The 243,793-nt window shown below is 41.1% G+C and overlaps 2 protein-coding genes across 3 annotated transcripts; one reads left to right on the top strand and one right to left on the bottom strand.

The window, feature by feature from the left end:
• The first annotated feature begins 113,177 nt into the window (after positions 1–113,177).
• Positions 113,178–202,619, top strand: LOC140122262 (uncharacterized). Of its 2 annotated transcripts, none has more exons than XM_072142931.1 (8): positions 113,178–113,283; positions 160,135–160,340; positions 169,335–169,405; positions 181,183–181,225; positions 182,795–182,845; positions 184,520–184,582; positions 195,121–195,235; positions 201,990–202,619. In XM_072142931.1, exons 1-8 carry the CDS (start codon positions 113,206–113,208, stop codon positions 202,113–202,115), a joined length of 753 nt encoding a protein of 250 aa, XP_071999032.1. In that variant the 5' UTR covers positions 113,178–113,205; the 3' UTR covers positions 202,116–202,619. The 2 variants fall into 2 exon arrangements, with proteins under 2 accessions (XP_071999032.1, XP_071999031.1); XM_072142930.1 differs by lacking the exon at positions 113,178–113,283 and adding an exon at positions 159,147–159,490.
• A 19,864-nt stretch (positions 202,620–222,483) lies between these two features.
• LOC140122263 (lysosomal amino acid transporter 1 homolog) lies at positions 222,484–240,307 on the bottom strand. The gene is made up of 7 exons (XM_072142932.1): positions 239,951–240,307; positions 236,451–236,580; positions 235,437–235,524; positions 233,943–234,067; positions 229,200–229,295; positions 228,568–228,753; positions 222,484–224,490 (listed from the first exon to the last, which is right to left on the bottom strand). The coding sequence occupies exons 1-7, from the start codon at positions 240,148–240,150 to the stop codon at positions 224,389–224,391; spliced, it is 927 nt and encodes a 308-aa protein (XP_071999033.1). The 5' UTR covers positions 240,151–240,307; the 3' UTR covers positions 222,484–224,388.
• Positions 240,308–243,793: the final 3,486 nt, after the last annotated feature.

Below are 243,793 nucleotides of genomic sequence, written 5' to 3' on the forward strand. Positions count from 1 at the left end.
ATACGCCGGTAATCCCCACCGCCCGCCGTGTATTCACGGCGGCGGTCGGGTCCCGGTGCATGGAGAGGGCTCACGGGCTGAGCCCTCTCCATAGCCGGTAAGCATTTGCTGCATATTGCAGCAAAGGCTTACCGGTAACACCCGCGATTGGTGCCGGCAGCCTCAAAAAGATAGTGGCGCATGGGCGCCGCCATCTTACCTGGGATCGCCGCTCCCCGATCCGGCTCCATGGTAGCTGTCTCCATGGTAGTATTCCGAAGACCCGAGGCTATTTCGTTTTAACCCCTTCATTACAATGTGTTGATAGCACATTGTAATGAATGAGGAAAATCCCCATATACTGCCATACTGTAGTATGGCAGTATATGATAGGATCGAGCAGACACCCTAGGGTTAAAGTACCCTAGGGAGTCTGAAAAATAGTATAAATAAAAATAAAAAAAAGTAAAAAAAAAATAATAATAAAAAACCCTAAAATTTCAAATCACCCCCCTTTCCCTAGAACTGACATAAATATAAATAAACAGTAAAAATCATAAATACATTAGGTATCGACGCGTCCGAATATGCCCGATGTATCAAAATATGATAACGGTTTTTCAATGCGTTTAACCCCGTAACGGAAAATAGCGCCCAAAGTCGAAAATGGCACTTTTTTGCCATTTTGAAAAATATAAAAAAATCTATAAAAAGTGATCAAAAGGTCGTACAGTCCTAAAAATGATATCATTGAAAATATTATCAAATTTCTCAAAAAATGACACCACCCACAGCTCCGTACACCAAAGTATAAAAAGTTATTAGCGCCAGAAGTTGGCAAAATCAAAAAAATAATTTTTGTACAGGAGGTTTTCATTATTGTAAATGTATGAAAACATTATAAAACCTTTATAAATTTGGTATCCACGTAATCATACCAACCCAAAGAATAAAGCACACATGTCATTTGGGGCGCTCAGTGAAAGACGTAATATCCAAGCCCACAAGAAAATGGCGCAAATGCGTTTTTTCACCATTTTCATTGCATTTGGAATTTTTTTCCTGCTTCTGAGTACATGGCAGGGAATATTTAATAAAATAAAAATTTAAGGCACAGTATGGTAACATTTACAGTAAAATGGACGATGGTAATGTTGTTGTTGTATGCCTTATATTTATGAGCGACAGTTTTCCTGCTATATACCTGCATGTCATAAGAATTTAAATTAAAAAAAGGACCATGTTAAATTCAAATCTGTTTTTATTTAAATTTTTACCGGTGTTTTGTATGCGTTGGAAAAGGGGTAGTCTTATACGGCGAATATATCTTAAACTCTATATTTTAAACAGGAAAGTAGGAGGGTCGTCTTATACACCAGGTCGTCTTATACGCCGGAATATACGGTAACTGTCCTACGTATATTAAGGGTTAAGTATTTTCTTTCAACACACTAAGGAGACAGAGGATAGCAATTAGCAAAATTATTTAAAACCATGCATTAATATTTGCCCTTTCAGAACTTCTTTAAGAGGGTGCGGTTCTTGGATTTAGTTCTACTGTCTAAGAACCACACTTGGGTGTAATGTTCTCTGAAGGGCTACTTAATTAGAAGCCTCTCTCAACACAGTATATATGTGTACACAGTCCTATAAGATTACTGGGGTACACACCTAATCAAATTCTGAGGGATTGTCCAGTCAGTCTATATATTCCTGCATACAGTTGCTCCTCAGTGATAGTCATTCTGCTGTTTTTTGCTGTGATCCCGAACTTTTGCCTTAACTTTCACTATTATTCTTCACTATGATTTCGTACCTCGCTGCCATCTTGGTTTTGCCCCATTTTGTCTGACTTTGCCTAACTCTGTCTTGTGTCTGTGTGTTTGACTGTCTTATCCAGGTCGGCAAGAAGGCAGGGAAATCATTTATTAGTGATGGAATTTTAATTCTGTGGTTTGTATTTTTTCAGTGTCATTTTTTACTTTAGTACAATATAATTTTTATAATGTTCATCTGAACAAAATAATTTTTTTTACTAATAAGTGGTTACCCACTAGATAATATGGAGGTAATAAACCAGTGTCCTCCAAATAGCAAACCCCTACGTCAGCCACACTAGAGAACTCCAGCAAAAACTTCAATCATATGTATGTAATAAATAAAGTGAAGGACAGCACCAACCATAAGCATTTTGATAGATAACTTATGCAATGTCACTTTGCTCCCCTTCTCTTTTTGGTTATTATAAAGAAGAGGATTGCTTCTTGAGTGTTTTTTCCTGTGACAATAGCTTGTACATCGTGCCATGGAAATTAATGGTCATTTAACGGCTCTGGCTATAACACTATTGGTCATTTGTGTAAGTTGAAATTAACTCTGAAAACACTGTTGCAATGAACAAGGCCAATATTATTTGGCTCCCAAGCCATTCAACAGATGTTATAAAAGTCTCAGAACATTTCCTGGAAGTTCCAAAAGTTTTATGATGTTCACAGTAGATCATGTGAATGCCAAACTTCATAAGATGTCTGCCACTATGGCCTTTTTCATGTTTTCTGGAAAATGAATGGAGTTTCTAAGGTGCAGACATGTCCAACATCATCCAATGCAAGCATGAGTCTTCCTTTTGGCATCTGAGTTAAGTATTTTACACTTTTCTAAAGGAAAAAGAAATTTCAAAGCCCTCAACATTACAGAAATGTTATGTTTCCTGAAATCATCCTGTTATAAATATAAGAAAATATATAATCTGGAATATAAAAAGTGAGGGCAAAAAAGTGTTTTATCCTTAGTCAGTAGTTATGATATTTATCATTCTTATGTGATCACTCTACACAGATAGGAGATTTATAATACTTTTATATTTCTACAGCAACAAGGTTTATTATGACTCTACCTCCCTAGCAGATGCCTTCTGGCTCTACTATATAGAAACTTGTTATTGTGTCTCTTTTAGAGCTCAGACGGGACTCATTAAGAATTATTTCTGCTTTAAAAAAAATAAATAAGATGATCGATGGGTGTATTTGTGCTACATGGATTTAATACTGTCCAGAGATACAAATGACATAGAACATCATGAACAAATCTTGTTCGCGTTTATGTTGTAGACAGAGACTAGACATCCATGACACAAGGTCTTCAGTATCACTTACAGTATGTACACTTCTTACATTACTATATTTCTGCTATGTGGATTTTGCTATAAAAAATAGCATATTTTTTAGGCATCTTAATTTTTAATATACGGTACTGATACTTAAAGGGAATTTATGCTCCTCCATGTGAATTGGACCTCCACCAATCACGTACTGATGACCTGAGGATTGGTCATCAATTATGAAAAACCTGAGGAGAACCAGAAAATTTCGCAAACTATAATATCTAAAATTATTATAATAATAAATCTAATAATATTATTATACTAAATGTAATCCTATTATGTTGTTATTACATCAAATACATTTATTTATGTGCCATGCTAAGAGCATAACTGTTACAGTTTAATGTTCTTAAAGGAAATACAATATATCCCATAGGTGAGATGTAGTTTAATGCTTGGACATTTGGTAACTCAAAGTAAACCTGACCTGCTGATATTGTTTGTGTTGTCATACTGACACACACACATACAAACCAATGATCAGATTGACATGCACACATTTAAGACTTTTGCCACCTAGAAAAGTTCCACAGTGCCCAAAAACAACTTAGAACTTAATAGAAGTTAAAATGCTTCCTTGAGTCTGGTTTGTAGGACCATCCTGTAAAAATTAAAAATTCCCAAAAGTTTGATGATCTCAATGATTGTTATTATATAGTTTCTTTTTGTTTAGTTCCAACAATGCTTTTGTAGATCTGCCAATATTCAAGCAGAGAAATGGAAATGGTATAAATGGAAATTTACCATCGGGAATCTACTTTCTAAAGTATTCCCTATTGTAGACTACCCCTGCCTGCACTGTCCCCAAACAGTTTTTAGCTAAATTAGCCTTTCAGAAAAGAAACTTTATTTGATCAATATACCAATTAACTGCAAGGACTATGGGGTATACTGCAAGTTCCGGTGGCAAAGGCTACTTCACTCCCCCAGTAGCCACTGTATTTCCACCTACATGCTTGATGTCTTCATCTGTGAACCTGGGTCGATGCACCCTGTGCAGGCGCTTTGTTTTACTGTATGTCCCCAGTAGCAGGTGAGTTCCGGTGGTGCATGTTAAGCAGGGGAGCTCTACGCACAGATAGTAGCTCCTATTCCTCTGGTGATGCATCAAGGAGCAGGAGAGAGGCGCCCGGGAGACAAAGCACCTGCATAGGGTGCAAAACTGTTGTTCACAACATCAAGACATCAAGCAGGTGGGAGCAGAGGCTACTGGGGGTGTGCAGTAGTCTTCGCCACCAGAGCTCACAGGGGCTACTCCATGCCCCAGTAGCCCCTTCAGTTAATTTGTATCTATCGATCAAATACAATTTATTTTCAGAAAGGTTATTTCAAAGACATAGCTAAAAACGTTTTTTGGATAGTACAGGGAGGAGGAATCTACCATGTGAACTACGTCAGAAAGCAGATTCCCAATGGTAGATTTCTTTTAAGGCCAGACTGCATCAAAGTCTGGAGCTGAGGTTAATATTGCCATTTGTGGAACATAAAAAAAAATTAACTTTTATATATCAGAATGGATTTCTGGGACTTTGTACAGTGGTTTGCTGTATCCAAAATGCTTGTTTTTGATCGAAAGGTTCTTTGCATACAGTTGTATGCTGAGGCAACTTATTACCTTCTGTACAATTTCCATTCCAATACATTTTACTTGTACTTTTCTGTTGAGCTGTGTTTCTGCTACAAAGCCATTCCACTTAAATGTGGTTCTTAAGGACTTTAATTCTTGTCACCATTGGGGTCCCAATAGTTAGACCCGTAGCGAACAAACATTTATTATGTGAATAGGGGATACATACCATTTGAGTGAAGACCCAATCAGTGTGAAAATTATTTTTTATACATGTAAGATGTTAAAAAGAAATCAGAAGATGTTTTAGTTGGGGACAGTCAGTGCATACATCCAAAAAACCTCATTGGTTTGTCTGCTACATAAAAGGTAAATTGATTGTACAACTTGATTGATTGTGAACTACCTAAGTGGTTTGGCTGTCAGTCACATCCAAATGGATATTCTAACTGGCCTCTGGACTTTGTTAAAGGAACACTACAAAGTCAATACATCTTCATGTGGTACTAAAAGGGGTTGGCCATGGGCAGTTAGAGATCACATGACCCTCCATCTGGAGTCTTTTTATGGACAGGAATACTTTATTCAGTAAGAATCTTCATTTGTTGATAGAAATATGTCTTGATCAACTAATGTATGTGTGGAAGTATTCCTGAAATACTTTGTGTAAAAAAAAAATCTAAAAATGCTTAAGCAATTATATCTTTTTTTGTTAAAAATTAATTATATATTCAGTGCTGGTCTGATAGTGGGTTTCAATCTATTAAGTGCTGTCTTCAAACTCACCAAGGCCTGAAATGGTCTTGTGATGTCTTTGTGGGGTGAGGATCGGTTGCTTTGACAGACAGGAGCCTCCCATGGCTGTAGTTCAACGTTTACCATGGTTATAGTGAAACAGTACATTAGCAATATACTGCAACACAATAGTATTACAGTATATTGTATGAAATATCTGGCCTCTAATTGCTAAAGGACCCTAAAGGACCCAAAAAATGTAAAAAGTCACTGGGGTTAAAAAATGGTGATACTGAAATACCCAACTTTGATTATTTATTCAAAAGGAGACTTACTTGTAATAGCTCTATATTGGTAAATTACTCTTAATAATAAATTTAGCAATAACACCAATTCCTGCTATATTTATAAGTATAATACAGCACTGTGACAAGAAGATAAACTATTGATTTCTTTAGTACCCAAGTGATGCTCTAGCATACTATGACCATGCATAAACATTTAAGTCAATTATTTGGCTGCTAAGGCACTTAGTGGTTTTGCTAACTTCTTTAAATGTCTCAACCTTTGGTCCCATGGTTCAAATGTCACTAGAAATGTAAGTACTTTTCCATCCTTTCAGCCTGTGGTTACAGAGTACTTCATTTTCAATATTAAATATGGCAAATAAAAATTGTCAGTTATATGTCATTTTCAATATCCATTCTGTTCATTTGAGGCAGCATGGTTGTATTATCAATAATTACATAGTCTGGAATAGATACTGTATAGATATGGACAAAGAAAATGAATAAGCTTGTTTGGACATAGTCTGTAATGTCTTAGTAAGCAAAGGGGTTTTAAAAACATATTTTTTCCATGTAGACTTTGAATTCAGTGTTTAGCGAATCATACCAACATAAGCTACACTGATGCCACAAGTCAAATTCTTCATAGATATTCCATAATCTAATGAAAAGTGGAGGTATTTACGAACCATGGCAAATAAGCCTTGATGGGGCCGGATTTGAGTTTGGTGAATGTTGGGGCATAAAGTACATAAACATCTTCACTGTTCTGTTGGCTCAATAATTGTCAAACACTATGTTAAGCATTGGATGAAGAGTGTAAAGCACATTTCTGTCCCAGAAACTCTATAGCAGTGGACATATGTTATAAAATCTTTGGACAATTTAATTCTAATGTTGTGGGAACATTTTTTCAGACCTCTTGTTCAACAACAGTGGCCCACATTTACCGAAAATGTGCGTAGAGCACAGGGGCGCCAGATTCAAGATTTCTGGCGCAAATTCTGCATGAATCGGTGCCCTCTGCACTGCCCCGACAGAGAGCACCAACTTTTTTTTGGTGCACCTTTACCATAGGGCGTACAACACACTTCTGTCGGACTTTGCTATATAAAGGTGGTGCACGGTCTGACTGAGCATGAAGAATAGTGGACCTGCGCCACAAAACAGTCAGGTGCGACACATATGTGGCATGGACACTTCTTAAATATCTGTGCAAGTAGTTTGCACTGAAAAGAATGTGAAAAGTCCAACAGAAAACTAGCGCAAACACCTTAGTAAATGTAGGCCAGTTTCTCAAAAATGCTCTCTTGGATGAATGGGTAATATTCATATAAGCTGTTTTGATTCAAAGGAATGGGGGAAGGTTCAAGGCCATGTACATCGGTGTAACTGTGAGGGCTGTAAATCGAGGGTCAAGATAATGATTATATGTCCATGATAATTACCTGCTTCATGATTGTATACATGTGCCCTTTTCCCTATATATTTTGTACTCTGTTTGTTATGGAATACAGAGCTTTTCCCTTAAACCAGTTTTAACCAGATATATAGCTGTCAGCGAAACTCAAGTCTTATGATCAAAAAGCAGAAGTTTCTTAAGAATAGCACCAGCATTCGGACCAACGGCCGATTTCCTGCAGACAACGATGACTTGAAATTCCCCTGGCATAGCAACCAAGGTCTAGCTTTGAGGACCAATCAGCAGGGGTCGGGGGCCAGACATATATGCTTAGCTATCACCAATTATAATGATTCTAATGTATGTAACCATGCCTCTTTGTATGAATATAAAAAGTTGTGTATCAGGAAATAAAGTTCAGTTCAGTTCTCTTTTCTGTATGGCGAGTTAAGAGCATGAGCTAAGACTAAACAGAACCTGAGTATTGTCGATTTACGGCCCTCACATAACTACCAGGATAGCAGACAAAGCAATTTCTCTGACTACAGGGGCTTATATCCATACAGACATGAAGTGCAGTATGTACTTTTCATGTGTTTTGTTCCTTTCCGATTATATATTGCATAGCATCTTTGTACCATGACTTCATTGGTCACTTCCAACCATTATGGCTACATCAGTTTTAATATTTTTCCTGTAAATTTGACATGACTGTGCATATTATGACACCAATATATCATATATATATATACTGTGACATCTATACTATACACCAATGATGGCTAACCTATGGCACTGGTGCCAGAGGTGGCACTCAGAGCCCTTTCTGTGGGCACCCAGGCCATCACCAGAGATGACTCCAGGTATCTTCCTACAGTCCCAAACAGCCCAGGACTTGCTGTGCACAGAGCTATATTAAAGTGACAGCTCAACCTGGGACTATTTTCTGCCTTATTGGTGTACTCAGGTACTGGTATCAATGAAAACTGTGACAGAGAAGGGAGTATAAATCACAAATTACATTTCTGTGTTGGCACTTTGCGATAAATAAGTGGGTCTTTGTTGTAGTTTGGGCACTCGGCCTCTAAAAGGTTTGCCATCACTGCTATACACATTGGGGTTAAATTATCATTAGGCAGGCTCCTTGCAACAATTCTTCTTCTGGAGCTCTGCTGTCCTCAGATTTACTAAAGTGGCTTTTTTTCTCTGATACTGTTTGCAGTATCCGTTCCCTAAATTTTTTTTGTGACAGTCGCATAAAAAGTCAGGAAAAGCCATCAAAAGTTGCAGCACATAGACCAAGAGGGAGTGGGAGTCATTTTGTGCCAAAACTTGCTCCTAAATGGAAAGTCGCAATATATGAATTTAGTCTTATTGAAACAAATGTGCTAAACCATGTTAAATTAGTCTATTTTAAACAACGTCTATGTCAAAGTGACTTTGGTCTATGTCATTTGTTGCAATCGAAAGCTGCAAAATAGCAACTTAACCACAACTGCACCAAAACAAAACCACACATAGACAAAAGAGAGAATCACCCCCATTGTATCTGTTTTGTAGCTCCGCTTTTAAAGCAACACGCCTTTATCTTGTTTTAAAACTACTCTTAATGCAGTTGAAAGGTAACCTGTCATCAGAATTTCACAAGACAAGTTCCTATAGCCTTTTTAATACTAATTCCCAATCTGGTTTTATAATTGCATTACTGCACACACTCCATTTTAAAAAGTGACAGGTGAAAGTGTGCCCTGAGCTTGCCCCAACCTCTGTCCCTTCCTATAGCCCCCCCACGCTAAACCGTGGGGCGACTACTTGAAGACTCGAGATACACTGGATAAGTGTGGGAAGGGAAACACAAACAGACTGACAAACATAAAACACAAAAGAATGGTAAACTAGCCGGAGTCACAACGAGAGAGTACGTCAAGAACAAAGTCAGAAGGCAAAAAGTCAATGTCAAAAACTAGCCGAGGTCACAACAACACAGATACAGATACAGAGCAAGTCAACCTAATGCAGCGAGCGAGTGATGAAGGGATTTCAAACACTGGCACAGGTGACTAGTGAGGCTGCAATTTATGCAGCCAGAACCCCACCTCCAGAACCTGATAGGAGCTGGACAACTACTGAGAATTAACCCCTCAATGTGCAGAATAACCAAGCACAATAGCAGGCACCATGCAGAGGTACCACAAGTCTCAGCAGTTCAGAACACAACTCCTAGACAGCGCGAGATCTTAGCAGCCGCTGCCCGGGACGAGAGGAGGAGTTTGCGCGGAAACACGCTGGAGGTTGGAGAACGCTGCTAGCACCACCAGAAGAACCAGAAGTACCAGCATTCTCTCCAGCGAACCTGACAGTGATAATACTAACACCTTATATTGTCTGTAGTTTGTAGAGAAAGTCTATGTAGACTGCTGTTTTCTGGCAGGAAGTGCCTGTCTTTAAGCTAGTCTTCTAATGCAGGGGCAAGGGGCAGGAGGCAGAAAACACTGCAGTGTGCAGACAAGAGAAGCTATTCATCAGAAGAACCCAACCACAGTCAGAAGATGTATGGTCAGATCCAGGGACAACCTGGATTGATAGAGACAGGTTGGAATGATGAAAAATGCTGTATTTTTTGCTAATAACGGTGAATTAGAGAATGTGTTATTTTTTTGTCCTCAGTATATTTAAGGCCACATTGCAAATGTGTGGAGACTCCCGTGGATCCTGGGAAATATGCAAATACATTTTCCAGGATCGATAAGGAAAACATTCACAATATGACTGAATTTTTCATTTTTTAATTTGGCGCAAATGTCCATTTAGGTGCTAGTTTTGGTGCAAATTTACGATAGTCCCCACCCTTGTTTATGTTGTGACCTTTGATGATTTTTTTGTGACTTTTCATGTGACACCAAGCTTAAGCAGATTTATCAAGGGCCAAAGCCACTTTCATGCAGTCAACCAGTCTTACGATAAATCACCGCCATTGCTGTAAGCTAGTATTACAGAGAAGTCCTTCACATTTCCTATACTGTATTTTTTTGCTACTTTGTAGTAAATACCTGGTATAGATCATTGCCCGAGAGTCAATGTTACTGCCATGACACAGACATCTTACCTTTATACTGCGCTTGTCTATTTTTCATAAGACATGAGATCAGTCATTGCTGTCAATGCAAATACAGATAAAGGCAATAACCCCAGCAGGCCACTTATTAGCTGTAGCAGCCGTTTGTGAATGTACCACCAACAAATCTGTAATGTGCCTTGAGTAACTGTAGATCCATACGGTGCTATAAGTATGTTAACCATGTAAAGCTTGTCAATAAGTCTTTTATACAAAGGAAAACCACTATCACCACTGGTCTTAACTTGCTGTTCAGTTGTCCAAAGTGAAAACTATACTTATTCTTCAAAGGTTTATTCCCGTGATGCCATCATGTAAGCATACATGTGGGACAGTAAAAATGGAAGACGACACATTAAATGACATTATTATAAAATGCAATACTCTAGGAATGATCCCTTATTAAATTAGGTTGTATGATCTGAGATGAATTTCCTCGATCCCTAATCCATCACAGAAAAAATATTAAAAGATAGGTCTCAACTGGTATTAGAATTGCACTCAGTCTCAACTTTCATTATTTTGAATTAGGGTGCTACTGGGGGAAAGCCTCTTAATGAGAATTAGAGTGATTCACTGGCCCTCTTTCGGATTTTGACAAGTAAAATATTAACTCTTCAGTCACAGCTGTCTGAATTAAAATACTTGGCAGCCACAGAAGCACAAATTAAATTGGCCTTTATGTTTCCACATTGCTGACCCCCTTAGAGGCAAGAAAAAAAACCCCTTAGAACAATAAGGAAAGCATGAAACAAACGTGTCGTTTCTGGGAGAGCAGTGGATTTATCAAATCTATCTCCTCACACATCACTTCTAGATGTGTTCTGGCCCCCACAAAATTACAAAGAAATATTAGCGTTTCCGAAGTGAACTGAAAAACCTGGGCTAGAGCAGCAAGTAATCAGGGAATTAAGGTTTTACATGATTCTCAGTTCCTTTCAGAACATGCTTTGTTTTATTCTATCATAAAGCGGATGTTAGTTGATACATTCGCTCAAACATCTTGAACACAACGCAGATTAACGGGCTTAGAAGATTTGTTTTCTCGAAATCAAAAACAGACCGAACATCAGAGCGGATCCAAAATGCTTTTGAAAACGTCTTTTTTCAGTCGTTTTTACCACTGTGAAGCTCGATGATAAAGTGTAAAGTATTATTTTATTGGGTGTCTTTTATTATTACCAGTGACAAAAGAGTGTTAATTAATTGTCTTCCAATTATGCTAAATATGCAGATGTTTCCTTAGGGGAAGTTGTGCAGTAGAATGAAGCAAACAAGCATTAGACAGAAGCAGAATAATTACAGTGTGCTCCCTGTCAGTGATTATACTGTTGTACGTATATTGATATTTATTTCAGACAGATATTACCTTCCATGTGATATTCCCCTCATTAATGATTACTTATTGATTTGACGGGATGATGGTCTGAACTCCAGTCCGAGGAGGACACTGATAAATGGATTTGAGCAGATTGTATTTACCGCTGATAATCTGACACAATCTGTGTTTATCAATTGACATTAATTTGGCAAATAAATACCAGCTATATGTTCTCTAATCCTACTGTCTTCATCCTACTTTAATGTTATGTTTCAAATAGAGATGAGCGAGCACTAAAATGCTCGGGTACTCGTTATTCGAGACGAACTTTTCCCGATGCTCGAGTGCTCGTTTCGAGTAACGAGCCCCATTGAAGTCAATGGGAGACTCGAGCATTTTTCAAGGGGACCAAGGCTCTGCACAGGGAAGCTTGGCCAAACACCTGGGAACCTCAGAAAAGGTTGGAAACACCACGGAAATGGACAGGAAACAGCAGGGGCAGCATGCATGGATGCCTCTGAGGCTGCTTAATCGCACCATTATGCCAAAATTATGGGCAACAGCATGGCCATGACAGAGTGACAGAATGAAGCTAGATAGCATCTAAAACATCCAATAATTGACCCTGACACTATAGGGGACGGCATGCAGAGGCAGCGGCAGCAGCGGCAGGCTAGAGAGTGGCATGGCGACATACCCTAAATGGACTCAGGCTTCCAACCAATGGGTGGCAGAGAGGAACCAAAGGAGGTGAGCAAGAAGCGCTCAAATAATATCGGTACATGATAAAAGTTTGCCAGTATATTTTGTGGATTACACGGCAGGGTGGCGACAAAGTTAACAAGTTTGATGTGGAAGCCATGAAAACAACCCAAAATTCTGCCTGACACAGCTCGTTTGATAAGGGGACCATGTATGGAGGCAGTGAACTAGTAGTAGATTAAAGGTGCTGCAGTTAAAACTATGTTAGTTGGATCTTGGCATGGAGCTGGCGCTCCGCTGCCAGGCGAGCTTTCGCCAATCCAAGCCCCTGTCTCTAGGCTACTCCCCAAACAGCACTTCTAAGAACCTTTTGTATAAGATCAAGTGTAGTAGCGTTCTTATAAGTTTGGGATATGGCGGGTGAGGGGAATGTAAACAGATGCGCAAGAAGCGCTGAAATAATATCCGTAAATGAAAAAAGTTTGCCAGTATATTTTGTGGCTTACACAGCACGGTGGCGACAAAGTTAACAAGTTTGATGTGGAATGCCCTGTAATAGCTCTTGGGCGGTGTGCCTTTTATCACCTAGGCTCAGCAGTTTGAGCACCGCCTGCTGTCGCTTAGCGACGGCATTGCTGCTGTGCCTAGAGCTACCGACTGATGGCGCCATGCCCACGGATGGTAATTCGGAGGAGGAGGAGGTGGAGGAGGGGTGGGAGGAGGAGGAGGCATAGTAGGCCTGAAACACCTGGACCGAGGTAGGCCCCGCAATCCTCTGCGTCGGCAGTATATGACCAGCCCCAGGGTCAGACTCGGTCCCAGCCTGCACCAAGTTAAGTGTAGTAGCGTTCTTATAAGTTGGGAATATGGCGGGTGAGGGGAATGTAAACAGATGCGCAAGAAGCGCTGAAATAATATCCGTAAATGGTAAAAGTTTGCCAGTATATTTTGAGGATTACACAGCAGGGTGGCGACAAAGTTAACATGGAAGCCATGAAAACAATCCAAAATTCTGCCTGACACAGCTCGTTTGATAAGGGGACCATGTATGGAGGCAGTGAACTAGTAGTAGATTAAAGGTGCTGCAGTTAAAACTATGTTAGTTGGATCTTGGCATGGAGCTGGCGCTCCGCTGCCAGGCGAGCTTTCGCCAATCCAAGCCCCTGTCTCTAGGCTACTCCCCAAACAGCACTTCTAAGAACCTTTTGTATAAGATCAAGTGTAGTAGCGTTCTTATAAGTTTGGGATATGGCGGGTGAGGGGAATGTAAACAGATGCGCAAGAAGCGCTGAAATAATATCCGTAAATGAAAAAAGTTTGCCAGTATATTTTGTGGCTTACACAGCACGGTGGCGACAAAGTTAACAAGTTTGATGTGGAATGCCCTGTAATAGCTCTTGGGCGGTGTGCCTTTTATCACCTAGGCTCAGCAGTTTGAGCACCGCCTGCTGTCGCTTAGCGACGGCATTGCTGCTGTGCCTAGAGCTACCGACTGATGGCGCCATGCCCACGGATGGTAATTCGGAGGAGGAGGAGGTGGAGGAGGGGTGGGAGGAGGAGGAGGCATAGTAGGCCTGAAACACCTGGACCGAGGTAGGCCCCGCAATCCTCTGCGTCGGCAGTATATGACCAGCCCCAGGGTCAGACTCGGTCCCAGCCTGCACCAAGTTAAGTGTAGTAGCGTTCTTATAAGTTGGGAATATGGCGGGTGAGGGGAATGTAAACAGATGCGCAAGAAGAGCTGAAATAATATCCGTAAATGGTAAAAGTTTGCCAGTATATTTTGAGGATTACACAGCAGGGTGGCGACAAAGTTAACATGGAAGCCATGAAAACAATCCAAAATTCTGCCTGACACAGCTCGTTTGATAAGGGGACCATGTATGGAGGCAGTGAACTAGTAGTAGATTAAAGGTGCTGCAGTTAAAACTATGTTAGTTGGATCTTGGCATGGAGCTGGCGCTCCGCTGCCAGGCGAGCTTTCGCCAATCCAAGCCCCTGTCTCTAGGCTACTCCCCAAACAGCACTTCTAAGAACCTTTTGTATAAGATCAAGTGTAGTAGCGTTCTTATAAGTTTAGGATATGGCGGGTGAGGGGAATGTAAACAGATGCGCAAGAAGCGCTGAAATAATATCCGTAAATGGTAAAAGTTTGCCAGTGTATTTTGTGGATAACACAGCAGGGTGGCGACAAAGTTAACAACTTTGATGTGGAATCCATGAAAACAACCCAAATTTCGGCCTGACACACCTTGTTTGATAAAGGGACGATGTATGGAGGCAGCTATATGGACGACTTTTGGAGGTAGCAATGGAGACAACGTGTGGAGGCTGCTATGGAGACAATTCAATTTGGATAGTGCCTGTATGTGGCAGTCCAAAAAAGTTTTCAAACCAGAGGAGCAGGTAGGTGGCCCTCCATAAAAATGGAATAGTTTGAGTGCCTGTATGTGGCAGTCCAAAAAAGTTTTCAAACCAGAGGAGGAGGTAGGTGGCCCTCCATAAAAATGGAATAGATTGAGTGCCTGTATGTGGCAGTCCAAAAAAGTTTTCAAACCAGAGGAGCAGGTAGGTGGCCCTCCATAAAAATGGAATAGATTGAGTGCCTGTATGTGGCAGTCCAAAAAAGTTTTCAAACCAGAGGAGGAGGTAGGTGGCCCTCCATAAAAATGGAATAGATTGAGTGCCTGTATGTGGCAGTCCAAAAAAGTTTTCAAACCAGAGGAGCAGGTAGGTGGCCCTCCATAAAAATGGAATAGATTGAGTGCCTGTATGTGGCAGTCCAAAAAAGTTTTCAAACCAGAGGAGGAGGTAGGTGGCCCTCCATAAAAATGGAATAGATTGAGTGCCTGTATGTGGCAGTCCAAAAAAGTTTTCAAACCAGAGGAGCAGGTAGGTGGCCCTCCATAAAAATGGAATAGATTGAGTGCCTGTATGTGGCAGTCCAAAAAAGTTTTCAAACCAGAGGAGCAGGTAGGTGGCCCTCCAGAAAAATGGAATAGATTGAGTGCCTGTATGTGGCACTCCCAAAAATTGTTTAAAACAGAGGACCGGGTCGGTGGCCCTCCATAAAAATTAAATGCATAAAGTACTATAGCTAGAGCCAGTGGGCCCTGTCAAAAAATAGCCAGTTTCCTCTGCTTTACTGTACAAAGAGGAGGAGAAGGAGGAAAATGAGGAGGAGGAGGAGTGGATAAATTATTCAGGTTGAGCTTCCTTCACCTGGTGGAGATTGGAAATTAGGAGAAATCCAGGCTTTATTCATCTTGATAAGCGTCAGCCTGTCAGCGCTGTCAGTCGACAGGCGTGTACGCTTATCGGTGATGATGCCACCAGCTGCACTGAAAACCCGCTCGGACAAGACGCTAGCGGCAGGGCAGGCAAGAACCTCCAAGGCGTACAGCGCCAGTTCGTGTCACATGTCCAGCTTTGAAACCCAGTAGTTGTAGGGAGCTGTGTGATCATTTAGGATGATGGTATGGTCAGCTACGTACTCCCTCACCATCTTTCTGTAAAGATCAGCCCTACTCTGCCGAGACTGGGGACAGGTGACAGTGTCTTGCTGGGGTGACATAAAGCTGGCAAAAGCCTTGTAAAGCGTACCCTTGCCAGTGCTGGACAAGCTGCCTGCTCGCCTACTCTCCCTCGCTACTTGTCCCGCAGAACTACGCACTCTGCCGCTAGCGCTGTCAGAAGGGAAATACTGTTTCAGCTTGTGCACCAGGGCCTGCTGGTATTCATGCATTCTCACACTCCTTTCCTCTCCAGGGATGAGAGTGGAAAGATTTTGCTTGTACCGTGGGTCCAGGAGAGTGAACACCCAGTAATCGGTGCTGGAATAAATTCTTTGAACGCGAGGGTCACGGGATAGGCAGCCTAGCATGAAATCTGCCATATGCGCCAGAGTACCAACGCGTAAGAATTCACTCCCCTCACTGGCCTGACTGTCCATTTCCTCCTCCTCCAACTCCTCCAACTCCTCTTCTTCTGCCCATACACGCTCAACAGTGAAGGACTCAACAATGGTCCCCTCTTGTGTCTCGCCAACATTCTCCTCCTCTTCCTCCTCATCCTCCTCCACCTCCTCCGATATGCGCTGAGAAACAGACCTAAGGGTGCTTTGGCTATCAACAAGGGAATCTTCTTCCCCCGTCTCTTGTGAGGAGCGCAAAGCTTCCGACTTCATGCTGACCAGAGAGTTTTTCAACAGGCCAAGCAGCGGGATGGTGACTCAGTTACTCAGCACCTGACAGATATCAGACATCCACGTCCACTCCTCATTGTAGACTTGAGGAAGCTGACTGACCTGACTACCAGTTCTGGTGGAAGTTGACATCTGGCAGTCTACAATCGCTCGGCGCTGCTGGTAAACTCTGGATAACATGGTCAGTGTTGAATTCCACCTCGTGGGCACGTCGCACAACAGTCGGTGAGCGGGCAGTTGGAGGCGGCGCTGCGCTGCCCTGAGAGTGGCAGCATCTGTGCTGGACTTCCTGAAATGCGCACAGATGCGGCGCACCTTCGTGAGCAAATCAGACAGATTGGGGTATGTCTTGAGGAAACGCTGAACTATCAGATTTAACACATGGGCCAGGCATGGCACATGTGTCAGTCTGCCGAGTTGCAGAGCCGCCACCAGGTTACGGCCGTTGTCACACACAACCATGCCTGGCTTCAGGTTCAGCGGTGCCAGCCACAGATCAGTCTGCGCCGTGATGCCCTGTAATAGTTCTTGGGCGGTGTGCCTTTTATCGCCTAGGCTCAGCAGTTTCAGCACCGCCTGCTGTCGCTTAGCGATGGCACTGCTGCTGTGCCTAGAGCTACCAACTGATGGCGCCATGCCCACGGATGGTCGTTCGGAGGAGGAGGTGGAGGAGGGGTGGGAGGAGGAGGAGGCATAGTAGGCCTGAAACACCTGGACCGAGGTAGGCCCCGCAATCCTCGGCGTCGGCAGTATATGACCAGCCGCAGGGTCAGACTCGGTCCCAGCCTCCACCAAGTTAACCCAATGTGCCGTCAGCGATATATAGTGGCCCTGCCCGGCAGCACTCGTCCACGTGTCCGTGGTCAGGTGGACCTTGTCAGAAACGGCGTTGGTCAGGGCACGGATTATGTTGTCTGACACGTGCTGGTGCAGGGCTGGGACGGCACATCGGGAAAAGTAGTGGCGGCTGGGGACCGAATACCGAGGGGCGGCCGCCGCCATGAGGCTGCGAAAGGCCTCGGTCTCTACTAGCCTATAGGGCAGCATCTCCAGGCTTAGCAATCTGGAGATGTGCACATTAAGGGCTTGGGCGTGCGGGTGGGTTGCACTATATTTGCGTTTCCGCTCCAGCGTCTGGGGTATGGAGAGCTGAACGCTGGTGGATGCTGTGGAGGATCGTGGAGGCGACGATGGGGTTTTTGTGGCAGGGTCCTGGGCAGGGGGCTGACTATCAGCTGACACAGGGGAAGGAGCAGTGGTGTGCACGGCCGGAGGTGAACGCGCTTGTTGCCACTGAGTGGGGTGTTTAGCATTCATATGCCTGCGCATACTGGTGGTAGTTAAGCTATTAGTGGTGGAACCCCTGCTGATCCTGGTTTGGCAAATGTGGCACACCACAGTCCGTCGGTCATCCGGTGTTTCCTTAAAGAACCTCCAGACTTCTGAAAATCTAGCCCTCGACGCAGGAGCCCTCGCCACGGGAGCTTCACTAGTTGACACATTTGGCGCTGATGCACCAGCTCTGGCCCTGCCTCTCTGTCTGGCCCCACCACTGCCTCTTCCAACCTGTTCTGGTCGAGGACTCTCCTCCGTCTCAGAAGCACTGTGTTCACCCGGCCTCTCAACCCAGCTTGGGTCTGTCACCTCATCATCCTCCGATCCCTCAGTCTGCTCCCCCCTCGGACTTCCTGCCCTGACAACAACTTCCCCACTGTCTGACAACCGTGTCTCCTCATCGTCGGACACCTCTTTACACACTTCTTCCAGTACGTCAACAAGGTCATCATCACCCACAGACTGCGACTGGTGGAAAACCTGGGCATCGGAAAATTGCTCATCAGCAACCGGACAAGTGGTTTGTGACTGTGGGAAGGGTCCAGAAAACAGTTCCTCAGAGTATGCCGGTTCAAATGGCAAATTTTGCTGGGAGGGGGCAGACTGGGGGGGAGGAGGCTGAGGTGCAGGAGCTGGAGGAGTGCCGATTTCGGTGACATGGGTGGACTGCGTGGAAGACTGACTGGTGGACAAATTGCTCGAAGCATTGTCGGCAATCCACAACATCACCTGTTCGCACGGTTCTGGCCTCAACAGTGCTCTACCACGAGTCCCAGTAACTTCAGACATGAACCTAGGGAGTGTAGCTCTGCGGCGTTCCCCTGCTCCCTCATAAGCAGGTGGTGTCTCACCCCGCCCAGGACCACAGCCTCTGACCCCTGCAGTAGTTGGACGCCCACGTCCCCGCCCTCGTCCTCTACCCCTAGCCCTCGGGTTAAACATTTTGAAAATGAGAGTTATAACTTTAATTTTTTTTTTAACTTTTTTTTGTGTTTTTTTTTTTGTGTGTGTTTATTAGTTTTTAAAACCAAACGATGCTATCCTATTGCTATGGCTATTTTCTAGCCAAGTATGAAAGCACACTACTATGCCAGATGAGATGACGCTGAGTTATGAAAAAAATAAACGTAAAATACAAAAGGAAATGGCAGACTGTGCCTAATTGAAATACAACCCTGGGCCCTAATAAATTTTCCCACTTCGGTCTTTGCGATGGATATGTGCGTCACTAAGCGCAAAACACAGTGGTCGCAAGTCTCACTACAAATTGCTCACAATTTGCTAGTAGATGCACTGCAGCAACTACAGCCACCAGCAGATCAACCAGAAATCAAATATATATAACGCTACTGTAGGCGTAAGTAAGACGTTTGGATTCTCCTATGGCTATTTTCTAGCCAAGTATGAAAGCACACTACTATGCAAGATGAGATGACGCTGAGTTATGAAAAAAATAAACGCAAAATAAAAAAGGAAATGGCAGACTGTGCCTAATTGAAATACAACCCTGGGCCCTAATAAATTTTCCCACTTCGGTCTTTGCGATGGATATGTACGTCACTAAGCGCAAAACACAGTGGTCGCAAGTCTCACTACAAATTGCTCACAATTTCCTAGTAGATGCACTGCAGCAACTACAGCCACCAGCAGATCAACCAGAAATCAAATATATATAACGCTACTGTAGGCGTAAGTAAGACGTTTGAATTCTCCTATGGCTATTTTCTAGCCAAGTATGAAAGCACACTACTATGCAAGATGAGATGACGCTGAGTTATGAAAAAAATAAACGTAAAATAAAAAAGGAAATGGCAGACTGTGCCTAATTGAAATACAACCCCGGGCCCTAATAAATTTTCCCACTTCGGTCTTTGCGATGGATATGTGCGTCACTAAGCGCAAAACACAGTGGTCGCAAGTCTCACTACAAATTGCTCACAATTTGCTAGTAGATGCACTGCAGCAACTACAGCCACCAGCAGATCAACCAGAAATCAAATATATATAACGCTACTGTAGGCGTAAGTAAGACGTTTGGATTCTCCTATGGCTATTTTCTAGCCAAGTATTAAAGCACACTGCTATGCCAGATGAGATGACGCTGAGTTATGAAAAAAATAAACGTAAAATAAAAAAGGAAATGGCAGACTGTGCCTAATTGAAATACAACCCCGGGCCCTAATAAATTTTCCCACTTCGGTCTTTGCGATGGATATGTGCGTCACTAAGCGCAAAACACAGTGGTCGCAAGTCTCACTACAAATTGCTCACAATTTCCTAGTAGATGCACTGCAGCAACTACAGCCACCAGCAGATCAACCAGAAATCAAATATATATAACGCTACTGTAGGCGTAAGTAAGACGTTTGGATTCTCCTATGGCTATTTTCTAGCCAAGTATGAAAGCACACTACTATGCAAGATGAGATGACGCTGAGTTATGAAAAAAATAAACGTAAAATAAAAAAGGAAATGGCAGACTGTGCCTAATTGAAATACAACCCCGGGCCCTAATAAATTTTCCCACTTCGGTCTTTGCGATGGATATGTGCGTCACTAAGCGCAAAACACAGTGGTCGCAAGTCTCACTACAAATTGCTCACAATTTCCTAGTAGATGCACTGCAGCAACTACAGCCACCAGCAGATCAACCAGAAATCAAATATATATAACGCTACTGTAGGCGTAAGTAAGACGTTTGGATTCTCCTATGGCTATTTTCTAGCCAAGTATGAAAGCACACTACTATGCAAGATGAGATGACGCTGAGTTATGAAAAAAATAAACGTAAAATAAAAAAGGAAATGGCAGACTGTGCCTAATTGAAATACAACCCTGGGCCCTAATAAATTTTCCCACTTCGGTCTTTGCGATGGATATGTGCGTCACTAAGTGCAAAACACAGTGGTCGCAAGTCTCACTACAAATTGCTCACAATTTCCTAGTAGATGCACTGCAGCAACTACAGCCACCAGCAGATCAACCAGAAATCAAATATATATAACGCTACTGTAGGCGTAAGTAAGACGTTTGGATTCTCCTATTGCTATTTTCTAGCCAAGTATGAAAGCACACTACTATGCAAGATGAGATGACACTGAGTTATTAAAAAAATAAACGTAAAATAAAAAGAAACTGGCAGACTGTGCCTAATTGAAATCAAACCCCTAATAAATTGTCCCACTTTGGTGTTTGAGGTGGATATGTGTGTCACTAAAAGCTAAACACAACGGTAGCAAGTCCCCCTGCTAATTCCTCACAATATGGTACTAGCTGCACTACTAGTGCCAGCAAGCCCAGCCACAAGCAAATAAAAAAAAAAAGTATAACGTTATTGTAGCCCTAAGAAGGGCTGTTGGGTTGTTGTAGAATCACTCCTGCCTAACAGTAAGCTAATAGAACAGCCTAACGCTTTCCCTGACCAGCAGCAGCTCTCTCCCTAGCGGCATCCAGACAGAGAATGATCCGAGCAGCGCGGGCAGCGGCTAGTCTATCCCAGGGTCACCTGATCTGGCCAGCCAACCACTGCTATCTACGTGTAAGGGTACCACGTCATGCTGGGTGGAGTGCAGAGTCTCCTGGCTTGTGATTGGCTCTGTTTCTGGCCGCCAAAAAGCAAAACGGCGGGAGCTGCCATTTTCTCGAGCGGGCGAAATACTTGTCCGAGCAACGAGCAGTTACGAGTACGCTAATGCTCGATCGAGCATCAAGCTCGGACGAGTATGTTCGCTCATCTCTAGTTTCAAATGATCTGTTTTATCTATTTTGTAAAGAAATCTAATATATAAAGCTGGATGTCTGTGTGTGTATGTATGTGTGTATGCCCGGTAAAGGAATCGGAACTGTTGCATTTACAATCACCAAATTTTGTACAGTTGTTGCCTGTCACTCAGGGAACGTCGTAGACTCGGTTTTGAGCCAAATTTTCACCCAGCACTTTCCAAAATCCACTTATTACCCACCATAAACAGGAGCGATTGTGACAGTTGGAAGCTGAGCCATGATTGGCTACTGCTCTGCCACAGGTCATTAATATGAGCTCTGAGCTGTGATTGGTTACTATACGCAATGAGTATAAGACACTTATGTATGAGGTAAAATGGATAGAGACAGTGATAGGGGTAGACTTATCAGAAATATCTGAGGTAAAACTGTTCCAGATGTAAATCAGATGTAATTTTATAAAAAGTTGAGGTGAAAATAAAACTTGAGCTCTGATTGGTTGCCATGGCCAACAAGAGCAATTCAGTTGCTCTCTCCACAGACAAAGTGACAGTCGGAGACAGTCACTGGAATGAGAGTGCCTGAAACAGACAGTCACTGGAATAAGAGTGCCCGAGACAGACAGTCATTGAAAGAGGAGACTTACAGACATGCACATTACAATGTGGGAGACGGGGATTCATGTATGCAGATACAGATGGAGCATCAGATTTTTTCATGAATGTGTTATCCTTAGTTAGATACCTGTTCACACATATTTACATGATATTGAATAATAAGTATGCAAACACTGTTTTCACTTTACTACTATATTATTATTATATTATGGAAGATATTTTATGCATGTGCAAATTGATCATGTGACACTCTCACTCGTGTTAAATACTGGGCTGTTATGTCAAGCTTCTCTTTGCTTGAGAAAGGTGGTAACCCACCGAAACGTCGCACATGGAATAAACTCATCCCTTTTTGTTTCGTCTAATGGACTGGTATGTGCTGTCTCATTTTTCACATATATATATATATATATATATATATATATATATATATTTAAAGATGGTTCTACATAGGAAAGATTATAATGGCCTTTTTCAGTGGACTTTTGTAAAGGGAAGGGTACTACTACCATACTCATGTATATATAATAAGAGTAGTACTACTCTATATTGCCTATATGTGCAAGTTAAGAGTAGTAGTACTATGCAGTGTTCATGTATATAAAATAAGAGTAGAAGTACTTTATATTACCCGTACATACAGTATAGGAGTAGTAACACTGTACAGTGCCCAAATGTACAGGATAGTAGTAGTACTGTGCAGTGCCCATATACAGGATAAGAGCACTAGTACTCTGCAGTGCCTATGTATGCTGGATAAAAATACTAGTACTGTGCAGTGTATATATGTGTAGGACAAAAACATTGGTACTTTGTTGTGCCCATATATGAAGGATAAGTGCACTACTGTATAACTATATGCAATATATGACACACACAGGCAGACACAGATGTACAGGATAGGAGTAGTTGTACTGGGCAGTGCAGATACTATGGGGGTCATTTACTAAGGGCCCAATTTGCGTTTTCCTGACGTGTTACCCGAATATTTCTGATTTGCGCCGTTTTTTCCTGAATTGCCCCGGGTTTTTTGCGCACACGATTGGATTGTGCCGCATTGGCGCCGGCGTGCGCGCGATGGAAATCGGGGGGCGTGGCCGAACGAAAACCCGACGGTTTTGCTGGACACGCGCTTACCTGCACCCAGCAACAGATCGTGAACTCCGGCGGAACTCGGCGGACTTCAGCGCAGCAGCGACACCTGGTGGATGTCGGAGGAACTGCCTTAATGAATCGGCGGAAGACCCGAATCCACCGCAGAGAAAGCGCCGCTGGATCGCAAATGAACTGGGTAAGTAAATCTGCCCCTATATGTATGGTGACATGTGGGTCAACGTGGTGAATTGAGTGGACCATGGTGGTGGTGGGGTTATGGTATGGGCAAACGTATGCAAAGGACAATTCAGTAAGGTGCATTTTATTGATAGAAGATTGAATACACAGAGATACTGAGAAATTGTACACAATTCCTTGAAGCTGAAAACATCCCCGTCCTTAAATGACATGACATCCTCAACAGACATGTCACCTATTGTGCATGTTTGGAATGCTCTGAATTGGCGCAGACGACGTGCTTTTCCAGTTACAGTCTATTAGAACCAAAACAAAATGGTTGGCATTTTTGTTAAGTGTGAATAAAGCATAAGACAAGTTCTGTTATGTGCTCATTCTTTGTAAAAAGGATAGGAGGATTTATGCTTTAATACTGGTATAAATCCATGCCACCATATCTCCACAAATTATGAACAGGCTAAGTAATGCACCATAATAGGGATACCATGACAAAGTTTCCTGAACCCCACCGGAGGCACTGGTCATGTGACTCCCGGACAACTTGGGACCTCCTGTAGCATTCTGCTGCCTGGAGGTCATGTGACGTGGCTCCTGGAGGCAAATCCCATTGACTACAGGCAATTCTGTAAATTGAGTTTTTCTGTAAATTGAACTTGTAATAACAAAGGGGTGTTTTTTTATGGAAAAAGTACCAAAAAAGGTTAGGTTGCCCGGGGGCTATCCTGCAGATGGGGCTTAAATGTCCCATTTTACCTACTAAAATATGTTAAGCAGACATTGTATAGAAGCCAAGTAGGGTTATAAAATTGATGTGAATGATATTTTGGATCCACACATAGTGGGATATTTAATAGTCTAAACAAAAAGGTTTTACCCAAAGCAACCAATCATATGGCAGCTATAATTTTTAAAAACTATGGGATAAGCATGTTACTTTTTTGGTGATTTGGAATGTTTTTTGTTTTTATTTGCAGACCATATTTATTAATGGTAAATAAGACAGATAAATAAAATAGGTTGACAAAGTTTAATTTTGGCACATGATATCTTCAAGTCTGGATTGGATTTGAGACTTTTTGACCACAACTAGGCCCCTAATGTTTGTGTGCACCCTTGGAGGTCTGGAGTGAACTTGCATCTAGATTTGTGCAAACTGCATGAATACTGCATGAATTTATCACATCTGGACTTCATAAATCTGGAGTAAACTGACTGAAATAAAAAGTGGAGTGGATTAGCAAAAAATTGCCAATACTCAGGCAATTCTGAAAAAGTATTATCATATTTTTGGACTCTGTTGGTCACGTTTGTTATGTTTTTTTTTTCACTAGGCCTACTTTAATATCCAGACTAAGTATCAGTAAAGAGAGTTGCCTCTATTGCTTTATTGAATTCCGTCAGGTTGAATGTACATATGTTCCAAGCTCTGGCCTTTGATTTTGTGTCAGAAGGTTTGAGACAGATCCACTTAAGGTCTGAAGGTCTCTTCATGGTTTCTTTAATCGAGGAAATGCTCATTTCCCCAGAGATTCTCCAGAAGCTATTGTCACCGCAGTGTGGTTAACTGTCCAACCAATGACTTGACATGATCTTGTGTGAACAGAAGTAAACGGACACAAATACACAGTAATTGGTAAAAGTATTTTCTTGGGGTGACCATCCTGTAAATAATAGTAATAGTAATAAGTACAAACTGTCAGGAATAAGTATAGAATTATTCACCTGCACTGAGCACTGCTTACTTTTTTATTCATGTTAAATGAAATCTACCAAGCTTGATATACCAGGGTCACTTACTTATAGATCCAGACACTGTGATTGTGCTTTGTTAACCATGGCGTCCATCCTTCTAAAAGAAAACTTTAAGAAAACTCTAAAAAAAAATTATGCTAAATAGCCAGAAGGTCTCTAGGGGGCATTATCCCCCTCTTCTTTCACTGCACTTCCCCTCCCTCTATCTGCTGTAATCTCACGGCAGCAGAGGAATATCATCACACAGTGTAAGTGGGGAAATGCACCTGCGCAATGTAACATCCTGCAAAGCCACAGAATGGGTGGGGGGGCACCAGAGCACTTCTGGTTCATTAGCATAATTCTAAAAGTTGCTTTTAGAAGGAAGGAGTCCTTGAATAACAAATATAAGAGGAAGTAGTGATTAATTAATAATAACATAAAACAGGTTACATTTCAGTCCATTTTATTTTATCTTTATGTACCCTTGACTCTTGGCTTGCAATATCTTAAGCGAAACTGTGGAAACCAATGAACAATAAAATATCATTGCAAATTTACCCTCACATGTTTTCTTTACTACATTTATTTTCAAGTTTATCGAAAATATCTGACATGACATAATATGTATTTAAAAAACCAGTTTATCCTAGGATTAAAACAAATTCCCTTTAAAACATGTTTTAACCCCTTAATGACCAGACCTGAAAAGGCCGTTTTTCCGCTTTGCATTCTCATTTTTTACTTGCCTAAAAAATTGTACTTCATAGTACAGTATTTATTATTCAATGCTGTGAACTGGGAAGCACGAAAAAAATGTGTCAAAATGTGTTGAAATTGGTGAAAAAACATATTTGCACCATTTTCTTGTGTGCACTATTTTAGGGCTTTCACTGTGTGCTGTAATTGACATGTCACCTTTATTCTTGGGTCAGTACGATCACCCCCCGAGACTAGCTCATTTAATTGCTACAATTTTGAGGACTGTATGGTCTGTTAATCATTAAAAAAAAAAATTATTTACTGTCTTGCAAAAAATAGTGAATAAGTGACATTTTGGACATTTGGGTATTTTTGGTTACGGGTTTGATGCCGGGAATAGCAGTTCTTATATTTTGATAGATCGGTATGGTATGTGCCAATACCTAACAAGTTCATGATTTTATTGGTTTATTTATTTTTATGTCAGTTATAGGAAAAGGAGAGTTATTTGAGGTTATTTAATTTATTTTTGCTCCTGATTGCTCCTACCATATACTGCAGTACTACTGTGTTGCAGTGTTTAAAGAATTTGCTATCGATCTTTATAAAGTTTGCCATTGGGTACACTGTTACAGATCTTCAGCAGTGACAGGTCCTGGAGTCCTATAGACTCTAGACTGTCATGGCAACTGATTATCGATCCCAGAGGGGGCAACTATCAATGGCAATATGGCGGCGCCCAGTCAAAAGATTAACACCTATGATGGTTCCAGCATTATGCAACAAACACCTAGTTGTTATGGAGAGGGTCCAGAGGGTCCAGCCAAATTAAGCAATCGTGGGTAAAGGTAAAGAAGAACCCCAAGATAACTGTGGCTGAGCCCCAGAGATGGAGTAGGAATAATTTCCACAAAGTTCAACCCTACATCAGTCGGGGCCAGGGGTAAACCTAGCCTTTCTGCTGCCTGAGGCGAGCTATAAAAAGACGCCCCCCCCCCCCACTCCATATATGTATTACATCAAGGAGTGTCAGGACCAGACCCAAATCATACTGGTTTAATTTAAAATAAAGCAATGCAAAATACATAAGAGTGTGCCACCATGTACTATATAACACACACAGCGAGCTACCATATGGAACAAAATACATACAAGAATCAATACATCATGCCACCATATATTATAAAATACATCCAGCGTCCTCCATGTAATATATAATAGATCCAGTGCGCCACCGTATGCCATATAATACATACAATGTGCTGCCATATACCATATAATACATACAGCGTGCCGCCATATACCATATAATATATACAGTGTGCCGCCATATATCATATAATACATACAGTGTGCCCCCATATACCATATAATACATACAGCGTGCCCCCATATACCATATAATACATACAGCGTGCCGCCATATACCATATAATATATACAGTGTGCCGCCATATATCATATAATACATACAGCTTGCTGCCATATACCATATAATACATACAGCGTGCTGCCATATACTATATAATACATACAGCGTGCCGCCACATACCATACAATACATACAGCGTGCTTCCATATACCATATAATACATACAGCGTGCCGCCATATACCATATAATACATACAGGGTGCCGCCATATACCATATAATACATACAACGTGCCGCCATATACCATACAATACATGCAGCGTGCCACCATATACCATATAATACATACAGCGTGCCTCCATATACCATATAATACATACAGCTTGCTGCCATATACCATATAATACATACAGTGTGCCTCCATATACCATATAATACATACAGCATGCCGCCATATACCATATAATACCTACAGTGTGCCTCCATATACCATATAATACATACAGCGGTATGCTGTATGTATTATATACTATATGGCGGTATGCTGTATGTATTATATGTATATTGTATGTATTGGCATGCCGCCATATTATATAAAATACACACATTGTGCCGCCATATACCATACAATGCATACAGCGAGCCTCTCTCTCTCTCTCTCTCTCTCTCTCTCTCTATATATATATATATATATATATATATACAGTATACACACACTCATACAGCATGTACACATATATACAGCGAATATACTCATATAGCATGCATATACACACACTCACCACACACATACAGTATACACACACTTATATACAGTCATACAGTATACAAACACACACACTCACCGTACAGTATATACATGTATACAGAGATGCATATAAATATACATGTGTGTGTATATATATGTGTATATACATGTATACACATGTAAATTTAGATGCATCTTAGGATATAATAAATACATACTTACCATGACGGCGGCCGCGGACGGGTGAAGCAGGCAGCCGGGAGAGTCGGGCAGGCCGCGGAGGCATGAGGCTGATGGCCGGGAGTTGTGGGCCGAGTAGGCTTGAAGCGGGCGGCTGGGAGAAGCGGGCGAGCCGCGGAGGCGGGTGGCTGGGAGTAGCGGGCCACGGACGAGTGAAGCGTGCGCCCGGGAGACACTGGCAGTCTGTGCAGGTGTGAGGCCGGCGGCCGGGCCGCGGACAGTTGAAGTAGGCGGCCGGGCCGTGGAGGCGGACGGCCAGGAGTGGCGGGCCGTGGATGGGTGAAGCGGGTGGCCGGGAGACGTGAGCAGGCCGCGGAGGTGTGAGGCGGGCGGCCGGAAGTGGCGGGAGAGGTGGGCGGATCCATGAGGCGGGCGGTCGGGTCGGGGACAGGGGAGGCGGGCCTCAGATGGGAGACGTCGGCCGGCCAGAGGCAGAGAGGGAGGGGGGCGGACCACGGACTGGAGAGGCGAGCCGGGGGTCCGGGAGAGGAGGGTCAGAAGGCGGCCGCAGACAGAAGGGGCCGAGCTGCGGTGAGTGACCTGCCTGATGTCGCCCCACCGTCGCCTCGGTGCCGCCTGAGGCGACTTTCTCAACTCGCCTCATGCTAGGTGCGCCCCTGGTCGGGGCTTTAAGGCAGAGTGTGGTAAGGGAAGCCTCTACTCAGTGCAAGACAAATGAAAGCTGCAAACTGTTTGCAAAAGATCAGATGAAGGACTCACAGACTATAGGAAATACATTTCTCTAGCCCGATGAGATGAAGATCTTATGTTTTGGTTTTAATTCTAAGAAGTATGTGTGGAGAAAACCAGGGACTGCTTATCATCTGCCAAATACAATCACAACAGTGACACATGGTGGTGGCAGCATCATGCTATGGGGGCAGGGACAGGATGACTGGTTGCAATTGAAGGAAAGATGAATGTGGCCAAGGATGAAAACCTCTTACAGAGGGCTCTGGACCTCAGACTGGGCCATAGTATCACCTTCTTAAAAGACAATGACCCTAAGCACACAGCTAAAATAACAAAGCAAGAGGCTTCAGAACAGACCATTCCAGACTGGCCCAGCCACTTGAAAACGGCTTCCATCAATGTTCACCATCCATTTTTTTTTTTCATATTTGAATTTTTATTCATTTTCATAACAAAACAAAACAATACAAAACAAAACAAAGGAAAACAGGGAAAAGGGGAGGACAAGGAAGGAAACAAAATCAGGCACCAGTATGCACCCGTTTGGGAAAGAAGAATGGGGGGGGGGGGTAAAGGGGAGGTTTACATTTATGTGATGTGACAATTTCCAGTACAGAAAGTCAAATTCACAATGATCGAGAATCCATGTACCATTGTCTAACAAGGCAACTTCGTTGTAACTTAGATACATTGGGGCAGATTTACTTACCTAGTCCATTCGTGATCCAGCGGCGCGTTCTCTGCGGTGGATTCGGGTCCGACCGGGATTCATTAAGGCAGTTCCTCTGATGTCCAGGTGGCGCTGCTGCGCTGAAGTTCCCCGGAATGCACTCAAGTTCATCGGCCTATTCCTAGTGAAGGTAAGTGCAAGCTCCGCGACACTTTTTTTTTTTAATGCGGCAGTTTTTCCGAATTCGTAGGGTTTTCATTCGGCCACACCCCCCGATTTCCGGTTTCGGTAGTTTCCCTATCTTGTACTTGAAGCGGGACTGAGCTGGTCAAGTCCAGATACCGCAGAGATGCCACAAAAGAGACCCAGTGGAACCATGTTTTCTGAGAGCGGGCAGCCCTCTTTGGATACATATTCAGGAGACTCTCCATCCTCTGCAACTCATTGACTCAGCCCAACCACAGGTGCAAGGTGGGAGGGTCAGGGGAACGCAGCAGGCTGGAATACAGGCCTTAGCTGCGTTCAGAAGGGACTTCCGGTATGTGGCAAGGGAAATCTCATGATGATGTATCAAAACCCAGGCGGGATCATCTGCCCGTCACCTCGCAAATCACCCCCAGTACTGATGTCCAGTACGAAACAAGTGAGGGACAGCTCCAGAAAATATGCAGGAGCGTGCCCTCCTCCGCACCGCAGTGCGAACAGGTCTGGGGAACGTCTGTGAACATCTTGTGAAGTATATCGGGTACCCTGTACCATCTGGTTAGTAACTTGTAGTTTGTCTCCTGGTAGGCCGTACTAACTGAGGATTTGTGCGCCAGTTCATAGATCTTTTCCCTTTGTTCTGTAGAGAGGGTCAATGTCAGGTCTCATTCCCATTTGGCCATGTATGAAGGAACATAATCCTGCGCGGGGGATATCAGAAGGTTCTATGTCAGTGAGAGGGTACCTCTGTGCTAATTGCAGGCCCTGCCACATCAGCGCCCGCGGGAGATTTGGGGGGGAGACTAAGTCTTTGCCTCCTCGCCACTGTCCGTCCACCAGGAAGTGACAGGCCCTAAAATGACCCGCCCTTACCCATTGTTTGAAAACCGGTAATGTAATTCCTGGGGAAAACCCAGGGTTACCGAGGATCGGCGTTAGGGGGGAGTTGTTTAAACGCCATTAAAGTAGCATATATGGTAGGGTGAGAGGACAGCGCCAGCCAATGTTTTGACTCTACCCACGGAAGACAGGGGAGTGGGACATGGGAGAAATGCTGCTCAATTGAAACCCAGGCCTTCGTAGCCCCGTGTCTGCACCAGTCCACCACCCTATTTAAGTGTGAGGCCATATAGTATTGGGTGATATCTGGGAGCGCCACGCCCCCTCTCTCTTATGCAGGTATAAAATCTTTCTTTGCAATCTTGGGGATTTACTGGCCCAGACAAAAATCGAGATTAGCCTCTGTACCGCGGTTAGGAAGCTAGTAGGGATTCTAATAGGTAGGGCCTGGAAGGGGTAGTGTCTGGGGGTATTACACTTCCTGAGGACAGAGCGTTAAAGGCCTCATTGAAATGTTGTATGAGTTGGTCGGTGAACTTTCTGTAGGTTCACCATCCATTTCGAGCAAACTGGAGAAGATCTGCAAGGAAGAGGCAGAGGATCCAATACTCAATACTGAGCAAAGGGTCTGAATACTTATGACCATGTGATATTTCAGTTTTTCTTGTTTAATAAAGTAACAAAAAATCTTCATTTTTTTCTGTCAAGATTGGGTGCAGATTTTGCATTAATCAACAAAAAAATAATTTTTTGATCTTACCAATTGGCTTTATTGAAACAGAGTGTGTGTGTACATATGTATGCACTATGCATACTGTATTTCATCCATTTAATACATATGAATAAACATATCATATACTTCAAAATGCAATAAACATGTAATGTTCCTATTGTTTTCAGACTATCCTTTATGTGTTTTTTATGCTAGCAATGTTTTTTTTTTTATATCATATCCATATTTAGACTTCCATAGTTCACCATTTTATTTCTATACAGCAGCGGAAAAAAAAAAAACCTTTATAACTCATGTACTGAAAGGTGACTCTGATATTAGTTGTCATTTTTCAAAACCTGTCTGGGCCCTGTCATCTCCTCGCTTCCTAATTTCTTGCATTCAGCACCACCTGGAAACGTCAAATTGTTTCACTAAGAAAACTCAAATGTTTTATATGAGGCCCTAACAGCAGCCGCATTATGCAGACAGATTACCTGCACAACAAGATCTGTATATGAATTAGTTCTCTGCAGGACTGTTTAATGCATCTTTTTCTTGAATGAAATGCGCACAGGAACCTGCCATAGGGCACAGCCATGGGGTGGTTTAATTTCTTTTTTAGAACACATTAGTGGAACTCGATAAAGGGTCAAGTAATTTCATCCAAGTTGCCACTAGTTAGTTAAAGGGAAATGACAGTGCTCGGGGTTGACAGTCTAACGTATCACCATTTATTATTTTTTAATACAACTTGGGTTTAAACGGTCATTTTACTTTAGCACTGGAATGATTACAGAGGAAATTCTGCTCGGCTTTAAAAGATTATCCAGATGTTTAGCGAAATAAGGAATTGGGATGAATATTGTGTGTCTTGTAATCCAGCTATCCCCTGAAATGATATGGTTACTTTTCAGACACGAGTGACTTTGGTTCCATTGCTTCAGTAGTTTCCTGGGAGGCTGTACAGGGAGTAATTTCAGCGAATTGTAAGCGGACAGTAACTCCACAGGGAACCCTGGCAATCATGACGGAAACAATGTTTACATCGATCAGCTGTCATGGTGATTTATGGCTTCATTTTGCTGTAATGGAGAATTAGTGGAAAGATTATCAGGGACTCAACACTTTGGCTTGTTACCCATGTCCAGACGAGCAATTTGTCTCCCTGAAGCAGCGAAATACTTGTGACAGCTCCAACACTTGCCCTAATTCAATCAAGAGAAAATGTTGGAATTAATTTGTTACAAGAAAATTTAAATATGTTCAGCAAACAGAAACCGCAGAGCAGAAGGCTGATTTATTGTGCTCGGCAAGATATCGATCCACTTTCGATCCGAGCCATGTTGAGGTTTTAATGTGTAATAATTTCCAATTTAAAGCTTCTTTTCAAGCTCGCAGGTTTAAAGAGAGGGCAGGCGAGGTCTCGAGACCTGATTAGGTGCTTGTTGCAATGGCTTTGTCAAAGCCCCGTTTGAATGTAAATTCATAGTTATCTTTTGCACTATCTTTAATATTCCTGACATGGATTTTATTGGGTGTCAAACCTCAGGCCAGCTGCCTGCCACAACCATTAATGAAACATCGCAGGAAATAAATCTCAGTCTTTATACAATATTTTTTAAAACCTGCAACATTAGATGTCAGTGAGGACGGTTTAACTGCGTTCTCTTCCAGCAGAGTGAGACATCACAGAGAGTGAAGCCTTTACAGCCTGACTGCACAATTAGACTGAATTATTGCGTGGGTGTGACACGATTAAATCCTAAAGAGCTTTATATCATATGGCTGGGAGCGCATCGAAAAATGTGTTCTTTGCTGCCAGGACAGGAAGAGTGCATGTTCTTCAAATAATTTACAGAAGCTACACTTATGCACTATAAAAAAAAAAAAAATATATATATATATATATATATATATATATATATATATATACTTATATATGCACTATAGATCAAATTAGAGAACAATATACAATTTCCTAAATGTTAAGGTCATTGTGTAGTGTTATGTGAATATATTCAAACATTATTAAAATAGCAGTATTTTTAGTTAATTTAATAATCTGTATAATGTATATTCTAAAGCACAGAATAAAAATGTAAATGAGATCATTTTAAAACAACACTGAGCAAATTTAGAGAACACTTTCAGATACCTGCAAATTGTCGATATTAATCTGGCACCAGGTGCTAATTTCCTTAATTGAAAGAAAAATTCTATTTAACTGGCAGCCTAATTTTCCGGTTTGCACTAACCTTCCAAAAATGGTGTGCCGCTCCAAAGTGACTGAAACCATTTGGCAGCAGGTTGTTCAGATGAAGGCTAAAGGCGTGTCATAGGAAGAGAAGTTGGTTGTTCCAACGCAAAATACAAAACTCATTCAAGTCCCCCAAGAAGGCTGGTTGCCTTCAAAAGACAAGTGCAGGAGAGGACAGGACAATGAGGAGAATCTCCATGGGTAATTGTTTCAACACTGCAGCTGGAATTGCTCACCAGTTCAGCACTGAACAGGGTAAGGATCTGTCTCATCATACAGTGCCTGGTCTTTTAAGAGCATTTGGACTAAAAGCCCACTCTACAGTGACCAAACCTCTCATTAGTAGAAAGAATGAAAAGGCTAGATTCACATTTTCTGAGGAAAATGTTGTGTGGACAGATGAGAAGTGGTCCACAGCTCATTTAAGTGATGAAAGCAAGTTTAAATTATTTGGGTCTGATGGGAAACATTATGAGGGAAATTAATTGTGATAGATAGAGGCCACACACCCTATTGTCCCGCCGGATACATCAAAAGTCTTTGTCAAAACTACGCCAGTTCCGACCTGGGGTAGAGTTGTGAAAAAAGTTTTCTAAAAGTGCGCAAGCAGAGGGAAGAAACCACCCGTGCCTGCCTATTCTGCCAGCGGCTGCACCCCTCTGTGCCCCCTCCACACCCACAGGCCTCATGGCATGGAGGTAGTGTAGTCGGTGGCATAGAAGCAATGATAAATTTCCCCCTATGTCCGTCGACAAACTGGGGGAAAGACTGAGCCCAAATTGTGTGAAGTAGTCAGGGAAATGCGGTGGAGGAAGTGTATGGGAAATGTTTTCTGCAGAAGGTGTTGGACTTCTCATACAGCTACAGCTGCAGAATGAATGAAAATGTGTATCAGAACATGTGGTTCCTTCATCACTCAATCAGCCAGCCAGCAATTTTCATGCAGGACAATGCCCCCTGTCACACAACAAAATGGGTAAAGAGTGGACCTCAATCACACCAGAGTAGTGTGGGAGACTAGTGATGTCCTGTGGCTGCAAATGTGCTGAAGTCATTCAAAGCAAAAACCTGTCCACTTTCGTCTAATTGGTGACTGGTATAACCTTCAGGAAATTTAGTTATAATCATTCTCTATGCTACAGTCATTGCTGTTCTCTAATTATGATCATCACGTTTTTTGTAAAATAAGGGTTTCATGTTGATATACTTTGGTTATTTTGGAAAACACTGTTCTAGTGGCAGGGTGCACCCCTTCCAAAAATCCTTTAAATGTTGTTCAATAGAGATTAAATTATTTCTGAAAAAAATCAAGTGCTCATATATTGTATAATTTTGATCTTCATTGAATATATATAGATCTATATTTAGCACACTTGATTGGTTACAATAACTGCACAGCTCTGCTCCCTGTACCTTGGGTCTCCATCAGCCCTCCCATATAGATTGTGAGTCCTCACGGTCAGGGACCTCCTTACACTTCGTTATTATCTTAATGTTATGTATGTGAACCCTTTACTGTTTGTAGAGCATGTAATTATGTTGCTCTACAAATTAATAATAACAATAATAATAATAATAATAATAATAATAATAATAATAATAATATAATAAAGCAGATTTACCAATAAAGGTTTAGGTAGCAGACAACAAACCTGGAGATAATTTATGAAGTCCTCTTTGACATAAAATAAATATACATAATGTTATTAAAAAAATTGAAGTTTAGCTATTGTAAAGGATTAGGTCGAGGATCGATGGGCACACAAGCAGTTCACAGTCTACACTGTATGGTTTGGTGCAAATGACTTCAGCTAGTTTTATTTGGCAGTAATACAAAAATAAAACTGCAAAAATACAGTCTACCTCACCATCTTACCTCACCAGGTGCCGGCCTACTGGCAACCTATAAACACACTGTATTACACTTCACAACTGCTTCAGCTCCATAAGCCTTTGGCAAGGCCTGTCTCTTCCCCAGGGTGGAGCCATTTTGGGAAGCTTGCACCAGATACATCCAGCTGGATGCTTATTAAACTTAATCAGACAGATCCAACTTTCCCAGGCCTACCTTCTACTCAGCCTATCCTTAGGCAAAATACACATTTCATGCCCAAAATCTACTTTAGTGGCAGCTACCCTGCCACACTACATAAAAAACATATTTTATTAAGATAATATGGACTAGTTGGTGTTAGGGACATAGAAGCATTTCAATAACTGAGGGACAAGAAATTCACAAATGAAATGTCTCATCTGTTAAACTGAAAATGCACTACATTTTTTACTAATGCTCAACGATGTGCAAATTTGATAAAGGTGTGTCCTAAAAAAGTTTAGTTCTGCCTGGGCTTTTGCGAGGATGCAAGCAGCACAATGGCATCATCATGTCACCTGTTTTACAGAGAGGGCAATGGAGGTGTATTTCTGCAGCCCCATTCTAATAATCAATAGTATCTGTTTCTTAAAGATGCAGATACAATCAATTCTTTTTCTAGTGGTATGGACCTGCCAGCTTTAGCGAATGGTTTGGGCAGCCATGGCACCTTACTTCAAGTTCAAATATTACTACCAGTGGTTGTTTTTTTTTATTGGAATTCTGTTTTTCCTTGTTTTGATGTAAAAATGTTTAATAAAAACACCAAATTTTAATGAAAATTTTGAACATAAAGATCTTTCATGCCGAAAAACGACTGTAGTGTTTTATGTTGATTGTTTTTCTCCTGATATCAAAATCAGGAATGTAGGTTTCATGTAATGTTCAACTATAGGTGCCCACATCTTAGATACTAACACCTCAGTGATCAGATAACCTCACTGAGACTTATATTGTTTTCTTTTTGTGCATTGTCCAACTTGGTATGGATGTCTTATGTAAAATCTATAACATTTCTTGAAAACGGCATCAATTGTAGCATTCTTAAATCGGCAATCAATGTTTCTGGCTTCACTGTAGTAAAAATGGCTTCTTCTTTCCCGAAAGAGGAAAAAAACAACAGATGCAACGGCAGAAGATAAATGCTGTGTAACCATTTTTAGAGTTTGCATGCCGACAGCTGCTGTTTTTGCTGCTAGATCATGTCTACTGCATACGTTTGTTTGCAGGGGGGAGCTCATATTTACAATTTTACTTTTACTGTGCAATCTAATGGCAAATAGTTCCCATGTTATCCAATGCCAAATAAAAATGCATTATAAAGATAATCATTAATTGCGCTACCCCAACAAATTCTGCAGTGATTTTGAAAACATGGGGTACACTTACAGTCAACATGTGATATTACATTGTAATAAAATACTTATCAGTGGCAACCATAGGAATGTGGGCCTTGCTCGCAAAAATCATACACTTTATAGTGGTAAAAGGGGTTTAAGTGGCTTGAACGACCCCACTGTTCTCAGCTACTTCTGGTGCCTAAAATAATCAGTAAATGGAGCCAGAAGAAGATGTCAATTGAGTACAGACAGTCCCCTACTTAAGAACACCCGACTTACAAACGACCCCTAGTTACAAACGGACCTCTGGTAATTGGTAATTTCCTGTACTTTAGCCCTAGGCTACAATAAACAGTTATAACAGTTATCACAGGTGTCTGAAATTAAGCTTTATTGTTAATCCTGCTTCTGATGACAATCCAACATTTTTTAAATCCAATTGTCATAGAGACCAAAAAAACATTTGGCTGAGTCTACAATTATAAAATATATAGTTCCGACTTACATACAAATTCAACTTAAGAACAAACCTCCAGAACCTATCTTGTACGTAACCCAGGGACTTCCTGTAGTGCCATGCTAGCATGCTGCAGCTCAGCACCTATAACATTTGCCATAGCAACGCTTAGTTAGTAAAAAATTTATTTGGTAACTTCAGAGACAATTTTGTAATAAAACGATCTTTAATTACCTTTAAGTTAAACTACAAAAGTTCTACAAACGTAAGTAAACTTTTGACAACATTTTGTGCAATAGTGCAAATGATAATACTATATTTTGTAATATACTTAATATACAACCTGATAATATTTCCAATGACCTAAATCTTTACAGTCACTGGATAGTCTAATCTCCTCAGAGAACTAAATCATCAATGGCAATATTCTTTAGGTATGGAAGAGTTAATCATTAGCCTCCTTACCTGTCTGAAGTGGACAGACCTCTAAATGCTTTCAGATACACTGCTCACTAGAGCAGAAAGAACAGAAACAAGACATATCGTAAAGTTCCTTTACTAAATGAAGTGCTGTATATTACAAAGTTTACTAATATTACCTCCACTGTTGATTTCCTAAATAGAAATAATTTGCTTCAAAGGTTAGTTACTCTTTAATACCACTTTTCCATACATATTAAATAATGTCACTTACAGTTTCACACAAGGGATTTAAACATATGACTAGACTATACAGGGTTAAATGGTACAGTCAAATTAGATGCAAGTATCATTTTATCTATAGATGTTCAGCAATGCCTCTAATGGCATATTTATAAAATATTCATTGAGACAACATTTCCTGTCTGTGCAGGCAGTGGTTGGTTCACTATCCATCTTTTTATAGTTTCCAATCTTCTGAGTACATTGTCTTGGGTTCTTAGAACATGGAATCTGTATTATTGTTGTTCACTTGGTTTCTTTATGACTCCCACACTAAATGGAGTAAAATTTAGGATATGAGGAGGAGCTAAGTAAAATTGTTGTTCTGTGTATGAAATGATTTAAACAATTTAAGACTAAAAACAAGAATAGGTTCGGCGCCAAAGTGGGAATGGGGGATGCTAACAATCTGCGTGGTGTCCCTGGTATAAATAGTCGGTGACCTGCACCCCAACTATAAAATAGGTTACTTTATAAGGTAACTCTATGAACAAACATAAAAACAAAAATGTATACCTGCGCCAACCTATATGTACATAACACACTGCAGCAAGACAGTACTAGACCATCCAATTTCCACACCGGTATTAGCACATGTATGTTGATACCACAAACTCAAAACCAAACTACTATGGTTGTTTGAGAAGAGAATGTGAGTAATTCACGGCAACAAATAGATATGTGTTGTAGTTTGTCCTTCTGGATTCCCCGTAGCGTGGTGACGTCACCCATCGGACCGTACCAGAACTGTGAACGGAGCAGAAGCCACCGGCTGGGGCTCTGCTACCTTATACAGGAACATCACTACGAACCTGCCTATGTTGGATACGAGTAAGATTTCTTGCGGAGAACGACTTGTAACATCACTCCTGGGATATTGAAACCTATGTAAGGAGCCGTCACCCACTGAACGCTTGGACTTACAGCTGTATCCACGAACAGTAAGCTGGACAGGATCGTTCACCTACAGGTACCGACACACATCTATTTGTTGCCGTGAATTACTCACATTCTCTTCTCAAACAACCATACATGTGCTAATACCGGTGTGGAAATTGGATGGTCTAGTGTCTTGCTGCAGTGTGTTATGTACATATAGGTTGCCGCAGGTATATATTTTTGTTTTTAGAGTTTAACTCTGGGCCATATGGAGCTTCAAGTCACGCTTCATAAAACTTTTTTTTAATGTCTCAGAAAAGGGAAACTTTTGGGTTTATTTCCAGAATACTCAACATGCATGTGAACTAGAAAGGAATTGAATTCCCCACATGAAATGTCAGTAAACTTGCTGGTTGTCCATAAACCTAACTAGTTCACATTAAAGTTTACTTGTGAAGAACACCAGCCAGATATGGGATTCAAAGGGGTTTTCCAGGTCACAGATATTAATAGCCTATTCTTATGAAAGTTCATTATTTTTATGAGATTGGGGGGTCTGGCACCCTCACCGAAAAGATGTTTAAGTATCTAATAAAGAGAGAAGAAACTTTTTCCTGTGAAGTGGCAAAGTTGCGTTACTGCATCCTATTTCCCATTGACGAGAATCTACAGCTGAGCTTCATTACACAGAGAATGGAGCCACATTTCTGGTCCAATTCTCTGTGTTAGTTCTGGAGCCAATGACTGCTGTAACTGTGTGCTAGGAGTTAATCTCCCAATGATCTGATTTATATAGATAGGTTATTAATATCTTTACATGGTCCTAACTTTACAAATGTACACAAGAAACAAAGTGCATCCTTTTCTACTTTTCATCTTATCCTACCTGTTCTTTTCTTAGTATTCTGTTTTTCACTCTAAAATTTCTACTGAATTATGACTTGCTAGCGACAAGACAGAAGCTCACTGAGGTATCAGATTATATAGAAACTCTCTCTCTCTCTCTCTATATATATATATATATATATATATATATATATATATATATATATATATATTCATATTCAAGAAACCTTAATTACAGACATTTTACAGCTGATCATTGTAGCCTGGGACTAAAGTCAAGAGAGCTTCACAAAATGTCAAATTAGGCAGAAAGGTCTGTCTGTAACTAGGGGTCACCTGTTGGGTGTCCTTACGTTGGGGTACGCCTGTACTTATAATATATTTATATAAAATATGTCTGTTAATATGTTAAAGAAACAGACATAGAAAAGTATTTTGGGCTAATATAATTGGGCTTGGACAAACATTTTCTACAGCTGAATGTATAAGCATCGCTAACTATAACTATACAGCATTCCTATAAAAGTTTATTGGCTAGCCCCTCTAACTGACTACATGATAGCTCCTTCTTCAGCCCTTTTCTGACCTCTCCTAAAAGATCTTCTAAGCTAATTTATGTCCAGATTTAAGTTGAACAACATACAATTTTGTCCAGGACCGAAAAAAATGCTGGAGAAAAAGCTGTCATGCAGTCAGTTTGACAAATTAACCAATAAACAGCCTTCTACAGCTTGTATAGTAGTGCACATAGTAGTATGTATGCTGTAGAAATCAAATTAAGCAAAGTTATTTTGCTTAAAGTTAATTAACCCATATAAAAATATATTTAAACCCCCCAAAAATACAACTCAAAAATTATAAAGCATACAAAACCCTTAAGTTTCTATTCTTATGTCATAAATAACTGGAAGGTCTCATGTTATCAACACCTTGAAATAAGCTTCTAGTTCATTTTAATTCACATAGATTCTTGTGGTTACAATCTGGTTTCCCCTTTCATAAAGTGCACATAACTGGAGACTTCTCAGGTTCCTTACAATGAAACATGCATCTGAGCAATTTAAAAAACCATGTTCTTCCATTCAAACATAAACTAATAGCCAGTTTCCTTAGAGTGAATGGCCCAACCTCTGTCAAAACCCGTTCTATTCCTCAGCCTGTCCTTCCTTCTGCTAAATGAGGGTTTTCATCATAATAGAATTGTCGTTCCTTCATTTAGTTTTTGCTGTTAGCTTCTGACCCTCGGTGACCTTCCTTGTTGATGTGTAAGTGCTGCTGTGGAATTACCTGTAGACAAGACACATAAACCAGGCTGCCAATATTGGTGAGACATACATTTGTCTGAATCTAAAGCAAAGCATTTGACGTTAGATACCTGAGTAAAAATTCCTTAGTCAAGTTACAAAATTCCATTTGGCTTGACGGACCTTCTAGAAGATATTTTCAAGATAATCTTTAGCTTTATAAATTCCCAGTTTTGACTATTTTTCTTATTTAGATCTGGGAGATGACATTTTTAGTATAATTGTTACGTAGCGTGCATATTTATATATTTGTGATCTGCATCAATGGATCATTCATGGATCCTGAAAACCTTTTTGTACATTTAAATGGCGCTCAGCATATCAATAAAATATGTATCACAACGGGCACCTGGAGATACTATATCTCAAAAGCAATTGGAATTTGAAAGAGTCAGGAAGTGGAATATTCTTTGTTACCCTTAACGGGTTACTACTAGAGATGAGCGAGCACTAAAATGCTCGGGTACTCGTTATTCGAGACAAACTTTTCCCGATGCTCGAGTGCTCGTCTCGAATAACGAGCCCCATTGAAGTCAATGGGAGACTCGTGCATTTTTCAAGGGGACCAAGGCTCTGCACAGGGAAGCTTGGCCAAACACCTGGAAACCTCAGAAAAGGATGGAAACACCACGGAAATGGACAGGAAACAGCAGGGGCAGCATGCATGGATGCCTCTGAGGCTGCTTAATCGCACCATTATGCCAAAATTATGGGCAACAGCATGGCCATGACAGAGTGACAGAATGAAGCTAGATAGCATCTAAAACATCCAATAATTGACCCTGACACTATAGGGGACGGCATGCAGAGGCAGCGGCAGCAGCGGCAGGCTAGAGAGTGGCATGGCGACATACCCTAAATGGACTCAGGCTTCAAACCAATGGGTGGCAGAGAGGAACCAAAGGAGGTGAGCAAGAAGCGCTCAAATAATATCGGTACATGATAAAAGTTTGCCAGTATATTTTGTGGATTACACAGCAGGGTGGCGACAAAGTTAACATGGAAGCCATGAAAACAATCCAAAATTCTGCCTGACACAGCTCGTTTGATAAGGGGACCATGTATGGAGGCAGTGAACTAGTAGTAGATTAAAGGTGCTGCAGTTAAAACTATGTTAGTTGGATCATGGCATGGAGCTGGCGCTCCGCTGCCAGGTGAGCTTTCGCCAATCCAAGCCCCTGTCTCTAGGCTACTCCCCAAACAGCACTTCTAAGAACCTTTTGTATAAGATCAAGTGTAGTAGCGTTCTTATAAGTTTAGGATATGGCGGGTGAGGGGAATGTAAACAGATGCGCAAGAAGCGCTGAAATAATATTGGTAAATGATAAAAGTTTGCCAGTATATTTTGTGGATTACACAGCAGGGTGGCGACAAAGTTAACAAGTTTGATGAAGAAGCCATGAAAACAACCCAAAATTCTGCCTGACACAGCTCGTTTGATAAGGGGACCATGTATGCCTACAGTTCATGCCAGTCGCTGCACTGGCTGCCAGTCTCCTTTCGAATACAGTTTAAAATAATAACCCTCATTCATAAAGCTCTGTATAATGCTGCACCCCCCTACCGCTCCTCTCTTATCTCAGTCTATCGCCCAACCCGTGCTCTTAGATCCGCCAGTGATCTTAGATTAACCTCTACCCTAGTGCGGACCTCCCACTCGCGTCTCCAAGACTTCTCTAGAGCTGCACCAATTCTATGGAATGCTCTGCCCCGGACTATCAGACTAATACCTAACCTCCAAAGTTTCAAACGTGCTCTTAAAACCCATTTCTTTAGGCAAGCCTATAACACTCATTAACTGCATGAAGTTTTAACTCTTCTACTAACCCGTCCTGTGTCGTCCTCCCATCTGTTATCCAGCAACCAACAGGCACCAGACTTCTCTGCAGTCCCATTCACCCTGGACCTGGTACATAAGATGACGGCTGAGTGGTTCAAGCGACAGCAATTCCATTTATTATATTTTGTTCTATTCCCTAAGAAGAATGGCTTGACCATTAAATATTCTTTTACCTCGTGTTACCCCATCATCTTCATAAATCGTAAGCTCTGGCGAGCAGGGACCTCACTCCTGTTGTTCCATACAAATGTTGTGCTCTGTTACATTACATTTGTATTTGTTTCCTATGATTTGTAAAGCGCTACGGAATATGATGGTGCTATATAAATAAAGATTATTATTATTATTATTATGGAGGCAGTGAACTAGTAGTAGATTAAAGGTGCTGCAGTTAAAACTATGTTAGTTGGATCTTGGGATGGAGCTGGCGCTCCGCTTCCAGGCGAGCTTTCGCCAATCCAAGCCCCTGTCTCTAGGCTACTCCCCAAACAGCACTTCTAAGAACCTTTTGTATAAGATCAAGTGTAGTAGTGTTCTTATAAGTTTGGGATATGGCGGGTGAGGGGAATGTAAACAGATGCACAAGAAGCGCTGAAATAATATCGGTAAATGATAAAAGTTTGCCAGTATATTTTGTGGATTACACAGCAGGGTGGCGACAAAGTTAACAAGTTTGATGTGGAATGCCCTGTAATAGCTCTTGGGCGGTGTGCCTTTTATCGCCTAGGCTCAGCAGTTTGAGCACCGCCTGCTGTCGCTTAGCGACGGCACTGCTGCTGTGCCTAGAGCTACCGACTGATGGCGCCATGCCCACGGATGGTAATTCGGAGGAGGAGGAGGTGGAGGAGGGGTGGGAGGAGGAGGAGGTATAGTAGGCCTTTGAGACCTGGACCGAGGTAGGCCCCACAATCCTCGGCGTCGGCAGTATATGACCAGCCCCAGGGTCAGACTCGGTCCCAGCCTCCACCAAGTTAAGTGTAGTAGCGTTCTTATAAGTTTGGGATATGGCGGGTGAGGGGAATGTAAACAGATGCTCAAGAAGCGCTGAAATAATATCCGTAAATGGTAAAAGTTTGCCAGTATATTTTGTGGATAACACAGCAGGGTGGCGACAAAGTTAACAACTTTGATGTGGAATCCATGAAAACAACCCAAATTTCTGCCTGACACACCTCGTTTGATAAGGGGATGATGTATGGAGGCAGCTATATGGACGACTTTTGGAGGTAGCAATGGAGACAACGTGTGGAGGCTGCTATGGAGACAATTTAATTTGGATAGTGCCTGTATGTGGCAGTCCAAAAAAGTTTTCAAACCAGAGGAGCAGGTAGGTGGCCCTCCAGAAAAATGAAATAGATTGAGTGCTTGTATGTGGCAGTCCAAAAAAGTTTTCAAACCAGAGGAGCAGGTAGGTGGCCCTCCAGAAAAATGAAATAGATTGAGTGCCTGTATGTGGCAGTCCAAAAAATTTTTCAAACCAGAGGAGCAGGTAGGTGGCCCTCCAGAAAAATTGAATAGATTGAGTGCCTGTATGTGGCAGTCCAAAAAAGTTTTCAAACCAGAGGAGCAGGTAGGTGGCCCTCCAGAAAAATTGAATAGATTGAGTGCCTGTATGTGGCAGTCCCAAAAATTGTTTAAAACAGAGGACCGGGTAGGTGGCCCTCCAGAAAAATTAAATGCATAAAGTACTATAGCTAGAGCCAGTGGGCCTTGTCAAAAAATAGCCAGTTTCCTCTGCTTTAGTGTAGAAAGAGGAGGAGAAGGAGGAAAATGAGGAGGAGGAGTGCATAAATTATTCAGGTTGAGCTTCCTTCACCTGGTGGAGATTGGAAATTATGAGAAATCCAGGCTTTATTCATCTTAATAAGCGTCAGCCTGTCAGCGCTGTCAGTCGACAGGCGTGTACGCTTATCGGTGATGATGCCACCAGCTGCACTGAAAACCCGCTCGGACAACACTCTAGCGGCAGGGCAGGCAAGAGCCTCCAAGGTGTACAGCGCCAGTTCGTGCCACATGTCCAGCTTTGAAACCCAGTAGTTGTAGGGAGCTGTGTGATCATTTAGGACGATGGTATGGTCAGCTACGTACTCCCTCACCATCTTTCTGTAAAGATCAGCCCTACTCTGCCGAGACTGGGGACAGGTGACAGTGTCTTGCTGGGGTGACATAAAGCTGGCAAAAGCCTTGTAAAGCGTACCCTTGCCAGTGCTGGACAAGCTGCCTGCTCGCCTACTCTCCCTCGCTACTTGTCCCGCAGAACTACGCACTCTGCCGCTAGCGCTGTCAGAAGGGAAATAGTGTTTCAGCTTGTGCACCAGGGCCTGCTGGTATTCATGCATTCTCACACTCCTTTCCTCTCCAGGGATGAGAGTGGAAAGATTTTGCTTGTACCGTGGGTCCAGGAGAGTGAATACCCAGTAATCGGTGCTGGAATAAATTCTTTGAACGCGAGGGTCATGGGATAGGCAGCCTAGCATGAAATCTGCCATATGCGCCAGAGTACTAACGCGCAAGAATTCACTCCCCTCACTGGCCTGACTGTCCATTTCCTCCTCCTCCAACTCCTCCAACTCCTCTTCTTCTGCACTTACACGCTGAACAGTGAAGGACTGAACAATGGTCCCCTCTTGTGTCTCGGCAACATTCTCCTCCTCTTCCTCCTCATCCTCCTCCACCTCCACCTCCTCCGATATGCGCTGAGAAACAGACCTAAGGGTGCTTTGGCTATCAACAAGGGAATCTTCTTCCCCCGTCTCTTGTGACGAGCGCAAAGCTTCCGACTTCATGGTGATCAGAGAGTTTTTCAACAGGCCAAGCAGCGGGATGGTGAGGCTGATGATGGCGGAATCGCCACTGACCATCTGTGTTGACTCCTCGAAGTTACTCAGCACCTGACAGATATCAGACATCCACGTCCACTCCTCATTGTAGACTTGAGGAAGCTGACTGACCTGACTACCAGTTCTGGTGGAAGTTGACATCAGGCAGTCTACAATCGCTCTGCGCTGCTGGTAAACTCTGGATAACATGGTTAATGTTGAATTCCACCTCGTGGGCACGTCGCACAACAGTCGGTGAGCGGGCAGTTGGAGGCGGCGCTGCGCTGCCCTGAGAGTGGCAGCATCTGTGCTGGACTTCCTGAAATGTGCACAGATGCGGTGCACCTTCGTGAGCAAATCAGACAGATTGGGGTATGTCTTGAGGAAACGCTGAACTATGAGATTTAACACATGGGCCAGGCATGGCACATGTGTCAGTCTGCCGAGTTGCAGAGCCGCCACCAGGTTACAGCCGTTGTCACACACAACCATGCCTGGCTTCAGGTTCAGCGGTGCCAGCCACAGATCAGTCTGCGCCGTGATGCCCTGTAATAGTTCTTGGGCGGTGTGCCTTTTATCGCCTAGGCTCAGCAGTTTGAGCACCGCCTGCTGTCGCTTAGCGACGGCACTGCTGCTGTGCCTAGAGCTAGCGACTGATGGCTCCATGCCCACGGATGGTAGTTCGGAGGAGGAGGTGGAGGAGGGGTGGGAGGAGGAGGAGGCATAGTAGGCCTGAAAGACCTGGACCGAGGTAGGCCCCGCAATACTCGGCGTCGGCAGTATATGACCGGCCGCAGGGTCAGACTCGGTCCCAGCCTCCACCAAGTTAACCCAATGTGCCGTCAGCGATATTTAGCATTCATATGCCTGCGCATACTGGTGGTAGTTAAGTGGTTTGTGACTGTGGGAAGGGTCCAGAAAACAGTTCCACAGAGTATGCCGGTTCAAATGCCAAATTTTGCTGGGAGGGGGCAGACTGGGGGGGGGGAGGAGGCTGAGGTGCAGGAGCTGGAGGAGTGCCGATTTCGGTGACATGGGTGGACTGCGTGGAAGACTGACTGGTGGACAAATTGCTCGAAGCATTGTCGGCAATCCACGACATCACCTGTTCGCACTGTTCTGGCCTCAACAGTGCTCTACCACGAGTCCCAGTAACTTCAGACATGAACCTAAGGAGTGTAGCTCTGCGGCGTTCCCCTGCTCCCTCATCAGCAGGTGGTGTCTCACCCCGCCCAGGACCACGGCCTCTGACCCCTGCAGTAGTTGGACGCCCACGTCCCCGCCCTCGTCCTCTACCCCTAGCCCTCGGGTTAAACATTTTGAAAATGAAAGTTATAACTTTAATAGTTTTTTTACTTTTTTTTGTGTTTTTTTGTGTTTTTTTGTGTTTTTTAGTTTTTAAAACCAAACAATGCTATCCTATTGCTATGGCTATTTTCTAGCCAAGTATGAAAGCACACTGCTATGCCAGATGAGATGACGCTGAGTTATGAAAAAATAAACGTAAAATAAAAAGGAAATGGCAGACTGTGCCTAATTGAAATCCAACCCTTAATAAATTGTCCCACTTCGGTCTTTGCGATGGATACGTGCGTCACTAAGCGCTAAACACAACGGTCGCAAGTCTCACTACAAATTCCTCACAATATGGTAGTAGATGCACTACAGCAAGGACAGCCACCAGCAGATCAACCAGAAATAAAATATATAACGCTATTGTAGGCCTAAGTAAGCCGTTTGGATTCTCCTATGGCTATTTTCTAGCCAAGTATGAAAGCACACTGCTATGCCAGATGAGATGACGCTGAGTTATGAAAAAATAAATGTAAAATAAAAAGGAAATGGCAGACTGTGCCTAATTGAAATCAAACCCTTAATAAATTGTCCCACTTCGGTCTTTTCGATGGATATGTGCGTCACTAAGCGCTAAACACAACGGTCGCAAGTCTCACTACAAATTCCTCACAATATGGTAGTAGATGCACTACAGCAAGGACAGCCACCAGCAGATCAACCAGAAATAAAATATATAACGCTATTGTAGGCCTAAGTAAGCCGTTTGGATTCTCCTATGGCTATTTTCTAGCCAAGTATGAAAGCACACTGCTATGCCAGATGAGATGACGCTGAGTTATGAAAAAATAAACGTAAAATAAAAAGGAAATGGCAGACTGTGCCTAATTGAAATCAAACCCTTAATAAATTGTCCCACTTCGGTCTTTGCGATGGATATGTGCGTCACTAAGCGCTAAACACAATGGTCGCAAGTCTCACTACAAATTCCTCACAATATGGTAGTAGATGCACTACAGCAAGGACAGCCACCAGCAGATCAACCAGAAATAAAATATATAACGCTATTGTAGGCCTAAGTAAGCCGTTTGGATTCTCCTATGGCTATTTTCTAGCCAAGTATGAAAGCACACTGCTATGCCAGATGAGATGACGCTGAGTTATGAAAAAATAAACGTAAAATAAAAAGGAAATGGCAGACTGTGCCTAATTGAAATCAAACCCTTAATAAATTGTCCCACTTCGGTCTTTGCGATGGATATGTGCGTCACTAAGCGCTAAACACAACGGTCGCAAGTCTCACTACAAATTCCTCACAATATGGTAGTAGATGCACTACAGCAAGGACAGCCACCAGCAGATCAACCAGAAATAAAATATATAACGCTATTGTAGGCCTAAGTAAGCCGTTTGGATTCTCCTATGGCTATTTTCTAGCCAAGTATGAAAGCACACTGCTATGCCAGATGAGATGACTCTGAGTTATGAAAAAATAAACGTAAAATAAAAAGGAAATGGTAGACTGTGCCTAATTGAAATCAAACCTCTAATAAATTTTCCCACTTTGGTGTTTGAGGTGGATATGTGCGTCACTAAGAGCTAAACACAACGGTAGCAAGTCCCCCTGCAAATTCCTCACAATATGGTACTAGCTGCAAATAAAAAAAAAAATGTATAACGTTATTGTAGCCCTAAGAAGGGCTGTTGGGTTCTTGGAGAATCACTCCTGCCTAACACTATTCTAATAGAACACCCTAACGCTTTCCCTGACCAGCAGCAGCTCTCTCCCTAGCAGCATCCAGACACAGAATGATCCGAGCAGCGCGGGCAGCGGCTAGTCTATTCCAGGGTCACCTGATCTGGCCATCCAACCACTGCTATCGACGTGTAAGGGTACCACGTCATGCTGGGTGGAGTGCAGAGTCTCCTGGCTTGTGATTGGCTCTGTTTCTGGCCGCCAAAAAGCAAAACGGCGGGAGATGCCGGGTGGGGGTCCCAGCAGTCAGAGCTTCATGGAATAGCTTGTTGTACACCTTGATATGACTCTTTTAACACATGTAAATGGGTATGAAATTCCTCAAACTGAATTTGCACTACCTCTGGAATAATCTTCATATGTTGGCACATATGCGGGAAGGTGTTCCAAAATCATGTTACAGAAAAGCAGACTTATTTGGACAGTAAAGTGGTTAACTGAAGACATCTGTTGCTTAGCTAAGGAAAATGCAGGGAGTGAGCTTTTATAATTCCATGGACATTTATCATCATAAATTTGTACTCTGGTTGGGCTGAATGGCTTTTGCTCAGTAGCATTGATATCTCATGTAATAAAAGGTTTTTAAGCTTTTGGGTTTTGTCACCTCCAACATCATCAGTTGTCTAACTTTTTGAATCCTTTCCGGTTGTTATTGATTATTTCTTGGCTAGGTTGCTGTTTGTCATCCTGGGAACTCAAGGACTCCATTGTGGTTGGGTGGGCTTCTATAGTAAAGGGAGTTTGTGAAAATCTATATACAGTATGTGCAAGACTGGTTATACGATTCTACGTGTAGGAAAGACTAGAAATATTTGTGTGAATTTTTGGAGAAATGGGAAGACAATTGCTGCAGTCACAATTGATGGACAAGCTGTGGACTTGCCTCTCTGGCACGTGTGCCATAGGTTCGCCACCACTGTTGTAGGCTCTCAATTGTTTGTGACATGATTATATTATTATTTATACTTGTATATATGAAATAGTAACATTATGTATATTTCTGTGCACAGAATGATATTGCTGTCTAAATGAGGAAGTACATGCATATAAACCTGATTGGTTTATATAAGCCGTATAACCTGATATATAAGGCCAGAACAGGATTGTTCCCCTATTGTTACAAAAAGTAATACACTCAATCTGTTTCCCTGGTCTGCATAGATGTCTTTGTACCATTATAGTGGAGACACATGCACAACAATGAAGCTCTGCTACGCAATTCTCACAACAATCAATCGTATCTCTGTCTTCAAGATTATATTGGCAATGGAGGTCAATGTGAGCCTTTGCCGCTTATTTTCCTTTAAAGTATAAAGCAGAGCAGAAATGAAGTAAGACACTCTGTTACCAGTAATAATGATGATGCCTTTGCCTGCAGTGTAAGGCATCACTGTGAATGGGAAAATACTTCTTACAGAATTTGTATTAATGCTTGTTAATCTTACAATGGAAACAAAAATAGGAATCAAAAAGTATTTAATGAAACAATATTCATAGTTTTGTGGAATTTCAGTTCCTATAAAATGTCTAAAAATAGGAGCATTCATTCAAGAAAACATATCCTAGACATGTGATTGTATTTCTTACTGGCTCATATATATTTACAACATCATTTCTAAGTAAATCTGACTTGCTGTAAAAACAATTCAGAATTACATTTTCAATTTTGTCAGTGGAAATCCTAGTTATGGTTTATTTGTGTGATTAGATTGTAAACAGAGAACCATAAAGTTACAGTCGGATCCTATGCCAAGTTTATAGGAAGAGATCATATTTTCGCAAGGCCGAAGAGGTAAACAAATCAGTATCCCATTATTATAACTGGAGATGAGTATGATTCTTATTTTTAATTTAGACATTATTCATTCATTCATTCATGTATGTTGTTGCAGGATGATGAGTTCAGTCATTGGATGAGTCACGGCTTGGGTCCAGCCAAATCTTAGATGTTTTCAATAAGATTACAAAGCAAAACTCTCCCTCATATTATGAGAATTGATTAAAAATAAATGAATGGTTTGACATCAATAATGAACATTAAAAACAACAGTTCAACCTAAATGTAAGAATGGTTTCTTTTCAATACTTCTAAAATGGAAAAAATAGAACATTGCAGTTGGCAGGGTAGAAAATAGACCAAACCAGATACACAACTGTCCTGAGACAGGATAGAGCCTTATCGGTCTGGCCTAAAACTTAACTTTTATTCAATTAGTAAGAATTCCAACAAATATTTGTCACACTTATTACTTAAAATTTGCAGGTTTGAGGCTGCTATCTATCCTATCTACACTTATAAAGCTGAGTATTCACTCATCCTTTAAATACATAAGCGGGTCTCTGCAGCGACCCATTAATGGGACAGCCTTAGACAAGTCAATTTAAAAGCCAGAAGCCCCTCCCCCCCCCGACATGTTTCGGCGGAAAACCAGCGCTGATGAATTTTAAGTAATAAGTGTGATAAATATTTGTTAGAATTCTTACTAATTGAATAAAAGTTAAGTTTTAGGCCTGACCGATAAAGCTCTATCCTGTCTCAGGACAGTTTTGTAAATAAACTATTATATTGCCTTGGCAGTCCTAAAAGGGCTATCTTTTGTGTTTCAAAAAACCAGATACACTACTCCCTCCTCCTGATGTTTATAAAAAGTGTTCAGTCAAAATGTAGAAATTCCAGCACAGACTTCCAAACGGTCTAAGAAAGTTCTTTATTAGTGCATCAACAAGTATACATCGGGTAAAAGTACACAGAAGGAGAGCAATCAATGCGTTTCGGCTAACACGCCTTAGTCAAACGCACTGATCACTCTACTTCTGTGTACTTTTACCCGATGTATACTTGCTGATGCACTAATAAAGAACTCTCTTAGACCGTTTGGAAGTCTGCGCCGGAATTTCTACACCTTGACCTTGACCAGGTGGAGTATAGCTGAGCTGACTGGCACATTTGCTGTATAAAAAGTGTTGGGGGCTAGAATGCCTCCAATTACATATGTTTGGGAGAGGGTTAAAGCGTATTGCTATGACTACTAATTTAAGCAACTCCTTCTTTGGTCCACAAAACTTTATGCATCAGCTAAATATTTAACATGTTCCTGCCTCGTTGTCACATTTTTTAGAAAACTGATTTAAAAGCTTATAGAGTAACTGTAATCCAAATATATGACTTGGGTTTCATTTATTTATTTTTTTAATAAAATTTCAAAGTACAGTCAATATAACAACAATAATAAATCTTTATATAGTGCCAATAAGGGCAGGACACGGACAAGGACAATGAGCCCTAATCCCCCTCCCCCCAAACAGTTTTTAGGGCACATTTTAAACTTTGAAAGTTGGTTATTAGTCTGATAGATTGAGGGAGTGCATTTCAGAGAATTTGTGCACTTTGGGGGAAGTCCTCAAGATGTGAGTGGGAGTTTAGAATTAAAGAAGTAAAATAATCTTACACCACTGGAAGAAAGAACAGATAGTCCTAAAGACTGTGATGAGGGAAGAGAGGTAGGTAGGTGCAGCACTGTGAAGAGCTTTGATAATGAGGGTGATGGTTTTGGACAGCTAGTGCAGTGACTGACACAGAATGGAGACATCCGTGTAGCATTGGATTTAAAGAAAAATCTGGCCATTCTTTTGAGAATATCCTGTATGGTGTGAGTTTAGTAAGTGTAAGACTGGTTAGTAGGGATTTACAGTAAACAAGATAAAAAGGAACAAGAGTGAAAATAAGGGATATCCCCATTTTTGTACTTTGTAGTACTAATTAGGGCATATTTGGCAACCAATCAGAGCTCCCCTTTAAAATATTCATGACCACTGGTAAAATGAAAACTAAGCTGTAATTGGTTGCCATGGGCAACTAAGAATATTCTGACATTCAGACAGCTTGATAAATCTGCCCCGTTATGTATAACCTTTTTGGTCATGGAATAGTTCTACCTTTTTGATTTACTACTAAGTTCTAAGACTTTGCTATTATTTCAAAATGTAGAAAAATGAAAATATTAAAGAAAACACAATCTATCAGTTGTTTTTTAAAAACTATTTCCTCGTTCTGTCAGGGCAGGTGTGGGGGGAGGTTTTCACAGTGGGCAGGAGGATGGGGCCTCCCCCATCCTTACTGCTCCAACTCCTGCCACATGATCAGCAATACTGGTATGGTGTCCTGAGGACACTGATACTACTGAGTGCTATGCAGTACAGGGAGTCATACAGGGCCGCCACTATGCTCCCTGAAAAGGGGGGCAGGGAAAGTAGTTGTAGAGAAATGTTTGTGACGCCTCTCGGGATAGTATTCCCTGACGTGGGCGATAGGCATTGTGGGTCAGTATTATGTTATAAACCCTTCCCAACTAGGACTGGGTCCCAGGGATGAATGGAGGAGGAGGTGTATATCACTTGCCTTGTGGTGACAGCGGGGCTCAAATAAACAACTCGCACACTTGCATTTGAATTTGAACTGCAGGGATGCCGGCTACCTTGGTGAGCTATCCTCCTCAATGTGATTCTCAATATTCTCCTCAATTGCTTCTTACTTGTTCCTCAGCTGCACTGAACTTTGCTTACTACAGGCACAACCTCTGCTTGCTGTGCTGACCAATTGTCATGCTTTGTGCAGCGCTGCGTAATCTGTGTGCGCTATATAAATAAAGAATTATTATTATTTATTATTCACTCTGCTTCATAGCTCCTCTGAGCTTCCAGGCTCTCCTGCCTGTCACCTCCAGGTCATGCTGCCACAGACTCCTTCAGTCTACACACTCTGACTGCTAACTCTGACTGACTCCCTCAGTCTGCTCACTACGAAGTCTGCTCAATACTGACTCTTAACTCCCCCTTCTTCTTCCTATGATCCTCTTCTGCTCTCTCACCTTGGAAGCCCGGCCCCTTGCTTTATTAAACATAGAAAAATTTAAGGTATATACACAGTACATTGCCATTGCTGTAGGACCCATTGTGTAGGACACATGCAAGCAGTGTCCTAATGTGTAAGCTGAAAGAAGCAGGACTGTGCAAGGCTTGTTATGAATTTCTGCAGCAGCTGTAGCATATATTATGAGGATTTAAGCAGTTGTGGTATGTATTATGAGGTTCTGCAGAAGCTGAGGTGTGTATTATGAGGTTCAGCAGATGCTGAGGTATGTGTTATAATGTTCTGAGACAGCTGAGTAGCTAAGGTTTATATGAGTTTCCTGATAAGTTGTGATTTTAAAGGATATAGAAATAAAAATGTGTTTATTATTTATTCAATGTAAATTTTCTGGCATTTCTGTTACATTTTGTGCCTCCACCAGTTTTTTAGCCCAGGGGCTTCAACCACCTTTAGTCTGGCCCTGGGTACCATTTATACAGTGTACAGTGTAGAACCCTTTACATTTTTTCAGTATTTGTTTTATTGTAGTCAATTGGTCAGATCAAAAAAGTTTTTTTTGCTCATTAATGTACACTCTTCACCCCATTTTGACTGAAAAAATCCTGAAGCTTTTCATTCCTTCTGACAGATGAAATGAAGGGGAAAACCAAACATAGTGGCAATGGTGGAGGGTGAAAACACATTATGGAAATCACAGGGTGTTCCAGGGAGACAGCGGTCAGTTGGCAGCAGCACGAGTAGGCCACAGAGTGGCACAATGACAAATTATGGAGGTGGCAGCAACATGGTAGGCCACAGTGTGGCACGATGATAGAGCGTGAAGTTGTCAGCAGCAGAAGGTCAGAGAGTATCACAATGACAAATTCTGGAGGTGGCAGCAACATGGTAGGCCACAGTGTGGCACAATGATAGAGCGTGGAGGTGCCAGCAGCAGCATGAGGTCAGAGTGTGTCACAATGACAAATTCTGAAGCAGACAGCAACCCGGTAGGCCATAGTGTGGCACAATGACTAAGTTTGAAATTAATTTGAAGTTTGAAATAAATTCTAAGTTGGAAATTTTTAATTTAAATTTGAATTTGAAGATTACAGATGCCACATGCATCATTCATTATAATTTCCCTGAAAATATAATGTCTTTGCCAAAAAAGAACTGAAATTTGGGGTATACAGCTCCCCAAAAATGAACACCCTGGACTTGGAGCAAGAATCCACTTTTGTCACTTGCCGGGTGCGGGTGCATGGAGAGAGCTCACGGGCATATTGCAGCAAAGGCTTACCGGTAACATCCGCGATCATAAAGATGGTGGTGCATGGGTGCAGCCATCTTGCCAAAGATCATCGCTCCCCGTGACATCATCGGGGAACGGCGATCAGTCGCCATGACAGCCTTGGGTCTTCCAAAGACCAGAGGCTGCTTCGTGTTAACCCATTCATTACAATGTGCTATATACAATAATATTTTGCCTTAAGAATTATGACTGGTACCAATGAGACTTTCTATGAGTGGATGAAAACCTCTTCCAGAGTGCTCTGGACATCAGACAATGGCCCTAAGCACACAACTAAAATAACAAAGCCTTGGCTTCAGAACAACTCTGTGACCATTCCTGACTGGCCCAGCCAGAGTCCTGACATAAACCCAACTGAGCATCTCTGGAGAGACTGGAAAACGTTCACCTTTCAACCTGATGGAACTGGAGATGATCTGCAAAGAAGAATGGCAGAGGATCCCCAAATCCAAGTGTGAAAAACTTGTTGCATCATTCCCAAGAAGACTCATGTCTGTACTAGCTCAAAAGCTGCTTCTACTCAATACTGGGCAAAGGGGCAGAATACTTATGACCATGTGATATTTCAATTTTTCCTTTAATAGATTAGCAAAAATATCTACATTTCTGTTCATTTTCTGTAAAAATGGGGGAAGAGTGTACATTAATGAGCAATTAAGAACTTTTTTGATCTTGACCAATTGGCTGCAATGAAACAAAGAGTATGCAATTTGAAGGGGTCTGAATACTTTCCGTGCCCACTGCATTAAATCTCATGGATAAAGGAGCTTTTGGATAGCTGTCAAATGCAAACTTTCTTCATGTGATTCAGAAAAAGCCACAAGAATTATTTATTGAGGAATTATTATTGGAATTATTAGAATAGAATTATTAAGAAGTAATTTATTGAGGAGATGGGTGTGATGAAATTGGGTTAAGATATTTTGTGAAAGTGACAATAAAGTAAAATGTCAGTAAAACCCCAGATATAATAAAGAAACTGTGAAAACAAATAAAACTTGCAATAAAGAAAGTTTAAAATATTGCTTCACTAAACAGACACACACAGTCCCCATGACTTCATACAACTTTGAAATATGGCATCCAACAGAGCTTGCCACATTTTGGTTAATGACAGCAGTTTCTTGTTTAAAGAGATCATGTTTTTTTCTTCTACGAATCTAGTAGGGCAGTGATGGCGAACCTTTTAGCTGCTGAGTGCCCAAACTGAACCCAAACCCCCCCCTTATTTGTCGCAAGGTGCCAACCAAAAATTAAAGCAGTAACTTATTGCTCCCTGTTCAACAACTTCAGATTTGCCTCCTGAGTACAGCAACAAAAGATGGAAAGTTTTCATCATTTTAGCTTCTTTCCAGTTTCCCTCTGTACACAGAGAATCGTGGGGCCAGCAGAAGGTCCTCTAAAGATAAATCAGCCCTGTTTAATCATTCTCCTTCTTCCTACAGTCCCAAGTAGTGAAGTATATCAAAATATGACTGAAAGCAGCATCTTTTAAGTTGCTTGGAACTGGAGGAAGATTCTTTGAGTCCTGTCTGGTGTGCTGGGGCGATGGTCTGGGTGCCCATAGAAAGGCCTCTGATTGCCGCCTCTGGCACCCGTGCCATAGGTTCGCCACCACTGTGGTAGGGTATAATTTGGATCATTTCCTTAATATTCATGATAAGACTGAAATGGTTGTTCCCTTTAATAATTCCTTTTTTATTCAACCCAAGACCTAATGCCACCACTAGGAGCTGCACTGTTCGAGACTTCCATTTAGTTCATTATTTTTTTGTTAGATAAACAGTAAGCTTAGAATACATCCTGATCATGTACTTTATATAAACCCTTTCTACCATCTAACATATAAAGGCGGTCCCCTACTAAAGGACACCCGACTTATAGACGACCCCTAGTTACAAACGGACCTCTGTACTTTAGCCTTGAGCTTCAATAAACAGTTATAAGTTACTAAAGTTGTCTGCAATTAAGCTCTATTGTTAATTCTGGTTCTTATGACAATCCAACATTTTAAAAATCCAATTGTCACAGAGACCAAAAAAAATTTAGCTGGGGGTTACAATTATACAAATTCAATTTAAGAACAAACCTACTGAACCTATCTTGTACTGCTTGGTACAAGATAGGGAGTTATACTGTTTCTACATACAAATAGAAACACCCCAGGTGTACACCACCTTTTTATAGTAATAGTAGGGGTGTTTTATTTGTTATTTGTGAGTTACGTGTAACAGTATTTTGACAAATTTGAGTGTATACACAACACAACACATTTTAATTTTATATTAAAAGTTATTTTTTATAACACACCGCTGACTTTCCCTGCTTTCCCCCTTTCCTAATCTATTAATACCATATAACATGGCGAACCTTTTGGAGACAGAGTGCCCAAGCTACAACCAAAACCCACATATATGTCGCAAAGTGCCAACATGACAATTTAAGCAGTAACTTATTGATTCCAGCTGTATCACAAGTTTTAATTGTATTTGTGCCATGAGTTCACTAATACATTAGAAAGATGATATAGAAATTTGACAATCCATGACAATCCATCTCTATCCACGCTTTCATGCTTCTCCTGTAGTCCTGGCAGCCAAATAGCGCTGAGCATGGCAAATCCTGGACTGTATTGGATCACAGTCCTAGCTGGCAAACTCTGTGTTGGGGTAAAGGCCTGGGTGCCATAGGTTCGCCACCACTGCCATATAACATCAAAGAACACCATGGTAAGTACTTGTTGTTAACAAGCTTTACCAAATTGGCTTACATCTTCTCTCCACGTGACATCGGGAAGCGCCGATCTGTTATCATACAAAGACCAGAGGCTGTCAGATTTTAGCCTATCCATTAAACTGTGCAATTTGCACATTTTAATACATGATGTGCAATATACCCATATACTGCCATACTGTAGTTTGGCAGTATATGGTAGGTTCAATCTGACAACCTATTGGGTCTGAAAAATAGTAAAAAAAAAAAAGAATTAAAAAAGTTTAAAAAAAATAAATAAATAAAAAAATCTAATAATTCAAATCACCCCCTTTCCCTAAACTGAAATAAATATAAATAAACAGTAAAAACATAAACATGTTAAATATCGCTGTTTCCCCAAAACTCTGATCTATCAAAATGGTTATTTCCGGTGTTTAACTCTGTAATGGAAAATAAAGTCGAAAATGCCCTTTTTTTCTGCATTTTGCAACATATAAAAAAAGTAATAAAAACTGATCAAAAGGCCGTACAGTCCTCAAAATGGTAGCATTGAAAAAGTCATCCCAACTGCCATGACACTACACACAGCTCCGTAGACTGAAGCATGAAAAAGTTATTAGCGCCAGAAGATGGCAAAACACAGATTTTATTTTGTAGAGGAGGTTTTAACTTCAGTAATTGTATAAAACATTATAAAACCTATGTAAATGTGATATCCCTGTGATCGTACCGACCCAAAGAATCTGTAAATCTGTAAAATCCAAGCCCACAAAAATATAGCGCAAATGTTTCTCTTCCCAGTACAAGGCATGGAATATTAAATACCATCACTATGAATTGCAATTTGTTACACACAAGCCATCACAGAGCTCTTTACTTGGAAAAGTAAAAAAGTGTTTTGAAGGTGGAGATGGAAACAAGGAAAGGATGACCTCTGCCTTCTCTTTCCCACCAATATCCCCAGAGAGCTCCTATGGATGGGTTGTTATGGGTAGGGACCAATGTTTTATTGATGTGATCAGAAGATTGCATAGACATCACATAATAGGATCCCATTAAGCAAAAAAAAAAAATATTAAAAAATATTATGATACTATTATATGATTATTAAAACAATTAAATAAAGGTTTCTATGGATTTTAATATTAATAACTTATCCTAATAAGAAGTCACCAATATCAGATTACTAAGGGTCTGACATCTGGCACCTCAACCAATACCAATCGAATTACATCATCATCATCATCATCATCAACTGTTATGAGACAAATTGCCCCAGAGCCAGAAGAAGACAGATGAGTACACAGTGTAGTGGCCAAAATTCAAGTGAATGGGGATTGCGTTGCAGTAACTCACCTTTGTGCTTGCCAGAACAGAGTCTATGGTTAATATAACAATAATAATAAATCTTTATATAGTGCTTGTAAGAGCAGGACATGGAAAAGGACAATAAGCCCTTATTTTTATCCCCCCCCCCAAACAGCTTTTAGGGCATGTTTGAAACTTTAAAAGTTAGTTGTTAGTCTGATTAAGTTTAAGGGAGTAGAGTCCAAAAATTGGTGGATCTCAGGAGAAATCCTGAAGATGTGATTGAGAGTTTAGAACTAGAAAATAAAAATAACCTTAGACCACTGGAAGATTGTAGAGAACAAATAGTCCTAAAGACTGAGATGAGGGAAGAGAGGTAGAGAAGTGCAGATCTTTGATTATCAGGGTAATTAGTTTGAATTGAATTTAGATGGTGATGGACAGCTAGTGCAGAAACTGGCACAGAATGGAGACATCCGTGTAGCATTTGGATTGAAAGAAAACTGGCCATTCTTTTGAGAGTATCATGTATGGTGTGAGTGTGGTTAGTGTAAGACCGATTAGTAGGGAGTTACTGTAAAAGGAAATCAGAGCGAACAGAGAAAATTCAGCTGTATTGTGTGGTTGTCAGGTATGAAATCGATTGGATATTGATGATATATGGTTAAGGATAAGAAATAAATTGTTAAAATCTTGGAATACGGCTATACTGAAAAAATAATATCTAGACATAAAACATAATAACATTCAATTTGCCGCTATTGGCCACCGCTGCCAGAATGTGAGGTGGTCGTATCCGAGGTAGCTATCTCGTTTCTAAGGGACAACGTGGCCACATTTATGAGAAATTATCTTCACACAGGAGCATTTTTTTCAATAACATCCAATTGAAGAAATGTTTACATATGGCAAATGGATTTACTTAAAGGGCACCTACCACCACGAATCTACCTATAAAGGTAGATCGGGTGGTAGGTGGATGTATGGGACGTGAGGATAGCCCTTTTTAGAGCTAATCCTCACGTCCCCGCTAGCCTAGCATAAACTTTATTTCCCTAATATGTTAATTTAATTAAGCGGCTACCGGGGCGTGGAGTAGCCGGACACGAGGCTACACGGCGCGGCTACTCCACGCCCCAGTAGCTGCTTTTCCCCGCCTACCCTGTGATCTTCGGCGCGCAGCTCCTGGCAGCTGCGCGCCCTCGTCCGAGAAGCCGGAGTTCTGCGCATGCGCAGTAACTCCGGCCTCGTTCCCGAGATCGCGCATCTTGGCCGGAGTTACTGCGCATGTGCAGAACTCCAGCTTCTCGGACGAGGGCGCGCAGCTGCCAGGAGCTGCGCGCCGAAGATCACAGGGTAGGCGGGGGAAAGCAGCTACTGGGGCGTGGAGTAGCCGCGCCTTGTAGCCTCGTGTCCGGCTACTCCACGCCCCGGTAGCCGCTTAATTAAATTAACATATTAGGGAAATAAAGTTTATGCTAGGCTAGCGGGGACGTGAGGATTAGCTCTAAAAAGGGCTATCCTCACGTCCCATACATCCACCTACCACCCGATCTACCTTTATAGGTAGATTCGTGGTGGTAGGTTCCCTTTAAATGTGAATGCCCGGATGGGAATACCCCTTTAACATGAGAATGCACCCTTGGAGGTCTCTTGAGGATCCATATACAATTCTCTTGCCAGTACTTTTCTATTGCGATGATAGAATGTTTTATTTTTAGGTATGTCCGATCAATAAACAAAATAACTATTTTTCCATGCAACATGATTAAATGTTACCATTTATTACCTAAGATAAACATTTCCATCCTGAGATTTTCTTTAGAGCAAACCACTGCTCAAATTAAATTAATCTTCACTACAAACTAGCAAATAATATCTGATAGCTCTGTTATGTATAACAGAGATGGGGTGTTAATCTTATCTATTATAACACTAATCCATACAAAACCAGCAAAGTAATAAGTATTAGCCTTACACATACTGTACATGTGTTCAGATTTCTACACTACATACTCATGTCAAACATCAATCAACAGCAGATGTAACTTAGTAACATAATGTAAGCGTACACAAAGCATGCAGGGCAAAGCCAAAGACAATGCATACTGCAATGGGAAATGTTCTGCACCACAACATGACAGACTGGACTGACCAGAAGTCTCCAGAGACGAGAAAGCTGTAAGGTGTCTTTTAAAGTCCTATAAGACTGTGTACAGGAATAAGGCGCTGAAAACATGGAAAAGATAGCAACAGGCGACGAGGAATTACTCAGTGGTTGTCCCGGTAAACAAACTCCATTGCAAAAGGGGATTAAAAATGCCTCTACCACTTCTAACCACATTAATGGTAAGTACTTTACCAGCACAAGTCACTTTTGATTGTACTTAACTAAGACACCTAGTTGTAGTGGAAATAATTATCCATTCCTAGAAAGACTACATACACTCTTTAAGGGTTACTCTGTCAGGAGCAGGGCCAGATTAAGGGTGACTACATTTAGGATAAAGCCCCCTGCCCAGCAGCAAATACAGGCTCCCTCCCAGAACAATATTTCTAAATAACTAATAACAGCTACAGCCTATTATAAAATGTTTCAGATAAAATAAAGCCCAACGACTAGGGATTTTGTAACCACAGTATAATATATAGTTGTGAAAAATGAGAACAATGTTTTAGATAGTTTCATAAATTCATACCTTAATGGTCTTTTTGGTAATTTTGCAACAGAAGGAGGGCACGCAAAGTGCAGCACTAAATTTCTTGGGGGTTAGCAAAACCGCTTCCAATTTTGGCACATGACCAACAACCAATATTACTAAATAAAGACTTACCATATAAATACCAATACGCCAAACAATGGGCCTAAATGATACCAACAAACTGTGACAACCAGCATTACTACTACATAAAGACCAAATATACTGATAATGAACAAACACTTCACTTAGTGCCATCTTACCAATTATTGAAAAAATATTACCAATGACTATCCATTCATTGATGATCTTAACTGTCATATTATTATTATTACAACACTACTGCCATGCAAAGAATAATATATCACACATGATAACTAACGCTTGGTGTCTCTTTGCCATTTGTCTGATCTTCCAGGTGAGGTCTTCCAGCCACAACTCCTCTAAGTGTGTCTGGAAACAGACATGATTGACATTATTCTATATACTCCGCTGACCACAATGTGTCCATCATATATAATATCTATCCCTTACACCTTGACTGACCACACTGTACCCCCACATATATCACAACTGAACTCTATGCCCGTTGTATATTATATTCCCTTAATAAAAATGTTATATAGTAACCCCTGAATAACTACATATTTTATATATTTTACCCACAAATAGCTACACATTACACTACTTATTTCATTATTATTTATTACATATTAAATGTATACAGACCTCTGATTAACATACATACAATGCCTCAAAATTATATTATATATATTTTCACTCAGATTTATATAAGGCAGCAATATATAGCAACACTTAAATTGTATACATTACCAACATCCCTTAATTTATGTACAGCTCCAGCAACCCCCATATATTGAAATTTAGCATAAATAGAAACACCACGATCCAGATAATTCAGGTCCAGGCTTAAGTCTAGATAAAAATCTTGTTTCTTTCTTCAATTTAAAAGAAGACATTGTTCCAACGTGTTTCAGACGTAAAATACGTCCTTAGTCATGATCCATGACTATGGATGTATTCATGTCCGAAACGAGTTGGAAATGATCAATGTCTTCCTTTATAAATTGATGAAATAATACTTCACTCAGGTGAAGTGAGGATCCGTGCTGCTGGAATTAGGCCTCTCGTGTGTGAGTTTGAGAAAAAATTATGCTGCATTCATATTCAGCACCAGCACCCCCTCAGTAATTTATGTAATATACAGCATCCACTCATTAGTTCATGTAATATACAGCACTCCTTGCATTAATCCATGTAATATAACCCCATTCATTTAAATTAAGGAATATGCAGCTACCCATCATTAACCCATAATATACAACAACCCCTCATTAATTAATGGAATATACAACATCCCTCCTCAGAAGTTCATGTAATGAATACCACCTCCCACATTAATCCAGGTAATGTAGAAACCCCCTTATGAAACCCATTAAATATGTAGCTATATTAACCCATGTTACCCATGTGCAATACCTCCTATTTCTTCGCAATATATTCCCTGGATGCCTTCTCATGTATTCATGTAATTTATAGCACCACTCTCCTTAACCCCATAAAGCTCCCCTTAATCATATATAATACAGAACCCCCTTGTGAATTAATATATAGTACAGCAGCACTCCTCTCATAAAATAAAACAAATAAAAATATAGAAACCCCTAAATATATATCAAACAGCATCCCATTCATTAATATGTTATTCAGCACCCCCTGAGTAATTCATATTAAATATGGCACCCCCTAATAATAGTGCAACGTGTAATTAATAGTGCTCCCTCGCCAATCCATGTAATATACACCACCACCTCATTGAATCCTGAATATACAGGACCCCTATTAACTCATGTAATTTACATGCACCATTCATTATCACATATAATACACATCATCCCTCCTTAACACATGTAATATACAGCACCCGCCTCATTACTACATGTAATTAACAGCATCACTTTATTTATTCATGTCACTGCTCACAATCTAATTGTTGTGGTTAAAGTATACTTGTTAGTAGTTGGTCGGCACTCGGTGACCCTCTCCTTGTGCTCACGGACAGATAATAATATATGAAGATAAGAAGATCCCAGTGTTATATACAACACGATATCCAATACGCGGGAAGGCTAAGGTGTGGCCGAAAAAACACGTTTCCCTGCATATTGTATATCGTCTTGTATATAATGTTTTACAAATAAAAGGAGAAATTTATTTACCTGACCTACCTCAATGTGCCCGGATCTTCTTATCTTCATAATCTAATTGTTGTGGTTAGTATTAGTTCACTGTTATAGACTGGTAAAGGCTGGTACAAATAAGTATCCATAAATCAGCAGCATCTCTTCAATGAGAAGCAGTATACTGCCTGGCACCTCCACAATCCAATACAGAATACAGACATTCCCTGTATACAGACTGCCCTTCATTACAAACGGGCCTCTGTGACCTCTGCTGAAGGTATCTGGATGCCGGTAATTTACTCTACTTTAGGCCTCATGCACACAACCGTATGTTTTTTCCTGCTCTGTATAAACGGCTGTATTCTGGCCGTAAATACGTATTGCAACAGTATGGCAATGTTTTGCACTGTATCCATATAAAATACAGTGGGCTGACAGATGATGGATGGCTGACTATTGGCCAGCTGACAGAGTGCACCGTCCACTGGTTCTGGATACTGCATGTATATACGGCAGCATACTGTGCACAGCGTTATGCAGCACATATTTAGCCTGTATTTTATACGTTACGTTCCCATTGACTTCTATGTGCTGTACGGAATGGAAATACGATGGAAAATAGGACATGCTCTATATTTTTATATGGCTTGCTTACGGTACAGTATGATGGAGAATACGGCCATGTACATGGATGGCCTCATTGACCTTTGGAATGCATGGAATGCAATGAAAAGCTGTATGATGTCTGCAATTAAGCTTTATTGTTAATCCTTGTTAGATATAAGAACACACCTATATGACCTATCTTGTATGGGGGCCTGGGGACTGACTATATACAGAATTAATTTATTTACTTCCTTAGAATAGAATTTGAAGTATACAATAGACTCTAAATACATTTTAACAAACGGGTCTGGAATAATGGTGCAATATTTACAATAATGTAGATCAAATTGTAGATATATTGATAAATGCTTCAAATGTCTGAACTATTTCTTTAAACCTAAATACCACAATTTTGACTTATTGGCAAGTTTCATAAATTGGACGATAACATTTATAGTTATGTCATCTTAAATTGATCATAAAAAGGGGCTATGTTAATGGGATATCAATTGGAAACACTGATAGAGAGACGACCAAGTCATATCTTCATTTTTTCTCACTTTTCATAATCTAATCCTCAAGTCAAACATGCAATTAGTGCCCTCCTCGCCCCCTGCATACCAAGTAACCTGATTTCTACAGCTTTCCCTGTGCAATCCGTTTAGCAATGCAGCTCGTAATGAATATGTACATTTTGAAGACCTTACCGAGAAGGGTCACAGGCAATCAACCTTGAATTCAATTATGTGAGTCAAGGTTAATGACTCAGCACAGTGGTCAGAAGCATGCGGGAGGCTGTAGATTAAATCAGCCTGTCAGAATTGACAATGTGGAAGAGACTGAATTACTTGTGTGAGAGGCAGGGAATCGTGTGAAGATAAAATGGTGTCAGTCTTCAACTGAGATTACATGGAGTTCTTAGTGGCAAATCTGATTGTAAATCTATCCTAGACCTATAATATGATTAAGCTACAAAGGATGCCTACACTGCCTTGTGTGGGCTTCTAAAAAGACTGGCCTTCACTTCTTAGCCGCTCTGCAACTAACATTTAATACATCAGCTTAGACTTGGTCTATTCAATATAATAAAACAGGATTTTCTTTTAAGAATAACAGATCTAGATCTAGAAAGGATCAGGTTTCTAAATACCAAAGTGCTCACTACTTACCTCCCTACTATTTACCTTACAGATATGTCATGTGAGGAGAGTCAGGAGACCCCATACATTTAAGATGATCTGGCAAACTCAACAAAATGTTTGGATGTAACTGATTGTCAGCTAATTTATTTTTTGGATGTAGCAATTGCATTCTGGGCCCTATTGCTTTAGTAAGACCAGAATAAGGGCCTAGGCACTTTTAGCTGCTTCACATATGTAAGCAGGGTCATATCCCAAAAGGTTAAGCTTTACGTTTCAGTTGCTCATATGACCCACTGATGCAGGACTAGGAGACAGGTTCATGGCTGGGACCTTAAAAAATTAGGCTCACAGGCCCAAATTAATGTCCCCCAATTCCAAAATTCTATATGTTTTAAGGGAACAGCATATCATTAATATCATTTATCTAGGCAGCTAAGTTCTATGTAAAGTAGATACCTCCATAAAATAGCCTCAACTGCTTGACAAAATACTGACCTGCAGCTATGTTTAAAAGTAAAATGACCTCTTAAGGGGAGTGGGGTCTGGCAGTGCACAAATCTCTGTGATAAGGTTGAAGTTTTTAGTTTTCTTAAATTGCTAAAAGTCAAAGGAGATCAATGTGTTGTACAGCGGCTTCCGGGCCCCACTGGCTTCTGGGCCCTGGTTACAGCTGTAATCACTGTGATCTCTATAGTCGAAATACTTTATGTTAGTGTTTCTCAATGAGATTGCATCTTTAAAATGAAATAGCCCATTTGTGGTCTGTGGTGTTAATCTTCAATATTCACCAATACAAATGTTCCTGTCACAACTTCTGGATTTTCCAATACTATAGTTAAATATGTCAAAATCTCTTTGTAGATCGGCAAGCTATTTTCTGAAATGCTAACTTCTGAAGAATGTTTGGTAAAATGCCCCCTTCACCTTGTAAAGTCCATTATTCTCCTGAATTTTATATAGCTTCCTATTAAAGAGGTAAATTATGCCTTGAATGCTCATTAACTCCATGAGCTGGCAGGCTGAGGTTTTCTTAAAGGATATCTGAGCTGTGTTCTCTGACATACCCAAACCACAATCCCCTTCACTTTATCCCCTTTTCTCATTAGCAATTTGCTTACTTTGCAGTTTTTTTTTAAAGATATCATAGTTCTCACATACATTTATTTTCCCGTTCTCTGATTTATTTGTTCATATTTAGCAATGCTACATAATTTGTGATCGCAACACAATCACTAGCAAGTCAACAGTAATACCTTAACTATGCTGGATGTTAAGTGTTACATAGGGCTGTGTGGTTTGTGAGTTCATATAAAGTGATGCCATAATGATAGATCCAGAACATTTAGTAACAACGGTAGCTTGCGGATAAATGCGACATTGAGTGAAAAACAGTTAGGGGTGGGCATTGTTTGCTGCCTCCATACTACATAGTAGAGTATTGGTAGTAAATGAGTTGTACACAGCCCTGCCACTGTATAAAGTATATTGATGAAAAGAAATCTCTTCCTCAGGAACCCTCACGTGACCACACTTTGGCAAGCTAAATGACTATGTGACTGTTGCAGAAAAAGTGTAATGTGACCTGCAGGCAGCATGTTGTATACCAGGAGGAGTCAAGTAGATTGATATATAATTTTTATGAACAGAATATATCTTGTATGCCTCGAAGTCTACGAGCAGTCAAGAAGGTGGTCCTATTAGTGACTGAAAAATATTTTTCAGCATGTACAGTCAAAGAGAGGAAGGCTGTCTATCACTTATAGGCATGAGTGCACCCGCAATGAAGCCGCCTGAGCCTCTTGCCTCAGGCAGCACCACCTGCAGCAAGATGGGGGCAGCATTGGCAGCGCAGTTATCTGCTACAAATCAGAACCTACCACTTAAAAATAATGACTCTTCACACCTCAGGTCAGCACATGTGTGAGAAATTGCATGGAGAACCCAGTTACTAAAACAATAACCTGATATATTACTATAGGATGGTTGGGCGGAGTGGGCGCCATTCTATAGCTCACCTCAAGTAGCAGAGATTTTAGGTTCACACCTGCTAATAGGCTTGACAAAGAGCTATTCACTCAAAACGTATCACACAAGCACATTGAGTGCAATTTTTTTATTCAGATTTTTGGTGTTTTGGCCATGACATTTTTAAGAAAATTTTGTGAAGAAAAAAACTTGAAGTTTTACAAGATGCTGGAATTTTTCTACTTTTATCACTCATAGGATCTTCTTTTTAGATTCTCTTGCTCTATATCATGCTGTCTACAGATCAGACTACATTTACCACATAGAGGGTTCCCTTTAAATGGTTTTATTTAATTTATCAATGGGTTTATCTACATCTCGCCTGCAAACAGACTTGTAATCACCACTGGCAAAGATGCATGCAAGGGGATATTGTATTAAAAAAAGCTGGTCTCCACTGTGCAATACTGCCTTTGTTGACTATTATGCAGGTTTTTTACGGTCATTGTACCATTACCTGGCCGGTGTCTTCTGAGGTAACATCTTAGCATATTCATAGAGGCGCGGGACATAGTATATTGCAGTGATTATTTTCAGAACATCCTTGTACTTATGTTTTTTTTTATGAACTCATGCCACACATGTTGCTTTTGGCTGGATACGTTCTTCTTCCAGTTCTAATCTGTTGTCATCTTGTTACTGAAATGCACATATATTATTTCATAATTAATTTTTGGCATTATTTTAAATGATTTTCACTGCTTAAACATTCTCAATTCATGTGCATTTTATAAAAATTCATATGTTTTTCAGAAAAGTTACAGAATTTCAAAATGCAATAAAAAACTGGAGATCACCTGTTGAGAAAGTTTTTCTGGTGAATATAAAACATTCTTAGTCATGATTACTTGATTACTTACAAAAGAAGAAATCATGAAAAGTATACCATCATTTAGCATGAAAAATAATTGGATAAATTATACGAAATTACTGGGTTACAGATTATTGTCAATAAACAAAACTATAATGGTATATGGCAAGAAATCTTTCTGCTAAAAGCATACTTTTAGTCCAAGAATTCCTTGGCCCAATTGAATCTTATAATTCTAAAGGCTTCCTTGTGTATATGTAAGAAAGATTTCTGTTGATTGGTTCCACACTAAAGAGCTTTGTTAAACTTGCCACATTTGATAATTTATGACAGACACCACCACCACCACTTAAAGGGGTTGGGCACTTATAGTAAACTTTTACAGGGTATATATAAGAACCTATAGAACCTATGGTCACCCATATTCTACTTACCCTCATAAAGTTAGCCAGGAGCCATGAGTCATTTGACCCCCAGGCAGCAGGATTAGGTCTCTCTGTCATGTCCTGTGCACAACTAGCTTCTGATGGATGGAGGGGGGCTTACAATTTTTATTACCTTTATCGGTGGTTGGAGGAGTGTGCCAAAGACAGACTATGGGTGACAATATTAAGGTCAATAGTCAACCCCATTAATTTTGTTTGACAGGCTGACTGATTGACTGAGCTAAGCAGGTATGTATATGGAGGGTGAGGGGAAATTGAAGTAAGATGAATATTCCTATATGGACATTTTTGTGTACTACTGGAGTAGACATTTTTGACCTCTATGACCTTTATGCCTTTCTCTAAATTAACAAAATCAATGAGTGCAGGATAGCTGCACTTGTTGGATCAGTGTCAATATTAAATTGAATCTGTCATCCCCCCCTCATCAACTTGAGGATGGGGGATTGAGGATGTATCAAAGCAGAGTAACACATATCAACTGTCTCTCACCTGCTCCCCCGCCCTGAGGAATTCTCTTCAGCAACTCACATGTCTCACTCTCATTCCAGCAAGGCAATGTGTACTATTCTCTATCACTGATAATAAGTAAACAGAGCTGTATATGACTGCAGTTGAATATTGGCAGAAGGTCCCTAGTTGCCCCTAGCGAGACCTGTCAATCAGGACAGGGTGGCAGTGCAGGGAATAATTAATATGCACGGAGTCGGTAGCACTTCTGCCTTGAAGAGCTGGAGTTCTGGGTTCAAGTCCCACCCAGGTCAACATCTGCAAAGAGATTGTATGTTCTCTACATGTTTGCATGGGTTTCCTCTGGGTACTCTTGTTTCCTCTCACACTCCAAAAACATACTGGTAGGTTGTTTAGATTGTGAGCCACACTGGGGACAAGGACTGAGTTGTCATGCTTTATGCAGCACTGCATAATCTGTAGGCACTATATAAATAAAGAATTATTATTATTATAATATGCAGTGCTCACTTACCGTTATTTTACTCACCCTAGGTAAGTAGCATATAAATATACAAACTTATTTTTTTAACATTGTGTCAATGAAAAGGAACCATTTAAGGATACAGGCAATGCTTTTTAATCATAGTTTTTAATGAAGAATTTATTTTTGGTGGGTTAATTTGAATGGAAGGTTCACTTCAAACTGATCTCCTATAACAACATGATTGTGTAATAATAAATCAGAATACTGTGTTTTCATGCTGTGTTTCTGTAGCTAAATTCTCCATAGTGAATTTTTTATTGAATATATTCATTGGTTCAAAAAATGTAAATCTGCATAGTACTTCATCTCGGTGTAAGAAGCCCTTAGAGGACATTAAATGTTTCCAAGTGGTAATTAACATGAGTTGGTTAAAACATGTCCCATTCACAATGTTGTTAAACAGGAAGTGGTTGCCTTCTAATTTGTGCCCCTTGTGTAGTTCATTCAGCAAAGTTTCTAAATGAAAGAGTCTGCAAATTACAATAGCAATAAAAAGAATCCAGATTTTCTTTAGTTTATTTTGTCTGTTTTCTTGTTGCAATAAGGAAAACCTTGTAGTGCTTAATGGACTGTGTCAATTGAAGAGACAATGCTTGTGGAGAATTTAGGGAAGTGTGACAATCACTTTCTAGCTTCTTATTTCAATTGTATAAAGTCTATGATTGTTCTAAAGACTGGCCAGGAAATAAATGCTTCCTCTCCTACAGTAAATATTTATTTCATCTGTCAGCTAAATTTGACAGCCTAAAACAAGGAAATGATGGTGACTTGTAATTAAGCTCCATGCCCCAAAACCTTTTATATAATTGAATTCCATTTCCCTTACAATTGATTGTCAAAGGAATCTATGACCTCTTAATTCTCTTAATTGAATAACAGTTAACTTATATTTAAGGCTACACCCCTCTATGCAAACACTTTATTTTTGCAAAAGGGAACTGTGCAAGTTTTTGTGGAAAAAATACAATACATGATGCATATTTGATCATGTAAAAACTCTCAAACGCATGGTCAAAGCAGCAAACTAGCATTGACTAGCAAACTAACATTTTTTCAGCCTACCAAACTGGGGTAGATTGAGACAATTTATCTGCTCTCCCCTGGGCCATCAAAGGACAGTGTGAAAGAGAGAGGCTCTGGACTCTTAGTAAATCTGGAGGTGAGAATAGTCAAAAATGGGTTTTATTGAATGTCATATTAAATTCCCCTCAGTCTACACAGGGTAGTCTGAGACACCGATTACCATTAGACATGAATAAAGAGGGGACTAGGTGGAACTGTACCTGAAACAATAGGCAACATGTACTACGTATTTTAACTATACCCCAAACATTCATTTAGTGTGATCCACAAGTTTGTTTTAAGAGAATGATAAAGGGACTATCAACAAAGACCTTTTATTTTCACTGGCTAAAATTGGTTGATTGGTCTACTTATGTAAAGAGGTAAGTTCCAGGCATCCTCTGCACAATTCCTGGACTCCTTTACTGCTTTTGTGAACACTTTAGCTTCACTGGTTAATTAGCTGTCATTAGTCACACCTTCAGTGGTCAGGGAATCAGAGGTCAAAGTACCTGCCTGTTTCAGGTGTTTTTTATTACTCTTCCTATGGAATGCATACACTGGACCATATAACTACTAAGTAAACACCATGAAGAAGTACCAAGGAGGGAGAGATTTAAGGAGAGAAGGAGTTTAGGCTTAGATGATAAGCATGGTCTCAGCTTTCTGGATGGAAGAGAGGGAGTTAATAGTAGAGGGGATGTATTAGAAAAAGAAAAATGCTCACCTGAGTGTGCAGGAAATGACCGACATAGTTACATGGAGTAATAGACCACTGTAGTCATGTGACAAATGGTCAAACCAGTAAAAAAGGCAAAACGTTCTTGCAAGTAGCGATCTTTATGTAGGTTGTCCACAAATACAATGCCTACTATAGAAATTTGCTCTGAAGTAAAACCACTTTAAATAAAATAGATCAGTCAGAAATATTTTAGTTGTCCACCAAGAAATACATATACTGATTGTTTAAAGAGGTATATTTTACAGCTGACAATGGCAGAAGGAAAAAAATCGGAGTAACTGTCACCTCATCTACCCCTTGACACTTCTGTGAGAATCATTCTGGAGTGGAGGTGTCTATTTTTTATACTATGTACACCCTTATGCCCTCTGCTGCCAACTACTGGTTGTTCCAGTGATATGTCACCACTAAAGCCAGGGAAAGGCGGTAATGTGTTTGAATTAATTATAATTCCTAAAATTTTTTATAGCACACACAGATTCCTCAGTGCTGCACAGGGCTTGCCAAATCGGTCCCTGTACCCAATGGGGCTCACAATCTAATCAACCTACCAGTATGTTTTGGATGGCCCATTTAATGTGTAAAATATACATCAAAGTGCAACAAAGTTCCCCTAAACTTGAGAGATGTTTGCACCAAGTCGACCTTCTAATCTTCCAAGTTATAGACAGGTATATTACAAAAATGACTTTCCTGTCCAGACATACAAACATAGGTTGTATATAACTGTAAAAGGCTAAATGAATTTCTTTCTGTACAGATTTTAATGATCAGATTTTTATTTGAATTTTAATTTTGTATCCTGCATGAATGAACCAGTTCCGTGAACAGATTCTGCCAGCATTATTCCTTGTGTAATATGTCGATCCTGTATCACTCAGTAGTTCCACTTAATTTTGAGATCCCCGAAAGGCAATTGCTTTGTGTTATAAACTGTGGGTTTCAGTAAATTACACAGTCTCAAGTCAATTACAGGTAATGACAGGGACATTTATTCCCAAATTGAGTAAGTGAATCCTATTTTGTTGATTCCTTTTTGCGTTTGGAGATACATACTAAAGTGGATTGCTTCTAGTTTTTTAACTATACTTTAGCAGTGAAACCTAAGGCAATTAATGGACTGTATACACTTAATAAAAATAGGTGAAATTAGATTATTTAATGTTGACAGGGAAATATTTCTAATTTACCCAATTAAATTACTTTTCTTGGATGGGTAAATAGTAGATATGACTGATCTGGCAAGCTCTGTGCAGCGCTGAGGAATCTGTGTGCGCTATATGAATAAAGGCATTATTATTATTATTATAAATGTATGAGGCTGTGTATATACGTGTGTAAGTTCTTGCTCAGGGTTACCATTGTTTTGGAGCCTTGGTTCGCCACAATAGGCCTACGGTCTTGTGTCTGAGCTTCCTTTAAACTGATTGAATGGTTTAATTGCATGTGCGTAAAGTCATTAGTATCTTCCAAGAGATAATGGAAGGGGCAAGCAGTTGGTAATTTGGAAAACAGGGAGGTAATTTGTTTCCTGTTTTGCAACTACTCCACTGTGCTTACGCGGGATACTTCATTTACTCTAAAGTGAAATGATTGCAGCAGCGGGACAAGAGACTAGATAGGATGTGTTTAGAGGGAGAGTAAATGGCTCCTTTTTCTCCTGCTTGAATGCACTGCACAATAATTATCTAATTGGCTCTCCATGCCATGAGCATTTGTACAAAGAACAGGAAAGCAATACTTAACTTGTACGGAGTCTAACGTGCATAGCAGTCACAATGGGCAGATCGCTCTACACATTAATTGATTTATATATATATATATATGTTTTGTGTGGAACATGGCATTTAATTTGAGGCATTTACTCAAGCACATTATTAGAATATCAACATTGGCGAAGATCAATGTTATTGCTTATGTTCATGGACTTAATACTCATCACTGATATGTTATTATATCTAGTTTGCTTTAGATATCCTCCATATGTCACCTGTAACTGTTTTATAGTTGTATTTTTGACTTTTAGAAGTATAAATATAAATTAGATTTTTTTTTTAATTGTTAAACAATTTTTTCACTTTGTCAGGGAAGTTGGATATAGGGGGACTAATATCACTCCTATTGCTTTCTTTTTTTTGTGCAACTTTTTGCAGTTTGCGACTTTTTAGGTGCAGAATCAAGCAGCGTACCAAAGTTAGCTGCCTCAAGGATTTGGTGCAGTTTGTCATATTTATCTTTGTAGCCCAGATGTTTGCTCAACTTGTGCGACTTTTGGCCTCTGTAATTGTCCCATTCTTGCACCTAAAATGTCCCAAAACAGAGCATGCTAGACCCAGACTTACTTTTGGGAGCTACTATGTGGGACTAGTAAGTTGCACAACACAAAAAGGCACAAATGTGAGACTAAATGGACAACTCATCTGTCAGGCTTGCAGGTGTGGATCCTCTGGACCACTGCAGACGATGACACAAGCCACTACCTGGGACCGGAGTCTAAGTGGTACCCGGTTTTCACCAGAGCCCGCCGCAAGGCGGGTTAGACAAGCTGCGGCGTGGTACCACCAGGTCGTTCCTCAGGCGTGACTTGTCTGCAGTGGCGGCCAAGGTTGTAGTACAGAGACGGCAGACAATGTCGTCCAGGCACAGGGTCAAGGCAGGCGGCAGAGATGCAATGTCAGAGTCCGGTCCGGGGTCAGCAACAGGAGGTCCAAGCAGAGGGGTACGGGAACACAGCACACAGGACAGCAGCACGGTGGAACACAGGTACACGGGAATACGGAGGAGCTCAGGTAACACTGGAACACGGAGGGACTCAGGAACGCAGGAGACACAGGAGACACAGGAACGCAGGAATCGCAGGCAAATCGCAGAATAGCTTTCTCTCAGGCTGTGAGGCACAAAGATCCGGCAAGAGTGTAAGGAAGGTGCAGGGTTTTTAAAGGGGAAGTGATCAGCCAGTGCACCAATTAGCGGTGCACTGGCCCTTTAAATTGCCTTAAGATGCCGCGCACCCTAGGAGACGTGGACAGAGCTCAGCAGCGATTCCGGAATGGGGAGAGGTGAGCTGCGCCGGCACTGCGCCTGCGAGTCCCGGGGCGAAAAACTTAAGGAGAAAAACTTAAGATATATTGCACTGATTAAGTGGGCCAACTTAGAGAAAGTGGCAGCCTAAAAACTACGATACATGTTCCCCATAGAGAAGAAAACCCGGGCAAAGGTAAGCCTAACTGTTACATTACTGTAAAGTAATGTTTTGACAGGCTAGTAAAGCCTTATTGCTGTTTCAACCATTAAATGGAACTTGGTAGTACAAACTACGAACATAGCCAGATATAGCCAGAAGTACCATAAATACCATAACAACTTAGAAAAGACCAAGCGATACAGAATAAACAGACCTGACTAGACTGGGTATCAAGCGAACCAGAACAGCAGAGTAAAATCAGCTCTAAAGATAAAGAACAAATCATCACGTTTAAAGAGCATCCAGTCAGTAATGAGAAAGAAATCAAAAATACAGAATGCGCTAACAACCAACTGAGGAACAGTCAAATAAGAATGTTCAATAATAAACATATAACAAATATGTTCAACTCCATGATCACCTTTATACCTAGGCCCAGAAAGGACCTGCTTGACTGTTCAAATTATAGGCCCATAGTGCTGCTTAATGCCGATTACAAACTATTCACTAAAATATTTGCTAATAGGCTAAGCAGTGGCCCCCTCAACAAATTAATAAAGGCAGAGGAGTGACAACAGCAGACACCCTATAAGTCTGGTCAATCAAAGAAAAGGAGAGGTCCTTTTATTCAACCTTGACACGCAAAAGGCACTTGACCGCTTAGATAGGTTTTTCCAGTTGTGCACCCTGGAGACATTTGGGTTTTTGAAGTCCCTTTCTCATAGCAATCCACCGTATGTACTCTAGTCCTTTAGCCTCCCATTAATTGCCCCATGCTCACTCTGCACATTCTGAGATTAGAAACAGCACAAGACAAGACTGTCTGCTTTCCCAATTGACTGGGCTTTGCACTGAGCCCTTAGCGGCAGCAATAAGGCAATCTAAGGACATACAGGGGGTGCAGGTTAGGTCTATATCACCTTATCATGCAAATATCTTTTTTTTGCAGAACTTCCATGCCCTTTTTACATCTGTAAAACAGTTACTGAACAGAAGGAATAGCCTACTGATCTCCTTCTTTAGAGGGATCACAGTGGTCAAAATGACAATTCTCACAAAGCTTTTATACTACTTTGAAACCCCTCCCTGTCATGATCGCTTTGAGAGCACTAAGGACATTCTATGTGCTTCTTTATCTGGGGACACAAACATCATTGACTGTTACAGCAAATACTGGTGTTATCTCGAGAAAGGGGGGGTCTAGCAATAGCGGGCTTACTGAAGTATTATAGTGCAACTCATTTGTGACGAACTCAGGACTGGTCTACACTATATCCGTGTATCAGGTGGATGGAGATAGAGAAATTGTGGAGTTCCCCAAACCACCCTAATGCATTTCTGTTACGGTTCTGACCACCCCATGTTCCCCCTTATTGGGCATACTAGAGTGGTGGGAAGTACTGTGTCTCTCGCTTCCCTTTACATTGATCGCCAATGATTTCCTTACTATATAATCCAGGTTTACCCTAAGGGCTTATGAACAAGGTGTCCAAACCATGGCTCGACAAAGGTTTATTATTTCACTTTACGGATATAGCTGACTATAGATCCAGGAAACTAGTCTGAACTGAGAATTCCCAGAACTAAAGGACAGGTCCTTCTCTTCTCTCATCCTTTGGCATCAGCAATCTGCAGATCAAGTCATTCCTATTATCCCTCTAGGCTACCTATTGTGACAAAGTCACTATTGAATTGGCGAGAAAATGAAGGTTTATGTGTATTACAGCGACCACAGTGTGAATGGGGTCAAACTGGAAGCTGTTTTCCATGTGTTGGTCTCTTGGAAGACCTGGTAGAGGACTCTAATTGCAGGATTGGAGACAAGTGTGATCATTGCTCCAGAGCAAAGCTTCCAGGTTCTAATGGGTCTAACAATGCACCAGGTGTGCAATCCCTTAAAGATGGGTGTGGAGCAACCAGAAGTCGCTCTCTACCTGGAGACACAGAAGCTGGACTGTGTGAGAGCCACACGTGAGTGACACGGGGTTACTGAACGTATGTTTCATGCTGGCAGGGAGAAGCCCTCCAGTGGCTAGTGAGGGCCGCCAAGTGTTTAGTTAGAGCCGGACAGGCAAGGATTTTTATTTGATGTTTTGTTTGTTACTGCTGTTTTTGCTGGAATAAATGCACAGTTTCAACTTTAATCCTGCTGTCCAAGAGAGCTTTGTCATTGCCGACCCCCACGTTTGAGCTGAACCCCTACAATTGGTGGAGGATGCAATGGGCAGGTTGCTAGCAGCAACTGCATGACAAAAGCTGCGGATGAACTTTAACTTTGTGAAAATTTAAAGGGCCAGAAGTCTATGTCCTGTGTGAAAGCAGCTGCGGGGCTGCAGGGTCCAGACAAGACAATGGAGGAGCTGATGGAGCAGCTGAGACAGTCTAACCTGAGACATGAGCAATTTATGGCTGATGTGCGACAAGCGCAACAAGTACGACGCCAGACCACTGTGCGGCAGCAAAGCATGGAAAGCCTGAATGCACGTCTGAGAGCAGAGAATAGTATGCTGGCCTCTAGCCTGGCTGTGACGTCTAAAGGTCCAGATGCAAAGAGTAAGAGTACTGTTGCTATGGACAACCAACAGGAGCCATGTTGGGGATGTCTACAGGTGGATCGCTGCATGAAAGGATGTCTTGTTGCTAAGAGGCCCAGTGTTTTGTTGGAGGTGCCATCTAGGAGGAGTAATACTGTTGCTACAAGCAAACAACCTCAAAAACGCCTGGACACATGGGATCGATTTTCTGCAACAGAGGAATTGCTACTTACAACCCAGCACCGATACCAAACCCCTGGTAAAGTGAAATATCCAGGAGTTCCTGGTAAGACTGTTTGGGGCTTTAAGGGAGCTGGGAGGAGTGTGAACACTGTGAAAAATAAAGTTGCAGTGGGCTTGGGAAAGCCAAATGTACATAATTATGGACTAACCAAAGGGCTGGTGAAGTGTGCGTGTTTCCAGGGGCTTGGCCATGTTTCCATTGACTGTCCATTAATTGTTAAACCCTCTGCTGGTTCTGATCAGAAGCTCAATGAGGTCAGAGGGAACCAAACTCCTGAACCTGTGATGACACAACAGGTGCAACATCTAAGAAAGACATTTGAATGTACGGTGGGTGGAATCCCATTAGGGGTTAGTTTGGTTCCAGACCAAAAGATTTCCAAAATCAGGCCAGAACTATTACTGTTTCTGGATGTTGTTCATGAGACCCACAAGACTGTGACTTTAAACTTTGAGACTGAGTTTGGAACAGTGAAACATGAACTTGTTAAATCTGATGATATTGATGTGGAGATTGTGCTAGGCCGAGATTTCAAGTTCTGTGGGGAAATTCTGGGGAAAAATGATTTCCTTGCTAATCCTGGTGTTTATCCACAGGAGACAAATTCCCCAGAAAATGCTGTGATCTCTCAGAAAGAACCTGCATCCATAGCGCCTTTATCTGATGATAATAATGTGTGTAATGACATGCTATGTGATAACAATGTCACTCAGTGTGCCACTGGTGTACACCTGAAGCCTCACAGTGCAGAGTCTGTAGACTTGGTGGTAGGTGCTCCAGAGCTTGTGAAAACACAGGTGTCTAACTGCGCAAAGGTGTCCCTAGAAGTTGTGGCTGGTAATAGTGAAAATTCATTATGTGAGGAAAATGTACCATTACATGATGTCAATGTTGTTACCAATGCTAACACAGAAAATGTTATGACTATGCCAGTATTAAGCCCTAATAATGTGTTTGCTAATATCGACCAATTATCTCCTACACTGACAGGGAACAAAGATAAGATGGACATTTCTGTGGGGGAAGAAAATGTGGTGGTAAATGTGTTTTCCAATGTGACCACACAAGACAGGGAGTTACATAATGGTGGGGAGATTTGTACTGACCATGTAACACTCCTCTCACATAACACGTGTGCAGGTGATGGAGGTGACGCTGAGTGCTGTGTGGAGATGACTGATTGTGCTGTGGACTCAGGTTTGACTGAACTGAGTAAATCAAGCGGCAGGGATCTGTCATTACATTCAGAGAAGCGCCCTGGTGTGAATGAAGCCATAAGTGAGGCAGGTGTGTTTCCAGTTGGAACTGTCAGTGAGGTGGGTGCACTTGTAGTGGATATGGCACCTGTCAGTGAGGTGGGTGCACTTGTAGTGGATATGGCACCTGTCAGTGAGGTGGGTGCACTTGTGGTGGATATGGCACCTGTCAGTGAGGTGGGTGCACTTGTGGTGGCTATGGCACCTGTCAGTGCTGAAACGCTCAGTACTAAACCAGATAAATATGGAAAAACTTCCCTAGAAGTAATTATTACTGATGTTATGGAGTATGACACAGACAGGCGCGATTGTGATAGAAATAGTGTGCAAGAGGACAAGATTTCACCCCTAGAAATTGTGCCCCCCGCAGGCAGTTATAATGAAAGAGATAGTGACTGCTGTGTAGCGCTTGATCATGTCAATGGGATGAGGAGTGCCATGGATATGGATTTCAGCCCTGGTTCTGTGAGTTATGCTGCAGAGCAGGATGAGGGTCCTGACAGCTTTGTAGAAAGGACCTCTACCTTGAGTGAGATACACAAACTGAGTGTGCCTGAGAATTGTAATGGGAAAGTGATCTTTGCTGACCTGGTGGAACATTCAGGTGATAAAACAGAGGCAGATTCCTTGGTTTCCAGTGTGAAGGGAAGTGTTTCGGATGAAAGTGGTGACATTCCTGTGAATCTGGTGTCTACTACAATGACTTCTGATTTTCAGCTGTCTATAAATGCAGGGAATGGTAAGGATTACAATACAGAGGATAGTGGTGATACATGTATGTCGCTCATGGACACTGGCTGTTCTCATACACAACTGATGAGTGTGAGTGGTGATCAGAACAATTGCTTGCAGTTTGACACAAATACTTCAGGAGATGTTGGGCTGATTGTATTCTCTTCAGACCATGGTTATAAGACACATGAGGAACCTATGGAGTGTGTGCATGTGTCCTGTGCGTTTAATGTGATACCAACTACACAGTCCATATTGCCAGTAGATATGTCCAAAGTTGCTTTTGAAAGCTTGAAGTGTGGTGTGACTGATTCTAAAAGCTGTTTGCCCATAAAATCTATATGTGTGCAGGATTTGGAGCCTGAGACCTGCTTTGTCCAGGCATCATTATACATGGACGACATCCCACGCAGGAAACCTTATTACAAGGGGGTGAGCATGTTACAAAAGAAAGATGTCCATTTAAAATTTGGAAAATTTGACCCTGGGGGTTGTAGTCAGGTGATGCCACCTACGGTTGTGATCAAAGGGGGGGGATATGTGACAAAGTCACTATTGAATTGGCGAGAAAATGAAGGTTTATGTGTATTACAGCGACCACAGTGTGAATGGGGTCAAACTGGAAGCTGTTTTCCATGTGTTGGTCTCTTGGAAGACCTGGTAGAGGACTCTAATTGCAGGATTGGAGACAAGTGTGATCATTGCTCCAGAGCAAAGCTTCCAGGTTCTAATGGGTCTAACAATGCACCAGGTGTGCAATCCCTTAAAGATGGGTGTGGAGCAGCCAGAAGTCGCTCTCTACCTGGAGACACAGAAGCTGGACTGTGTGAGAGCCACACGTGAGTGACACGGGGTTACTGAACGTATGTTTCATGCTGGCAGGGAGAAGCCCTCCAGTGGCTAGTGAGGGCCGCCAAGTGTTTAGTTAGAGCCGGACAGGCAAGGATTTTTATTTGATGTTTTGTTTGTTACTGCTGTTTTTGCTGGAATAAATGCACAGTTTCAACTTTAATCCTGCTGTCCAAGAGAGCTTTGTCATTGCCGACCCCCACGTTTGAGCTGAACCCCTACACTATGTAGTTTATATCTATGATTAATTGGGAAGCATTCCAAGGTGAACCAAGAGTCCATCGATTTGGCGCACTACATGGGAGAGGTCAGCCCAAACTTCACAATTTATCCAATATAAAGGGAATCAATACAAATTGTTAACATGATAACTGCATTGAAAAACCAAAGATGGAATGCAATGTTGGTATTTGGACACTTTTCCTTTCTGTACAAACTGAATTGCCCAATAAATGTTTATAAGAAAAAAAATTACAAATTGTTATTACTTTGGTATCATACTCCTGCTCTGCATCATCAAATGTATCCTAAAGTTGGAGATACAGGTCAGCGGCAGCAAATGCACCTCACATATTTTGAACCTATCCCTCAATTACTTCTTATTGGCAAACAGTGGAAAAGCTCACTGAAGATGTAATAGGGCCCTCGAACCTATAGGGCAGCCCGATGCATACTTATTGGATGTTTTCCTACCTGGTCTGGGTAAACATAGCTCGAAACTGTTAAAACATATCCTGACAGTGGTAAGATGCCTAATCTCTACCAAATGGAAGCAAACACCCCTCCCTTTCAGGCTGATTTATGCACCAGAATAAGGCTGCATTCACACACATGTATGGGGGACGTATATACGGCCGACGTATATGCGGCCAATATATGTCCACCACACACTTCTATGGGCTCAAGGCGCCCTACGGGAGCGGTACGGTGCAGCACACGTGCGGCACTGTACCGCTCCGTAGCCCGGGAAAAGAAAGGACATGTCCTATCTTTTCCCGTATTACGGCGCCGCGGCCATATATCGCTATGGAGAGGGGCGGGGGTGAGCTGCGCTCACCTCCTCCTCCTCTCCCCGCGCTGCCGTGTGCCCGTCGTGATACAGTGCGGCGGGCACATGGCAGTGTGCATGTAGCCTAAAGGAGGTTCATACTATGGAACATCTAACAGATCTTCTCACCACTTTGACTCAGAGTAGATGAGGTGCAGATGCTTGCCCCTCTACACCAAATTAAAGTGCAAAGTTCTCCACTTCCCCATTATAATCCTATCGTGATTTCCCCCTATGTCTAGTCTGGTGTCCTTTGTGTATGTATTTTGCTGAAGTTTTGATTGTTAACACCTCTCAGATTAAGTAAAAGTCTCTGTAATATCCGTTGTTAATCTATGTTTGAGAATCCTATGTGGTTTCTATTTGAAGAAAGAATGTTCAATAATGAATTAATATTTCTTCAAGTTACAAAATACTAAGATAAACACAAACAGTACAATTTATTATAGAAAGAGATGAGAATATAAATTATTTGGGGGTAAAATTGTCAAGCCTACAGTAGTATTATATTTTTTTCAAATAAGTTATATTTATATCATATATGGGGGCTAGTTAGCTTTGATGATTTGATTTGATTAGTTCCCCTGATGTCAAGAATATAGGAGGAATTTGTGTTCATTGGCCCACTCTTCTATACATCTCAAAAATTCTATTTATTCTTGGCTAATCAATCAACAATCTTTTCTTCTAATGATACATACATGCAAAGCACCAGACCACATGCAGTTACTAATGTAAATAATAATGACACTATATACATAAATAGGCCTCACAAATGAAATTCAATTAGATATATTATATTAGATAAATTATTAATTTTACATTTTTTGTATTGGAATTGGCTCTTTTTTCGGCAAACAAGACCAATTAAGCCACGACAAATGAAAGGGAAATATCTAATTGTGTTATCTCTGTTGTTTTTTAAGATTGTTTATGGTGTTGTAAGGAGCTAAGAAGCCCAGGCACTTCATTATCTGGTATTTCACCATATAACTTTAATATAATCGATTTAATTTTCATTCATGGTAAAAACAGAAGCAATTGTTCTTTTTAATAAAAGAATGTTCATCTGAAATTAAAAAAATGTTGCGTTTCATTCTAAAGCCAATTTGGAAGTGAAATCTTGTAAACAGAGTGTATATCAATTATTCTTTAACATGTAGTAGAACATATAAAGTGTGTACAGACTTTGTTCATAGGTTGCGGTGGAAACTGATGGGAGCAGATGAACAGTTTAATCATCATGTGCCATGTCTGCAGCTCATTTCCCCATTCTGGTTATCATTTCCATCTTCTTTGATGCTGGTTTTGGCCTTCACCACAAAATCAGCACTTTCCTCTTTTATCCTGAGAAAAATGATTCTGATGTCTGTGCAGAGGAAGTCCACAGTCAAACCTCTGCAATGACATTTTAGTAGCAATAAAACATCTGAAAGTCATTACAGGTCAATGTTTTGCCATTTTCAATTTCATAGCATTAGATAAATTCTCATGCAATTTTCAAAGTGTAAAATATTATTTAAACAATAATATTTAGTAACATTTACAGTCATTTATAAAACTCCATTGATGTAAGTACATAGTAGAAAGCAATGAAGGTGGAATTAGTAACCGGTATAAGATTACATAAATGCAAATATATTTTGATTAGAGATGAGCGAACATACTCGTCCGAGCTTGATGCTCGTTCGAGCATTAGCGTACTCGAAACTGCTCGTTGCTCGGACGAATACTTCGCCCCCTCGAGAAAATGGCATCTCCCGCCGTTTTGCTTTTTGGCGGCCAGAAACAGAGCCAATCACAAGCCAGGAGACTCTGCACTCCACCCAGCATGACGTGGTACCCTTACACGTCGATAGCAGTGGTTGGCTGGCCAGATCAGGTGACCCTGGAATAGACTAGCCCCTGCCTGCGCTGCTCGGATCATTCTGTGTCTGGATGCCGCTAGGGAGAGAGCTGCTGCTGGTCAGGGAAAGCGTTAGGCTGTTCTATTAGAATAGTGTTAGGCAGGAGTGATTCTACAAGAACCCAACAGCCCTTCTTAGGGCTACAATAACGTTATACATTTTTTTTATTATTTGCAGCTAGTACCATATTGTGAGGAATTTGCAGGGGGACTTGCTACCGTTGTGTTTAGCTCTTAGTGACACACATATCCACCTCAAACACCAAAGTGGGACAATTTATTAGGGGTTTGATTTCAATTAGGCACAGTCTGCCAGTTTCTTTTTATTTTACGTTTATTTTTTCATAACTCAGCGTCATCTCATCTGGCATAGCAGTGTGCTTTCATACTTGGCTAGAAAATAGCCATAGGAGAATCCAAACGGCTTACTTGGGCCTACAATAGCGTTATATATTTTATTTCTGGTTGATCTGCTGGTGGCTGGTCTTGCTGTAGTGCATCTACTACCATATTGTGAGGAATTTGCAGTGAGACTTGCGACCGTTGTGTTTAGCGCTTAGTGACGCACATATCCATCGCAAAGACCGAAGTGGGACAATTTATTAGGGGTTGGATTTCAATTAGGCACAGTCTGCCATTTACTTTTTATTTTACGTTTATTTTTTCATAACTCAGCGTCATCTCATCTGGCATAGCAGTGTGCTTTCATAGTTGGCTAGAAAATAGCCATAGCAATAGGATAGCATCGTTTGGTTTTAAAAACTAAAAAACACAAAAAAAAAAAAAAAAATTAAACTTATAACTTTCATTTTCAAAATGTTTAACCCGAGGGCTAGGGGTAGAGGACGAGGGCGGGGACGTGGGTGTCCAACTACTGCAGGGGTCAGAGGCCGTGGTCCTGGGCGGGGTGAGACACCACCTGCTGATGAGGGAGCAGGGGAACGCCGCAGAGCTACTCTCCCTAGGTTCATGTCTGAAGTTACTGGGACTCGTGGTAGAGCACTGTTGAGGCCAGAACAGTGCGAACAGGTGATGTCGTGGATTGCCGACAATGCTTCGAGCAATTTGTCCACTAGTCAGTCTTCCACGCAGTCCACCCATGTCACCGAAATCGGCACTCCTCCAGCTCCTGCACCTCAGCCTCCTCCCCCCCAGTCTGCCCCCTCCCAGGAAAATTTGGCATTTGAACCGGCATACTCTGAGGAACTGTTTTCTGGACCCTTCCCACAGTCACAAACCACTTGTCCGGTTGCTGCTGAGCAATTTTCCGATGCCCAGGTTTTCCACCAGTCGCAGTCTGTGGGTGATGATGACCTTCTTGACGTAGTGGAAGAAGTGTGTAAAGAGGTGTCCGACGATGAGGAGACACGGTTGTCAGACAGTGGTGAAGTTGTTGTCAGGGCAGGAAGTCCAAGGGGGGAGCAGACTGAGGGATCGGAGGATGATGAGGTGACAGACCCAAGCTGGGTTGAGAGGCCGGGTGAACACAGTGCTTCTGAGACGGAGGAGAGTCCTCGACCAGAACAGGTTGGAAGAGGCAGTGGTGGGGCCAGACGGAGAGGCAGGGCCAGAGCTGGTGCATCAGCGCCAAATGTGTCACGTAGTGAAGCTCCCAAGGCGAGGGCTCCTGCGGCGAGGGCTAGATTTTCAGAAGTCTGGAGGTTCTATAAGGAAACACCGGATGACCGACGGACTGTGGTGTGCAACCTTTGCCAAACCAGGATCAGCAGGGGTTCCACCACTACTAGCTTAACTACCACCAGTATGCGCAGGCATATGAATGTTAAACACCCCACTCAGTGGCACCAAGCCCGTTCACCTCCGGCCGTGCACACCACTGCTCCTTCCCCTGTGTCAGCTGATAGTCAGCCCGCTGCCCAGGACCCTGGCACAAAAACCCCATCGTCGCCTCCACGATCCTCCACAGCATCCACCAGCGTTCAGCTCTCCATACCCCAGACGCTGGTGCGGAAAAGGAAATATAGTGCAACCCACCCGCACGCCGAAGCCCTTAATGTCCACATCTCCAGATTGCTTAGCCTGGAGATGCTGCCCTATAGGCTAGTAGAGACCGAGGCCTTTCGCAACCTCATGGCGGCGGACGCCCCTCGGTATTCGGTCCCCAGCCGCCACTACTTTTCCCGATGTGCCGTCCCAGCCCTGCACCAGCACGTGTCAGACAACATCATCCGTGCCCTGACCAACGCAGTTTCTGACAAGGTCCACCTGACCACGGACACGTGGACGAGTGCTGCCGGGCAGGGCCACTATATCGCTACGCTGAAGGCACATTGGGTTAACTTGGTGGAGGCTGGGACCGAGTCTGACCCTGCGGCTGGTCATATACTGCCGACGCCGAGGATTGCGGGGCCTACCTCGGTCCAGGTCTTTCAGGCCTACTATGCCTCCTCCTCCTCCCACCCCTCCTCCACCTCCTCCTCCGAACTACCATCCGTGGGCATGGCGCCATCAGTCGCTAGCTCTAGGCACAGCAGCAGTGCCGTCGCTAAGCGACAGCAGGCGGTGCTCAAACTGCTGAGCCTAGGCGATAAAAGGCACACCGCCCAAGAACTATTACAGGGCATCACGGCGCAGACTGATCTGTGGCTGGCACCGCTGAACCTGAAGCCAGGCATGGTTGTGTGTGACAACGGCCGTAACCTGGTGGCGGCTCTGCAACTCGGCAGACTGACACATGTGCCATGCCTGGCCCATGTGTTAAATCTGATAGTTCAGCGTTTCCTCAAGACATACCCCAATCTGTCTGATTTGCTCACGAAGGTGCGCCGCATCTGTGCGCATTTCAGGAAGTCCAGCACAGATGCTGCCACTCTCAGGGCAGCGCAGCGCCGCCTCCAACTGCCCGCTCACCGACTGTTGTGCGACGTGCCCACGAGGTGGAATTCAACATTAACCATGTTATCCAGAGTTTACCAGCAGCGCAGAGCGATTGTAGACTGCCAGATGTCAACTTCCACCAGAACTGGTAGTCAGGTCAGTCAGCTTCCTCAAGTCTACAATGAGGAGTGGACGTGGATGTCTGATATCTGTCAGGTGCTGAGTAACTTTGAGGAGTCAACACAGATGGTCAGTGGCGATGCCGCCATCATCAGCCTCACCATCCCGCTGCTTGGCCTGTTGAAAAACTCTCTGATCAGCATGAAGTTGGAAGCTTTGCGCTCGTCACAAGAGACGGGGGAAGAAGATTCCCTTGTTGATAGCCAAAGCACCCTCAGGTCTGTTTCTCAGCGCATATCGGAGTAGGTGGAGGAGGAAGAGGAGGAGAATGTTGGCGAGACACAAGAGGGGACCATTGTTCAGTCCTTCACTGTTCAGCGTGTATGGGCAGAAGAAGAGGAGTTGGAGGAGTTGGAGGAGGAGGAAATGGGCAGTCAGGCCAGTGAGGGGAGTGAATTCTTGCGCGTTGGGACTCTGGCGCATATGGCAGATTTCATGCTAGGCTGCCTATCCCGTGACCCTCGCGTTCAAAGAATTTATTCCAGCACCGATTGCTGGGTATTCACTCTCCTGGACCCACGGTACAAGCAAAATATTTCCACTCTCATCCCTGGAGAGGAAAGGAGTGTGAGAATGCATGAATACCAGCAGGCCCTGGTGCACAAGCTGAAACAGTATTTCCCTTCTGACAGCGCTAGCGGCAGAGTGCGTAGTTCTGCGGGACAAGTAGCGAGGGAGAGTAGCTGAGCAGGCAGCTTGTCCAGCACTGGCAAGGGTACGCTTTACAAGGCTTTTGCCAGCTTTATGTCACCCCAGCAAGACACTGTCACCTGTCCCCAGTCTCGGCACAGTAGGGCTGATCTTTACAGAAAGATGGTGAGGGAGTACGTAGCTGACCATACCATCGTCCTAAATGATCACACAGCTCCCCACAACTACTGGGTTTCAAAGCTGGACATGTGGCACGAACTGGCGCTGTACGCCTTGGAGGTTCTTGCCTGCCCTGCCGCTAGCTCGTTGTCCGAGCGGGTTTTCAGTGCAGCTGGTGGCATCATCACCGATAAGCGTACACGCCTGTCGACTGACAGCGCTGACAGGCTGACGCTTATCAAGATGAATAAAGCCTGGATTTCTCATAATTTCCAATCTCCACCAGGTGAAGGAAGCTCAACCTGAATAATTTATGCACTCCTCCTCCTCATTTTCCTCCTTCTCCTCCTCTTTGTACACTAAAGCAGAGGAAACTGGCTATTTTTTGACAGGACCCACTGGCTCTAGCTATAGTACTTTATGCATTTAATTTTTCTGGAGGGCCACCTACCTGCTCCTCTGGTTTGAAAACATTTTTGGACTGCCACATACAGGCACTCAATCTATTCAATTTTTCTGGAGGGCCACCTACCTGCTCCTCTGGTTTGAAAACTTTTTTGGACTGCCACATACAGGCACTCAATCTATTCAATTTTTCTGGAGGGCCACCTACCTGCTCCTCTGGTTTGAAAACTTTTTTGGACTGCCACATACAGGCACTCAATCTATTTCATTTTTCTGGAGGGCCACCTACCTGCTCCTCTGGTTTGAAAACTTTTTTGGACTGCCACATACAGGCACTCAATCTATTCAATTTTTCTGGAGGGCCACCTACCTGCTCCTCTGGTTTGAAAACTTTTTTGGACTGCCACATACAGGCACTCAATGTATTTCATTTTTCTGGAGGGCCACCTACCTGCTCCTCTGGTTTGAAAACTTTTTTGGACTGCCACATACAGGCACTATCCAAATTAAATTGTCTCCATAGCAGCCTCCACACGTTGTCTCCATTGCTACCTCCAAAAGTCGTCCATATAGCTGCCTCCATACATCGTCCCCTTATCAAACGAGGTGTGTCAGGCAGAAATTTGGGTTGTTTTCATGGATTCCACATCAAAGTTGTTAACTTTGTCGCCACCCTGCTGTGTTATCCACAAAATATACTGGCAAACTTTAATGATTAACCGATATTATTTCAGCGCTTCTTGCGCATCTGTTGATTACACTGCTGTGTAATCCACAAAATATACTGCCAAACTTTTACCATTTACGGATATTATTTCAGCGCTTCTTGCGCATCTGTTTACATTCCCTTCACCCGCCATATCCCAAACTTATAAGAACGCTACTACACTTAACTTGGTGGAGGCTGGGACCAAGTCTGACCCTGGGGCTGGTCATATACTGCCGACGCCGAGGATTGCGGGGCCTACCTCGGTCCAGGTCTCAAAGGCCTACTATACCTCCTCCTCCTCCCACCCCTCCTCCACCTCCTCCTCCTCCGAATTACCATCCTTGGTCATGGCGCCATCAGTCGGTAGCTCTAGGCACAGCAGCAGTGCCGTCGCTAAGCGACAGCAGGCGGTGCTCAAACTGCTGAGCCTAGGCGATAAAAGGCACACCGCCGAAGAGCTATTACAGGGCATTCCACATCAAACTTGTTAACTTTGTTGCCACCCTGCGGTGTAATCCACAAAATATAACGGCAAACTTTTATCATTTACCGATATTATTTCAGCGCTTCTTGCGCATCTGTTTACAATCCCCTCACCCGCCATATCCCAAACTTATAAGAACGCTACTACACTTGATCTTATACAAAAGGTTCTTAGAAGTGCTGTTTGGGGAGTAGCCTAGAGACAGGGGCTTGGATTGGCGAAAGCTCGCCTGGCAGCGGAGCGCCAGCTCCATCCCAAGATCCAACTAACATAGTTTTAACTGCAGCACCTTTAATCTACTACTAGTTCACTGCCTCCATAATAATAATAATAATAATCTTTATTTATATAGCGCCATCATATTCCGTATGGCTTTCAAATCATAGGAAACAAATACAAATGTAATATAACAGAGCACAACATTTGTATGGAACAACAGGAGTGAGGTCCCTGCTCGCCAGAGCTTACGGTTTATGAAGATGATGGGGTAACACGAGGTAAAAGAATATTTAATGGTCAAGCCATTCTTCTTAGGGAATAGAACAAAATATAATATGGAATTGCTGTCGCTTGAACCACTCAGCCGTCATCTTATATACCAGGTCCAGGGTGAATGGGACTGCAGAGAAGTCTGGTGCCTGTTGGTTGCTGGATAACAGATGGGAGGACGACACAGGACGGGTTAGTAGAAGAGTTAAAACTTCATGCAGTTAATGAGTGTTATAGGCTTGCCTAAAGAAATGGGTTTTAAGAGCACGTTTGAAACTTTGGAGGTTAGGTATTAGTCTGATAGTCCGGGGCAGAGCTTTCCATAGAATTGGTGCAGCTCTAGAGAAGTCTTGGAGACGCTAGTGGGAGGTCCGCACTAGGGTAGAGGTTAATCTAAGATCACTGGTGGATCTAAGAGCACGGGTTGGGCGATAGACTGAGATAAGAGAGGAGAGGTAGGGGGGTGCAGCATTATACAGAGCTTTATGGATGAGGGTTATTATTTTAAACTGTATTCGAAAGGAGACTGGCAGCCAGTGCAGCGACTGGCATGAACTGTAGGCATACATGGTCCCCTTATCAAACGAGCTGTGTCAGGCAGAATTTTGGGTTGTTTTCATGGCTTCCACAACAAACTTGTTAACTTTGTCGCCACCCTGCTGTGTAATCCACAAAATATACTAGCAAACTTTTATCATTTACCAATATTATTTCAGCGCTTCTTGCGCATCTGTTTACATTCCCCTCACCCGCCATATCCTAAACTTATAAGAACGCTACTACACTTGATCTTATACAAAAGGTTCTTAGAAGTGCTGTTTGGGGAGTAGCCTAGAGACAGGGGCTTGGATTGGCGAAAGCTCGCCTGGCAGCGGAGCGCCAGCTCCATGCCAAGATCCAACTAACATAGTTTTAACTGCAGCACCTTTAATCTACTACTAGTTCACTGCCTCCATACATGGTCCCCTTATCAAACGAGCTGTGTCAGGCAGAATTTTGGATTGTTTTCATGGCTTTCATGTTAACTTTGTCGCCACCCTGCTGTGTAATCCACAAAATATACTGGCAAACTTTTATCATGTACCGATATTATTTGAGCGCTTCTTGCTCACCTCCTTTGGTTCCTCTCTGCCACCCATTGGTTTGAAGCCTGAGTCCATTTAGGGTATGTCGCCATGCCACTCTCTAGCCTGCCGCTGCTACCGCTGCCTCTGCATGCCGTCCCCTATAGTGTCAGGGTCAATTATTGGATGTTTTAGATGCTATCTAGCTTCATTCTGTCACTCTGTCATGGCCATGCTGTTGCCCATAATTTTGGCATAATGGTGCGTTTAAGCAGCCTCAGAGGCATCCATGCATGCTGCCCCTGCTGTTTCCTGTCCATTTCCGTGGTGTTTCCATCCTTTTCTGAGGTTTCCAGGTGTTTGGCCAAGCTTCCCTGTGCAGAGCCTTGGTCCCCTTGAAAAATGCTCGAGTCTCCCATTGACTTCTATGGGGCTCGTTATTCGAGACGAGCACTCGAGCATCGGGAAAAGTTCGTCTCGAATAACGAGTACCCGAGCATTTTAGTGCTCGCTCATCTCTAATTTTGATAAATAAGGCAGCTCATCAATTGTCTGACTTTCAAGACGTCTAGTTACATGATGTGGGATATTCTATTTGGTCTAACTAATATCCCAAATCACGTAACTGGGCTTTTTGAAAATCAGACATCGATGTAGAAGGAGCTGTTTTATTTAAGGTAACACTAGCAGTGTGAGTTAAACTTTCCCAAAGCTATTCTTGTTGTCAAAATAGAGAAATTCTTAAGAAAGTTTTTGGGATTTGAAAAAGATCTCTCATTTCTGTGTTACAAATAACCCATGTTGCTAGTGTTAAAGAGGTATTCACATTAAGACAAGATTCTTAAATATAGTCAGGATAACATATTCTCTAATTCACTGTTAATAACAAAAATACAGGATTTCACAGATATAATTCCAACCTGTCTCTATCAATCCTGGTGTTTACAATTTTGGTTGCCCCTGGATCCGACCGTTAATCTTCTAAATCTGGCGGTATTCTTCTCATGAATAGCTTCTCATGTCTCCACACTATAGTGCTCTGTGCCTCCTGCCCCTGAACCCTGAATTACAAGACTAGCTCAGACACAGGCACATCCTGCCAGCATGCCTCATGCAGAGACTTACTGTATATACTCGAGTATAAGCCGAACCAAGTATAAGCCGGGGCACCTAATTTTACCAACAAAAACTGGGAAAACCTATTGACTTAAGTAAAAGCCTAGGGTGAGAAATGCATTGGTCACAGCCTCCTCAGTATATAACCAGCAAGTCCCTATTAGTATACAGCCTGACAGCCCCAGTGATATATAGCCAGCCCCAGGAGAATATAGCCAGCCAGCCCCCAGTAGTATATAGCTATCTCCCTGTAGTATAGAGCTATCCCCCTGTAGTATATAGCCAGCCTCCTGTAATATATAACCAGACAGCCCCCTTTAGTATATAGACAATCAGCCCCTTTCAGTATATAGCCAGCACTCTGGACAGTATAACCTGTCGGCGCCCAGTATGCCTAGCACATAAAAAAATAAACTGAGTACTCACCATTACGATGCCCCGGGAAGCTCCTCTTCTTTCTGCATGTGCACCAGCTCCAGGTCAGCAAGAGGTCCGTGCTCACAGACTATGATGTCAGCCGTCAGCCAGCGAACATGAAGAAAGAATGCTTGGGGCGTCGGAATAGTGAGTATGAGTGGGGAATTTTCAGCACACCAGATTTTCACCAGATCCTGCCTCAAAAAGCGGGATGGACTTGCTGCAACAGGGTACAACCAAGTCGTGGTACAAAGTCGTGAGGCAGAATCGTGGTCGGGGACAGGCAAGACGGGATCAACGTCAGGAACAAAGCAGGAGGTCAAGGCAGGCAGCACGTAGTCAAAGTCGGGAATGGAACCAGTGTCACAATGGGAAATCAGCAGACAGGCACAAGGCAACGAAACAAGCTTTCTCCGAGGGATGAAGCACAAAGATCCGGGGGGAGTGCAGGAAGTGGCTGGCTTTTATAAAATTCCTGGAAAATAGCGGTGTGCTGGCCCTTTAAATCTTTGAGCGCCGACGCACGTGCACCTTAGCTGGTGGGGACACGCGCCCCGGGCTGCTCTATCCAGAGCAGGAGCGTGAAGAGGTAGGGTAGTATGGAGTGGAGCTGGGGGCTGCAGGGGAGCTGGGGACCGGAGCAAGGCATGGGTGTTCCTGCGACCCGGGATTTGGGTCGCAGGGACACCCGTGACAGTACAATATAATTAGAATATAGAAATGAAGAGATTCTGTGCACAAATTGCCTTAAAATAAAATGATGTACATCACTTGTGATATTATTATGGGCTGGCTTTAATGTGTTTGATGCACAAGCATTCTTCCATAATGTAAACCAGCCTCAGAAAAAAGTTTCCTTCACATTGCCAACTGAAATCGAAGTTCAAGGCCTATCTAGTTCCCATAACATATGTACTGATAAGAATATAAATAATATCTAGATGTACATGGATGTACTAACAATAAATGGCTTTATTTGCAGAAAGGATGCCAAGAAAAAAGCAAAGAATAGTAACAGGATCCAAAATTTACAGTATGTGTACATGTAGTGAATTGCCTCAGTTTCATTGGTAACATATATAGGCCTTACAAAGGTGTTAGTAGGTCACAAAAAAACCATGTACCTGAAAGGAAATCATGTAGACTTCCTAGCTGTCAGTGTGCTCTGTGTACAAGTCATGAAAGACACCACTGGTAAGCACGGCTATTTTTTTGGTTAGAATTGTGGTACACATCAGCTATAAGATCATGACGCCATTTCACTATAGGAGGTTGTTGTTTCTTGCAAAATACAAAAATACCCTGAACACAATTGTGGTTATTTATAAGGGCATCTAGAATACAGACTACAATTGTGCAAAGATTTCTCTATATATACATTTATTGATATACCTTGTTCACAGTCAGTGAATTTATATAGGATTTCAGTGATTCCTTTACCTGGTTTACAATGTTAAGTCAAGATTAATTCATTTCTCTTCTATGTTGATCATGCACAAAGCCTACTCGCCTATCCAATGTTTTTGGAGAACTAAACACTAAGACACTTGTTCTCCTACTAATGGTTGTTTATAAGTGGTGTTTTTATTTCAGATTTGGCCATTCTATTCTTTCCTTTAACTATATTGTATTTCTAAAATTAATAATATTAATTGAGAAAATTCATAGTAATTCAATATTCTCTCTTTATCCTTAGAAAGGATAATCATATTGTGTAAATCATCTTTATTGATATAATTCTTGAATTGCTAACCTATCTTTATACATGTTCTGACTCAATATATAGCATTTGATTCAATTTATTACTTTATTAATGCTTTCAAAGAATATAAAGGTCTGAAATCTATTTTATGAATGAGCACTTGAAATGACATGTATAAAAGGACATGTATGGACAAATAATTATTTATGTAAAATATGGAAATATATTCATATTTAGAGCTGGGATCACTCAGGGGAATGTCTTATCTCTTGGCTTATCCAGATGGCACAAGGTTAAAATTGCAAAAAGAAAAGGTGGGACAGGAAAAAGATGATGTAATCATATATTTGTACCTTTTCCTTATTATATATAATTTATTATATTTGTAGCCCTCAGAAGATGCTCTACGAGATACATTACTTAAAGGATTCCACTAAGCGTTAAAACTTATAGCAGACAAATGTTAAACCTTGTGTCTTTAAAATTATGACTTACGTTGGCTATGGCTTTTCTACATATTTGAACACAAAATATAACTTCTTGAAGACTTTGGTCCCTGGCTGCAAGGACATCTCTAAAGCAAACATCTTTCTATATGTTTTCATCCTGGTCAACATCTGCAAAGAGTTTGTATGTTCCCCCTATGTTTGCGTGGGTTCCCTCCAGGTCCTCCGGCTTGCCAAAACATACTGGTAGGTTGATTAGATTGTGAGCCCCATTGGGGACGGGGACAGGGACTAATTTGGCAAGCTCTGTGGAGCGCTGCATAATGTGTCCTCTCTATTATATAAATAATGGAATTAATATTATTATTATTATGCTTTTAATAAATACTGCATTAATGGGGTGTTTTGAAAAGGCATCTACAGGCAGTCCCATACAAGATAGGGTCTGTAGGTTTGTTCTTAAGTTGAATTTGTATGTAAGCCGGAACTGTAAATTTTATCATTGTAATCCCAGCCAGAACTTTTTTGATCTCTGTGACAATTGGATTTTAAAAATGTTGGGTTGTCATAAGAATCAGGATTAACAATAAAGCTTCATTTCAGACACATCTGATAACTGTTACAGCTGATTATTGAAGCCTAGGACTAAAGTACAATAAATTACCAATATCCAGAGGTCCGTTTGTAACTTGGGGTTGTATGTAAGTTGAGTGTTCTTAAGTAGGGGACCGCCTGTATATAGAAACAGCTGAGTTGAATATCACGAATGATGGTTTTGTACTGTGGTTATGGCTTAGCAAGCAATGTGTTCTTGAAAGTTACTGTGGCATTTGTAAATCAGCTGATGAGGAGATCCTGCTCTACCGACATGTTCTGTAGCAGCAGCATGTGGTATGTTGTACAATAGTAATTAGCACACAAAGATGTTATAGGCTGATTTATTACCAGTTTAGCATCCTCATTCTGCCCTCTCCAAATACATGAATTGTGAAAGGATCTTTAAATAATGTAAAAACATAGATGTGATTGATACCACTTGACTCAGTGTCCTTATGATAAGGTTATATTCACTTGTTTTTGGAAACGTTCAATGCATACACCAGGAAAGCTGTGTATGCTGAATGTATCCATAGACAGATACTGGCAGAAGGAAGCATCCTTTTTGGCACCCTCTCAACAGTATACATAGTATCACATCAAGCAAACTGCATTTTTCCATCTTGCTTCCTGCTACAGACCAAAGTATATATGCGGAGGCCATAAAATTGTATCAATCCCCGGCTTCTGCTGAATGTATCCTCCGGAATGACAGTGACATCACTTGGGAGACACCCTAAACATTAGCAGCAGCCAATCACAGACTGCTGACAATTTTCACTCCTTCCTCCCACTTTCAGGGGGGATGGGTGGAACAGGACAACGTATGAGCATACAGTAGGATACATCCTATCCCTCCTTTGTAAGGGTACATAAGGAATATGCCTGTCATATCCCACAACAGTGGACTAAAATGTGATATGAATGTAGCCCAACACCGACCTGACTGCACATTATGCACAGGAGAGGGGTGTTGTCTTAAATTATCTCTACTCTACTTTTGATCATGTATGGCAGAAATCCTATAGTTCTATAACAACTTGTCAGAATGTTGTAGGCCTCCAACAATACATTAGTTTATACGTATATAAACCATGTTAAATGTGGACACATTTATTTCATATTTGGATCACTTGCAATCAGTAATATAAGTATCAATAAAGACAAACTTGTCTTTATTGTGTTTTTACCAATTCTTTAATTACTAGAATTGATATTAATGTGCATCAAAACTTCGATTATACAACACAGTTTTAGAGCAGTATCAGGTATTCTCAATAAAAAATTGGTGCCCGACTGTCTGAGGGTAAGTAAATGAGGCTGAACAGATGGTTCACTGCATCTTGGATTTGTTAGAATATTAATGTAAACCAGGGGGAAGACATTCTTGATTTTAGCAATAAACAAGACTAGTGATAATACCAGAAAATTAAAAAGCAGTTGTAGTAATAATATTTGCTTTTAACACAGTTTTTCTCACTTTAGGTTTTTGGAAACACTGAAGCGATAATTATTGTTCACATAGATAAAGAAAAGTCATACAAATTACCCTTCCCATCACATGAAAGGCGGACAATCCACGGCTTTCAACATTAGTTAACTAAGGGAGCCAAGCCAAAGGTTCGCATAGCCACTTCACTCCACAGTAAACTAATAATGAAAAATGTAATGCCAGAAACATAAATACCACGTTGGTAGGACTGAGGCTTTCTTGTGAAGCCAATCTGTTTGTCTGTATAGGACACGTGTACATAAAACCTGAAATCACAAAGGACTTAGACAAAGAAGCCCTACAGCTTTGATGTTAAGTGCCTGAGCAGAGCAGAGAGGAACAATTCTGTGCCTGGACACTAATATTTTAACATTTGTTCCTAATTTCAGCAGCTCCATTGTATGCTTTCATTTTACTATTGTTTGAAAACGGCAAAAAAAAAAAAAAACAACTTGCAAGGGCCATAAGACTTGTAATTTATCTTTTGTCCGGTATAATTCAGAGCAGACTGGGCCAGATAGAACATCTGTACAGAGGGACCGATATCTACACATGGTTTTTTACACTGAGATGTATTATAAGGTCAGTTTGCTTAGTTGACTTAATTTTCCCTGTTAGTTTTATTCATTGAATTTGACATATTAAGCTTCTGTATTTTGGCATAAAGGACACAATATTGCAGCATATTGGCAAGCTCATTTGCTTTTCACAGTTAGTCTTGTGTCCAAATATGAACCCCCTGGGATTAACACGTGTATATAGACTGCAGGAGAACGAGGCACAGCAGCAGGTGGCCTTTTGCAGCCTAATGAACACAGCAATCTGCTGTTACCACTGCTATGCCTTTCACCAGACAATTAGGCAACTAAGCATGTAATTATTCAGCCCAACAAGAAGAGGCTCTCCTCTAATTTCATCTTTTCATTGCTGTTTACTCACCCACACTCCCCTCATTAATGAGAGATTTTCCAGTCCATGCTAATTGGTTTCAATAACATTCATTTCAGTTGAAAGGAAATGATTCTGTTAATTGAGAATCGAAAGCATCTTTTCATTTCAAGTGCGTCCTGCTATGGAAATCTGAATACTCTCAACAGATTCGAGCTAATGAAATTAAGTTACACTGTCACTGGTAGTGTGAGGGAAATAAAGTAATTTATTTTCATTGAAGCATGCGGTGTAGGTCGTGAACAATTAATACTGCCTGTTTAGCAAAGCAATTTGGAAAAAAGGAATGTTGAATAAATAAGGTTACTGTCCTTGGATCTGCTTCCTTAATGCCAAGTTTATTTTAGCGGCTAATTGTTTTTGCCTGGTTTTATGGATTTCCATTGAGACTTAGGTTTTACATTGCAAAATCAGGTATGGGAAATTAGATTATAGACCGACGGATCAGCCTTCTAATTTAAAACAGAAGGCTATTGGAAAGAGGGCTGCAGATAGACCAAAAGAACATCATCCAAATACTTTAAATAAGACTGAACGTTATAATCGTTTCACTTAAAGATACTTCCACATGAGACTTTTTTATATGTTAAAGAACTTGTAGCAGATGTAACATTAAAACATTTTGTCCAGTATATTATATCTGCAATTTTAAAGAGTTATGTTCTTTTTAGGAAGTGTAAAGTGGTGGTTTTGTGTGATTTGTTTAAGTTATTGGATATAATAAGTGAAATCAGAAAATCTATTTAAAGGGAAACTGTCAGAGAGAAAGGACCTGGACCATAAGGATCTGTAATTGGTTTAGTGTCCCAAATCCCCCAGACATGTTCCCTTTATATCCTATCTAAACAATTAGCAAGCTTTGCATGTTTCCTCATATATATATAGGAAAGGGATATTTAAAAGGGTTAAACTATGGAATGCCCTATACCAAGAGGTAGTAATGGTATAAACTATAATATTTAACTGCTTCTGAAACCGCCATCTGTATATTTATGGTTAGTGTTCCAGGTCCCTAAAGCTGGTGCCATATCCTATTTATAAAATGGGCTATAGGCGGCCGCCTGAGTGATCAGGTCCCCAACTGCAGGAGAGAAAATAGTAGAGGTACCTACCAAAAAAACTTAATGCTAACCTATCATCAGGAATGTAATTTTTAGCTGGTGACAGTTTCAGATATCCTATGATATGCTGATTTTAAATGCCTTTCAGTACTTTATAAAACTTTATTTCATACTATCATCAGCGTGTGGTGTCATGTGCATTAAGCAGGGGGATGGAGGAAGTATAGTAAGAAGGCATGATGAGGCACATAGAAACACAGGCCTCCTATTTTTACCTCATCAGCCACACATTTCTGACCATTAAATGGCTGCAGATGGGGGGGGGTGTCATGTGATCTCTATATGTTCATGAGCAATCGCCCTGCCAGGATCATATGAAACTTTTCATGAATATAGCTTCACATAACCCATTTATGGTCAGGAAAGTCTGGCTGATAAGGTAAAAGACAGGAGGACAATAAAGCACGGCAGAACTTTGAATAGATGTATATTGGTAAATAAACTAATATCCTGGACGCCGCACTTAAACATACATTACAAAGAAGCAAGAGATAATATACCAAGAAACTGATCCTAGATTATAATTTGACATTAGAAATTAATTATGTGACGACAACATTTGATATGAATTGGGTCAATCTCTGTACAACACTACAGAATCTGTCAGCATTATGAAAAATGTTATTGACATACTGCCAACATCACAAGTAAGAACTTGACCCAGTTCCATCGCACCTTATCCTTAACCTCACCACTGTACTTACCTATGCTGTAATCCAACTCTTTAACCTTTCACTAACCACTGACACTTTTAACTTCTGTTAAATATGTGACTATCACACCCATCATTAAGTTGGCATCTCTTGACCTACTTCCTTGCTAAATCTTGTTACTTCCAATAGCTTTAAAATTGTGCTGTAAGTTCTATCCCACTGAGACAGCGCTAACCAAAGTCTCCAATGCTCCTCTGTGGCTACTCTGCTATATTCCTTCTCCACTTTTGATGATGTGGACCAAATTAAATCAAATAATCAATTATGCCCTGGCATCACTAATCTGTCCCGCTTCTGGATTTCTCCATACCTTTCCAACTTTACCTCCAGACTCTATTACTCACATTTTTCAGAAGGAAAAGTCATGACTTCCTATTTCTCATTAAAAACGTAATCATAGATACCATTAAAAAAAGCTTCTGACATGTTCCGACCCTGACTTGGATCCTTAGTCGTCTAATACACCAACAGAGAGAGTATGAAGTGAAGAGCTTATATGTGAATGATACTGAAAAAATGGAATACTGTAGTATTTGGCCCACATGGTGCATGGTTATTAGCATCCCCTACCTTCACAACCACAATACTTCAGTAGAAAAATGGTCAGCTAATCCAATTCTTTTTTAACCTCTTCACAAACAGCCAACATAAAATGTCAACTAATCATGAAGGGGTGTATGGAGAGGGATCATGCAGGGAAGGTGTCAGTCGTATTAGTTGACAACTGCCGCTAACTGCTATGATCTGTGCTAGCAACAATCATGGTAGTTGACCTAAATGCAAACCTGCTCATGGTGCATGGTCAGCGCCTGAATAAGGGTGCTGCCATATTGGTCGATGATCAGTGATGATCAGTTGTTATCATAGCTGGAAGCCATTTCCCCATTCTGCCGCTCATTACAATTTGAACAACAGATTACAATTAGAACAAAGTTATAGGCCTAGGGTACCTCAAAAAGTCCCACAGTTTTCAGTTGACTTCTATTCAGATGACACTTACACATTTAGCTCTGTCACTCATCTCTTCTCTGCTAGAAGGAGTTTCAGAGTGTTCAGGTCATCCATATGATTCCCTTCTTCTTACAGTTTCTTAAATTTACATGGGAAAAGGGTAATTCATAATCTCACCCCAATTCCAATAACTTTTAAATTAACTTAACCTCTGAATCCCACATCAAGTTCCGCAGTACACCCTGCCATTCCCACCACAAGAGTCATTTTTCACATTTGATTGTTCTTCAATCTAGAATCTACAAAATTGCTTGTCTATGCTCTCCTCATTTACTGCTTGAACAACAGAAACATTTTGTTCTGTGTTTTCCCGGCTAAAAGTTTACCATCTTTACAACCTATTCTTTAAATTGCTACCAGGCACATCTATTACTCTATGTTTCTTAGTATTCGATCCTCACAAACCTTCTACTATACATTCTTACAATCTGCTTTTCTTAAACCTGACTGCAGGACTTAACCTGTGCATCTCTATACTCTGGAAAATCCTCCAAATCATGTGAAACTGTTCCCCACCATCCAAACCTTCTAAGATAGTCTGAAATCCCATCTGTTTAGAGTTGCCTAAAGTCAGGAAGTAAGAGCTCTCCTTATGGAGACTTGCCAATTAAAGCCACCTTGGAGGCATGTGGGGACTTACATCCATTGATGCTCCACTGGGGGATTCTGGGAAATATGCAAATATGTTTTTCAGGGTGGGATAAAGAAAACATTGCCTCCTAACTCTGTTGTAAGGAAGCCCCCTCAACATAATATATTACTTAATAGCCCTCATGCTATCTATCATAGATTATGGGGCCTCCAGGATAGGTTTTTTTGGTGTTTTGTACTTATCTCATCTATGTGAATGCCTTATTGATTTTACAGCACATTGGAATAAATGCTATACAAAAAATTATAATTAAATTATATAAGCAACAGGAAATAAACATTTATTGACCAAATTGCTAAAGCTGCCTTGTGAATGCATCCTTTAGTCCTGGAGTTTGAAGGCAATAATGATAGCAAGCTATGATGCTTTTTCATTGCTTGTATTTCTTGCCATTGCTGTGTCTAGTGTAACATCTGCTTTTCATGCTCACAATGGTTAAAGCCAGACATAAAAATATTCATTTAAAAAATAAGGGTTAGAATATCAAGGGCAAATGAAAAACAGACAATTCATTAGCGTGTGTAATGATCAACCAAAAACATTGCACGCGTCCATGTCTTTTCTACAAAATAATGGTTTTAAGACAGAAAATAGATAATACAACATGTAATAGGTCATAATATAGTAAATATTTAAAAATAATGACTACAGATTTGACCTATGGCTTCCTATTTCTAGATAAAGCAATACACATTTCCCTTGGTGACTTTTAAACCAACATGGAGTTGTAATCCAGTGACTAAATAAATTGTGTCGCTTGATGAAATACAAATCTATGTAGACTTTTAACATGTAGGCATTTCATTTGTTTAAATTTGATTCCCCTTTCATCTATTTAGGGGGCTGCTACATTGCCTAGATTAAAGCAGCTCTAGCTGGATGAAAAATAACCTCCACCTAACAGAGAACAGTCCTGGAAATCATTACATATCAGTTATAAACAGTTTTATGCCCCCTTGGCCTCTGTTATTTTTGATTAGTTGGAAGTGACTATTAGATAAAGCCTTTGGTTCATACAGTTCCAAGAATATGGTCTATGTTTAACAAGAAATGCATTTAACATTTAAAAAATATAAAATCTTGTCCACAATGAAGTAAATATGTCAGCAGTATATATGATAAAAATGTGCGGTGTAATCTGCTTATATCTCATTCCTACAGATAAAATCGCCAATTACTATACTTCATATTATTGTGGCTCCCAGTTTGGGCTCTTAACTATAGGAATATTTGTGAAATTAAATTTACAATCTTTAGGAGAAATATCACTAGGCTAGTTAAAGACCAGGATCAACTCATGGACAGCCTATATACCACATATTATATTATCTGGTTTATGATTATATACATGCATTGGGTCACTGAAATGCATTTGCCGAGACAGGCCAAATAGTATCCTTCCTCATTGGACTGCACTTTAGTATTCAGAATTATTTAGTAGTATTTGCCCATGTGTGAATTTGTATCCCCGGCACAAAGAACTTAACCAGCGTTGTATGTCAGATGTGAACACTATTTAGGTGTTGTTTGGTGTCTGGTCTTTGCTATCTTTCCTAGGAAGGTGTTCAATAGTAATACCCGGTTTCCCAAAAAATAAGGCAGTGTCTTACATTAGTTTTTGCTCCTGACAACGCTATAGGTCTCATTTTCAGGGTATGTCATATATATATATATATATATATATATATGTATATACACTCACCGGCCACTTTATTATGTACACCATGCTAGTAACGGGTTGGACCCCCTTTTGCCTTCAGAACTGCCTCAATTCTTCGTGGCATAGATTCAACAAGGTGCTGGAAGCATTCCTCAGAGATTTTGGTCCATATTGACATGATGGTATCACACAGTTGCCGCAGATTTGTCGGCTGCACATACATGATGCGAATCTCCCGTTCCACCACATCCCAAAGATGCTCTACTGGATTGAGATCTGGTGACTGTGGAGGCCATTTGAGTACAGTGAACTCATTGTCATGTTCAAGAAACCAGTCTGAGATGATTCCAGCTTTATGACATGGCGCATTATCCTGCTGAAAGTAGCCATCAGATTTGGGTACATTGTGGTCATAAAGGGATGGACATGGTCAGCAACAATACTCAGGTAGGCTGTGGCGTTGCAATGATGCTCAATTGGTACCAAGGAGCCCAAAGAGTGCCAAGAAAATATTCCCCACACCATGACACCACCACCACCAGCCTGAACCGTTGATACAAAGCAGGATGGATCCATGCTTTCATGTTGTTGATGCCAAATTCTGACCCTACCATCCGAATGTCGCAGCAGAAATCGAGACTCATCAGACCAGGCAACGTTTTTCCAATCTTCTACTGTCCAATTTCAGCTACTGTGCAAATTGTAGCCTCAGTTTCCTGTTCTTAGCTACAAGGAGTGGCACCCGTTGTGGTCTTCTGCTGCTGTAGCCCATCTGCCTCAAAGTTCGACGTACTGTGCGTTCAGAGATGCTCTTCTGCCTACCTTGGTTGTAACGGGTGGCGATTTGAGTCACTGTTGCCTTTCTATCAGCTCGAACCAGTCTGCCCATTCTCCTCTGACCTCTGGCATCAACAAGGCATTTCCGCCCACAGAACTGCCGCTCACTGGATGTTTTTTCTTTTTCGGACCATTCTCTGTAAACCCTAGTTGTGCGTGAAAATCCCAGTAGATCAGCAGTTTATGAAATACTCAGACCAGCCCTTCTGGCACCAACAACCATGCCACATTCAAAGGCACTCAAATCCCCATACTGATGCTCGGTTTGAACTGCAGGAGATTGTTCTGACCATGTCTACATGCCTAAATGCACTGAGTTGCCGCGATGTGATTGGCTGATTAGAAATTAAGTCTTAACGAGCAGTTGGACAGGTGTACCTAATAAAGTGGACGGTGAGTGTATATATATATATATATATATATATATATATATATATATATATAGAACACTGATAAATGGAAAACACATGAATAATCTACTTTCTACTGATAAAAGACAAAACATTAAAAGCAGTGTAAAATTAGATGAATCCTACTGTGTGTTAAATAATATTTAGCCAAAATCATCAGGTAGTCAGTAGCACACATATTGAATTCCTTTTGCTTTAGCTGCTCTGGAAAAAGGAAACCCATTGATCAATTAATGACAGCGACTGGCTCGCTCTTAACTACTGCCACCCCCAGGCAAACCTTGCTGTGATGGATCAATGTGATTAGGGTTAAATCAGGGATGCCCAGTCTTCAATAGTAAAGCTGCTGCAGGACTAGGTGTAGGTTGGGAGATGTCTTTTTTTAATGTTCATATCTCAGTGATTACAATAATGGTCAATAATATGACTGGGGCTTGTGGCCCCTACATAGGGAGAGCAAAAGTTGGCAAAAGATGACCTACAATACATATATTTCAGTCTTCAGGTCTTGCACGTCACTCATTTCTTTCATTCTGGTTTTATCTCACATAGTCGCTGGGGGGAATTAATCACATGGCTATTTGTCTATGTTTGGCGTTGTTTTGGTGCAGTTGTGGTACATACGCTTTGCGACTTTCCATTGTGCCAAATGAACATAGGACAGTGCAAAGTCACTGTAAAATACACCCTGCTTGCGCCAAATTCATTATTTGCTTAGGATAGTTTTTCAATACTGAACTAAATTCATGATTTGAGATTTGGCACACATTTTCAATAGAAAATAGAAATAGGACAAAAATCACTTTCAAATTTATCAAGACCAATACTCTTTAGAGGGACATGTGCACCAAAAAAAGAACATTTTGCGACTACTGCAATAAGAGAAACAATATTATAAGACAAACTAAAAAACCATAGACTAATCGGGGGATATTTATCATACGCTGGCGCTCGTGATAGCCCCGCTGATGCAAATTCGCAGCCCAATACATCAAGAGACTTCTGCCTCTTGATGTATCGGGGCGGGAGGTTGTGAAGCGTCTTCTACTGCCTGACGTAGAAAAAAACGCAGCCGGCGACTTTTCATGTATGAAAAGTCGCCGGCAGCAGCAAGTGTGCAGGCGCGGGGACAGTAACGCCCTGCGCCGGCCCACTCCCGTCCGTCCGTGCCCTCCGCTCGGCCGTCCGCGCCCCCCCCCCTTCATGCCCCTTCACGCCCCACTGTCGTGAAGGTGGCGGATTGGGGCAAATAATCGCAAAAGCTAGCAATAAGCTAGCATTTGCGATTATTTCAGGGCCTCTGCGCCACTGGCGGTGCACAGAGCTCCTGATAAATATCCCCATTGAGTCAAAGACAAATTGTAATGATAAATTCCTCCCAATGTATTTTCTTTGAACTGGTTCTAGTATGCTACATTTTTCATAAAAGTACATTTTAAATAAATCTTTGGTATTAATCATTTTAAAATATGTTTGTGGGTTTTGTATTTTAAGTAAATTCCCCTGACAAACCTTTACCAAAAAAAGATAAAATGGCATTATTATACAAGAAAACAGAAAACTAGGAAGAATTGTACCATACTGCAAAGATGGACATGATTAAAGGGGGAATATGGTCCTTCAAATCCCATTAGGATTAGCAGGGGCTAACAGCAAGCCCTTGTTGTATGAATATGAACTTTATCAGCTGGGTTGTAAATTTAGGCCTCCTTACTTTTGTGCATTCCACTGCCTCTATTTTTTCAATGAGGATGTAATATTCATACATTTTCTATGACACTAATTACTAAATAATCTTTATTTTGTGACTGTATAGACAGAACCATATCAAAGAAACTATGCTCCTAACCATTTGCCTTGAAATATTTTAAGTTTTGTGTATAGCAAATGGTAATAGACACTAAATAATAAGACACCTAAGACTTTAACTTTTATTTCATGTCATACTTAAAATTGTGAAATTGTGAATTGTGAACATCCATAGCTTGGCCTTTTATTCCCAACAAGTGATTAAATTCTTTATCCTTGTGAAATATATCTTTATTTAAAAAAATAGGTGAACTTAAAGGAAATCTAACACTTCAAAAAAGTAAAAAAACACCTACAAACACTCACCGACTCTTCTCTTCATCTTGATCCTGGCGGTGGTCTTTGCTAATCTTATACTTGATTTGTATGCGCATGCGTGGCTATTCTCGTAGTCATGACGATCCAGTTGGTCACGTGGTCCGTGTATGTAGGACAACCTCCTTCTTGCTGATCATGTGACCGTCCTACGATCTCCCGATATAGCTACGAGATTCCAGTTATGTAGCAACAGGTAAGTGTAGTCACTACCCGCTAAATAATACAGAAGGTACAGGAAAGATTTGTAAACTCAGTAACTCATATCTCGATCAAAGACCGGAATGATCGTTCGTGCAGGTACAACCAAATATGTCAAGCTAAAAGCCCAAGATAAATCAATTGTTAATTATTAGGGGGTACACAGTCATCAGGGATTTATACATAAGGGCATCGATGGATATAGGGGTGCATCGAGAGTGGACTAGGTCTAAAAACTAGACAGTACCATAACTCCTCGCAATCCCCCAACCAATAGCCCATAAAGGTCAGTAGTACCCAACGCTTATATTACATCCCGTAATTTGTGCCAAATTTGTCCGTAAGTCCGGACCGGCCACCATAAGCGGGTATTGTGCTAGCGTATTTGTACTTCGACCATCAGTCACTCCTGAGGATGTATACTGTCCCCAATTCCTAGGACTTCAGAGATGCATTCAAACCGGATAAACATTCATACACCCCCGTACTACAAAAAGGGTTTTTTCAGGGAGACACATAAGCATCATACCTGCCCAACACGAGAATCCAAACGTCCTAGATCAATATTCACCAAGATGGAATGACACGAAAGCGTTTTAGGTGGAGTGAACGTGTAATTCAAACACATGTGAAGAATTGTAGTGAAAATCTGTAAAAATAAATAGTACATAGATAAAATCCAAAAAGTATATGTAAATCACAGTGACTAAAGAGTCACCGGGTCCAACAACTTATGAAAATGACTTTACAAATTATTACAGACAAATAATGCAGACATATCTGAAGGGGTCCTAAATGACGCCACCCATCTTGAATTCCCTATTTAGGCCATTTGGTTCCAGAGTGTTGAGTTCATAGATCCACTTAAGTTCAAGTCGTTTTAGTGCTCTTTCCCTGTCGCCCCCTCTGCGTTGTCTAGTTATTCCGTCAATAATCCGGAATCTCAATTGTGCAATATGATGATGGTTTTTAACAAAGTGGTCTGGGAGAGGTAAATCTATTTTTCCAGTTCTTATCGTGGATTTATGTTGGTTGATACGAAGGCGACACAATTGTGTTGTCTCGCCCACGTACAACAAACCACAAGGACATTGTATCAAATAGATAATAAAGCTGGAATTACATGTGTAGTGTTGTCTAATAGAGTAACGTTTCCCTGTTCTTGGATGGTTGAATGTATCCCCCTTAATTAGATTATTACAGTTGCAGCAGTTCAGACATGGAAAGCAACCAGCTCTCCCAATTGTTGTTTTGTCACAATCCATATGTAAATCGGCATGTACCAACCGATCCTTCAAATTTTTAGGTCTTCTGTAGGCCATAATGGGGGGACTTTTAAATTCTGGTATATTCGGTAAAGTACAGATTTTCACTACAATTCTTCACATGTGTTTGAATTACACGTTCACTCCACCTAAAACGCTTTCGTGTCATTCCATCTTGGTGAATATTGATCTAGGACGTTTGGATTCTCGTGTTGGGCAGGTATGATGCTTATGTGTCTCCCTGAAAAAACCCTTTTTGTAGTACGGGGGTGTATGAATGTTTATCCGGTTTGAATGCATCTCTGAAGTCCTAGGAATTGGGGACAGTATACATCCTCAGGAGTGACTGATGGTCGAAGTACAAATACGCTAGCACAATACCCGCTTATGGTGGCCGGTCCGGACTTACGGACAAATTTGGCACAAATTACGGGATGTAATATAAGCGTTGGGTACTACTGACCTTTATGGGCTATTGGTTGGGGGATTGCGAGGAGTTATGGTACTGTCTAGTTTTTAGACCTAGTCCACTCTCGATGCACCCCTATATCCATCGATGCCCTTATGTATAAATCCCTGATGACTGTGTACCCCCTAATAATTAACAATTGATTTATCTTGGGCTTTTAGCTTGACATATTTGGTTGTACCTGCACGAACGATCATTCCGGTCTTTGATCGAGATATGAGTTACTAAGTTTACAACTCTTTCCCGTACCTTCTGTATTATTTAGCTGGTAGTGACTACACTTACCTGTTGCTACATAACTGGAATCTCGTAGCTATATCGGGAGATCGTAGGACGGTCACATGATCAGCAAGAAGGAGGTTGTCCTACATACACGGACCACGTGACCAACTGGATCGTCATGACTACGAGAATAGCCACGCATGCGCATACAAATCAAGTACGGAATCTGACACCGCCACGCATGCGCATACAAATCAAGTACGGAATCTGACACCGACACGTTGTTTTTAAATGTTTTTTATATATAATCTACATGAAATACGGAATTGTATCTTTATGCTGATATGAATTGTTAAGATATCTTATGGTACACTATTGCACTTTAATATTTTGCATTTGTATATACTTTCACTTTGGTATGTTTTGCATATTGCATCACTGAAGGAAATGATGTCATCACACACTTGTGTATATATATGGGCCTATATCGGCCATGTTTTTATGCTTGAGAAAGATTCATTGTGAATCGAAACGTCGCGATTTCTATGCCTTCTATGTAAATAAAGCCTTTATACTTTGGATTTTTCAGCGTGCTGTGGCTTCCTCCATCGATGTCCCAGACTACAGGTTCAGGTACCAGAATCTCTGGCTGCGAGCACCCAACTATCTGAACTCATGTGCAGATTTTTTGATTGCTGTCTTACTTTCCCTCTTTTTTTCTTTGCTAATCTTGACACACCGGGATCACCTAAAAAAAAAGACTTATAAAAAGCAGCCTGGTGCCCCGGGTTGCTAATTATTCATGCGTATATAATTAGCAAAGTGTTTTTTAGGTGATCCCGGCATGTCAAGATTAGTGAAGACCACCGCCGGGATCAAGATGAAGAGGAGAGTCAGTGAGTATTTGTAGTTGTTTTTTACTTTTAGAAGTGGTAGGTTTACTTTAAAAAAACAAAACAAAACAATTCAAGATATGGTTTGATCACCTACAGGATGGTATACCCCCAAGAAAAAATACTGTTATCCTCTTCCTGATTTAAGAGTGCATTTTTTTCTTTTCCGTAGTTTGTTTTGTGTGTTGGGAGACAAGCAGATGTCTATTGGGTGGGATTATACAATATATGACATGTCTGGACTTTTAAATGTATACATGCGGTCCCCTACTTAAGAGCACCTAACTTACAGACGACCCCTAGTTACAAACGGACCTCTGGATTTTGGTCATATACTTTACTTTAGTCCCAGGTTAAAATAAACAGCTATAACAGTTATCAAATTTATCTGTATTTAAGCTTTATTGTTTATCCTGGTTCTTATGACAACCCAACATTTTTAAAACCAAATTGTCATGGAGGCCAAAAAATTTTTTGCCTGGAGTTATAATTATAAAGTATACAGTTCTGACTTACATACAAATTCAACTTAAGAACAAACCTACAGAACCTATCTTGTACGTATTCCGGGGACAGCCTCTACTTTCTTTTTCCCTTTTTTTTACTTTATTAATAATAATTGTTGACAAATCAATTAAAAAACCCTCCACGATGGGAGATGTTTTTGGGTATGCTGTGACCTAGGAAAACAATTATTAACTAACTCTCTTTTGTTTAGGACACAGGATATCATCATATTCTTTCACTTGTGAAAATGCAAAAACCCTACAGGAGGTAGAGTAAGTATTTTTTTTTCTTACAACATACACTTTAAAAATACTATGAAAAAATGATAAGCTACGCTACTACTGCTACATTTCCAGTATACAGTTTAATGGGGGGGATACACTATGCTATCTAGCTTGCTGGTTTTATGACTTTTCAGGTACAAAGCAGCGATATGCACCTTTCTCAGATGCACTCCAGTATTGTGCAACTTTTTAGGCACAATGTACTGTAATTTTTGTTTTCTCACACAATTGCATCTAAAAGTCACACATAAGTGGCTTGTGACTGGAAAGTAGCAAAGCGGTGGAGTGCATCTGAAAATGTGCACATTGCTACCTTGGACCCAAAAAGTCACAAAAAGACAACAGCAAGCTAGACAGAATAGAGATATATCCCCCATTATGGATGATAGTAGGTGCTGTAGGGTAGAGCAGTTAATTTAAAAACTCTATATAATTTTTTCACTATGCTCTATAAAGACTGACGAAAATATATCCAATAAATCCCACATTGATATTTCCCTATAATGTGTACTTTTACTGACACTGATGGGTCAAAGTCTGAACTATGGGACCACAGCTCTCACTATAATCAACAACCTTTTTTCTTGGTGATTTAAAAAGTGCTCAGCTTACAGGAGTTTATAATGACGGTTAACACAGGTATCCCAAATGATTTTGTTTATCATGGTCTGTTCCATTGGGCTTACATTGTGTCTTCATGAATATCATAATATTGTAGTCAGCTGAGCACATCTTTCATGTGACAAAATGCTACCTTTCAGTACTATTATAAATCAAAGGACTACATGCATTACATTCAACTGAGTATTTGTCAAACTTTAAGACTCCAGTAAAAGGGGAACCAAAGTACTAGTGTGAACAGTCATAAAGCATAACTAAACTTTTGACAAAATTGCATAAATCAACATAAGATACCGTATACACTCGAGTATAAGCCGAGTTTTTCAGCCCAAAAAATGTGGCTTATACACGAGTCAATAGAGCCAGCTCAGCAGTTAAAAAAAAAACTTATATACATCGGTATATATATACACCGATGCGCAGCGCTGTCCCCCGATGTCAGCGTGGGTCCTCTTCTGTCTTCAGTAACATCCTGTTTCTTCACGGCCGGCGCATAGTATGACGTCACGAGCGGCGTCATACTATGCGCCTGCCAGCCGGGAAGGCCTTGGCTGCTCCCTGCAGGATGTTACCGAAGACAGAGGACAGGCGCGGAAGACAGAAGTGGACCCATGCTGACATCAGGAAAGCAGCGCTGCGCATCGGGGCCGCCAGAGGGTGAGTATATAGGGTTTTTTTTTTAATGCTGGGCTTGCTGTATACTGCTGGGGGCAGGCTGGGCTGGCTGTATACTACTGGGGGCAGACTGGGCTGGCTGTATACTACTGGGGGCAGGCTCGGCTTGCTGTATACTACTGGGGGCAGGCTGGGCTGGCTGTATACTACTGGGGGCTGGCTGGGCTGGCTGTATACTACTGGGGCAGGCTCGGCTGGCTGTATACTACTGGGGCAGGCTGGGCTGGCTGTATACTACTGGAGGTAGGCTGGGATGGCTGTATACTACAGGGGGCAGGCTGGGCTGCCTGTACACTACTGGGGGCAGGCTGGCTGTATACTACAGGGGGCAGGCTGGGCTGGCTGTATATTACTGGGGGCAGGCTGGGCTGGCTGTATACTACTGGGATCAGTCTGGATGTATACTACAGGGGGCATGTTGGGCTGGCCGTACACTACAGGGGGCAGGCTGGGCTGTATATTACTGGGAGCAGGCTGGGCTGGCTGTATACTACTGGGGGCAGGCTGGCTATATACTACTGGGGGCTTGCTGGCTATATACTGGGAGGGTCTGTGATCAATGCATTTCCCACCCTCGAGTCAATAGGTTTTCCCAGTTTTTGATGGTAAAATTAGGGGTCTCGGCTTATACTTGGGTCAGCTTATACTCGAGTATATACAGTAATAGTAAGCTTTTAAATATACTTTATTAAATAAATATGTTCCTGTTCCCTTTTTTCCCTCTACCGTTCTTCCTTATTTGAGCATTTTGTGTCATTCAACTTTCTGTCATGTATCCAATGACAGCTGAGAGATAAAGCAACAAGATAAAGTTTCTAATGATTTAACTCTTTACAGACTGTTCTTGAATAGAAATATTCTACAGGTATGGAAAGAGTTGTCTATTAACATCCTTATCTGTCTGAAGATGACCGATATCTGAGGGCTTTCAGATGGCCTGTTCAGTGCAGGAAAAAGAGCAAGAAAAGAAGCATATAACACAGTTTACCATTATTGCCTGCTCTATTCATTTATGAAATAAAAAAAAACATCAAATGTTTAGTTATAAATCATGTAGAATCCAAATCAGAGGCCCACATTTATTAAAGCCCCTGCACGAGTTTTCTTCCTGACTTTGCACACTTTTCAGCAAACTGCTTGCACGTGTAATTATAAAGTGTCGTGGCTGTACTATATGTGATGTGTCACTAAATTCTGCACTGAAAGGGGCGTTCTGGTGCACAGTCGGACCCAGCACCAAATTTTTCATGCAGTGTCCTATGGACTCCCTTGGGCACATTTACTGTACTGTGCCGCGATTCAAGAAGATTGTGTGCCCAATTTCCTGCATGTGTCGCTTCCCCGCTCAGGTCCACTGGAGTTCACCTTCTTCTTCCTGGTGTATCTAAGTGCATGGCTTGCGACACAATTTTTAAGTTAAATCCTGCGTCAATCGCCTACTAAATACCTGTCCCAACGGTGCGTTTCCCAAAAACGTCAGAAAACCCTACAGAAATGTGGCTGCGGGCCCCTTAGTAAATAAGCCCCCCTATGTTAAAGGTGCACCAAAAAAAGTTAAGCCCACTCTGTCGGATCAGTGCCAGATTTATAAAGAACCTGCGTGACAATTCATTAATCTGGCGTCTCTGCGCACTGCACAGACAAACTGTTTTTGATAAATGAGGGCCATTGTCTTTACAGAAAAATAACCAGAACTTTAAGTTGTTACTCTACAGTAGCAGGCATCGCAGAAATACTGGAAAGCCAGGTCATGGGGAATATTGATTTCTAGCACCATCATTATGCAATTAGATGTAATTCATATTCAGTAAGCACATAAAGCATACACCACTTCTTCTGAGTTTAAGTTGATGATATATAGTTATGTGACATAATATGAACATACATATCTTGATAACTGCTCAATCTGGCTTTTAGATCAACCAGATTGACTGTCATTTTGATTTTGGATGAACTTGGAGTCAAAGGCAAAGCAATAGACTAATTCATAGTTTATACACATGTCCATCAATTTGAACCAAGGAAGGGAAGGGGTTAAATGAGGAAGGGATTTAGGGGAAACAATTCTATATAACATAACCATCAATGTTATTTAGATGTAAAAAGGCATCTAGACCCTTCTTGAAGCTCTCTGCTGTCCCTGCTGTGACCAGCTCCTGAGGCAGGCTATTCGACAGATTGACAGTTCTCATAGTAAAAAAGCCCTGTCACCTCTGGTGATTAAACCTTGTTTTCTCCAGACGGAGACAGTGCCCCCTCGTCTTTTGATTTGATTTAACCTCGAACAACTTTCCACCATATTTTTGTATGGAAATACCCAAAGAATTACATTCTAGATGGTGATTGTCTTAAGCAGAATTATCATAGTTGTGAAGCATTAAACATCATAAAGTATTGCATTATCTTCAATATAGGCATCCCCATTCAGGAAATGTTTTGGCTGACTGGATGATTGAGAAAGGCAAGATCCAGAACCATAGCGGAGAATTCTCCTTATTTACTCTGGGGATGCTTTCAACCAATAAGGTAAAGTAATCTTACAGAGAATGTAAAACTGTAGACTGTGTAGGGTATCAGTCCCATACCTCTGTGTTGTTAGCATCAGGACTTGAAAATGCATCTATGTGCTCTGACAGTGAGATCTCACCTAGCAGGGCACCAGATTTCTCCAAGTCCAGGTACAATCTTGGAATATAAATGCATTTTTCACAGGGATGTGTCCATTTTTACTTGTCAGTATTTTAAGACAAACAAGGTTCAAATGTACAAACCTTTACACTACTTATATTATTTCTTTATTTAGAAAAAGAACATTACATTTACTCTTACCAGCATACTGTGTCAATCACAACAATGCATGGATAACAGAAAGAAAATGTATGAATCAGGTCTTGGGGTATTTGTATTCATGTTTAATTTTTTTGTATTTTGGATGTTAAACTTGCAGTTCTCATAGTTCCACCACAAATTGCTATCAGAAATGAGGATAAGAGTAGTGCTGCATGCAGTGCTCTTATTTCTGTAAAATTATAGCACACCAGAATGAAACCTTCGAGGAGCCATTGTACATCATGGCTTCCATTATGAGTGGAATTCAAATTTTACCAAAATAAAACTGCATATACCTTGATATGCTTTTTGTAGAACAATGGAGAGCCTAGATATCCAGAATAGTAGAGATCTGAGTATATTTTACATAGGGTAATAATAATCTTTCTTTTTATAGCGCCATCATATTCTGTGGTGTTTTACATAGGTGTTTATATTCTTTTTATATTGTCTACATTGCCATGCCTTCAGGTGGGTTTTGAAGAAAGTACCATGCATCATTAGCTCTTTACAATAAGTCAATTACCAACACTAACATGTGGTCAGGTTGAACTTCCTATGTAATTTACTCTATTGTGCAGTATTGGTTTTCCAAGTATAGGCGGTCCCCGAACCTAAAGAGACCCTTTTAGGTCATAAAACACTCTAGCTGCACATACAAAAGGAAGAATCTCCCTAGCCATCCCAGTTATATCACTGATAAATTTCTAGCTTCATCAGAAACATGGCAAAAAGCTATGAAGCGCTAGGCTACGTAGTGGTCCGTTCGATGGACCTAGCTTCCGTCTGTCTGGCTTATTCATGAGGGGAGCGTATGGGGATACCAGTGGTGACTGCCAGGCTTGATGCTGCAGTCATTGCCTCGTCAAGCTAGGTTCGTGGATCGGACGGCTACCTATCTCAGCTCTTCATAGATTTTTGGTATGTTCCATTAAAGCTAGAAATTTAACAGTGCTATAACTGGCATAGGCATAGCCATAGGGAGCTGCTTTCTTTAGGGTGTGCAGCTAGAGTGTTTTATTGAAATGACAAGGTCTCTTTAAGGACACCCAACTTACAGATTACCCCTAGTTACAGACGGACCACTGTGCTCACTGTGACCACTGGTGAAGCTCTCTGGATTCTTTTTGTTAGTCCCAGCTGCAGTTATCAGCTGTAAGGTGTCTGTAATGCAGCTTCTGGACTTACAACTACAAAATATACCAGTTACGACTTACATATAAATTCAACTTAAGTATAAACCTAAAGAACCTATCTTTATTCATAACCCAGGGACTGCCTATGCAAGAGCGAGCTAAATTATTGTTCTTACAAAATAAAACTGTGGGGTATGGAAATTAGAAAATGCTATCCATTTATTTCTCCGTGCATATTTCCACTTCACAATATAAAGCCAAACCCTAGAAATCTTCTCTCTAATCTACTTTCTTAGAAGTATGAAGTGTTTCCAAATCCAATCAGCTGATGCACAACTTTTGTCTTCTTATTATTGGTTTTACTGACAATATAAACATGCAGCCAAGTAAAATTCAGGGTCGTTTTGTGGTGACGACACCATCATTTCAGATGGCATGCTCTGTAATATCAGATAACCAGCTTTTTAATTATATACACAAGCTTGTATTTTAGAACTAAAATACTTTGGTAAATAGTGACTATGGTACAGGAGTGTATTCATAAATTTAAATACAACATTTTATTACGTTAGTTATTATTCATGCTATGTTGCATTTCCTTACAAATGAAACATTGGAAATAAAGGGTTTTTTCATGTTTACCATCAAAACCACCATCGGAGATATAATTCTATGGACATTTGGTCCCTTCCCTGACTACATATAACACAATGCATTATAAAAATGGACCCATTAAACTATCAGTCACTTGCTTTCCCTTTGTAATTTGAAATTTTCAAATCATTAAAGAACATTCTTCCTTAGGGATTGTGGTTTCTTAATCCACAGAAACAGAGGGAATCTGCAGTTAGATGTGTGGAGATGAAAGCAGAAGACAAACTGTCAACTTCTAAAGCGTAAAAGCAAAACATACTGTGGAAGCACTCATTTCCTCATATTCATACGTTAAAAAAACACAAACATATAATCCATAGTTATTATGGTTCTACGGATATAATGAAACATGGTTGTATACTCAGATCATTGTGTTCTTACATTGTGTATCACAAAGCAAAATTCATAATACATCAGGAAATTACTATGTGCCCTCAGACTACATAACTACATAAACTTTTCTTATTTATCTATTCGTCAAAGTGCATTTCTGCAAATCGAAAAAGCGTGGACAAATACTGAGAGTCCAGGCCTGTTCTTCATACTTCCCATAGATTACCAAATCCTTTAGGTTATATGATTAATTAATTTTAGAGCCTAATTTTTAAGGTTTACCGGCTGACTACAACCATTTCACTAAAATCTAAGAAGAACACTATCATAGGAACTGTACTGTTAGTGAATATTCAAAGGTAGTTACGTTAAACACATAGGCCAAAATTTATCAAAATCAGTGCAAACTGCACCAAGTGTAGTTTGCCTGTGGAGTGTGCAGGGTGCACCAGATTCATGAATTGTGGTGCACATTCCTCATGAATCTGGCACCTCCAGCACTGCTCCGACAGAGTGCACCGGCTTTTTTTGGGTCATCGTTAACATGCAAGATAAATGTGGGTCGCAGTCTTATCTTTCACCTGTTGCTTCCTTATACTTTGGAGTCTAATACTCAATAATTGATAGCCAATTTTGGATGCATACTTGTATAGGGAACAGGGCTGGTTATAGCCTTTTTGTTGGCTGAGGCGAAAATGTAAATGTCGCCACACTCAGTTTTATTACATAGAGCCCCACATACAGATTCCCCCCTTTCCAGCTTCATTATATTCAACTGCCATAGCCCCATAAACAGAATTCCCTGTTAGTTTCATTATATGAAGCCCTGCATATTTCCATTTACAGACCCCCTCTATCCTCAATTTAATTCTATATAGGCTTCCTTGTAAAAGCATGTTGTTGGATAAAAAAGTTGGTGAGTCGATAGTCCGCTCAGGGCTCTGAGTTGAACTGCTCATCTTGCCTCATGTGGCCCCTTCTGGGGGTCTGTAATTATTGATTGAGATTTCCCACCTGTCTCTAAACACAGAAACAGAAGCTGCTTATCACCTCATGCTCTATGACACTAAATTAAACTGATTTTTTATGGGGACAGATTTTCATCAAAGTCTTGGTTGCCAGTACAGTAATCTACATGCATTGTGATTTAGTCTAAGTCTCTATACTATGTGTTTTTCTATTTCAAAAACACCAACTGGTTTCCTACAAAAAGCTTCTTATATGCTGGTGAACCAGTCATGAAATCTAAAGAAATAAGATTTATGGAGCATTTGTAAGAATGTGTAACATCATTAAAAATGTGTGACTTCATCTAAAGCAAAGCCAGCTCCAATGCTTCTTCAGTCTTCTACAGTTTCTCCTTTTTACGGCTGACCAACGTCTTACATGGTACCCTATACTAGTGGAGGACATATTAATAATATACTTTGCTCTTGCAAGAAAACAACTATTAATAATCTGCTATTTGGTGAGCTTGAAGATTTTTCCTGTCTATATTTTTTGTGGTAAGACACTTTAATGGGGTATTCCCATCTTAGCATTCACATTTAGTTTCATTCATTTGCCATATGTAAACATTTCTTCAATTGTTCCTTTGTGAAGATAAATTCTCATAAATGTAGTCATATGGTCCCTTAGAAATGAGATAGCTTCCTCGGATACGAACACCTCACACTCTGGCAGCAGTGGCCAGACATGCGCTATTGAGTCCTGCCTGACCTCCTGGATTCAGCGTTCATTACCACAGGACAACTGTAGGACCTGCAGTAACTCCTGGACATTTCATATACAAAAATATTTTTTTCTTTGTGCAATCACTTCAGCAAAGGTGGCCGTAACCAAGGACAAAGTCTTGTTTTTAAGGGACCATATGAATACATTTATGAGAAATTATCTTCACACATTGTCTAATTGAAGAAATGTTTATATATGGCTGATTAATGAAACTGAATGTGAATGCCCAGACGAGAATACCCCTTTAAACAACATTCTGTTAACTTTCTCTGAGACAATACTAAATACATGAAGGATCTATGATAAAGGAACATTCTACCTGCCTGCAGGGGGATTCTGGTGTCAAAAGTTGCAAAAGTTTTTACTTATGTGTGTTTCTTTTGGCTCTTGTAATTGTAGGGTATGGTTTGGGAACAGAGAAAATACATAGCCAGTGACAGTGGGCCCTGAGACTAATACCATACTTTACCACACTGAGACACTTTACCATAGGCAGTAAAGGGAAAATAGATGATGTTATTTCCTTGCTCCAAAGTGCAAAACATAGAGACAAATACAAGATAAAACAAACAGAGAAGAATAGTCTCCAGAGTCCGGTCACAACAAATTCAGTACCAAATAGCAAGGTAAAAGGAAAGTTTGGACTGGATGGACTTGTGTCTTTTTCCAGCCTTATATACTATGATACTATGAATGTAAAAATAATTTAATGTCATCTGTTATGGTTAGTTTGGAATCATCAGGTTTTTTTAAACGGAAAAAAAAATGCAAACTCCGTCATTTTTTCCGTGAAAAAAAATTAAGAATAACAGATCATTGTATAACTGATGACAACGAGTGACATTAAAATCTACATCTATTTCAATGGGATTTAAAACTGATCCGTTCTTTTTCAGTTTTTTACTTTTCTAGGCGGTTACTAGAAATGAAAATCCCAACCGTAGTGTGAACTGAGCCTTACAATGTCAGAGTGAAAATGAATAACCTGATCTACACATCCTCAGCCATTCTTTATGGACAGAGGATGATGTTGGTACAGATGTTACTGTGACTTTCTAAATTTCTATGTTTCTTACTCCACTTTAGATATCCAAATACAGAATTGCCAAATATGACCTTTTAAAATGCTGCAAAAAATGTGTCATTCTGAAATTACAGCTTTAAAAATTAAAAAGAATTCCAATAATGGCAAATAAATTAAATAAAAGTGGAAAGGGAAAATGCTGTTTGGAAACTGTTTTAAATTTCCTTTATTTCTATATTAATAAGTGAAGATGTTTTTATCCTTCATTTTCTTCTATTCAGAATCATCGGTGCTCATTGTAGGGGCACACATTATTGACACATTTGAAATAGCAGAGTTGACCCTTAGGTATAATAAACAGCGATGTTCTCCCTACTCTCGTGGCTGTTATTCTTGGCTTTGTAGAACATTAAAACCTTGGCACTAAGCACTTTGTAAATTATATGGCCAGTAAAACCACAGGCTTGTTATGTAAGAACTCACCATAAAGCATATACTGTGCACTATAAACTTTTACACTATTTCCCACTTACTGTTTTATTAGCTTGGTCCTCACTACTTGTACAGCATCTGTCTACCCTGCTAAGACGACATTCACCAAATAGACTTTCAGAAGCAAATAAGGACTGTTTTTCATTAATTAGCTGTTGTTTTTAATGTGCAGCCATTGACAATGAGCAAAGACAAAATAATAAGGTATGCACTACTAGTCTTCCCATCTACTGGCCCCCCTGGAAGTATAGATACCTTTAATAAAGAATTCAAACTAAATGTAATCTATATCACCAGATCAGATGCTCCTGAGTAAGGTCTCTAAGATGTCCAGAGATTATATTGTGGTTTATTATGGAGACCTATATTACTGCCTGGGGGCAGGTATGTCCTATCCATAAATGGCATCACATTTTGCATTGATTTTCTGTAATTTATAGGCCCTGGTGGATCCTTTATGGCAGTGATGGTGAACCTTTTAGCAGCCCAGTGCCCAAACTGCCACCCCAAACCCCCCTTATTTATTGTGAGGTGCCAACCAAAAATTCAAGCAGTAACTTATTTCTCCCTGTTCTTCAACAATGTTCGATCATATTGGCCTCCTGAGGACAAGATGGAAAATTTGCATAATTTTAGCTTCTTTCCAGTGTCCCTCTGTACACAGAGAATTGTGGGGCCAGCAGAAGGTCTTCCAAAGATAATTCGGTCCTTTTTACTCATTCTCCCTCTTCCTACATACCCAAGTAGCGAAGTAAGCATCACTTAAATATATGACTGAAAGCAGCATCTTTTTAAGTTGCTTGGAACTGCAGGAAGATTCTTTGAGTCATGTCTGGTGTGTTTGGGTGATGGCCCGGGTGCCCACAGAAAGGGCTCTGAGTACCATAGGTTCCCCGCCTCTGAATGGACATTAAGCGGCTGCCCTGAAAAAGAGGAATTCTAAATAAAATTCAACATTTTAGATTGTTCTGTTCTCTGGCAAGATGTGCCAGGGGAAATACAAGAAAAATACAGATTCACATATGAAAGTCTTTAATTGTTGACCAAATTTGGTTTTGGTCTTGGCCATTATGTGTGACCCTTGGGTTCTTTAGTCTCAATATGATTGGGAAAGGCTTCTATAACCAAAGAATACAGGCCTGTTTTCTGCCCCATTCAAAATCTTACTATAGATCATTATATGCCAAGAGGCCCCAAGAAATGTAATTCAAGTGCCAAACCATTAATTCATTGTATAATGGTAAATTCTATTGAACACCATAATGAGATTATACACAGTTACATCAATAATTTCCTTCTAGGTGTTTGCTGCCAGCCCGTAGGATCCCCTATACTTCAGCTACAGTGTCAGCAGTAGAAAAATTAGCTACAGACATTTCTATGCAATATAATTGTTTATTGAAAGATGTTGATTCTAGTGGAATAGCTATTAGATAACTGGGAACAGAAAAGGTCTCACAGCTGCCTTTAAGACATTCCGCTGGAATATTGTGGCTTTATGTTTTATTTATTTAAGAACAAGAAATTTTGTTTATTTGTTATTGGCAAACGTATAGGACAGATGAAATTTTGTAGTTTTTCATCCATCTTTCCACCAAACAAGCCTCTCTGTTGCATGCAGCAAATTATAAAAGACGCCCCCCTCCCCATAGTCAGTCTCCTTTCATATTTGACCCTTTTCCTTACCATCAGCCCCTCCTTTATATTTGCCCTCTAATCCCTGTGCTTTGCAAATCATGGCACAGCACAATGATACAGGCCCAGGGGGTTCAGTACCAGATCTCAAGATGCTGCTCCATGTTATACAGTATGGGTTACTGCCAGCGGCGAATGTCTCAACTTCCCTCATGGCGGTTGCAACCAAGGTGTTGACGTTCCTTCACACAAAGCGTTTGACCTTTATGTGAAAGGGTTCTTACTTTTTTCATATGCTTGCTCTCCCCTAGAAAGAATTTTGCAAACTGCAAACAAGACTTATTATGGCTTGCCATGTACAAGTGCCACATATTTGTGGCCTGATTCTCCCACCTGAGCTGTGGATCTGTGCAGCATCTCCACAGTGACCCTGGCTTATTTAGCGCCTTTCTTTGTCTGAGCTGTCAGTTTTGGTGAATGGCCATGTCTTGGTAGATTAGCAGTTGGGCCATTCTCCTTTTGAGGATGATGCATTGAACAGTGCAGCGTGAGATGTTCACATCTAGGGCTATTTTTTTGAAACCTAACCCAGCTGCACAGTTTGCCACAACTTTATCCAAAGCCTTGGTTTTCATTAAGCTGTGTGTTCACTAATGTTCTCTATCATACCTTTGAGATCTATAAATAAACAGCAGTAGTGGTTACATAATTACTAGAGATGAGCGAACACTAAAATGCTCGGGTACTCGTTATTCGAGACGAACTTTTCCCGATGCTCGAGTGCTCGTCTCGAATAACGAACCCCATTGAAGTCAATGGGAGACTCGAGCATTTTTCAAGGGGACCAAGGCTCTGCACAGGGAAGCTTGGCCAAACACCTGGGAACCTCAGAAAAGGATGGAAACACCACGGAAATGGACAGGAAACAGCAGGGGCAGCATGCATGGATGCCTCTGAGGCTGCATAATCGCACCATTATGCCAAAATTATGGGCAACAGCATGGCCATGACAGAGTGACAGAATGAAGCTAGATAGCATCTAAAACATCCAATAATTGACCCTGACACTATAGGGGACGGCATGCAGAGGCAGCGGCAGCAGGCTAGAGAGTGGCATGGCGACATACCCTAAATGGACTCAGGCTTCAAACCAATGGGTGGCAGAGAGGAACCAAAGGAGGTGAGCAAGAAGCGCTCAAATAATATCGGTACATGATAAAAGTTTGCCAGTATATTTTGTGGATTACACAGCAGGGTGGCGACAAAGTTAACATGGAAGCCATGAAAACAACCCAAAATTCTGCCTGACACAGCTCGTTTGATAAGGGGACCATGTATGGAGGCAGTGAACTAGTAGTAGATTAAAGGTGCTGCAGTTAAAACTATGTTAGTTGGATCTTGGCATGGAGCTGGCGCTCCGCTGCCAGGCGAGCTTTCGCCAATCCAAGCCCCTTTCTCTAGGCTACTCCCCAAACAGCACTTCTAAGAACCTTTTGTATAAGATCAAGTGTAGTAGCGTTCTTATAAGTTTAGGATATGCCGGGTGAGGGGAATGTAAACAGATGCGCAAGAAGCGCTGAAATAATATCCCTAAATGGTAAAAGTTTGCAAGTATATTTTGGGGATTACACAGCAGGGTGGCGACAAAGTTAACAACTTTGATGTGGAATGCCCTGTAATAGCTCTTGGGCGGTGTGCCTTTTATCGCCTAGGCTCAGCAGTTTCAGCACCGCCTGCTGTCGCTTAGCGACGGCACTGCTGCTGTGCCTAGAGCTACCGACTGATGGCGCCATGCCCACGGATGGTAATTCGGAGGAGGAGGAGGTGGAGGAGGGGTGGGAGGAGGTATAGTAGGCCTTTGAGACCTGGACCGAGGTAGGCCCCGCAATTCTCTGCGTCGGCAGTATATGACCAGCCCCAGGGTCAGACTCGGTCCCAGCCTGCACCAAGTTAAGTGTAGTAGCGTTCTTATAAGTTTGGGATATGGCGGGTGAGGGGAATGTAAACAGATGCGCAAGAAGCGCATGATGCGCATGGAGCTGGCGTTCCGCTGCCAGGCGAGCTTTCGCCAATCCAAGCCCCTGTCTCTAGGCTACTCCCCAAACAGCACTTCTAAGAACCTTTTGTATAAGATCAAGTGTAGTAGCGTTCTTATAAGTTTAGGATATGCCGGGTGAGGGGAATGTAAACAGATGCGCAAGAAGCGCTGAAATAATATCCCTAAATGGTAAAAGTTTGCCAGTATATTTTGGGGATTACACAGCAGGGTGGTGACAAAGTTAACAACTTTGATGTGGAATCCATGAAAACAACCCAAAATTCTGCCTGACACACCTCGTTTGATAAAGGGACGATGTATGGAGGCAGCTATATGGACGACTTTTGGAGGTAGCAATGGAGACAACGTGTGGAGGCTGCTATGGAGACAATTTAATTTGGATAGTGCCTGTATGTGGCAGTCCCAAACATTTTTCAAACCAGAGGAGCAGGTAGGTGGCCCTCCAGTAAAATGGGATAGATTGAGTGCCTGTATGTGGCAGTCCCAAAAATGTTTCAAACCAGAGGAGCAGGTAGGTGGCCCTGCAGTAAAATGGAATAGATTGAGTGCCTGTATGTGGCAGTCCCAAAAATGTTTCAAACCAGAGGAGCAGGTAGGTGGCCCTCCAGTAAAATGGAATAGATTGAGTGCCTGTATGTGGCAGTCCCAAAAATTGTTCAAACCAGAGGAGCAGGTAGGTGGCCCTGCAGTAAAATGGAATAGATTGAGTGCCTGTATGTGGCAGTCCCAAAAATGTTTCAAACCAGAGGAGCAGGTAGGTGGCCCTCCAGTAAAATGGAATAGATTGAGTGCCTGTATGTGGCAGTCCCAAAAATTGTTCAAACCAGAGGAGCAGGTAGGTGGCCCTGCAGTAAAATGGAATAGATTGAGTGCCTGTATGTGGCAGTCCCAAAAATGTTTCAAACCAGAGGAGCAGGTAGGTGGCCCTCCAGTAAAATGGAATAGATTGAGTGCCTGTATGTGGCAGTCCCAAAAATTGTTCAAACCAGAGGAGCAGGTAGGTGGCCCTGCAGTAAAATGGAATAGATTGAGTGCCTGTATGTGGCAGTCCCAAAAATGTTTCAAACCAGAGGAGCAGGTAGGTGGCCCTCCAGTAAAATGGAATAGATTGAGTGCCTGTATGTGGCAGTCCCAAAAATTTTTTAAAACAGAGGACCGGGTAGGTGGCCCTCCAGAAAAATGGAATAGATTGAGTGCCTGTATGTGGCACTCACAAAAATTGTTTCAAACAGAGGACCGGGTAGGTGGCCCTCCAGAAAAATTAAATGCATGAAGTACTATAGCAAGAGCCAGTGGGCCCTGTCAAAAAATAGCCATTTTCCTCTGCTTTACTGTACAAAGAGGAGGAGAAGGAGGAAAATGAGGAGGAGGAGGAGGAGTGGATCAATTATTCAGGTTGAGCTTCCTTCACCTGGTGGAGATTGGAAATTCTGAGAAATCCAGCCTTTATTCATTTTAATAAGCGTCAGCCTGTCAGCGCTGTCAGTCGACAGGCGTGTACGCTTATCGGTGATGATGCCACCAGCTGCACTGAAAACCCGCTCGGACAAGACGCTAGCGGCAGGGCAGGCAAGAACCTCCAAGGCGTACAGCGCCAGTTCGTGCCACATGTCCAGCTTTGAAACCCAGTAGTTGTAGGGAGCTGTGTGATCATTTAGGACGATGGTATGGTCAGCTACGTACTCCCTCACCATCTTTCTGTAAAGATCAGCCCTACTCTGCCGAGACTGGGGACAGGTGACAGTGTCTTGCTGGGGTGACATAAAGCTGGCAAAAGCCTTGTAAAGCGTACCCTTGCCAGTGCTGGACAAGCTGCCTGCTCGCCTACTCTCCCTCGCTACTTGTCCCGCAGAACTACGCACTCTGCCGCTAGCGCTGTCAGAAGGGAAATACTGTTTCAGCTTGTGCACCAGGGCCTGCTGGTATTCATGCATTCTCACACTCCTTTCCTCTCCAGGGATGAGAGTGGGAAGATTTTGCTTGTACCGTGGGTCCAGGAGAGTGAACACCCAGTAATCGGTGCTGGAATAAATTCTTTGAACGCGAGGGTCACGGGATAGGCAGCCTAGCATGAAATCTGCCATATGCGCCAGAGTACCAACGCGTAAGAATTCACTCCCCTCACTGGCCTGACTGTCCATTTCCTCCTCCTCCAACTCCTCCAACTCCTCTTCTTCTGCCCATACACGCTGAACAGTGAAGGACTCAACAATGGTCCCCTCTTGTGTCTCGCCAACATTCTCCTCCTCTTCCTCCTCATCCTCCTCCACCTCCACCTCCTCCGATATGCGCTGAGAAACAGACCTCAGGGTGCTTTGGCTATCAACAAGGGAATATTCTTCCCCCGTCTCTTGTAACGAGCGCAAAGCTTCCGACTTCATGCTGACCAGAGAGTTTTTCAACAGGCCAAGCAGCGGGATGGTGAGGCTGATGATGGCGGCATCGCCACTGACCATCTGTGTTGACTCCTCAAAGTTACTCAGCACCTGACAGATATCAGACATCCACGTCCACTCCTCATTGTAGACTTGAGGAAGCTGACTGACCTGACTACCAGTTCTGGTGGAAGTTGACATCTGGCAGTCTACAATCGCTCTGCGCTGCTGGTAAACTCTGGATAACATGGTCAGTGTTGAATTCCACCTCGTGGGCACGTCGCACAACAGTCGGTGAGCGGGCAGTTGGAGGCGGCGCTGCGCTGCCCTGAGAGTGGCAGCATCTGGGCTGGACTTCCTGAAATGCGCACAGATGCGGCGCACCTTCGTGAGCAAATCAGACAGATTGGGGTATGTCTTGAGGAAACGCTGAACTATCAGATTTAACACATGGGCCAGGCATGGCACATGTGTCAGTCTGCCGAGTTGCAGAGCCGCCACCAGGTTACGGCCGTTGTCACACACAACCATTCCCGGCTTGAGGTTCAGCGGTGCCAGCCACAGATCAGTCTGCGCCGTGATGCCCTGTAATAGCTCTTGGGCGGTGTGCCTTTTGTCGCCTAGGCTCAGCAGTTTGAGCACCGCCTGCTGTCGCTTAGCGACGGCACTGCTGCTGTGCCTAGAGCTACCGACTGATGGCGCCGTGCCCACGGATGGTAGTTCGGAGGAGGAGGTGGAGGAGGGGTGGGAGGAGGAGGAGGCATAGTAGGCCTGAAACACCTGGACCGAGGTAGGCCCCGCAATCCTCGGCGTCGGCAGTATATGAGCAGCCCCAGGGTCAGACTCGGTCCCAGCCTCCACCAAGTTAACCCAATGTGCCGTCAGCGATATATAGTGGCCCTGCCCGGCAGCACTCGTCCACGTGTCCGTGGTCAGGTGGACCTTGTCAGAAACGGCGTTGGTCAGGGCACGGATGATGTTGTCTGACACGTGCTGGTGCAGGGCTGGGACGGCACATCGGGAAAAGTAGTGGCGGCTGGGGACCGAATACCGAGGGGCGGCCGCCGCCATGAGGTTGCGAAAGGCCTCGGTCTCTACTAGCCTATAGGGCAGCATCTCCAGGCTAAGCAATCTGGAGATGTGCACATTAAGGGCTTGGGCGTGCGGGTGGGTTGCACTATATTTGCGTTTCCGCTCCAGCGTCTGGGGTATGGAGAGCTGAACGCTGGTGGATGCTGTGGAGGATCGTGGAGGCGACGATGGGGTTTTTGTGCCAGGGTCCTGGGCAGGGGGCTGACTAGCAGCTGACACAGGGGAAGGAGCAGTGGTGTGCACGGCCGGAGGTGAACGGGCTTGTTGCCACTGAGTGGGGTGCTTAGCATTCATATGCCTGCGCATACTGGTGGTAGTTAAGCTAGTAGTGGTGGAACCCCTGCTGAGCCTGGTTTGGCAAATGTTGCACACCACAGTCCGTCGGTCATCCGGTGTTTCCTTAAAGAACCTCCACACTTCTGAAGATCTAGCCCTCGCCGCAAGAGCCCTCACCACGGGAGCTTCACTAGTTGACAGTGGCGCTGATGCACCAGCTCTGGCCCTGCCTCTCCGTCTGGCCCCACCACTGCCTCTTCCAACCTGTTCAGGTCGAGGACTCTCCTCCGTCTCAGAAGCACTGTGTTCACCCGGCCTCTCAACCCAGCTTGGGTCTGTCACCTCATCATCCTCCGATCCCTCAGTCTGCTCCCCCCTCGGACTTCCTGCCCTGACAACAACTTCCCCACTGTCTGACAACCGTGTCTCCTCATCGTCGGACACCTCTTTACACACTTCCACTACGTCAAGAAGGTCATCATCACCCACAGACTGTGACTGGTGGAAAACCTGGGCATCGGAAAATTGCTCAGCAGCAACCGGACAAGTGGTTTGTGACTGTGGGAAGGGTCCAGAAAACAGTTCCTCAGAGTATGCCGGTTCAAATGCCAAATTTTCCTGGGAGGGGGCAGACTGGGGGGGGAGGAGGCTGAGGTGCAGGAGCTGGAGGAGTGGCGATTTCGGTGACATGGGTGGACTGCGTGGAAGACTGACTGGTGGTGGACAAATTGCTCGAAGCATTGTCAGCAATCCACGACATCACCTGTTCGCACTGTTCTGGCCTCAACAGTGCTCTACCACGAGTCCCAGTAACTTCAGACATGAACCTAGGGAGTGTAGCTCTGCGGCGTTCCCCTGCTCCCTCATCAGCAGGTGGTGTCTCACCCCGCCCAGGACCACGGCCTCTGACCCCTGCAGTAGTTGGACGCCCACGTCCCCGTCCTCGTCCTCTACCCCTAGCCCTCGGGTTAAACATTTTTAAAATGAGAGTTATAACTTTATTTTTTTTTTTACTTTTTTTTGTTTTTTTTTGTGTTTTTTTTTTTTTTTTTGTGTTTTTTGTTTTTTTTTGAGTTTTTAAAACCAAACAATGCTATCCTATTGCTATGGCTATTTTCTAGCCAAGTATCAAAGGAAGCACAGTACTATGCCAGATGAGATGACACTGAGTTATTGCCTAATAGAAATCCAACCCCTACTGAATTTTGCCACTTCGGCCTTTGCTATGGATATGTGCGCCACTAAGCGCAGAACACAGCGGTCGCAAGTCCCACTACAAATTGCTCAGAATTGGCAAGTACATGCACTGCAGAAACTACAGCCACCAGCAGATCAACCAGAAATCAAATATATAGAACGCTACTGTAGGCTTCAAGATCAAGAAGCTGTTTGTATTCTCCTATGGCTATTTTCTAGCCAAGTATCAAAGGAAGCACAGTACTATGCCGGATGAGATGACACTGAGTTATTGCCTAATAGAAATCCAACCCCTACTGAATTTTGCCACTTCGGCCTTTGCTATGGATATGTGCGCCACTAAGCGCAGAACACAGCGGTCGCAAGTCCCACTACAAATTGCTCAGAATTGGCAAGTACATGCACTGCAGAAACTACAGCCACCAGCAGATCAACCAGAAATCAAATATATAGAACGCTACTGTAGGCTTCAAGATCAAGAAGCTGTTTGTATTCTCCTATGGCTATTTTCTAGCCAAGTATCAAAGGAAGCACAGTACTATGCCGGATGAGATGACACTGAGTTATTGCCTAATAGAAATCCAACCCCTACTGAATTTTGCCACTTCAGCCTTTGCTATGGATATGTGCGCCACTAAGCGCAGAACACAGCGGTCGCAAGTCTCACTACAAATTGCTCAGAATTGGCAAGTACATGCACTGCAGAAACTACAGCCACCAGCAGATCAACCAGAAATCAAATATATAGAACGCTACTGTAGGCTTCAAGAAGCTGTTTGTATTCTCCTATGGCTATTTTCTAGCCAAGTATCAAAGGAAGCACAGTACTATGCCAGATGAGATGACACTGAGTTATTGCCTAATAGAAATCCAACCCCTACTGAATTTTGCCACTTCAGCCTTTGCTATGGATATGTGCGCCACTAAGCGCAGAACACAGCGGTCGCAAGTCTCACTACAAATTGCTCAGAATTGGCAAGTACATGCACTGCAGAAACTACAGCCACCAGCAGATCAACCAGAAATCAAATATATAGAACGCTACTGTAGGCTTCAAGAAGCTGTTTGTATTCTCCTATGGCTATTTTCTAGCCAAGTATCAAAGGAAGCACAGTACTATGCCAGATGAGATGACACTGAGTTATTGCCTAATAGAAATCCAACCCCTACTGAATTTTGCCACTTCAGCCTTTGCTATGGATATGTGCGCCACTAAGCGCAGAACACAGCGGTCGCAAGTCTCACTACAAATTGCTCAGAATTGGCAAGTACATGCACTGCAGAAACTACAGCCACCAGCAGATCAACCAGAAATCAAATATATAGAACGCTACTGTAGGCTTCAAGAAGCTGTTTGTATTCTCCTATGGCTATTTTCTAGCCAAGTATCAAAGGAAGCACAGTACTATGCCAGATGAGATGACACTGAGTTATTGCCTAATAGAAATCCAACCCCTACTGAATTTTGCCACTTCAGCCTTTGCTATGGATATGTGCGCCACTAAGCGCAGAACACAGCGGTCGCAAGTCTCACTACAAATTGCTCAGAATTGGCAAGTACATGCACTGCAGAAACTACAGCCACCAGCAGATCAACCAGAAATCAAATATATAGAACGCTACTGTAGGCTTCAAGAAGCTGTTTGTATTCTCCTATGGCTATTTTCTAGCCAAGTATCAAAGGAAGCACAGTACTATGCCAGATGAGATGACACTGAGTTATTGCCTAATAGAAATCCAACCCCTACTGAATTTTCCCACTTCGGTCTTTGCTATGGATATGTGTGCCACTAAGAGCTAAACACAACGGTAGCAAGTCCCCCTGCTAATTCCTCACAAAATGGTAAAAGATGCAAATTAAAATAAAAAAAGTAGAACGTTATTGTAGCCCTAAGAAGGGCTGTTGGGTTCTTTGAGAATCACTCCTGCCTAACAGTAAGCTAATAGAACACCCTAACGCTTTCCCTGAGCAGCAGCAGCTCTCTCCCTAGCGGCATCCAGAGACAGAATGATCCGAGCAGCGCGGCCAGCGGCTAGTCTATCCCAGGGTCACCTGATCTGGCCAGCCAACCACTGCTATCGACGTGTAAGGGTACCACGTCATGCTGGGTGGAGTGCAGAGTCTCCTGGCTTGTGATTGGCTCTGTTTCTGGCCGCCAAAAAGCAAAACGGCGGGAGCTGCCATTTTCTCGAGCGGGCGAAGTATTCGTCCGAGTAACGAGCAGTTTCGAGTACCCTAATGCTCGACCGAGCATCAAGCTCGGACGAGCATGTTCGCTCATCTCTAATAATTACATATAACGTACTCTTTTTACTAATTAGTAACTTCCAAAGGCAATTGGGTTTTATTAAGAACTATCCGAGTACAGGGTGCTGAAAATTTATGCACACCACACGGTTTTAATGTTTTTTAATTTACAATAACTTACACTTAAAATTTTGTGTGGCTCTATAAAAATAAATTATCAGTAAAATATATTTAGGTTTGTGGCTGTTTAGTTTAAAAATGAGGAATAGTTCAATGAATATGAATACAGGCAGTTACATACAGGTAACATATAGGATAGGTTCAGTAGGTACCGTATACTTTACAATTGTAACCCCATCCAAATTTATTTTTGTCTCTGTGACAGTTGGACTTTAAAAATGTTGGGTTGTCATCAGAACCAGTATTAACAATAAAGCTTAAAGGAAACCTACCATTTCAAATGGTCGGTGTAAGCTGTAAACACCGAGCACCAGCTCAGGGTGAGCTGGTGCCGGTGCTTAGTTTCGTTAGTGTTAAAACCGCAGTATTCCGGTTTTAACACTTTTTAAACTTTATAGCAGAAGCTGCATCAGCGCTGCGCGCGACCGTGCGCGCGCAACGCCTGCGGCATTTCCTATGTAGGCGCGCGCACGATCGCGCGCACGCAGCGCCGAAGCAGTTTCTGCTGTAAAGTTTAAAAAGTGTTAAAACCGCGATACCGCGGTTTTAACACTAACGAAACTAAGCACCGGCACCAGCTCACCCTGAGCTGGTGCTCGGTGTTTACAGCTTACACCTACTTACACCTACTTACACCTACAGATACACGGCACCAGCTCAGGGTGAGCTGGTGCCGGAGCTTATTTTCATTAATAAAATAAATCCCCTATTGCTGAATTATAAATTATATTAAAATTTATCTCGGCCCACCGCAGTAGTTATATTAAAATTTGTCTCACCATGTGCGTGCCAGTGCGTGCGGCCGATTCTGAAGTGCCGGAGGTCTCGGTGACGTCACCGGCTCTCTGGAACTTCAGAATCGGACGCACACATGGGCGCGCGCATGGTGAGATAAATTTTAATATAACTTATTATTCAGCGATATGGGGTTTATTTTATTAAGGAAAATAAACTCCGGCACCAGCTCACCCTGAGCTGGTGCCGTGTATCTGTGTCTTAGAACTACCACTTTTAAGTGGTAGGTTTCCTTTAATTTCAGACACTTTTAATAACTGTTATAGCTGTTTATTGTAGCCTAGGGCTAAAGTACAGTGAATTACCAATTACCAGAGGTCCGTCTGTAAGTCGGGTGTTCTTGAGTAGGGGACCGCCTGTACTTAATATACCCATTATTGTACTGGTAAAGGGGCCAATAGCATTGATTTCAAATGAAATGTATTTCTTATTATGAAAAGTTTTCCTTATTTACATAATTGTCAAGTTCTCTATGCCTTCCTATATTATTGAAATAACTAAAGTATATGGTTTAATTATACTATATCAAAGTTTATTTAAATTTACCCTTTTACGTGACTAAGACCCCATGATGAGAACAGCTCTATAGATGACTATAGCAAATTGAGATTTCAGGGACCATGGATCCGATAAAATTGTCAGCACTGAGTTAGTAAACTGTCTTATTAGCATAGATAGATTATAATCAAAGTACAGTCAATCTATGCGCTCCACCACGCTGCCCATAGAAATGTCATAGTTTGCAATATTTGGTTAAGGTCCTTCATCGTCTGTGGGTTTCTCATCCATCCTCTGCACATGCTGGCCTAGTAAAACTGACATTGATTTAATGATCCTTTTCTGGGAAAGAACATAGTTGCATCGTAATTTATAGACTGCAGTAACCTATGCTCTATTGAGCCTGTCATTAGACCACACAGTGGTTACTTTATAAGGATGGGGATGTGCATTGACATGTATTACATGACAAGTAAATAAGCCTTTCATATTAAGTCAATAGCATACCGTTCTCTTTTTGACATGCTACATAATAGATAGTGTAGCCTCTCCCACAAAACAGTCTTGCGGTCTTGTGTTTCAGTCAGATATTTGATTTCCAATTTCCATTTTTATATTTTTTCTTGTTACTTTTGATCTTAATAGCTTTGTGATGCTTATATGCAGTGTCTCATGGATAATTCAAGTAAAAAGTCATTTTGGGTGTATTTGACCAATTATGTTTGTGAATGACATGATTAACAATTTTCAAAGTAAACCAATATTCATTGCTATTGCTTTAGCCAAGAAAAAGCATAATTAGATAATATATGCACCATGTATTCTGGGGCTGACCCCATGGAAGTGCTGCAGAATATTATAGTGCTATATAAATAAAGATTTATTATTCTATTTTTACAATTTTTAGGATTAGATTAAGCAGGGACACACCAGCTAGTAACCAATTTACAATTCACTCTTATTTTTTAGAAGGATTAATACAGGCAGTCCCTGGGTTATGTACAAGATAGGTTTGTTCTTAAGTTGAATTTGTATGTAAGTCAAAACTGTATATTTTATTATTGTTGTTCCAGACAAAACATTTTTTGACCCAGTGACAATTGGAGTTTCACATTTTTTTGCTGTAATGGGACCAATGATTATCATTAAAACTTCATTACAGACACTTTACAGCTGATCATTACAGTCTGGGACTATAGTAACATCTAGAGAGCTTCACCAGAGGTCACAGTGGGCAGAGGGGCCCATCTTTAACTAGGGGTCGTCTGTAAGTCGGGTGTCCTTAAGTAGGGGACCACCTGTAAGAGCAGCACAACACAGAATTAAAAAAGAAATTCAATATTCATGGAATTGTTTAATTATAGAGAACACAAGAATACACTTAATGGACTTATGTGTTCAACCACATTTAACAAAATCATTGATTCAGAATGAAAGTTGACAACTACTCAGCATGGTTGGTCAAGGCAGTGAGTCAGTAGACAATATCAAAATGCCATACCTACACCCTGTCCAAACTGTGTTAACAGTGTCAGGATATGCAGGCACATTTCCCAATAAGAATGGTTTCATCTGCTTGTTAGTTCAGTCATACTTTTCCAGGAGAAAGAATATGGGAAAGGCAAAATGCACAGATCTAGGAAAACATTCTCCAGTCTTATTATTTTATGGGGTATACAATTTTTTTTTACAAAAAAAAACACATCAGGACTGTTGTGAACCAGTCATGAGTTATGAGGTGAGTGCAGCTACTTACCTCAGGCAGCACCACCGGATAGGGAGCAGCATTAGGGGCACAGCTGACTGCTCCAAAGCAGGACCTGTCACTTACAAATAAGTCCCGTCACATCTGATTGTCAGCATAGGTGTGAGACACTGTATGGAGAACTTACTTACTAAAAATGACCTTATACAGTACTATTGCGTGGGGCGAAAAGGGCGCTTAGATCATGTCTGATGAAGAGAACTAGTATTCTCAAAAGCTCTTGGCCTTTTGGCTAAGATCAAGTGTAGTATTCTCGAAAGCTCATCATCAAATACTCAGTCTCAAAAAGGTATCGCCTGATTTCTTCACTCTTCTTCTGCTCTCCATGGCTAAAACGGTACAAATCTACACAACGAGCTTCTATAGCTCGCCTCAGGCAGCAGAAAGTTTTGGTTCACCCCTGCATCAGGAGAACCAACATCTGGGTAACTGCACACAGTCATATTTATTAAAATCTACCCGAACAATTGCAGTGTATCTGCATGTAAGGATTTTGCTAGAAGTGTACAGAGGATTTTTCTTCTCCCTTTCAAAAAGAAAAGAAACATACATGTTTCCTACGAGATACAAATGCAAACAGTGTGCATACCCTATTTACATCTACACAGATGCAAAGAATGAGAGGTTTATATAACCTCTACCTAGGTTCACTCTCCAGGTTTTAATCTATAAGACATGGACAAGCATATCAATGTTAATTAGATGTTGTAAGGATTAGAATAATAAGCTGCCAATTAACAAAAGAAACTATTGAATTTAACACAATTATTCATGTCTAAAACTGGAAGTTAAAACAAATATCACAGGTAATTCACAATAACCATGAAAATGGTTTTCAGTCTTCACTTGTCGTCACAGATTTAATCTTATGCCCAAATTGTTGCTAAACAAAAAATTAAAAAGTAAACCATGTCCATATTCATTACCAAAGCAGTTACAAAGGTTCTGTGAGACACCTTCTTCCTCTAATGTATCCCACCAAATACTACCACATCATATATACAATGGAAAGTCGAAATAAAATCAGGATATACAAACCACATAATACTGTAATGTAAATTGAAATTGGTTGCTTGGGAACTGAATTTTTTTATAGTATTGGTCCCAAGTGGTGTAAAAGTAAGAAAGAACTCACTCACTGCTGGCCTCTGTTGGTAAACAGTGACTCAGTGGTATCAGCTAAGTATAAATCCTTCCCTACTTTTACACCACCTTGGCCCAGTACTAAAATAAAATTCTCTGTCATACCGCTCCTTTAATATAACGTTTCTGTGCATTACCCTATTGAAAGCAGTGTACACAGCCCACATAATACACCTGTACAGAGCTATTATTATCCCCCCATACACAACATGTGAAATACTATCTGCATAATACTGCCACAGACAGTTCATAATTAGAGATGAGTGGACCCGAACTACCCGTTCGAGTTTGGGTGCACACTGCGTGACCCGGACATACACCAGGATTGGCTGTCAAACAGCCAATCCTAGCAACTAGTGAAGGCTTTGATTTGATGGTGTACCCTTGGCCAATCATAGCCATAGCTGGTAGCTAGGATGCTTATTTGGCAGACTGGCTTTTTGGCAGTCAATCGGACAATATGTCTGGGTCATGCGGGGCAAAGCCGAATGGGAAGTTTGGGTCTGTTCAACTCTATCCATGATCTGTTTATGATACCATTACATTTCTACAAGCCTTGAATGTGGAGTAAATATGCATTGCTGTTAGTGGTTGTCACCATTTGGAAGAACAAAATGACAGAGCTCCAGATGGGGGAACATTTTGGAAAATTCTATAATTCCAAATAACTTTGCTATTATTTTAGAAGGAAATGTCCTGCCAGTATGATAGCTTCCGATATTTTTAGCATAGTTTTCCTCCATGATACACAGACATAATATTTATATTCCAAAGTACTTTATCCATTTTTATTTTCTCCAAATGAAATAATTTGAAGGAAACATTGGGTTAGACAAAGGTTAATTATCAAGTATGAAGCTCAGTTTATTTTGCAACGAGTTAACTAAAAGTCAATAAGAAATAAAGCAAGCCTTATTACATTTGAGAGTTGCTATGTATGGCTCCGCTACCTGTCTGATGAATGTCTGAAGACAATCGTCATGGCATAAAATGTGAAAAATGTGAAACTAGATAAAGTAAAGATTACAGTTTGTGTGAGTAAGTCTCCGAATATGCAACTGATTTCACAAAGGACACAAATATGATTTTCTTGCTTTTGTAGAGCAGATTTCCTTGGTTCTCTTTGGCAGCCGTTAAACATATCCTTAATAAGATTCATATGGGACCTCAAATAATGACAATGTTTGGAGGTGGGCCAGCTAGTAAGTAATTTAAACATCACAGGAAATTAAATTTTAGATTTCGATTTTGCGTAAAGTTTTCTGTAATGAAAATGTCACACATAAATTATGAAGTCTGATTATGTTCTTTTTTCCCTGACTTTTTAATAAAATAATAGAGGTACTTGACAGTCAAGAACAAATGCATATTTTATGTGAATAGAATTACGTTCACCTAGGCTCTTTTGGAAATAATAGAACAGATGTTAGCCCTGCTATATCAGTTATCAGGTGTTCTGTTAAACAGCATCAAACACAGGAATTTATTAAAAAAAAAAAAAAAGCTATGAAGGAGAGCACAGTATAATGGTGTAGCGCCTCCATTGGATTTAGTTTTTATTTCAAGGCAATCCTTTGTCAGGTCTGCATTTTATTTTTCTATTTTTCCAAGTTTGACTTTTGTCAATATAATACCTAATCTTCCAATCTGTTTACTGATGTTAAATGTATGTATAACAGTATACTGCAATGCACTTTGCATAGATAACTGGAACAATAGTTTTAAGTGCAAAGCAACTGTTTAATAACCAACCCATATTATTTGGCACCATGTTTGGTAGCTGATTTGTAGAATTTAATTTATTAGATTTTTTTTAAATTGCAGAATGCTTAAAAAGCCATTTCCGGATTTTTTTCATTGGCCTTTACTATTTAAATTAAGGTGTTAACATTTGTTATCAAATTAGGGGTATTGAGGGAATGTGTAAAAGCAATTTTTTATTTTTTCTTAAATGTAAAAATCGATGTATTTAAATAAAATCTGTGCTTTAGTATTACAATGCGTTGTGGTGTAACTTGTTAAAATAATTTATTTCATTAGCAGTTTTTAGCTTATACACTTTTCACAATTTTTCTGAAAATATACCGTACTGTTTACCAACTGACATTGCAGTGTTCATGTAAAATGGACATGCATCTGTTAGGGCACTCTCTTAAACATAGCATACTGTTTGAGAAACATGGGGTTTCAATGAAAGTAAATTAACCACTTGGTTTTTAGGTGAACTTACTTACTGATCGTTGGATCCGCGGTGACCATAAATCTTATTTTCAATAGTCCAAGGAGAGCTCGGCCAGAGAGATAAATGCCATTTAAAACCAATTATATTGATAGCTTGGAGCGTCAGAGAAAATCTCTGGCACTCCCTCATTACATAACTGTGCACGCCTCTTATGTGCCCGAGTCGGCACTCATACAGGGGAGTGGAAGGGAAGAAGTGTACTCAAAGATACATGCATAATTTGGTAATGAGAGAGCACCGGGGCTCTTCTATGGCACTCAAGGCTGTCATTATCACTGGTTTTAAATGGCATTTATCTCTCCAACCGAGCCCTCCTTGGACTAATGATGACAAGATCAGTGATCACCACGGATGCAACCTGACCAAATAAACTACTTGCAGCAAGAGGTTGATTCCTTTCAGCACAGGGCATTCAAGATTTTCTACTCTGTCCAGATGATAATGTAATATGCACAGGTATCAGTTCAGGCAAAACCTAGGAAGTCCTGGTTAACCCCATTGAACCATGTACCAAAACTGTCAGGATGGGATAATAGGTACACTTACTATATCTATAGTACCATACACTTTGATTATGGTAAGAAAATTTAGTAAAGGAACTGGATCAGTTCTGGATATGGATCAGAACTGGATCTAATTCCCCAGGTGCAAATAATTCTCCAATTCCTTATGTGCATATAATTCTTTTTAATTGCATAACGCAAAAACCACTACAAGTGTTCACAAACCTATAAGATAAAGATCCTGGTAGTCCATGGTTGAATCAGCAGACCTTTTTAAATCAGGTCTTCTTCTGAGTGGTGATAATAAAAGGGTTGGATGGCCTACCTGGCTGGCTTCTAGCACCCCTGAGCCAGAAAAAAAACTGCAGAACACAGAATTTTTATTAGAATTTTTATTGTTATACATTTTAGATCATATTGTACTATAGACCATAGTATGACACAAGTATAATTTTGTTTTCAATTCCAAGTGGCATATTATCTGTGTGTCTTTCTAATATTAGTGGATGACAGGCATGGACTACTCAAAAATTTAATCTTTCTAACACAAGGAGAATACAACTGCGATGTGTCATATGACATCTCAGCATCCACTGATCCTCGACACTGGACATAACACTGGACATAAATGAACATAAATTATTTTTGGTGTAATGCCATGATTTATGATTCAAGATTGTTAAAATTTAATGGCCAATGCCTCAAAATATCACTTATTCTGATAAATCATATCTCATATTGCTACAAATATCTGTATTTTCTGCAAGAAGCTAAAATCCATGCATTATCCTACCCTGTGACATCTTGGTGTTTGAAGTATAAACTCTTTAATTGCCAATTGTTATGCCCATCATGCCATACATCTGAGAGTGGGTTATTTTAAAGGGTTGTTTCAAAAGCAGAAATTTATGGAATATCCACAAATTTATGCTGGTTTACATGGTCTACTGAATTGAGATACATGTTCTCCTAAGAAGGAGAAGCCCCATTTTTGTAATTGATTTTAGATTGAAGCTAGCTCATTAGGCAAAATTCATGGCCTGGCAAGTTTTTGCAGATAAATTATATAGTAAGAGTGCAATGACAATGAGGGTGAGCCATTGTGCTTCCCCACAAGCCCTATTTCTGTGGACGTTAAACCACAGGCAACAACTTAGATGCGGTCCCTATACTGGATAAGTGCATAGAACAAAAAACAAACAGACATAAGACAGACAACAAGGTGAAGTCAGAAAAACTGGATTAGAACCAAGATGGAGGAGAGGTACAAAATTGTAAGGCAGTAAAATTGTCAGAGCAAAGGCAAAGGTTAGAATCACAACAAAGCACAGTATATTTACAGAATCACAGAGCCAAAAGACAAGTCTTTAATAGGGTTTAATATGGGTTAAGCAGTAATATACAGAGTGACAGGATACTGCCCCAGAAGCTGATTGGTGCAGCACTCCAGCACTGTTATAGGCTGCTGTGCACAACTAAGAAAAGCTGCTGTCAATCATCAAGCTTTTCACATTAAATTACAAAAAGGACTGGTGCTCAGCTAAGTAAACTTAATTTGCAGAGGAAGCTCTTGCAACATTGTCTAAAGCTTTAGGTTTCTTTCACACAAACATAGGCTACGCCCGGGCCGGGATCCTGGCATTGCATATGTTCAGCTGGAAGGGTGGAGGGGTGAGCGCTCCCCACCACTCCCATCTCCATAAAAAAGCGGGTTGCCAGGTCGTATGTAGGGCAAAAGATAGAGCATGCATCTTTTTTTGGTCAGCAGCATGGTACGGTGACACACGTGTGCACACTGTACCGTGCCACGCACAATGCACTTATATGGTGGCCTTATGCTAGCTGATGTTTGTATGGATAAAATTTACTGTCGTGTGGAAGGGGCCTTACTGTACCTGTGGGAATAAACTTTGTATCTTTATAGTAAACATTCATATTTATGGACAATTTATCAAATAGAGGAGCCTTGAAAAGGGCAAGTCTTACTCTGAAATTCAGAACCCCATTTGTGAGAAAACACTGTATTTCATTGGAGTCTGAAAACTTGTAGAGCTGCAGTTGGTAATCTTGTCAACATTGTGCCATTAATTGTCTGTGGATACCTCTGTGGATACCAGATACCTCTGCCCAGAGCATTATTTTCAATGTTTTCTCTCGTTCTTCTCATTATTTCATGGGAATCACTTTTAAATCTGGAGAAAGGTTATGTCCCTGGATGTATATTGCTGTTTTATTTGAATTTCCCCGCCCCACTGTAAATGATTTAAATGGCCTTGACCTCAGTCTGACTGCTCGGATTAATGTGGTATAATGATTGCTGAGCCTATCATTGCAGCAGGCATCATTAATTATCCTTATTGATTGTAGCTTTCAAAGATAAAGCATTATGCTGACTGGAATATACCCTTTTTCAAGCAAGGTCAAGGCAAAATAAAAAGGCTAAATAATTGCATTACAAACATCAGAATAAAAGTAACCTTTAGGACGGTTGCTCAATTAATACCACATTACATTATTTTAAAAGGCACTGCATTTGCAGGTTCCTGGTATAGATTGGTAGTGTGTAACGGACCATGATCCACACCGAGGAGACAGATAACAAGATTATTTACATTTTGCTAAATAGACACATCATAGACAAATGCAGACATGTAATTGTGTAGATTTTTGAAACTAGGGATTGAGACAAATTAGAATAACAACAAAAGCATATATAGGAAGGATTAAGCACTGCTTAATTTTTCTTATAAAGGAAAGAATAAATATAAAGTCTTTGAGCTACAAAATCCTCTCTTGTAACCCCCATCCTTAAAGAGATCTCAAGTTTTTTTGTAATGTGTGTTTAGGTGTGGGGGCAGGATATTAGGTAATTCACCAATATAAATATATTTCTTGAAATATTAAGTAGAGCCCCCTGGTTCAGAAATATCTTTTACCTCCTTGACTGCCATTCCTGTTTTAAGCTTTATTGTTTATCCTGGTTCTGATAACAACTAGAGATGAGCAAACACACTCGTCTGAGCTTGATGCTCGTTCGAGCATTAGCGTACTCGAAACTGCTCGTTGCTCGGACGAGTATTTCGCCAGCTCGAGAAAATGGCATCTCCCGCCATTGTGATTTTTGGTGGCCAGAAACAGAGCCAATCACAAGCCAAGAGACTCTGCACTCCACCCAGCATGACGTGGTACCCTTACACGTTGATAGCAGTGGTTGGCTGGCCTGATCAGGTGACCCTGGAATAGACTAGCCCCTGCCCGCGCTGCTCGGATCATTCTCTGTCTGGATGCCGTTAGGGAGAGAGCTGCTGCTGGTCAGGGAAAGCGTTAGGGTGTTCTATTACAATAGTGTTAGGCAGGAGTGATTCTACAAGAACCCAACAGCCCTTCTTAGGGCTACAATAACGTTACATATATATTTTTTAAATTTGCTTGTGGCTGGGCTTGCTGGCACTAGTAGTGCAGCTAGTACCATATTGTGAGAAATTTGCAGGGAGACTTGCGACCGTTGTGTTTAGCTCTTAGTGACACGCATATCCACCTCAAACACCGAAGTGGGACAATTTATTAGGGGTTTGATTTGAATTAGGCACAGTCTGCTGATTTTTTTTTTTTTACGTTTATTTACTTTTATAACTCAAAGTAATCTGGCAAAGCAGTGTGCTTTCAGTGTAGGCTAGAAAATAGCCATAGGAGAACCCCAACGGCTTACTTAGGCCTAAAATAGCGTTATATTTTACTTTTTTTTTGTTTGCTTGTGGCTGGGCTTGCTGGCACTAGTAGTGCAGCTAGTACCAAATTGTGAGGAATTTGCAGGGAGACTTGCGACCGTTGTGTTTAGCTCTTAGTGACACGCATATCCACCTCAAACACCGAAGTGGGACAATTTATTAGGGGTTTGATTTGAATTAGGCACAGTCAGCTGATTTTTTTTTTTTTTACGTTTATATACTTTTATAACTCAAAGTAATCTGGCAAAGCAGTGTGCTTTCAGTGTAGGCTAGAAAATAGCCATAGGAGAACCCCAACGGCTTACTTAGGCCTAAAATAGCGTTATAATTTATTAGGGGTTTGATTTGAATTAGGCACAGTCTGCAGATTTTTTTTTTTTTACGTTTATTTACTTTTATAACTCAAAGTCATCAGGCACAGCACAAAATCCAGTTGTGTGTTGTCAGTGTAGGTTAGAAACTAGCCATAGCAATAGGATAGCATCGTTTTATTTAAAAAAAAATTTAAAAAACACAAAAAAAACAAAACAAAAAAATTTAAAGTTTACACTTTAATTTTGAAAATGTTTAACCCGAGGGCTAGGGGTAGAGGAAGAGGGCGTGGACGTGGGCGTCCAACTACTGCAGGGGTCAGAGGCCGTGGTCCTGTGCGGGGTGAGACACCACCTGCTGATGAGGGAGCAGGGGAATGCCGCAGAGCTACACTCCCTAGGTTCATCATGTCTCAAGTTACTGGGACTCGTGGTAGAGCACTGTTGAGGCCAGAACAGTGCGAAGAGGTGATGTCGTGGATTGCGGACAATGCTTCTAGCCATTTGTCCACCAGTCAGTCTTCCACGCAGTCCACCCATGTCACCGAAATCAACACTCCTCCAGCTCCTCCACCTCAGCCTCCTTCCCCCCAGTCTGCCCCCTCCCAGGAAAATTTGGCATTTGAAACGGCATACTCTGAGGAACTGTTTTCTGGACCCTTCCCACAGTCACAAACCACTTGTCCGGTTGCTGCTGAGCTATTTTCCGATGCCCCAGTTTTCCACCGGTCGCAGTCTGTGGGTGATGATGACATTATTGACGTAGTGGAAGAAGTGTGTAAAGAGCTGTCGGACGATGAGGAAACATGGTTGTCAGACAGTGGTGAAGTTGTTGTCAGGGCAGGAAGTCCGAGGGGGGAGCAGACTGAGGGATCGGAGGATGATGAGGTGACAGACCCAAGCTGGGTTGATAGGCCGGGTGAACACAGTGCTTCTGAGAAGGAGGCAAGTCCTATACCAGAACAGGTTGGAAGAGGCAGTGGTGGGGCCAGACGGAGAGGCAGGGCCAGAGCTGGTGCATCAGCGCCAAATGTTTCACGTAGTCAAGCTCCCATGGCAAGGGCTAGATTTTCAGAAGTCTGGAGGTTCTTTAAAGAAACACCGGATGACCGACGGACTGTGGTGTGCAACCTGTGCCAAACCAGGATCAGCAGGGGTTCCACCACTACTAGCTTAACTACCACCAGTATGCGCAGGCATATGAATGCTAAATACCCCACTCAATGGCACCAAGCCCGTTCACTTCCGGATGGGCACACCACTGCTCCTTCCCCTGTGTCATTTGCTAGTCAGCCCCCCCTGCCCAGGACCCTGGCCCAAACACCTCCCGTGCGAAAACCCCATCTTCGCCTCCACAATCCTCCACAGCATCCACCAGCATTCAGCTCTCCATACCCCAGACGCTGGAGCGCAAAAGGAAGTGCTACCCACCCACACGCCCAAGCCCTCAATGTCCACACCTCCAAACTGCTTAGCCTGGAGATGGGACCGAGTCTGACCCTGGGGCTGGTCATATACTGCCGACGCCGAGGATTGCAGGGCCTACCTCGGTCCAGGTCTCTCAGGCCTACTATGCCTCCTCCTCCTCCCACCCCTCCTCCACCTCCTCCTTCCAATTACCATCCGTGGGCATGGCGCCATCAGTCCGTAGCTCTAGGCACAGCAGCAGTGCCGTCGCTAAGCGACAGCAGGCGGTGCTCAAACTGCTGAGCCTAGGCGATAAAAGGCACACAGCCCAAGAGCTATTACAAGGCATCACGGCGCAGACTGATCTGTGGATGGCACCGCTGAACCTGCAGCCAGGCATGGTTGTGTGTGACAACGGCCGTAACCTGGTGGCGACTCTGCAACTCGGCAGACTGACACATGTATCATGCCTGGCCCATGTGTTAAATCTCATAGTTCAGCGTTCCCTCAAGACATACCCCAATCTGTCTGATTTGCTCACGAAGGTGCGCCGCATCTGTGCGCATTTCAGGAAGTCCAGCACAGATGCTGCCACTCTCAGGGCAGCGCAGCACCGCCTCCAACTGCCCGCTCACCGACTGTTGTGCGACGTGCCCACGAGGTGGAATTCAACATTAACCATGTTATCCAGAGTTTACCAGCAGCGCAGAGCGATTGTAGACTGCCAGATGTCAACTTCCACCAGAACTGGTAGTCAGGTCAGTCAGCTTCCTCAAGTCTACAGTGGACGTGGATGTCTGATATCTGTCAGGTGCTGAGTAACTTTGAGGAGTCAACACAGATGCCGCCATCATCAGCTTCACCATCCCGCTGCTTGGCCTGTTGAAAAACTCTCTGGTCAGCATGAAGTCGGAAGCTTTGCACTCGTCACAAGAGACAGGGGAAGAAGATTCCCTTGTTGAAAGCCAAAGCACCCTTAGGTCTGTTTCTCAGCGCATATTGGAGGAGGTGGAGGAGGATGAGGAGGAAGAGGAGGAGAATGTTGGCGAGACAGAAGAGGGGACCATTGTTCAGTCCTTCACTGTTCAGCGTGTATAGGCAGAAGAAGAGGAGTTGGAGGAGTTGGAGGAGGAGGAAATGGAGAGTCAGGCTAGTGAGGGGAGTGAATTCTTGCGCGTTGGTACTCTGGCGCATACGGCAGATTTCATGCTAGGCTGCCTATCCCGTGACCCTCGCGTTCAAAGAATTTATTCCAGCACTGATTACTGGGTATTCACTCTCCTGGACCCACTGTACAAGCAAATCTTTCCACTCTCATCCCTGGAGAGGAAAGGAGTGTGAGAATGCATGAATACCAGCATGCCCTGGTGCAAGCTCAAACAGTATTTTCCTTCTGACAGCGCTAGCGACAGAGGGCGTACTTCTGCGGGACAAGTAGCGAGGGAGAGCAGGCGAGCAGGCAGCTTGTCCAGCACTGGCAGGGGTACGCTTTACAAGGCCTTTGCCAGTTTTATGTCACCCCAGCAAGACACTGTCACCTGTCCCCAGTCTCGGCAGAGTAGGGCTGATCTTTACAGAAAGATGGTGAGGGAGTACGTAGCTGACCATACCATCGTCCTAAATGATCACACAGCTCCCTACAACTACTGGGTTTCAAAGTTGGACATGTGGCACGAACTGGCGCTGTACGCCTTGGAGGTTCTTGCCTGCCCTGCCGCTAGCGTGTTGTCCGAGCGGGTTTTCAGTGTAGCTGGTGGCATCATCACCGATAAGCGTACATGCCTGTCGACTAACAGCGCTGACAGGCTGACACTTATCAGGATGAATAAAGCCTGGATTTCTCAGGATTTCCATTCTCCACCGGGTGAAGGAAGCTCAACCTGAATAATTTATGCACTCCTCCTCCTCATTTTCCTCCTTCTACTCCTCTTTGTACACTAAAGCAGAGGAAACTGGCTATTTTTTGCCAGGGCCAACTGGCTCTAGCTATAGTACTCTATGTATTTAATTTTTCTGGAGGGCCACCTACCCGGTCCTCTGTTTTAAACAATTTTTGGGATTGCCACATACAGGCACTCAATCTATTTAATTTTTCTGGAGGACCACCTACCTGCTCCTCTGGTTTGAAAACTTTTTTGGACTGCGACATACAGGCACTCAATCTATTTAATTTTTCTGGAGGACCACCTATATGCTCCTCTGGTTTGAAAACTTTTTTGGACTGCCACATACAGGCACTATCCAAATTAAATTGTCTCCATAGCAGCCTCCACACGTCGTCTTTTTAGCTGCCTCCACATGTTGTCTCCATTGCTACCTCCACACGTCATCGCCATAGCTGCCTCCAAAAGTCGTCCATATAGCTGCCTCCATACATCGTCCCCTTAGCAAACGAGCTGTGTCAGGTAGAATTTTGGGTTGTTTTCATGGCTTCCACATCAAACTTGTTAACTTTGTCGCCACCCTGCTGTGTTATCCACAAAATATACTGGCAAACTTTTATCATTTACCGATATTATTTCAGGGCTTCTTGCGCATCTGTTTACATTCCTCTCTCCCGCCATAACCCAAACTTATAAGAACACTACTACACTTGATCTTATACAAAAGGTTCTTAGAAGTGCTGTTTGGGGAGTAGCCGAGAGACAGGGGCTTGGATAGGCGAAAGCTCGCCTGGCAGCGGAGCGCCAGCTCCATCCCAAGATTAGGCAGCCTCAGAGGCATCCATGCATGCTGCCCCTGCTGTATCCTGTCCTTTTTGCCTCCACGATCCTCCAAAGTGTCCACCAATGTCTCCATGCGCAACTTTCAACTCTCTATACCCCAGATGCTGGAGCACGAGAGGATATGCAGCACATCATCCCCTTATCAAACGAGCTGTGTCAGGCAGAATTTTCAGGTGTTTCACCAGATACATAGTGGAACTCGGCCCATCTGTCGTCGCCATGCTGGAGACCTGAAGTTGCAATCATAGCAGCGCAATATGGATGCCCCATACTGTCACTCTTAATCATGGAACCATTTCCGAAAAAACTATTAAAAATAGAACCACTATGCTATTTCATTATTCCTAGGTGAAATATTCAAACGACCCAGCCTGCTTTGAAAATTATAATTCTTTCAAAGTAAACGCTTCTGGCCCCCAGGCCCATTTTGGGGGGGGGAAGAGCCAAAAGACAGGGGCTTGGACAGGCGAAAGCTCATCTGGCAGCAGACCGCCAGCTCCATCCCAAGATTAGGCAGCCTCAGAGGCATCCATGCATGCTGCCCCTGCTGTTTCCTGTCCATTTTGCCTCCACGATCCTCCACAGCGTCCACCAATGTCTCCATGCACAACTTTCAACTCTCTATACCCCAGACGCTGGAGCACGAGAGGATATGCAGCACATCATCCCCTTATCAAATGAGCTGTGTCAGGCAGAATTTTCAGGTGTTTCACTAGATGCATAGTGAAACTCGGCCCATCTGTCGCCGCCATGCCGGAGACCTGAAGTTGCAATCATAGCAGCGCAATATGGATGCCCCATACTGTCGCTCTTAATCATGGAAGTCGTCTCCATGGCTGCCTCCACATGTTGTCCCCTTATCAAAAAAGCTGTGTCAGGCTCATTTTTCGGGTGTTTCACCAGATACGTTATGGAACTTGGTCACTATGTCGCCACCATGCTTTGTTATCGACTAAATATACCGTCAACCTTTTGTTGACATAGGAAATCATTTCAGCACTTCTTGCTCACCTCCTTTGGTTCCTCTCTGCCACCCATTGGTTTGAAGCCTGAGTCCATTTAGGGTATGTCGCCATGACACTCTCTAGCCTGCCGCTGCTGCTGCTGCCTCTGCATGCCGTCCCCTATAGTGTCAGGGTCAATTATTGGATGTTTTAGATGCTATCTAGCCTCATTCGGTCACTCTGTCATGGCCATGCTGATGCCCATAATTTTGGCATAATGGTACGATTAAGCAGCCTCAGAGGCATCCATGCATGCTGCCCCTGCTGTTTCCTGTCCATTTCCGGGGTGTTTCCATCCTTTTCTGAGGTTCCCAGGTGTTTGGCCAAGCATCCCTGTGCAGAGCCTTGTCCCCTCCTCCGAACGTACCCCTCATTGTAATTAACAACTTTGCCTCCAAGAACTTCACTAAGTGGTTCCCTTGAAGTCTGGTGAATTATGTCATTAACAGTAGAGGAGGCATTATAAGGCAAGGGGAGCTTGACTTCAGTGCCGAACTCTCCATCTTCTAGGCTTCAAACAACCAATTCACATCTCAATTCAAAATTCATACACTTGATGATACTACCATGCTGGGCCATGAAAGAAACATGATTTGGCAGGTGTTAAGCTACTTGACCACATACAGTTAGTGTTTAATAGGTCATTTTCTGCTAACAGGTGCTCTTTAAATAGCAAATAGTTCCAAAGGTATCGTAATAAATGTAAATTTAGTTTAGATTCCTTTTAAACTGTTAACATTTATAATAAAATATTGTCAATTAAGATATATTATGCCAGGTCTTCTCCATGGACAACTCCAAAAAGTCCAACAGTTGCCTGTTCTCTCCATGTCTATTTTTCATTATAATTTCTGTGTGGGCCTCAGAGATAAAGAAGATGATTGGTTGCCTTAGGTTGAAGTATCCTCCGAACCATCATTTTAAAACCATCTCTGATTGGATTGCACCTCTGGTTATGGAAATTAACAAACACGTTTCAGAAACCACAGCCAGTATCTACATCCACTGTAATTGATCATCTGGCATTGTATTCAGCTCGGTAAGGACAAAGAAAGAAACTGCAGTAAACATATTTAGTCTTTGATCTCTCAGATACAGATGTAAGCATGTCAAACCTCTGTTATAGGTGATATAACTTATTAGATAACTGTAACCCAAGTGTCATAGGTACATAATAACTGCGACACATGAGTGATATGTACTGATGCACTAATGAAAACTGCAATGATGCAGTCTAAAGATAAATGGTCATCTAATATTTATGATAGTCCAGGTAGAAAATGTGTTTTCAGTCTTTTGCAATCACCGCAGAGTAAACTTCCTGAATGGGACAAATGTTGAAATACATAATCTAGAGTTACTCGCCACCCACAAATGATACGGAAATGCAGCGTCTGATTCAATCATCTTCAACTTCTTCGGCTGGTTTTTATTTTCTCTCAATCACTTTATGTACCTTCTTTAGGAACCTACAGATCAAAAAGAGTTAGTAATGGATCTACAGAATAAAGGTCAGGAGAGGTCTTACAGGGGTCCATGTAAAGAATGCTGGGACGGTAAGAGAAACATAGCAATTACATACAGCGGTTAAAGATCATGTGTCTCATCTCATCTTTCCATTTATTCTCATTTGAATGTGATCGAGGTTGGAGAAACCGATGACGAAGATTATGTTGTACATTGCCTTGACCTGATGAAGGAAACTTTAGTACATTTAATTGAATCACATGATTCTACTTATCCCTTGCTAGTATGGAGATCCCCCTTTAATTCTGTTTGATAGTGATTAACTGCCTGTTTAAATTGTTAAAAACACAAGATTTTCCTTTGCCAGATGATAGTCGATTTATTACTATTTCCAATTTATGTCTCATCATAAATTTGGGGTTAAAGTGTTACAATAAAGTATTTACTAGCAACTTATTTTTATTATTTCTAAGTACTTTAAAATTAGGGTTCTTAATTTTCATTTACTATTTACACATTTAAAAAAAAATCTACTGAACTAGGAATCTATTCAGCTTGACATTTATTAACTGTCTGACATTTTTGTGAGCTATAATAGTGTATAAGAGGCATGCTACGAGTCGCCATTGTTGCACAGTTAAGATTTCATGTATGAGAATCTATCCACTCTGGATTTTTAGCTATTTTTATCCAATAATTTCTCCCTCACTAGTTGTCAGTCTCTAATGTTGGAAGTATTGTAAGTAATTGAAAGGGAGATAATTCAGCGGGAAGAAAAAGGAGTCTACTACTCAAGGAGGAGGAATGGATCTACTGAATAGAGAAGGCAGACACCTAGATAAATCCTTATTTGAAGTCTTAAAATCACAAATGTGGTTTTGTTACAGATGACAGATCCACTTTAAAGACTAAACTTAGAAGTAATGTCGGCATTAGAAAATGGAACAGTCTGCGATATTGCCAAGGCCAGGTTTAAATAGAGACCAAACAGCACTTCTCAGCCACAGCTTGGCAGGATTAAGTGGTATTTATCTCCATATTTGATGTGTACATTAATGGCAACTTTATCTTGAAAAGTGACATATGCATTTCCCTCTGAGGTGAGAACATATCAAATACAACACTAACTGGTGAAAGGGAAATATTGCTATACATTTCCCTGAGTAATGTCGTCACCTTCAGATAACTGGCAATAATGACATTTTCATGAAGATCTATTAGTAGGGTTATCCAACATTCTCTATATAATTCTTCATCCTGAATTCTACCTTTGATATATATTGAGATCAGTCAGTCACACATTCCTGACTAACCACATACATACCACATATACAGGCGGTCCCCTACTTAAGGACACCCGACTTACAGACAACCCATAGTTACAGACGGACCCCTCTGCCCACTGTGACCTCTGGTGAAGCTCTCTGGATGCTTTACTATAGTCCCAGACTGCAATGATCAGCTGTAAGATGTCTGTAATGAAGCTTTATTGATAATTCTTGGTCCAATTACACCAAAAATTTTGAAACTCCAATTGTCACTGGGGCAAAAGAAAGAAAATTGTCTAGAACTTCCATTATAAAATATACAGTTTCGACTTACATACAAATTCAACTTAAGAACAAACCTCCAGACCCTATCTTGTATGTAACCCGGGGACTGCCCGTATGAGAATTAATAATCTATATCACGACATCAGCAAACTATTGTACTCTCCTATGGACAATATATGAATCCTTGGGCACAAATGCACAAATGTGCTTTGCCTTTGAGTTAACTCATGACCCCATTGACTTCTATTGGGCATGTTCACATTGCGGTGCATACACCATGCCATTTTTTTTTCTAAGGTCAACTTTTAGTACCTAATCTACATATCTGATGTTTAGACAAGTCTTCAGTTTTTATAGAAAAAATCTGGCATTTTCCATATAGCGACAGTAACAAAAACAGAATGCTGCACAGGCCACAGTACATATTTAAATGAGTAGGACCAGTGTCATTTAGGAGAAAATCAGTTTTCCTCCTCATTCTTCATTAAAGCCTGTAGATGCACAATATTTTACGGTAGACAATATCCAGCAGAATACAGAATACTGTAAATGGCAGCCTGTATTCTGATGGCTTACAAATCAGGAAATGGACGAGGTTTGAGTAACACTGCTGTTGTCTATTGTAATATCACTTCAGTTCAGTTCACTTCATCTTCAGTAATAAATGTTTTCTTATTTAAATAGATCAGACTTTTGAGATCTGGTGATATCTAATATGTTTATGATTTTACTTGTTTACTGTGTTCTAAGGAAAGTAGGGTGATTTGAATTTTTCATATATTTTTTTTTTTTTTTACTTTACATTTTTTTTACTATTATTTCAGAGTACTTGTACCCTAGGGGGTCTGATCAATTATGCAATGTACCACAATACAACTATATTGCAGTATATTGTATTTTCTCATACAGACTGTAATAAAGATCTCTTAATGACACCTATGGAAGCCTTTAACAGGCTCCTAGCTGTTATTGCACTGATTTAATCTTTGGGTGCCAATTGGCATTTAAAGATGGCCCTGTCCAGGTGCTGTCGAGCCCTATTAACTAACTGACATCCTTCTTTTAGCTAAAATTTGTATCCCTTACATCCCCATAAAATCAACTTTATCTTATAATACCTGGAATCAGCCCCTTCCATCTACTCCTCCTCCTGTCCCATGCATCTTATCAGCATGTCATGTGACCAGGGTGATGTCATCTAAGGTCCTGTTACATCTGCGACTTCTACCCCATGTATGTATCTGATCACATGCCTCCATGGACTTCTACTCTTACCCATCCTCCATGGAAATCTTTCCATCTTCCATGGAGGTATATAGTGATTATTATTTGCAAATTGGTCTGCTAAACTGCTGCTCCATAACATGCTCATTTCAGAGCAGACTGCATGTAAAATGGGACATAAGACTAGAAATATCTGTTTTGTGGCTGTTTTTGATGCCTTTTGGATGCGCTTTCTTGACTTAACACACACTTCAACTTTAGACAGACTTTTCATTATTCAGTAGTTCAATGTGTGTACGTTAGCAGTTTGCCATTCAGAATTTAATTTACAGTGGTCTCAGAGCTGGATGGTGGAGATACCTCCCTTCCACTAGGCACTTCTATGTAATTTGACATGTGTGTAGGTTGCTGCTTCTCTTGCTAGCAAGATGAAATTCATCAGAGAGCCTAGTGTTAAACTCACTTTATCAGAGAAGAAAGAACTATGATAAGAGCCAGAGTAAGTGAAGAGAGAAGCTCTTTGCTTTGAGAAGACACACTACAAAGTTTCTTATTTTCACTTGGTGAAAAGTTAGAAAGCATTTAACAACTACATAACACAATTGCATGTATGTTTTCAGCCTCAATCTGTAAGAGCTAGCTATATCTAGAAGTCCTATTTACTTGTGCCAGCCTCAGATAAATACATTTCCACATGTTTCAGGTTCTGTCATGTTATATAGACTTTTAATAACATATTTGTGAATATCACAAGAATCTCTTTTATATGAGATCAAGGTGTATTTAAAGTTAAGGCATTCCTTTAAAGACCAGTGGGAGACTGGCAAGTTGCGGTGTTTTATGCAGTAAGCCCGATTTCCATGACTTGACAGCTTGAGTCCGCTGAGAGAAAGTGCTGATGGCTCATTAAACACATCACATTAGCACATGCCAGCAATGATGTTTACTGTATATGTTAAATAAGGTAAATGCTGTCCCTTATTTAATTAAGGGGCATATTCTACGAGCAACCGGGATTCTTGATCTGCTGCTTTGTCCAAAACTCCCTGTTGTCATTAATAGGGATTTTTGCCTGAAGCTGAAACTCTATGACAAGGATCCATGTTTACTGCTCCACCAGCTCACACACCCAGGTTGCTGAATGTTTTTCTACGACATAAATCAATAGTTTGCTAATAACCCTGTAGCGAGCAATTTTAAGATTACTTTCTAGAAGCCTCCTTGCTCCTGGCAACTACAAAGACAAAATGATACAAACAAAATTAACAGCAATTGATATGCAGGTTATTCTCCAGACTAATGCTGTATTAGGGATGTGCTATTACAGGCTCCTTGTAGTGTCAGGAGCTCTGTGTGCATTCTCCGCTTCTAAAAAATACATGAAAGAGCTGTCTCCGAGGAGCGGGTCACTGGAAGACAGCAAGTAATTTGGAGATATTAAAATAAGTATACACAGTAGTTCTTACAAGCTCTATGTGAACATTAAAGATTTGTCATTGTGTTGAAATCAGGCCTTGAAAACTAATTTCCAATTAAATATACAATCGGAGGCTGCACCACTTTCTAAATAATTGAAGATAAAATAGATCACATATTCATGACAAGCACAAGCAACCTGTGGCTCTCAAGCTGCTGTTGCTGTGGACAGCCGACTGATACACTTGCTGATACTTATAGTTCTAGCACCACTGTTAACCAATGACTGCTTTTTCTGATCCATTTTTCAGTATACATACCAATATTTGATCTATATAAAGTTGGAAATAAAGCAATAACATTATTTGCAAGCCACTGATTTGGCTATAAATAAGCTGACAGATAAGACATTTTTGTTGGGCCACCCAGGATGACATTAGCCATAGTGAAGACCGTGATAAAGGAGAATGTGTGATTCCCATTAATATATAATGTCAGTTCAGATTCTGTTAAAGGTAAGGTTATCTGTATATGACTTTAACTGCATGTAATGTGATGTGTATGACAACCCCAGGCCAGTGGTTCATGGGCTGCGCTAATTGCTCTTGGCACAATGCATTTGTGGACTCATCCTTTTTGGGAAGACTGTTATCTTGACATATGCTGACGCCATTAACAATCGTTCAGTACATTATTTATCACAGTCTTTATGTAAAGATGTGAAAACCACAATGGAGACAGAGGGTATATGAGGAAACTGTATGGTGGAGGGTAGTGTAGTGAGCATGGGGGTGTATGGTACACTGCAATTTTTTATTTTGTGCCTATAAACAAAAGTCACTTACAAGAGCATTATATGTACAGTATTTCATAAAGATTGTAAGGAACCATAAGGCATATTTTTTCACAAATTGACAAAATTACTACTTGTTCTTCTCTTTTCTCTTCTTTTATATTCACTCTACTCAACTATTCAGATAAAATACCAAATATTTCTGTACACTTTTTCAAAATCAAAAATGCATTGTCCTTTATCATGTGCTTTTTACAGACACAGTTTACCAGTGTCTCCCCTATCAGGAGACCACATTAGTCTTCCCATTATTTTACTGTTCCCATGAACACTCTGACCTGTCAGATGCAGAAAATTCCATACTTCCCATCATATCCCTATCTCGTATCCCTTCCCACACTGGTTGGGGTAGAGACAGACCACTTATCAGCCAGTTACAAGATAGCACTGTGCCTGTGCTCATGTAGAAGTGATAACCGCAATATGTAATAGACCCCTGTGATTATATTATGGTGACTGGACATTTGTGTAGATCTCACACCTCCAGTCTAATGTTAGAAAAAGAAAAGTGAATGTACAAAGAATAATTATGATTATTTAGAATATATAGTAATATAATTCATTTAAATACCTTGTATTATGACTAAGGGCCCCATACACATACGAGTAAATTATCCTGAACTTGCAAGCTTTCTTATGTGTCTATGATGGTCTCCTTTTCTCCCCTGACCATTTGGTATTTTAGCTTTGAACAGATGATACTTTAGTTCTCTGGAAAGATAAGCATCTGTCTGCAGAGTCTGCAGCCTACTTCCATATTACTGTTGAAAACACATGCATGCTCAGCAACACATGTACAGGGGTGGGGTAGTGAAGCAATAACTGTAGAGACACTGGGGGAAATTTACTATAATTGTGTATTATTATAAGTTTTATTATTTTAGGTTTTTACTGTAAAAAAGCCTGGTAGCCCCCAGGTTACATACAAGAAAGGTTCTTAAGTTGAATTCGTATGTAAGTCGGAACAGGAAAATGTTATAATTGTAACTCCAGAAAGAAATTTTTTTGTCCCTGTGACAATTTGATTTTCAAAATTTTGTGCTGTCACGGGAACAAGGATTATCAATAAAGCTTTATTACAGACACCGTACAGTTGATCATTACAGTCTGGGACTAAAGTCCAGTAAAATACTAGCATCTAGAACTTCACCCGAGGTCACATTGGGAATAGAGGCCGTTTTGTAACTATAGGTCGTCTGTAAGTTGGATGTTCTTAAAGAAAACCTATCTTGCAAATTAACCCAACCAAAATAAAGACTTCATTAAAAACTATGTTTAAAAAGCATTGCCCTTATCCCTAAATGTTTTTTCCATGGCTGCAATCTTACAAAATTTATTTGTTAACTTATATGAAACGCCCCTGATGTGAGTCCAGTGACACTCCCTGAGTCCAATAAATCCCTGCATATTCATGAATTACTTGCACTGTCCTGCCTCCATGTCCCTGATTGACAGGTCACAAGACTATGACATTCTGCTGTATGGGACATTGAGAGAGAACTGATTGGGCATTTAAAGTCAAGTGACCAAAATGACATTATCTAAGGACCTCTTACATCTGGAAAACCTACTCCACGAATGTATCTGATCTAATGAAATCACAGCAGCCTCCTTGGATTGGATTGAGAATTACAAAGAGTAGATGTCCACAAAAACTGCTGTGATTTCATGTGATTAGACATACTGTATGTATGTTGTACAGTGTGCTAATGTTAGGAGGCTAAAAGACCTGTTATGATATCACCCTGGTCACATGATAGGCTGAGAAGAGGCCTGGGACATATAAGGAGGAGTAGACGGTAGGGATCGGCCCAGCAGGACAAGCCTTCTCTGATGTCAGGGAATATAACATAAAGTTGATTTATGTGAATGTAAGGAAAAAATTTTTAGTTAAAAGAAATGGAACAGTGCCTATTGCCATTATTATAACAGACAATGGGGCACATTTACTTACCCGGTCCATTCGCGTTCCAGCGGCGGCTTCTCGGACGAGCGTTCGGGTCTTCCGGCGATTCATGAAGGTCCTGCACCCGATGTCCACCAGGTGTCGCTGCTGTGCCGAGGTCCACCGAGTTGCGTCGGAGTTCACTGATCTCTTCCTGGTGCATGTGAGTATGGCCCGTGCGACCAATTTTTTGTTTTAAATGCGGCGGTTTTGTCCGAATCCGTCAGGTTTTCGTTCGGCCACGCCCCCCGATTTCCGTTGCGTGCATGCCGGCGCCGATGCGCCACAATCCGATCGCGTGCGCCCAAAACCCGGGGCAATTCAGGGAAAAAATCAGCGCAAATCGGAAATTTTCGGGTAACACGCCGGGAAAACGCGAATCGGGCCCTTAGTAAATGACCCCCAATGTGACTGATTCATTAAAAAGCATAACATGTTCTACAATTTTCCATGGATCACTCATAGGAAAGGGATCGGGTGTGGCCTCCAGGCCACTTCTTCCAGAAGACAGGCGTTAAAAAATTTAGCTATTAGTTGGCTTAGATTTCAGTTTCTGGTACACAGACATCTTAGATGCACCAAAATTATGTAGCAGCATCCTTTTACTGTATCTCATGCCAATTAAGAAGCGGGTTAAAGGGGAAGTCCTGCTCACCATTGAATGGTCCTCCATTCCCGCACAACACCCTTCCTGCCATTTTTAGGCCTTCCCAAACCAGAAGAGTTGGTGATTAAATTACTTTCAGGTCTTTGCTAAAGCAAGTGATAATCTGCAAATCTAAAGCCTGGAGCCCCTGAGGCTCATTTGCATAACTTGTTAAAACTTTTTTTTTCTTAAAAACCAGGGAATAAGAAGATAAAAGAACAGTAAATCCTGTCAGAGGGGGCACACACCAGTATGTCAGTGTGCTTGGTTTACAATAATTCATCCTGGTGGTAGATGTCCTTTAATGGTTTACATGTCATTCTTCTAAATTAGCAAATGTTGAAGCCAGGAGAATGCAATTTTGTGGTTAGTGTAGAGAGAAACAATAGGAGGAGGTCTTTTTTGGGACATTGTACCCACACAATATACAACTTTACAGATTAGTAATAACTTTGTCAAATGAGTGGAAAACATTGATTGATTCATTTTCTTTTACAAGAGAGGTCATACAAATGCTTTGAGTCTCAGCCACTGTGATATACTACATTTATCCGGCTGAAGACTGAGAAAGAAGAACTTTTGGGATGACATTTCTAAGTGATTGGCTATGACCAAGGGAGACGTCATTGAAGATTACTAATGATTGAAATATAATGCTGATGTGTTTGTATCAGCAGAAGTTAGGACTTTTCTCACTTCATTCAGCACCATGGCATGCTTTTAGCAGACTTTGTAGACCAGCCGGGACATGTGCACAGCTTGCTGTATAGTTCTGTGATTTTATAGGGTGTTTCTTGCCGTGATCAATTCTTTTTTGAACTTTTAGCCAAGTGATGCAGAGGATTTCTATTTCTATGGTCTCACCACTACTGGCTACCTTTTCCTCTCTTTATGAAGTTCTGTAAGTAAATCTGGGTTGATGGGAATCGCTGGGCACATTTCCCTATAGCATTTTAAGAAACTTGTTTATCACAACCTACACAAAGTCAACGCTAATTTACATGTTTCCATTAAATTGGTCTTTGTGTTAGGATAAAGTTATTTATCTGTTACATGTAATTCACTGAGAAACACATTTAACCAATTAGAGAAGAAAAACAGTATAAGACAGTAGTACAAGTGACATATGAAAGTAATTAGTTTTCATGTACAAATTGCTGGTTACTGCCTACTGTGAGAAGGTTATCGCTGCATGAATGATCACCGACTCCTTACACTTCATAGTCACTGCATTAGGGGACCACTTAAAGGAAACCTACCACATGAAATGGTTGGTGTAAGCTTCAAAAACCGAGCACCAGCTCAGGGTGAGCTGGTGCCGAGCATATATTCGTTATTCTCCTAAACCACTGTATCGCAGTTTAAACACTTTAGTATCTTTATATGTTAAGCTGGTTCGCCGCACCGTGGAACGCGCTCGGCACACCATGAGTGCGACCGTGCGCCGAGCGCCTAAATAGGAAATGCCGGAGAGCCCCCCCATATCCCCTTTGACATATTAACATATTTTCAACTCCTTGATGACAAGGCTTGAAAAGGCTTTACTGACTTTACTTTTCGTACACTGTGGTTTAGGGCCATAACCTTTTTTGGCATGCTACTTTATTTTACTTAAAGCTCAACAAAACTTTAAAGGGAACCTGTCACAACATTTTTCACAAATACAGATATTGGTAGGTTCCTATAGAGCCCATGTAACTATGTAACTGACACCCTTCCTTTAGCTTAAAACTGTTTCCATCAAATCCCTATAAAATCAGAGTTATAAACTTGCCTAGTATCTACAGATCTTTAGAGTGAGTTGAGGAGGGTGGACTATGTCATGTGACCAGGGTGACATCATTACAGGTCCTTTAGCCTCTTAACATTAGTAAATGTTGCCCATGCACATATCTAAACACATAAAAAATCACAATCACATCAAACTGTTGAAAGAAGTGCAAATTTTGACTAATGTTGTAGCATTTCGCTATGGTCCACCTGTACAGGAAAAAAATGTGGGGCCTAGAGTAGCTCCAAAGATAATCCTCCCTTTTCCACATGGTCTTCCTCTTCCTGCAGTCCCAAGAAATCAAGAATGTGTTTCTTTAAAATAGCACTGAGAGCATCATTTCTTGAGTCTCCTGGGACTGCAGGATGTTTCTTTGAGTTCTATGTTGAGTTCTATGTTGAGTTCTATGTTGATGGCTTGGGTGCCCAAAAAGAGGGCTCCGAGTGCCACCTCTGGCACCCGTGCCATAGGTTTGCCATCACTGCTATAGGACCTATGATAATGTCACCCTAGTCACATGACATTACTGCTGTATGCAGAGAAAGCATAGGGATAAGTGGCTGTATTTAGCCAGAGGAGGCCACACCCACCTCAACTCACTATAGACATCCAGTATAGATAGATAGATATTATAAAGTTGAAATATGGAAATCAGATAAAAACAATTTTTAGTTAAGAAGGGTGTCAGTTAGTTACTAGAGCTCTATGGGAACCTGCCACTAGTTGTAATTGTGAAAAATGTGGTGACAGTTTCCCTTTAAGGCCATTTTTTTATTTTTATTTTATATGGGGGTCTAATAAAAAAAAACTGAAAAAATGTGCTTTTATTGTAATGTACAGTATAATATTTTAAATTATTAAATTAGTTAAAAATGAACATTAAGGAATACCCGATTTTGTGTAGGTTGTTTTGAATTTGTATAGTCTAGGCCAGTGATGGCTAACCTATGGCTCTGGTGCCAGAGGTGGCACTCAGAGCCCTTTCTGTGGGCACCCAGGCCATCACCAGAGATGACTCAAGGTATCTTCCTGCAGTCCCAGACAGCCCAGGACTTGCTGTGCACAGAGGTATTTTAAACTGACAGCTCTATCTGGGACTATTTTCTGCTTTATTGGTGCCTCAGGTGCCGGTATCAATGAAAACTGTGACAGAGCAGGGAGTATAAATCACAAATTAAATTTCTGTGTTGGCACTTTGTGATAAATAAGCGGGTCTTTCTTGTAGTTTGGGCACTCGGTCTCTAAAAGGTTTGCCATCACTGGTCTAGGCAAAACGTGATGACTATTGCAATGTTTTTATAGTGTAAAGGGGGATTTTTTAAATTTGGAAATATTAATTAATGTTTCTAAACACTTATTAATATTTGGTGTTTTGTCCTTGTTTTTACATTGTATGTCCCTGGGGGACATTTCAACAGATTTTTGTCTTTTATTTATAATTTTTTTTCCTCTTTTACGTTTTCCATTGTAACTTTGGCATCTATAAGAGCCACAGTTACAGGGCGATTAGACCCACCGCGGGGCAGATTTCCGGGGCAGAGCTGTACTACGTCTGAAAAGACCCCAGAAGCTTTGCTAAACCCTTGCATACCTGGCGATCACGTGACCTCCGTGTCTATGCCGGCATTGCGCAGTGCGGTAAAAAAATCACTTCTACCATCTCTCTAGGGTCTCTGGCAAAAGTGAGACTCGGTCCTGCTCCCAAGATCACCACCTTAGGGCACATTCACATGGCCGTCTGTGGGGACGTACATGCGGCCGCAAATTTGCGTGTGAATGGACCCTTAGCGAGAGAGCCTGTAGCATTTGGAGACTCCGAACCCGCACCACCTGAGGTCTTTCATCAGTGCAGTCAGAAAGGAGCTAAAAGTAAAATTTTCAGAATATGAGGCCATAAAAAGGAATTATACGAGCAGATTCAGAACAAGGGTGTGCAGAGAGCATGTAAGGGGCACTGCTTTATATTACAAGCAAGGTTTCCTTTCATGGTTCAGAATGAGGTCAATATGAGTAGCTTCCTATAATGGTGCACACACACCACTGATAGCAGATGGGTCAATTTCTTGCTCGTACCATCAATGCAAAGTGCTACATTGTCACCACCATCCTTAGGAAGATGAGTTTTGATACCATTTGTCGTCTGGCGTACAATTGTAATTGGTTCATTTCCAGGTACTAGCAGGAATGTAAATATGGAATGAATCAACTTTTTCCACATTTTCTTTAGCAGTACTTTTATGAAGAACAGATTTTCCACAGAGGAAATTAAAAAGTACATAAAACTGGGAAACTGTGGTGTTGTTGAGAACAGCATCGGCTTTCAATGTCATTTTATAACTAGTGGCATATATACAAATGGCATTAATAGAGACTACAAAGTTTCTTTCAATTAGTTTGGATTTTCGCGAAGAAGATGAATTATCGTTTTTGCCTAGAATAACATTTTTCACAAATAACTGTTTATTGTCATTGGTAAGTCTTCAAATAAAGTTACAGATCTTCTTTTCAACGTCTGATTCATATGTTGGCTTATCCTGCGATAATTGGCGGGGTTTAAAAGTTAAATATTAAATATAGTTCCACTATTTCCCAAACCCTGGAAAATATTTTCTTTCTATGGTTTCTGTGGTTACAATACACATGTCACATATATTTCCTTTTTTCTTTGCGCTTGTGGTTCATGCGTCCCTGTGTCTTACATTTCTTAATGTTTACATATTTTATTTTTATGCCGTTATTTTTAACCTTAAAAAAAAATCTCGACTTGTAAATAGTCAGTTAAAGACAATTGATGCGGACAGCAGAAAGAGCCAGAACTTTACAGAGATATCTGGATTGCCATCTCAAAACATTCCTCATGTAAAACAGATGTACTTTGTATAACATGCCGTTATCGTTTTTGTGGATGCATCATGGAGTTACGGATTAGTGCTGCATGGCTCACCCCGAGGCCTGTGAAGTATACATTTAGCTTTTTTCTATTCCGTAGAAGGTTTTTTTTCCCTTTGTGACAAAAGAAATATAAATTTTATTGTTCATGTTTTAGATGAGTGTTCTAAAAGCAGACAAGTAGGAAGCCATGGAAGCTTCATGTGTTTCTTCTATGACTCCCCTAGGACGAGCAGCTGTCAGGTCAGCCCTCACTCCAGAGCCCGAAGCCATCAAGAGCTGGAAGAGAAGGACAGCTATACTGCAGAAGAGCACAATCACACAGATACCTGATGGCCAGTGTCTCAAAGTCAGCCATAAATGACCCCGCTATTGATCTGAAGCCACAAATTACTTCCTACACTGTCCTGTTTGGACGGCCTACAAGATCTAGGTATGACAACAGCTGTATGTAATATCTGCAGTGTCTGGACATATGTGGGTGTTAATTTCACTTGTCACGTACCAAGCATACTATATTTTATATTCATTACACATTATGAATAAAACCACATGCTCTGGTAATAATCTTATGAAAATGAAAAGGGCAAATGTTACTCATAACACATGTGTGGTGTGGCTTTTCATGTTTTGTGGATATTATTACTATCCAATTGTCATGCAGGAGGTTTCCAGCTTTATGCAAGTAAAGGTTAATCACTACACTAATATAAAACAATTATATAAAATATTTTCAGACACTTTGTGCTTCTATCCCTCTCTGTTTTTAAGAATTAGGCTTGCTGGCAGTGAAAGGTTCCCATCCAGTTGCTGAAAATACATATCGTAATGTGTAAATAACCTTGTTGGCCATACTTAGTAGTCTCAACTACTTTCCTGGTTTGTGGGCATGATCAGCTCACTGATAATGATACCAAATGTTACGCCAGGTTTAAAGGATATCGACTATTTGCTTTCATGCATTGTGAACCAAACATACCTTGAGAATGCTATAGCTACACTGAAGCAGAAACATATCTTGTTTAATCCCTGAGCTGAGTGGTTTTGCTTAAAAAACAATTATAAAATTATGATAATAGGGCTCTGTCACTCCTGTGGCTGCCCCGGTGCTTCTCCTCTTACTCAAATTATCCACTGCTTCAGCCTTGTCCTGCCCACCACAAGCTGAGAATAAGTCATCACTGTGCTGTCCCTGACAGGCAGAAGTAATCAATCCCCCAGCTGCTGTGCATGAGTCATCCAGCTCAGGTTGATTAGTCCTGTCTGGTCAGTTCATGCAGCCCCTGTGTATATGGAAGTAGTTTGTTTATGTATGGTAGCCATTCTGCATCCATCTTTTCCAAGGCCCGAAATTTTCTAATTGTTTTTTGAGCAAAACCACATGGTTCAGGGATTAAACACGATATGTTTCTGCATCAGTTTAGCTACAGCATTCTCAAGGTATGTTTGGTTCACAATGCATGCAAACAAATGGTAGATTTCCTTTAAGGTGCCCATACCATTAGAATATTCGACTGAACTTACTGTCTTTGGGTCCCCAGACTCTCCACCAATAGTGGATATTGGGGTATTTAAGAATCAGGCTAACTGGAATTTAACAGCCCACATATTGTGTATGGGGAAGAGTATGACAGCAGCTTATCTTATTTGTAATATGGTATATGTAATTTTGCCTTAGCCAAATGTGCATGTGAATGAAGGAGTTGGGAGAGCAATCTAATGTATATATAACTTTTTGGTTGCGGTTACCTGTAAATCCTAGATTGATCATAAATGCCACAAACCAAAACAGAAGATTCTTCAGTAGTATATTTAGTAAAATAATAGAAGTGTGATGAATGCCAATCCAAGGGGTCAGGGCCGCTGGGGTCTGTTATGTGACAGATTAGCACAACCATCATTTGTGTTGTGCTGTTCGAATGATGGTGCAAAAACAGTAGAAGTTGACAGATGTGAATAGCAAGCTCCATGACATGGTCAACTACAAAACTATTTCACTGACAGCAAAAAGAGATGAAGAAAATAAAGTTGGTTCTGTTTTCATTATCTAACATCACGTTTATTTTCTAAATAAATTGAACAATGTAAAATTTACTATTTAGAATCAAATTGCAAAGAAAAGAATCATAAACATGGATACATTTCTTAAGCTCTTAATGCTCTTTTATTAAAACTTCTGTAAGTTTGTAATAAAGTCAGAGGTATGCCATTTCTCTAATAGTATTTTGCTAATTTGAGACATACAGTTTATGTTTTCTAATGATTATATTAGTAATTATTATGGGTTTACAGAGGATACAGGAAGAACCGTTATGCCTGGGCCTGTTTCCTGCACAGACCTTAAATTTTGTTTCACATAGGAACCGTGTTTTTCCGAAAATAACTCTCCAAAATCTGAATTCCATAGTAAATTTATTGTGAATATATTGCCTTTAGAATCATTGGCCAAATTTCTCATGTCTAACGATGGCACTTTACCCATGAGTTTCTCTTGTCCATGTAGCTGCTTGTAGACATTCCGAACTATAACTTTAACAGTGTATATCTTCTGGTCTGTGGTACCACTGACAAACAATAACTAAGGGGAGATTATCCGTTTTAAATGATACCAGAACTGCCTTTTTTGGTGCCATGGTTCAGAATATATAGTCATTTGTAAATAGGGCGTATTATGTAGGAAGGGCTTGATTTCAGTCCCACTCTGACAAGGCTGAAATATCATGCTAGAGCTTATTTTTGAGGAGGGTTTATTTTTGGATAAACACAGTATAAACAAGACTTTGTTGGTACAGGGCAGAGTTCAGGCAGAAATCATGATGCAGAATTATGTAAATATATGGGATTGAGCATGTTAGTATAGCCTAGTAAGGAATAATGTACACAGAACAGCTAATTGGTAGGAAAGAAAAAAACTCACTTGGGAATTCCAAGAGAATTCCAATCACAAAACTATAGAGTAACTTCTAAAGCTTGAATAATTTACAGTAGGTGGCATTGTATCCCATGCATAGAGTCTACAATCATGGACCTCTATCCATATACCACCTCAGGGCAGACACATGAAAGACGAGGGGCACTTAAATACACATTAATAATAAAGTCAAATTTGTAGGATTGTAGTGTGCTTTTATTTTTCTTTTTTTTGTAATTGTAACGTCCACAGGATAATCAGCATCTAAAAAGCAGGGATGACGCGTGCATGTAATGCATATGTAAAGCAATCTATATCATCAATAGCAGATGTAGACAGGGAAACAACATGATTACTTTTCCAACCAACTAGCAATCAGCCTGATGAAGCTACTTTAATATTGGAAATCTTTTAAGACCATGACAGTGCTTTAGAGGGGTTTTTCCAGATAGATGGACGGATTCCAAGAAGGAACCCAAACCATACTCTTCCAGATGAATGAGAGACATGAACGGTTGTCATTACACTTCCCTTTGTTCTCCACTTTATGGCTGTGCCACCCAGTAAAGTTGTCCTAAATGGCCCGAACTGACATAAACTTCAAGAGAAAGAAAATGAAAATGTTATGAAAAAAAACTTTTTTTACGGAAAGTTTTTAAAGCATCAGATGTTTCTCCTTGTGATTGACAATTTTACTGTTCTCCTGAATGTAGTGCCGCTATTCTGAAAACCTAGACGTTTGATGGAAAACACAGAACGCTCCGTCTTCTATTATACTGATCGTTCTGGGGGAGGGCATTCTGATAATATGTACCTTGTGTCTTTGCAATCCTTCCGTGTTATTTGTGCATGCTTTGTATTCTTTTAGAGGCTTGTTATTGCTTAAAGGATTACTAAACCTAAAATGTAATTTACTTTATAGAAAACAGCCCCTAATGACAACCATACAACAAGATGGAAAGAGAACTGTGTTTATACTTAAACATTCGTTTAGAAAGGCTGTATGTAAATGTTAGCACTAATGAATATTAATATGTTATATCCATGTACATTTGTTTTGGATTGAGCTGGGAAATTGCCTTGTAATGTTAGTGTTAAAAAATAAATAAGAAAACACTAAACATGTATTACCTAGTTAAAGGGCTTAAAGAGAATCTGCTATTTAAATTAACCCACCCAAAATAAATATTTAATTAAAAACATTGATTAAATAGCTAAATGGTTCCTTTTCATGGCTGCCGTGAAAATCGGTTTGTAAACTTATATATCCAATGACACTAAGTGAGCCCTATGACACCCTGATTATTCTGTGTTTACTGCATTTTCCTGCCTCCTTGTTCCTGATACAGGTCTCACTATGGTGATGTATGGAGCATTAAGAAAGAGTGCTCTGTTACATCATTGGGAAATTAAAATCATGCCGGGGTGATATCATCTAAGGTCCTGTTATATTTGCAATGTCCTTGTATGTATCTGATCACATGGCAGTATCATGGCATGATTACTGCAGCCTCCATGGACTTCTACTCCTCCCCATCCACTGTTGAGGCATGCTGTGATTTCATGTGATCAGATTCATACCTGGGGTAGAGATTGCAGATGTAACAGGACTTTAGATGACATCACCCTGGTCACATGACATGCTGATAAGATGCATGGGACAGGAGGAGGAGTAGATGGAAGGGGCTGATTCCAGGTAATATAAGATAAAGTTGATTTTATGGGGATGTTAGGGATACAATTTTTAGCTAAAAGAAGGATTTCAGTTAGTTAATAGGGCTCAACAGCACCTGGGCAGGGCCATCTTTACATCATCCTGGTCACATGATATGAAGTGCTGAATACTTACAAGAGGCATGGGTAATAGGAAGGCGTAGATGGGAGGGGCAGACTTAGCAGGATATGTTCCCTCTGGTGCCAGGGAATATAGCATAAAGTTGAGCTTTGGGGATATAAGGGAAACAAGTTTTTAGCTAAAAGAAGGGTGTCAGTTAGTTAATAGGGCTCTATGGAACCTGTCACTAGCAGTATTAGTGAAAAAGTGGTGACAGGTTCCCTTTAAAGGTTTTCTCATCTCATCAAATATGTAGATATGGTTTAACTGGGATAAGATTTATTACCTAATGATTTACTAAATGTAGTTGAGAAGTCACTGTAAGGCAACACAATGCCTCAAGTCCATGCCCATGATGGGGTTTACACTGTAACCAGTGTGATAGATTATCTCAACTTTTCATCCTTAAGTTTCAAGTTTTTGTGTTAAAGCTTTATCCCTCTTGTTAAACTTGAAGAAACAGGTTTAGTCACCAACATCCAGAGACAAATGGAGTTGATGGCTTAATGTCATTATTTGCAGAAGAGCTATTGGGTCTAACCAGAAAGGTTGGGTAACTCCTTGAATGCAGGAGTTGAATGTAGGAAGCTATAAATAAAAGCAATCAGAGATGTGAAATGGAATAGGGAAGTGATGGCGACCATCTAGATACTAAGTGCTCAAACTTTAAGCCAAAACCCAATTAGGTTTTGCAAGGTACCAACATGTTTACATTTTGTAAGGCTAAGTTAACACCTGCTTTTGTCAGGGTCAGTTCCACTATCCGTTATTACTAAACCAAAAAGTGCTTTCTTTTCATGCAGTGAAAGGGAAGGTAAAGGAAGATATGTTTAATTTCATGGGGAATAAAGGCGAACCTAAGCCTGCTGTTCATCTTCCATTTTTAGTTTTCAATACGCTTTACACATAATATCCATTGTGTGTACTTGTTGTTTAGTGTGCCCTAGTGGCAATTAAATATAAAATTTCCCCACATCCGTTATATACATGCTACTGGGTTGGCTTCTCACCCATTGTAATCTTGTTACGGACTGGGCTTATATCAAATGAGAGCTGGTGGCAGCCTACTGGGCTAATAAGGTTCTGTTTCACTGAGGATGTGAAAGGAGAAGCTGAGTGTTCAGGGAGTGTCTAAAAAAACTATAATTAATTGACCATGTGTCATGTTTTGTCACAAGGGGAAATCCAGATTATGTTTGGAGCATCTTTCTTGCGTCACTAAAAGCAAAAATGTTTAGGCACTGGAGCGCCAATGATAACCAGACCCTCTCCACACCTTCCCACTCTGGGACTGCAGAAGGATGCCTTGAGCCCTCTCTGGTGAACTCTGTGCTGGGTCGACAGCCTGTGTACCCACAGAGAGGACTCTGAGTGCCATTTGTTATTTTGGGTTTATTTTATTAAGTTCTGAAATAGGGGATAAGGGTATTGTATTAACTGCTCGTTAACACAGAACTGCCTCAATTCTTCGTGGCATAGATTCAACAAGGTCCTGGAAGCATTCCTCAGAAATTTTGGTCCATATTGACATGATGGCATCACATCCATGATGCGAATCTCCCGTTCCACCACATCCCAAAGATGCTCTATTGGATTGAGATCTGGTGACTGTGGAGGCCATTTGAGTACAGTGAACTCATTGTCATGTTCAAGAAACCAGTCTGAGATGATTCCAGCTTTATGACATGGCGCATTATCCTGCTGAAAGTAGCCATCAGATGTTGGGGTCATAAAGGGATGGACATGGTCAGCAACAATACTCAGGTAGGCTGTGGCGTTGCAACGATGCTCAATTGGTACCAAGGGGCCCAAAGAGTGCCAAGAAAATATTCCCCACACCATGACACTACCACCACCAGCCTGAACCGTTGATACAAGGCAGGATGGATCCATGCTTTCATGTTGTTGACGCCAAATTCTGACCCTACCATCCGAATGTCGCAGCAGAAATCAAGAATCATCAGACCAGGCAACGTTTTTCCAATCTTCTACTGTCCAATTTCGATGAGCTTGTGCAAATTGTAGCCTCAGTTTCCTGTTCTTAGTTGAAAGGAGTGGCACCCGGTGTGGTCTTCTGCTGCTGTAGCCCATCTGCCTCAAAGTTCGACGTACTGTGCGTTCAGAGATGCTCTTCTGCCTACCTTGGTTGTAACGGGTGGCGATTTGAGTCACTGTTGCCTTTCTATCAGCTCGAACCAGTCTGCCCATTCTCCTCTGACCTCTGGCATCAACAAGGCATTTCCGCCCACCGAACTGCCGCTCACTGGATGTTTTTTCTTTTTCAGACCATTCTCAGTAAACCCTAGAGATGGTTGTGCATGAAAATCCCAGTAGATCAGCAGTTTCTGAAATACTCAGACCAGCCCTTCTGGCACCAACAACCATGCCACGTTCAAAGGCACTCAAATCACCTTTCTTCCCTATACTGATGCTCGGTTTGAACTGCAGGAGATTGTCTTGACCATGTCTACATGCCTAAATGCACCGAGTTGCCGCCATGTGTTTGGCTCATTAGAAACGAGCAGTTGGACAGGAGTACCTAATAAAGTAGCCGGTGAGTGTGTGTATATATATATATATATATATATATATATATATTACTGTGGAGCTTTTCCAAATAAAAGAAAACAGTCAGGTAGAAAGGCCTAGAAGGGAACAAAAATATCAGTAACCACTGGGGCAGGGCAGGTTGGAACACAGATGACAAATAGTTGGAATTGTCTGCACTGGTGTGTGCTGGGTACCTCGCTAATACAAAATTACACCTCCACTTGTTAAGTGCAACACTTCAATGATAGTAGAAATTCATGGGAAATTCATGGGAAACAACGAATCCTATGCATTTATCAACAAAACCAAACAAAAAATACTAAACCATCACAAAGTACAGCCGACTAACAGGGTGAAATGGAACTTTCTATTGATCATCAGATAATGATTTAAACCCTACTATCATAATACACTAGTAGAACCTTTTACTTACTTACTGTGGCAGTAGGAGTTAAATTAACACGATTGTGACCAAAACAAGGTTCTATTTCACCCTGTAAGCCAGCTGGTCTTTGTGGTGATTTAGGATCTTCTCGTTTTGGTTTTTTTCATAAATGTATTGGATTGGTTGCTGGTGTTTCTACTCAACATGAAGGTGTTACCGTTAAAGGGAACCCGTCAACAAGAATTGAGATGATAAACCACTACCAGTATGTTGCCAAGCAGCTGAACAACTTCCAGGTTGTGTTTCTTTCATGAACCAGTGTGGTGACATTATCCATAAAATCAACTTGAGATACAAATTGGTTGTATAAAGTCAAGGAGGAGGAGAGTTTAACACTGAAGTCAAGTGCTTTCTTCCTCAGAAAGCCCCCTTCACTGTAATAGAAGGTCCTCCATTCAGAGACATCACTAACCAGATCTCCTGAAGTCCGATGCACAATGTCAGTCACAGAGGAAGTGTTCAGAGCTCTCCACTTTGACTTCAATGTTCAACTTTGAGTAGTTCAACATCTATTATCAATCCCCGACAGCGGCTCAAGGAATGTGTCCAGACCTTAGCATCTCTGGCTTTAGATGAAAGGATACAAATCACTCTGTCACTCGATGTCGTTTTGTCCAGTCTTTATTTCCATCGTGTGACAATTTCACAATAAAAGCAGTATGGTTGCAGTACCACCTTATCAACTAGCAGGAAAACAGCCTACACTTTTCGAGTGTTCAAAACAATCTTAATCATCTTTGGAGTAGCAATAATTTCTACTGCACTACACTATTTGTAGCTACTTCCGTTTTATGTTATATACACAATCAGATGGGAAAAAGTGTGGTTATTGGGAATAGGTAGAGGAGAAGATGGATTTTATGTCGGAAGTGTAAATTGGGACAAAATGTAAACCTACATTTTTCTGGATTAGTGTTCTGGGACCTGGGAATTATGTGTATGATTACATTTTGATCCTAGGCCTTGTTCTATTAATAATTGTCAAAATATTCACTTAATGCTCAAATTACAAAGTCATTTCCCAACTTAATTAATAATATTCCCATCTCTTTTGTTCCGTTCATCCTGTTTTTTCAATTACTACTAGACATGTCCAAACCCAATGCAAAAAACTGATACCAGTAGTAAAATCACTGACAAACCATGAAGTGTAACTTAAAGGAAACCTACCACTTGAAGTGGCAGGTTTCAGAAGAAAATACCGAGCACCAGCTTGTTAGTGTTTTAAGCCGCTGTATCGCGGTTTAAAACACTTTTCAAACTTTATAACCGGCGCAGGGACGTACGCGCTCGGCGCTTACCATGCACGCGGCTCTCCCTTACTTACTATGTAGCCGCGCGCACGGTAAGCGCCGAGCGCGTACCTGCCTGCGCCGGCTATAAAGTTTAAAAAGTGTTTTAAACCGCAATACAGCGGCTTAAAACACTAACAAAAATAAGCTCCGGCACCAGCTCACCTTGAGCTGGTGCTCGGTATTTCCATCTGAAACCTGCCACTTCAAGTGGTAGGTTTCCTTTAAAACACTACAGTTTTTGAGCAGGCAGTTACAATTATTTGCTAAGTGTTGTTAAATACAGTATAGTACTTGTGACTGTGTACATTGTTGCATTCATTTCACTATTTTATAGATAATTTTTTCTGCAAAGCTGAGATTAAGCTAAATCTTCATCTTGTTTCTACTTGCAGTCTCTTACGGTCGGCACATCAATCTGCATATATAAGTAGCAGCATTCCGATGGAGCGTGGACTGAAGAAAAGTGAGTGCTCCTCAGACGTTTCTTTTTTCTTCTGTGTCGCTCCAAGTGAAATGAAGCTTTGCTGCTTTCTTCTAATGTCATTAGACATACATTTACACAACAGTTCACTTCCATCCCCCTCTTTTATCACACTTCACACTAACCGGAGCATCACATTTATTCTGGCATCTGAAAAATATTTACCATCTCTTCTAAAAGGATGATCTTGTTAGCGATGTTTATTCCTTTCAACATTAGAGACTGCATGCAAAAGATATAAATGGATGTAATGTCTGCATGTAAATCACATCTCTGCATTATTTATAAGATTCTAGAAAAAACTACTTTGTGCGGCTTATGTGATATTTAAGAGCCCTATTGGTTCTATGACAGTGGCACAAGCCTATACATTAAATACCTGGCTGGTACAATATAGGGTCGTCAACCTGACAAAATATTATTATGTGCCATTATAAGTCATTGCTTCTGTAGTATATTTTACACATTGGATAACATCACAAAATATGGCATCAAATCTTATATTAGTTAGTAACAGTTGTTTACTGTGTGTTGAGTGGTATTTCATTAAGCAATTGAAAACGTATACAATTTTCAAGCATCTTTTCTGTATCAATTTTGTTCAGGTTTCAAGATCTCCCTGTTTGCTGTAATTCAATTCAACTTACATTGTTTAATTACAATACATTAATAATAATAATAATTCCTTTATTTATATAGCACACACAGATTACGCAGCGCTGCACAGAGCTTTCCAAATCAGTCCTTCTGTCCCAATCTCCTGACTTGTTGGTTACAGTCACAGTATGCATGTGACAGCTGTGTCTTCTAATAAGCCAATCACTTGTGTGATCTGTAAATAATGTTATTTTATTTAATCAATGTAAGAAGTGGCACTGCTCCCACCTCCGATGCCTATTTAAAATGCCCATACAGGGCAGGTGTAGGACCTGCTCTATATGTTAAAGTGGCAAGTTCCTGCTTATGGAGTGTTTAAGTGCATGCAACGTACCTGAAAACACAGTGCCCAAGCATAATACAAGTCTAAGAAAGCCATGAGCTGGCTGCTGTGTGTGCCAGCTCATGACCTAAATAAATGGTCCCGTGCATGAGGCCTAAGACATAAAACCCATGAGCGAGACTGATGTAACGAACTTGCATCAAATTTGGTGTTCCGTGCTGGCTGACATGTTGATTGGGCCAGACATTCCAACAAACACTATGGGGCACATTTACTTACAATGCCGCTCTAGTTCACTGAAAGTGCATTGTTCGTCTGTAAAGCAGCGTGTGGAGATTATCTAAGATTGTGCACCTGAAATCATGAATGTGTCGCTTCCCCGCTCAGGTCTGACAGAGTTCACCATTTTTTTTGTCGTGCATCTTTAACATCTGCAACACAATTTCAAAGTTGAATACGGCACTCGGTCTGAATTAGTCGGATTGTGCCGCACAGAAGCCAGCTGCACCACACAAGGGTCGCGTGTGCCATAATTGCAGCACAGACACTTCTTAAATACCTGTGCAAGTCATTTTAGTCATGAAGAACGTGAACGGTCTGACTAAAGTGCTTTGCAAAGTGGTGCAAAGCCCCACATGTGCCCCACTGTACGAGTTTGATGTGAATTAGTCATATCAGACTCGCTCATGGGTTATAGGCCTTGGGGTGGTTGCCCACGAGTGAGATCAATGTGAGAAAAACGCTCCATACACTCGCTGGATTTCTGAGACTGAACCTCGTATCACTGGACTGAAATGACATACTAAGCACAGCCCAGAAATACGAGGTTCGGTCTGGGAAATCCCGCCAGCGCATGGAGTGTTTTTCTTGGAATTAACTCGCTTGTGGGCAATAGAGTGCACAACTAATTTGTGGGAGGTGGGGTTAGTAGGAAAGATACTGTTGACCTGTTATAGGTTAAAAGTGGTGTCCAGGGTTTCAAATAATGAATCACTATCAAGGCACTCCTGTCCATATTACTGTACCTATCAAAAGCAATAGGAACTGCATTAAGTGCTCACAGTACTCTGATAAGCACTGCTTCTACTATATAGGCCAGTGACATCATGGTACGTGGCCTAGTTCCAGTTCAATCCCATTTAAGCGCTTGTTACCGGTATTTATACTGAGAAATACCCTTCTAAGTCTTACTTTCTACTATGGATGACTCCATATTGTATTTCCTTTATTAAACATGGTGGGGCCTTAATAAAATCTCTCTATAGTTAATATTATCTAGAAAAAAAATTATCTACAACATTATCCCATTACCACATATACTTAACAGCTATCTTATGAATTAATATAGTACAAATCTAGTATCTAGCCATTGCATATTTATCATGTATCGTATACAAGTCTGTGAAAGCCTAAAATGTATGCATTTATCTTATCTTTGATGGTATCTATCTATCTCTTTCTAATTTATACCTATTTTGTAATTCAGAATACATAATTTTCATATTTGCACTTTCCAGAATCTCCTTACAGCATTTGTCAGTCTATAATATACAGCTATAATTATAATGCATCTCACGGGCTGGTTAGTTCGTTTCAGACCTGAAGTTCCTTGAAGTTTCATGATTGGGATGTAGCGATAATCATTAAAATAATTCTTCAGAGCCACATATATGTGCCGGACTGGATTTAGGCAGATGAAAGGTTCCAGCACTTCACATGTGTTTGTGCGTTTTCTTGTTGCAATTGGCATCCTACTAATATTTGTGTGTTTTGTAAATTCTATTAGCAGTTGTAAGGCTGTCACATAGTACCCTTGGGAACTGGTGCCCTCATGAAGCACAATTACAATGAGAATATCTCATTATCTCATTGGCTTTAGCTTACTGTTCTGTTACCATGGTATCAAATACACAGAGGAGTCTGAAAGTAAGAGCTCTGCTAACAAAGAACATATCCTTGTACAATGACATCAGATCATGTTAGACAGGATAGACTTAATTAAATACCCCCTGAAGTAGGACAAAAATATAAAAGTCATATGTACTTTTGGCTTACAACAGAACGGAGCATTGTTTTGCAAACAGAGTCGTTACAATAATTGTGGCCGTCTCATCAAACATTAACATCTATACGCAGAGAATATAAATGGATCAAGAAATTCTGCAGTCCTGATGCTTTACCTCTCTGGTTATTATGCACAGTATAATCTCTGTGAAGTGAAAAAAGAGCTTCTTAGATGGTACATTATTATTAATATATTAGGCTGCTGCATTATCTGCCATTCTCCTAAAATCTATAAATATATCTCTTCTTGGATGGCCTTCTTTTGGAAGTGACCAACACATTTTACTATAGTGATCCAAGCTTTCAAGACTACTTAGGTCACTTCATCAGGCATTTCCCATGAAGAAGCCTAAGTGGTCTTGAAAGTTTGCTATTTATCATCTTTCCAGTTAGCCATGAAAGCACATCCATCAGCTTAAAGGGAATATAAGAACAGTTGTGTCCATACAAAGTTGCAAGCACGGTTAAGAAGTCCTAGAGAGCTTTGGGATCCTACTTTTGTATGTGTTGTTAGTAATAGCAAGACTGTGAAAAATGTATTTAGACTCTAGGGTTGTAGCTGGACTTAGACCTCTGAGAGGAGTCTCCTCAACCGCTATGTTCTTTGTTAAGATCTATATGCAAACTATTCCCCAGCACATCCCGCTGTTGTAATATCTAATAGCTGTTACCCAGGGGTTGTGCTGTAAGATCTTACAAGGGATTATACCCCAGTACTCCAAACTTAGCTACAGTCCTGATATATGGGTGCATTTTCAATGCCTTCTAGGGGATCCATGGCCACCCAAACCACCCACTAAATGTTATACTAAAAAGGGCCTTCCGTCATAATACTATGGTACATCTGTTCATTCTATCAATACACATGTACACAAGAGCCATTTAAGGACCTTTGAAGGTTCTCCAACGGTCCTGAAACTACAGATTAAAAGCAGAGAGACGTGACACATCCTCCATTCTAAAAGAATCTTAATATTAGTACCATATGTAGGAAGTGATTTCCAGACTTGTAGGGGCTATAGTATTCATACAGACCAGAGTCCATGGCAGTCTTAATACAGGCGGTCCCTAACTTAAGAACACCTGACTTACAGACAACCCCTAGTTACAAACAGACCTCTGGATGTTGGCAAGTCACTGTACTTTAGTCCCAGGCTACAATGATCAGCTGTAACAGTTATCAAATGTGTCTGCAATTAAGCTTTATTATTAATCCTGGTTCTTATGAAAACCCAACATTTTTAAAATCAAATTGTCACAGAGACCTAAAAAATTCTGGCTGGGGTTACAATTATAAAATATACAGTTCCGACTTACATACAAATTCAACTTAAGAACAAACCTACATAACCTTGTATGTAACCCAGGCACTGCCTGTATACCCCGTTATTGTACAGTGTAGCATACAAAATTCCTGCGCCCCACTATTCCCCTATTGAGATGTCCTCTTTTCCACTACCTCCAGTTATACATCTCTTGCTTTGCTTGTAATATTCTACACTTACAAGCCATTCTGTACAACAGATAGAACACACTTTAGTACCAGTAGCAGAAACCTTTCCATTAAGTTCCAGGATGGGTTGGTAAGTGATAACAGATGGCAATCCTACTAAAACACTGTGATTTAATTAGTTTTTCCTGGTGCTATCCAGTTTGTTTTTCATTTTCATTGTGGTATAATGACATAATTAATACTAATGTAACAACAATAACAATAAAATAGCTTAAACAATAAACCACCTGCAGATGTTTCAACTCATTCGGAAATATTTTCTTACTTTCCAGCTAGTAATATTTAAAGTGGCACCATAATTCTCTTTAACGCTCCGTGTCTGGCTCTATGATTCTAGCATTACAAATTCCAGAAATCACTTTGTTTTCCCCGGAGAATATCAGGTGACTTAATGTGACAATAATGACATCCCTAGTGGTGTTAATTGATTTTGTCCTAGTAGAGAGGATAATTTGGCGTCCTCGGTGCTTTTAGATCATGGGGACTGATTGTATGCCAAGGTAGTATTACTGTTAATGAACAGAAAACACACTGTCCTCTTTAAAAGACAGTATGCTAATTATAACAAATAGACTATGGAGAGCCATAGGTCATTTAATTTTTAAAGAAAGTAAACTCTATACTCCTTACATATAGTTCCGCTAATTGATTGCAGACTTATAAATGAGATCATTTGCTTATCTGATACTTTTAATTACCCTTTATTAAAAGTAACTTTGGAAATGGATTTGTGGTGGGAAACCATTAATAAGATGTACATGGAAAGCCTTGATGTTAATTGAAATAGTAAAATACCGCTTTATAATGCACATTGTACATCTGTTAACAACCTGAACTTTACAGCTATAAATGCTCATACCCTAATAAATTAGTCTGGTTTTACTGACCCTGATAAAATGTATGGATGGTTTCTCAGCTATCATTCTGATGCTAGTAGCAGGATAAGGATTTTTAGAATCCAAAATGCATGCTGGACAGAGCAAAGTGTGAATGGGGTTAGGGGTTACTTTAAAGAGTTTTTGTTTAATAGTGTTTCTATATGGTCCTTCCACATGACATGTGATGTTCCCCCATAAACACGTCATGAGATGGAGCATGCTACAATTCCTATTTGATTTCTTGGATCTCTGCAAAATACACACTTAAAGGGGTTGAAAAACACATCTGCTTTGTTCCACAAACAGCTCCTCCCCTGACCATAGGTGGTGCGCAGTATTGCAAATAACCTCCATTCATTTCAATGCAGCTGAGCTGCAATACCAGCATAAACTATGGCCCTGTTTGGCAATGGTTGTGGAAGAAAAGAATCCATGTTTTACCTTCCAGTCAACCAATTTAATGTCCTCCTGTGCAGGAGTTATGTTCATTAAGAAAAAAATTAAAGGGATAGTCTCGTCTGGGCATTCACATTCAGTGTCATTAATCTGCCATATATAAACATTTCTTCAATTAGATGTTATTAAAAACAATTTACCTGTGTGAAGATAATTTCTCAGAAATGTGGCCATATGATCCCTTAGAAACAAGACTGTGTTCTTGGATACGGCCACCGCTGCTAGAGGGATTGCACAAAGAAACAAAAGGTTTTTGTATATGAAATGTCCGTGAGTTACTGCATGTCCTACAGCCATCCTGTGGTAATGAACGCTGAATCCAGGTGGTCAGGCAGGACTTGATAGCGCATAACTGGCCACTGCTGCCAAAATATGAGGTGGTCGTATCCAAGGAAGATATCTTGTTTCTAAGGGACAACATGGCTACATTTATGAGAAATTATCCTCACACAGGTGCTTTTTTTTAATAACATCCAATTAAAGAAATGTTTACATATGGCAAATGAATTAAATTAAATGTGGTTGCCCAGATGTGAATACCCCTTTAAGTTACATGATTTTAGGATAGCCAGATTCCTGTTCATAGCAGATGTTATTCTGTTTTTTATATATACTCACACTGTATATATATATATATATACATATATATATATATATATATATATATATATATATATATATATATATATCATCGGCACACACTATGATGTCAGCAAGCGGCTGACGTCATGGTATATGCAACGGCACCGTGTGGGGACCCAAGAGTTTTTTGTAGGCTGGGCATACTGGACGCAAGGGGCTGCTGGCTATATACCAGGGGCAATATACAAGGGGGCAGGCATTGGCTATATACTGGGGGGCAGGCACAAGCTATATACTGGGAGGGGCAGGGTGCTGCTGGCTATAAAAAGGGGGCTATATATATATATATAGGTTGGCTATATATTAGGGGGCTGTTGGCTATATACTAGGGGCAGGGATATGGTATATATATATATGGTAGGGTATGGTAAATGTGTATATATATATATATATAAACTGCATAAATCAAAAGCGAAAAATGATGGATGAATAAAATCTAAATAAAAAAGCTAGAAATACTACAGCTCATAATAAAAGTTTCCAAATTCACTTTAATAGATAATAATGGAAGGTGGATCTGAATGATGGGTTAATATAACACATAAAGCAACAGATAAAAAATTATACCAGGTATTACAGGTGCTAAGCTTTAGATTTTCACATCTACAATGCCCTACTCCACCAAGTGGTCACTTATTTTGCCATTTAATGTAAGCTGCCAGTAAGAGTTGCGTTTTGCTCTTCAATGGCTATCATACCAATACAGTTTTGAATAGTATAATGTATGATTCCTGTGCTGGATACAAAATTCCCGTATTTGTTTATACCTGATTTGCAAGCTTCAAATTTTAGAATTTAGCACAAAAAAGTTTTATGGACATAATTGGAAATGAATCAGTAACCTTTTCACTCTTCACTCTGCAGAATGCAGGGTAAAGGCTCTAGCAACAGAGGTCAAAAGAAAAGCCTTTTTATATATGTTTCTCTTTATGTACAAGTGCAGAATCAGTTGCACTTACAGCACTGTATACATTTCCCTACAATAGGTGCCCATAAGCACAGGGCACATAACCGGAAGAAGTTTACTTTCTGTCCCATTTACTTTCAATAAGAGCTTAGGGCTGCAGCAATGTCTGCTGGCTGCATGGAGACTATTTTTGCTCTCTGTATAACTGTCCCCTTGTAATAAAATGCCCTGCAGCCTCCCCCAGTAATGTAATGCCCAGCAGCCTCCCCCAGTAATGTAATGCCCAGCAGCTTCCCCCAGTAATGTAATGCCCAGCAGCCTCCCCCAGTAATGAAATGCCCTGCATTAGCCCCTTATTGTATAGAAAAAAATATAAACTTGGTACTTACTTCACTGCTCCCTGCAGCTCCTTTTCTCCCCACTGCTTCACGTGTAACAAATCTGGCAGGGAAGTGTCCATAAGCTCTGCCCACGCACACACTATGACACGGTGGTGTCGCTGCTGATAACATCATAGAGTGTGCATGGGCAGAACGCATTGACACATCTTGGCGGCTCTGTTACACGTGAATCCGCTGGAAGAAAAGGAGCTAGAAAGAGGGTAGAAGGAGGGTAAGCATATATTTATTTTTTTTATATACTCAAGTATAAGCTAAGAGTGTTTTTTCAGATTCACCAAGTGCGTGGCCCTACCTACAGGTACATTTTCTTAGGTCTATCTCTGTCCTAGAACACCATCTCTTTATACAAAGAATGGTGCCCCGGTAAAAATTTGGCAAACATACAATAAAATGTGTGCCCTGTAGTCACTGCTCCATCACTAGTGTACTGAGATGCTCATTCATTAACAAAATTAACATTCTCTAAACTAAAAGATAAGGAGGAAACCTGGAAAACTTCAACAATGCTCTGTTTTACTTGTAGCATGAATTGGGATGTGGAAAAATCATTGTATTACATTAATTATATATAAGTCAACAAGACAACATTAATGCTCATGCATATGCCAGCATGTGCCTTACATTCACCTGTTCTAGCACCTTAGTAACACTTCTGTTATTGTCTATGCGCTAATAAGGAAATAAACACCTTGGGATACAGGATAATCTACTTTTAATAATAACCACTACAAAGTAATGTATAATGAGCGAGACTCCTCTTGTTGGACAATGGTAGAAGATGTAAGCTATTCTAGCCCCTCTGGTAATGAAGAAGATTATCACACCAGTTCCCCTGTGACATAACTCTTAATTATAGGCATGGTGCCTGGTGGAGTTGCCCAGTTCCTGTGTTTTTTTTTCTTATATGACTCTCCTTTGAATAATTTATCTGAAAGAATCCTATATACTGGCAATCTGATCCCACTTCCTAATATTGTGTGTCATTTCAGATTGTGTCCAATTTCCTATGTACTTCATCTTCCTGTCTTGTTCCATTTCCTATTTTGAAACGTACAGTAATATATAATAAATGCTTCTGTTTGTTTTACTTTAACTATGTGTTATAATACGCCATTAACAAGCATCCATACGCGGGATAAAGGTCAGGAATCATTTAGCTCATTGAAGAAAAAACAAACTGACATTTTCCTTGGATAAACACGGCTATTAGTGTCTGAGTCAAACTTCACCATGCATTAAGAGAAGGAAATGCTATAAAGAGGGACAGATGTGTGCAAAAAGGAGCAGATACCAAATCTGTTTCCCTCAACCTCAAAGGATTACGGGGTTCCATTTGTAATTTTAGCAAAGTTGTAATGTCATAGCTAGTTGTGAAATCTGGCAAAGGTTAAGTGTTTCAACAGCATTCATTTGGTCTACCCATCCCCCACTTACTGCCACATTCTTCACTGACCTGGAAGGATTTACTTTCCAAACACCAAAAGTGTGAACAGAGGAAAACAGTGTCAGAGGAGGTAGAAAAATAGTCCAAGTAGTTATTTATGAAGTTTCTTTTGAATAATTATATGGAGCTGAAGTTGTAGTTACCATGTTTTCCTTGAAGAACTAAGCCTCTGTTCCCATCTGAATTGGAGGTGCAGTTTGGATCATACAATGCGGATTCCACAATTTCTGACTTACAATAAAGCCCTGCATGAAACTAGTGGCATCCACTGTATGATATTTCTGAGAGAGCATTACCACTTCCGTTACAAAGGAAAGCTACAAATTTGAATATAACCGATAGATGATCCTACACTTAAAATTAATCTCATTAGCTGCAAGCACCTCAAAATTCACTCTTTAGCTGACAAAGACGCCCACTTTTGGAATAAATACTGCACCAAAATGCATATTTACATATAGACCAAAAAGTACACACCAAAAGTTTGGACACACCTTCTCATTCAAAGAGTTTTCTGTATTTTCATGATTATAAAAATTGTAGATTCACACTGAAGGAATCAAAACTATGAATTGCACACTCTTGGTATTCTCTTCATGAGCTGACTTCTGCACAACACAACTGATGGTCCCAACCCCATTTATAAGACAAGAAATCCCACTTATAACACCTGAGAGGGAACCTGTGATGTGAAAACCATTTCAGGTGACTACCTCTTGAAGCTGATCAAGAGAATGCCAAGAGTGTGCAAACCAGTAATCAAAGCAAAAGGTGTCTACTTTGAAGAACCTAGAATATAAGACATATTTTCACTTGTTTCACACTTTTTGTGAAATGCCTTCAGTGTGAATCTACAATTTTTATACTCATGAAAATACAGAAAACTCTTTGAATGAGAAGGTGTGTTCAAACTTTTGGTTTGTACTGTACATAATACCCTATCGTAAGTATATACAGTATATGTCACTTTTTCCATCCCTCACCCACCCCATACACCTTATATGAAGACCACTATTCCTTCTGATTCACTCATTAACATGCAGGCTTAGATCAGTGGAACAGAAAAAAATTAGAAAAAAAATTTTGGTAAGAAAAAAGAATCCCCCATTTTAAAATTGAAACAAAAACAGTGTATAAAATATGTATAAAATGTGGGGAAACTGTTCAAAATGTACCTATAGCACACTAAGTACCAAATAAGTGACAGAAAACACTAGGCTTTATTAGCAATCTTTTAAAAACCATTTGAAATTGAAGTATATTCAGCAACAACCACCGCAATCACATAAGGATAAGAAATAAAAAAAAATAACTAGGGTGTTGTAGAAGCTATGGTTGGTCTTTGTTACTGCCCTCATAAGAGCAGGAGTTATGTAAACAGTACCAGTGGTCCATCATTGCCTCCTGAAGAGACCATCTTTCAGTCACATTCACATAAGATATGCTCATAAATTCATATGGATATAAGTAGGTACCTTAAATGGATTTTCCAGATTTATCGGACATAGGGAAGAATAAAACAACCCCGCCTACTCTAGCTTACCGTTCCTGCTGGAAGGAAGTGTACACATAAAGAATGGGGGCAATATTCCCTTTGCTGTGGTCTCCCATGGACTTCACCTAGAACAAAATAAGTATTTCCATTCTCTCTGGGTAAGTCTTTATTCTCACAAGTATCATCAATTTGTTCAAAGAGAAGCAGTGATGGCAAATCTGTATTGAGAGAATGATCAACCTCATTGACTTATTGGTTTGGTATTTGTCTGTTATTGGTTCTGCATTGTTATGACTAAAATAGCTATGCTAAGTCCAAAATTCTTCCTGTCAAAAAGAACTTATCTTCCTGGACCCTATATAACAAGTCAGGGGTAAAAATGTATAACCAATAAATTACTAATTGTGTATGATAATGCATCTACCAACACAGTAGGAGATGGACCTCCTTGTATAACCCTATCATCTAAGAGAATAGAGGTGGAGCAGTACCAAATATTTCTCAGTGACTGACATGTGACTATGGTAACACAATTAATTTGGTATCCTTCTAGAATCTGACCCCTTTATATAAAATTTGATTCCATTTAACACAGTTGACAAATGAGTTATTTTGATACTTTTGTCCAATGTCAGTCCCAGAAGGAGGAATAAATTACAGCTTCATTTCACTGTTCAATTTTCTTGTTAGATATGTGTATAAAACTGTATTTAATTAATCAGAATCCTATGGCACTGACTAGAATACAATATCTTGATGTAAAATCTACATGAGGGTTTGGTAATTGCTTCGGCATCAGTGACCTATTGTGCAGTGGTGCGCTGCGGCGTGTTGCCCACCAGAGGTTAATGTGATGGCTTTGAGGTTAGAAGAGGCCCACCACGATAAACGGGCAAGGATCCAATCTATACAATAGGGTGAGGGAATTATTTAATTGTTTTGAACAATTGTTTTGTTTTCTCTGGGAAGACAAGCATGAGCACATAATGTAATCCATTATAATCCTATTTGTATTTCAGTTTCTTCTGAAGCTTGCTCAGGAAGAGCTTCCAGGCAGAATGGGTAGGTCTTACACAAATAAAAGCTGCATTTTTTTACTTCTTTGCCTACCTTTTTTTTCCTTTTTCTTCTCTATGCTACTGCAATCCATCTCTTTCTTAATGATGTGTAAGTACCCAGTACTTTCCTCTGCAGGAAGCTTATGTCAAACTAATTAACATTTAATGAGAGGAAACTGACTGATTAGAATGTTTTTCTTGGCACTTGAACCAATAAATTTTGTATACATTTCAAATGACCATAGTTGGCACTCTGGCCTCTGCGCCGGTTCATTCTGGTGCTGGGATGTGCGTGTGGAGGGCTGTTTGTTTGAAAAGACCGCAGTGTGAACCTTTTATAGTAGCGTCACTAAATAGCCCAAATTAGCACAATTATGAAAGTTTTTAGAGGCTGCGAAGTATACGATTTTGGTTCTTCTTTGATTTAGATTGTTTGAAGGCCCTAATGAAGTGAATGAAACAAATTACTGCATTGTAAATATAGCTGTCCAAGTTACCGGTCAAAATTTACTATGGAGCCAGATCATGAAAGGGTTTCAGAGCTTTTATAATTAACATGGCGTTAAACAACTAAATTGCTGTGTCTACTAATAAGCTGTAATTGGTTAAATAGAAACTGGATAAATCATTGAACAAGTTTGGGTATGTGTTGAATCACAAGTATTTACCTGCTTTGTTTGTTTTCTGATGTTCTCTTCAGTCATATAGTCTATATATAGATATATAGCCTCTATCTATCTTTCTACCGATCTATCTATCCGTCTATCTAATGTTTTCTACATTCCTTCCTTTCTTTCTTTTTGGCTGGACATGCCGATGTAATGTTAGATGGTAGTACATTGCAAGTGATAGCATATGCCAGGTGGGCCAACCATCCCCTTTCACAAAACTTTGAACTCCTTTAAACTCCAGGAAGAAGGGATGTATCATACACCAGCTAAGGGTTCATTAAGACGGTCACAACCACTATAGCAGTCTTTGGCTCCCGGTCAGAGTGCGGTGAGCACACATTGTCTCCCTGTTCCCTTGAACACTTTGGGTGGCCATGCCACAAAACATGTCCTGTATTTTTGGCAGATTTGCAGCGTATCTGCTTGTTTGTGAGGGGAGGAGCAACAACTCTCCCACCTCCTCCGTCCGGCCCTGCGCCGGGGATAACTAAGGGCATAAGTTGGTCAATATAGAGTCAAGTGATTGTGTAAAGTAAAATGTGGGTGCATGAGTTACAATATTCTTTAGCACTTGTCTAGGGGAGACTCATAATCAATGCAAGAGATTCTCCATTACCATGGAGTGGTATGGAAATGACTTCAGTCTGAACATTAGCAGGAATATATAGTACTAGTAGGAATATATAGTATATAGATCCCCAAAATCTGCTGGCAAATAATTAAGCTGATCTCTTAAGATCATAAATACAAGATATAATACAAGATAGAAGTGTATCTGGCTTTACAGATGTAGGTTTCTCGTACTGAATATTTTCAGGATCCTATATTTACAGTATATTTGATATGAGTAACATACAGTCATACAATGAAATTTCATAGTCCTATGTTGGCTTTTCTTTCAGAACATTAATGCAAAATACCAAGGTGTCAAATTCACACATCTCCAAGTCTGGGTAAGTTTCATATTTTGCCAAATAACAAGTCCTAGAATGTGAATTACTTTTACAGTCAGGAACAGAGGGACAATAGTTGCTGTACGGGTGGAGCTCAACTTTCCATTATGAAGGCACAAATACATATTGCAGCCAATCATAAGTCTTGTTCTTTCTTTTTCTTTATTCTTTCATCTCTTTTAATCGGCCATGTTGATGGACAATCATATTCTTATGTGTATGGACAAGGGTAAAAGTACTGACTGTATCTAACTGTATAAACTTTACATGTATCACATTCTGCACCTATTATAAACTTTATGGACGTTTTAGCTTTCTCCAGGTATAAAGCAATAAGTATAACTGTTCACTAGCAGTAATGATCCTAAAATAGACTTACATAACATAAAAGTAGAAGTAGATTAAAAATAAAGTTCATTAACACTTATACACAGGGGCGTAACTGAGAGAGGCAGGGCCACATAGCGTACTTCTGAATGGGACCCCCTCCAACATAAAAAATATACATATTTGTATAGTCACACATAAATTACAATCACACACATTTATATACTGCATAAACATACATAAAGTATATACACACCATTTATACATACATACAACATATACATACATATGTACAATGCCATATACACAGATGCAGCATATGCACATTACATATACACACATAGAGTATATACACACCGCATACACACACACCTAATACCCAAGATGCTGGGGCCCTCTGACACTGCCGGCCCCATAACAACTGCTATCCCTGTAGTTCCGTCTCTGCTTATACAAACGGTCACCAACTTAAGGACACTCGACTTACAGACAACCTATCTGTCCACTGCGACCCCTGGTGAAGCTTTATTGATGTTACTTTAGTCCCAAACTGCAATGATCAGTTGTAAGGTGTCTGTAATGAAGTTTTATTGATTGTTCCCATGACAGCACAAAATTTTGAAAATCCAATTGCCATAGGGCCAATTTTTTTAAAATAAATACCTGTCCCGACTTACATACAATTTCAATTTAAGAATAAACCGAAAGAACCATGTATGTATCATGCAAACATAAAAATCCACCTCCTTATTTTTATTTACATAGTATACAACTAAGCTTAAGGTGGGACAGATAGATATTACACTGATAAAGCACAATATATGTGTAACAAAACATTTCCAGCATTAGCCATCAGGTATATTTTATTTTTATTTCTAAATATTTCATCTTTCTAAGGCTTTCAGTAGTTACTAGCTGCATTCTACACTTCCAGACGCAGCAAATGCAACAAAGTTACTAGTACAAGCTGCTCAGCATTCAGTGCCATTCCTTACCTTATGCATAAGAATTTAATTTGTTTTCCATTGATCCTTTAATTACTAAATTTGTTTAAAAGCTGTTATATTATCTCTTTTTTGACACAATATGGCACAATTTTGTTATAATTTTGAAAACCAAATAAGACAACTGCATTTGGTAGCCTTTCAAAGAAACCACCCCTTTAAGATGAAATCAATCCTGTTTCAAGTGTATTCCCTTGCTTTGTGATGAGGACTCTAGGGGTACATTTTGCTGAAAAATGGCTTTTTGATTGTTCAGAATTCTTTTCGATTAATATGCAGCTGTCATTCCTAGGCAAATCTAGGGCCGCTTTAATGTGCCTTTTTTTTGGTTTCTTTTCCCCAGGCTTCAAGTGATGTTTCTAGAAGAGACGGTCCGTTCTTTTCTGATTGGAGCACGATACAACAGGTTACACACATAAGATGATATCTAAGATATGTGCCAATTTACCGGACCTGTTTACCCACTGATTTATATGTTACTATTAATACAGGCCGTGGGATACTTTGTTCTCGTAAAAAAAAACTTGATGGTTTCCCTATAGAGATAGAAGGAAAACATCATTGACTTTAGTGTCCAATATTTTGTATTTACTATTGTGTTTTATTCCACAAGTGGTTAGTATTGCAAGAATAAAAGATGAATGACGAATCACAGTCCCTGGGAATAGCGACAGAGTCTTTGGGTAGACAGAATTTGACTAATGTTATAAATTGTTGCTAGAAAAGGTAAAAACTAAGAAAGCAAAAACATAGGTAGTTCAACATCAAAGTAATGGGCACCTGCTAAGGTCAAAAGTCCTTTAAAGGACACATGGTACATTTTGAACACAGTGGATCTATCTATCTATCTATCTATCTATCTATTTATCTATCTATGATTTCACAAGTTTTCTGTAGGGTTTCTTGAACAACTATGCTTCACTTCAGACCTCTAGTGGATATAAAATGCCATTGCACATGTGATATAGCTGTGTCCAGGACTTCTCTCTCCTGCTTTAGGCTTTGTGATGTGACTTCTGCCAATTCAATTGGCAGTCAAGGAGTCTATTGACAATATATGCTAATATCATGATAATTCCTACTGAACAAGTTATACATGGAGAGATTGTAATTAGGCACAAGTCCTGCAATTCCCTCAGTCTTAATGCTTGCCAAAGTCCCATAGACAATATTTCTGAAACATATTTTCAAGGTATTTTCTGAGAGTGTGTTCAGGATGATTCTCCTACAATGATAGCATTTGTCAGTGATTTGTGTGTAAATCCTGTATGTTGAAGGAAAATAAGGAAAGTGAATGTACAGCCCATGATAAACTTTCTGACAGTTTTCTTCATAAAATAGACAAAAATATGAGTTCAAAAAGAAATTCATATTTGAAATACAATCTGATAAGATGTACATATCACTCCTAGCAGGTATAGGATTAAGGGAGTTGTTCAGCTCATAAAAATTAGAGTTGGAGACATGAGCACAATGAGGGGTATAAATGTTGGTTGGGTGGGTGGGCAGCAGAGCTCCGAAGGCAGAATTCCCCCCAATATGTATGTACTTCTCCCCAATCGTGGCAAAACACTGCTGAGGTCCGCCAGTCACCTGCTGTGTGTGGCTAGGTCACCGCCGAGGCCTGTAGTTTGACGCGGCTGTCACCCAGAGGGAAGTCATTGCAGATCTCAGCTGGTACCCTAAAAAAGACCAGAAATTAGAGAAACTGGGAGTCATGAGCAAACATGGGCAACTCCTTTAAAAAAGGTTATTTAGACCAGAAACATTTATCACCCATTGATCGGATAGGTGATAAATACTTGATTGGTGGAAATACCACGACATGGACCAACACTGATTACTAAAATCTCTCCTTACCCTTAGCCATGTGCCTTGCAGCTCTCTATCCAAAGTCCATGACACTGAAGAAAACAACAAAGCACAATGCTCACTGGGTAGCCCATAGATGTTTATGGTCAGAATATCAAATTTGGGAAAACAAAATAAGGCTACATTTACACAAACATATGCCCGCCTGGCTACAGCCAGGCACCATGGAGCCATGGAGTCCGGTGCCATGGAGAGGAGGAGGGGTGACCCCTCCCCTCTCCATAGAAATGCACAGTGTACATGCTGTACACACGGGGAAAGATTGGACATGTCCTATCTTTTTCCACTGTACGGAGCGGTACGGTGCCACAGAAGTCGCTCTGTGGGGCCATTAAGCTTAAGCTTGCAGCCATACATACGTCCCCCATGTGGTCTTGTGAATGCAGCCTAACAAAAATCATAATGTCTTCACACCAGCACAAGACTGCCTATAGCCATCTCATTATTCTTTAAATTTATTTAAATTTTGTGCCAAAAATTCCTATAACTGTGCGATTAGTGTCCATGTACCCATAGAAAAGGATACCATTAATTCTAAGCTGGGAACCGCTTTCGTGTGACCCATATTAGTGACCAGGGCTTCATCTGTAGAATGGGTATCTAATGTGGAAGGATAGAGTAGATAAGACATAATTTTGTTCATATTTTTGTTGATCCTAATATATTCTTTATTATTCACTTTACCATTTACTATAGCTTTTTTACTAAAATTCCAATTAATTTGTCCACATAATAAATAATAAATTGATAAGCATACAATGAAATATTCCTATTGCAGCCATACTACCGTGTATACAGAACACGTTTTTAGGACTTTGTTGATATGTTGCTAATATTAAAGTGTCTTCTAACTGCACAATATTCGTTTTGGATGTGACAATATTTTCCTAAAACTAATCTTCTTGTCTTGACCTGTACTGCCAGTCCTGACTTCCCCACCACCTTTCTGTCTGAGCGTAACATTTGTAAGGCTGACCATAGACATTGCCTTGCAAAATCTATGTATATAGTTAGCTATACATTAATATACTATGTGATGAATGTCATATTTCACCAATGCCGTTCTTATAACGTTCCTGTTGATATATGGTTTTCTGATATGTGCTGTAATGGACAGCGAGCCTAAGATTCCTCTCGTATTACAAGATGTTAGCTCAGAGCTGCTTTAATATGACAGCTAATATAAGTCATACAAGATTACTGGGGGGGAAAGGGGGTGATGAAAGTGTTCTGTTACATTCAACTCAATGCCATTGATAGCCACAGCAGATGGATAGGGGGGGAAAAAGTGGAATGACGGACCTCACAGACACAAGCACAGACAATCCTGGAACAAATGAGGTGGAGATGACCTGGTGCTTATTAAACATTGGAGGGAGCATTCAATTCAATGTGAAATATTTACGATCATGATCTTTATTTGTGGAATATTATAGAATAAAAGCCATATCACATTATAAAACATAGAACACATGACTTTCTTTGGAGATTGCAGGAAGAATTCAGCTGATGGTTCCTATTTTCCTCTTCTGACAAGTGTTTTAATCATGTTAAATATATTTTCTTTAAACAGGAACATTCACTAGATAATCCTCTTTTATGTCTGTATCTATAACATGCAATGAATGTGCTGATGCAATAGCAGCTATTGATGGGCCTAGTAACCTCCAGTCAGGGGGATATACCAGAAGCTCATGCTGAATGCCAAACATTGTGCTGATTTATTGATTCCACTGAGTCCATTGGTTGAGCCTCTCCAAAATCAGATTGGTGAAGCAGTGGTGTAACTAGGAGAGGCAGAGCCCCATAGAAGAGTACTGAATGGGGCCCCGTTCCCACGTAAAAAATATACATATTAGGCTGCATTCACACACATGTATGGGGGACGTATATACAGCCGATGTATATTCAGCCGATATACGTCCCCCATGCACTTCTATGGGCTCATGGTACCCTACGGGCGGCACCGTACCGCTCCTTACCCGGGAAAAAGATAGGACATGTCCTATCTTTTCCCGTAATACGGCGCCGTGTGCCATGTATCCCTATGGAGAGGGGTGGGGGCGAGCAGTGCTCTCCCCCTCCTCCTCTCCCCGCACGCGGCCCTGTGCCCGCCGTGCTACAGTGCGGTGGGCAATGGCAGTGTGCATGTAGCCTTACACCTATATATACATAAACATACAGTTCTTCACTCATACACACACACATATATATATAAAGTATATACACATCACATATACACACATACAGCATATACACACCATACACTATATACACAAACAACATATAAACATCACATATATGTTATATACATATTATGCTGTACAATGTGCAGCATAATGGGGCACATTTACTTAGAAAGTTGGAAACTTCACTAGAGGGCTCTTTCCATGTATAATTATGGGTGATTCATTAAGAAATCATGAATCTGTCGCTTTCCTGCACTGGCCCAACAGAGTTCCCCAACTTTTTTGTGGTACAACTTTAACGTAGGGCGTGCAACACAATTTGCATGTTAAATACGGTGCTCGTGCCGAATCAGTTGGACTGACCACTGACATGCCCCTAATTTGTGTCGCATGGAGGATACCGCATCTGCACTACAAGTGGGTCGCGTGCGGCACAATAGCAGCACAGTCACTTCTTAAATATCTGTGCAAGCCGCTTTAGCCTACAAGAACGTGCAAAGTTTGAAAAAAGTGTGGCACAAAGCCCTTAGTAAATATGCCCCAATATGTTTATAATGATGCACATACTCCATTATTTAGTTTCAGGTCGGATGACGGGGCCCCCTGACACTACAAGCCCCATAGCGGCTGCTATGGCCACTACCACTGAAGTTACGCCCCTGTGGTGGAGCTTTGATTCTCAGCATACTCAAAACCAGCTTGAAGGGGCAACACACACCTGAACGCCTTTGTACATTGACCTGAATGGGAGATAGATGGACTTCTACCAATCCTTCCTATATAGAGGATCAATACTGAAGTCCTGGAGAATAGCTTTTACTAAAAGGCATAAACCAGAGTAAATGGCAGCGGCATTTAAAGAGTTATCAGCTGTATTACCGACAGTGGAAAGAGGGAGATCAGGGAGTGAGCAAACCTCAAACCCGAACTTCTGCCTGAAGTGCTTTGTGCAGCGCTGTGTAATCTGTGGGCCCTGCTCATCACCATTAATTTAAGTTAAATGGTAATATATACAATACAGTAACATTGTAAACTGAAATAATGGCTTATCACCAAGAGTGGATTATAATATAGGCTGTTTGGGCGGTAACCCAGGGCACAAGGCTTATAGGGGGCTCATGGCCACACAAACCTGCCACCAAATTTTATACTGAGAAGGACCTTCACCCTGGAAACCCTCATACATCTGCTCATGCTCTTAATACACCTGTATATAAGAGCCATTTCAGGACCTTTGAAGGTCCTCCAAAGTTCCTGAAGCCACAGATTGAAAGCAGGAAGAAGGGACACATCCTCCATTCCCCAAGAAGCTTGATTCTAGTACCATATGAAGAAAGTGATTGAACATTTGAATGGGCAATAATATTCATACAGCCCAGGCAACCCCCTGGCAGTCATAATCTACCGCTGCTTAGGACCATAAATTGCAGTCACATTATAGGGTCATAATGATGTTGTGCATTTTGAACATTTTCATAAGTATTTAAGAACATTTGCCAGAACTGCGGCACCCAATATCACCACAATTCCCTGTATATTTTTCCTTGACACAGTAGAAATCTTGAAACAAAAGAATAGACAGTTATATTACTTCTTTTATTTTATATGCAGGAGAATGCACATCATAACAATAACTTGTACCCAGACATATCACACTGCATCAAAATGACAATACTCGCCATCACTTCTTTACAGTAATATACGGGTTGCCTAGAATTTCTGACAACCTTGTGGAGGACAGTGAACTAAAACAAGTATGTGAGGTAGAGCTCAGCTTTTACATACAATTATATCCATAAAGAGACTATCGTTAGACATATTGTAATGGACAACAGTGCTTACAAATAAATAGTAAATTCCATGGAAAACACATTTTCTATTTTTGTAAAACAATAATAGGGAAATATGTATTAATAGACAGAAGTACAACTTTCAGAAGCATACTTCGGTAGGCAAAAATATTCATACCCTTGAACCTTTCCTCATTTATAAATGTTACGGCTACAAATTAATTTCATATGTTATCAGCATAATGCTACACAGTGATGGTGTGTTCTGCAGTGTTGGCTCTATTACGTAAGATTTTAAATAAAGTACATATAACTTTGTGCTGTAACATTTAAAAATGAGAAAAGGTTAATACCTTGAAACCCACTGTATTACAGTGGCGTAACTAGAAGCTGATGTGCCCCAGTGCAAAGTCTGTGCCAGCCCCCCCGACTATAATGTATGGTTTATAGTAATAGTCTTCTCATATGGGAAAGTGACACCATAGGCCTCCTAAACCTCTTGGGCCCGGGTGAGACTGCAACCTCAAGTTACGCCCCTGCCACTGTATGTGTGCATTATACATGGGAAGTCAACACATGTTAGACTCCCAGCAAGTAGCTTACCAGGCGATCTGTAGTCTAAATTCTAATGGCTGACTGTAACACCAATAACAATTAGCATTGCCACAGACTGGGGAAGTGCATGAAAAATGGTTTGTGCTGAATTTAAAATTGCTGAAAATATGAGCAGGTGATGCCAATCCACAAAGGTTTCACCAGTTTACCAGATTCTGGAACAGTTTATGGAAGTAATCTAATATATAAAGCTGAGTGTATGTATGTGTGTGTGTGCATGTATGTATGTATGTCTGCTAAAGGAAATTTTCACCCCTTGCTTTCCAAAATCCACATATTAACCACCATACACAGGAGCCATTGTCTGCTGCTGCCGTGGCAAAAGCTGAGCCGCGATTGGTTGCTATGCTGCCAAAGGTTATTAATATGAGCTCTGAGCTTTGATTGGCTACTACAGGCAATGAGTAATGTGTGAGGTAATACAGAGATAGGCAGAGAATAATCAGAAATGTCTGAGGTAAAACTGTGCCAGTTGCCTATGGAAACCAATTAGAGATCAGCTGTAATTTTATAAACAGCTGTGCAAAAATGAAACTTAATAATAATAATAATTCCTTTACTTATACAGCGCACACACATTACGCATAACTGCACAGAGCTTGCCAAATCGGTCCCTGTCCCCAATGGGGCTCACAATCTAATCAACCTGCCAGTATGTTTTGGAGTGTCGGAGGAAACCCACACAAACACGGAAAGAACATACAAACTCTTTGCAGATATTGACCCAGGTCCCCAGTGCTGCAAGGCTGTAACACTAAGCCACCGTGCTGTCCCCTCTGATTGGTTCCCACGGGAAAATAGAGCAGTTATGCTCTCAGACACTTCTGATAAATCTCCCCAGACAAAGTGATGGTCAAAGACAGTCACTGAAAGAGACAGTCAGAGACCATCTATCAAAGAGACAGTCAAAGACAAAGAAGGTCACAGACGGTCGGAGACAGAGATGGTCAGTGACGGTCACTGATAGAAAAATGCCAGAGACAGTCACTGATAGAGACTGCCAGAGACGGTCACTGATAGAGACTGCCAGAGACGGTCACTGATAGAGACTACCAGAGACGGTCACTGATAGAGACTACCAGAGACGGTCACTGATAGAGACTGCCAGAGACGGTCACTGATAGAGACTGCCAGAGACAGTCACTGATAGAGACTGCCAGAGACAGTCACTGATAGAGACTGCCAGAGACAGTCACTGATAGAGACTGCCAGAGACAGTCACTGATAGAGACTGCCAGAGACAGTCACTGATAGAGACTGCCAGAGACAGTCACTGATAGAGACTGCCAGAGACAGTCACTGATAGAGACTGCCAGAGACAGTCACTGAAAGAGAAAGTGAGAGACGGTCAGAGACAGAGACGGTCAGAGACAGAGACGGTCAGAGACAGAGATGGTCAGAGACAGAGATGGTCAGAGACAGAGATGGTCAGAGACAGTCACTGAAAGAGACGGTTAGTGACAGTCAATGAAAGAGATAGATAGACATAGAGAGTGTCAGAGAGAGACAGTCAGAGAGAGATAGATACATATTAAATATTTTTTGTTAACCCATTCTATTTTGTTATAGCTAAGAGCAGTTATTTCCTAACCCGGGCAGCGCCAGGATTTACAGCTAGTATTAACTATAATTAGGTTTATAATAGGTATTATGCCCTTAAAAGAAATCTACCATCTGAATCAAGCATGATGGACCAGGGACACTTACCCATAGGTCCAGACACTGTGACTGTGGTAATCTTATATTTGTTATCCATGGCCTCCTTCCTACTTAAAGCAACTTTTAAACAGAGCCAGAAGGGATCTGGAGGGCATTACTAGAGCCCCTCCAGGCTGCAGGTTCACAAGCTGTTACACTGTGATGGAACACTTTCCCTCTCTCACTGTATGGGATTACCGCAGGCATATACTATACTAATTAACATCCTTATCTGGAGGCTGCCGTTGACGTGGTTCCATGATGCAGCCGGGTGTGTATGCCTATATAGTTTTGTTTACTCTTGGATAATACTAAGTTGTAATATATGCTTTGCTAGCTGGTATCCTGTGTAGATGTTTACAAGTGATGTTTACAAGTGATGTTTACAAGTGATGTTTACAAATGATGTTTACAAATGATGTTTACACATTTGTACTATTATGTTACAATACGTTGTTTTGCTAGCTGTGATTATACAATATTAGGCTTTTCACACTTCACACACAGATTGACCATTTGTGTGCTATACTTATTTGGATTCCCTCGGCCACATGTCCACCTGTTTAAGATTTTGTGTATGTATGTTTTTTAAATGATTTTAAACTGTCCCTGTGTAGTCTGTGATTTTTTGGTTTAAGAATTGAATAAAATAAAAAATATTGTTGTTTTTGTACCCTCAAAGATTGTTTTGAGTGTTTGGTTTACAAGTGCATTTTCCTACATATAGGTAGTACATTTTCATAGGTTGATAGGTTTTTGCAGAAGTATTTTGGTGCTCTGATTCATAGGTATTTACTGTGACTGTGGTAATCTTATATTTGTTATCCATGGCCTCCTTCCTACTTAAAGCAACTTTTAAACAGAGCCAGAAGGGATCTGGAGGGCATTACTAGAGCCCCTCCAGGCTGCAGGTTCACAAGCTGTTACACTGTGACGGAACACTTTCCCTCTCTCACTGTATGGGATTACCGCAGGCAGAGGGAAAGGGAAGTGCTGAGGAAGCCAGGGGAGAGGGTGACAGTGTAACAGTCTGTAAATCTGCAGCATGGAAGGGCTCTAGTAACACCCCCAGGAGCACTTCCGACCCCTTAGCATATGTTTAAAAGTTGATATGAGAAGGAAGGAGGTAAGAGGTTTACCAATGTCACTGTGCCTAGATCTATGAGTAAGTGTCCCTGGTTTGCCATGCTTGATTATTGATTGTAAATGTCCTTTAGTATTTAAAAAATCCCATAATTTTCTAACTTGGTCTTAAATGCAGTGCTCCAAACCCCAGACATAAAAGTGTGGTTTTAGGTGGATCTCTACTTATATATGTACAGTGCTTGTGCCCAAAATCATTTAATACAGGTGTTGTTTATTTTTTTAGTTATTTTCCTTAATGTAAAACTGCTGGTTAAATTACTTCTATTGCAAATTACCCCTGTAGTGACACCGTGGAGTAGCATGACATAACATAAACCTATTATACAGTTAGTGCAAGCAATTAACATTTTACTTCTTAAAATGCAACAAAGATTTATTGCCAGAAGTAAGTGTATTGAAGTCAAACAGTTTCTCCCTGTAGAATGTATTTGTATATTATGGAAATTTTGGCGCACCTTAGGCCATGATGGGTATTGAACAAAAAAGGAATCTCTTTAAATTTCCCATTGACTGCCCATGTTTGCATATGATTGTTTCAACATAAAAGAATTATTGTCCACTTTCAAAATGGCCAATATGAATATATAGTTATTGATCTTTGTACCTTTCAACCTTAATGGGATCTCATATATAAGATGCAGAATGTAGATGAGCCAGGTGAGGATCATAAAGAGAGATAAATGTGCCACATTATCTCTAATAATAATAATAATAATAATCTCTCTTTTTTATTTTATTTCATCTACACCTGGTTTTAGATACTAAACTGCATCGCAATCTGATACCAGACCTGAACCTATAATAGCACCCAGAGTTTACTGGCATCGCCAGTAGCAAATGGCAGTGATGTACAATGCAAGTGTAGCCGATGAGATGTAAAATAATTCTCATCAATAAGCTGCAGCTAAAACAAGCGTCTCTACATGGCTTCTTCTGCAGATCTTGCATCTACAACACATCACTAAAGACATATTAAAACCGGTCCATACATATTATATCGCAACATGGTTTAAAAATGTAATTCATTTTATTAAAGAATATAATTTAAAAATCTTTTACAACAATAGAGTATATCACGAAGTAAATCGTTCTCGATGGTCCATCTAGTTCATCGGCACCTCACAAAACAATTAATAATTTGCCCCAGTGTGTGCAAATTGCTATATATTCACAAAAAAGAGGTAGTGCCAGGTCGACTTAGTGGGGCACATTTACTTACCCGGTCCCTGCGTGGTCCCAGATCCGGAATGTCCGACGTGCGCCCGATATCCTGCATGTGTCGCTTCCCCGCTCAGGTCCACCGGAGTTCACCTTCTTCTTCCTGGTGTATGTAAGTGCTTGGCTTCATCAGTTCCCGAGCCAAAACACTTTGCTATTCTGAAATATAAATAAAAAATCTTGATTGTGTTAAACTCAATCTCACTGGATTGTTGTCTAAATGCCGGAGAGCTCCTCATCACAAACTGGGTTTATCAGCCAATAAGGGAATTGGGTCACTGTCAGGATGACCCTTATATACATTAGAATTTAAAAAATGAGAAAAAAAAACAAGAAATAAAACTAGGAAAAGCTTTAGTGGTTCTTAATACAACTATTTATTACTCAATTCATTGACATTTTGCATGTGTTTATAGGAACTGTCTCGACTCCCAGGCTTTCCAGAAATATGGTCTTTTTGTATCCAGAAGTCAACCAAAAGTATCATTTCTCACCCAATGCAGTGCAGATCATAAGAAGAGACTGGATCAGGTATTGTACATTATTATATGCTGTAATTCCAAGTTCAATAGGCTCCTAGACTACACCCAACCATGAGGTTTTTGTGGAATGGATCAGTTGCCATTAGTAATTGCCATTGAGTATGTGACTATGAGTTACGTCCACTACAGAAAGAGAAGAAGGAATAATGAAGCATTAGCAGTAGAAGAGCAGTTAGGAAAAGGGAATGGAGGATGGGTTCTATTTTGTTCACGCTGATAAGACAAGAGACACAAGAAAGATGAAATAGCTGGTGGGAATGAAGGGCAGTAAGCAGGCAAGGGTAGGACCTCGGAGACAGATTTGTATATCATCTTTGTGTGAGTGATACTGGAGGCTAAGAGAGGCCTCAGGCCAAGTGTATGGATCCATATAGAGCAAGGGTCAGAGAAGAAAGTCTTAAGAAATCTCCAACATAAACTGGACAAGGAGATGAGATAATGTTGTTATGGCGCACATTTTTGTATAGTCCGCCTTGTTAAAAGCTAAAGCAAGGTCTAAAAAATAATGGAGATTTATGCCAGTTGATAAACTGTTGTAAGTCTTGCAATGGAGAAACAATCCTTCTGTAGCCAGCGGTCTTACCTGTACTCAGTCTTACATTTTTACATAAACCAATAGCTAGGGAGACCAGAGATCAGTGGGATACTTAAAATGGCTGATCTCCTATTAGACACAGAGAAGATATATCTACATGTGAGTAACTGTTCATATTTGCTGTGTGGTAAAACATAAGTATGCATTATTTTACTATTCCACATCAAGATAAAAAGTGGCAACCTGTCACCACAAACCCCTACAATAAACCATGACCATTACCTTATTGGTGACTTTGGTGTAATGTTCCTATGTGTATTCTCTGCCTTGGTGCTTTGGCATAAAATATACTTTTATTCCCCATCATTATCACATCAGATCCTGTCATGGAGGAGGTTCAGCTCTTGGATCAAGTCAGGCTCCCGCACCTCCTCACACATGCTGTGGCTTGTACAAGACGCACCTCCACACGCCCAATGTCCCCACCCTACCTCCACGTCACTGCAAGCTATTTGCTGTTTATATTTGCTAAAAGGCTATACTTTGGGGTCTTAATGCCTTTAATGGAGGTAGAAAAATATTATGGCATCTTCAACAACATGAAACATATATTGGAGTTGTTTCCTGCAAATGCATAAAACAGTGATGAATAAGGACAGAAAATAAAATGAATGCTATTTTTTGCCTACAAATGCATTAATAAGGTGATAACTGTTAAGTCTGCTATTTTGCAGGGGAGATGCATGCACTGTAGATAGACAGTCATATAGAATGTTCCCTGTTTTAGCATTTTTATACTGTCAGCATGTCATCATTGACATCACAACTGAAAGCACTCTGAATTGGACAAAGTATTATGTAGAAGCCTACCCAGCCATATTTTACCTATTCATCCAAAGTCATTTAAAAGGTTCTGGGGTTGTCAAAGCCTTAAAGGAAGTCCACCCTTAAAATCAGACATGATAAACTAGGGGCACTTACTCATAGATCCAGATATCGTGACTGTGATAATCTTATGTTTGTTATCTATGGCTTCTTTCCTACTAAAATTAACTTTAAAATTTATACTAATGAGTCAGAAAATAAGTCAGTGCACTTCCCTCCCACTGTGTGCTGAAACTTCTCCTGGAACTGCCGTGAAATTATATTAGGCAAATGGAGGGGGAAGTCCCAAGGAAGCAGGGGAGAGGAAGACAGTGTAATAGCTTGTGAAGTTACAGCACTTTTAAAATTATGATAATGAGCCAGAAGGCTCTGAGGGTGTTCCCAGAACCCCTCTAGCTTATTAAAATAATTGTAAAAGTTGATTTTAGCAGGAAGGAGGCCACACATAACAAATATAAGAATATTACCACAATAACAGTGCCTGCATCTATGAATAAGTGTCATACTTGAGTTTAAATGGTAGACTTTCTTTATGCTTGTGAATTTTGAGCTCAAATCTGTTTTGTACAAAGCAGTTCATTCCTCTCTTATAAATACAGGTCGTTTGTTTCTCCTTATTGACCTACATGATCCTGATGATACTTCTGAATGTATGTCTGAATGATAGTATGTCAGTACAGTGATACCAGCTTTGGTCCCACAAATCCCTCCCCTGCATGGATACAGTTTGTTTGAACAAACTCACTTGTGGGCAACAGGCTTAAAGGGGTTGTCCACATTCTGCAAATAATTGATACGGTTTGTGTAAGGAAAAGTTAAACAATTTTCCAATATACTTTCTGTATCAATTCCACACAGTTTCCTAGATCTCTGCTTGCTGTCCTTGTATAGAAAGCTTTTATGTTTACTTACAGGAGATAGAAATCTTTCCATGGTCACGTGATGGACAGGCAGGTACATAACCTGTTAGTATCACACATCTAGAAAACTGTAAAGAATTGATACAGAAAGTATTTTGGAAAATTGTTTAACTTTTCCTTACACAAACAATATCAATTATTTGCTGAAAGTGGACAACCTCTAAAGTAATTGTCAATTACTTTATCTTTGCAGTGCATAGGAGACATCAGAGCACATATTCTATACGGTATTAGATTATAATATACTATTTAATTATAGAGTAACATTCATTAAAGTGCTTCTGTTTATCCTGCCAGTAATATTTTTAGTGAAAACATAAAGAATGTTGAGTACATTGTAAGAAGCAATTCCCATGGGGTTTATTACAGTAAACATTGTTTATCTTGGCATGTAGCATACACTTAACTATAACTGTGATTTTGTCAATGGGATTATAAAAAAGAATATGTCTTTGCATTCAGTCTGTCATTGTATTGCTCAGACTTGTGTTGAAACATCATTGACACTTGAAATAAACCAGCAAATGGTAGACACATGTTACAATTATATTGAAAATGAGATAGGATCGTACAGAATTAACCTATGGCTACTTGGTCACCTCAATCAATGGGTGAGCATTGGAAATATATTCGGCCACCTGGCAATTGCAATGAATCACTAGTCATCTGACATGACACAGCAGATAAGGACACAGTGGTTTAAACCTCCTCCCCAATTTCCTTCTCCAAATGAGATTAATGAGATGACATTGATTAGTTTGAGAAGCAATGGCTAGTGAATGCATTTCATTTGGAAGTATATTGGGATACGGACAAAGCAAATACATTTATTCAATGTCATTTCTACATTTTTATTAAGTTCAAAATATTTCAATACGTTTCAGATAAAATAACCTATACCATATGGTTATAGTGGAAGGTACAGAAGTGATAATGTAAATCCCTATGAAAAGCCTTAAAACAAGACTAGGATGTAAACCATATACCGGTAGCTTACATAAGGCTGCTTGCCCGTTATCATTGATGGATTTTCTGACTATTATGCATTTACTAGGGACTGAGCTGTCACAATCTTAAAGTAATACCACAAGCCAGGTGCAATCAAACTTTTAAGTAAATAAGCAAATATAAATGTATTATTATTGTTGTTGGAAAATTTAAACTATTAAATATTTTTCCAAATTGGAACACTGGATCATGTCTGAGCATCTTGAAGACAGGATTTTGTCTTAATAGAGCAAGTTCCTTTAGGCTATATTCACACTAACGTATGGAGGACGTATATACAGCTGACGTATATACGGCCGATATACGTCCTCCATAGACGTCAATGGGAGCACGGCGCCCTATGGAACCTGTCCTATCTTTCTCCGTAGTACGGCGCCGTGCGCCATTAATTCCTATGGAGAGGGGCGGGGGTGAGCTGCGCTCACCTCCTCCTCCTCCTCTCCCCGTGCACTGCCGTTGCCCGGTACGGTACGGGCGGGCAACGGCAGTGTGAATATAGCCTAAGGTGTGGATAGGTAAATAGCCAATGTATATAGTGATTACTGGGGGGGGGGCTGTATATAGTGATTACTTGGGGCTGTATATAGTGATTGCTGGGGGCTGTATATAGTGATTACTGGGGGCTGTATATAGTGATTACTGGGGGCTGTATATAGTGATTACTGGGGGCTGTATAGAGATTGCTTGGGGAGCTGTATATAGTGATTGCTGGGGGAGCTGTATATAGTGATTGCTGGGGGAGCTGTATATAGTGATTGCTGGGGGAGCTGTATATAGTGATTGCTGGGGGAGCTGTATATAGTGATTACAGGGGGCTATACATAGTGATTGCTGGGGGGCTGTATATAATGATTACTGGGGGATGTATATAGTGATTGTTGGGGGGCTGTACACAGGGGCGCACCTGCCATGAGGCAAGTTAAGATACTCGCCTCAGGCGGCGCACCTCCTGCTGGACGAAGGAGCGGCGTCAGTCTCCCGCCCGCCGGTATGTGCTCCGGCCGGCACATCTCCCCACCCTGCACAGCACATTCCCAGCCCAGTACCCATCACATCCACCTGCCCGCCGGCCGTCACTTCCCCCCCGCGGCCCGCCCATCATTGTAACTGCCACTGGCCGGCACCTCCCCCCGCGGCTCACTCATCACTGTACCTGCTGCTGGCCAGCACTTCCCCCCGCGGCCCCCCAACACTGTACCTGCCCGCTGGCCGGCACTTCCCCCCGTGGCCCACCCATCACTGTACCTGCCCGCTGGTGTGTATGTGTGTATATATATATATATACATATATATGTATGTGTATATATATATATATATATATGTGTGTATGTTTGTGTGTGTGTGTGTGTATATACACCGTATATATGTGTGTGTATGAATGTATAGATGTGCCTGTGTATGTTTGTATGTATATATATATATATTTGTATATATGTATGTTCTGTATATGGTATATGTATGTGTGTGTGTATATGCTGTATATACTGTTTAAATATGTGTATTTGCTGTACGTATACTCAGTATGCATTTATGTGTGTACATTCGGCGTGCCACCATGTAAAATATACTATATGGCGGCACGCTGTATGTATTATATGGTATATGGCGGCACGCTGTATGTATTATATGGCATATGGCTGCACGCTGTATGTATTATATGGTATATGGCGGCACACTGTATGTATTATATGGTATATGGCGGCACGCTGTATGTATTATATGGTATATGGCGGCACGCTGTAGGTATTATATGGTATATGGCGGCACGCTGTAGGTATTATATGGTATATGCCGGCACGCTGTAGGTATTAAATGGTATATGGGGGCACACTGTATGTATTATATGGTATATGGGGGCACGCTGCATGTATTATATGGTATATGGCGGCACGCTGTAGGTATTATATGGTATATGGCGGCACACTGTATGTATTATATGGTATATGGCGGCACACTGTATGTATTTTATGGTATATGACGGATTGTTGTATGTATTTTGTTCTTTATAGTAGCTCGCTGTGTTTAAAATATAGTACATGGAGGGATGCTCTATGTATTTTGCATTGCTTTATTTTCACATTAAACCAATCTGATTGGGTCTGGTCCTGGCACTCCTTGATGTATTACATGGAGTGGGGGGAGGGGCGTTTTTCTATTCACCCATGGCTGTATATAGTGATTACTGGGGGATGTATGTAGTGATTGCTGGGGGGCTGTATATAGCGATTGCTAGGGGGCTGTATATAGAGATTGCTGGAGGGCTGTATATATTGATTGCTGGGGGCTATATATAGTGCTTTCTGGGGGGCTGTATATAGTGACTACTGGGGGTGGAGGGGTTGTATACAGTGATTGCTGGGGGGGCTGTATATAGTGAGTACTGGGGGCTGTATACAGTGATTACTGGGGGAAGTATATAGTTATTGCTGGGGGGCTGCAAATAGAGTTTGCTGTTCCCTGTCTGGACTACATTCAATGGGGGCCCCCACCAACCTTAATCCGGCCCTGAATGTATATGTGAGTTTTTCTATAAATGTGTGATTTTATAAGCATGTGTGAGTGTACAGATATGTATACTTTTTAAGGAATAAGGGTCCCTATTCAAAAGCCTGCTATGGTTCCCTTCCTCTACTAGTTAGGACCTTGCCTCCATGCATACTGTGCAAGCACCGAACTCCATACATGGCATTTGTAATAGTGGCATTGCACCCGGGCATATGCTTCCTTTTAACTTGGCTCTTTTACTACTTTCCTATGGTATGGTTCTCACAAATATCTGAAATAGTCCCAAAAAGTTTTTTTTTATAGATTTTTTTTACTGGCTTTTTAAAAACACAGCCATACAGATTGAAATACACAAGGAAATATATCAGTAAACTACGAAGCCCAATTTTATTGCAGTCCAGACTGTGATATTGGTTTGTCTGGGCCTGCATTTCCCGGATCTCATGAAGCCAGATTCCAGTCCAATAAGTTTAGATAATAAAAATGAATAAAATATAAAATATTAACACCATAATGTGCATATCCACTTCCTTACTATTAATAGCTGTGTTTCGTAATATCCATCTGTATTGTTTATGTTATGGGCTTAACAATGCCGATGTCGGAATTCTGCTGTATAAATTATTATGCTGGTTACCTGGCATTATGACCAGTAAGTGCAGTGAAATCATGTTTCCCACTGAAACACATTATGACTTCATAGGCTATTGCACTAAAAAGACTACCATAAAACTTTATTGAGAGAGGTGTTTACAGTGGAATGGTCCGTAACTTATTTCTTTGCAATGTTTAGCTGTAGCACTTAAGACTTTTAATATTGTATGAGCTGCACCTGAGCATTTCCCAATAGCACGGATAATTCATTTTATGCCATTTGTTTTCTTTTCTAGAGCAAAGAGCTGATTCAACAGTCGCCGAAACTGGAAAACTCTGAACTTAAAGTTCTGGAAAAACATTCAAAACCTTCTGCACATTTCACTGTGAATGGAAGAAAAAACAATGAAATTCATATATAACCTAAAGAGGCTGAAAAGGGTTTATCTGATTAGAAAACATGTAGTCTTTTCTTTCTAAGCTCTTCTCTATATGTTGTGTCTGATAATGCAGTGCAAACGTCTTTATTTAACACCTTCATGACTGGCATGTGGCTATACACGTAATAACTGCCCAATACCTGTGCGGAAAGCATGTGTATAGACGTCATGACAAAGGCCCAATTCAAAGATCTATATCTTGTGCACTGTGGAATCCAAAACACAGTTCTGGTGTTGTATTAAAGAGTATAATCTACTATAGATGCAGTGTATCTAGGCGTTTCAGAAATGAGATATCCACTGTTAAGGTTGCAGTAAAAAAAAAATCTGTTCTTATATATATCTTTTCATTCCCAATTGTATCTTGAACAAATATCTCTGGTTCTGTTACATGTAGGAAAACAATATAAAAGGGGAGATTCTCCTCTTTAATATGACAGCAGGACGTTGTTTCCAGGTGCCACAGGTCCGAACAGAACATATAACCGTTTGCCCCTCTCTAGTCTGTCTGCTGATGGCAAAATGAAGACGTAACTGCAGGGAGACAGAGCCAATAGTTTGCAGAAGTACATGCATACTCTGTATCTGTAGATAGATATATTTTGGAAAAGGTTCACTTAAAAAAAAAGCGGAACAGAACTGCAAAAATTGACCTGGACATTTGGGTACCAACAATTGGTCAATAAAGGGCTAAATAGGGATAAAGAGCAGTTGCACATTTTTTACAAGGTGAAATGGATTCAGGATACTGGAAAGTATCATCTGACATGTTTAGGGCATAAAGACTTCTATTTTTACCCAATAACCTTTTCATTCAAAATATAACTTCTACTTAGTCATTTAAAAAACTTATTATACAGTGCTCAATACCACATGTGAATAGAAGTTAAAAGTTAGCACCCCCCATCAACCCCAATGTGCTTTCCCCGGTATACATTCGTCTTATGTGTTTAATGTGGTTAACGCTATTAGTTTCTGTTAATTAGAGATATGGTCCTTTACAACATTTTTCATATGCATCTTATATGTAGAGATGGTCTTTCTTACACCAATAATTGTTCTTTTCATGAAGAGGCTATTCATATTCATTTTAGTTGTACCATTGGATGTATGACACCTGTCTTATGTGACCTATGATATGAATACTGTTGTAGTTTGTACTTGATTCACCGATATTGCTATGAACCTTGTCATTTTACAATTTCAATAGAGTTTATTGAACAGAAAAGATAGCACCCTATTGACAGCAATCTGATGTGAAGAATTTACATAATTGATTTATGGTCATGCATCATTGCGGTATATGAATTGCTATATATTGTGTATGAGGTCGAGCTGTAACTGCTATTAGCTCTTATCTGACCCCAAGGCTAGGCTTCTCAGGTGAGCCGGATAGAAGACGCAATGATCTGAGTTTCCTTACTATGGAATATACATTGATGTATATGCTGGGTTGCTATCTCCCAAATGTCTGCAGATCACCAGGGAATTCAAACTTCACTATCCCTGCCTTGGAGTATGAAAACCTAAAAACATGTGAACTCCTCAAACATGTTTCACCACCTAATAGGCAGTGCATCATGGGAATAAAGTACAGAGCTATCTATCACTACCTATCATTACCCATCATGTAAAAAGTATGGACTAAACACGCTTTGGTTCAGCTGATATCTGTTTTATCCAAAATTTAAAGGACAGCACGGTGGCTTAGTGGTTAGCACTAAGGCCTTGCAGTGCTTGGTTCAACATCTGCAAAGAGTTTGTATGTTCTCTCTGTGTTTGCGTGGGATTCCTTCGGGTCCTCGGGTTTCCTCCCACATTCCAAAACATACTGGAAGGTTGATTAGACTGTGAGCCCCATGCGGACAGGGAGCGACCTGGCAAGCTCTGTGCAGCGCTGTGTATTCTGTGTGCACTATATTATTATAAAGGGAAGCTGTCATCACATTTTTCACAAATATAGCTAGTGACAAGTTCCTATAGATCCCTGTTAAGTAAATGTTACCCTTCTTTTAGCTAAAAATAGTTTCCCTCATGTCCACATAAAATCAACTTTGAGATTCAGCAGCATGTCCTAGCAGTGAGACCTGTCAATCAGGAACAAGGAGGGAGGGCAGTGCAAGTAAAATGTAATATGCAGGACTCCATTAATATAACTGGACTCACATCAGGGCACTTGCATATAAGTTTACAAACAGTTTTTTTAACATTACAGTCACAGAAAGGAACCATTTAGGGATAAGGGCAATTCTATTTAATCCGTTTTTTAAGTATCTATTTTGGGTGGGTTGATTTAAATGGTAGGTTTTCTTTAAAAAAAACAAACAAAACATGTATTTATGACTCTAAACTAAATCTTGACTAGAGCTATATGGGAGAACTTGGCTGAAAGTAATGATGCTTTTTAATGGAGTGAAGCTTCTCACCGGAGACCCTGCAATGTGCTGGCTCAGGGAACAGCTAGATTTGTAAATTAAAAATAAAATCATCTGTTACACAAAAACAACAATGAACATAGATTAAGGGAAACTTTTTTGCATTACTTTTACTACCAGAACTATCATAGTTGATGAGGCGTAAACTGAGCCGAGTTTATATTAGTATTATTTTAGACATGAGATAGATAGAAACAGTTAAAACAATATAATAGGAAAAAAGTAACATTTCTAGTTTTCAAGGAGTCAAAATAAGGTCACATTAACAACGTGAAAACACAGGGAAATACTGGGAAGTGGAAATACAAACTCAATCAAGCTCAATGAGGTTTCCTGAGAAGATCCATCATTGTCAGAAGCCCTTTACTATATGAATATCGTATGACCAGAGAAAGGACTGCTGACTGCGGAGGATATTGTTTTCTTCATATAAATATTAGCCTGTGCGTTCCTTGGGAGGAGATATATCATGTACACAATATTTCAGCACTGATCTAATAAACATTAATGCATCAGTGCCAACAATTAACATTGCTTGGTTTTCTTGTATTTTATCAAATAAACAGGTCAAAAAGAAAAAAAAAAAGTTTCCTTGTGATCCATGTACGGTACTCTCCTGGCTGCTAATAGTGATCATTTTGGCCACTTTTTGGAAGTACAGATATACGTATAGTATATCCATTTTACAAAAATCTAAGGAGTGTAGTGGTAACAGGAATGTGTGGTCAGCATTACTTACTAGAACACAGTGATAAAGAGGCAAAATTGATTTAGTGATTATTCACATCAATTTTCCAATAGTGGAACACAAACATGTCAAATCAATTTACCTAATCATATGATGAATCTTCCAGTAATGTGCTAATGTAGTGTATGGACTAGTATCATGGCAGCAATATAAAGCAGTCTCTAGACGACAGGGCATCAACAGCCATAGCTGAAGTCCAATGAACACCGTATATAAAGCTCACATCATTACATAACTCTCTTAAACGCTCTTCATAATGAAGGCCAAAGTTTACCAGGATAAGTACAATACTGAGAACAGTATTAGAGCCTTGTACCTACTTTTGTAAAATTTGGAAATGGTGTCCATCTAGGGATGAGCTGAACCCAATCCCAGACTTCAGCCAGAAGTTCCTGTCCGGCTTTTGGGCTTTATCCTGATGGTAAAAACTGTTATTGGTGCTGGCAGGTATGCAGTTGTTGACGACATTTAAGTGTATTTAAATGCAGATGGAACGCAGACGGCATATAAAGGGTTAACACCCTTAATCATTTTAGCATCAGTAGCAGGTTTTTGGGTTTGGATACCCAAACCAAACATTTTTTTTAGGTGTCCAACACCTTTAAATGGTTACTGCACTGAAAAAAACTAAGCATATATTCTATATCAATAGTGCAAGTAAAGACAAGAAACTCTGTTATATGTGATCAAAGTACCTATTTTTCTCCTTGCCACTTTTCATACTTAAAGGGGTTTTCCCACAAACTGAAGTTAGGCCCTATCTACGGAGTAGGGCCTAACTTGATGATCAGTGGGGGTCTCAGTGCTCTGACCACCACAGATCGCGAAACCGAAGGACCCCTCGCTGCTCCTCAGACTAATGGAGCAGACTGTAGTGCCAGATTACAAAGAAACTATGTGGAGAGGATAGAGGGAGCAGATAGGTTTCCACCAAATGGTTTTAAGAGGAAACAAACCAGGGATATAGTTTGCGGAGAAGAAATTTATTTGAAAATGATTACCAGAAACTGTGTTTCTCCTCATATGCATGTACTGGTCTACCGATTCCTGCAGTTTAATAAAAGGGAAGGTCCTAAATATCAGATCAGTGGGGTTCTGCCTCCTGAGGCTCCCTCTAACCACAATCACAACAAAAATATCAAGGTTAGCACACAGGTAGCATGAAACTCTTCATATCTTTATAACAAGTTTTATGATATGGAACTGGAATAATAAACTGTATCCAGTTATATGATAACAAAACATAGACTGCATTTATCAAGAAACACAGTTATGTTTAGGTGATATTCCTTGCGATAAGATAACTTTATGGCCCATTTATAGCTAAACTTTAACTTCGTTTTAAACTTTGTTACTGAATTGTTAGTTCTAAACATAGACGTGAACTACTCAGTGCAAATGGTAATATAATCCAGTAATAATCCCACATAGAAGAAGATTATATGTGTTTTAGAAATAAAGAATTATAGCTGTAACTATAAACTGTGAAAAGTATTATGTTTGTACGAGGTTTTAACCTCTGGCTATAATTACTGTAAGCATGTTCAAATTTACTGACAGCAAGCAGAAATCCTGAAAAGGTAGAACTCCATACCTGATGACATGCTTTAGGCTGAAGATGTCATACATAAAAAGAAAAAGTCCCATACAGCTTACACTGGAAGTCTTCCTTGAGTAGAATAAGAGGCCTGATCACATCGCCTGTCCATGTATCGGGGTATGCTGTTTGGACCCCAACAAAGCACAAGCTTGTAAAAGGAAATGGATCCCAGCACAGGGACAGGTTTAGTACTACTGTTGGATATTAAAGGATGTGCCTTGATATGTTGACAATAGGAGCAGTTATGAAATCCCACTAATAGGTTTCTTAATGAATTGGAGAAGTTTCTTGCAGAAGCCAATAGCAAGAGACTTCTGAGCGATGCAAAATATGAATTTATGTTTCCTAAATTTTCTACCACTGCCACTTTCTATGCACTTCCTAAAGTGCACAAGGGAACTTTGTGTTGTCCTTTCCAATATATATTGGAGATACAACATCAACTTCTTAAACATCTAGTGATGTTAACGACAAGATCTACTCAGGGGCACAGCAATGGGGAGCCCTAGTGCTCCCACATATGCTAATTTGCTCCTTGGATGGTGGGAGAAAACAGTGTTGTTTGGGGATACACCCTACCCAGACATTGCAAGGGCTGAAATTTTCCCCTGATACAGATGATAGCTTTGTACTATGAAGAGGAAATAGAGAGAAAATTTTGCATTTTGTCAAGAGTCTGAATGATAATCATATTGGTCTAAAATTTCTGTATGTGTTAGACCCTATGAGACTTGCTTTTCTTGATGCCCTATTAAGTGGAACAGGGGACGGGACACTGCTACCAATTACCTGCTCAGATGGGAGAATCATCATCCTCTTCCCCTTAGGAAGGGTAATCCAAATGGTCAATATTTAAGAGCTAGAAGGAATTGTAGCATGAGCCAAGAATTTAAGTCTGGAGCTAGTGATTTGCGACAACGATTTACATAGAGAGGCTATCCTGATGTTATGTGTTTAGAACTGCCTTTTAGCATGCATTAAAGTTTAACCAGCATGAAGGGTTTGAGAGCGCCAAAGGAGGAGACTCTGCAAATGAAGAGACTCATTACGGCATTTGACAATGGCGCAGATAGCAACCCTGCAATATCATTAGCTGATCCCCTCAATGGATGAAGATATCAGGGAAATAGTGGGACCATCGGAGACAGATTGGTACAGATTATTTTATGCACCCAAACCCAGGGGCACCTGGTTAGACTGCAAACCCTTAGGGCGTTTTAGATGCGGGGGGACTGTGTAGCATTCTCCTATATTCAGATCTCCAAGATCTTCCACAGTAATGTGATTAATGAGACCTTTGTCATAAAGAACTTTATAAACTATCTATGGGCTAAATCTAAAAGACCACATGTATCTGTAGCCTTGAATATAAAGGAGCTTTAGGGGAGAGTGGGTGAACATCTAGGAGACATTCGGCATGCACGCAATACACTCATAGCACGACATGTGCATCAAGTGCATAGAGGGAATCCCAAGGTACTGTGATATATGTCCAAAACAATCACCCAAAGGTAATATAGCCAGCCCAACCAATTTGACAAATACCAAATACTGCAGATCCTTGCTCCTTCAGGTGCTCAACAATATTCTAGACCCAGCCATCGGACACAATCAGAGGAAAAGAGAAACATCGGCACTCACCGGAGATTCCAAGGAACATTTCAATGCAGATGCTTTATTTGGATATAAAAGATTATACCGCCAACACGATGTGTAAAGGCAGGTCAATGTGTTTTGAAGACAAGTGTCCTATAAATGGGAGCAATCTATAAGGTCATGTATGACTGTGGTCTTGAATATGTGGGAAAACATATTGGAAGCTTCAGAGCATCTGGAAGACATTCGACATGCAAGCGATACATAGAGTGAATCCCAAGGTACTATGATTTATAGATATTTTAATGCCATACCCAGAGAGGGTAGGTGACTGGATCAAAAGAATTCAACAAACTGAGGCCCACTTTTTATGAGGTATCATGTGCAACACCCTCGCCGATGCAATGGCGAAGGAGTGCTTGTGAATAAGCCCCATAGCATGTCACCACATCACACAGGGGACATTGCAGTGGTTAATCCTGCCTGGCAAGGCAGAAGTTAATCTGTGTATGATGTAAGAATCTATCATCCAATGTCTTGTGTTACATCCTGTCTCTGTGAGCTGAGAGGTAATTGGAGGAGCAGCCACCACCTGACCAAGGGGAGATAATAAAACCCCTGGCCAAGAATATTCTAGAGGGCAGTTAGCTGAGCAGTAGCTCAGAAGCAGAGACTGGAGTCTCTCCAGTACAGACTCTTCGGAGTCTGTACAGCTAGCACACCAGACCAGAGCAGGAAGAGCCTAGCCCCTGCCTGAAGTGGAGCTAATAGCTAGGTAGTGAGGAAAGGGGTATCATCCTACCTTCAAGGGTGATACCTGAAGATATCCAGGATCAAGCTGAAGCATCCTTCCAGGACACAGCTACCTCCCAGCCTGCCATTGCATCCAGGCTGGTGATCTACATTCTGTGGCTCCCTCCAAATACCTCTCCAGTACTCCACCATCTTGTTAAAGGCACGTTGCTGATGTTCCTGTCGGTTCCAATAAAGAACTGTAAGTTGTTTCTGTTCAACCTCTGCCTCCGTCTGGTCCCTGCTACTACAGCTGCCATCATCACAGGCACCCTGTCCACCACACAGAGACTCATCCTCTAGAGACCAAAGGGTTGCCCCAGGGAGATCCGCTATAGCAGCCTCTCCCTCATCATTTCTTGCCAACACCACCCTGCTGGAGACCTGCCAGGCTGTAGGACAGCCCTCCGGTTCCCCATACCAAGCACCGCGACACAAGCGTGCTTAGGCCGCAACCGCCAGCCACTCAGGTACTGCGGGCCCCGGCTGACTCCAGGCCCCGAGAAAAGGCTAGGCCCCGGTGGGGGATGTTGCAAGTGGCGTCACGAACAGGATTGATACTTCTGTGCCTTATTCCGGCATTAAAGACTATCCTTTATTGAAAAGACGGTGCTGCCTAACCCTGCTGCTGGGTTTAGGCCCAAGTGATTGTGTGTTTCTGCATTGAACTGTATTACTGCTGCCACGTGCTGTCGAGCACCGCTCCAGCACTCAAGAGGTTAAACTCTGCAAAGAACTTTGTCAGCTCTGCTACATCCAGCGCTGCCGCGCCTGAAGCATTTACCTCACGAAACTGTGGCGCAGCAAGTAATTGCAGCCCGCCAAAACTTTCACTGGCGGGAAACCCAGAGGCATCGCTAAGCTCCGCTCCCTGCGCGTATGGCGGGAATCCTGCCTCAGCGCGCTGTGGCGCAGCAGAAAATTCAGCCCGCCACAGCTCCTGGTGGGAAAGACTCAAGCTCCGCCCTCTGGCGCGAAACTCTCCCGCGCTGCAACGCCAGTGAGAGCCCACGAGGTACCTCAGAGTCAGCGCAGCCGCCATCCAGCATCAAAGAGGTTAATCGTCCGTCTTGGATTTCTCCACGTGCTGTCTCCTGTCCTGCCGACATGCCACACAGCCTCCGAGATGAAGAATCAAGTGTCGCATGGCCTGCCCACGAGCCTCGGGCACCTTCCTCTGCTGCACCGCTTACTGCTGTCTCCTGTACGCAGTCTTCAATGGCGGATTCTCCACAGCGGCTACCTCCTCCGATTCCGGACCTCCTGAGGACCACCGCGGATGTGAGTACCATGGCCCCCAGGGCCTATATCACAGAGACTGTCACTATGTCTCCCTTAGCCCCGGCTGGGGTACAGTCCGGCCTCCCTGCAGAGGGCCAACATCTCCCCATAGGAGGCCCGGCTACAAAAGGGACTCTCTTAAAGGGGCCTGACCCCTTATCTAATGCTGCTGACCGTCCTGCGGAGTATCCAGGACCACCTGCTAAGAGGCCCAGGCTGTCCGGTGAGAACGCCCTGCCAGCTACAGAGGTTACCACCGCCAGCGCAACAGCGCCCCCAAGAGCTGCAGGTCAGTCCAGGAACAACAATCCTTCAGCTGTCAGCAGTGAAGAAGTTACAGCTCCGGCGGTCATCATCATGCGCTCCACAGCGCCCCCAGCTACAGAAGGTCAGTCAGAGAAGTGCCTGTCTCCTTCCTTTGCTGAGATGCCTGCCGTCGCAGGTGACCTCCCTGCTGTTCCAGCTCCAGCTTCTGGGTGTTCCATGTCAGCAGTTCCAGTGTCTACCACCAGATGTCTTCAGGTGACGGATTTCAACACTGCTTTCTTCACCCAGGCTGATGATGTCCCTGCTGCAGTTCCTGCTCCCATGCCTGCAGCCATTGCTCTTGAGCAGCAAGATTAACCCCTGATGGGCTGAAAGCCTTCTTCAGGTACTGTGTACATATTGTATATTTATTTCCATTATCCCTACAGAGCCAGAAACTTTCCTGAGACTCTCACCCTTATTTATCTCAGTCAAGAGATTTTCCACTGTCATGTGCTATGATAGCACCCTTCCTCTGCCACAGCAGAGATTCCTACCAAAGGACTCTGTCCCTCTACACATAGAGGAGACCCTTTGCATATTTTATGGCACTTTTCCCCACCTCAAGGGCTGTACCCAGAAGATGGACTTTGTCATTAAAGACCTTCTGTGAGACTTTTGCCAACTCCAAGGAAAAGTTGCCATGTAATTTATTATCGTTTTGCACTTAATGCCTCCCTTCTAGGTATGGACATTATGCTTGCACTTTTTTATGCCTTTTCCTTTTCAGGTAAAGAGACATTTATTCTGCTACCCTGTGTAGCCTACCTCTGTAACGTTTGTAACGTTCAAGATGTGTACCCATTGGGCTCCTAAGCCAATGTGAGTTTACAACATGTTTGCACACTGTCAGAATATATGCCAGTAGTCTGCATTAACCCTTTCATAGGCTTTACAGGTTGTAGTGTGGCTGTGTCAGACCGTCTTTTTGTGTAAAACACTGACCGCTACCTTATCCCTCAAACCGAGGTTTGCACGTGGGGGTAGTCCGTAAACTGCGGGTCTTTAGGGGACCGGGGGTGTTACAAAGATAGCACCTGGATGCCACCCATACATGGGTAAGGATGCCAGTCAGGAGGTACTCGTGTCGCATATGCTAACGCAATGCAGATATACACACTATATAATTGCCGCCAGGGAAGAAGCGTTGATATAACAAATATACAGGCCTTGGTGCAAGGAGTGGATTACAGGACATGACACCACACCTTTCCTACTGTACAGTTCGGTTTAATGGCGTCAGCGACCAACTGTCAAGCTACATGTTTTTGTCTTAGTCCGACACCAACCCAGGTGCCTGTCTCCAGGACCATGGGCGGTTTGTCCCTACACCGCACATAGCCTGCACTTCCCAGAAGTGCCCGTATCCACCTATGCGCCCCCTCAAGACATCTGTAGTCGAGCCGAGGGCGGCTCTTTCAATTGCCCCCGGGGTATGCAACACCCTCGCCGATGCAATGGCGAAGGAGTGCTTGCGAATAAGCCCCATAGCATGTCACCACATCACACAGGGGACATTGCAGTGGTTAATCCTGCCTGGCAAGGCAGAAGTTAATCTGTGTATGATGTAAGAATCTAACATCCAATGTCTTGTGTTACATCCTGTCTCTGTGAGCTGAGAGGTAATTGGAGGAGCAGCCACCACCTGACCAAGGGGAGATAATAAAACCCCTGGCCAAGAATATTCTAGAGGGCAGTTAGCTGAGCAGTAGCTCAGAAGCAGAGACTGGAGTCTCTCCAGTACAGACTCTTCGGAGTCTGTACAGCTAGCACACCAGACCAGAGCAGGAAGAGCCTAGCCCCTGCCTGAAGTGGAGCTAATAGCTAGGTAGTGAGGAAAGGGGTATCATCCTACCTTCAGGGTGATACCTGAAGATATCCAGGACAAGCTGAAGCATCCTTCCAGGACACAGCTACCTCCCAGCCTGCCATTGCATCCAGGCTGGTGATCTACATCCTGTGGCTCCCTCCAAATACCTCTCCAGTACTCCACCATCTTGTTAAAGGCACGTTGCTGATGTTCCTGTCGGTTCCAATAAAGAACTGTAAGTTGTTTCTGTTCAACCTCTGCCTCCGTCTGGTCCCTGCTACTACAGCTGCCATCATCACAGGCACCCTGTCCACCACACAGAGACTCATCCTCTAGAGACCAAAGGGTTGCCCCAGGGAGATCCGCTATAGCAGCCTCTCCCTCATCATTTCTTGCCAACACCACCCTGCTGGAGACCTGCCAGGCTGTAGGACAGCCCTCCGGTTCCCCATACCAAGCACCGTGACACAAGCGTGCCTAGGCCGCAACCGCCAGCCACTCAGGTACTGCGGGTCCCGGCTGACTCCAGGCCCCGAGAAAAGGCTAGGCCCCGGTGGGGGATGTTGCACATGCATCAGAGATCTCCCATTGCTCCATCTGCTCTATTTGATACTGCCTAAGGGTTATTTACAGGGCCAGACAAAAGTGGGCAATTTATAGGGGTCCCATGACCGGCCAAATTGCCCACAGTATGAACAATTCTGGTTCCCCAGGTGTTATCCTATAAACTTCACTCTATAGCAGGAAAGACTCTAGTTTTTATCTGTCATTTAAGATGAGTGATGAGGTCCAGACTATGAAATATACTAATATTCTACTAACATGTAAATGACCAAGGTTATGTGCTAGATGAGCAAGGATATGATTCAATGATGACATAGTCCTTTAATTTAGAATTTATCACTTAACATAATTGTAAAATACAGATTTTTATACTCATTTTACAATATTAATAAGTGCTAAATTAAAGCATAACTAAACTTTTAACAGAATTTCATAAATCAATAGTGCAGATGATAGTAGTAAACTTTAAAATATACTTCATCAAATAAATATGTTCCTATGTCCTTCTTTTTCCTCTGCCTTTCTTCCTTATTTAAGCAGATTGTTTGAATCAGCTTTCTGTCCTGTATCCACTAAAGCAACTTGAAAAAGTGTCTAATGACTTTTTAGAGCAGTCCTTGGATAGTCTAATCTCATCACAGAGTTGAACCATCAATAGAAATATTCTCTAGGTATGGAAAGAGTTAAAGAGCTTCCTTTCCTTACATATATGCTATGTCTATGGGACTGCTCACTACAGGAGAAAGAAGATGCAGAGTCACAGAAAATTAGCTTTCCTTAATGAAGTTTTTCTGCAAATAAAATAGCTAAAACAAGTTTAATTATTATTAAATAAATACAACATGTTATATTGTAATATTTTTATACCACTATTTCTATTTCATCTCATACTGAGTGTGTGGTATTCATCTCTACTGCACCACTTGTGGATCATAAGCCAGCCCCCCACATCTGGGTCCACCCTTGCGGTAATCCCTCACTGGGAATTGCCAGTGTTAATAGCATTTTGTGAATTATGTTGGCATACCATGATATACCCTCTGAAGAATCCCTTTTGGGAAGAAACGCATCAGGGTGGGGGGGATGAGGGGTGTCTTTCTTTCATAGGGCAAGAGAACAAGGTACTGCCCTTACTAATCTCACAGGGGTCAGTGAGAGTGTTTACTGATCGTTTTGATTTATCCGACTATACAACTACCATGTGTACATGAGTAGTCGTTGCCATCTAATAGACTGGACATGTTTATGGACGCCACAGTGAGACCGGTAGATGCATCTATTTCAATTATCAATTTTTTTGAGATCGTAATAGCCAGCAGCTAGAAATATTGTACCTAGTATATTGGTTTTATCATTTATGATTTCTATATTGTTTTAGACACCTATTTTAATAATTGGCTTTCTAATGTACCGAATATCTAATAAATGTTTAGATTTTCGATTATCTCACGGTTTGTCGCTGCTCTTCTTTAAAACTTCAATAATTTAATTCATCTTCTAAAAACTGGTAACATGGACATGTATTACAACTGACGTGTTTCAGGGATACAAATAGCCCTTAGTCTTAGCGTGATTAGGAGTTTACTGTTGAAAACTTCTGATTGAATAGGTACAAAGATACAGACACTCCTCTAGAGATTTGTGCGTGTAGAGAAATATGTTTAATTGAACAACAAATAACCCTACTATAGCATCCAAGTATCAAAGAAGAAAGTGTAATCCACACTAATACAACATCTGTGAAAAAGTGTAAAATCCCCATGTGCAGCAATGTTGTTCTGTAACACTCCTTCATTTCGTATGTAATAATCATTACTGTTACACTGACCTATAAAACTCATATGACAAATTGCTATAGAATCTTGTTTCAAGGCAATACAAAGTTTTATGAAGTTGTAAACCTTCCAATGCTTTCCTGGGACTTATGACTTTCAACTGCTGCTGCATGCTAAAGAATTCTCATTTAGAACTACAATTCTGCCACCTAGTGGTAAAAAGATGAGTTACGTGGAAGTATGACACAGGAATTTAGATAATTATAATGCTTTGAGTTGTCATTTGCCTATCTAAAAGGTAGAGTCCTGGAGATATGCATAGATTTTTTTTAAAGCAGTGACAATGAGTTTATGGTTATCATTTATATGGTTTGTGTAAGGAAAAGTTGTCCAATTTTCCAATGTACTGTCTGTATCAAAACCTTGTGTGTTTTTTAGATCTCTGCTTGCTGTTATTCAATAGAAAGCATCTATGTTTACTTCCAGTGGACAGAAATCTGTCCATGGTCATGTGATGTGATGGACAGGCAGTTGCAGGAGCCGTTATTATCACAGAGAGTAATAGGTGTTGTGTGATAATAACGGCTTGTGCACCTGCCTGTCCATCACATGACCAGGGACAGTCAACTGGCAGTCTGCAAGTCTTGCGCATGCGCACTAACATTGTGCTTGCGCAGCCGGCTGGATACAAGCCAGGTTTCCTTGCACAGCCACACTGGCCTCCAGCCGGCTGCACAAGGAAAGTGTTACTATGCATGCGCAAGACTTGCAGACAGCCGGGTGACGTCACTGTCTGTCTGCCGTTCTAGTGGGAGGGAAGAGCAGTGAATACTAAATATGGTGTTGAATGCCAAAACTAACAGAAGCTTGAAATTAAATAATAAAAATAAAAATGTTTCTGTGCATTGGTGCCAGTGAGGCCATGTGCTGGTAACCTATGAACAAACACTAGCGGTAGAGACTTCTGTGTCGGATAAGTAGTGGATTATAACTTAACTTTTTGTGTTCAACTAAAGTTCCAGAATACATAATGTATTACTTAAATTTATTCCTTTATGTTTGTATTAGTTCAATCAATGAGAATTGTAATGGGTTCTGTTTAATATTCTTTAGGAATCATCATGTCCCCTAATTGTTACCTTTATCCAGAGGATGATAAAACATAGTCCATAACTCATTGCCAAATTAAAAATTACTATATTTTAAATAGTATTACATAAATGGTAAGACCTATACTGGATATTTAGGAAGAGGTAACCAAAACAGTTCTACTATGACAAGTCAAATAAATACAAATAAGCAAACCCCAAAAGATGCATTACAAGAATATGTGAAGAGCTGACACTTGATCTTTGACCTGACCTCAGTTTTGAACTTCGACCTTATAGAGTGATACTGATTGATTGTAGATATCACAGGAAAACCACAGATTTCAATTCTAAATTGAAAAAAAAAATGTAAAACAGGACAAACCACTTTTCATAACATCTCTTATTACATGCATAACATTACCCTTAAGAGCAATTGCATTTAATATTTCTGTATTTAGACATTAGCCCTGTCTAATTCCTTGAACAGGAATTTTGTGTTGGAATGATTCAGGTTGAATTCACAGAAGCATGAATCCGGGTCTTAAACAGATTCACCTACACTTTTTCTGCCATTTTTTGGCCGAAAATGACAGTACTTGCTTTTACCCCTTGTTACCAACGCTTGTTTTCAGTTGAATGACCAGACTCTATTTTTAGGTGACCCAGGATATTCCGAGGACCCGGGAGCTCCACTTTTGTCTTCATGTGTGCGGGTGCTGGCTCCAGATCTGCTACTGCTCCATGGGCAGTGGATTTTCTTACTAGATCTGTGCACGGCCTGGGCAACGCTGTCAGCCGCAACTGTGACAACCGAGCACATAAAGCACATGAAGAGAAGAGGAGCTGCCCGGGGCAGCGGAATTGTGAGTACTCAGTTTATTTTTATTTTATGGGCAAGCTTTACACTACAGGGGGCTAGCTATATACTTCAAGGGGCTTGCAGGCTATATACTAAAGGAGGCTGGCACGCTATATACCCTAGGCTTATACTCGAGTCAATAGATTTTCACAGTTTTTGGTGGTAAAATTATGTACCTCGGCTTATACTCGGGTTGGCTTATACTTGAGTATACCCGATAATAAGTTTTACGTTTCATTCTGAAAAAAATGGAATTTGGCAAACATTCAGAAAAATTCTTCATTGTTCAAAGTTTGAAATGTTTTGCCTTCCAGGCAGATAGTCATAGCACCCAAAAGGCTTGATAACTAATATTTTCAGTATGACTAGTTTAGGAGGATATGAGTTTTTTACATGTTGTTGTTCAACAAACAGCTCATCAAATAAAAACTATCTGAAAATCCTCTATTTTTCTACTTTGTTCAGGACTAGATCAACTTCAGAGGATCTAGTTCTAGTGGATGGTGGAATAGATTCAAATACAAACAAGAAACGCGCTCCATTTGCAGGGCTAAATGTGCAATCCACTTTCACATCAAGGCTAAAGGTCTGTAGGGTAATCTGTATGATAATCCCAACGCTCGCACCAGTATCCTTTCCTATAATCTTTTAAACACAGCGATTACCTTCACTTAGGACCACATGCAATACAAGAGGAAAATAACTGGAAAGCTTTGTGTGTGATAGCAGGGTTCACTTGTCTTTTAACCACCTGGCCTTTTTTTTTTGTTTTTCATTTCTATTTTTCACTCCCCACTTTCAAAAATCTATAACTTTATTATTTTTACACGTAAAGAACTCTGTGATGGCTTATTTTCTGCATAACAAATTGCACTTCATAGTGACAGTATTTAATATTCCATGCCGTGTACCGTGTACCATTCATATAAGCCAAATATGTGTCCATCATTATCATAAAGGGATTTTTATCCCATACAGTGCACTACATTAACGCTGTTTACTGCTCGGTATTTTTATGCAATTGACTTGTACATAAACCGTACCATGGCCAGCCCAGGTTTAATCTCTGAGCCGACTTTTGAGTATTTCTACAAGGATATGGGGGACCCTACGATTCTGGTTATGGTTACCAGAACTTTGGTCCCTATATATCATTATACTCACCCTGTGTATTTTATCCTATCCGCGACCCAGAGGTATCGTATTGACCAAACCAATGACAGCGGTCCACGCTTCGATTGGGCAGCTGTTATGGTCACCGCCCACCGCTGTGGCACCCTACCAAGATCATAGGGGCGGCCTGATCCCGCCCACCACTGTAGAATCTTACCATGATCGTATGGGCGGCCTTACAGCGTTCGTACATCATAAGGGGCGGAGTTATTGCTTGCCTGCTGTCATCATTTGGGCAACCAATCACGAACTAATGGGCGGACCTATGATCTCACACGTACCTCCCATTAACCTCATTGGCCGCGGCCAGGTTCGTGCCTCCAATGACGCGATGCGCCCGGCCCACAAGGCGGAGCTTCCTGGACTTATACTCCAGTGAACCCGCCGCGCCGGCGGCTACGACTATCACACGCTGGCGCCCACCATCAGGACGCCAGCGTTCTTTTTATTATTTTTGTGTCCTTTATGAATATAGGATATAGGAATCCTCTCTAATTAACCTCATCCTCTGCGGTTCTCCTGACGAGCCCCAATATCAGGGGTGAAACGCGTAGAGGTGGAGAGATGAGAAGTTAGGGCATAAATTAATGTAGCACCAAGGACTATTCCATAAGCAGGGAATAATTTCCGTTAGTGCCTTATCAGGTACTAATATAAGGCAACAAGGACATTGTCAAGACGCCATACCTGCTGCATGGCCACGGAGAAAACTTGCATCTGTTAACAATTCATGCAGAGTGCAATCTCTGAGCCATGGTAGTCCTCTTTTACTATCAGATGTAACAGTGTGTTACGTGCCCACTATCTTTATCTTAGTACACACTGATGCATACATTGGAGAGTTTTTTAATATTTGTCTATTAAAAGTTATATTTTATTTTCCCCAATTATACCCGTGACTCATTCTCTAGAAATTGTATTTTTGGGACACATCCAATTTAGCTCCTCAGTGATCTGCCGTGTACCGGGAAGCAGGAAAAAAAATTCCTAATGCAGTGAAAATGGGCTTGGATTTTACAGCTTTCACTATGCGCCCCAAATGACAGGTCTACTTTATTCTTTGGGTCGATACGATTATGGCTATACCAAATTTGTATAGGTTTTATAATGTTTTCATTCATTTACAAAAATTAAAACCTCCTGTACAAATTTTATTTTTGGATTTGGCCATTTTCTGGCACCCAATAACTCTTTCATACTTCAGTGTACAGAGCTGTGATGTTTTCATTGCTATCATTTTCAGGACTGCTACCTTTTGATCACTTTTTATTGATTTTTTAAATATTTTTCAAAAGGCAAAAAAGTGGCAATTTTGACTTTGGGCATTATTTTCCATACAGGGTTAAATGCTGTGAAAAACTTATTATATTTTGTGTTTATGATTTTTACTGTTTATTAATATTTATATCAGTTCTAGGGAAAGGGGGGTGATTTGAATTTTTAGGTTTTTTTATTACAATTTTTTTTTTAACTTTTATTTTTACTATTTTTCAGACTCCCTAGGGTACTTTTGTCACAATTTGTTGTTTTTTGTTTGTCCACCCGTCTCTCGATGATTGACCACAAGTTCTCAATGGGATTAAGATCTGGGGAGTTTCCAGGCCACGGACGCAAAATCTCTATGTTTTGTTCCCTGAGCGATTTAGTTACGATCTTTGCTTTATGGCAAGGTGCTCCATCATGCTGGAAAATACATTTTTGATCACCAAACTGCTCTTGGACGGTTGGGAGAAGTAGCTCTTGGAGGACATTTTGGTCCCATTCTTTATACATGGATGAGTTTTTAGGCAAGACTGTGAGTGAGCCGATTCCCTTGGCTGCGAAGCCGCCCCACACATGAATGGTTGCAGGAGGCTTTACAGCTGGTATGAGACAAGACTGGTGGTATCACTCACTTTGTCTTCTCCAAACAAGCTGTTTTCCAAATGTTCCAAACAATCGGAAAGGGGATTAATCAGAGAAAATGACTTTACCCCAGTTCTCAGCAGTCCAGTCCCAGTACCTTTTGCAGAATATCAGTCTGTCCCTGATGTTGGAGAGAAGTGGCTTCTTTGCTGCCCTCCTTGACACCAGGCCTCCGCAGTCTCACAGTGCGTTCAGATGAACTCATACCTGCCTGCTGCCATTCCTGAGCAAGCTCTGCACTGCTGATAGCCCAATCCCAAAGCTGAAACACTTTTAAGAGATGGTCCTGGCACTTGCTGGTCCTTCTTGTGTGCCCTGGAGCCTTTTTGGCAACAATGGAACCTCCCTCCTTGAATTCCTTGATGATGCAATAGATTGTTGACTGAGGTGCAATCTTTCTAGCTGCGATACTCTTCCCTGTTAGGCCAGTTTTGTGCAGTGCAATGATGTCCGCACATGTTTCTTTAGAGATAACCATGGTTAACAGAAGAGAAACAATGATGCCAAGCACCAGCCTCCTTTAAAAGTGTCCAGTGGTGTGATTCTTCCTTAATCATGACAGATTGCTCCAGTAACACAGGTGTGGTTGTTGATGAGAACAGGGCTGGAGATCAATCACTGAAACGATGTTAGCTGCTCTTTTTAAGGCAGTAAATACCTCATCTTCATGTTGCTGAAGTTAGGGACTCAGCACGTAGCCTGTTATGTTCAAATTCTAGAACTACTCCACCATAATTTTTTGTGGTAGCATCCTTTTAAGGCAGGCCTGCAATGAAGTTGAAATGTGCTTTGGGGGAAAAAGTTAATTTTCTAGGCAAATATTGACTTTGCAGTGGGCCGAGTTGGTCTTACGCTAAAAAGTCATAAGCACTCACATTTCAGGAGGACTCCTCTGCCTGAATACTGGTTAAGATGCTGTCAGCGCAATTGTAAGCTGCACAGCACAATGTATCACTCAGTGGAGCGAGATACGTGGCCGAGACATTATATTGAAAACGTAGACAGAGATGATTGGTCACGCCTCCTATGATGCACGATCACATGACTATTTTTGTACATGACTAGCATTTAGCCCGGCCGTTATGCTAAGGGGCATATACTATTGTTCAATGGGAAGGTGACAGATAGTGGTCCGATTAGTGACCACAGCGTTTCCATACACTAATGATAAGCACTCACACATGGGGATAAACTTAGTAAGGCATTGATCATTTAGTATAGACCCGTGCAGGGGAGAAATATAAACATAAACAGATCAAAATGCTGAATTAGATCAAATCATTGCTAAAGATATTAGATCACATTTGTCAAAAAATTCTAGTAATGATCATAGCTGACCACTGAATTTTCAGGATTTACAAACAGTCATTAGATGGTTAGTTATAACCCTGTTGATAGTTTAGTCCATTCGGTATCCAGTGTAAACATCCATTTTAATTCTCTCTGTAGAAGGAGCAGATTCCAACCATCCCCCTCCGTATCGCGCAGACATGAGCTCAATGCCCATAAACTTTAGAGACGACCTGTCCCTCCATATTCTTTATGGAAATGTCTCGAGATTGGGGTGTCCTTAGCATTCGTGAGGTCTCTAAGGTGTTCACCTATTTGGTGTCTGAATTCATGGAATGTCTTCTCAATATACTCCAGACCGCATGAGCATGTGATCTTATAGACTACTTATAGACTTCTTTAATGTAGTTCTGTATAGTGTATGTCTTGCCAATGTTATACTCCTAAATGTTTTCCCGGTCTGAACTCCGGGGCAGATGATACATCCCTCACACCTATACCCTGTCAAACGTTGGTCAAGCCATGTTCCCATGGTCTCTGATGGATAAAAGGGCAAGGGAAAAACATTATCTTCAACAAATCCACATTTTAATTTCTCTTGAACAAGAGAAGAAAAAATTTTTTTATACAACAAGAACATGGAGATATCAGATGTAACGAACATGAGGATGGAATGGTTAAAGTCATGGTAAAGAAATATTAAAAGGGGTTGTCCACTTTCAGCATATAATTGATATGGTTTGTGTAAGGAAGAGTTATACAATTTTTCAATTTACTTTCTGTATCAATTTTCTAGATCTCCGCTTGCCATCATTCTATAGAAAGCTTTTATGTTTATTTCCAATGGATAGAAATCTGTCCATAGTCACACATGTGCGCGGCTCTTATATCACACAGCCCTGATTACTCTCTGTGATACTAATTAGCCAGATTTCTATTCACTGGAAGTAAACATAGAAGCTTTCCATAGAATGACAACAAGCAGAGATCTAAAAAACTGTGGAATTCATACATAAAGTATATTGGAAAATTGGATAACTTTTCCTTACACAAATCATATCCATTATTTGCTGAAAGAGGACAACCCCTTTAACTTTACAGTAGACAGATGAAGCACTGACAATATTTTGCTGAAGGATTTAATAAAACGTAATAAACTCCTTCGATGCTTATTAATTTGACCAGTAACAGTGAGTGTCATATTCAAGTCATTATCACACATACAAAATGTTCAATAATTTACACAAAGATTACATTTCTACATTTCACCTGGTTACAATATACAAAACACCTTTACACATTTTAGTCGGATTAATTATTTTCTTCAACAGAAAACCAACGATTCAAATAAATTTATGAGCTCCCAAAAGCACCATCGCTTCCTTCCCACAACTCCTTTTAGGTGGATACGACAGAGATGCAAAAGTGGCAGGATTTCTATGATGAAGCAGCTATGGTTTTCCATATCTCACAAGACCCTTAAAAGTATCAAAAAACTTTAAAATGAAAATTATTATGACCAGCACAAGCAAAAACATGTAGCGGATCCAGCTTCACACAACCATTCCTAGTCCGTGCTCCAACCTAACCAGAAGCTGCTGCATGATCTTCAGGTGAGCTGACTCTATACCTTTTCAGAAAATTATTATGCAAACAAGATGCGACAAGTAGTAATAAGCCGTTAGGGTCAAGTGTATTGTATTGATAACTGGAACGACCATTTATTTTAAAAATGTTAAACTAGTATTGAATGTCCCCAACATTCAGTCCATGACTATTTGAGTTCCAATATGTATATCCAATTCAGACAAATAAGGAAGATTTACAAAGAGAAAAACCTGTTTAAAAAGGAACCAGTCAGCACATCAACCCCAAAAGTCCACAAACAGTACATTTTTCTGCATTATACAAGTTGCACAGAGGTCCCCATCATATTCCCACTTTGCAGAATTCATGAGAAATCCGGTTTTATTCTTTTGTAAGGTGCAGTCAAGGAGGTTGGGCTGCTCAACAAGGCAGTCTGGCCCCTCCTGACCGCTGTTTGCCCTGCCCACTCCAAGCATCTTGCATGTCATCCCTGACTACTAATGTTCACATCACTCTACTGCAATTGCGAAAGCTCGCGCATGCGCATCCTCGTGCATAATACATTAGGAGGTATCGCCTGTGGGCCTGGGGTGCTGACGGGTTCCCTTTAAGGAGTAGCAATAGTTGTTACTACCTCTATTACACATGTAAATTTATAAAGTTATATTTTGGAACATGGAGCTAGGAATCACTGATCAAGCTTTTCATACTTTACCATTAAATCCTTGTCAAATGTATGTTTACTGGAAAATCCCCATGAAAACTCATGACCTGTACAAGCGTAGCTGATGAATGATCAAAGCTGTGTGAGTGGAACAGCACTACACATATGAGGAAAGCAATGACCAGAATTTCCCCAAGGTCTATAAAGAGGGAAAAAAACATGTGCACTATGGCTTCATTCATTGAGGTGATGTGGAGAGCGCCATTCTGGGGATAACAGGGTGTTCCAATAATCATACATCTTTCATATGTGTTGTTTATAGGAAATCCCCTATAGGTACAGTACATAATCATGGATTCAGGCATAACATACAGAAGGTGGATATATATTTTCCTGCAAGGGTTCCTTGCATAAAAGTAGACATTGAGCACTTGCAGAAAATGATTCAAAAGTATTGGAACACGGAATTTTTGGCAGTTGGACAAAATGCCTATAAACAGACCAAAAAAAAAAAAAAAAAAACCTAAAACAAAAATAAATTAAAAGCAGCTTTTACATAATTCAAGCAATGATCATGGCAATAGTTATAGATTACTACATACAGTACAGAAAATAGATTATCCTCGTAGAACAAAAAATGAAAGTGAGTTTGGTCAAAAAACTTTGGTGGTCCCTGAAAAAATATGGAAGTCTAAAAACTTCATGAAAAGATCTTCAAGCAAATAAAAAATGTAAACCAAATATATATGGAAAAGTGAGAGGAGAAGGTTGGCCGGAGACTATGTTTCTTCTTCATCCACAAGTAATGGCTCCACTTCTAGAGCCAGGAGGTTCGACGGCGCCGTCTTGTGCTTTCGATAGATAATGAACTGTGCAGTCACCTGTTTGTTACAGTTAGGGAAATAAGAAGTAGAATAATATCTCCAAGCTCATGATAAGCATATTTACAGTAATATACATTAGCCATGAGGTTCCATGCATATGTACTGTATCAACAGCAAGTCTGGTATTATAAGGCTATTAACCCCTTCAGGCCCAAGCCATTTTAGACCTTTAGGACCAGGCCTGATTTTTAAAATTTGCCCCACGTCAATATAGGAGGTTATAACTTTAATGCTTTAACTTATCCAGCGGATTTTGAGATTGAAGTACAATGTGTGATGGGAGAACAAAGTAATAGAAACATTTTGATGATATCTTTTGTCTTTAGCTATGAAAAAAATGGAAATTGGGCAAAAATTTCTAAAAATTATAAAATTTTTAAAGCCCTGCTTTTCAAGCAGATAGAAAGTTACTCGGGTTCTATGACTAACAAACATTTCCCAAAATGTATGCTTTATATCGGCGTGGCTTTTTATGCATCCTCTCTCTTCTAGGTTGTAGGAGGTTCAGAATTGTGGGTGCAATTTTTCTAATTTTTATGAAAATCAACGAAACCCTTATTTAGAGCTACCTGCTCAGGTTTATGTGACTTAGAGAGGCCTAAATAGCAGTAAAACCCTGTAAATTATGTCATTTTAGAAACTACACCGTGTGTGCGCCTGATTAGGAAGTGCCGGAGAGCCGGTGACGTCACAGAGCTCTCGGGCACACTCGCGCCTGCGCAACTTCACGTGCAAAGCCAGCTAGGATAAAAATTTGAAGTTGCGCAGGCGCGAGTGTGCCCGAGAGCTCTTTAAACAGTTTAAAAAGCAATACAGCAGTTTCTGCAAATAATGAAGATATGCTCCAGCGCCAGCTCACCCTGAGCTGGTGCAAGGTATTTGAGGGTTATAACTACCATTTTAAAGTGGTAGGTTTCCTTTAAGAAGTGTGTTAAACTTTAAGAGTTTCACAGGGGTTAAAACAATATATTAATTTTGGCCAAAAATTAAACCGTCACAAAGTATTAAATGACGAAAAACTCCAAAGTCTGATACCCAATTTATCCCAAGTATGAGGATTCCCCATATGTGTTGGCAAACTGCTGTATGGGTACACGGCCGGGCATAGAAGGGAAGGTGCCGCCGTTCATGGATGTCACATTTTACAGGCTATAAAATGTTTACTTTTTGGACAAATTTGGACAAAATGAGAGATTATTTTTTTTTGTAGATGAGATCCACTTTTCAGGTACATCATTTACGGGGGGTTCAATATTTAATAATCAGATTTTATTAACTCTTTCTTGGTGGTGATAAACAAGAATGAATTTATTATTTTTTATTTTATTTTTTTTAATGGTTTTTAGCATTTTTTTTCCCGGACATTCACCATACTACAAAACTAATGTGTTAGCTTTATGATGATAAAAAAGGCATATAAATGGGGTAATTTGTTTTGCAGAATATAGAATTAAAGGGGTATTCCAGGAATCAGCATACTTCATATACAAATGGGTCCTTTAAATATAAGCTAATTAGTTGTTATTTAAAATGTTGCTCCCCTTAGCAGAAAAATGCTGGTGACAGACTGTAATGGAGAATTAAAATGCTACTGGCCCTTTAATCAGGCCGTTAATTTCCTCCGCACGGAGAAGACACAGGACAGAAGATGGCAGCTGGTCACATGTCCACATCACATGTCACGCACCTGCCTGGACAGGTCATGTGATCACCACTATGTTAGGCTGTAGTCAGTTGGTTGCAGTGCATCCAGTATGGCCATTGTTGTTGTGATGGCAATTACACATCATTACTATGGTAACAGAGCAAGAAAACCTGTTATATCATCACTAGGATAACAGTGTAAGAGGTAGGAGGAGTTACTGAGAAATAAAGGATCTTGGGACTTGTACTTTCCATTGGCGGCCATCTTAGTGATAATGCTGATAAGGCCATAAAATTTTGTGAATCATAAAATTAACTATTTAAGCTCTGTTTTGTGACTAATGACATTGAGTATTGTTGCATTCATTTATTTATAGCATCAATGGTTTTTGTATCAGACGTTCATATTCCCGGAATACCCCTTTAGTTGCGAGAAATTTGCTTGTTTTTAAATCGCCATGTAACAATGGGCATTGTTTTTGTTTACACAGCTGTTTTAGAGGTTATTATTTGTCTTGGTATCATGTTGAGGTAAATGCTACTTTTTGATCACTTTTGAGGTCAGATGTGAAAATTTCATAATTTTTGTTTTTTTTTTGACGGCGTTCACTGTACAGATCAGTGACAATTTTACTTTATTTTACAGGTTGCTAAGGACGTTGTGATACCCAATATGTTGTGTCACTTTGTTTCACTTTTTTATGTTTTATTTGATTATTGCATGGGATGGGACTTTTATTCTTTTTTAATAATTGTTTTAATCGCACTTTTTTTTTTACCGTTTTATTTTGTCCCGGGGTGGGGACACTTGTTCATTGTAATATACTGCAATGGTAATGTATTGCAGCATACTACATAGTAAGCCTATGAATTTTGCATAGGGTGACATTAGCGCTTTTAAGATCGTGAAGAGTGCACTAATGAAGGCAGCCCTGTGGTTCTTATCAGACCTCTGTGCCCTGCATGGAGGGTCCCGATTGTCAAGGTGATGCACCACTGCGGCGTCTATAGGGTTAAACAGGCGCGATTTCAGCTATCGGGTACTGCCGGGATCCCACGGTGATCGTCCAGGCTAAGAAGCTGAGCCCATGCGATCACAGTAGGATCCCAGCAGTACTCGGTAGCTGGGATTCTGCAGTAACACCTAGAATTGTGGGAAAGGGTTAAAGGGGTTATCCGGGTTTTAAAAATTACCTAGGGCCGGGGTGGGGAGAGCTAGTTAAACATAGTAAACATGTACTTACCTCGTCCGGCGCCGCCGATGATCCGCGCCGCGGTCCCTTCGATCCGTGCCCCCGTTTGTTTACAGGGGCACGGAAGCCGCGCACAGGAAGCTTCCGGTCTGCGATGTGGACGGCTCCTCCCATCCGTCCCTATCTCTCAGCGTTGTAAGCGCTGGGAGATGGTGTCGCATGGGAGCATCCGGCCGTCCGGAAGCTCCCTGTGCGCACTTGTAATGAAACCGGCGCACAGAGAAGACCGGCCGCGGCGCGGGACATCGGCAGCACCGTAGAAGGCAAGTACATGTTTATTGTGTTTAAATAGCCCTCCCCAGCCCGGCCATAAGAAATTTTTTAAACCCGGATAACCCCTTTAAGGCTTTTATAAACTGTTTCCTGTCTGTCTGACTATACCCCTGCCGAAACATGCGTCAGGGCGTTAGACATCTGAGAGGACATGGGAAATTCTGATTCCAGATAATGAAAAATTTACCTACCAAGCACATCCAGTACTTATTATCACCATGTTGTACGTATAGATTTAGTAAACTGCCAGCATGTTTACTGGGCTTATGACTTCAATATGCAGGGAGGTGCAATATGTGCGTAACTAAATGATAATAAGCTACTCAAAAGGTGTATTCTTTCTGTACAATGTCTAAGTGCCTGCAAGCTCTTATTTTTGGCTAGAAGTGAGTACCAATATAAGTATAAGTGGTTGTGCACTACCCGAATAATACCCATGTCTCTCAGATGTTTGTATTGTCCCTCCAGCACAAGCTGATATTTCTTCAAAACGTCTGTTGCTATTTTTTTTTTTTTTTTATGCCTTTCAATAAAATTATGAATTTATGGAAAAATACCAACTGTGGAATTCTGGCTCTTTCTTAATAGGTTTTCCTGTCAATTTATGCCAGCAATGTAAGACAGTCTCATATAGAGGATCACTGCGATGTTACTCGATCCCCTCTAGCATATAGGTGTTCTATCATTGTCATTGAAGTCTTCTATTATAGAAGAGTGTGATTCGTAATGGATATCTGTATTCTCGTCTAAACAACGCTGCCTCCTCATGCTTCCTTACCATTACTGCAATGTGGACGTGTAGTTTTAAATATAGGCATTTGAAATCCACAGTAAAAAGATATAACCCTACTTATATACCACCAGTTATACACATTGCTCTTCCACAAGACTTTAAAAAGGATACAAAGAAGTCGAGGAACAGAACACCGAAGCTTCCAATCAGCCAGGGCAAGTGGTGTATTATGTAGCGGTTCTTACTGTGACGAACTGATGGCAGCTTCAAAATTAGACTCAATCCGTACGTAAAGTTTCCAAGCATTGCTAATGCAAATAACATATAGGATGTGCCTTCTGTAGATTTTCTCTGAAACTGCAAAAGAATGAAAATATTTCTCAATCCCGTGTAAAGGTTTGGGTTACAGTTCCCCTGTTACCCCATATAACCCTTCTCTGACATGAAGGTTCATGTTGTTTAGGCCGCTTTCACACGAATGCAAGGAAATGGTTGTATGCCATGTGTTCATGAGGGTAGCATACGGCCACATTCATTTCAATGGTATATTCTTTAGTATTTCTGGTGGTATCCAGGAGACCAGAACCAGCAGGAGGCCATCACTTTCCAGTCACGCAGTGACATACGTGCACATACGGATGACAAACATCACAACCAGCAAAAGTTTCTGACTTTTCCAGTCAGTTTGTTCAGCATACTGGAATAAATCTTTCTGCAATGTACAAAAGACCCCCCCCCATACACTATGACATGCAATATAATATGCCGACAATATGTGAACATGAATAATTACACATACTTACATTTTTATGGAGCTGAGGGAAACGGGAGCCCAAATAAAAAACTGAGGAGACATAACCACAAATGAACCCGGACATCTCTGTGATTCCAAGGGAATTCTAGAAGGAAAGGAAACGCTGCATTTGAAATGTATTTCCTTGTCTAAAAGCCAACATTTCCCCAGACAATAAATGCATTTTATCCCATAGTGATGTGTTATGTACATGTATGCAGAGTGCATACACTGCCAGGTACACAGCAGCCACCCATCATTGTTATCTTCCCTTAGACACCACCTAGTACGGTGTCATCAGGGAGCCTCTTCCCCAAGTCTATGTAATTCTGAAGTGTCAAAGGATTGTCATGGCAGCTGTAGGTCTAGATAGGACCCCAGGTCTGATACTGGCTATACCAGCAAAATAGCACAGGCACCCAAAATACTGGTAGGCAGGTTAAACAAGAACACAACCTGGCCACTAATTTATTAGTGACTCTATTAAGGTTTCACCCTTAACTTTATTAGGGTAAGTATAAGTGGCCAAGTTGTGTTTTTGTTTAACTTGTGTACCCCAGGAACAAAATATTTTGTGTGGGGGTTAGGCCAGAAAAGTTGCCTTAAAAATTAAGTGGCCTTTGGGTGGAGGCCGACTAATGTAGAGTTCTTCTGACATTCTCTACATATGTGTGCAAGTTACCATGACAGAGTTTAACTACATTGACTTTTCAGATGACCCTTTTTAACCATTATTGATGTCATGGAGTACCCGAATCAGTAAGTCAGCCATGTTTGGAAAATATATAATTGGTGGACTTCACAAATTGTTGGGTGTGTTCAGAAAACATGGCTCTAGATTTCATCACGTACAGAACACAATGAGAATTAGAGTAGTAGATGTACAACTTAAGGCTGTAAAGGATTTTGTACACAATAAACATAATACATATTACTGTTTAACCCCTTAATGACCTGGCCTCCTTTTGTTTTTTCATTTCTATTTTTCACTCCCCACCTTCAAAAATCTTTAACTTTTTTACTTTTACACATAAAGAGCTGTGTGATGGCTTGTTTTCTGCATAACAAATTGCACTTCATAGTGACGGTACTTAATATTCTATGTTGTGTACTGGGAAGCGGGAAAAAAAAAATTCCAAAAGCAGTGAAAATGGTGGGAAAAAAAATGCATTTGCACCGTTTTCTTGTGGGCTTGGATTTTACAGCTTCCACTGTGCGCCACAAATGACATGTGTGCTTTATTCTTTGGGTCGGTGCGATTATGGGGACACCAAATTTGTATAGGTTTTATAATGTTTTCATTAATTTACAAAAATTAAAACCTGTACAAAAATATTTTTTTTTATTTTACCATCTTCTGGCGCCAGGGGCGTCGTTGGGTCAAAAGATCCGGGGCACGAGCCCCGGATCTTTTGACTGGTGCCCCGAATGTTGTCACCTGGCTCTCTCTACTTTCAGCTCTATTTGCATCCTCTGGATGCTTATAGAGATGATTACTGTAGTGGAGCAGGGTGCCGTCAGCATCCTGCTCCACTACAGAGCACATACAGCAGTCTGCGCTGTAGTGAGAGCTGCAGGAGGCGATGACATTGCGTCTCCTGTTTCAAGCAGCTCCCTCTGGAGCAGGAGGCGCTGTGTAGTGACGTCCTGCAGGTGGAGGGGAAGGGGAAATCATGAGTGAAGAGAGGTAAGTGTAACTCTTCTTTTTTAATAATACAGTGTGCATATGGAGTTTTGTGGTCATTACTTTATGTAGAGGCTATCCCTGCGTAGTGGGAGGCTATAATATTACTAATAATATTACTGGGTGTGTTTGTGGCTATTAGTGTGAGGGGGATATGTGGGGTCTTTTAGTGAGTGTAAGGGGACTATTACTGAGTGTGGGAGTTATAAGTAAGTGTGGGGGACTATTAGGGAGTGTGGGGGCTATTTTCTGTGTGTATAGAAGCAATTAGCAAGTGGAGAGCTATTACTGAATGTGGGGATCTATTAGTGTGACGGGGCTATGAGGGTTTTTTTTAGTTAGTGTAAGGGGATTATCACTAAATGTGGGGCCTATAAGTGAGTGTAGGGGGGCTATTAGAAAGTGGAGAGCTATGTTACTGAATGTGGGGGCTATTAGTGTGTATGGAGGCTATTTTTGAGTGCAGGGGGTTATTAGCAAGTGGAGGGCTACTACTAAGTGTGGGGAGTATTACTAAATATGGGGGCTATTAGTGAGTGAAGGGTCTATTCTGAAAGTGGGGGTTATAAGTGGCTATTAGTGGGGGGGGGGCTAATAGTGAGGGGGCTGTTACTGAATGTAGGGGCTATTTGTGGGGGGTCAACTAGAGAGTTTGTGAGGTTATTACAAAGTGTATAGGGGGTTATGAGTGAGTATGTGGGGCACTTACTGTGTGAGGTTCTATTACTGGAGTGTAGGTGGCATTGTTACATGTCAGGCCACATTTAAGGATCATTATTAGGTGGGTGGCACAATGTGGGGGCTTTAGTAAGTGTAAGGGCCACAAGATAGGGGTGTGGTGGCATATAGAGTGGGGCCATAATTGTGGTGTAATTGTAAAATGTGCGGCTTAGAAAGGTGGATTTTATAATGTGTTACACTGGGGGGCATTACTAGTATTTTCAGGACTTTGTGTGCGGCTGTACTACATTATTTGGTTGAAGAGTTTTAGGGGTAGAAGAAGGATAACACTGTTAGGGGACAAAGATTTAGGGACGTGGAAAGTGTAGAACATAAGATGTGGTAATCTCCATAGGCACAGCGCATGGCTGCATAAAGAGAAATGATGATGGGCGGCTTAATGGAGAACATGAAGAACAACTACTGCTCTGGATATAATAGATAGCATTTGTACTGTGTTTTCAGTAGCTGTACAGTTGTTTTTAAGTGCAGTTTTTTCAGGTGGAAGCATATGGGGGGGGGTGGGTGTATGAAAGGTGACGCAACTGAGTATTTGGTACGTATGCATTGGGGCCCGTGCCCCAGATCTTTTGTGACCCTAGCAACGCCACTGTCTGGCGCTATTAACTTTTTCATACTTTGGCGTACAGAGCTGTCGGTGGTGTTATTTTTTGCGACTTGATGACGTTTTCATTGCTATCACTTTTAGGACTGTGCGACCTATTGATCACTTTTTATAGATGTTTTTTTATATTTTTCAAAATGACAAAAAAGTGCCATTATCTTCCATTATGGAGGATGTACATTAATATTTCACTTTTTAGATTTTTTCAGAGAACAACTGTAAAATTTCTGTATCAATAGCTCTTGGGATGGAAAACAACTTTGGCCACCATCTTTGTTACATTCACACACAGCGGCTCGCTCACCCCTCTCTATATAAAACAGCACTGCACGGCCGCACACATGGGGAAAGGTAGAGCATGCTCTAGCTTTTCCCTGTGTTCGGTGCAGAATAGTGCCATACAACACCCAGGCCGCCATTGCCGTCTATGGGGGACGTATATACGGCTACTTATATGTCCCTCAGTCGTGTTAATGAGACCTTGCCTATATCCAGCAGTTTCTTTGCTATACCCCTCAGATTTCCTAAGCAATGCAATGGCAGACTTCTCTGCTTGTGCTGACAAGCCCTACGGTTTCATGGCAAGAGAGAGGTCTTTGCTCCCTTCTCACAGTGGAGGTCATGTTACAGTGCTCTCTGTGTAAGTAGCAGAGCTGCATGTGTTCAGAACTGTGGATACAGATGTCTCCTTTACAGATTAGTAAGATACAAGATCTCCTATCTCCCCCATCAGCCCTTCATCCCAGTCTGTGATACTACAGAACTTTCTCTGTCTCCTTCTGCAACTCAGACGTCTCCCCTCCTCCACCTTGTACTCCACATTATAAGCTCTTTGCAGATAAGCTATTAACCCTTAATGCTCACACAGCATAGGCTATAGACTGCACGTAACTGGTTTACATATTCCTTGCTCATCCTTGTGATGGAAGCTGCCAGGCTACTCACCATATACATCCTGCATGTAAACTGCAGTGCAGTGGATTTACTTGAGGGAAACTTTATTCTTTGGGTCGGTGCAATTATGGGGATACCAAATTTGTATAGGTTTTATAATGTTTTCATTAATTTACAAAAATTAAAACCTCCTATACAAAAATATATATTTTTTAATTTTACCATCTTCTGGCGCTATTAACTTTTTCATACTTTGGTGTACAGAGCTGTCCATGGTGTCATTTTTTTCCGACTTTTGTTGACGTTTTTATTGCTATCACTTTTAGGACTGTGCGACCTATTGATCACTTAAATGGATTTTATGCAAAATTACTTGTAGAGAGAACACAAGGCATCAAGGGATCTGTGGGTCTCAGCTTAAGGGGATAGACAGACATTAGGATGAGAAGCACAATATGGGCATCATTCTGTGTGTTTTTAAAGGGGAAATCACATATGAGAATTTGGTAAAATAATAACTTTACAGTTATGCTTTAAATTGATATTTGTTCTGTAGAAGCACTACCTAAACATGTGGGGGAGGCCAGGAGGATAGGACAAATTGCTAGGAGATACTCACACTTCTGAGGTTAAGACAGGTGTGAGCTCTCAGAAGTTGAGCCTCCAGTATATATCAAGGCACACAGTAAATTATGCCCCAACATAATCTCTAACACCATCCATCCCCGCAAGACAAAAATGTACATATTTTTAGAAACAAGACAGGCAACTTACAATGTACACATTAAAATACTATAAGCCTTTTCCTATTGTACGTGTAGCATATTTACCTGGTTTACTTCTACATCAGCATTTCTTTCTAGATTCCGAAGAAGCAGCTGACTAGGGAGTAGGACTGACAACGTGACGCACAAAATCACCCAACCTATACAAAAACCCTTCAGGCTTCCACTTCCTACAAAATAAGTAAAGTGTAACATATCCATTATCAGAATGTGAAATGCAAGATCAGTCATATACAGTACTGGCTAAAACACATTTACTTGAGTTTTTGACCCAAAGTACGATAAGAGGTATCAGTTCAATTTGCCCATAGCGCAATCTGTGATCTGGATTATGGATTTACCACATAGCAAACACTACAGTACGTTATCTGCAGGATGCTTACACATAAAATATCAGGACTGCATAAATTAAAGTTGTTTTCATTTGATTTTATTTGACTCCCAAACACTGGTTAGTAACATAATTAAGTGCACTCTCTTTCTCCCCAGGCGACGCAGCGCTGCACCTCCCGCACATCTCAAAGTCTCAGTCGCTGAGCGCTCAGTTCCCGTATACAGGCTAAGCTGCTTACAATTGCTCAGCCTGTGTATGGAACGTGAACACTCAGTCCTTTTTGGCTGCAGCAGTCACATGCTGGCTGAGGTGCACTAGAGATGGGAGCCTATGAAAAAAGGAGCAATGAATCACTAGGGGAAAAATAAGTAACTACACTAAGGTTTCTGGCCAGTCTTTGTGAATAAATTGTAAAAAAATTTAATTGGACAAACCCTTTAAAAGAGGTTGGCCACTAATAAACTAATAAGTAAAAGACCCTACTAGGGTCTCCCATATTGCACCTACCTCAATAAAGTTTGCTTGTAGTCCATGAGAGTGGCAGGTCAAGTGACACAACGGCAGCAGGACTCTGAACTTAGGGTACATTCACATGGCGGTATGCCCGTCGGGTGGGCATACCGCAGTGCACTGGAGAGGAGGAGGAGATGACCCCTCCCCCCCTCCATAGAAAATAGCATTGCACGCTCTAGCATGCTCCATCTTTTCCCCGTGATCGCGCAGATAGGTGCCATACATGTATGGGGACATAAATGCAGCCACATATAAATCCCCACAGACGGGCGTCTGAATGAGCCCTTACTGTGTCCTGCTGGTTTCTGACAGAGGGAGCTGGGCAGTCGTTACTGTATGCACGCCCCCTCCATCATAACCATATGAGTGGTTGGAGAGAAGCCAAGGACCTGGCCCACCACTCCTGCAGACTACAGGCAAACTTTATTGTGGGAAAGTACAATATGGGAGACCCTATTCGAGGTCTTATACCTTCTATTGTAAAAATTTGTTATTAGTGGTTGACTCCTTTGCCAGACTTGCCGTTATAGCAATTTCCCTGATTGTGAATGTTTTCATGCGTTGTGTACACATGGATTTTAATAAAATTATTGTCATAAAGATGGGATGTATTTTATGGGGGAAATTGTCGTTCTAAAAATGGCAGTCCCACAAGATAGATGCATAGAAATTTATAAGAATATACTTACTACCTTTCATCTGCTTGTTTTTCAATTTGTAATAGGCAAACTGTGAGATCATAATTAAATCCATGTTGACATAAAAAATGGCAGTGACAATCTAAAAAAAATAAAAAAATAAAAAAACTTATCAACTTTGAAAACTTCGAAGATTAATAACTAGTAGTAGCCTTTAGTCATCAACAGCTGCTTAATAGAGTCATGTCTATATTCAATCCGATATGCAATCCTGATGCCTACAGCCACACTGGTATGTATTTGATCAGGGGTGCACAATCCGCAGCCCCCGTCCTTCTGCCTGTATCAGCGGGGCTGCAATTTTATTGCGTCCTTGAGCTGACTGCTAGGGGGTGTGAAGTAGCCTTCGCCCCAGAGCTGTCTCAGGCTACTCCATGCCCCCAGAAGCCACTACTGACCCTCCTCTATTTACTCCGGCTCAACTCCTGTATCGATTTTAGCTCTGTTAAAGCGCAGTAGCTTGCCTCCAGAAACATGCTTGCTGGTGGGGGGCTCTGCGCATGCACAGTAGCTCCCATTTGTCTGCCTCCAGAGAGCTACAGGGCTTGCGCAGCGCTAAAATTTACCAATGCGAAATAGCTCAGAAAGTAGATTCTCCATGGTAGATTCCCTTTAAGCCAATCAGGGTCTTGTATGTAAGAATGATTAAGAAGAAAGGTGCCCTGGGGCCTCCATAAACATACTAACCACTAAATTATGATTTACTTGGCTGCAAAAATGAGAGATGGATTTATCAACGACTCTTAACAGCAATCTTATAAATCCAAAGAAAAAAGCAACAGCACTCTAAGGCATCAATGTGAAAAAGATAATGTTCTTTATTCTGGGTGAATTTATACAGTACATTGATAGCTTGGAGCGCTGTCACCTTTTTCCTTGGATTGAGTAGATCTGGTCTGTGGACCCAGGACCTTCAGGCTGTGTGCTAAGAGGACTTAACAGAGGAGTAGTGCTGTCTATTTCCTTTCACCAGTCTTACACATTCATCGCACAGCCAGACAGATTTACCTGGATCGGTAGCTGTTTGGTCAAATAGCAGCCAACAAAATTTGTGAAGTCCCCTCCCAACCAACATAGGAGAAATCCAAGAGAGAGTGCCTGATCAACTCTTCCGTTCTTGTGAGCGACATACAGCTGGCTGAAATCGGAGAGAAGTAAACACATTCACTAATGCATTAACCTTTAAAAAGACAAACCCCTTTAATAAAACTTCATACAAACAATCCACAAACATTATGAAACTTCAAAGCAATACTCATCTCAATCACACTTAGCCAGACGGCATAAACATATTTCATCACTTGCATGATATTACCAAGGAGACTCAGGCTCGAGTTCACACTTAGGCAAGGCTTTACATTAAATCTCTGTCTTCCATCAACCTCACTTAGCCCATTGATTTCAACGCATTGAAGTGTACCATGCGCTATTAAAAGACAAACTTTGCCATCATGGAGCAACACTGGAGTAGAAACTTGCTTTGTATTCCAGCTTTAAAGGGAACCTGCCACCAAGGACCTCATTGTCACTAAAGACAGGTTACAGGAGCCCATGACACCTGCATGGCAAATCTGCCTCTTGGCTTTCTCTAAGCATTTGCATTACAATAGAATTGTGTGTTATAACTTACCTTGCACCCTGACAGAATCCTCTGTGTAGTCCTAGGGGTAGGGCTTTGGTTTGGATGCGACTTGTCTGTGACTTGCAGACTGCTCAGCTCCCAGCCCCCACATTTGTGCTCCTGTACAGCTCCTCCCCCCTGCTTCTTCAGAGCTCACAGCCTGGTGAGCTGTACAGGAGCACAAAGGTGAAGGCCGAGAGCTGAGCAGTCTGCAGCACAGACAAGTCACATGTTATTTTTTTAAATGGATCCAAACCAAAGCCCAAACCCCTGGGACTACACAGCGGATACTGTCATGGAGCAAGGTAGGTTATAACACACAATTATATTGTAATGCAAATGCTTAGAGAAAGTAGAGACATATTTTCAGTGCAGCTGTAAAGGACTTCTGAAACCTGTATTTAGTTAAAAATAAGGTCCCTTGTGACAGGTTCCCTTTAAAATAGTTTTACAATAATATGTGCTACTGGTGGTCACACATCACAAGTCACTGGTAACCCTAGAATTACTCCACTGGAAACATGTCATTTTCTCTTAAAGCTTCAACTCATTCATACTTAAAGGTTTGTGCATAAGTCATGGTCAATTTGCCCATTTTACCATAAAAGTTGTAAAATTGCGGAACCAATCCAATTTGACCATAATGTGATGATGTGCGAACACCTGTTTAGGGGTGATCTGTCACTTTAATACTAAAGTATTATACATACAAATAATGTAAATAACCCTGTGGAACCACTGACTAGTGGTTCCATGCCCTGTCTGTGGTAACCCGCGTCCAGCACAGGGACAGAGATCAACGTACAGCTGAGGTGTAAAGCTCAGGTTACAGTGACTTGTAGCAGAAACTTTTGCTGCTAAACCACAACTAATGAGAATGAATGAGGTCTCATTGCACTTTGCAAGTTAGGCTCAGTTCACACCTGTGGTGGCAGCCTGCAGTACAGAAAAGTCACATGTTTTTTGAAACCGAAGCCCAACCCCTTTGGCTACACAGAGGATTCTGTCAGGGTGCGTTCACATGTTGCAGTTAAAACTGCATTGCAATCAGCTTTGAGGTGGTTTTAGGTGCAGTTTTGTCAATTTCACAGGTGAAAGACATGGACTGAACTGAATATGATTTTGAAGGGGAAAGCTGTTCCACAAATGTCATTCACCTGTTGATTTGATGTCTTTTACTTGTTAAAATAAGTAATACCAACTAAAACCACCCCAAAACTTATTGCGATGCAGCTTTAACTGCAATGTGTGACCGCACCCTGAGGGTGCGGTCACACGTCGCGTTTACTGCAAGCGTTTAAAAACGCACTGCTACAGCTGAAGGGATATTTCCCTAATTAAACAGCCAGCTGTTAACGCTTGCGTTTCCAAAACGCAAGTGTTAACGTGTGTGTTAACATCGCAGTAAACGCAGGTGTTAACAGCTGTTTAATTAGGCAAATCTCCCTTCAGCTGTAGCAGTGCGTTTTTAAACGCCTGCGGTAAACGCGACATGTGACAGCACCCTTAGGGTGCAAGGAAAGTTATAACACACAATTATGTGGTAATGCAAATGCTTAGAAAAGGCAGAGATACATATTTGCACTGCAGGTGTGATGGACTTCTGTAATCTGTCTTTAGTGAAAATGAGGTCCCTGGTGACAGGTGCCCTTTAAGAGAATGCAACAAACTAAAACAGAAGGCGAACAGAAACTCTTCAGTTCACCTTTTGTTCCAAACTGACTTTATACAGAGGATAACCTGCAGATACACTTGTGTTAATAATAGCACACAAAAAACCTTGACTTTTGCGCTCATTTTTGCACTTATAACAGAAGGGTTAACGGATCCAGGTGTGAACTAAGCCTCACCGTCCTACACGGATGGCAGAAATATTAAGCTGCTGAATTTCTATAAAGCTAAATTCATTATCATAACCTGGGATTTTTCTTTGCACGATGACAAGTCACTGCTACAGCAGCACCAGTGGAACAACTGCTAAAAATGCAATTCCACATTACGGTAAGTTCACCTTGCTGAGATGTCTTCAGTTATTTGCATCAGTTATCGCGAGGCAACTACCGAGATGGTATAATGAAAAACTTGCATCTGTTCTGTGTGTTCAACGGCTCCTGGTTTTGGCTCATAATAACTGATGCAAAGAACTGAAGACCTAACAGAGATGTGAGGTGGGCCTTACAAATTATGGGGGTTAACTAATGGACAAATTCTTAAGTATCCCTCTGCGGTATGGACCAGTAATCTCACAGATGTGCTGCTGCTCTATACAATAGGATTGTCCAGGACGTGTATCCATCGCCTCTGACAGTTGTATAGATAGTACAGGTGTATCAGCCTCTTCTGCACCAGGGGGACACAAGATAAGACCCCCACCAATTCTTTAAGGAAACACAACTTCTATAATAGACACAAGGAAAATACTATTTCTATGACCCGTCTTGTATCTTTTGCAGAATTTGTAAGGGCCGATTTGTGGTCGGTCTGTGAATCACAGTGCTGGGGATGGGACGCTGTACATCGCAGTGACAGATGAGGAATCCTGGACACTCTGGTCGCTTTGTGACACTGCACTGTCCAGGATTCACAGACTGACCGTGGCCCTACGAGAAATCATAGGACACAAAGCAGGCATCTGGGGCAGAGCATCAATGTCTGACCAGTCAGGTGCCAACACTGATCAGCTGACAAGGCATAACACGACGCCTGAAGAATATTACTAATAGTGATGGACTGTGCTCAATATGGGCAACCCCTTTAAGGCTCTGTTGTGACAGAGCTGCAGGTATCTGTAGTAGTATGGAGTGATAAAGATGTGCACAGGCAGATGGCACATCACACACAGCTGCCGGGGGTCCCCACATTACACCCCAGCACAGCACACACTTACGGCAATGCAGCAAACAGGAAGCATCCTATGGAGAGCAGCCCTATGAGCACGCTCCAGTACTCCCAGGCGTCCTGCACACACTGCTCCAGCAGCTGCCAGATCCACGGGCTCCCGTCCGGACACAGCAGCTGCCGGGCCTCCGCCCGAGACACATTCATCCCCAGCAGCGGAGGGAACGGGGGCCCGCTGTCTGCCGCCATCGTGTCTCCTCCGCAGACAGCAGGGCCCGAGGGTCTGCAGCCCAGGCCCCTGCACCCGGGGTCTTCCTCCGCCGCACCGGCCTCAAGGACAATCCTCTGCTCTGATTGGTGGAGGAGCAGGCGCCTGCTCACGTGGGAGCCCGCCCCGAGTGATAACGTGTCCCGCTTACGTCAGGATGGAGATGAGTGACGGATGCGTCCTGCGGTGTCCTCCTATAGCCCGAAACTGGGAGCAGAGTGTATGGCCGGCGCCCCATGGTCCTGCAAGGTGGACAACTAGTTAGACTGGATTTGGGGGAAAAAGGCAATTTATGGGCAAGACGTGTAAAATATAGACCTTTTTGGATGTTTTTATCCTACTGATACCTGTCCCTGGGTCCTGGCCAAACAATGTCATTTTACTAAAGCTTATCATTTATTCTTTACCCCTTTCCGCCTAGATTCTGCTATACAGGCAGTCCCCTACTTAAGAAAACCTGATTTACAGACGACCCCTAGTTACAAACGGACCTTGGGTTAATTTTCTTTACTTCCGCCTTAGGCTACAATAAACAGCTATACAGGTATTAATGGTGCCTGTAATGAAGCTTTATTGTTGATCGTGGTTCTCATGACAATCCAACATTTTTAAAATCCAATTGTCACAGAGACCAAAAAAATTAGGCTGGAGTTACAATTATAAAGTATACGGTTCTGACTTACATACAAATTCAACTTAAGAACAAACCTACAGAACCTTGTACGTAACCCGGGGACTGCCTGTAAATGTATTTTATGGGTTGTTTGGAGACCAATTATTTCTATTGTTGGATTGGAGACTAGTAAATGCATTTTACCTTTCAGGTAACCGCCCCCTTATACAAAAAAAAAAATTAGCCAGTGAGCCCCAAGCTCCAGCCCAGGGGCGTAACTAGGAGAGGCAGGGCCCCATAGCAGACTTCTGCATGGGGCCCACTTCCCCTTAAAAAAAATTTAGACACATTTGTAAGCATGTTTATACAATCACACTCATTTAAAAAAACATGTATATCATTATACAAACATACAAAGTTCTACAGTCATACACCCAGATTTATAGACTCCTAGGGTACATTCAGACACCCGTCTATGGGGACGTATAGTATATACGGACGCAAATTTGCGGCCGCATATACGTCCCCATAGACAGCAATGGTGAGTCGGCAGCGGTAAGGTGCCACACATGTGTGGCACCGATCCGTGACATACACCGGGGAAAGGTAGAGCATGCTCTATATTTCCCTGTGTCTGCGTCCGTGTGCCGGTGTTTTCTATGGAGGGGTCACCTCCTCCTCCTCTCCAGTGCACGGCGGTATGCCTGCCCGCCGGGCATACCACCGTGTGAATGTACCCGCACACACATACATATTTACACACATACATATACACATTTATGTAGTCATACAGTATAAACACACATATACAGTATATATATATATATACATGCATATACTGCATATAAACAGCATACACACAAACATGCAGCAGATACACACACATATACACACCATAATCACAGATACAGCATAAACACACAGTACAGTATATATACATCATACACACATACGATATATACATGGCAAGGCATGCCCACTGGCCTATTAACATGGCGGGACCTGGCTGCTATGGTGGTACAGGGTGAACAGGCGTGTGCCATTCATGTATTTCTATAGGTAACCCTGCTTGCCCCACAGCCTCTCTAATTTATGTCCCAGATGTAACTGCCCCCCCCCCCCCCCCAGGGGACTATAGGGCCACAGCCTATCAGAAATATGTACCTGATCACCCAGGCCCCCAGCAGCTCTCACACGAAAAGAACAGGCCAGATTCTCACATATATGTCCCTGAGTAACTGCTCACCTCAGCCCCAACTCACAAGTATTATACAGCAGCCCAGACTACAATTAGGCCACAGCTCAGTCTGGAACAGCTCCAGCCTCTCAGCACTGCAGTCGGATGAGATAAGAAGTGGGAGGGGCATGGCCATGGTAGCTCCACCCACCTATGTCCCGGGATTCAGGTACAGCCTCCAGTCTGTGTATACAGCACTAAAAAACATGACCATAACAAACATATATATAGAGAAACTAGTGATGACATCATTTCCTTTAGTGACGTGAACAGGGATTAAAAGTGCATAATTGCCATACAAATTCATATATACATTTTGAAATAACAGTGTAGAGAGACTATAACATTTAAAGGTGCAATCTATTGTGCAATACAATATAAAGCAGATAAATATAGGGCCGAGATCAAAGCTCTGCACGTGTATCTCATTAGTGACGCGATTAAAAGGTCCTCAATATGATCGGAGCCGACTGCCCCTACTGCGCATGCGTGGTTATTGTGGTAGTCAAGGCAACATCCTTCCTTATCTGTTATTTCCGGGTTCCTTGCCGGCTTCGTCCGTCCCGATCATGTGATCTCCGATCACGTGACCCAAGTCTCGGTCACATGACCCTCTGAGTATGCGATGGGACGGCGACCGCGACGCCAGCATTGAAGATATATTTGGTGAGTATATTGTACAGATATATTCCAATAAGGATCACCAACATCTGGAGCAATTGGACAATATATATCAAAGGTCAAATAATCTTTAAATGGTATCTTTATATGTGATGTCCAATGCCTGGTGGTCCATCAATTGGATAACATAATTTATGACTGCCACGTATACATACCATAAGGCACACAAATGAATCCCCACAATAGATATAAAAAAATGATTTGTAATGGGGAAATACAGTAAATTCGGAGGTCCACTCATCCATCCCATATATTTCATTCGAGCTTATTGTGTACCACAGGGGGTTTGTAGCATGCATCGAGTATTCAGGCCAAGTTTTAGCCAAATCATAAAGACAAATATATGTTGCCCCTCAATGTTTGGTACAGAAAAGCAGTTAATCAAACCACACATAACGGACATGTATAAGCAAATTCATGAGGACACCGTAGGAGTATATCACTACTTAGATCCACCATATGGGTCCAAAGCATAAAGTATTCGTCCGAGTGTAGTATAATACATAATTGGTCACCATATAGTGACTCTTTCAAAGTAGACATACATGACATACATGCACCTCCATGCTATGGAAAAATCAAGATCAAAACAAAAAAGGGGGGGGGTTCAAGTTGATATGCCATACTGGTACCTGAAACACGTAGCAGTCCCAATTAGAAGAAAGGATGGAGCCGTACAAGGGAGTAGGAGGGTGTCAGATATCAATCTATGAGGTAATAAATTCATGTGATATGTCTGAAAAGAAACATATACAGGTGATTAAGTATGTGAGATATAAAATCATTTAACATAAAAACAAAGAGGCATAATGATCCGAAACGTCGCTTTTTTATGCCTTGATGATGCACCAATAAAGACTTCTTCATACTTTACTCCTCGGTGCTGTGGCTTCCTCCTTCCAATATGCCACTTTTTGAAGTTCTGAACGCCTGAACCTCTGGCTGCGGGCACCAAATCCCTGAAGGGATAAGTGTGGATTGCTGTCCTCTCTCTCGACTTTTTTGTATACAGCACTGTCATGCTGCGAGATGCCTCCTGCTAAAGCCACTCCTCCCTCACTGACTATTCATGAGAGTATCAGGTACAGAGAAG

Source organism: Engystomops pustulosus, chromosome 3, assembly GCF_040894005.1.
Source record: "Engystomops pustulosus chromosome 3, aEngPut4.maternal, whole genome shotgun sequence".
NCBI lineage: Eukaryota > Metazoa > Chordata > Amphibia > Anura > Leptodactylidae > Engystomops > Engystomops pustulosus.

Excerpts from the sequence above, each read along its gene's own strand:
- LOC140122262 (XM_072142930.1), top strand. The coding sequence starts at position 159,374 with ATGGCATTAATAGAGACTACAAAGTTTCTTTCAATTAGTTTGGATTTT. Across the intron at positions 169,406-181,182 it reads GGAGCGTGGACTGAAGAAAA|TTTCTTCTGAAGCTTGCTCA; the intron begins GTGAGTGCTCCT and ends TTTGTATTTCAG. Across the intron at positions 184,583-195,120 it reads ATTGGAGCACGATACAACAG|GAACTGTCTCGACTCCCAGG; the intron begins GTTACACACATA and ends ATGTGTTTATAG.
- LOC140122263 (XM_072142932.1), bottom strand. The coding sequence starts at position 240,150 with ATGGCGGCAGACAGCGGGCCCCCGTTCCCTCCGCTGCTGGGGATGAAT. Across the intron at positions 236,581-239,950 it reads TTCCTGTTTGCTGCATTGCC|CCAGCTGTATGTCGCTCACA; the intron begins GTAAGTGTGTGC and ends CTCCGATTTCAG. Across the intron at positions 229,296-233,942 it reads CTGATGTAGAAGTAAACCAG|AATTCCCTTGGAATCACAGA; the intron begins GTAAATATGCTA and ends CTTTCCTTCTAG.